This window comes from Camelus bactrianus, chromosome 19 (assembly GCF_048773025.1).
Source record: "Camelus bactrianus isolate YW-2024 breed Bactrian camel chromosome 19, ASM4877302v1, whole genome shotgun sequence".
NCBI lineage: Eukaryota > Metazoa > Chordata > Mammalia > Artiodactyla > Camelidae > Camelus > Camelus bactrianus.
In genome coordinates, this window is record NC_133557.1 from 21,170,823 (window position 1) to 21,410,720 (window position 239,898).

At 45.3% G+C, this 239,898-nt stretch overlaps 1 protein-coding gene, 1 long non-coding RNA gene and 1 other non-coding gene across 7 annotated transcripts; 1 reads left to right on the forward strand and 2 right to left on the reverse strand.

Annotated features, from left to right (window-relative positions):
• Nucleotides 1–9,921: 9,921 nt before the first annotated feature.
• EYA2 (EYA transcriptional coactivator and phosphatase 2) lies at nt 9,922–230,033 on the forward strand. Of its 5 annotated transcripts, XM_074347386.1 has the most exons (17): nt 14,955–15,278; nt 30,053–30,111; nt 84,805–84,923; nt 93,318–93,363; nt 96,750–96,892; nt 104,086–104,202; nt 140,542–140,609; nt 142,026–142,203; nt 152,565–152,707; nt 158,695–158,778; nt 190,672–190,761; nt 207,516–207,574; nt 210,549–210,709; nt 214,391–214,505; nt 215,421–215,542; nt 220,601–220,701; nt 229,259–230,033. In XM_074347386.1, exons 3-17 carry the CDS (start codon nt 84,815–84,817, stop codon nt 229,337–229,339), a joined length of 1,617 nt encoding a protein of 538 aa, XP_074203487.1. In that variant the 5' UTR covers nt 14,955–15,278; nt 30,053–30,111; nt 84,805–84,814; the 3' UTR covers nt 229,340–230,033. The 5 variants fall into 5 exon arrangements, with proteins under 5 accessions (XP_074203488.1, XP_010956940.1, XP_074203487.1 ...); XM_074347387.1 differs by lacking the exons at nt 14,955–15,278; nt 30,053–30,111 and adding an exon at nt 9,922–10,147; XM_074347385.1 differs by lacking the exon at nt 30,053–30,111 and having other exon boundaries at nt 14,956–15,278.
• On the reverse strand, nt 11,392–11,464 carry TRNAV-AAC (transfer RNA valine (anticodon AAC)). The gene has a single exon. It is a non-coding gene; the product is annotated as a tRNA-Val (tRNA).
• LOC123617934 (uncharacterized) lies at nt 207,936–227,018 on the reverse strand. The gene is made up of 3 exons (XR_006726239.2): nt 225,318–227,018; nt 210,556–210,689; nt 207,936–209,965 (listed from the first exon to the last, which is right to left on the reverse strand). It is a non-coding gene; the product is annotated as an uncharacterized LOC123617934 (long non-coding RNA).
• Nucleotides 230,034–239,898: the final 9,865 nt, after the last annotated feature.

A 239,898-nucleotide genomic window follows, 5' to 3' on the forward strand; every position in this document is an offset into this window, starting at 1 on the left:
ACAGAAGTTGAATTTCTGAGCTAAAAGGTATGCATACCTTAAATTTATATGAATATATTAAAATTTAAAACAAAAGAATATAAATATGTAAATTTTTAAAATACTTAAATATACGCATACATATATTATTATTGTTGAATTTTCCTCTAAAAAGGCTAAATAATTTATATATCTCCCAATACTTTATGAGCATGTCCATCTCCTTATAACTGCAGCCAAACTGGTTATTATTCATCTTTTTTTTTACCAACCTGCCAGTACAAAAGGGTATTTCAGTATGCTTTATTTGGGGGTATTCCTGACTTTTAATGAGGTTGTGCATCTTTTTAAATGTTAATTGGCCTCTTCTACTTTGTGGTTATTAATTGCGTATTCATGTTCTTTATTCACTGTTATACTGAGTTGTTTGTTTTTTTTCTTACAGATTTGTAGAAACTCTTGATAAATATATTCCAAACTGTTAACGGTTTAATTGTTTTACATTTAGCAAATATTTCTTCTAAACTGTCCTTTGCCTTTTAATTTGGTTTTGATCTCTTTTGCTAGACACGGTTTTAAGCTTTTTGTAGTCAAGTCCATCAATCTTCATTATCATTTTGTCCTTTAGTTTGCTTATTTTTTGTTTCGATTGTTGTTTGATTTTGCTCAAAAAGGCCTCCTTGCCCTAATGTTCTAGAAATAGTCTCATATTATTTTTCTAATATCTTTATGCTTTCTTATTCTTTAATGGTATTTTCTTTTATTGACATGGAATTTGTTATTATTAATGACTGAAGAGGTAAGAATGAACCTTGCCCAAAGAAGAGCCAGTTTGTTCTAACAGCATTGAGTTATCTGTGCTTTCCCCACTGAGCAAAACAAATTTGCATTAATACGTGCTTGTTCCTATACTCCGTCACATTGATCTGTTTGTCTCTTTATGCAAACACTCTTCAGTTTTAATCACTGTAACTCCTTTATCTGTTTTGATATCTGGTAAGGCAATTTGTTATTCATTTTCAAGATGTTCTTGTCTCACGTTTCCTCTTTCAGACAAATTACAGAATCAGCTCATCACACTCATAAATATTGACGTGTCTGTGTGTGTACACATGTCTGTATGTGTATACGAGTCTGTATGTGTATGTTTATCCAGGTCTGTCCACTGCAGGGGCCTGAAAGCAGAGACACAACAGTAGCAATGGACACACTTAACATCCAGATGTTGGTTTATTTGCCACTGAAAGGAACCAAAGATTTTTTGAGAAATAGCTAATTCCAAGACTGGATCATGACAAGTTGGAAATGAACCCAAGTATCTTGTGGTGCCAGAAGGGAAGGAAGTGCTCAAAGAATGATAGGGACATGTCAGATGGACACAGAAGCCGGCTCCCACTGGCCGTTTCTGGGACATTCTGGACATGAAGATCAATAAGATAATAACAGAGTATACCCATCAAATAAAAGAGTATGAATAAATAAGTTAATAAATTGAAAGTTTTTTAAAAAATAAAATAAAATAAAAATAAATTGAAAGTTTGATGAGGAACAGAATATGTACATAGTCTCAAAGTTTACCCCGACAAAATACTAATTACAAAGAAAAAAAGAAGTAACTTGATAGTGGAGAAGCCTGGCAGCTACCACCTTAATCAAGTATCAGAGTTAATGTCACCTTTAATGGGAAAAATTGAAAACATGTGCTATGAAGAACACATCATTGCTTCTGTGGTGTTCTTGCCAAAGATGCAGAGCCTGAATCTAATCATGAGAAAACATCAGTTTAAATGAGGGATATTCTGCAAACAACTGGTATTTTAATAGCATTTGATATAATATATAATACCATATGATAGAATATTATATGCCGTATTACAGAATATGGTATAATAAATTGTATATTTTACGTATATTATTGTATGTAGTATTATATACTACATATTGAAATACTATATTATTGTTTTCTTTTAAAATACATCTTACATTTAAAAATACATATATGTTTTCTTTTTTAAGATAAAAATTTTTCTGGATCTTTTAAACATAGAAATTCTCCCAGACAGTTCTCTGGATATTTATAAGTACATGTATATTCCCATATATTCTTTTTTTTTTTTTTTTCTTTTTTTGCATTGGTCTTCCTGGACTCTCATTTCTGCCTTTTCAACTCAAGGGGTCTGCCTAGGTTCTGCCTGTGTTTGTCCTCTCTGTACTGGGAAGTCTCTCAAGGTAGTGAGCTGGGACAGCGTAGTTCTCACCTTGTTTGTTTCCTATCTATTAGAGAACACAGCCCTTCATTGTCTGATCTCCAGTGTCTTTTAAACCCTGTCATTCTAGTCTAGATTTTTGACTGTTTAAGCGGGAGGGTAAATCTGGTTCCTGTTATCCATCTTAGTTAGAAAGGATGTCAATATTTTCATGTTGCAACTCTTGGTTACAGAGATGGGATAGAGTTAATAATTAGTCAGTTCCTTTGTCATTGCTTGTTAGATCTTTGGAATTTAACTGTTCTTCATGGTTTTTTTTCCCCCACAACCTCCACCCACCACTCCACCCCCATACATATCACTTGGTTGATATGCCATGATTTTTTAAATTTCAATTAAAAAACAAACAGTTCTTTCATTTCTCCCACCTACCTCCACTCTACACTTCCTTGCAACGACCAGTCTGTTCTTTGTTATCTATGAGCGTGGGTTTTCTTTGGGGTTTTTGTTTGTTTGTTTTGTTTCATTTGTAGATTCCACATGTAAGAGAGATGATACTGTATTTGTCTTTCTCTTTCTGGCATTTCACTTAGCAAAATGCCCTTGAGGTCCATCTGTGTTGTTACAAATGGCAGAATTTCCTTCTTTTTAGGGCTGAATAATATTCCATTGCATATATGTGCCAGAATTTCTTTATACATTCATCCATCAGTGAACACCCAGGTTGTTTCCCTATCTTGGCTATTGTAAATAGCCAAGCTATTTACAAGTAGCAATACTGCAGTGAACATGGGGGTACATATATCTTTTCAAATTAATGTTTTTGTTTCCTTCAGAAGAATACCCAGCAGTAGAATTAATGGATCATATGGTAGTTCTATTTTTAATTTTTGAGAAATCAACATACCGTTTTCCATAGCGCTTAAACCAATTTACATTCTCACCAGCAGTACACGACAGTTCCCTTTTCTCCACATCCTCACCGACACTTGTTATTTCTTGTCTTTTTGATAATAGCCATTCTAAGAGGTGTGAGGTAATATCTCATTTTGGTTTTGATTTGCATTTTCCTAGTGATTAGTGATGCTGAGCATCTTTTCATGTGCCTGTTGGCCATCTGTATGTCTTCTTTGGAAAAATGTCTATTCAGATCTTCTGCCCATTTTTTAAATCACATTGTTGGATGTTTTGCCGTTGTGTCATATGTGTTCTTTATATATCTTGCAGATATATGATTATCAGGTATATGATTTGCAATTATTTTCCCCCACTCAGTAGGCTGCCTTTTCATTTTGTTTTTAGTTTGATGTAGTCCCACTTGTTAATTTTTGCTCTTGTTGCTTTTGCTTTTGGTGTCAAATTCAAAAAATCATTGCCAAGACCTATGTCAAGGAGCTTACCGCATGTGTATTCTTCTAGGAGCTTTATGGTTTCAGGTCTTGCATTCAAGTCTTTAATCCATTTTGAGTTACTTGTCGTCTCTGGGGTAAGATAAGGGTCCAGTTTCATTCTTTTGCATGTGACTGTCCAATTTTCCGAACACCATTCATTGAAGAGACTATCCATTTCCCACTGTATATTCTTGGCGCCTTTGTCATAAATTAATTGATCATATTTGCATGGATTTCTTTCTGGGCTCTCTATTCTGTTCTATTTAATAGAACAGCCTAATTGCTCTGGCTAGGGCTTCCAATACTAAGTTGAATAAAAGTGGCAAGAGTGGGCATCTTTGTCTTGTTCTTGATTTTAGGGGGACAGCTTTCACCTTTTTACAGCTGCATATGATGATAGTTGTGGGCTTGTCATGTATGGCCTTTATTATGTTGAGTTACGTTTCCTCTATATCCACATTGTTGAGAGTGGTTTTTTTTTTTTAATCATAAATGGTTGTTGAATTTTGTCAAATGCTTTTTCTGCATCTACTGAAATGATCATATGATTTTTATCCTTCATTTTGTTCATGTAGTGTATCACATTGATTGATTTATGGATGTTAAACCATCCTTGCACCCCTGGGATAAATCCCAGTTCATCATGGTGTATGATCGTTTGAATGTATTGTTGAATTCAGTTTACTAATATTTTGCTGAAGATTCTTGCATCTATGTTCATCAGGAATATTGGCCTATAATTTGTTTTTTGAGGCATCCTCTTCTGGTTTTGGTATCAGAATAATGCTGGACTCTTAAAATGTGTTTGGAAGAGTTCTCTTCTATTTTTTTGGAAGAGTTTTGGAAGGATTGGTATTAATTCTTCTTTGAGTGTTTAATAGAATTCACCATCTGGTCCTGGACTTTTGTGTTTGTTCAGAGGTTTTTGATTACTGATTCAATCTCCTTGCTAGTAGTCAGTCTGTTCAGATTTTCTGTTTCATCATGATTCAGTCTTAGTAGGTTGTGTATTTCTAGAATTCACTCGTTTCTTTTAGGTTGTCCAATTTGTTGGCATGTAATTTTTAATAGTATTCTCCTATGATCTTTTCATTTTTTTTTTAATTGAAGCATAGTCAGTTTACAATGTGTCAATTTCTGGTGTACAGCATAATGTTTTAGTCATACTTATACATACAGGTATTTGTTTTCATATTCTTTTTCATTGTAGGTTACTACAAGATACTGAATATAGTTCCCTGTGCTATACAGAAGAAACTTGTTGTTTATCTATTTTATATTCTTGTGATCTTTTGTGTTTCTGTGGTATCAGTTGTAATATCTCCTTTTTCATCTGTGATTTTATATGAGCCCTCTCTCTATTTTCTTGGTGAGCCTACTTAAAGGCTTATCAGTTTTGTTTATCTTTTGTTTATTCTTTTTAAAATACACAAACACTGTCACTCATACTATTTATGACATCCTACAAATTATATTTCCCACACATACAGATTCACCTCCTTCTTAAGTACTCTCAAATATGGATACACCAGGGCATTTAGCCATGTTTCTTGGTTGCCTTTTAGTTTGTTTGCATCTGTTTACTCTTATAAATAATGACATCTTTTTGTACGTGCTCACTGAAGACTACATGTTTCTCTAGAGAGAAGATGGACCATAGATTTCCTGGGTTGCACTTTACATTTTAATAGATATTCCCAAATTTCCCTCTTAAGTGGTCACACCAATTTGAACTTACACGGAATATTTCACAACAGAAATCATTATGCATACAAAACGCAAGAACCTGTAGAGTTTAATGTTGAATGTGGCAGAGACTGATAACTGTCACTCAGTATCTGTTCTCCCTTCCTACCTTAGTAACAGAATACAATTGACCCTTGAGCAACATGCGTTTGAACTGCAATGGGTCCACTTAACACGGATTTTTTTCACTGAATACGTGCTTTAGTACCACCGAGCTGCAGTTGGTTGAATCTACAGGTGTGGAACCACAGAGACAGAGGACCCACTGTGAAATTATACTCAGATTTTCGACTGTGGGTGGGTCAGCATGTCTAATTCCTGCATTGTTCAAGGGTCAACTGTATTTAGCTTGGCACCATCTATCTGCTTAACTAAAAATAAAACCCATATTTCCCAAACTCCCAAGCAGCTAGACATAGTCATATCATTAAGTTCTGGTCAACAGAATGTGAATGAAGTGATACATTCAACTTCTGGGGTTCCATTAAGAGAAAAGAGAGGATTGTGGAACCACCAAATCAGCCATTAACTACCACCCAGACTTTTAAGAGAGAAAAAGAAAAGTGTATTAAATAAGAGCCACTTTGTGGGGAAATGTCTTTCTGTCACAGCAGCCACACTGATATCCTAAATAATTCAATCACTAAATGGCAAAAGAGAATTAATCTGAAGGTAGTCATCATTCAAACTGGGAGGATTATAAAAGGATTATTTTGTTTAATCATCTCAATAACTCTGTGAGGAGGAAAGTTGTACATAGGCACTTAACTGCCATTAATGTTGTAGATGGTTAAAAATGCTTGTAGGGCACAACTCTTTTCTTCCCCTTGGGATTTTTCTACACTGTTGGAGAAGAAAGTCCAAGGGATTCAGCTCTGCTAAAGGAACCAGGAAGAAATGCTGTCCAAACCAACTGGGGTTTTGGCAATGAATCCACATTTGTTCACCAGTGTAGCTTTTGTTTATATTCCACTGTTTTGAAAAATTAAGTGGTTCAGCATTTAAAATTTTTTCCTAATCCTAGTGTAACAAATGACCTTTCTTCTCCTTAGGTCACGAAAAAGAATTTTCTGGTGTTTGTGGCTAATTCCTTAATGGCAGAGGTCCAAATAAGGGGACAGGGGGATGCTTAGGTCAAAAGTAAACATGGGATGAGAGAAGGATCCTGGATTTCCTGTGACTCATTCCATTTTCAATCATCCATACTGTTGTACATGAGTCTGAGTGGGTTTTGTGTACAGAATAAACTACACAAATTCTAGGAAATAATTTTGAATTAGCAAAGTTACAATTTACCAAACCTAGCTTCTGCCCTTGGGTTTTTACATTTCCTTTTTCAAATGTATTGTTCGATTTCTAAGAATAGAATAACAAAATTCAGCCATTGTTTTTAAGGAAGTCACTGATTAATGTTTGGTCCCATTGATAAACCTAGCTAATTAAATGCCTTCAAACACTAGACACTGCATTTCTAAATTTGCTGTTCTGGATTTTCTTTGCAAGTACTTCAAGTGTTCAACATTTCTACTTACCCAGTCAATTCTTATAAACCTAATAAATCACACTTAAATAGTAAATCTTAAATTCTCTTAAGTGTTCTAAATGATTACACATCATCTAATACTTCAGTTTAAAAACTGCACACTTAAGCAATGATTCAATTACATTTAAAATTATAATCAACAAGTCTAGCCAGCATGTTCCTCTAATGGGCTGAAGTCTCTTAAAACAAGTCTTTTAAAGTATATAAATTACTAAATAGGAACAGATTCCTTCTTAACAAAAAAAAAATTATTAATATGATGATTCTGACCCTGTCGAGTATTTCCACATTTATTTCTGAATCTTATCTCAGTTGAAATATGCTCACTGATAGAACTGCTTTCCCATTTAGTATATTTATTTAATTAACTCTAAATATTCCTGGGGTTTAAAGATGCTTACCTTCTAGGGAGATTATTACCCTCAGGAGCTGAGGTTGTTTCCAACTGGCTTAGACTTCCATGGATAGAATTCAAGGGGTCTGTAAACTTGGATGGAAGAAGGGTATCCTCATTTTCACCATCGTCTGTCTGAAATGCAGTGTTCCCTGCACGTGTGAATGTGGCAGCAGACCATTGCAGTTGAGCAGGACCTGCCACTTTGTCACCAATAGAAATCACAGGTCTTTTCATATCACATTGTGGCTGTTGTAAATACCTTGAAATATCTTTTATATTCAGCACTGCTTCAAAATTATGAAAGTTACGGGCCTGCAGCTAGATCTTGTTATTTAATGTATTAATAAAGGAACTCATAGGACTCTGTCACAATATTTCAATACTTTTATTGAGGTATAGTGGAAGTATAATAAACTGGAAATATTTAAAGCATTGAAGGGTTAAATCATTTTTGACGTCCATATACCATGAAACCATCAACACAATCCACACACTGGACTTGTCCATCACACTCCTAAGAGTTTCTTTGAGTCCCTCTAATCCATCCTTCCCTCCACACCCATCCACGGGCAATCATGGCTTTGCTTTCTGTCACTATAAAGGAGTTTGCATTTTTGAGAACGTAATATAATTGGAATCGTGCATTATGAGTCTTTTATGGGGGAGTGAGGGTCTGGCATTTTCATTCAACATAATGATTTTTGACATTCATCCATCGTTGTGTGTGTATCATACTTTAATTGCTGAGCAGTAATCTATGGTTTGGATATACCACCATTTGTTTATTCATTTACCTACTGATGGATAGTTTCACTGTTTCCAGTTTTTAGCAGTGACAGATAAACTCACCAATAACACTCCTACACAAATCCTTGTGTGGATTTGTGTTTTCCTGTCTTTTAGGTGTCAGATGGCTGGATCATACAGTAGGGGGATGTTGAACTCCTGGAAAAACTGCCAAACTATTTTTCCAAAGTGGTGGTACCATTTTACATTCCCATCAGCAACGTATGAGAGAAACTACTCCATATCCTTGTCAGCATTTGGTACAGTCGGTTTATAATTTTATCCAATCTAATGGCTAGGCAGTGGTATTCCATTATAGTTTAATTTACATTTCCATGATGATTGATGATGTTGACTATCTATTTATGTGCCTATTGGCTATTCATATATCTTCTTCTAGGAAGTGTTGGTTTGAAAGTTTTACCCATTTTTAATTGAGTTATTTGCTCTGTTAAAGTTATTGAGTTGTTAACGTTCTTCATATATTTGTCATATAGCCCTTATGTTTTTTATACCTCTCTGTATTGCATTTCTTCCAGTCTGTGGCTTACCTTTTTATTTTCTTAGTTTTGTCTTTGGCAGAACAAAATACTTTATATTTTGATGAAGTTCAGTTTATCAATGTTTTCTTTCATGGTTTGTACTTTCTGTGTTCTAAGAAACCTTTGCCTACCCCAAAGTTGCAATGGTTTTCTCCTCTGTTGTCTTCTGAAAGCTTCATGGTTTTAGGCTTTACATTTAGGGATGTGATCTGTTCTGCTTAATTTTTGTGAATCATGTGAGATAAATTTTTTTCTTATCAATAAGAAGTTAAATTGTTTCTTGTTAATATTCAATTTTCCAGCACACTATATGTGCATTATATGCATTTTGGTGTATTCTGAAGCATTTTTCTGAGAAATGTCCTTAGACTTCACCAGACTGCCAAAGAGGTCACGGGCACATGTTCTAGAGGTTCCTGCAAAGTCAGAGATAAGGAACTGCAGACATCCAGGGAAAGTGTTCTTGGTGTGCATGTTGGAATCCATTATACCAGCCCACCTGGTTTGGGGAGACCCTTTCTCAGCACAGTGAAATTGCATAACAACCAGAGATTTGGGCCAGAGCACTGACTGGAGTCCTGACAGATATGTGGATGGGATACCCTGAACTATGCTGAGAATTGTCGTGTTGATGATTTTATAGTTTCAAGAAGGATCGCTCACAGCCCCTGGTCTACGCATGCAAGTTTGTCACTGCCTCCTGCATGCTTGCTTGAGTGAATTTCACACATCTTTGGTCCTCAGGACATATCTGAGTCATCCTATTTCGGCAGGGTGACCATCTGTCCCAGTATGCCTAGAACAGCCCTGGTTTATGCTTTATTATTAATAATGCCCATCTTACTCTCAAAAGATCTGAAGACCTTTGAACTTGAGGAACTCTTATAGTCTCCTCAGATGCTCTGTATGTCTCCAGGACCACAAATTCTTTTTTGATTTAGGCTGATATCTGGTTGGATTGTAGAGACCTCTGAAGTCTCTTTCACTCAGCGTTTCCAAGATCATTTCCCTAATACATCCCGAAGGCCAGTCGGCTCTGTTCACCATCAAAGATAAGCTATTCCACTAAAAGCAAGGAGAAAAAAGAGAAGCCCAATGAATTTTAAAGCTATAAATCTTGTCATCCTATTTGCTTTCTCTCTCTAGGGAAAAAAAGAAAGCAAAAAGTGGCAGGTCTCTAAGGGAAGGGCAAGCTGAAAAATAAATAGCACAAAAGAAAAAGAGAAGAAAACCTTGACCTTGTCCTGGGTTCTTTTCTGATTCCTAGGAGAATGAGCTTCTCAAACACCTTTATTCCTGCTTATTTGTTTCAGGGCGGTGGTAAAGGGAATGAGAAAAAGCAGCTTGACTGGTCCTTCTGTGTGTGCAGCATCAAAGCCCACACCATTTCATGTGGATTTGTCGTTCATTCATTCATCCACTACATATCGCGTGCTGCCCGTACACTAGGCATCGTTCTCGGCACTGGGGATACAGCCATGAACAAAAGAGCCCAGTCCATGCTCACACGGAGCTGATATTCTCATGGGAGAGACATACCATGAACAGATGAACAGGTAAATACATAATGTAGCATCGTGGAGTGATAAATGCTCTGGGTGAGAACAGTGGAGGACCAAGTGTGATGAGGATGTTGTTTTGGACTGGGTGGTCAAGGAGGACCTCTCTGGGGTGGAAAAATTTCAGTAGAAACCCGAACAATGGGAAGGGGAGAACCACAGGACTGTGTCGGGGAGGGGCGGTGGGGGCTGAGGGTGTGTGTGCATGGGTCTCTCGAAGGTCGCTCTCCACAGGGAAGTAAGCACCTCCCACTGAACATGAGTGATCCTGAAATTCTGATGCCCTGCCTGAAGACACACCCAAGATTTTATTTCCTGTTATTTTAAATGAGAAAAAGCCGAATGCATGACATGTCAACCCAAACCCCCAATGTCCTAAAACGGAACAAAATACTTAAAATGCGTACCAGATATCGAACTAGCTCATTAGGATGTAAAATGCTTAAAGCATGGCTTCCTGATGACCAAACAATCATTAGTTTTCAACCAATAGTTGATTTGTATCTGGTGACACAGTCACCTCCAATGGCATGTCCCCTTCTTAGCTTCTTGGTGGACTTCTCAAAACGTTAGCCTGATGTTCTCGCAACAGTAATTAAAATGTTACTTTCCCTCCTGTTATCTTGGAAGAAGTGCTACCTCGAGTTTTGGGGATATAAACAGTTTTTCTTCATCAACACTGATCTGATAATTGTGAGAAACATGTCTTCTATGAAGTTTGTGTATTAAAAACAAAGAGGCAGTCAACTGCGAAACGATTTACTATGGAGATGTGCAAAGTACGCCCCTGTATTTGTGTTCTTTGGCTAGGGAAAATGTGAGATTCTGTGTATGATGGGGTATTTTATATTTCATGTATTTGCAAAAAGCCCCCTGCCTCACCTCCACATGCACACTGTATCACATCTTGCCTCTTCTCTAAAGACCCATGGGAAAGCTTCTCTCCTGTACCATTATCAGAAAGAGTTCTAATTTGTTCACATAGTTCTGTTAGTTTCTATCTTATAGGCATTGAGAATCATGATCACAGAGAAGCACTTCGAAATCCATGGCTTTCAATCTTGACAATCTTGGGGTTCCTTCAAGACCCTTTACAAACACCCACAGGAGAAAGATATGAGGCTGGGATTTTTTACCTCCTTTTTCCATACCGAGATTCTATGCATGCTTGCTTTTCTTTTCCTTTTTTTTTTAAAAAAAATTTTTATGGGGAGGTAATTTAGGTTTTTATTTATTTTTAATGGAGGTACTGGAGATTGAACCCAGGACCTCATGCATGTTAAGCATGCACTCTACCGCTGAGCTATACCCTCCCCTCTGCTTTTCTTTTCTTTTTAACTCATTTGTGTAAGTCTGTGTGCTGCCAAAGCAAGCAACATATGCTTACTTCTGAATACAAGAAAGTTTGAAATCCACTGATGTGACTGATCAGATTTTTCCTCTTTGCACTGGCTGCCAGGAGGCTCAGCATCTAATTCCCAGTCCACCACTAACAAGTGCTGAGGACCTCCAAACCATATTTTGTATGCAAATCTCACCCTTGACTTTCTTTTCTTTCCCTCCCTGTGCTTCCCCTTCACCTGCTTTTTTTGTTTTCTTACTCTGCTGCAACCTCAAATCCCTTTTGGAAAGAGCCAAGGTTTAAGTGAATGCATTAAAACAAAAAAGGAGTACTTTTCTGTAGAGGAGATTTTTGCAGATGGGAAAGGAATGTGTATAGAAATTAGGCATGATTTGGCATGGAGAATACACGTGTGTTTGTAGGATATGTATATACATGTTGGAAACATTGTGAAGTTTGTAGTTTTCAAAGTTAAACTGGTCTTCTGGCTTCAAAGAACATTTATACTTGGAAGACTCTAGGGGGAAAAAAGTGTTTTACTCCAGGGTAGGCGTGCCTGTGGTCTACACTCTAAAGAATCTGCTTTATGGTTTAGTATTTTCAGATTTTGTCTGGGATTATTTTTCTGGTCATTATAAAATGAGGGCAAAGACTTATCAAGAAGAAATCAAGGGAAAGAAAGGGACAGGAAAGGGGGTTGCTCCTGCATAGGAAGGGGGCTGGATTTTAAGTGGTCTTGAGTTAAAAGTGGGAGCCATAAGTGTTCTCTTGAGTTTCTATCTCATCTGCTGTGAATCTGTGGTCAAATCCTTTTTCTCCTAAACGTGAGGACTCTCACCCTCGGCTGCACACTGAAATCACTGGGGAGGTTTCAAAGATACTGATGCCTCAGTCCCTCCACTAGGGTTTGGTTTAATTGGTCTGGGGTGGGGCCTCAGCCCAGGGATTTTTAAAAGCTCCCCTGGAGATTCTAATGTGTAAGCCAGGTTTCAGAACCACTACCCTAAGAGAAGGAAAAAATAAAATTAATAAGCACCTGCCTCCTGTTTATCTCCCAGAGGGTCGTGGGGTGTGGCTGCGATTTATGAGATAATGGGCCAGATTCTGGTAAAGGAGTGAAGTGGCTTGAAGGAAATAGATTAACCCTTTGTATTCCATAGAGTCCCCCTGAGTTAAAAAGTGTCCTTCAACATTTTCCCCACAATCTGTGAGAAGAAACCCATTTCACATCCTGACCCAGTACACACACACACACACACACACACACACACACACACACACTCACACTCTCACTCTCTTACTCTGATTGTATGCAATTCACTTGATATTTTCTCTTCCAGTCTATTCTATTCTTTTCCTTTAGGAAAAAAAAAAGTCTGCTTATTGCCACTGTTCGAGCGTTATATGAAGGCTCAAGGGCCAAGATAAATTAAACACCTCTGGAGAGCATTAAGATGCTCAATTTAAAATGACTTAGAGCTTTTTTGCAAAGATGCTATGGAAAGTGAAATTGTGTGCACAGTAATAATATTTGCTGAGCAATCTCTTGTGCCAGCTACAGTCACAGTAGAAAGTGTTTCAAGAGCACGATCTCAGCAGACTATCACGATAGGAATACAAGATGGGTACTGTTAGCTCTATTTTAGAGATGAGAAAGTCAAAGCCAAGTATGTACATACATTCTTCAGCTAGAAATTGGAAGAGTCATCTTCATCCAGGAGCAGCAGACCTAACCTCACCTGCCTCGTAGGAGGAGAATAACCGTGCTCACCAAATACGTGTGCTTGTCTGAAGTTTGGGGAGTAGGAAGAGGATGGAATAAACTGACCAGAGGTGGATCCTGGTAGAGTGGGGCTGCTGCATATTCAATTCAGGGGCCTTATTTAAGAAAAAGAATACAAAATTGTGAGTCTGAAATAAGGTACAAAAGTGAGTATTTCTTTGAATTAAGAAATTATAATAAATTCCTGTTTTGAGAAGCTGAAAAATACCAAAAACATCACAAATTCCCAACTCAGCTTCCCCTCAGATGGATCCCCAGAATGCCAGTGGCCACTCCCTACTCAAGGTCAAGTGGTCCAGCTGGGAAATAGAGTGGAAAGAGACAGTGGTCTCTGCTGGCTGCTGCTAACTGTCAAAAGCAAATGACTTTTATAAATTTCACATGACTAGGTGACCACATGGACTCATTTCTAGGTCCCTGTTGGGGCCTTGGAAAGAGGCACAGCAGTGAGGAGCCCAGAAACTAAACTTCACCGTTTTCCCAGTAACCCCACAACTGGAGTTGAAGGCTGTATATTATCTCTCAGGAGCAAGGGCTCTGGAGTCAGCTGGACCTGAACTTCAGCCCTGGCTCAGACACTTCCTGCCTTCTTTGGGCAAAGACTTGATCATTTGTAAAACCGGCATGCTAACAGCATCTACCTTTCAGTCTCTGGGAGATTACAGGAGATAAGAAAGGGTCCAGTAAACTGGATGGGCCTAAGGCGGCCAGGTTTAGCAAAGAAAATTATAGGACATCCAGTTACATTTAAATTTCAGAGAAAAGTGAATACTTTCTTAGTATACGTATGTACCACCTATTGCCTAGGACATACTTACACTAAAACTTGTTCCTTGTGTCTCTGAAATTCAAATTTATCTGGGCTACCCTGTATTTATGGAGCTTAGCAAATGGCAGTGGTTGACATTGTTTTGGACTGAGGCATCCTGGTGTTCCCTAGCCAGGCTTCATAAATGTTAGAAAGTGGGTGAGAGGGAAAAAAATGCTGCATAGACTCTGTTCAAGACAGTTTATTGCAGAGAAGACTGAAAGAAGTGACCAGGAGAGGAGGAGGTAAGTGGGATGCTTTCATCTGAGGGTATGTGTGGAGAGGATTATACCACTGACTTTGGGTAACACAGTTAAGTTCTTGGGACCTCAGTTTCCCCTACCTGTAAAATGGGTGAAAGGAGATTGCTGAACTCTCCTGCAGATAGTACCTGAAATGACACTTTCTCATAATCAGAGGTCACCTCCTCAGAGAAGTCTTCCCTAACTACTTCAGCCGAGATGACTGTTCCCTTTTCCCACTACATAGTTTTCCCCCTCCATAATAATTATAACTTTCTGAAATTGTCTTGATTCTTTACTTGATTGATTACGGCCTGTCTCCCCATGTAAGTTCCGGGAAGGCACAAAACTAGTCTGTCCTGTTTTAGCCGAATCTCTCAGGAGCTGTAGCTGGCACAGGAGATGTTCCACATATGTTGAATGAATGAATGAATAGGTGGCTGAATGAATGAATTCACTGTCACGGTGGAGGTTCCTTACAAGCAGTCTTTCTCTTCTCGGGGGCCATGCCTGTGTTGCGGAGGGAGGAGGTGTGGGTGTCGGTGGGTGGGGAGGAGGCTGGGCCCTCGCCTCCTCCAGGACCGGCTGGAGCGAGCGCGCTCGTCCCGGCTGCAGGCGCAGAGAGCGGCGCGGCGGCAGCTGCAGGGCCGAGCCCGGCGCCCCGCGTCCAGCCGCCGGGGGTGTGCGCCCGCGGAGCCCAGCGCTGCGCCTCGGCGCCCCCACGCGCCCACGCCGCGGCGCGGGGACCCGGGCGGGGGCAGAGGGAGGGCCCGGCTGAGGGAGGGGAAGGGGCCGGTCCTCCCCGCGCAGGCAACGGCCGCAGCAGCCCAGGAGGCGGAGGCAGCGGCGGCAGCAGAGGCGGCAACGTGCCCGCCGCAGTCAGCCCGGCTGCGTCCGACCCGCGCCCGCCCGGCCGCCCGCACCGCGCCGGGGCGCCCTCTCCACTGCGCGCGGTGAGTACTGCCGGCGGCGCCCAGTCCGGGCCGCCCGCCGGGATTCGTCGTGCCGGGGCTGACCCGGACCCCCTGGCCTGGAGCCTCTCTCCCGCACTCGGCCGGCCGGGGCCTCCGCAGCTGTCGGGGCTCCCGGGGTGCCTCAGGCGCCGGGGCAGCGGAGACAGCGCGCAGATTCTGTTTCGGGAAAGTCGGTCCCAGGCTCCGGGCCTCAGTTTCCCCGAGCGCCTGGGAGGCGACGACCCTGAAGTTCGCACTCCCGCGCGCGGGACAAGTGCATGGCGCGCAGGCTGTGTGGACTCGCCTGGGTCCTCCTTGTTTGGTTCGTTTTATGGCCCAGGTGGTTCGGGATGAGGGGCGCTCCTCTAATCTTACCAAGAGGCGCCGGGAGCCAAGAAGACAAACTCACGCCCTGGGACGCTGATTTTGTAGTAACCGTGGAACAAACCTCTGGAATTCCCGAGATGGGACTGGAACGGCCCACTGACCCTTTTTCTAGCTGTATTTCTTTTTGAAGTCCTTTTACGCCCGGCCTGCTCTGGTCCAGCTCTCCGGGCTTTGTACCGGAACCGGCGTCCTGGCGCTGGCTGAAGTTGGAGTTTAAACTTAGAAAACTTGACATCAAGAGGACGTTTAGGAAGGAAGCGAGGGGTTTGTTGTCATGCGAGAAAGCGGAGAATGGAATTGTTTTTTTAGCCGTGCCGACTGTAGGCTAAACGGTCGTGCTGGCCCGAGCTCCTTAAATATATTTACTGCCCCAAAGAAATAGGTTGTAAGCTCAAGGAATATTGGGAAAGCTTAACTGGGGAAAATACTCGCATCACAAAATCCTCAGTGCGCGTTTCTCAGCTGCTGAAAGCGAAGCGCTTTGACGGTGCGAGGTTCTTACTCCCCGTAAGCGAAGCCTCGCTTAGATTAAGAGTTGACAAGCATGTCCGCTGCTGTGTTCCGAATGCTCTTTAAAAAGCAAGACTGATGCTGCGTTTTTAGGATACCGTTTTATTTTCTTCCCTCTTTCCCCGAAATGCAACGTGATCTTTTTTTTTTTTTTTAATAACACTGAGGTATAAATCACCCCTGGTGCAGGTAACTTTTCATTACGAGGTGCAGTGAAAGGGGTGAACATCGGAGTTGGGTGTTGTGAGCAGGACAGAGGCGAGGTAGAGTGATTTACAAACATCAAGTAAGAATCTGAGTGCTGAATTAGGTTTGAGTTAGGGAGCTCCCTTCCAAAGGAAATTATAACCGGCGGACAATTGTATTTCAAGCCGAATCTATTAATTTCGCAAGCCTTTTCTCGCTTGAGTGAAATTTCTGCTCCCAGAGTGTGAGTACAGAGGTAGTAGCCGCTTTCCAGCTATGGCTCTTTTGGGTGGGGTGGGGGAGGGAGGGGCTGGAAGAGGGACCCCTTTTTAAAATAGTTTTTGTGAAAAAAATCTTCTAGGCAACTTTACCCAAGAAAGATTCACTTTTTTTTTTCCTGACTTTTCTCTTACTTTCACGTTGAACCCCTTCAACTTTGTAGTTTCTTGCATTTAGAAATCCTCAGACCAGGAAAACTTAATAAGTAATTTATATAACAAATGATGATGGTGGGAGGCTTGCTTTAGACTAAGCATAAAATCATATTTGTATTCTAAATCTCCTTGCCTCTTGAGGAAATTCTCAATTTTGCCATTTTAACCAATGTAGCTAGATCTGAAAAGACCTGCACTTTATATTAAAAAAAAAAGCAATTCATGTGTCCCAAACATAGTAGTCACTCCATTCTTCTCTTGCAACTAGCTTCACAATATTATGAACTATTTTATCTTAAAGGAATTGGCATTTTTTTTCCCTCGGTCTTGAAATAGTTCTCCTTGTGTTGTGGCTGTGTGTATGGGAATACTCTATAAACACATCAGTCTTTCCTCATAGGAAATAAAACAGAAAGTCGTTATCCCAATACTTTGAGATTTTGGAAAAAACAGATGTTTTAATCACTTAAGTTTTAGATTCTTCTTTTCATACCTTTTGTGTTGTATTAAACACATCATAAAGAGATATGATTTGTTGGCTTGTTATAGGATTACCATTTGGCAACAACACCCAAGACATGCTGTTTCAAATATGCGGTATTACTTCTGCTTTAAATTGCATGGACGAGATCGCAAGCCTTGTTCCAGACGGATAAATTGATAAAATGCTAGCTGCTGTTGGGAGAGCAGAAAAGTCCTCTGCACAGAGCGCTCTGCGGTGCGGCCGAGTACATTTTGAATTAGGTTGAGCCAGCTCCTGAAACCCCGGCAGTTTTGTGCAAGTCGCCGCAGTCCAGGCACGTCCACTTTAAGATGTTTTTTTTTTTTGATTCCCCCATGACAAGATGATTCCTTTCCCACAAAGAAGAAACCGTTTCCTTATTTTTTCAGTTACTTTTCCAAAGATAACTTGTGTCAGGCACAAGAGACCAGAGTTCTGCTGAAAGCCAACCGTAACTGGCTCCGAATGAGGACCCGTTCTTACTTCTTCCACCAGATGTTTTTGAGGTGTCTTCAGCTGGAATGCCCAGTTTGAAACTAATTAGGCCAGCAGTAAACTCCTTGTATAATAAAATCGCAGGCCGTTATGGTGCAGAAGTGGGGTCCCCAGCAGCTCGTGAAGCTCATGACAGATGCCTCTCGGCAGGGAGAGCCCATGGCCATCAGGAGGACATAAAAGTCGTGGAGATACCTCATGTAGATTTTTGCCTGTCCCTCAGTGTCCAAACACCCACACACAATAATCACATTCTCTTCAACAGGGAGATGGGTGGGAGTTGCAACAGGCATTGAGTTTTTTCTTTGCTGGAAGGGCCTCTTAGCATAAAAATGCTTGGGGAAGAAGCAAAACCATAAGTATTAGGCAGTGGCCACAGGTCTGAGGTGGAGTGTTGTGTGTTTTGTATGTTGGAGTGTGTGTGTGTGTGTGTGCGCGCGTGCACGCGCAGGGTGAGAAGGTCCCTCTCCCCCAGGCACAGATAAAACGCAAGGCGCTCTGGCCTGACATGAATTCCTTCCTGGAGAGGATAACCTTGCCCCCCCTCCCTCTAAGATTTTTTTACCTACTTCTCTTTATGTAATTATCCTTATCTGGGGAGGCAGGGGATAGTTGTGGAGATGAAGTGGCTGGTTATTCAGTTACCTCCAAAGGCAAACCTTCTGACACTTGCCAAGACTGGGTTTTGTTGGTGGAAGGAAACTTTTGTTTTCCCTAGCTCGCTGCTCTGAGAAAGGAGTTGGTGGATTCCGCTCAAAAGGAATCTCTTTACAGAGAATTAACCCCAGAGCTGAGAAAACACAGCCTGTTGACAGAAAACACACACACACACACTCACACCCCTACAATGCCTTGCTCTTCTCCCCGCCACCCTCCCTGATCCCTGTCCCCCAGTATCATTAACAGCCTCCCCAAGGGCCCACTTTCTGTCTGCCTATCGCTTGTGGCTCTTCAAAAAGTCCCAAACATACAAAACAAAAGGAAGACTCCGGGAGGGAAATAACCAGCAGTAGTTCTCTTGGAGACAATGCTTCATTTTCGTATTTGAAGATCTTAACTGACCTAATGGTGTTTAACTCACACCTCTTGTAATCTGAGGCTAGACCCCCTCAACCAGGTGGCAAATACTCGAAATGACTGTCTGGGACCCACTGTCTTGCTGTCAGTGAATCAGAGGGGCCGGGAGCTAGTTGTTGGTTGCGTGGGATTGAAAATCAGTTTCAAGCTAGGAGAGTACCTGCCAGGTGTAAGGGGGCCAAGAAAGCCACAGGCCTTAACATTTATTGTTGCTGCTTTTTTTCTTTCTTTTTGCTCACTTGCCTTGTATATGTTCCTTTGCCATTTCTCCTCGCTTAAATTATATCCTTGTATGTAATAATAATGATGAAAAGAGTTTGAGCATTAGTATGCCAGACTGGAAGTCTTTGCTTGACCTGTATTTTCAGGATGGGTCTCACAACAACATTTTGAGTTAGGCATTATTATTACTATTATTATTGTTATTGTTATCCCAACTTTGTTAACAAAGAAACTGAGTCACAAATCAGATGATTCACGAAGGACTGCAGGGTGAGTGAGTCTAGGCCTTCAGCCCTCTGCTGCCTGTGCTGTGAAAGGCTTGCCTCAGAGAAAATTCCTGCTTTCATTTCCCTCAGAGAGAGATGCTGAATTTCGATAATTTTAAATGCGCTGAACACAATTATTTTCTGATCTTTTGTTGTTGTTGTTTTGAACAGCAGAAAAATCATCTTAAATGTTTAGAAAACACAGATCTGGGCTTTGGTGAATCACAGTATTTAGCAGGTTGTATATGGTTCTGTAAAGGCGGAAAAAAAATGACTGTTTATTTACAAGGGCTAATTTGATTTGTTCCTTCGATACTTACAAGACTACGCATTTTCAGTTCCTAAAAAGAGTCAATAAATTTACCGGCAGTGCCCAGGCCCTAAAATGTTACGGGAGGCTGTCCCAACTCAAGTTTACAGGAAGGTGCTGGATCGCTATGGGTGGGTGGTTGTTTGGGGGTTAGATTATAAACATTTGGAGAGCGAAGAATAATTTGGAACAGGTGGTCCCAAGAGTCAGGTAACCGGAATGATTTATCTTTGCCACTTTGAAGGTTAAGGGAAGCCGTTGGTGGCCTGAATCTGGGATAGGCGGATGGAGGGACAGCGAGGGCTGCGAGGGCCCCCATTTTGGGACAAAGCCTGAAGGGGTGGATGAGGGGGTCTCTGCGCACAGACCCAGGTCTGTAGAAAGCAGGGCTTCGTCATCCCTGTCATCGCCCTTCTGATGATACTAGTTAGGGCACAGATGAGGCCGCTTGGACTTTTTTGAAAAGGCTGCCTCTGCCTTCAGATATACGCAGAAATTTAAAACGGGAACTCAGAACAGCCAGCCGAGGAGACAGGTTTACTTCTTACCAGTTTCGAGAATGTGCACATGGCCAACTGTCTTTGCTCCCAAATGCCCATTTAGACACGCTTAAAAATGAACCAAGTATGTAAGAGGTTCGAAATTATTTTGTCAGTTAGTATCTATAGTTTTGTGTCCATCACATGACAATTACATGTGATTTCAATGGCGTTGAATTTTTTCCCCCTCTAGTTTCCTTTTGGGGATCTAGTAAAGTTAGATTCTTAAAATCTGAGCATTCCCAGATTTAATATATCCATACATATCTGCGCAGTCATTCTGAGAGCTGTCATCTCTCTATAAATTTAACTAAAGGAAAAATGAAAAAAATCGACATTTTTTCCCCCAAAAGAGGAACTGGAGGGTTTGACTACCGTATGAATACAGCAACTTACTTTTGTCTCACATCAGTTGAATCTGTCAGCTCCCCAGTCTTCCATCTCCTAAGAATAGTCTTTCGTAACTGAAATGTACAGCGTATTAGCCAAAAGACGTTTTAATTTTGTAAAGAAAAATCATGCCAGAGACAGCCGTGTCTGTTTCAACCATTATTGTTTCTGTAGCATGCATACTTTGGGTTTCATGGTAAGATGTGGGTTTGCCAAGAAAGAAAATTACAGCAAGAAACTATGTTGAAAACATATACACTTCTGTTTGAGAAATGGGAAAAACACGGGAAAATTCCACGCGGTAATTGCTTTAACGTGAGTTTTAAATGTCATTGTTTGACTTATGTCAAAAAGTCCCTCTTAGCTAATTCTCACATGTGCTGTTACCAAATATCTCACCTTAAAAATGGCAAATGTTGGTCTTAACTTTGATGATCTCTGAGGCTTTAAGAGATATCCTTAGTCCTAGGGGAAACATTCCAGATTTTTAGATTGTGCAGGCTTTTTTTTTTTTTTAAGATTACTTAGATATCGATTTTATTTTCTTGACCCAAAATAAGAAAACACGGGGAATTCTCAAAAGCTTTTTACAGGCTGCTATTATGAGAAGAGAAGCCAAACCAACATGTATTAGGTCATGAGCTTGAAGTGCATAAATAAGCCCGTGAAGGTCACCAAAACAGGGCAAAAACCACCAGTTCTCCTTCCCTTGGCCAAGTCTAAATTCCTGCCTGTTTGATGTGTTTGGTTGAAGCTGACACAGAAAGGGGGTTTCTGAGCCCACGGTTAAAAGATCCCGATTTGATTTGAGTTCTCAGGATGACTAGAGACGACGTTCTTGGGGTAAAGTGAGATGGGAGGGCTGGAATTCCCATCTCCTTTGGATTATTCCCTCCCACTGCTCCACAGAAGAAGCAGGTTCCGGGGCCACCCCTCCCTCCAAAGCAGATGTTTCATTCCTGTTGTTTGGACACACGGAAGCCAGAGGTCGAAAATGGCTTGTGTTCCCTCTGGTCAATTTCTTCACCTCCCATCCCCTTCCTGTAGTAACTTTGTGGTTAAGGTATTAGCAGTTTCCCAAACAATTTTTTGTTCCTACGAACATGTATGTGTTTTGTTAGCAGGTGAGGTGCAATGTGTACGTACAAACCTTTAGGTCTTCATTGATGGGCATCTCCCTGAGATACAGAGAGACGGAGAGAATGTCCACAGCATCCCCGAGTTTGGTACCAGCCCCGGTGCCGATGGAAATTCTACGCAGGGAGAAACCCTGATCGGAGAAACAGAAAGGGTGTCGATACAAAAAAGGTTGTTTTCTTTTGTGGGTGTGTATTATTTGCACCTATGCGGACTTTTGTTTCAGAGTGTTCCAGAAACATTTGTCTCTCCAGCGAAGGTCTGAATGCCTTTCTTAGTTGGGAAGAGGGTGGAGGAGAAGGAGCACAGTGGGTAGATTCCTGCACCTCTGGCCTTCTGTGCAACTGGTACAGTAGAGGGAAGCGGTGACTCGCTGCTGGGATGGTGTCATGTGGCAAAACAAGTTGTGACTTGCCACTTGTGTTGTAAACAGAGTTTTGGCCCCATCCAGCCGTGAAAAAGAATGGAGCCGTGAAGATTACTCACCTCCGGGCTGAGATAGGCTTGGGCTGTCTGGTGTTCTCCTCTTGCTAAAGTGACCCGTACTCCCAGGAGACTTTAATATTGGAGTGTGGAGGGAAGGGGGGCTGGGGGGGAGAAAGAATGTCTTAAACTCAGCAAATGTCTGAAACGCTGAATGTCTTCAGCATTGCTCTGGCACCCATGAGAAAGATAAAGTGATAAAAGAACACAGAAGGAGACTTTTTGTGGGGGTAGGGAGTGAGCAGAGAGATTGGGGGGCTTGCTAGTGGTTTGACCTAGAGTGGAGAGTTTTCTGACACCAGGAGACCCCTGGAGTGCCTTGCTGGAGTGTCTTTAGGAAACTGATTTTGGAAATGTTGTCTTTGTCTGCAGCTTTGCTGTCATTTCTTTGTGCTTATTTTCAGTGAATTCATTTTTTTGTTTTGTTTTTAAACAAGACACAAGATTTGTTTGGGAATAACAAGTGGCCCATATTTATTGAACACTTACTATGTGCCAGGCACCGTCTTAAACAAACACTTATACTTCTGACTCCAAATAGCCTTTAGATGGAATGTGCTGTTATTATTATTATTATTATTATTATTATTATTATTATTATTATTATTATTATTATTATTATTATTATTTTACAGATACGAAAATTGAATCTCAGGGAGGTGAAGTAACTATCTAAGGTTACATGGCTTGTGTCAGAAACAGGACTGAACCCAGTTTTGATTCTTAACCACTAGGATATCCAGCCTCCCCTACTGTGTAATAAGAGTTATTTTTCCTCTACATGTCTGCCCTGGAGAGCTAGATTTTAAAGACCGTCTCCAGTTGTTTTGCCGGGGGATATTAACTGATGGTCAAGTACAAAAGTTAGGTTCAGAAATAAGAGACATCTCCTGATTCTCACAGAATCTTGATCCTGTCCTTGTAGAGTAATTAAAGTTTAGAGTTGGAATCTATTGAAATGGTGGGTGGATCATTGCAGTTAGCTGGTCTCAGCTATTGTCTATGGCCACTTCTGTGCTAGAAGAATTGAGTAGTTACTACAGAGACTGCATGGCCTTTCACAGATGTTTGCTGACCCCTGAGCTATTGCAATATGACAAGACAAATTCTGTTGACAAGGAAGAACATGCACTTGGGACATTACATATACCATTTCCTGGATTTATTACTTACTGAGTGCCTTCTGCATGCCTGATGGTGATGAGGAAAAGCTACATATGCATTCGTTCTTTCAGTCATTTATTCACCATTATTTGTTGAGCTGTGTTCTAGGCACTGAGCTAATTACTGGGGATCCAAAGGCAAGAAGGACCCAGTTGGGCACCTCTGATGGCAGGATCCCAGTGCATTTTCACCAATATCACACTGCCTCTTCTTTCCCCTTGATGCTCAGGGGGCAGTGATATGACTTCTTGAACTGTCCAATATTCAAGAAACAGGATGGAGACAACCAGTTTGCAGAGGGTGGTACACTGGCTTCTGTGCCTAGAACTGTGTCCAGCAACGCCCATGGCTTACTCTCTACCTTGGATAGACAACAACTTTCTGCTTCCCTTAAGAGGGAGTGGGGACACACTACTGTATATAAACTAGATAAACAACAAGGACCTACTGTACAGCACAAGAAACTATATTCAGTATCTTATAATAACCTATAATGGAAAAGAAACTGAAAAAGAACATATATATTATATGTTATATATATATGAGGCAGTGGGGAAAGCAGGTAGGAATGGGGAGAATCAGACTTTCCAAATTTAAGCCTTGCCTCTGACTTACAACCTAGAGATTAAGAGCCTGAATCTCTAGGATTCATACATAAGCCAGGAGCCAGGCTGCTTGGGATCAAATCCCTGCTCAGCATAAACCAACTATTTAATTTTGGGCAAATTACCTAACTTTTATGTGCCTCAGCTTCTTCACCTGTAATCCAGAGAGGTTATCTTGGAGATCAAGTTAATAAATATAGTATTTGCAGTAGCACAGGGCAAATAGTATGAACTATATCAGAGTCGGCTACTGTGTTATTATTTAAGCTTATGTGTATTACTTACAAGCTTACATGACCCTAGGCTCTCTGGGCCTCAGTTTCCCCTCTGGAAAATGGGAGTGATGATAATAATGACAGTAATAACTGCTTCAAAAGGTCACTGTGAGGATTTAATTGAGGCAGTACATGTAAAACACTTTGCTACAATGCCTGCCCGTGTTGAATGCTCAATAATCCAGTGATTATGCTCAAGCCAGCTGTCATTGTCCTTCAGGTTACAGGGGATTACATACTGGGCCAATGATGCACCTTTAAGCTATTGGTTAGTGGAGTCCTTTTTCAGTATTAAGAGAATGTAGGGCAGTGGTTAATATCACAGACCCTGAACTCAGACCGATCTGGTTTGAACCTGAAGTCCACACCAGTCCCTAACTGTGCCGTCTTGGGTTGGGGGCTGTCCCCCTCAACTTCCCAAACAGTGGTCGCTGTACATAGGGAGGCTGTGAGGGTTAAAAGAGGTAGCAGGGTGTTTGGCACATAGTAAGCACTCAATAAATGGTAGCTTGTATTATTATCACTCCTTGCTGCCCTCCCACCCCCAGGAAAGCACTGAACATTAGTAAATTTTAATTTGAAAATGAACACATTTTAAAACTGCCAAACAGATTTAAAATAATATTCATTAAACAAAATTAAAATATTCTATTAAAGCCAGACTTTGGGCTCAGACCAAATTTTTACAACCCAAGCTTAAAGGCCAAGGAGTCCCCCAGCTACAATGGGGACATTGTGATTGAACTTGAGCCTTCAACGCTGCTATTGAGCAGCCTTTGAAATGCACGTTTCCCTGTTAAAATGAAAGGGAAGTCTTGAGACGGGGGGAAAAAAAAACAAAGTTTTTGCTCACCCCAACAAACCTTAATGAATTGAAAAAGAAAAACGAAAGATTTCTCATTTTCCTCCTGCTACCTTATCCTGCCAAAGACGCATGGCCCCCTCCTAACCCCGGCTTTGAATGGTACCCACTCAGAATGTTCCAGACTGATATGCTTTACAAGCTAAGCTAGCCTAAATTCTGGTCTTCACCAGGTTTTATAGACGGTAGTGTATCATTGGTAGCTGGGACTTGGGAGCCCAACTGCTGGGGATCAAATCCTTACTGTCTCTCCTTGCTCTGCCTCGGTGTCCCTAGTCACAAAGCAGAGATGAAACACCCACTGCACAGAGCTATGGTGTGAGAGTGTAAGAGCAGCATCCCTGCTGATGGTTTAAATTTGTGCTGTTGTATAATGAATGAAGCTCCCCCGGACTTCTGGGACTCTGAAGAATTAAAGTACACAGGTATGCTTTTTCCTGAGAAATTTGAATCAAAATATCTCAATATTCAGGGAGGGGAATTGGAAAGGGCAGAGGTGGATTTAAAAATCTCTCCCAAGACTTTTGATGTGCGAGACACTTTCACAAAGCTCATTTAATTCTCTCAAAAGAAAAAAAAAATCCTATGACTCATGTGTGTCCAGTTAACAAGTGGGGAAACTAAGGCTTGGCCAGGTCAAGTGGCTGCCTGATGACATTCCGTTCCAGATCTCTCTGAGCTGAAGCACCAGCCCCGTTCTATCACGTGACCAGCAGTCCTCCTAGGACAAGCACACAGAGGATCACAGAGACTTCTCCTTGACCAGCTGGTTATTGATGATCTCTTCTTACATTTCAGTAGCATCTTTTATCCTTAGTGAGCCTGTCCTTATGGCCTTTCACCTGCCTTTCCTTTGAGAATGAGTGGACCTTTTCTCAAACAGCAAATGGAAAAAATAACAGCAATAGGTTGTAGCATCCTTAAGGTGACATTCCTTAAGAACCTCTAGGGTTTCTTGGCAACCAAGGGGGCGTGACCTCCTCCTCAAACCAGGCAGGGTCCTTGACTGTGATGTGGGGCCATGAGGCAGAGGTGAGGGAGGTTGGGCAGCTGTTGGGGAGGGCGGAGGAAGGAAACCCTGCTCCACCACCCACCACCAGCCCTGTGACATTGGGCAGAGGACCCGGACCCTCTGAGCCCCAGACCAGTTTTATGTGGTGGATGCTGTCCATATTGGGTTTGTTACACAGCTTCGATACAGTGATGGATGAGAACACGGCCTGCACATTTAGAGGTTCTTAGGGTATAACCAATTTGCACCCATTCCCAAAAGTATTCAAAGAAAAGGATGAAAGTGAAGGGTACTTTCCTGTTCTTCAGGTAGCTGCAGTCTTGGCATTTCACACATTCTGGAAGAATCTATTAGTCTCTGAAAGGCAATCTTCTTTTAATGGGATGTGTACTCTTTCCACATTAACTTAAAATACGCATGAATTTTTTTTCTTTAGAGTTCTGATTTAGTTTTATGATGCATTTTGAAAAGATAGAACAAGCATCGCAAACAAATGGTTTCACATTTTTGACTGTGTAAGACAGAACAGTTTAAAAATCAAGTTCACCAGGCAGTGAAGAGCAGAAGTGGGATCCAGGTATAGCAGGATTCACGAGTGAAGAAAGAGAAACATGAATCTGAACGTGACATTTTCCCCACAATCTCTTCATTTAAATGAAATTCTTTATTTCTAAAGCTTGTCCCAGCAAGCTGCTTACAGCAAATGCCCCAAATAACAGAAATTTCTACTAACCAGAATTGCAGTTCAAAACTATTTTCAAGGGAATAAAATGAAAATGAGTCTCTCAAGGATGTCAGTAAAGTCACCTCAGAGCGTGTTAGTGTCTGGACACATTCTATCTGTGTCTCTTATCTTGAAAGAAGAATGGCTTGATTTTGGTCGAATATGATATTAATTTAAATGACCTCTGAGTGCTTCCTCCACGCCAAGAGCTGTTCTGAGTGGGTATAGGGATCAACTCATTTACTCCTCACAAGAAGTCTATTACTATTCCCATTTTAGATGAAGAAAGTAAGGCACAGAGAGATTAAGTGATTTGTTCAAGGTCACACAGCAAGCCAAGGAGTAAAGCCAGGCTTTGTGTGCAGATGGCTCTAGATGTTGTCTGTAAAACCCCTGCACGCTCTGCCTTTTTAACCGCCATGGAAAGAATTAAATTTTCGTTCTATTTGACCTTCACTTAATTGGACAATTAATTAATTAGGGACAGGTATAAGAGGCAAACAAAAGGACCGCCAGTCTTAACTGTAATTTTTCAGTATTTTATAAGGATGTATTATTTTAGCCTCAGGGCTTAAGAGCCAGTCTGTCCAAGTGTCCTTGGGTTTGTCAGTTTCCCCATTTATGAAGTGAGGGTCTTGAATCTACGTCATCAGAGTTAACATCTATGACCTGCGTAGAAGAGCATCTGATACACAGTGATTGTCCAAGGCGGTTTATTGCCTGTTGAGGAAAAAGAAACTATGGAAATACTGTTTATCTCCCCATGGGGCACAACTGCAGCTGGGTACCGCTGAGAGTGAAAGAGAAGGGAAAAGTGCCTGGGATGCGGGGCTCAAGCTGGAAAACAGCTCAGGTTTTTCCAGATGACGTTAGAGACACTGGCTTTCCTCGTCCCCACATTGCCAGAAGTTGCCAGGAGGAGTCCTCAGCAGGCAGCCTGGAACTCTGAGCCCTCTGGGATTCTAATTCTAACATCATTCTAATTCTAATCTGCACCCAGGTGGACGTTGAGGCCCCAGGGAGTGGGACTTGCCTGTCACGTGGCCAGTCCCTGTCCCTGGCAGAGCCGAGACCCCCACCCTGTCCCGGGAAGGGCTGGACTTCAGACAGCGCGGGTCAGGGGTGGAGAAGAACGCTTACAAAAACCTTACCCGCGTGTCTGTGCAAATTCCAGCGCCGCCGTAGGCTCTAATTTCATTTTCCTTCTAGTTTCCTTTCTTTCATCGTGGAAAATGCCTTTTTCCAGAAGCCTCTGCTGGCTTCCCGGGGACTAGGGGTGCAGACTAAGTTTGCCTCCTTTCGCCGTCCTCCACCACCTCACCCCCTCTCCATTTCCTCTTGAATGTAGAAAACTGAACATTCATTCAAAAATATGTATTCAGCACCGGCTGGGCACCAGGCAGTCAGTACTTTGGATGTGAGGAATACAGAGTGAACAAGAGGAACCAAAATTTACTCCCTCATGGAGCTGCAATTAAGTGTGGAAAGACCAAAAATAAACACCTAAATATGTAAAGTACACAGAATGTCAGATGGTCATGAGTCTGTGTGGAAAAGTCAAGGGAAGGTGGATAGAAAGTGTTGAGGGGGGCGTTCTCTGAGCAGGCTGACTTTGAGCCCCACACTGGAGTGAGGGAGCCCAGCCGATATCCGGGGAAGAATATTCCAGAAAAGAAGAAACAGCAAGGGCAAAAGCCCTGAAATGGGAGTGGCCCCGGAGGCCGGTGTGGCTGGGGCCAGTGAGCAGGGGCCCGGAGGGGAGATGAAGTCCCTGTGGAGGGGACCCATGAGGCCCTCCATTCTGTGTCAGTCAGACAAATCTGAAGTCAATATTATTAGAATTTTAAAATGTACTTTTTAAAAGTACAACCGTACATAGGATCTGAAATCAATCATTGCAAATTCAGATAGCCAAAGCGGCCAGACAGGTAACAAGTTGATGAAGTGAGCAGGGTAATTAACCAGGCGGAATGGGGAGTCTGTATTGTCCTGTGTTCTGATTTTTCAAAAGACACTGAAATCTGTTTGTTTGGTTTTTTTTTTTTTAATGAGAAATGTCTCGATTTTAAAATCGCCACGAGGAACCACCACATGCAGGTGTGTGCTCAGTGTGAGCCCACTCTTCCAAACATCCCTGCAGGCCCTGGGTGTCTAATTTCAGTGAAAAGGCATTAAGCCTCTCTCACTCTCTCTTTTCTGCTCTTTTTACCAATTCCTGACCAGTAGGATGTGAAGAGATGCTAACAGTTGTTTCCAGGAAAAAGGACTTGAATCCCATGGGGATGGGGGCTGAGACGTCTTCCAAGGAGCAATCAGTTTGCTTCATTTTTATGTCTTTCTCAGGACTGTTTCCTGATCACCCCTCGTCATGGGTAATGCTAAATGTGGTCCAGATCTGTCCTCCTTTGGGTTTCCGTTAGTTTCATGATGATTATTATTTTGTCATCTGGGGTTGATTTAGGAGTGGTGAAATGTTTGCAGGTTTCGTAAATGGTTGTCAGCCACTGTTTAGAATGGCAAAGAACTTCTCGTGCTGTTCATATTGTAAGGGCTGGGGTGATAGTTTCCAGTGGCTACAGACATAAAAGGGGTAAATGGAGGGCCTTGAGGGGTTCCACACAAAGTGATTGGAAAATTGAGTAATTAGTCAGGGGCAGTGGGACTGTGAGGGTCAGGAGGTCGGGAGAGGGCTCAGAGCTCAAAAGACCTGAGATGCCCAGGCTGGGCTGACAATACTGAATTCACAGTCTGCTGTCTCACCCCCAAAGCTGGAGTTAAGCAAAAACCCAGCCAAGGGCCCACATAGATGTCGAGATTCTTGTGGATGTACGTAACAGAAAACTTATTTTTGAGTTGGTTGAAAGGAAATTTATTGACTCAGGGAAATGTAAAGTTCTGGGAGATCTGATTTCAGGTGTGGCTGGTTCAAGAGCTCAAATGTAGGTAATGCACCCATCTCTAAATCCCTGTTCAGGAGGAGTCTGTACTTTGCCATGTGCCACCTCTAGAACATGGGATGGAGTAGGAGAGAGGTAGATTCCCAAACTGAAGCCAGTGACATTTGCTGGAATTGGGGGGTGGACTGGTGTCCTGTGGACCCCAAAAACTGCATTATAAATGCACCTCTCGATATGCCTTGGCCACCCGTCTTCTATGGGCTACCATGCCATTTGTGAAATTTGTGGTTTTTCCAGGTGCAGTGCTGCACTCTGTGTGTGTGTCATCTCCTGTTCTCCTCAGACGCTCCTCTAAGGTTGGTACTTTTACCACGTGCTGCTCTTCTGCCTCCCACGTGCTCTTTCCAACAGGCTCAGAGGATGATCTTTTATTTCAAGTACAGGTATTGAGGAAGGGTCATCTCTTTCTGTGGTGTCTTGTACAAAATGAGTGTTCAGCCAAGCATGGGAGATGTACGGGACTTCCGAGGAAGAATGGAAATGCCTCAGCATCACTTGGGGTGGCCAGAGTGGCCCTGGCAAGGCTAGGCTCATGTTTCTGGGCCTCTGCTGACCAGTCTGTGTTCCTTTTCCTCCTCTGAGCTTTGCCCTTCATTATTGCCTCCCCTCCGTTACTGCGTTTTTCACGTTCCCTCCAGTGGCCCCGCAGTAACATGTGATGCAACACAGAGGTTGCAAGCCGGCAGCCAAAATGTGTTTTGTTTGGTCTGCAGAACATTTAAAATTGGAGATGGAGCCAACTTTTGAAAATCTGGGCATTTCACACAAAAATGCAGATTTCTGGCTTCCATTTAAAAAAATCCGACCTGTCAACACAGTGCCCACATTGCACCCTGACTTCAATTGACTGGAACTGGGAAATGATAGTCTTCTTTAGATGAAAGAGTTCTCAGTTTGCTGCAGTCCCCACCTTTCTCTATTACTTGCTGACACTGGGGCTCAAGGTTAGTTGTCATTGGCTACTGGAATGGGGCTGTTGGCTGTCCTACCGTAGATTTAAGAAGGGAGGGAAATTTTTCCTATATCCAGTTCTCCATCAAAAGTGTGAAAATGAAGTATAAACCAAATTGGCCATTAATATTAAGAAAAATGAGAAAAAGCACGTGTTTGGGGGTAAGTCAGGGTTTCTCAGCCTCAGCGCTATTAACATTTGGGTTGGGGAGGTCCTTCATTGCAATGCAGGATGGCATTTAACATGGCCACATATGGACCAGTAAACAGTTCCCTGGGATCCAGGCATCCACCACCAGTTTGGTAAGCAGAGTTACCATAAGTGAGAAAACCCGTATTTGCTCTAAAACGCGCCCTGGCGGGTCCAGCATTGGCAGCAGAGGTTCTGAGTTGGCTGGTTTTGGTTTAATCATAGGTGAACTTGCCAACCCTTTGAGGCCACTTCTGACAGCCTGTCTAAGATGTTGTAGAAGGAATTCAGCACTGGATGAGAGGCTGAACCATCTTAAAGAGTCTTTGGAGAATTTCTTAACTTGTAGCTGAGAGAGGCCATGGTGGCTGCTACTTTTGAAAGGTCTGCCAACAGTAGGCTCTGCCGTGGACAGGCATCAAGGCTTGTTGGAGAGTGGACGGAGGGACCAGGTGATCTCTGGGTGTCACTTCCGGCTCTGGTTCTGTGAACTGCACCTCAAAGAAGGAATTTCCCCAAAATCGGTTCAGTGCGTTGCCTGCTGCATCCCCGCAGCCCATAACGGTGGTCTTGGCTGGAAACCCAGGAGAGCGTGGATGTCCATGGAGGGAATTCAGCCTTCCATAGGCCAGTCCTGGGTACAATGTGGTGTTTTCTTTTTGGCCTTTCACCGTGCTCCAAATGCTGTCCAGTGTCTGAAATCGCATCCCTGCTTAGGTTTCCCATAATAATAGCAGGTGCCAATCATCCATTCAACACGTAGTTACTGAACACCTGCTTTGAGGCAGCCACTGTTCCAGGCATTTGGCAGGAAGCTGAAGACAAAACTGACCGAGTCCTTGCTCTCCTGGAGCTGTGTTTTTGGTGGAAGAGAGATGGACGACAACAAGAATACAAGCAAAAAATATATATAGTGTGACAAAGTGTTAAGTGCTATGAAGAAAAACAAAGTGGGGGTGGGGAGGGAGTGTTGGGGTGCAGCAGGGAAGGGTGGTATTTTTCATTTAATTTTAATTTAAAGAAAGTGCTCAGTGCAATGGTGAGCCAGTGAGTTGGCTCCCTGGAAGTCAAAGGTCCTGATTTGTAGCATTTGCCACTTTCCATGGTGTAAATATTCCCACTGCGGCTGATTGCAAGCTGCTGATGGTTTAACAATCATCTTACAGTATCATTGCTTGCAGGCTGGTGCTGGCGGGCTCCAGCACTCCAGGTTGGGGAGGACCTCACTGTAAACTGTCTGGCAGAAGAGCACACACAGAAGCCCTGAGTGGGATCGAACCTGGCCTGTTCAGGAACAGCCCTGAGTCCATGGCAGCTGGAACAGAGAGAGGAGAGGGGCAAGAGTTGTGGTCAGAGAGGTCGCCTGAGACAGTGATGTAGCCATTTTAAGCCATCGTTGGATTTTCAGCTTCTGCTTGGAGTGAGGTGGGAGCCGCTGGAGGGCTCCAAGCAGAAGAGAGGCAGGATCTGACTTAGATCCTTTTGCAGAATCCCTCTGGCTGCCGTGAGAACAGACCGCAAAGGCAGAGGCTGGGAAACCTGTCGGGAGACTGTTAAGGCGAGAGATGTTGCTGACTTGGACCGGGTGGGAAGCAGCAGGAGAGGTGAGAAGTATAGTTAGATTCTGGATGTATTTTGAAGGTGGAGCCAATGGGATTCGCTGATAGAATGGATCTGGGGAGTGATAATGGAGAGTCCAAGGTGACTCCAAGGTTTTTGGCCTGAGCATCTGGGGGGATGGAGCAGATGTTTCCCAAGATGAAGAGGCAAGGGGAGGAGCAGGTTGGGAGGAGGGTTAGGAGCATCTGCTATGAACCTGACCTTGAGCAAGTGTCTAAATGGACCACCTTCTCCTTCCGTGCTCACAGGTGGGTTCTTTCATTATCCTGTTTTAGAGAGGATGTGACAGCGACTCAAAGTGGTTAAACAGCATACTGCAAATGGCCCTGCTGGAACATGGCCAGGTCCGAACTCCCACCCCTCTGCCGCTCAGCTGTTCTGCCGTGTTTTCTTGGCTCTCCTGGCCCCATTCTTCCTCTGTTTTGAGGAAACAGAGGCAGAAAATTTCTGTGTTGGAACCAACCAAAGAACCAAAAGCTTCTCCCTTGTTCAGAAATAACTCTCCAAGTGTTAACTCCAGGCTCAGGTTGATTCTGCTCGGTGGATCCATTGCTGGCCTCTTTCCGTGACAAATTTGTTGGATTCGCCCCTGAGATAAATATTCCAGAGTAGAATTCATACTTTAAAAAACAAAAACAAGAACGATGAGTAGTCAATAGCTTAGAAGGCTTTGGTTTGGGGCAGACATAAGTTTAAATCCAGACTCCACCACTCAATAGCTTTACCTGCCTGAGCCTCAGTGTTTTCATCTGTGCAGTGGGCACACTAAGAGTTCCTCTTGGATTAAATGAGATAATGCATGTAAGGGGCTTGGCCCTGTGCCTGGCCCAGAGTCCACACTCTTGGGGCCACTATGGTTTGAGAGAGGGAATTTGCAAGTTGGGTTTAATATTAGACAAAGGCTGACTTACCTCTGAAGCTGGGATGGGGACAAGAAATTGTGAAGTACATCATGCCTGAGAGCTTTGTGATTTCATGTCCTGTCTTGTCTTGTCTTTTCTTTTTTCTTTCCTTTCCTTTCCTTTTCTGTTTTTTCTTTTTTCTTTTCTGGTACTGGAGATCGGAGGCCTCTCTCTGCGTTTCTTGCCCGGGGCCCAGACCTTGTCCATTTACTGTGCTCAGACCTCCCAGAGGAGCCGACCTCAGCCCCGCCGAGCCTGCTGCCTTGAGTTGTCATTTGTCGAAGGCAGAACAGCGTGTTCTCTCAACCAGCAAATCCCCAGATGGGAGCCCATTCAGGGCTGCCACGTTTTTCCTGATGAAATTCCTGACTTGGTGTGTTGTGTTTTTTTAAAAAACACGCCCACTGCCTCCAAAAACCTCAGCCGGGGAGAAACGTTTCTCGTTGAGTTACCGGTTTTTGAAATGGTGTCAGATTATGCCCCACTTCCATGGCCTGCGTACACCGCTCTTCCCATGCGCTGCTTTTGCGGAGAGCCCCCCGATGGCAGAGGGTGCCTGTTACCCTCCGGCACCACCGCCTTGCATTCTGCAAATGGTAAAACTGAGGCTCGGAGAAGCCAGGGTGGAGAGCCACACGCTAAGTTGGTCTCCGGGCCTCAGCCAGACCCGGATCTCTGGATTCCAGGCTCATTTTCTTCCTCCTTCATCAGAGGTCACAAGCGGGCAGCCTGTGGCCACCTCTACCCCACAGATGTGCTTTCTTTGGCCCGAGAGTGTTTTAATTTGAATGAGTTTGCCAGCATTTAAAAATCAGGAGATTCCATATAAAAGCCTAGATTTCTGGCTTCTCTTGGACCGTTGGGAGATCTGCCAAATGAGGTCTGCATTCCTGCAGGGTGACAACTGAGGATCTCAGTAAGGACCACTCCCTTTAGTGAGAGGATATCTTCATTTTGCCACAGTCCCCACCCCTCCCTCTAGTATGCCCGGACACTTGGGGCTGAATGTCAGATGTCATCATAGAGCTTCCCTTCCTGATCCTCTTACGGTGGAGTTAAGAGGAAAGTAAAATATTTCTCAAAGTTGCGTCTTTATCAAAAACAAAGAAACAAAAGATGAACTGAAATGGCTGCATATTTAAAAACAAATAATACAAAGCATTGTTTCTTTGTGACTGTCAGCTGTCAGGACTGTCAGCTCCATCTCACTACCCCTTCACTCACTCACTGATACTCCCTTCCCCTTTCCTGCCGGCATCACATTCATGGACCCCTCCGTGCCAGGGCATAGTTCCCACTTATTTTTTTAAGACAGGATTAAACTTCTTTGACCTAGACCTGCCCCACTTCTCTGAAACTTGAAATGCCATTAAACCAAATTAAGAAGCTTAAAAAAGTTTAAATACTCTTTAATTGTTCAGGAAAGACCACGTGTGTGAGTCTGAGTGAGTACGTGTGTGTGTGTGCGCGCGCGCGCGCCGTGTGCATGTGCGATGTGTTCTTGATTTATGGGATTTCCCCTGAATAGAATTGGATCAAAGTGCTTTTTCCCTGGCTCTGGGACTGGCACTTCTGGACTTTGCTGTAAATTTAAGCCAGGGTGCAAAGCCAAGTGGTTTTAACTCTCTTTTAATGGCATATCAGGGAGGTGGGTTAAAGTTGGATTAAGATCGACATTCCTTCTTTCTAGAGCACATTGAGGGGCTTGTGGAGAGAATTGGGGATACCAAGGTGTTTTTTTGGGGTGTTTTGTTTGTTTTTTTATAACTGTTTTTATTTCATTTAAAAAATTTTTTGGAGGGATGGAAACTAGGTTTATTATTTTTTTTGTGAAGGTACTGAGAGTTGAACCCAGGACCTTGTGCATGCTAAGCATGCACTCTGCCACTGAACTATACCCTCCCCTCAGGCATACCAAGTTTTTAAAACAATCATTACTCTCCCTCCAGGAGAGCTGACCAAGAGAAAAGAGACTAGCATTTTCAGAAATGCCTGCTGTGTGTCAGAACTTCGTGTGAAGATTCTCTCTCTGCAAAGTGAGCTGTGGAGCTTTCTCTGAATGCTGACCAGTTCCTTTTCACGTGTGTTAAGAAAAAATAGAGAAAGATAAACTCTAAAGCACACAATGAGCAGTATTTCTTGGAATTACACTCAATTTAAGGGGGAGAACGAGTCCATTTAGAGAAAAACATGTAAATAGTACAGGCGGTTTTGTGGATGTGACAAAATCATGAATGATGTATTTGATTTAGTCCTTACAATACTCGGGAGTGGTCAGGTGGTCAGCCCACCCCTAAGTTTGCAAACCCTTCTAACATCTTGTACTTCCTCAAAGCACTTAAACTTGTCACTAAATATGCCATTGTGTAATCTTATGCATAATCCCGTCTGACTCCTTTGAACGAGGGCTCTGCGGTCATTTCAGTGTCATTGTCTCCCCAGCAATCCAGGAGAGCCAGGCACATGATAGGTGCTCAGGAAATAAGAGCACATTGAATGCATGTGCCCATTTCATCGATGAGGAAATTGAGGTTCACAGGGGCTTCGTGACTTGCTTAGGGTATCACAGCTGGGATATGGCAGAGCTGTGGTTTGAACTCATGACTCTCAGGCTGTGAACTTTTTGGGAAATACCAGTACTGGGACTCAGATTGGACTATGACAGCTGGCCCATAGCAAAATGGGGGAAAGGAGGTGGATACCTAGAGTTTCAGAAAACTAGACTAGTTCCATGTAAAGCATGGTCTGTTCTTTTTATTCCCTTTCCATCTTAAGGGTAATGTGTTTTCTTTATAGGGCTATAACATTTCTCATTGTTTTGAAAACTCTTTACTTGACAGTCAAAACGGCAGCCCCCTTATGTTGGTTCTCCCAATGTTTTCTTGTCTTTGAGGTTTTCTGGTTGATGGCATCCTGGAGTCAGAGAAGCCTCAGAAAACTCCAGTTTCCTCTTGAGATGTTATCAGGCCAGTGGGTGAAATCCTGACCCCCTCACTCTGACTTCCCTCAGATCCGCTTCCCCATTTCCCCTTCTCCAGGGTGAGGGCAGGTGTGTTTTCCTCCCTCTGGGCACCAGTGACACAAAGGCAGAAACCAGAGCAGTGTCCCCAGATCTTGTCCTCAGGCCTCTCCAGACGGCCAGAGCCTGCCCTTAGAAGGCAGGACCTGTCCTCCCTCTCGGAGAAGCAGGAGCTGCCAGGATGCCTGTGGCTGACACAGCATCTCTTCAGGGGCTCCGCTCACCTGTTGTGGTTTCGGCATAATGCAGATTTTCTCTTCCAGTCCAGACCCATTTCATGAATGTTAATCGTCACTGCTTACGGATTTCACTCACTGGCCTGATAACATCTTAAGAGGAAACTTACTGAGCAAGGTTTCGCCTCTGAAAGTCTGTCCCCTGTTGATCCCCAGTCACTTCTTCCCCACTTAGAGGCTGGCCAGGAGCCCCCTCTCCACACCTGAGCTGTGGCCAGACCTTGGCCAGCTTGTTTTTCCTCCCAGTTTTATTGCGAAATAGTTGACATACATTACCGTATAAGTTTAAGGTGTACAACATGATGGCTTGATGCACATACATTGTGAAATGGTAACCCCAATAGGGTCAGGTGACATCTGCCTTCTCATATAGCTACAGTAGAAAGAAAAGAAATAACAAAACGAAAAAGGAAATAAAAACGCTCCCCTTGTGATGAGAACTCTTAGGATTTACTCTCTTTCAACAGCGTTCATATGTAATGTACAACACTGTTAATTGTATTTATTATCTTGTACATTACATCCCTAGTATTTATTTATCTTATAACTGGGAGTTTGTACCTTTGACCACATTCCTCCAGTTCCCCGCCCCCCACACTACCCATTCCTTCTAGTAACCACAAGTATAATCTTTTCTTCTGTGAGTTTGGTTTGGGTTTTTTTCCTTTCCTTTTCTTTTCTTAGATTCCATATATAAGTGAGATCATACAGTATTTCTCTGTCTGATTTATTTCACTTAACATAATGCCTTCAAAGTCTCTCCATGTTGTTGCAAATGGTAGGATTTCCTCGTTTTTCATGGCTGAATATTCATTGTGTATATATCACAACTTCCTGATCCACTCATCCATCGATAGACACAAGTTGTTTCCACGTCTTGGCTACTGTAAATAGTTTGGCTGGCTTTTAACTGGGGAGACTCCAGAGTCGGGGCGCTCTGATGGCAGCTGTGGAGACTTAGGGCCAGACATATCCTGGCCTTCCTCTCCAAGAGGTTAGAAACTAGTAGGTGAGACAAGACAAGCCCAGATGTTTACTCAGTACTGGGTCTAAGACCTGTGCTGAAGGCTGGAAGATAACCCCTTAGCCTGCATGGCACTTTACAGTTTATGAAGGACATCTGTAATTTATTTTCTGTCATTTCCATTTTTAGTCCTCTGTAGGGGATAATGCCTAGCAACCATTCCATCTTCTGGTTTTCCTTTCCTGGTTCCCACTGCACTCTCAGGCCATTCTCTTACTCCCCAGTTCCAGGTGTAGACCTGTGACCATGTGTAGACTTTCCAGTTCCAGACATAAACCTGGACAGTTACAGTGTTCCATCCCATGGCCCTCAGGACTGTTTCGGGAACAGGTATGTGACCCAAGTTGAGTGGGACCAGATCCTGGGAACTCTGCTGGAATTGTTAGAGAAAGGTGCCTTCTTTGCTGTGACTGGTTGACCTAGTTGAGTGTGGCCATCTTGCTTAGAGGAGGCCTACCTCTGACTCTTCTGAGGCTTCTCTGACTCCAGAATGCCATCAACTAGAGAATGAAGGCAACCCAGAGGAAAACAGAGGCAAGATATGGAGGCAAAAGACTCCTGATGACATCACTAGAGCACCTGGATCCAGCTGTTCCTGAAGCTAGGTATCATGGGTTATTGAATTATTTTTCACTTACTTTAAAAAGCTTGAATGGACTGTTCTCCCACTTACTACAGACTAGTTCTGTTGGCTCCATTTGCTGAGTTGCCCTGCTTCCCCTAATCATAATAACACTCCCTCTTAAAAGCCTTTTCATAGCAATTGGACTTTCTTCTACAAGACAACATTGGCCTAATACTGTTGATGGGAGATCTGAGGCACAGAAGGGGAGGGAAGCAAGTTGGCTTATTTTCCCTTGGATCCTCCTCACCAGCTTTCAGTTTGGGGAAAAAGAGCAGTTTTTAATTCCCAGGGCACCTCCACCTCAGGGGAGGGGCATGCAAAGTGATTTAATGGACAGCCCGAGCAAGGTCCGGGAAGACCCTGACTGCATCACAGAGTCATGGTAAGGGTAATACTAATAGTAATTTTATCTGCCTAGAAAACTTCTGGAAGATGGTAGAGGAAATAGTTAACTGCAGTTATACCTACGGGACATGGAATGGGAAGAGACGAGACTTTTGTTTTTCACTTTATATACTCTGTATACATGCTGAGAACTTTTACTAGGGGCACGGGTTGTTTTATATTCAAATAAACAGTGAATTTTGAAATGTCACAGTAACTGGCTTTCATCTGGGACAATTAGAGTATCAAATAGTGGATTACACACCATTGAAAAAAATATGAATCCATGAGACTTTGCCAGTAATAAATGTCATTTACAGTAGAATGACAAGAGCCAACTGGAAACGTGGAGGGAGGACTGGGTTAGAAACACATCCTGTTGGAACCGTCATGGTAAAGATTGGTTCAGTTAGGAATCCCATGCAGGCACTGACTCTAGGGTGGGAGGTGTTGATGAGGACTGGGCGGTTTGCATGTTCTCAAAGGGTCTCCCCACAGACAGCTTAGTAATTTCAAGGGGAAAAATAGTCACTGTGCAGTGGAGAAATCAGACATCTGAGTGGTCAGTATTAACATTATCAGTGAGGGGAGCATGAATATGTGAGAGCCTGAGAAGGACACACCATCACCCATGTAGTGATCTGGCTGAGAATGCAGAACCGGATTCTAATCATGAGAGGAAACAACAGAAGAACCCAGAATGTGGAACATTCTATTTCAAAAAAACCCACCTGATTTCTTCAAAAATACCAGCATTCATGCATAGCACAGGGAACTATATTCAATATCTTGTAATAGCCTTTAATGAAAAAGAATATGAAAATAAGTATATGTGTATATATATATATATATATACATATATATATATATACATGACTGAGACATTGTGCTGCATGCCAGAAATCGACACATTGTAACTGACTATACTTCAATTAAAAAAAAAAATACCAGTGTTGTAAAAGACAGAAAAAGGCCGGATTAAAGGAGCCTAAAGAGATATGACAACGAATTGCAGAGACTAATTCTAGACTGGATCCTGCATAGGAGGGAGAGTTGCTGTAAGGGACATTGTTAGTCAGCTGACAAACTGTAATACAGAGAGTGGATTAGGTAAAATACTACACTGGTGTTCAGTGTACTGGTGGTAATTGTCCTGTGATTATATAAGAAACTGTCCTTATTCTTAGAAAATACACACAGAATGAATGAAGTATTTAGGAGTAAAGAGCCATGTGTATGTAACAACTCTTTTTAAAGTTTATTAATTATTTTTTTAATGGAGGTTCTGGAGATTGAATCCAGGACCTCATGCATGCTAAGCATGTGCTGTAGCACTGAGCTATGCACACCCCCTCCGCATAACTTACTCTTAAATTGTTCAGAAAAAATTAGATGAGCATGTATGGGGATGTGCCTTCTGTGCATGCGTGTGCACACATGTGTGGAGAGAAAGAACAACTGATAAATCACAGGGGATGAGGTGCTTACAGCAGGTGCATCTGGAGAAAAGATACATGTGTATTCTTTGTATTAGTAAGTTTGAAATTATTTCCAAAGAAAAAATTTTTTTTAAATTACTACCAGCAAAAATATATTGTAATAATAATAGCGCCTGGCGTTTACTGAATAGCAAGATACAAGCGAATTATGTCATTTGCTCCTCAGAGACCCCTAATACCAGGCATAGGTAACATGCTTATTTTCACTGATGAAAAAAACAGAAGGTCAGGGAGGTGAAGTTGCCTCAAGACCCAGAGTGAGTCAGTGCCAAAGTGGTGTTCTCACATAAGTCAGTCTCTCCAGAACCTACACTCTTACCTGTTAAACCAGTACAGTCCTATAGCACGAGACATTTTCCAGTGATGGTTCAGTTGTGTCAACGGAGCACTGAATAACGTTAAGTCACTTAGTGACTTTTTCCCTCTTTTTTCCCCTCTTTTATTTTTCCCTTCTTTTTCCTTTTTTTCTTTGTTTCTTTTTTTCATTTTTAAAAAATTGAAGTATAGTTGATTTACAATGTTTCAGTTATACAGCAAAGTGATTCAGTTATACATATATATGTAAATCTGTTCTCTTTCAGATTCTTTTCTGTTACAGGTTATTGAAAGATACTTAATGCAGTTTCCTGTACTATACAGTAGGCCCTTGTTGGTTATTTATTTTATAGATGTTAACTTGGTGATTTTTTTAAAAATCTCATTTCCGTTCACTTTGAATTCTTTTACATTCAGAAGAAAGTCTCCAGTTGGTGCTAAATGGTTGTTAACGCCAAGCAACTGCTGATTCTCGCTGAATAAAAGAGAGTCACCAGGGAGGTGACTGTTCTGGGCCCTCCATATGTGTTTACTCTCCCCTGCAGCCCTGTGAAGTAGATAGTTTAATTATTCTCACTTTACAGAGGTTAAATATCTTGCCCGAGGTCACATAGTGGAGGTGGGATTTGAAGCCGGGCAGTCTAGCTCAGAGACTGCTTTGGCTTGGCCTCAGCGTTCTGTCAGTGAGTTCAGGAGTGTGAATCTGAGTGAATGGGAAATTGAAAACCCCAAAACCCTCAGCAAAAGTCTGTGCTGTGGCTGTGAGTCTGGTCTCTCAAGTGGTGCCTGGGCCACTCTTAGATTCATGAATTTCGTTTTTGTCATCTGTAAATGGCAATGGGAATGGGAATGACATCTACCAGGTATTGAGCACCTGCTAGGTGCCAGGTGCTGTGACAGGTGTTTTACACTGCTCACTTTAGTCTCACTTGAACCCTATGTGGTACATACTGTTGTTCCCATTTTATAGATGAGAAGACTGAGGTTCCAAGTAGTTCAGAATCTTAGGCAGTCTGTAAGTGGCAGAGATGGAATTGGAAGCCACGTTTCTCTGATTCTAGAGCCTGGACCCATCACCAGCCCCTGGCCTGTGCCCTTGGGGAGCTATCTTGAGGATGAGAGCAATTTTATGTGGTGCCTGGCACACGGCGCTGGGCATGTAAAATCACCAATGCTTGGGGTAATGATGTTATGTCTGCTCTTGGAAAACTGACCTCAGCAGTTGTTGGGGTCTCCCTTTCCCCCTCTGCTGGGTCAGGATGTGGATGGCGGTGCGGGGAGGGGCGGGGCACAGGAGTGGAGAGGCTTTCGGGGACTGCTTTATGGAACGGGTTCTAGAAGGTTGTGTGGCCCGGAAGCGGCACTGCGCTGCTGTTGGGGGCCTCTACCTCTGAACTACAAGCAAATTCTTCCCTCCAACAAGAGCACATTGTGTTCTGACCCTGCTCTCCCACCCAGGCTACTTTAAATGCAGATTCCGCTGCCAACAGCTACTTTTAGCAAGGGCAGACTATCATGAGGAGAGAAACTTGTGAGAAAACAGCAAAATGGAAGCATTGTTCCTGAGGGCTTGGAGCAGCTTCAGGGAACCCTGGGGTGGGAGAGGTCTGGAGACGTGCTTTGCCATCACAAATAAGTTGTACAATAATAATAATAATAATAAAGTCACAAAGCTTTTTCTTAAAACCGAAAGGAAGAGAAACCAGAGAAACTAACTCTCAAAGGGCCAGGATCCTGTAGTCCTATGGAACCTTCCCTGAAGGAGCTGGGAAATGTTTGGAGGACGAAAGTCCTCTTTGGAGGCTGGAAGGAACATGTGAAATTGATGGAGTGATCGTTAGTGAAGGATGTGGGGCAGGGGTGTAAGCTTGCGGCTTGAGAGGAGAATGGAGAAAAGACCCTTGTTTGAGGAAAAAGTGTTCCCAGAGACAAACTAGGATCCTAGCATGAAAGGATGTAAGGATAGTTCCAACTCCACACTAGTTAGACCTTCTAATGCTACAGGAAGGCTGCCTTGTGCAGTAGTGGGTGGACCGTCCCCAGAAGCATTTAAGCAGAGCCTGTGTGATGATACAGGGATTTCAGCTTTGACCTGGGATACAGGACCTGAGCAGAGGTTCACAAACACTGGTCCTTGTGCCAGGGCAAAGAGGATTGAGTAATGAGGTTTTAATCCAAAAAATGAAATTGGTGTCTATTTAAAAGACCTTTGAGACCATGCCCTTCCTATATTTGGGTGTTACTGTATCCTTTATAAAATTACCAGTTTTTGGAATGCAAGTCTGGAAATATCAAGAGTAGCTAATATCCCAGTCTTTTCCATTGCTGAGATTCTGTGATCCTAGGAAAATGTGCTTCTGATTTGGATGAAACAGGAGAGGGGGAACGCATGTAAAATCAAGCCTAAAACTGACACATCGAGAAATGGCCGTGTCAGCATATTATGTAGAGATGTGGAGTTAATTACCAGAAGGAACAGCTAAAAAGGTTGACAGTGGTCATTGCCCCTTGAGAACTGGGCTGGAGGTGAATTTTCTCGTAAGTATCAATTCTGTATTGTTATGTGAATTTTAAAATTACGTGTCATGTAATTACATGATCTTTGATAAAAGTTTTAAAACTTAAAAAAATAAAAGACATTAATAGCTGCCCTTTTTTTTTTTTTTTTGGATTCTGTGCTAAGAGCTTTTCATACCTTGCTGTATTTAATTAATCCCATCCTAGAGATGAGGAAACAGGCTCAGAGAAGTGAAGTGACTTGCTTTGCTCTACAGAGAGGGTGACTGCCAGATTTTTGTTTTGTTTTGTTTTGTTTTTTTTGACTTGAGAACCTAAGTCAGACTCACGTACACAATGCTCTGTTGTCCTCTGCCCAGGGTGAGACTTCTGTGAGGTCTGAGAAGTGGGAGAGGATGGGGAAGTGGGTGATGCGGCAGAAAGGACCAGAAGATAACTGGAAGAGAGATGATGACAAAAAAAGAGGTTGTGGTTTGGTCTCTAGAGTGTGCATTTTGAGAAATTTTGCAGAGAAGGCACAGATGCACATGAAAAGAGAAACCAGTAAACAGTTTCTCCTCTCATACTGGCCTTGATGGGAGGGAGGCAGAGAGGGAGAAAGGAAACTGAGTCTGCTCTGTACCAGGCACTGTGCTAGGAACCTTATGTAAACATCAACCCCTCTAGTCCTCACCATGACCCTGGGAAATAGTAATATTCGCTATGGAGGTCACTTTGCAGTGCCTACGGCAGGGTTTCTCAGCTTACAATTTGGGGCTGGATAATTCTGTCGTGGGGACGCTGAGCACTGTATAATGTCTAGAGACATCCCTGGCCTCTATCCACTAGATGCCAGTAGCATCCCCCACCTTCTCAAGTCGTGACAATCAAAAATGTTTCCAGACATTGCAAAATGCCTCCAGTGAGGCAAGACAGCCCCCCAAGTTGAGAACCACTGGCCTCCTGTGACTGGGCATGTCATGTGTATTGTCCTTAATCACCTCTCCAGCGAGCTGTCATGATGTCTACTTGATAGATTAGAAAACTGAGGCTGAGAGAAGTGGATGGATTCACCTGGGGTCATGGAGTTATTCGTAATATAGCTGAGAATCAAAGAAGGTATTTCAAAATGTTACTTAGAAGACCAGCTGATGAAGACCTGGGCCTGGACTTGACCCTGGTTTACCCCAGGCTTTTGCTAAAATGCACTTTGAATCTTTTCTCAATGGCAGTGGACATCTTAGAGGAGGTACTGGTTTTTCATTAACTTTTTTTTAAAGTAGGCTGGACAGCACCAAATGCTGGCAAGGATGTGGAACAACAGGAACTCTTGTTCATTGTTGGTGGGAATGCAAATCGGTACAGCCACTTGGAAGACAGTTTAGCGGTTTCTTACAAAACTACTCTTACCATACAGTCCACCAGTTGTGCTCCTTGGTGTTTACCCAAAGGAGTTGAAAACTTATGTCCACACAAAAACCTGCACATGGATGTTTATAGCAGCTTCATTCATAACAGCCAAAACTTGGAAGCAACCAAGATGTCCTTGAGTAAGTGAATGGATAAATAAGCTGTGAAAAATTATTTAGCACTGAAAAGAAATGAGCCATCAAGCCGTGAAAAGATATGGAGGAACCTTAAATGCATACGCCTGAGTGAAAGAAGCCAATTACATACTGTGAGATTCCAACGATATGACATTGTGTAAAAGGCAAAACTATAAGACAGTTAAAAGATCTGTGGTGCCAGGGGTTGGGAGGAAGGAGGGATGAATAGGTGGAGCACAGGGGATCTTTAGGGTAGGGAACTACGCCATGTGATACTCTAATGGTGGATACATGTCATTATACATTTGTCCAAACCCACAGAATTTACACCACCAAGAGTGAACGCTAATGTAAACTATGGACGTTAGGTGATAATGATGTGTCAGTGCAGGTTCTTCGATTATAAAAATGTACCACTCTGGTAGGGGATCTTGATGGTTGAAGTGGCTATGCATGTGTTGGGGCAGGGCACGTTTAGGAAATCCCTGTACCTTCCAATTTTGTTGTGAACCTAAAACTACCCCCCCCCCAATAGATAGGCTGGTAGCATGGCTGAGAGCATGGGCTCTGGAGCCCAATGCCTGTATTCAATCCACTTACCAGCTTGGAAACCCTGGAGTGTTACTTAACGTCTCTGGGCCTCAGTTTTCTTCTCTATAAAATGGGGGTACAACCTTTTCATAGGGTTGTTCTGAGGATTAAGTGATGCAATATGAGTAAAACAGTGCCTGGCAGATAGAATATTCAGCATTAATGAATATGAGATGTTACTCTTACTTGCAAGATTTTACATTCATTTCACATACTGAGACCTGGGACTCAGACCCCACTGACGTATTTCAGGGCAGATCGCTGAAGTGGCTGACTCTGCTTCTTTGCAGTCGAGCCCTGGGTTGCAATTTGGGTCGATTTTTCACTGACCACTGAGCAATCATCTCTGGGCTGTAGAAGTAGCCGAATTTGGCTTGAGTGTCCCAAGGAGAAGCCATCCAAGCTGATCAAGCATTCACTTTCCCCACCAATAGGAGTCTCAGGAGGATTATGGAAATATCTTTGCACATGGAAGAGATTAATTCATGCAGCCACAAATAGCTCGAACACTGTGTCCTCAGCGCCATGATCTCCTATCCGCTGAAATTTACTCAGGGTGCCAGCTCGGCAGCCAGAAAAGCCACAGGGCTGCCTTAGCTACCCAGCCTGTTTAGCTAGGGGACCTCTCAGGAATTTCAGGAGGCAGGATGAGATTAAGTAGTTTGTTTAATTTCACCCTACCACCACCACCTCCACCATAACCTACTGGCCTCCCACGCATCAGCCAAATGGGATTGTTGTATGGCCCCCTGACTTCCCACCTCCAGGACTTTGCCTAGTTCCCCCACCTGGTATACCCTCTTTTTATCCTCATGACCACCTTTCCAGTCTCCACATGGCTAAATACCAATATCCTTCAAGCCTGGTGCCACAATCTCCACCTCCCACTAACAGATCATAGATGGTTTTAGAGGGTGTGGGATCTGGAATGGGTTTTAAACCCCAGCTCTGCTAAGCATAGGCAAAGGGCTTACTCTCTGTGAACCTCAGTTTCTGCCCCCGAACAATGGGAAGGCTGGTTAGTACCTTCCTCATAGGATCATTTGAGATGTAAAGGAGAAGAGTGTGCCGGGTGCTTGGCACTGCTGAGCATGTGACAAGGATTCAATAAATATTAGCTTGGGGTGGGTGAGGCAGAAGGAGACCCCTACAGATAGCTGGGGGCGGCAGGAGAAGATCGGAAGATGTGAAAGGGAGTGTTGAGTGACTACAGTCCCTAAGCAGGATGCAGCGGCAGCAGTGGCTTGCCACACCTCCATGAATATGGCCGATAAGGAGACAATGCGCTCACTTGGATTTACGCAGCAAAATCGGTTAAGAAGTGCTTGGTATCAGCTGCCCCATCACCGTAGTCCTACAGAGCCCCTCTTTTGCCAGAAGCTCCTCCGAAGTCACAGAGTTGACTCTCACTGGTCCAAATTGGGTCATGTGCTCACCCGTGAACCAATCACATTGTCCAGGGGCAGCATAAGGCTCTGATTGGCTAGGCTCTTGGGACCTGTGCCCATCCCTTCATAAATGGCAGTGGGACAGTAAGCTCCATCCAAACTGTGTGGACGGAGAGTGAAGTAGGAGTGGTTCTCTGGAGGAAAGTCAGGATGCTGTTAGAGAAAACGAGGAGAATGCTGGGCAGGTACGGACAACAGGTGTCAGCCAGAGCCTCGAAGAAGAAAGTTTATTTATGCCTGATATGCATGGACTGAATGAGAATTCAGAAGGTAGGTTGGGGGATTGGAATGAGGGGAAGGGAATCTCAAGCAGAGGGAACAGCATGAGCAAAGGCCCAAAAGTGTAAAATGACATGTTTAGGAAACAGAAAGGAGCTCACATGAGTGCAGCACAGGAAGTTGGACTGGGAGATGGATAGGTGGCCAAGGTAGGAGAATGGAGCAGGGGCCAGGTGACCAGAGGTCTTGAATGTCAAGTGATTCAAAGAAGCAGCAGCTGTGGTCCAATTTGTGCTTTAGAATTTATTCATTCATCTAGCACAGATTTGCTGAGCACCTTCTATGTGAATAAGCAAACTCCTTGGTTATATTTTCAAGGACAGTGATAGGAAACCAGACTAAGGATGCTGAGTCTCAAGGCAGGGAGGCTGCGGGGAGGCTGGTGCACCGGTCCAGGCGGGAGAGGAGACAGCTTAACTGGGGTGTGGAGCACATTTTCCCTGAATTACAGCTCCACTCAAAGCCAAACCTGGACTATGTAGAGGGAGTGTTTGAGGCAGATTTTTCCAGGCTCTTGTTTGATGCCCTTTCAGGGCAGCCTGCTGGGAACAATTTTGTGGCATCTGCTTGAATAGGCTGCCTAACCAACTCAGCCTAGATCTGAGTCCTTGTTGCCGTATGCACTTCTGGCTGTGTGACCTGCTCACTTCTCTGGGCCTCTGTCTCCACTAAATGGCTTAGCAGTAGCACCTACTTCGTGAGTTTGTCATGAGGATTAAATGGGACCATGCTGGCCAAATGCTTGGCCACGAGAAGTGCTCAATAGATGGCAGTGTTATTAATTACTCTTGTACCATGGCTGCCTTCAAGGTACATCACCTCCCGATACTCATCTTACTCTCTTGGAAAATGGGGACCTTGATACCATGTTCCTTAGTGGAGAGGTAAACCACTTAGCAGCTCTGTGACCTTGGGCCAATGATGTCACCGCTCTGTGCCTCGGATTCCTCATCTGAAAAAAATAGGTCTAATATCAGTACCTGTTCATAGTGCTGCTCTATGAATTAAATAAATCTTGTTAAGTGCTTAGAAGAGTTCCTGGCACATAATATACTCTTGATATGCGTCAAATAAATAACTATCAGCAGTAGTAGTATGTTTTTAATGAGTGGGAGTGACGGTGATAATTAAGTGAGGTTACGGCATAATAAGGGCTTATTAAATAGTGGCTATTATCAGAATCATCATCTTCCCATCAAATACTTTGAGAGGAAATGACTGCATTTGGTTTTGCGGACAAAAGAGCCACCATTTCCTCCCACAAAGGCAGATGCCTTTCTCCCCAGATCACATGGATATTAAATATTGTTCTTTGGGTGGGGTGAAAAAACATCAATTGAGTAAAACTTGCCCCAAACACTCTTTAAGCAGGACAGGAAAATGAGGCCAGTTCCTCTCCCAGACTCACTTCTCCCAGGAAAACAAAGAGGGGTGTTCCCCACTCCCCCTGACAATCCTGTCCCTCCTAGGATTCAACTTCAGCTGGCGTTTTGCTGTTTTGACTTGGGGATTTTTTTCCTCCCTCATGCCTGGAATAATTTGTGGCTCCATTTACAAGAGTAAAGCTCTTATGATCAACCCCACTCAGGTCCCGGAAGGAGTAATGCCTGGAAAGCAGTTTGGAAAGGTCAGTTGAGGGTAAAGTCCAAAGCGATTTTAAGTGGCCCAGCTAAGTGCCAGGCGGCCGAATAGGGAGCCCTTTTAATTTATGACAGTCTTGCCCTGTGAAGAAAAAGACAACACAGCGCTGAAGCAGTTTGATTGCAAAGTAGTAAATCCCTTTGTGTATGTAAAAAGTACAGACAGATCTAGCTCACGTTTCAGAAGGAAAAAAAAAATCTCTGCTGGTTGAGGCATTGGGGTTGAACTTATGTACAGGAACCTGTAGGAGGAACTTCATGGGGAATAAGGCTTTTATAATTGTTGTACATTTTTAATTTATATGGATTTGATCTGAGATCACAACTTCCAAAGCTGTGTGACCTTAAGCAAGTTAGTTCACCTCTCTGTGCCTCATCTGTACATGGAAAGTATAATAGTACTAGTTTCCAACGTTGTTGTTAAGGATCAAATGAATTACTAGACATAGGGCAGAACAGGGCCTGGGACAGTGAACACACTTGGTAAGAGTTGGTTACTATGACCTTATCCAGACTTTTGTTTGGAGGTGGTGGCAGTTTTCTGCCTGGCACACAGGAGAGCCAGTCTAGAGAATGGCCTTGTTGTTTGCAAGAGAAACCTATAATTGTCTCTTTCTCCTTGGTTTTCTAGCTTGGGAATCCAACACACGCATTTCATCATGCCTTGATTTTTTTTTTTTAATTTTTTAATCCAACCTTTCAGGACATGCTTCCAGCAAAGCATTTTGGAACTTTTGAATTCCAGAGAAATTTTTCTGGCCACATCAGCTAACAGAGGAACTCTTCAAAACCAAGAGAAGACTGCAAACCACTGGTTAGAAAATTGACTCATTCATTCATTTTACAAATATTTCTTGCGGGCTTACTATTTGCCAGGTCTCTGTGCCGGGTTTAGGGTACAAAGCAAGCATGATGTAGTAAAACTGACTCTTTAGGGAACCAGACCATGACTTGAGAGCTGAACATACATCAATCCACTTGATTATCACCACAATCCTATGATAGAAGCTGCTTGCATTCCCATTATACAGATGAGGAAATTGAGGCACAGAGTTAAATAACCCAAAGGGCTACTTAAATAGAGTCCAGATTCAAACCCAAGCAGCCTGGCTCCAAAGTCTATACTCTTCTCTTTTTTCTCCCCAGTTTTTTAATTTGGAAAATATCAAACCTACAGAAAATTTACTGGTATGGTACTATGAACATCAGATACTGGTCCCAAGTCACCAATGGTTAAAAGTTTGCCACATTTGCCATATTGCTCTTTTTCTCTATAAATTTTTGCTAGGCCATTTGAGAGTTTCTTGCAGACATCCAAAATCTTCACCCTTCCATATTTCAGTGTGTAGTAGTAGTTATCTATTGCTGTGTAACCGATTACCCCCCAAATGTAATGGCTTGAAAAAAAACAAATACTTACTATAATATCACAGTGCTGTGGGGCAGGAATCTGGATACAGAATCTTTGCTGGGTCCTCTGCTGCTTCAGGGTCCGTCACTAGTCAAGTCAAGGCCTCACCTGGGGCTACATCCCTGGGAGGCGTCGTGGCATCGCTCGTGGCTGTTGGCTGGAGGCCTCAGCTCCTCTCCACGGGAGCCTCTTCATAGGGCTACTCATGACATGTCAGCTGGCTTCCCACAAAGTGAGCGAAGAGAGAGATGGGGAGAAACAAAAGGAGAGAAGGAAGAGAAGGGGGGGAGGGGTAAGCTGCCAAGAAGCCAAGATAGAGACCACAGTCTTTTATAACCTAACTCAGAAGTGGCATATCATCACCTCTGCCATATTCTGTTGGTCACACAGACCAGCCCGGGTACTGTGTGGGAGGAGACTTTACAGGAGTGTGAAGACCAGAGAGCTGAGATCACTGGGGCATCTTGCATGCTGGTGACCAGGAGACACTACACAACCCCAGTACTGTCATACTCAGGGTATTCATTACTAATACTATATTACCATCTAATATCCATTCCATATTCAAAGTTCTTCATTATGTCTTTTTGATCAGATTTTTAAAATTCAGTCTAGGGTTCAGTCTAGGATCCTGCATTATGTTTACTAGTTGCATTTCTTTGGTCTCTTTTAACCTGCGGAAATTCCTCAGTTATTTTTTTGTTTACGTTATGTGTTTTTGTTTTGTTGTTCAAAACATTGGCTTTTTTTTTTTAAGAATCCAGCCCAGTTATTTTGCAGAATGTTCTCAATTTGGATGTATATGATGTTTCCTCATGATGAGTCAGATTAAACATTTTTGTCAGGGATACTGCATAGGTGACATTGTAGAGTTTCCCCTTTTAATCACTGCCCTGTACCCCTATAGGGTCCTATCATGTAGACTCTGTAGATCAGAGGGCATCTAACAAAGTTTGGTTGGGGTCAGTGCTAAGGGAAGACTTCCAAGGGAAGGTAACAGCTGCAATGAGACTTGAGGGATGAGTGGGTGTGACTCAGCAGAAAACAGGAAAAAGTGTTCCAGGGAGCGGGAACAGCACGTTCGACAGCCCAGAGGTGAAGAAGCCCAGCCTTTGGCAGAACTGTAAGAGGTTCGGGGTAGCAAGGGGCAGAGAGGTGAGAGGTTTTATTGGGAGTCAGGAAGGGGCAGCAGCCAGTTCTGGGAGGGCCAGGTAAGTGGTGTGGATCAGTCATGATCTTAGTTGCAAATAACAGAATCCACTTCAGCCAGTTTAAGCAGAAGTGAGGGAAGGGCTGAGAAAAGGGCATGGTGGTCACAGAACGTCTGGACCTCACCTGGGGGCTGCTCCAGTGGATGATAGCCACCTCACCAGGTGTCAGACCCTGCAGATCCTTCCCATACCCTGGATGTGGCTGCTAGAACATGTGCTCTTCCTGCTTCTGGGCTGGATTCTGTATAGCACAGCTTCTCCTTTGAGCCATCAGCTCCTCATCTAAGATTCAGGAGGGTGAGTTTGATTGATGGGGCCCAAGTCCCACATCTGCATTCTAGTTGCAAGGGAGGCTGAGAAAGCAAATTTCTGGCATCTTCCATAGGGAACTGGAGCCCATAGTTTGGGGATTTCTCCAAAAAGGGAGGGGTGTCCAGGGGTGGTGCCAGCCAGCAAGAGAGAGAGCTGATCACTCTGCCTAGTGGAGAGTTTGAACATTGTCTGTGAGCCCCAGGGCACTTCTGAAGGATTCAGAGCAGAGTGCAGTGATCAGACTTTTAGGGGACAGAGGGGCAGTTGGAGGCTGTGGATCATCCCAGAAAGACATAGAGGTATATCCTGAACATATCGGTCTTGGGTTGGAGAGGAGGGAGGTGAACGGAAGAGAAATCTCCAAGGTGGAGTCTCCTTCTGATTGTAGAAGTGAGAGGGAATTAGGGAAAGGGAAATGGTTCGATTAAGGGGTGAACAAATGCTGGCAGGTCAGAATGTCTTTAAGAAGTGGGGGTTGTCTGGAGTTCTGTGCACCTGGTCCTTAAGGCAGCAGGAGGATGGGAACTGCTCCTTTGCAGACAAGTTAAATCACATGGTTCAGAGTCTGCCTCTCTTAGGAGGGACAGTCTGCATAGTGGTTAAGACTCAACCCATGCCTGGGTTTAAGCCCCAGGGCTACTCAGATGGGCAAGCTGTTTAAATGCTCTATTTCCCCATCTTTAAAATGGACATACTACCAACGCCCACCTCATAGGGTTGTTGTGAAGAGAAACCAGTTAAGTGGTCTCTTCCAGACCGGCTGTTCCAGGCCAGGCCTGGAGAGACCTCTGAAGTTTCGGTCTAGCTAACATTCCTTCCTCCTCTTTTGATAACTTGCCTTGAATTTCCCTTGAGTAGCCCCTCACCCACTCTCAGACTTCTGTCTCTGTTCCAGTTCTGTGTTGTGCTGTTTCATTATTTTATCTCACCCCAGAGTTCCGTGATGAGCTTACATGTCTCTGTCCTCTCTCTTGGCTACTGGACTGAGTTGCCAGTCCAGATCCATCCCACCTTCTTGACGTCAAATCACCTTGACTGTTTTTTTGGGAAACCCTCCTTCCCCACTCTCAGTTCAGGAGAGTCTGACTCCCCTCCCCACACCACGGGGTGAGCACAATACACAGATCTGACCAAGTGCATAGCGTCACCCTGGTGACTGTGATTAGTTCAGGAATGGGCACATGATCCAAGATTATCCAATCAGAATAGTTCGTGGATCTTAGTTGATATAATTAGGGGAAAAGTATGATTTTACTACTGGGGTTGAAGAGCTGGCAGGAGGTCAGGCTGGACAAGCCAAGGACTATCTTTGTCAACAACTTGGGGGAGAAAATGCCTGAGAATGAAGTCAACATGGAGGAATGCAAAACAGATACAGAGAGAAGTAATGACTTTCCTATTTTTTAAATCCCTTGATCAAGCTATATCTGAAGCTAGCTACTCCTCAGGTTTCTAGTTATTTGAGTCAAGATATTCCCTTTTTTACTTAAACAAATTAGAGGTAAATTTCTTGTTGTTTGCATCAGAAACTGTCCTGACTAATATACACATCTTCCAGGGAAAGGTAATGATGTACTGTGAAGACTTACCACAGAAGCTAATTTGTCCTCAGCAGAACTTTGCTGTATTCTTAGATATCAGAGTTCTTTGATCTCTGCCCTCTATTTGTAAGAGATGATACAGCCAAAAGTCTAGCCTTCGTGCCTTCCATAATGAGTTTGTCCATCCCCGGGAAGTTCATCAAAGCCCAGCTGTTCCCCTTATTACTGCTGGGATCTTGGGTAAGTCACTTAACCTTTCTAAGCCTCAGTTTCCTTATCTGTAAAATGGGTATATTAACAAGATGTAAAGTTTGAGGGGAGAGTAAAATAAGATAATATGTGTTAAGCATAGGGACAGTGCTGGTTGTACCTAGTCAGTGCCCAAGAAAACTTAGCCATTCATAGTTGCTATTAGATGAAAGATCTACTGTGTGCACAATATTGTTCAAAGATCTGTGAGAAGATACATAGAAAGTATGATATGCCTGCCCTGATGTCTCAGGAATCTTCGTGGAGATCAGGCTTGATCTGGCCTTTCAAGGATTCACCCAAATTTAAAAACATAAATAGATAGCTTCCTAGACAGAGTGGACAGAAACACAAAGCAATACGAGCAATAGCGAGCATTTTGAACACTTGCTGCGTACCAGGAGTGACTTTAAGTGCTTTCTACGTGTCAACTTGTGTGATACTCCTAACAGCCCTTAAGGTGAGTGTTGTGAAGGACCGTTTCACAGGTAAGGACACGGAAGTGCAGAGAGGTTAAGTCTTTTGCCCAAGGTCACTTTGGTCCTGAATGGGGACCCAGGATTGGATTCTGCCCCACTCCCACCCCAGGTGTCTGGATCCAAAGCCCACATTCTTAACCACTGCAGATCACTAATTTTAAAAATAAATGAAAATAATGAGGGCAGTTACTGAGCTCGCATAGCTCATAGGCACAGGTACAGAACTGTCATGGTGATAAGGATGGAAAAGAAGAGGCAAAAAATCACGCATCTAGCCAGGGCTTGAGCCCAGCTCTGGGGGCTGCTGGCCCTTGAGGGGTTAAATGCTTTGTCCTCGGATCGTGGCCAGGCCCACGCAAAGGGCTCTGGGAGGAGAAGGTGACAGCCCAGCTGAGGGAGGGGTGGACAGGTCCAGGCAGCTGGTGGCCTTGGGGGCTGTGGCCAGCTGTCTCCCACCAACCAGGCCGGGTGCCCCCAGGCCGCTCACGGTGAGGCCCCAACAGCTGTGGGAGGGGAAGGGTCCCTGCTGCCTCGGGCGTCCTGCAGAGCCAGCCAGTGACCCTGAGGTGAAAGATTTGCCTGCCGGCCCCTCAGCCCCCTGACTCGCCATCTGTGTCACCACCTGAGGCTCAGCCATTTCTGACTGTTCCCTTTCGTGTAAACGGGGAAACAACTACAAGATGACAGTGGGAGCTGTGGGATACATGCTGGCTTTCAAAAGCCCCGAGCCTGCTGGCTGCCAAAGTATGTTCAGTGGAGAAGGCTGGGGTCACCAGCAGGGAGGCCAGCGTGCTGGATGGTGCAGGGGGAAGGGCTTGGAACCCCACAGGCCCCAGTTCAAATCGTGCTCTGCCACTAAGAGCTACCTGGCTTTGGGCAAGACCCCCCACATATCACGTGTCTGTGTAACATGGCACTGGACTTCAGAGAGGAACTGGAGGAGTTTAGTGAGATGATCTAGATTATACACGATGTCTGGAAACAAATTTCCTAGGTCCACATCCTTAGCAATGGCCTCAGTAGACTTTAACCTTTCTGGGGCTTGGTTTCTAAAAATCCCTAAAATAGGGTGAGAGTATCTATCTGCCAGGGCTAAGGTGAGAATGCACTGTGCATAGAACTTTAGCAGCACTGTTGAGGGGCAGTTTATCCTGGTGGTTGAGGATACGGGCTCTTGGGATGGAGAGGGGGTGAGTACTAGCGCAGGGGTAGAGCACGTGCCTAGCCTGCACAAGGTCCTGAGTTCAATCCCCAGCCCCTCATTAACAATAAAAACAGAATATAGCTCTGCCTCCTACCAGCCCTGTGCCCTGGAGCAGACTGCTTCCTCTCTCTGCGCCTCGGCCTCCTTGTCTGTAACTGGAGATCCTCTTAGCCCCTCCCTGCCTCAAAGGCTTGTCATATGGGCTAGAGGAGATACTGTAAAAGCCCTTGGAGCTTAGTGGTGTGGCCACTACTCTAACAGTACAAGTTGGCTTTCAGTGTCAGGAAAGTGCTTGTTAAGTGTGAAGTGATTGTTACTAGAGTTCTTACTGTTGACATTCTTTCTAGAACATTCCTCACCAAGGAGGGCCCAGCGGACAAGCTGAGGAAAGGCGTCATTTTATAACAGACCCAAAGACCTTCTTAGAGAAAAGATGTGGAGTGGGGGCAAAGGGCCCACTGACATTTGGGAACATTTTTCGTGTAGTTGAGAGAGCCTCAGAGTTGAGTTCCTCCAGCTCCCAGATGGAGCTTCTGGATGGCTTCCAACAGCCAGCTGCGTAGCCTCGAAGATGGTCAGGCCTGAGAGGAATTACACACCTGGCCTCGAGTCCCCTCTCTGACACTAGCATGTGACTTTAGGCAAGAGACTTAACCTCCCCAAGCTGGGTTCTCATCTGTGAAGTGAGGACCCCACCAGACCTGCCTCACAGGGAGGGTTTTGTGAGTTAATCCTTGTAGGGCAGTGGTTCCCCACCAGGGGCGACTTTTGTCTCTCCAGGGACTTTTAACAGTGTCTGCAGATGTCTTTGTCACAGCTAGGGGGAGGATGCTCCAGGGATCTAGTGGATAAAGGCCAGGGGTCCTAGTAAACATCCTACAGTGCCCAGGACAGCCCCCCTCCCGACAGAGAATTATCCTGCCCCAAATGTCAGCAAGAGAAATCGAGTATGTGGGCCTTAATACAGTGCTGGTAGACACTGGCTCGTGTTTGTTGAATGACTAAAAGAACTTGCTTTCTCCAAGGCTCAGCTTTCTCCTAGCATGGAGAGGATATGAGATAGCTAGCTAGCTAACTAGCTACAGACATACAGACACACACACACACACACACACACACACACACACACACACACACACAAACACACACACACACACACACACACACACACTTCACAGATTTGTCATGAGATTCAAGGAGAAAGATCCACTGACGTGACATGCCCAGCCCAGGTAACCGTTATCAGCTGTTGAATGAATGTTTAACCAGAGGACACAGAGTCCCAGACCCAGGATTTTGACCAGGAGGCTGGCTTGCCTGTGGTCACTGTGAATTTCTTCCAGTTCAAAGTGTTTTCTCCCTGAAGGATTTCAAGGGTGACGAATACTCAAATGAAAAAGGATGGCAGAAGGATGGCACAGAAGGCTAGAATCGACTTGGCCCCCCAGTGTGCCCCCTCCTTGCTAATTCCAAAGCTGTGAGAATTTTGAATCCGTGTGTTGTCGCCTGGTTATAATTCCTCAAAACGCCTTTCTGTTAATAGAACCTCTCTGGCTTGACATCCTTCATTTATTTATTTTTTTAATCTTTTCCTTCTCTTTCTCCCACTCTCTCTTTTCTTTCTCTTTAAAAAGATGCCTTTTCTCTCAAGCACAGGAAGTTGGCTGGTGCCAAAAACAAACAGGGTAGATGCCAAGAGCTCCCGGGGTTCACTTAGAGCCTCCAAATGCTCCGTGAGCAGGTTTCTGACCAGGAGCCCCCCCAACCTTCCTAGTTCTGTCTCCACTGGCTGGTCCTGGGGAGCCTCAGAAGGAGCTGAGACAAGGAGGTGAGGGTGTGTGACAGGAGATGCTTACTCCAGCCCTGAGGACAGGGGTTGGGCGGGGGACCAGATGCCCAAAGGCCCTTTGCAGTGGTAGATGTCTCTCACTCCATGTGGAGTTGGTAAGGGCTGCATAGCTTCAGGCCATTTGCAGCCCCAATCTCCTCATCTGGGCCATGGGAGAGTGAAGGGCTGTTCAGGTCGCTGGGGGAGGGGCCTCTGAGGAGAGGGATACCGAGTGTGTGTCAGCACCTGGCATTGCACCGTGAGGGCTCAGGGCTCGCCAGCCCCTGGCGTCACTGCGTCTTGAGGGCATTTTCCAACTTTGCATCTTTGTCTCTGAGATGGGGGGAAAGTAGCATCTGCTCTGTGGTGTGTTGGGAAGTTGCTACAAAGCTATAAAGCTCCCAGTAGGACCTGTCACATAATTAGTGCTCAGAAGAGTTTAAGCCTGTGTCTTGGCTTAGTCCGTTTGGGCTGCTCTAACAAATTACTGTAGGCTGGGTGACTTAAACAACAAACATTCATTCCTCCCCGTTCTGGAGACTGGAAGTCCAACATCAAGGCAGATTTGGTGTCTCGTACGAGCTTGCTTCCTGTTCGTCCATGGCCATCTCGTTGCGTCCTCACCTGTCCGATGGGGTGAGGGAGCTCTCTGGGATTTCTTTTAAAGAGGCGCTAATCCCATTCATGGGGGCTCCACCCTCATGACCTAATCACCTCCCAAATACCACCATGTTAGGGGTTAGGTTTAAACATGCGGATTTGGGGGAGACATAAACATTCAGACCAGAGCATGTCTCAAATCTTACCTAATTGATGCCAACTGCGTGTTGAGAAGAGGTATCAGGTGGGAAAAGAGAGGAGCATAAAAGATGACTGCATTTACCATCTCCTGGCAATTCACTTGGTTCTTTGAAAAAAAAATGCGCCCCCTGCAGTTAGCAGTGGGAAAGTCCCTCCTTTGTCTGTAGCCTCTCTGGGCCTCAGTTTTCTCATCTGAAAAATGGGGGTAGTTATAGACTGCATTATAAGGATATTGTGGATTAAGTGAGATCTTCTATGTAAAGTGCCGACAACAGTGCCTGCCACTTTCTAAGTGCTGTGTAAGAACTGGCCAGAGTGAGCGAGGGCAGCTAGACTCTGAGTGACTACTCGCTGGATTTTTAGAAAGTTGTGAATCAACTCCAAGCCACCTCAGAAAGTTCAGCAACCTCTCTTACGCCTCAGCGTTTTTGTTCTGTAGAAGAAGAGTTATCCTGCCCACCATCCGCTGGGTTCCCACAGATGTGCCGTGTGCAGGCGGCCATGAGTGCTGTCACCATCCTCCAGGCTCTTCTCCCCGGGGACTGGAGAACTCAGGTCTGTGTAGGCTTGTCCGTGACTCGACTCCGGTCATCCTCAGGGCGTTTGATGATTTTGGATGAGATCTGCTGTTCACCTCTGCGGCCTCTGGGCCCTGCTGGGCGTGTTGCAGAAAGAGCTGCATCATTGCTCCTATCTGCCTAGTCAGCTCTTGTAGCAAGCTCTTGACGTGATGATGGTGTGTTTTGGTTTAGCTGTTCAGACCTTGTGCAAGGGTGGAGGTGCTGGGACAATCGGATCAAACCGTCAGCTGGCGAGTCTCACTGTGTGAAAGACACGGGGCTGCCCTTCTCTGGCTTACGGTTCAGCACTTGGGATCTTGTGTGCCTGGGATGAGAGCTGACTCAGAACCCAGGCGAGCCTGGCCCTGGGGACCTCAGGAATCAGGTTGACCTCAGGATCTGCATCCCATTTCCCAGTGGAAGTTAGGGTCATTATTCTCCAGTGCCGGTTTGTATTTGAACTTCTTCCTCCTCTGGGCCTCGCCCACTGAGTCCCTGTAGGACCGGCAGACCCTCTGCCAAGATGGACCATCGGTGGTGAGGGCTGCTGCCTCCTTACTTCTAAGCTCACAACCCTGGGAGGGCTTGCCCGTGGAGATGGGATGCGTGGCTTTGTGTTTTATTACTATTTATTGTTCTTGTTATTTTAACATTTATGGAGCACGTCTTAGCTGTGAACTCATTTCTTGAGCGTCACTGCGGTCAGAATCTCTCCAGGGTGCAGGGCCAGGGGTTACTTTGATTCGTTTTTGGCTTTTGCGCTATTTACTTTATTAAAAATATTGTTCTGCTTGGGGCTCCCTTTGTTCTAAGGATTTTTCTGGATACGGCCCTGGGTCCACCCTAAGGTTTGAACGTGAGCCTGCACATACGTGAGGCCGGTTAGGCCAGGAATCAGCAAACATTCTCTGTAAAGAGCCAAGTAGTAAATGTTTTAGGCTTTACGGTCCAGTGGTTTCTGTTGCAACTACTCAACTTCACTCCCGTTGCATGAAAACAACCACAGTCAACACCTAAACAAATAAAACTTTATTTACGTAACTATTATATGTAAAAAAGATAAACAGCAGGGCCATACTGTACAGCACAGGGAACTATATTCAATGTCTTGTAATAACCTGTAATGAAAAAGAATGTGAAAAGGAGATATATATATTTGTATAACTGAATCACTATGCTGCACACCAGAAACAACATTGTAAACTGACTATACTTCAATTAATAAAAATAAAAATAAATTTAAAAAAACTTTATGAAAACAAATGGCAGCTAGAATTTGGCCCATGAGCAGTAGTTTACTGATTCGTAATGTGGATGATGGGGCCTTCGTTCTTCTAATAGGAACTCAACTTTAGTTCTTCTGTGGATCTAAAATGCAGGTCCTTACATTTCAGCCTGTCTGTATCGCTTTGTTTGATCCCCTAGAGCAAGGGCCAGCAAACTGCAGCCCACAGGTCAAATCTGACCAGCTGCCTGTTTTGTCAATAAAGTTTTATTGGAACACAGCCACGCCCACTCACTTCTGTGTGGTCTATGGCTGCCTTCTACCTACACTGGCAGAATTGAGTCCATTGGTTTCTGTTGCAGAGACCTCTTGGCCTGCAAAGCCTAAAATACTTAATGTCTGGCCTTTCATAGAGAAATGTTTGCTGAGCTCTGCCCTTGAGAGTTCAAGAGGGGCTGGAAGATGCCCTTTCTTTTCATGTACATGAAGAGCATTCTCACCAACCCCTCCAAACTTAGCTTCTTAGAGCTTTTCTCCCAAGTTCTCTTGTCTCCAAATAGTTTCCCCGTTCTTTTCTGGACCCTCAGTTTTTCCCAAGATCCAGACTACCCCTTTTAAACACTTTTGACTATGATTCTCAATAAGAAACACATTTATTACAACCTTGCAATGACATAAAAAAGAAAAACCACACACGCACACAGAAAACATACCCCTCCACACCAGCACCATCACCACACAAAATATGTATATAAATAAGAGTCTCAGGAAACAGCACTGGCTCTTACTACATGCAGTATACTCTCATACTTTCTGTTGCCATCAGTCAGGATAGCTTTGACTCTGCTGCAGTAACAAATAGCCCCAAATCTGAGTGAACTTTACATCAATAGACATTTACTTACTACTCCTGCTCCATGTCCTTCCTGGGGCTTCTGGGGACTCTGAAGCTGCAGAACACCACACACTGGCTCTCCAAGTCTCTTCCCAGGAGGGTCACTTGTCATTCCCTTTAGCACCTCTTTGGCCAAAGCAACTCACGTGACTGTAACTTTAAATAGGATGGAGAAGTTTCAAAAGACAAACCTGAAATATTTGGTAAACAGCATTAATATCTACCATATTATTTATCTCAAAGACAAGATTTTAAATTGCAGTTGGCATTTGAGACCGTGTTTTTAAGGGGTTAAGGGTTTAACTTGGAAATGCACTATAATGTGCTCTGTAAGGTGATACCCCAAACATAGACGACCCAGTTTCTTTTATGGGAAACAATCTGAAACTAAGACTGAAATTGGGGAATAGAGAAGGTTTAACACTTTAGAAACTGTCCTGCTAAGTATGAGAATAAGTTGGGCCAAACCAACTCTCATAGTCAAGACTAACATAAAACCCCATTCAAACTGGCTTAGAGAGTAAAGGGAATTTATGGGCTCAAGGAACTGAGAGTCCAGGGTTAGATCTGTATTCAGGTATAGCTGGTTCAGGGCTCAGATGAGGCAGTCAGGTTTCCAGTTGCTTTCCGACTCTTGACTTGATTTTGTTCTCCTCCACTTTTGGGGCTTCATCTTCAGACTACACGCGGAGCTAGATGTTAGGGGTAGCTCCATCCCCAAATCCTCTCAGGTACACAGTAGATGCTCAGTAAATATTTATGGAATGAACGGACTGCTCAAGATTGGCTCAAACAGTTGATACTTTTAAGTGTAAGTTGATATCCATTTTAAGACTTGGGCGCATTTGTCTGTGTGTGGCACAGAGGCTAAGGGTGACGCAGATTGCTTTGATTGCAGCCTTGGCTGCACCACTTACTCACTGTGTGGCTTTGAGCAAAGGGTCTCAACCTCCGTTTCCCTCAGTTCTGCATCTGCACAATGGAAGCTAAGAATAGCTCCAGCCTCATAGAGTTGCCAGGAAGTTCAAACGAGGTCACTGTAATATTTATCCCTTACTGACAGCTCACCGAAAGTCAAGCCCTGTCCTCAGAGATTTACATGTATTAGTAAATCTTCACAACCTCTCTATGAAGTAGGTACTGTCGTAATGTGCATAGGACACATGAGGAAAGCGTGACACAGAGAGCCTCGTGGCTTGTGCACAGTGAGTACTGGATTGGGATGTGCACCAGACGTCTGGTCCCAGAGCCCATGTGAGTGCAAAGTGCTTAACACAGTGCATCGCACTGAAATAATCAAAATAACTATCAATGCATGCTTGTTTAGAGGTGATGGTGGGACCCAGGAAGGCTGTGCACAAAGAAAGAGAGAAGCCCAGTCTTCACCACAGGCTGGCCCCCAACCTGAGTCACCTCCTGGAGCTCTTCTTCCAGAGTGTGGGGCTGACTCCTGCCAGTCCAGCCCCGCTGATCGCCTGGAGCCGGCGGTGCCCACTCTCACTCTGCAAGAACCTCACTCCAGGTCAGCCTCGCTAGCATGGAAACAGGACATTGTAAGACTTTTATAGAAGAGCTCGCACCCCCAGCTACTTTAAGATGCAAAACACAAGGCATTTCCCCAGGGGAATAAGGGTAAAGGTGACACTCTGTGTCTAAGTGCACAGAAATTGAGACTTCATCAATATTTCCATTTCATTCTGTTTCAGCTTTGCACAACTCAAGTCATTCAATTTTCAAATATCATCCCACTCTAAGACAGTCCATGTTTGAAGTCCTGGAACTCTATTTTTTGAATTATCTTAACATTAAGTAAAGTTTTAACATTATTTCTAACATTAAAACTTGGAAGAAGAAAAAGGGAAACAGTTGAGTAATCACAATAGCTTAATGTTTCTTTGTTTCTTAGTAATGAACTACTTTTTGGTGTTACACTTATACTGATTCATTTAATCTTCACGTATACTGATTCTCTGGGGCAGATTTACTGTTAAGCCCATGTTACACGTGGGGAAACACAGGTCGTCGGGCTCAGTGACTGAGTTAACCTTGCTGGTAGGAGGGGCCTAGAAGCTGTGTCCATAACCACCACACTTCATTAACCCAGTTATGATACCCAATCCTAAGGAATATGGTACCGTCACAGTGTAGTCAAAGTTCAACAAATATTTGTGAAAGGACAGAAAGAGAGAGGGAGGGAGGAAGAGAGGAAGGAAAGAAGGAAGGAAGAAAGGGGGACAATTAAGAAAAATAAAATCAGTAAATGAAGGGGCTTATAGTAAAGGAGCAATCTCACAACACACACAGCTGTGTTTCTCTCTAAATTCCAACTCACTTTGACTTGTGGTTTATGGACAAAAGATTTATGTAGCAAACAGGCTCCAGGCAGCTAGCTCCCTTTGAGGAACATGTTAATATAATTTTTATGCTGCCTCTTTCCAGAAATACCATGCTGATGTGACCTATGTTAAAACAGCAATAACATACACATGAGGCTCCTTCCTCGAGCTGATGAGTAACTGAAGAACTCTTACGTGTTGTTCCTCAAGTACCAGGAAACACTAGGAGCTGCCTGATCCTCCTCAAGGTCTCCTTCTCAGCCTCGAGCAGGGCTGTGAGTCCAGGTCACCCTTGAACCGGACCCAGAGGGAAATGGGCACCAGTGATGCTCAGTTCTCACTACGAGGCGCACGTGATGGCAAGAGGAGGCTGGACTGGTGAGCTGCGGGCTGAACATTTTTGGCAGAGGACTTACTCTGGGGTTTTGTTTGTTTGTTTGGTGGTTTGCCTTGATTTGAGGGTGAAGAAGAAGCAGTCGCAGTACCTTTGGCTGCTCTAAAGGTCAGACCAAAATGTCAGCGCGTCCTCTGGGTATCTTCTCAACCTGGGTTGATTTCCAGGTGCTGCTGGGTGAGCAGAGGGAGGTAGCGTTTCCTTTTCTTTTTCTCTTCTTTTCATTCTTTTGCTGTGTTACTCATTTTCTTTGAAGCTTGCTCATGCAGTCAGCATAGGTTTAATGAGCACCTACTGTGTGTCACCCAGGCCCCAGCCTGGCATTTAGAGTCTGAAAAAGTATAAGCAATGCCCTCCACAAATTCTGCTTCACCAACTACCTTTATGCTCTTTGGGGTTCAGGTTTCTTGTGGCTTTTTTCTGTATTGGTCTTATTTTTAATTACAAAGGTAATTAACATGCTCATCATAAAACATAGAGATGAGGCTGGAATATATGAAGTAAAAGCTGGGCAGTCCCCAGATTTCCTGTTCAGTGAGACCATTGGTAATTGTTGGGACTGTCCTCTTGCAGATGTGTTTTAATATATACATAAACTGTCCTACAACGTCAGATTGTTCTCTTTTTACAAAAAGTCGAATCAGACTGCCCACCGTGACTTCCTACCTCCCACTTTTGTATGGTGGACATTCTTCCATATCAGCTAGAGCTCACCCACCTCATTACTGGTAGTGGTTCATCGGTGTTGGTAGCATGATCTTTGTCTTCCTATCTTGGTCATCTAGTGCAAGGATCTGCAAACTTTTTCTGTGAAGGGCCAGAGAGTAAATATTTGTGGCTTTGCAGGCCACACAGTCTCCATTACAACTACCCACCTCTGTCTTCACAGCAAGAAAGCAGCCATAGAAATATATAAACCAAGGGGCATGGCTGTGTTTCAATAAAACTTTATTTACACACCAGGTAGTGGACCAAATTTGGCCTTCAGATCGTAGTTCACCAGTCCCTGACTTTTCAGCCTTCCACATTTTTCTCCATACTCTTGGGTTTCTAAACATGTGGATTTTGGTTTGGTTTTAGTTGGGTTTTGATTTTTTATTTATTTATTTATTTTAAGTGTTGCAAAGAGGAAAGAGGAATCACTGATTGCTTTTTTCAAATAATATATGACGCATACTTAGCATCTTATTTTTTTGCTTAATAATATGCATGGAATTGCCTCCAAGACAACTGGTATCACTCTTGTTTAATGTTTTCAGTGGCTGCATAAAATTCCATTGTGTGGATAGACTGCCTGTATTGGTTAAGGTCATGCTAGCTGCTGTAACAAATAAATCCTCTAATCTGTGGGCTTACCACAATCACAACTGATTTCTTACTCTCTTAAAGACCAATAACATTGTTCCTGGTAGACTTGTGTCCTGGATGTGGTCCACCAGGGACCTGGGCTCCACCTCCTCTGGTTCCTCAGAGGCTAGTCCAATCAGCAAGTGGACAGGGAAAGAGAGGGAGCGATCAAGTGTTAAAGTCTTTACAGGCAAGGCCTATAAATTACACACAGCACTTCTGCTCATAGTCCATTATCCAGAACTCAGTCATTGACTTCATCTAACTGCGAGGAAGGCTGGGCAATAGCCCAGATCTCTGTTGAGAGGAAGAAAAGCTGGATTTTGGTGAGCACATAAGCATCTCTGTCTCAAGAATTAAATGACTTAAATTAAGATAAAGCAGTTACAATCTGGCCTGGTATGGAGGAAGCAACAAATGCTACCTTGGTTATTGTAAGCATGTGTTTTTATACTGTTCTGATACTGTAATGCTCTTAAGACCTAATACAAGAAACTAATGCACCGAGAAGTTTCCTGAGCATCTCTTAAGAATAAAATACATAAGCATCTTGCAACATGTTCCAAACCAAACTCCCTGCTCTGTCCTCCCAGATGTTCTACCAGATTTCCTCCCGTTGGCTGTGAACTCACCATCCACTCATGGCTCATGCTAGAAACCCTGAGGTCTCACTGCCTCCTCCTGGCCCCTCCCCTCTTGCATCCAGTTGCATCCATCACTAAGGTTTGTCCAAATGGCTCAGAAATAGCTCTGGATCCACCCAACACTGTTCTGGGCGTCACACCCTTAGTTGTAGCGCTGGCATTTTTTGCCTAAACTGGGACTTTAGTCTATAAAACGAGTCCTCCTGTCTGTACCTGCACCTCCCTCCGTGCCACCTGCCATGCTGCTGCCTGCTAGGCTCTTCCCAAGTTGTTCCTCTGCCTAACATTCTCCATGGATTCTCCTGTTCCCAGAAGGGAAAAAATCCAAGTTCCTAGCCAAGCCAACTTCGTTTCTAGCCAACTTCCAATCGTGAGTTAGGAAATGAGAAGCAGGGAGACAAAACATGCCTGGTTGCAATAAAACTTAATGATGTTTGATGAATCTGAGCCCATGTTTTCTATAATTATGCAAAAAACCATGAACATACACAATATACAGTTTTCCACTGATGGTTGACATGAAGGTAGTAGCAATATAGAAATAAAAGATAACATTCCCACGAGGGACCCCAGTTATTCCTTGACACCGAACACATAGGAGATGCTCAGGAAGTAAGTGTTGAGTGGATAAATTAATATGTGAAAATAAATATGACAGGGTCACAAAGCTAATTGCACTTGCATCCGTCACTGTATACAGTAAAACCCCTTCCCTTAGCTCAGAGTTTCTAGACGTTGGCATTACCGAGATTTTGAGCTGGATAATTCTTTGTTGAGGGGAACTGTCCCGTAGACTGTAGAATGTTTAGCAGCATCCCTGGCCCCTGGCCACTACCCACTAAATGCCAGTAGCACTCCTTCCCCAGTTCTGATGACCAAAAACGTCCAGCCGTTGCCCGGGGTCCCCTTGGGGCAAAATTACCCCCAGTGGCTGCTTTAGCTGATCATAGGAAGATGCTGTCCCCCTGCAGAATTACACTGCATTCCTCCCCACCTGCCACGGCCAGCAGTGTCCTCTCCCTCCTCCTACGTCACTCTGCTACTTGCACCCCCAACACACACACTCTCTCACACGTACACGCACACACACACACACACACACACACTCATGCACATCTCGCTTCAACTGCCCCCACTTTGGCATATGAAAGTGTCAGAGAATGAAGGTTCTCTCTTACCCTCTCCCCCACCACTGTCCACTTGTTGAACCCAGAACTCAGCCGCTAGTGAGGGTGTCTCCTCTCTGAAGTCTCCAAGCATCCCATCTCGTTGAAGTCAGGAGGCATTCTGGATGCAGAGGAATGGCACGGAGGCACGTGGAAACTGCCTGCCCTGTGTTATTCCGTGCCTTTGAAATCCCAGGTAGGGATGGTGTGGAAAGGCTTGCAAGAAAACAACTTTAAAAAGGGCCCCTTTGGCCACACCTACAAGATTCAGGCTAGGTCCGCTGCCTGAGCTCAAGGCTGGGGCTGCAACGCACCCAAGTTTTGCTCTGGTTTGTTTAATGTTCCTGTTGGTATCATTCTGGAAAGTAATGCTATTGACTTTGGCTGTTGAGCACTTACTAGGCACTTGGCAAAGTATTTGGTGTCTGTACGCTCATTTCATCCACAACCCTGGAGGTGGGCACCATTATTATCCCACTTTATAACTGAGGAGATGGAGGCTGAGAGAGACCCCTTTGCTGAAGGGACACAACTAGTAAGAGGAGTAGCTGGAATTTGATGTCAGGCGGTCTGCTTCTGGGTAGTAATAATCAGAGTAGTTAAGATTTCCTGATGTTTTTACTGGGTGCCAGGTACCGTCTGGAGCACTTTATGTGCATTGACTTATTTAATCCTCCCAGCCACCCTATGAACCAGTTCCCTTTATGGTTCCCATTGACAGGTGAGGGAACTGAGGCACAAAGAATTTAAGTGACTTGCCCAAGGTCCCATGACTGGACTTCAGTGGTCCAGCTCTTAAGCCCTGTGCTCTAGTGCAGGGATGGGCAAACTATGTCTCCAGGACCAAATCCAGCCCCACTGCCTGTTTTTGTAAATAAAGTTTTACTGAGTTGTGATCATGCACATTCATTGACATGGAGCTGCTTTCGCACTGCAGTGGCAGGGTTGACCAGTTGTAGCAGAGATGGTGTGACCCCCTGCCGCCTTAAATATTTACTCCCTGGCTCTTTATAGAAAACATTTGCCAACTTCTGCTCTAGGGCTTTCTCCAGTCACCATCCTACCACCCAAGCTGTGGGACCCCCTCAGCCTGCTGGATTTGGGGTGTATTTTGTGAGTTTAAACAAGTGAGCATTTTGGCAGCTACGGGAAAGAAAGCCAGCATCCTAGGAAGTGCTGGAGAGGTGCCCTCAGAAAGCTGGCCGCTCATCTCCATCGCGCTCCTTGGAGGTTTGGTTTAAGATTGGGCCGGCAGCATGTGGGAGGGAACCTTCCTCAGCCCCTGGGGAAGAGAGAGGAATGGAAAGAAACCTAAGACTCTTTCCCCTCCGTTTATGTTATCCCAGACAAGCAAACACATAAGCTACTACTTTAGATCGTCTTCCGTGCTCTGGAGGAAATGAAACCGGGTGATTTGCTAGACCTAGCAAATCTCCATACTCACTGGGGAATTTTTTTAAAATGCTGATGTTCAGGCTTCACCCCTAATTCAGTTGTTTCGAAGTTGGGACTAGGCATTGGTTTAAAAAAAAAAAAACCACCCAAGGTGGTTCTAAGATTCATGAAGTTCTAAAGGTAGGTCATAGGTGATGGTGAGACAACGTTCAGTGGACGGGCAGGGAGTTTCCCTAAAGAGGTGGCCTTTGGCTAAGCCAGATGAATAATCAGAAAGAGTGCTTCAGGCAGAGGGAACGGCATGTGCAAAGGCCCAGTGGTAAGAGGGAAGAAGATGCAGGGGGTTCAGCAGGACCAGAATCTGTGCTGCCAGAAGTGGGTAGGGAGAGATGAGTCTGAAGGGCTGTCAGGGCCTGGGTCTGAGAGTTCGTAAACCAGTGTTGTTCAGACTGCAGGTCTGAATGCCTCAGTGAGTCATGAAATCAGTTTAGTGGGCCACAGCCAGCACTGGGGGCGGGAAAAAATGGAATAGCATAGAAAATACTCGTGTTGCACATGAGGTCAATGTGGTTTCTTGAAACTTTTATTTCAAGTTTTATAAAGGTGTACACTGCACAGCATTGTAAAATGTGTTTCTTAGTGTGCGTCTCAAAGATTTTGAAAGCCACTGTTTTGAGCCCCTGTGAAAGTTTGGAATTTAACCTGAGGGCAATGGGGAGCCATTAAAGAAGTTTTAATGGGGGCATGACAAGGTCAGACTTATGTTTAAAAATCTCACTCCAGGAGCTTAGAGAACGGACTCAGGGGAGGGGGGCCATGGAGGCTGGAAGGCACCCTCAGGGGGCTGCTGGACTGGGTCATAGGATACAAGGATGAGACCCAAGTGGTGTCCAGTGCACGTAGGGCCCACAGGGAGCTGCTTCATGTACACATAAGAAGTTCCAGGGCAGAAGAGGGGCTGGAGGGTTGCAAGGTTGCATTTCAGGTCCTGCCTCCCACCACTCCCTGGGGAGCCCTGACCCCAACTGGTCACCTTTTCTGTGGCCCAGGTACTGCCTGCATGGCGGACATTGGGCTTTTCTCGGAACACTTCCTCTTTGCCAGACACTCTGCTAAATGCTTTCAAGTATTAGCTCATTTAGTACCCTCACAACAACCCCATTGGTGGGTACTATTATTCCCATTTTACAGATGAAGAAACTGAGGCCCAGAGAGGCTAAGTTCACAGCTATCATCAAGTTGCATAGCTGGGACACCAGCCAGACAGTGCAGCTCCAGAGTCTGCATTCTTCAGCTTCAGTAAAGGTTCCAGGGGAGCCAAAGTGCCTGAGTTTGAAATAGCTGAAGGTTGTCATGAGGACTCAGTGAGCAATACATGCTTTGTACGGTGACCGGCTGGAGCTTGGTGAATGCTCGCTAAATGAGAGTTATTGGTACTATCGCAGCCTCCCAGACTCAGACAGCAGGTAAGTAGGAGAGCTGGGGTCCAAACCCACATAACTGGTGAACAGAATGGCAGCTCCACCTGCCAGGGTTCGGATTCCACCTCTGCTGCATGCCCTCTGAGTTCCTGACACGTGGGACCCGTGTTAGCTCTTGTTCACAGGCATTAACAAGTCAAGGACTTATAAACGAGCCTGGCATGCACTGGAGACCTCTTTCTGAGCACGAGCTGTCAGTCTTACTATTCAAGGTCAAACAGAAATACAAGAGCCAGGGCCGAGCTTGGGGTCCAAGCTCACAGCCAGTTCACTCCTGAGCACCTGGAACCAGTTTCAAAGGGGCTGAGACACAGAGGTTGGTTTCTCTCGTGGGCCCTCACATCCCTTCTCCCCACCCAACAGTGGACCCAAGTTAGAGCTTCAGGCCCAGGGGGCCCAGAGCCCAGGCCCATCAAGGCCTCAGGAGAGGGGCAGCCTCCGAGAGTGCCCCAGACAGTCCCCAGGGGCCCTGGGCCTGGGCCTGGGCCGGAGTCTGACCTGCTTTACCCTCTTCTCCCTGTCTCGTCTCAGAGAACTGTTTTCCTTGGCATAGGACGGAGGCAGGTGACCCCACCTGGTTGGTTCAGGCCCAGGCTCGTTCAGCCTTCCAGTCACTTGGTCGTGGCCTCTTGACTTCCCTGGGTTGGCACAGCCTTGCCCGCCTTGGCTCCTGTCCACCCTGCCGTCCCCTTCAAGTACAAGTGGCCCTTTCTAGAACGTGTTTGTCCCGTCAAGGTTGACAGACTTCCCAAGCCACTGTCTGCTGGCGTTTGTGGGATACTCTGGCTGCCTGGCGGCTGCCAACGTCTGTCACAAACCTCACCTTTTCTCAGGGCGTGGACTCGGCTCAGGAAGCTGGGCACCAGCCGTGGTCACCTGGGATCGGGCCTGAAGAGAGAGCCGGTGCCCATGTCGGCCAGGACTAGGCAAGAGGAGGAGGTTTAAAATGCAGTGTCCGAACAAACTGCTCTTGACAACCAGCATGTGAACAAGGCAACCTCTTACCATCTCTTAAATTTTGTTCATTCTTTCTTTCATTCATTCAACAGATGTTTACTCAGCACATATTCTGGGCTCTTCTAAGCACTCGGGATAGATCAGGAACAATCAAGTTATGGTTTCTATTTTCATGGAAAATATTAGGTCTCAAGCAGCACCGTCCATGCTAGCTGCATGTGTGATGTGAAATTGCCTAGCAGCCACGTTAGAAAACAAGAAACAAGTGAAATTCATATTCAGAATATATCTAATATTCTTATGAATACTAGTGTGAAAACTGGTATCATTTCAATATGTAATCAATATTTTTATGATGACTAATGCATTAGTTTACATTTTTTGGTACTCAGTCATTGAGATCCAGGGTGTGTTTGGACACATCAGTTTAGACTAGCCACATTTTAAGTGCTCAGGAGCCACACATGGCTGATGACTGATACACAGAATCCAATGGGAAGGGTGAACATCATACAACTAAATATCCAGCTAATTATTAATTGGAGTGGTAATAAATGCCATGATTAAAAACTTCAGGGTGCAGTGAAAACTAATCCAATAAGAGTGGGTGGCAGTGGTCAGGGAAGGCTTCCTGGTGGCAGTGACATTGTCACATTTATGCAGAAACCTAAGGAGGGTGGAGGTGAGAATCCAGGGCAGAGGGAGCAGCTGTGTATCGACCCCAAGGTGGCAAGGATCTTGCTGCTTTTGAGGGACAACTGGTGGAATGCAGGTGTTGCTGGAGGGATGTGAAGGGAGAGTGGCAGGGCCACCTGGAGCAGCCAGCACGTGTCTGGTGCAGGATGAGGCTGAGGCTGCACTAATAATGACAGCTGGCACTTGGAGGGGCAGCTACAGCTTTTAGTTACTTCACACATTGAGAAGATCAGCTTGACCAATGTATTGGATTCCTCCAGGACAGCCTGTGCCGGGAGCGCCTCTTCTGGGCCAACAGACCCCTGATCTTGTTTGGTTGGCCATGTGCTCAGGCCAGAGGGAAGAAGAATGATTAGACCAAGCCTCTTTACCATGATCCAGTTCTCTTTTTTTTTTTCCAATTGTAGTTTAGTCAGTTACAACGTGTCAGTTTCTGGTGTACAGCATAAGTTTTCAGCATGATCCAGTTCTGACGGTTCTGACATCACAGGGGATGTCTGCTGGGGGATGCTGTTAGAGATGTTCCTCTGAGATAAAATGAAAAGGGCATGTGAAGGGAGTCCCCGTTTCCACTTCCTTCCTTCCTTCTTCCTTCCTGCTCTGGATAGGGTCATCTCAAGTTGTGTTGCTTGGACCTGTGGTTTGTGACATCTCCTGCCCATAGGAGAGGCCAGGAGATGTGCAGAGAGGTCCTAGGCTTGACATTCTTGACCCTCCTGGGTCACGATTGCCAGACACCTTGTGAATTGCAGCAATGCATGTCTGTACGGTTTACTGTGATGTGCGTTGTGTGGAATGAGCAAACATTTGCCTAGCACTTACTAGGTGCCAGGTGTTCTTCAAAGCACTTTATCTCACATCATCCTCCCAGCGTCTCTCTTATCCTGCTGTCCAGGTAAGCCAGAATTCATACTCAGGTTTTTTGGCTGTTTTTAACCACCATTCTAAACTGCCTCTCTGTTTCTTAATGTGTTCATTTGGAAAGTTCTCTTTCCCCCTAGAACAGCATTTTTCTAAAACAGGGTTTCTCAGCTTTGGCACTTTGAACATTTGGACATTTGGATCCTTTGTTGTGGGGAATGTCGTGTGTGTTGTAGGATGTTAAACAGCATCGCTGACATCTACCCACTAGATCCCAGTAGTACCCTCCCAACTGTGACAACCAAAAATGTCTCCAGACATTTCCAAGTGACCCCTGGGGGATAAAATCACCCCCTACTAAGAATCTCTGCTCCGAATGATGTTTTACTGCCCACCACCTGGGAAGCTCTGTATCTTTGTGCAGGCTGTTTAATCTTTTCTGGTCCTTAGTTTCCTCTTCTGTAAAAGGGGCAGGGGACAATAGTGTTGACCTGACAGGTTATTTTGAAGATTAAATGAGCCATTATATATAAAGCACCTAACATAGTGCATGGTGCACAGTAAGCTCTTCCTCAGTGTGAAGATTTGGCTGGGATGTCCCTCTGTCCTGTCTGTCTTCGGCTAACGGGATCTGCTACCTGAATTCTACCAGCAAGAGTGAATTCCGTGACCCACAGTGAAATCTACCAGGATGTTGACTGTGGGAGTCGGGGTGCCATCTGTCTTGCCTCCGCCCCAGTATGTTCCCAGGAATTACATCAGAGCCTGGCACATAATAGGTACCCTGTATCGCTTATTGGATGAATAAGTGACTTAAACCTTTGTGTATATCTGTGGAACTGTTGGTGGGTTGTTGTTGTTTTTTTTTTTTTCAGTATCTCCCTTAAGGTTTCTTCCATTCTTCCTGTCTTCCTTTGAATTTGTTTTCACTTTTTTTCATGGTGACCCAAGATGACTCTATCACATCAAATTCTAGCAAGTAAGGGTGGGGAAAGGGGGAAGTTTGCCTCACTCTTTTAAGGACATGACCTGCATGTTGAATGCATGGCTCATGATTCCATCCTGACCATAATTTAGCCCCCTGAGCACAACCTGACTTCAGGGAAAGCTGGGGTGTTCATTCTAGGTGGCTGCATGCTGTGCTAAAAATCACAAATTCCTTGATTGTAAAAGCAGGGGAGAAGAGAAAGAATAGTGGGGATCACCTACCAAACTCTACCATGGTATCCCTCAAACTGTGACGGATGGTTAGGACAGAACAGTGGAACGATGGGGGGATTTCTCTTTTTCCATGATATGCTGCTCTATTCAACTCTTTTATCATGAGCAATTTTTTTCTTCTGTTAAAAAAAGAATTAAATATAAAAGAGCTATTGATAAGTGGTTCCATGCATGATTCCCGGGACTTTATTCAATATTCACTACTTATCAGCTGACTGTTAGTGCCAATTACAGTAACCCTACTAGATGCTAAGGATTCAGCAGTGAGCAAGACAAAGTCCCTCAGAAAGTGAACCAATAAGTAAATACACAGCATGTATTAAGATCTTGGCCAGATTTGTAAAGACAAACACAGCAGGGTTGGGATAGAAGGTGGGGCGTGTTTGGAGAGATGGGGAAATAAGTTTGATAATGTAATCAGGGAAGGCATCTCTGAGGAGGTGACATTTGAGAAAACAGCTAAGTCAGGGAAAGCCCTAGGGAAGAGGATGTGTGGTGGAAAGAACACGTGCAAGGCCATGGGGTGGTTTGAGTAAAGCAAAACGAGCCGTGTCCCTGCGGGAGATGGGGGCAGGGCCAAGCTTCCAGGAGATGAGACTGGAGGGGTGCTCAGGGCCCATGTCAAGGAGGGCCTTGGATCTGGTGTTGTATTAAGCCATTTAGGTACGACTTTAAGTCATTATGGCCCAGAGGTGTTTTTCCTAATTATTTGCAATTATTTTCAAAATGTGGGAAAACATTCCATTGACACAACGTAATGCAGGGGAGTGAAATTTGTTCCCTGTTCAGCTCTGCCTGTCCTTAGCTCTAACCTCAGGACATTTATGGAGCTTGTCAGCCTCTCAGTTTCTTTCCTTTGAAGGGTGGAGACAAGAGTGGATTTTGTGTCCTATTCTGTTCTAAGAACTGTACAAGCCTTAAGTCATCCTCACAATGGCCCCAGGTCGTGGTGGTACCATTTCTCCCATTTGACAGATGAGAAAATTGAGGCAGAGAAATCAAGCAAGATCCCATACTATTGGTTAAGTGGCAGAGCTGGGCTCTGAACCCAAGCACCCAATGGGGTCTGCTTAGTTCACCCAGCTGTTCCCGGTTCCTGCTGGCACCGCCCACTCACTCACGGGCTGATTGGGAAGGTCCAGGAAGAAAGATTTGTGGCAGCAATTTGCAAGAGTTTAGATGCTACACAAGCACGTTCATATGATTATAATACTCTTGGATCACTTTTTTCATTCAAAATATGTTTTTAAAAAATTTCCAAACCCCTAAGGAAATCATTGATTCGGGCCACGAGCATCAGTGGAGGGAAACATTAGATGAAGGGGGACTTCATCATGGAGGAAGCAGGGTGTTGCTGCCTGGACCTGCTGACTCCTATCATGTCACTAGGAGGGGGACACCTAGATATCGTGTCCCTCCTGATGAAATACAAGAGGAAGGACTCAGCACCACAAGGAAGTATTGCCTCCCCCACCCAGTTAATTCAAACCTAATCTCATTTTCAAGCAAGATCATGGGTAACATGGTAGAAAGAGAAATGAGTTAACAACACCTTGAGGAAGGAAATGGAAAAATCTGGACCATGAGATACTGTAAAAGAAAATACTTTCTTCAGCATGTCAATAGTCTACGAAAAAAGGGAGAGGCTATTCCAGATGAAAGAAATGGAAGAGACACAATCAGCAAGTGTGATGTGTAGCCTTTGTTTAGATCCCGAGTCTTACAAACCAACTAAGAGCCTGTGGAGAAAATGGGAAGACTGAAGATGAACTGTGTTTAAGATGGTGCAAGGAAGGATTGTGACTTTCACGATAATAGAGAGTGTCCAGATTTTCAAATGAAGCATGGTGGAGAAAGAAGACATCAAGAATTTGTTTTAAAACTTTGTCAGAGAGAGAGAGAGAGAGAGAGAAAACCAACGCAGAAAGCTTAGAAGAGACACATGTGGCCAAATCTCAAAAACTGTTGAATCTGAAGTGATAGGTGCTCAGTGATTCGTTTTACCATCCTGTTTGCTTTTGTGTATCATTGAGGTTTTTCAGTAAAAAAAAGAAAAACTTCTAGCCCTCACCATGAAACCATCTTACAAAAAAAGGGAGAGGAACAAAAAACTTTCACTGCATAAAATTGATCTAACCTCAAAACAAGAAGAAAAACCTTTAAATAATCTCATGAATGAATGACTGCCTGGCCCCTTCCATTTCAGGGTAATGATGTAATTAGAGGAGGTCCGTCATTAGGGAAGATGAATTTTAAGACATCTGCTGCTGTCAGTGGCAGATGGAGGAGGAGTAGAACCTTCAGGATCAGACATCTTGGCTTTAAATCCATCTCAGCTGCTTATCGCTGATTCTAGATGAATGACTTAAACTTCTTATTCTTCCTTCCCGTGTCTATAAAATGGCATCTAAACTCTGCCAGTCTCAGGGGGGTTCTTGGGAAGATTACATGAGCTCAAACCTGAAGAAGCACTTAAAACACAGTGCCTAGTTCCTTGACAGTATTTGTGGCAGGAGACTATTATTATTATTTTTCAGTTTCGTGATGGTCAGTGCTTCATGGGGGCAGAAATAAGGATTGGGGGAGAGTGAAGATGTTCTAATACTGAGTTTTTTAGTTTTGTTTCTTATCCTGTTTCTCCAATATCTTCCTCCCACACCCATCCCCTTTCACTCACATTAAAATGCCCTTGCTCTGTAGCTTCAGAGCAAGTTGCTCCCTGGTTTAAAATGGATCCGGGAGAAGCTTGTTGTTTATCTGTTTTATACATAGGAGTTAATATTTGCAAATCTCAAACTCCCAATTTCAGTTTCTTCTGTATAACCCATGGAACTGTATTGAATATCTTGTTATAATCTATAATGAAAAAGAATATGAAAAGGAATATACGTATGTATATGCATGACTGAAACATGACGCTGTACACCAGAAATTGACACAGCATTGTAGACTGACTACACTTCAATTTAAAAATTGAAAAAAACAAACCTAAGTAAATAAATAAAATAAAATGGGTCCAGGACACTGCCATGGGCTGGGGGAGTGAGTAAGAGGGAGAGGAACAGTGACAGGCAGCCGTGCTGGTGTGGTATCTGCTGAAGTCAGGGACCAGATCAAAGCCAAATACCTGTGCGGTGCGAGGAACGCTGCCTCCCATCTGCTGCCGCCTGCCTGCCTGGTGGGGGAGGTCCTGGGGCTCCCCATGGCCCCGAGCACTTGACCTTCTCCATCCCTGGCAAAGGCAGACCTTCCCTTACAGTAAGACTGTGTCGTTTTGCTTTGTACCTTGTTTTGTTGGTTGTGGGTTGGGGTTTTTTGTTTCATGGCTCTGCATGAGAAATAGTCTATAAAGTTCAGCGTTTTGCTCCAGGGCCCTGCTGAACCCAACCTGAAATCAGCAGAATGTGTGTGGTCCCATCTTGGTTGTCACCGCACATTGGGTGCTTTTTTTTTGAAGGTTGCCTCTTGTGGTTCTAGTGAATATCGGAAAACGCATTATAAAATGCCGGCATCTGAACTTGAGTCATGTTTTAAAAAAAAACCCATCTCAAGCGGCTATATACTGTATGATTCCATTTATATAATAGTCTTAGAGTGACATTTTAGAGATGGAGGAAGGATTAGTGATTGCCAGGGGTGAGGGGTATTGGGGGAATGAGGGTGGGTGTGCCTCTGAAGGGGTAACACAAGGGAGAGCTCTGTGGTGATGGAATAGTTCTCTCTCTTGATTGCAACAGTGGTTACATGAATCTGCAGATAAGATGCCGCAGAGATACAAACACACTGCACCAACATCAGTATCCTGGTTTTGATATTGTACTACAGTTACGTAAGATACAATCTCCCCGGGGGAATTTGAGTGAAAGGGACCCAGGACCTCCCTGTACTATTTTTTTGTTTTTACAACTTCTTGTGAATCTACAATGATCTCAGAATAAAAAGCAAAACTGGATTCTCCAAAACAATAGGCCTTTGTTTTACCCTCAGGGCTGAGGGATGTGTAGTAAAATTCTCCGATCGGCTGTTTTTATTCTGCACCAGGTTCACGTGGAAGAGAATTTATCAGACCTGAGTGAGAGGGCTTAGTCTGGGGTTTGGATTCAAGACCCAGGCTGGTTTTCCTTTCTGGTAAAAGTCTCCCTCGCACTTAATCCGCTCGGCTAGAAGATGACGCTGTGGGGGCCTATCCAAATAACTGCTGTGTCTTCCTAAGAGAGTTTTGGATAAAAGCTTTCATTCCGATCAGGGCGTGGAAAGAGTGCAAGGTGTGAGGACAGGACACGGCCATGGGGAATATAAACTGGATCAGCCACTCCAAGGGCAGTTTGCCGATGTCCCTTACAATTTTAAAGGTAGACGCAGCAGTTTCGCTTTGGGGTGTCACCCCTGGGTGACTGCCTGCATATGCACCTGAGAAGACCCATCCCAGGCAGTAAGACATTAGTTATAATAACCGAACCTGAGGGACCTGGGGGCTGGCCGAGAGCCCTGGGAATCCTGTCCAATGTGGCAGTTAAATGAATATGGTAGATCTCTATGTCATGACATGGAATGAACATCAAGATATTTTATTATTAGAGTGAAAAACATCCTAGAACAGAATGTACAGATCAATGACTGACAAAAACACCTTCATAAAACACATATATAAAATAATACTGTGTATTTTTAAGGATATATGTTAGTGTTTTTGTGTGTTTATGGCTAGAAAAAGGCCTGCAAAGCTATTCATTGTATTAGTAATTGTGGATACAGCTGGTAGAAGATAGTGACCAAATGCGACTTTGATTTTATTTAAAATTTTAAAATGTATTTAAACATTTTGAGGTGTTACCCAGGTAGTTAAAATTGTGTCATAAGAGAGAAGGAGGAACACAGTTATTTTCTCAGCAGGAGGAGACATGTCTGTGCGACTGGGAGATAGATCCCAGCCATCTGGGGTCCCCCATTGATGAATGCCACCTACGACTGGATAGCAAATTTAGAATGTCCACTGCAGGAGAGCAGGGAACTTGTCTGGCTGATTCGACACGGTATCCCCAGTGCCTGGAAAAGTCCCTGGCCTTCAAAAGAAAAAAGTGAAATAATTATGTGAATGAGTAGCAGCTTTGCTTTTGGTACGTGATGTAAATAGAGTCAGTGATTCTAAATGATTGACAGCCTAACTCAATGAATCAGTGAATGAATTTAGCATCACCTGTGTCCCTACCTCTTATTTGTCTGCGTCCTTCACAGCCTTTGGAGAGGACTGAAAGTACCTTGTTCATCTGGGGAGATTGTTCCCTATGTATCTCAGCCTTGCCTCACTTCTGTTAAGTGACGCCTTCCCCATGGTAAGGGAAAGGGATGGGGGATGGAGATGTGGACAAAAGGAGGGGCTTGTGATTGTGCCGGTCAGCACGTGGCATCCTTCTCCCTGGATGTTGAAGTCATCCACGGTGACAGCAGCCCCTGAATTTCACTGAACCCCGTTTTTTCCTACTCTGACTTTCACACTGAACACCAAGGATGTGCTGTGCATGTATCAAAATGGGGGTCACAGTCTTCTAAGACCGTGCTGCTCAAAGAGAGTCTGTGGACTTGCACTGCCAGCAGTGAGACAGACACTTTCTTATGTCCAGCGGGAGAGAGCATCTCTCCTCCAGCAGTTAATCCTGGGCTTCTGCCCCGCATTGACTCACGTGACCACCACACGTGAGTCAGTCACTGTAGACTGAGGGATGGGAGATGCTAATTGCCAGGCTCAGGGCCTGTTAGTCAGCCAGCCCCACGCAAGCCACATGGACAGAGGGAGGGTCGGGGAGGGCAGTTCCCCCAAAGAAGGAAAAGATACTATTGCTACAAGACCCCCCAGGCCAAAATGCCAGGAACCAGCTGCTCCTTCCAGGCTCTTTCTTAAGTGATGACTTTCTCCTCCATCCAGTGACCCTGGACATGTTTGCTTTCCCTTCTTGCTTTCTTAGCTCAAAGCAGGACCACCAAAGTCATTTTGCAAAATACCCATGAATCAAATCATCTCATTGTATGTCTTAAACATACATAGTATGTCAATTATATCTCAGTAAAGCTGGAAAAAAAAAATAAACCTGAGGAGGATGGGGAGCAGGAACACCAAGGGCATGATAGCCAGGCAGGACGTAATAGCGTAATAAGCGTAACTAACATGAGCATCTGTGTCATTTGGACAGGAGCTTTTGGACCACTTCTCCCGTCTGGGATGGCCTGGGGGATGGCAGCGTCCAACACCCATGTCCTTATCTAATTGTGTCCTACACACAGTGCTAATGCTGGGAGGAAGAGTAAATTAGTGGTCTCAAACTCCTTTCCTGGAGGGGCCAGGCAGGAAATGTGAATGAATGCTCAACCCGGGGTGGGGGTGGGGGGACAATGGCAGGGACAGAGTGTTTGGAATGTATGACAGGCACTCAGTAAGTACCAGTGGAGTAAGGACATTTATTCACGGAGCACATTCAGTCATCATACAACACACATTTATTAAACAGCTGTCAAGAGCCAGGCCCTGCAGGAGATTTTGGGAAGGTAATGATGGACAAAATAAAACCCCTGCCATCAGAGAGCTTATAGTCTGGCTGGGAAGACAGATGTAAGTTAAATAACGTACAAACACCCCTTAAAAATTGTTGTAGTGACCGGTGTGTGCCAGAGTGGGCACGGGCCTGGGAATGAGCCCCACTCAGGGAGGCCTGGGAAACTCATGCTAGAGCTGAGACCTCTGACGGGCGAGCAGGAGGAATGGTGTTCCAAACAGAGGGAACAGTAGGTGCAAAGGCCTCGTGACACGGAGCATGGAGTGAGAGGAAGGCCAGTGGGCTGGAATGAGACAGCAAGTGAAGGGCAGCCGGGTCAAGGTGTGCTGTTCAGAGTCTTTTCGTTCTGAGAACAGTCGGAGGTTATAAGTAAGGAGGAGGTGAAGGGGGCAGGTTCAGATTTACGTGGTCCGAAGTCCCTCAGGCTGGCACACAGAAACAAACTGGAGGGAGGCCAGAGTGGCCCCAGGGAGACAGGCCGTGGTAGTTGTCCAGGGCAGGGAGGGTGGTGGCTTGGCCCTGGGTGATGGCCTTGGAGGTGAAGAGCAGTTAGTGGGTTCCAAGGATGTTCAGGAGGTGAACTTGACCACACCTAGTGATGGATTGGATGTGAGAGTTGAAAGGGAGGGAGGAGGATCCTGGGCTTTTGGTGGGAGCAGCTGCCCCCCCCACCCACCCACTCCGCCATGATGGGGGAGACTGGGGCAGAGCCAGTTCGAGATTAACAGATGTATTTTGAAAAATCAAATGGGGGTGATGGAGGCGGCCAGAAACATCCAGGTTTGGGCCCCAGCTGTTGTCTATCCAGAAGCTGGTGATTGCTGTCTGCAGGTTTGGATTTCTAAGCCCTTGAAAGATACTGGGAGTTGGCCCTCTCTAAAGTCCCCTTTGGCCGACTGGCCATCTGTCCTCTCCATCCAGCAGGCAGGGCAACTATTCTCAGCCAAGGTAGCAGTGTGCTCGGGGCGGGGGGTGGGTGGGGTGTGGAAAGGTGAGCCGCCCACCCTCCTGGGACCCTCCATCTGCTTTGGATGGTTTCCAGCCTTTGAAGTCGCCCCCAACCCCCACCCTCCAGCTGTCATCTCTTGGGCTCCTCCAGCAGCCCCATGCCTCCCCAGCGCATCTCAGTCCCTGGGGACAGGGGTGGTGACAAGGGTAACAAATGGTGTAAGCCGCTGGCAGCAGCAGGCCTAGGAGAAGGCTGAGGGTGGGGCTTTCGGTGCCTCTTTCTTCCCACTCCTCCTGGCCCGGTTCTGAAGCAGCAGGGTTATTGGGGTTTTGTAAGAATTCAACACAGCAAAGAGAATTTTTTTTGTAAATGAATCCCACGCCTTTGCTTCCTTTCCTTACCTTCATGGAAAAGAAGCTGAGTCTTTCTCCTCCCCTCAGACTCTGTTAAGACTGTCTGATTTCTCTCTTCCCTCCCCTGCAAAGAGAATAAGCCAGTCTCCTATTTCAGGTAATTATAAGGAGGGGAGGAGGGGGAGAAGGCAAAGGAAGTCTCCCCTCAAATTGCAAGAGAACAGAACTCTGCCCATCAGGCCACAGTAGGAACTGGTGGTTTCCGGACGATGCTCCTGGCAGGACCCAGTGTCAACCTGGAGTAAAACTGTGTGCTTTAAGCTTTTGTCTGTGTGAATGCAAACAGTGTCGATAATTACCCTTTACTGAACACACGCTCACTCATATTGTCTCTGCCTTGATCTGCAGGATAACCTCAGGGAAGGTACTATTATTTTCTCCATCCTTTTGGATGTGGCTCAGATAAGTTGAATAATTTGCCCAAGGTCACAAAGCTCATAAGACACATCGTAAGATTTGGACCCATGGAGCAGATGACCGAGCTGGTGGTGCTCTGACTAGGTGGCTGTGGGTACTGGGGCCAGGTGGACCCTGGATTCAAATTCTGACCTAGTTTTGCTTACAAACTATGGTTAAGAGCGCCGACCCTGGAGCCAGACCACCTGGTTGTGAATCCTGGCTCCATCACTATCAGGTCACTCTCTGAACCTCAGTCTCCTTATCGCTACCCACTTCTAGGATTAGATGAGCCAATATATACAGAGCTCTTCGCCCCACAGTAAATGCTTTTTAAGCATTGCCTATTTTTATTTCTATTATCTGTAAAAAGGAGCACTATCATCGGGGCCAGGTTAAGACCTTCAGAGCCCTCCAAACACCAAAGAGGTGAGCCTCCCTCCTCTGCTGCCCCAGGTAATTCAGTAATAAAACAACATGACCCCATAAAACACAAAACACGAAATTCACCCTGTGCTAAAATTTAAAAAGCTTTTTTTTTTTTTTAAGCTCCTCATTGCAGAACAGGAAAAGCTCACCAAACAGGAATGATTCGCATTTTCCTGGGTGCCTATGCTTTGCTCAAACCTAAATCTGTGTTTAGTCAGCCTGTTGGGAAAGAGAAGCAGACAATTATACCTCCCTCGGTGGTTGAGAGAATTAAAGGAGATAAAGTAAAAGAAATCAAGAAATTGCCCAGCATGTAATAGGGGAGTGGGAGCTATGGTTAGCATGTTTGGAAGGATTTTTTGCACTCTCAGTTGCCTTGAACTATTCATACTGCTCTACTTTGTGGTTAACAGTTTGCTTCTGCAAGAAAGCAGGGCTCTTAAGCTGTAGCTGGCCACGACAGGAGACAACAACGATCACGTTCTTAAGTCAAGGGTGCTGTTTACTGTGTGAGGACAAACAGTTCCATTGCTTTGTCTTTGTTAGTGGTATTTCTTTATTTGTCTCTAAAGGATGGAGTTTTTGAATTGCTCTAGGTGTGTTTGAATTTTAGATCTTGCATTGCCTGACAAAGACCTAGACCCAGCCCACTGCCTTTATTCCTTTTTAGAGTCAATACCATGTAAATTAATTTTGGGAAGAACAAACTTTTTAATTTGTCCTATCTCGGATTGGTCCTTTGGTCTTTATCCTATGTTCATCTCAGTCTCTAGCGATGATTCTTATTCTCAAGCCTATTTGAAATTATGTCAGCTTTCTTTTTATTTGGTGTTTGCATCCTACAGATAGATAGTTTCAGTATTTTGCTTTGAATCTTTATGTGTCTTTATATTTTAAAGGAGTCTCTTGTCATAAACATGTAGTTAGTTTTTAAGTCCAGCCTTGTAATCTTTGTCTTTTAATGGGAGTATTTGGTCCATTTACATTTGATGTGCTTACTATAAAATAGTATAAGTGTACACTAAATGTCTATATTTAATGTAATTACTGTTAAATTTACATCTGTCATTTTTTTCTATTTGTTCCATCTCTTTGTTTCTTTCTCTCTATTTTCTTGCCTTCTTTAGATTAATCAAGTATTTTTATTATTCCATTTTCTCCTCTGTTTGCTTGTTGTCATACATTTATTATTATTATTCTCTAAGCAGTTACCCTAAAGATTATAGAATGCATCCTTGGTGGGACTCTAGGTTAGCACAGGAACTTGGTCAAGTTCAGTTCACCTATACCAGATGACACAGAAATCCTCCTCAGAAAGGGTATATTTAAAGGACTTCCTATGTGCAAGTCCTGAGACATGTGATTTCTTTCTTTGTTAAAAATTATAAAGTATTTCAGGCATGCAGAGATGTAGGGTGACCCTGTGACAGTGGCATACCCACCACCCTGCTTCCAGACTGAAACAGGGCAGCAAACTTTTTCTGCCAGATATGAGATGTTTTCAGCTTTGCAGGTCTCTGTGGCAACTACTCTACTCAGAAGTTGCAGCATGAAAGTAGCCATGGATGATACAGTCAACCAACGAGCAGGGCTGATTTCCAAGAAAACTTTACTTATGGACATTGAAATTTGAATTTCACATAGTTTCCACAGGTTGTTAAATGTTATTCTTCCTAGGATTTTTTTCAACCGTCTAAAAATGTGAAAACCATTCTTAGTTCATGGGTTACACAAAAACAGATGATAGGCTGGATTTGGATGGACCAGTTTATGTCCACCCCGAACTACAATGTTGCAAACACAGTTGAAGCCCCCTGGGTACCTCATCCCAAATCACGTCCCCCAAGACCCTCAGTTAACCATTCTTCTTGCATGGGTGTTTATCATTCCTATACATACTGTTATCTTCTTCTTGCTTATGTCTTTATCCCTCAACAGTTTATAATACTGACTTAAGTATTTTGAACTTCATAGAAATGGTATCATACCTTGGGTACCCTTCTGCTCATTGCTCAGTACTTTGTTTGACAATCCGTTCTTGATGCTAAGTGGAGTTCCAGTGCAACCTTTTCCACTGCTGTACTGTATTCCATTGTGTGGCTGTTCTGCCTGTATCATTCATTCCAATGGTAGTGAACGGGCTTTTAGGTTGCTGCCTGCCAAGTCCTTTCTTTCTATGTGTCATCTCTTTTCATCTTTGCCATGACCTTGTGAGGGAGATGGTTTGGTGATCCCCATTGTCCAGATGAGAAAACTTTTGCCTTAGAACAGTTAAACAACTTGCTCAATGTGGTGAGTAGTGAAACTGGAATTTGAATCCACAACCTTTTCACAATGGAAACTGAGTTTATAACCATGTCACCAACAATCGGTACGCTGGTTTTATTAACCCAATGATAACGGATCCTCCAAGGGTGACCTTGGATACTGACGTGCAGTAGCCTTTCTCTGAGGACAACTTGAATCCATGTCACACGTTATTGGTTGTCGTTTAGTCCTTTGAAAACTGCCGTATTGCTGTTGTGCGCATTAACCAGAAACCTCACCCCCTGGCTACAGTGGATAGGAATTTAGGAGGAATAAGTACTGACGTAGAGCTGGAAGAGTTTTCAGTAAAAAATGAGAATGACCCAGGAGACTTGTCCTTATTCTTTCCTGCTCTCCCTCCCACCCACCATAGCATTTATCAAAATCATGAGTAATTCAGGAGCTAGTGTGTTCTTTCTCAGTAGGGACCACAGTGCTGGGCTGTGGAGTTCTGCTGCTAAGGGGCTTGTTAAATACTAATGACACCGTTTGAGCCCTTCTCCGTCTACATGAGTAACGCCGCTTAACGCCATGTCCATTCTTCTGTCTTCACTGCGGTCAGCTCCACCTTTTCTCCATGCCTCTGGCGTCTAGGAACCCAAATCCAAACACTCCCTCTCTACCTATTTCTCCCTTTCTCTCCTGGGATGTCTCCCTGGCGCGCTCCAGCTCATTCAGATGACATTTTGAGACCCAAATAGAATTTTTCTAATGGCAGGATACAGTGGGAAGGAAGGGAAAGTTTTAATCAAGTGGGCGTATTCTCCGGAGGAGAGCAAGTACTTCATTTCAATTCCTCATTTCTCTCTGATGGAAAGTTCAGTGAATTTTTATGATGTAGAATTTATAAGATGGCTGGGTTTAGGTAATCGGCTTTAATATTTATACTCTTAGGGAAAGAAATAGGAATCATTAGTAAGCATGCATAATTAATGAATAAATTATATTTCCCTTTGTTTTCTTTCAGGTACAAGGAAATGCTAGAACTAGTGATCTCACCCAGCCTTACTGTAAACAGCGATCGTCCGGGTAAACTGAAGCTTAACTGTGCTGAAGCCGATGTCTGGACTCTGAGTGACATAGAAGGTAGGCCTCCTGGTGTGAGTTTCGGTGGGTCCGGTGGTGGTCCCCGCTCACCCTGTGGAATATGGTCAGGGATTGACAGCCGTAGATGTGCATCCTCTCGAAAGTACCGTCATTATGACAATTTCTCCTCCCGCTGATTAGCTTGTTGCCTGTGGACCAAAACTTTGGCATACATTGCCAGCAGTTTGTCTAGTCATTAGAGGTAAAAGTGTGCTAGCTGGTGTTCTGAACTTCCTGTCTTGGTCTCCAGTTCCAAGAAAGGCTGACCCCTCCACGGGCGCTAGTCAGTTTTGGGTGTATTCCAGGCCCAGCCCTGGGTGTGTTCTGCAGGCTCTTGGGATGAAGCCCTGAGTTCTCTCCTGCCATCGCCACATCCAAGCAGGCGTCTTATTTATGGGGGGTTGATGTTGGGGCAAGAACTCGTCTGCCTTCTGCTTTCAGGTCAGGTTGGAGTCAAGGAAGCAGTAGAGTTGAGCTGCTTAAAAAATTATTGGCAAATGATGCAGTCGGACTAGTTTTCACTAGAACAATTCCAGCTATTGTTTGCACTGTTTGGGATCTGTCAGCCTTCCTGGTAGAGGTTGGAGTTACTTAGCAAAAGGCATTAAGCTATTATGTTTAACCATTGGGCTTAACCCTTTGTTTGAGCAGCTTTGGGATTTGCTGCTGGTGTTCTGAGACCCCTGGCTGTCTCTCCTTTACTGTCTGTGTTTGTTGCCAGCTCATGGGGCACAATGTGATGTAATTGTCCTAGAAAACCAAAGAGACGTGTGTCTAGTTGACTATAACATCAGAAGGAATTTGCTTTTAAGCAACTCCAGGCATCTGGAAGTAATTATTGCTGTCACCAAGACCATGACATTTCCCTTGCATGCTTGTCATGAAGGTGGAACAGCCCTGCTAAAAGTACCACCAAGAGGGTGTGGGCTCCCGTGCCAAAGCTACATGGGAGGCAACACACCCTCATTCCTCTGGCTCTTTGGAGCATCCATCTAAGTCACCCTGGACTCTTTGAGAGTTTGAGATAACTTACTGAGCCCCATTCAGAGAGAGTCATCCTTTTCCTTCAGAGTAAAGGCACCAGTCAACTTAGGACTCTTCATTTCAGAGCCAGTAGAGACAGGAAAAGGCGTAGACTTCCAAGGGAATAAGATCCCAGTCTGACTCCCAGCCCCACTGGTTCCCAGCCAAATGATCTTGGGCAAATTGTTTAACCTTCCCAAGCCTCAACTTTCTCACCTGTCAAATGGGGGCAGATTCACGACCACCTCATAGGGTGCTTCAGGCAAGGATTAAATGAAGTGATGTTATGTAAAAGGCCTGGCACACCTTGAGGGCACGGTCAATAAACTTATCATTCCATTGACTCAAATAACCACAGTGGATTCAAAACCACGCTTGCAGACTGGCAGCTCACAGCCAAGTCTGGCCCTCAGAGATGTCTTTGCTTTACACTATGTTTTAAATAAAAGCGTACTGGGAACAATTGAGAGCGTTCACATAAAAATCTAGATTTCTAGTGGAAATGCTGAATGCTTTAGAAATGTTGGGCCCACATTCCCCTGGCTGCTGCTAGTGGAAAAGGAGGAGCTGCTGCCATGAAGATGACCCTCCCTTTGATCCTTCATTTTTTGTGAGTACCTACTTTGTCCCAGGCACTGGTTAGAGCAGTAGAAATCTATATTAATTCTCTTCCTCCTCCTCCTCCATCACTATCAAAGCAGGCTGCTGAAGCCTGGCCTCGGGTGCTGGCAGGGCTAGAGTCTGATGATGGCAATAGATCAGCAAATTACATAGCATGTTGGATGGTGATGTATACTCTGGGAGGAAAAAGCAGGGTAGGGTAAGAAATGTAGGGATGTGGGACTGCAGTTTTTGTTACGGTGCTAGAAAGATGTCGCTGGGAAGGTAACAATTGAATAAAGACCTGAAGGAGGTGTGGAAGGGCACGTCATGGTGACAGGGGAGAAGAGCCTTCAGAGCAGAGGAAATAGCAAATGCAAAGGTCCTGAGGCAGCAGTGGTTCCAGAGCAAGTGAGGAACAATAAGGAGGCTGGTGTGGCTGGAACCCAGTAAATGAGGGGCCAGTGGCAGGGAGATGAAATCAGAGAAGTAAGCAGGATCAGACCATGCCGGACTTTGTGAGCCATTTGAAGGACTTGGCTTCTACCCTGAGCGAGATGGGAGCCGTTGGAGGGTTTGAAGCTCATGAGGGACGAGCTGATCTGCAAGCCTCAGCCTCTTTGTCTAGATAATGAAAGATTTAAGTTTGCTGTGAGTGTTTGTTCAGTAAATAGTTCCTGAATACTTGTCAGGACCCAGGCCCTGGTGTAGGTGCTGGAAATATAATGATGAGCAAGGCAGACACGTCCCCACTCCCAGAGCTTCTGTTCTAGTGGAAGAGGCAGGTACTGAATTTTTAATCAAATAAAGGATTTCAGATAGTGGTCATTCCTGTGAAGAAATAAAGCAGGAATGTGACAGAGATTGGCCCGCAAAGAAAGGCTTGGGTGCGATTTTGTTAAAGGCTTGAGTGCTTGAGGCTTACAAAACCCTCTGTAGAAGTTAACTGTGTGTCTCTCCCTCTTTAACGTGCAGAGAATTCCTTGGGGATCTTATTAATGTGCAGATTCTGATCCAACCTAAGAGTCTGCATCCCTAACAAATGCTAGTGATGCTCATACTTCTGGTCTACCAGCCACTCTAGTAGCACGCTACTAGCTCCATGGTTCTCACATTCTCTTGTGCATCAAAGCCACCGTGGAAGTTTTGTTGGCTGATTGTAGGGCCTCACCACCCCCACCTCTGCATTTCTAATTCTGTAATTGTTTGTGCTGGGGCCCGGGAATTTGCATTTCTAACAAGTCCCAGGAGATGCTGCTACTGCTGATCCAGGGACCACACTTTGAGAACCAGGCTCCATCACTGGTTTTAAACCTGGCTGCACATTGGAATCTCCCGGGAAGTTTCTTTAAAAATGTTTAATGCTTATGTCCAGATCTTACTCCCAAAGAGTCTGATTTAATTAGTCAGAAGTGTGACCCAGGCAATAGGATTTTTTTTAAAGCTATCCAAATGCATCCAATATTGTGCACCCAAGGTTGAGAACCATTGCTCTAGATGGCGAATTCCTCCAGGACAAAGACAATTTTTTTATTCCTATATATGTATTTAAATTTCTGTTGCTAATTAGCACACAGCTCAGTGCCTTGCTCATGGTAGATCCTTAAAAATTATTTATGGGTGGTTGGGTGGGTGGGCGGGCGGTGGTCTTGAGGAACCACAGGTAACTTCAGATAGATGTTGGCTTTGAATCCTTAGTAAAGTTTCTTCAGCTTCCCTTTGCCTCATTTTCCATATCTATAAAGTTCAGATAATAACTTCCTCATTGAGTTGTTGTGGCGAATAAAAGAGATAAGGCTCGTGTGGTCCTCAGCGCAGGGCCTTGCTCAGAGGAACCACTTGAGAACTATTAGCTGTCCTTCGTTACTATTTAAGAGAAAATTGGGAATTTTGTCCCATCTTCTGGAAGGAGTGTGGGAAAGTTATAGAACTGAAAAAGCAAAGCTGAACAGGGAAAATTTTTTTCTTTGAAAATGCAGACACATTTTGCAAAAGCTGAGGCTATAATCTCATTAAGTGTTTCCTGGAAGAGGTAAAATCACCGCCCCGGGGCAAAAGCTGGCCTGTCATCTTCACTCAGAATTCCTGCACCTCCTCCTCCCTGGGCATGAGCCGGTCTCACTTCCAGTTTCAGTCTCACCGGTTCCAGCCAGGGGCTGACAGATTTTCATTCATTTTGTCCAAGCCAGGTTGAGCTGCCCAGAGCTTTGCTCGGGTATGGCCCAGGGAGCCACAGACTGGCTTCACCTTTCCCACCTTTCAGCCTTCCTCTGCCAGCTTCCTGGGGGCCTCTGCACCCAGGACGGCCTCTTCCTGTACGGTGCACACACTGGACTCCTAATATAGTGCTCTCTCCTGCTGTCACAGACCCTGGTCCAGGGCAGTTTAAAGCACCCACACAAGGAAGATGAGCTGATTCCGTTTATAGACCCTGTACCTTTCGTAGCAAAGACTTGTCTCAAGACATCTCACATTAGAAATTGTCTCATCTTATGGGGGATCGGTTAGAAGTGGCCCCTGGGGTCCAATTAAGCAACATAATAGTGGTGGCTGCTTTCATAATCATTAGCTTCTTAATCCTTCCAGTGAAAGGTGGCAAAAAAAAGTGTGAACATTCAAATAGGGCTCATGATTTAAGTGGCTTAAGCAAGGGCCCCAGGAGAACAGAAAGCTAATAATAGCTTCTGTGGGTTGAGCCGTTCGTTTGGCAGATACCTGTCTTGTGTAATCCTTGCGGGAGCCCTGCAGGTATGAGATTGTGCCCCATTTTATAGATGTGGAAACTGAGGTTTAGTAAGAGGAGGTGACCGGCTCAAGACCATACAGTTATACAGCAGAGTTAGGGTATGAATTTGCATCTGATCCTTTCAGCCCACATCTTTCTTTGGAAGAGACATTAAGATGACAAATTAAGAGATTTGTGTTGTAGATCTGGCCCACAGCCGGTGCAGGGTAAGCATTTGTTGAATGTGTGAATAAATGAACCAATTCTGTGTCCTCGGTTAAGTTACTTCACACAATTGCACACACACACAATCACACATAAGTGTGCACTCACACACACAGACCCCAGCTTCAGTTTCCTCATATTGCATTTGGCCCCAATATGCATTTGAGTTTCTGACTTCTGGAATGGAGATTTATTTTTATGAACCCAGAATTGTGACTTTTTTTTTCTTTTTAGTAATTTGCAGTTCTTTACTAAATCCTTGCTACTCGGAAGTATGGTTTCCGGGTCTGCCATGTCAGCATCACCTGGGAGCTTCCTTGACCTGCAGACGTAGAGTCTGCATTTTAACAAGATCCCCAGACGAGTCTTGTGCACATTAATGTTCCAGTGGCACTGCTCTACATCATCCACTGCCTTCCTTTGTACCTTGTTATCATTGTAATTAAGTACTTCATTTATCAGTGGAAGTATCTATCTCCCCCACTAAACTAGAGGGACCATGAGGACAGGGACCCTGACTGCTTTTGCTGGCTATTGTAACCCATTTCCTAGCACATGCGTGGCACATGGTAGGCAGTGAATGAATGAATGAATGAATGAACAAATGAATGAGCTCATCCGGAGGCTCTGGCCATCTGTTTAGCTAATCCTTCTCCTTTCACCCATAGGAAGCTGGGGAGGAAGAGGGGGCTTAGAGTTTTAAATTCAGAAGTAAATGGAGAGGGGAGGGTATAACTCAGTGGTAGAGCATGTGCTTAGCATGCATGAGGTCCTGGGTTCAAACCCCGGTTACCTCCATTAAAATAAATGAACCTAATTACCTCCTCCCCCAAAATAAAAAAAAAAAATTTAAACATTAAAAAATAAGTTAAAAAAAAAAGAAGTAAATGGAGGAGGCTCTCTGCTCCTCCCTTGAGAGCCAGCTGCCCCAGTTTATGTGCTGACCACATCCCTCAGAGACACATGGTGAAGCTTGGAGCAAATAGATTTGGCTACATCGAGTCAGGTCCCCAGGCTGACTTCACCAGTGGCAGCGTGGGTATCAGTCACCATCAGTGATTCCGCCGTTGACCCCACCCTTGTCTGTCATGGCAAGTTCAATGGCACTGCCTTGTCTTATACCTTCAGGATTCTCAATGAGGTCTATGCAGTCCCACCAGGGAAAAAAGGAAGAAGAAAGGGAAGGAGGGAAAGAAAGGGAAGGCAATAACTCTCTATATAATACATTCATTTTCCAGCTTCTCAATTCCCCCAAGTGTCCTGGGAGGAAAAAGTTAAATGTAATCCCAGTTTTGTTTTGTTTTTTTTAAAGATGAAGCTGATGCTTTTCAAAACTCACATGATCTGCAGAAGGCGCATCTCTTTGCAATGACTGAAGGCCTGTTTCTCGCTTGCGCAGTCTTCCTGGGGGTTGCTGGGGTGGAAAAGGGAAAGGATTATTGGTTTGCACAGCAGGAGAGGGAGACCTGCCCGCATAGGGAAGGCAGATTGCTCAACAGTTCAGAGGAGGAGGAAGCTTGAGGGAGGTGAACATGCAAATCATGGCACAGAGGTTGGGGCGGGGTAGGGGAGATGCTTGCTTCAAGTTTATAGGATGCCGAGTTCGTCTGAACCCATAGGACTGTTTCCATAGATGTAGATTTTTATGAATATCTATTAAAGAAAACATATTCCAAATGTTTAATTCAGTAACTTACGTATCACTAAACATAACTCAAATCATGGGCTTTTACCAATAATGAGACTGGCTATATCAGAATGAGACAGTGAATTTCTCTAGTCCAGGGAGAGGATGAAGAAGGGATGGATGTAGGAGGCTGAGCCTGGGGCAGAAAACCTGAAGCAGGGAAATCTGCACTGAGTAAGCACCTACTATGTGCTGGTGCATTTCCTGGGCATTAGACCCCTGCTGTCCCAACTTTTTTAAAAATATGACACTTTGAAATATATCTTTACACAGGCATTCAGCGCACACATACGCACACACACAACGCATTCTCATGTCTATAATAGGAGCAAGTTGCCCACAATTCCTTCTTACTGTGAGCAATATGTTGCTGATAGTGTCTATTCTATTTTATTTTCCAGTTCTAGCTGTAGCTCTCTAAATGGACTTCGGGACTCGCACCCTCACCCCCGTGGTTTGGGACTCGAGCCAGGGAGGTGACTAAGTGAATGGACTTGGGACTCAAACAGCCCTTGGGTTCGAGTCTCAGGTTCTGTGCCCACAGGCTGTGTGGCTTGAGCAAGGCACCTAGCCTTTGGAGCCTCAGTTTGCTCATCAGTATGATGGGGATAATGATGTTGCCGGCCTCATAGCGTTGCCGTGAGGATCACACGTATAAGCCATTAACACAGGGCCTGGCGTATAGTGAACTTCCAGGCAGGTGCTGGTTGCTATTACTACCACGACTGCCATCGTGGGCTGCTGTGTCCTGGTTAGGAAACCAGATCATCTGAGTTAAGATCACAGATCCACCCCGATGACCCATGTGCCTTGAGTGAGTTATGTAAACTCTCTGTGTCTCCAGCTGTTCACCTGTAACATGGGGACATGAAGAAAACCCTCTTCATGGGGTGATTATGAGGATTAAAATAATTAATCCAGGTCACATGTTTAGAAGAGAGCTTGGCACGTAAATGATGGATAGAATCATCATCATCATAGTCATCATCATCATCTCATTTAATCCTCATGCATCCTTGCAAGATAAATATTTTTCCCCATTTCACAGGAGGGTGCCCTGAGGCCCAGAGACAATCACCCCAGAGTCTCACTGCTTACTAAGAGGTAGAATTGGACTTGCAGGTTAGTTTACAGAGAGGCTCAGAGCTCCAGAGGGCTTGGGGCATTTCTTAGGAGGCACAGGGGCATCCCAGCCACTGCCCTACCTCCCAGGGAGGGTGAATTGGCAGGTCGGTATGATCAGTAGACACATTGTCATCTAGTACTTGCCAGGGCTCTACAGTGAGGACATGGCGTCATGTTGTTTAAAATGACATAGCACAAAACGCTCCCCAGTGAACTGTCCATTTGTAAAATTATCCCCTTGTAAATGTCTTTCCCAGTGAAATCCTGTCACCTTTTCGTCACCTCCCGGTTATTGCCTCCCAACCACGGTTGGAGGCTGAGTACCCAGGGATACAGCTAGAACAGTTGCTTCAGGACTTCAAGCCTCTCCCATCTCCCTGCCCCCACACTCTAGCAGGAGCCTAGGAGATAATCCAAGATGTGCCTCCCGCTTAATGCTGGAGCCAGCCCCACCTGAACTCCGTGGACTAAAACTGGGGTGGGAAGGGAGGACTATCAAGGTGAAATGAGTATTGGATAATCAAAGCCAACCAGTGTCTGTCATTCTGGGGTTCCTGGGGTTGCCTTTGAGGCAGGGGAGGGAGTGGTTCTCCATCCAGGAGTAGAAATGGCACAAGCTTAGGAGTCAGGAAACCTGGTTTGGGTCCCAGTAGTGCTGCTGTCTAGTCATGTGACCTGATTCAAGACCATTCTTTCTGTCTCTTTGGCCTCAGTTTCTCCATCTCTACAATGGGTGGGGAGATGGATTCCAGTCTGAGGTTTCCAGATGCTAAAGATTCTTTATACGTAGTCATTCAGTTAATATCTGGAGGCAGAGCACACCCAAAAAAAGGTTTTCAGGAAGGAGAGTGCTACAATGGTGTGCCTCCAATAAGCTTTTGTAGTTGAGAAAGTCCCTGGCAGCAACTCTCTAAGTTTCTTCCTGCTCAACCCAGCATCTTAAGTCACAGCTTCTGTAGATCCTCACTGTGACAGCTCAAGCCCTCAAATGTTTTTTTTTCCCCTCTAGGCATCACCGCATCAGCCCCTCCAAGTGCGTCCCAGCTTTTTGCAAGGTGAGTATCCTTGCCTTGTCTCCTCCTCATGCTTTTCCTTTCTCTTTCATGGAGGGCACAGGTGCTGCAGCCAGACTCACTGGAGAGGAATCCCAGCATCGCTCTTACTGGTTGAGCAACCTTGAGCCAACCAGCCACCCCTCCCCGGGCCTCAGTCTCCCCATCTGGAAAAGGGGGACAATTATGATGCCTTAAAAGGCGCTTAGAATGGGGTCTGGAACAGACTGTCCTGAGAGTGTGGGCTGTTGTTTTATTCTTTCTTCCTTTTTTTAGTCTTTTCCCCCTTTTCTTCCTCTGCTTTCCTATGCATAATCTTTCTCCACCCCTCTCTCCTTCCTGCTTCCCTTTTTCTCCCTCTTTTCCCCTCTTCCTTTCCTCTCTCTCTTCCTTCCTCCCTCCTCTTCCTTCTTCCCACTCTATCTTTCTCTCTCTACCTCCCTCTATCCACTTTCCTCCTTCCTCCCTTCTTCCTGCTTCAACTTTCTCCCAGCTCCTCCTTCCTCCCTTCTTCCTGCTTCAACTTTCTCCCAGCTCCTCCTTCCTCCCTTCTTCCTGCTTCAACTTTCTCCCAGCTGTCCTCGGTACCAAATCCCTTACGAGCACTTGAGACTTGTGAGATGGGCTCTCGCGGTGAATGAGACACAGTCCCTGCCCTGGGAGAGCTTCCATTCTGGTTGGGGTGACAGACCAGCAGATCAGAGATCTCAACACGGTGGGTGTGCACAGGGGTTAGTGGGAGCTCGCTTATGACAGGGCTTACCTGGGGTCCTCCGGGCGCCCAGCCTCAGGAGCTGCCCATCTGCCCCCCGCAGCCTGAGAAGCCCGGGGTTTAACCTGGCGGGACTTCAGCATGGCCATCAGTCTATGCTCAGCTCCTCCATATCTGGACATGCTCCTCCCTGGATGACACTAGAAAAGCTGCTTATAAGGAACACACTTACTCAGCCTTTCTTTCCCCCCAGAAGATGTTTTTGGGGGTTGTTAGTAGCAACTGAGGTCTATTAAATCTGCCTAACTTGTTTTATGGCCTCAGGGTTAAAGAACTCCACTATCCTCTCTCCTTTCTCTGGCTTTCCATTTAATCTGAGTAGTTCATATCAGTGTTGATGGGAAGCCAGGGTTGATCATCTTGAATTTCCGCTTTCTACTTCCAAAGACAGATGTAAATTGGGAATGTTTTCAAATAAGGTTCTCTGCTCAATTCTAAGTCCAGATGCAGCAGATGCGTTTCCAGGCATCTCACAGGATGGGAATCTTGACAGATGAAATGCCTTCCAGCATTGGTTCTGGTGTCTCCAGCTCACAGAGTTTCTGGTGCATCCTAGAACAAGTTCCCTGACTCTTCCTCTCAGTAGTAGTCAAAAAGAAACCAGGCCTGAGAGCATTTTCTTATAATTCCATGCACGTTTGTGTCTGTCTCACACCTTCCATCAGGCTTCCTGTGTAGGAGGAACTCTGGAAACGAACAGGTTTTGACTGAAGTGATGGGATCAAAATGGAATCAGATTATTTGGATTGGGAATCTCGTTACCATTTACTGATCAACATGTGGTTAGAGTACAGTTTGTCAAGTTGTGCAAACCTTGAGTGTCCAGATACGTGACTTAAAGGGCCAGGGCAGCATAGTGGAGTGGTTCAGGGCGTGGCCTCTGGAGCCAAGGCTCACACTGTATGTCAGCTGTGTGCTCTCGATGTGTTTGTCGCTCTCTGCCTCAGTTTTCTTATCTGTAAAATGGGGATGGGAGTAGTAACTGCCTCCAAGGGTTGTCACGGTTGTTATGAGGTTTAAATGAGCCAGTCCCCATCCCACATGGTAACTGGGACAGTGCCTGGCACATAGTAGGCCCAAGACTTGTTGGTTGTTTTCATCACGCAGTGAAGTGAGCCCTGTAAGGACTGTTGAGGACACAGTGTGAGAGTCTTAAGAAGTGGCTGCACAGAGGCGTGCAGACCCAGGCTTTCCTAAGCATCTGCTTTGCAAGAGGAAGAAATAAGGGGTGTGTGTGTGTATGTGTGTGTGTGTGTGTGTGTGTGTGTATCTCAGTTTTAAAATATTGATGACTTCAAATTAAGAAAGAAACTGCCCTGGCCACAGACATTACATCTGTAGAGTCACAATCCTGTCCCCTTCCTGTTAGAACAACCCTCTGTGACTTTACTGCTGCCTGCGGGGCTGAGGCAATCCCAGGGCTATTCAGTGAGAAGAAGGAAAGCTTCATGGTTACAAGTGTGGGCTCTGCAGTCAGACTTCTGAGCTTGAGATCCAGGTTTCCCACCTTCCTGCTGCGACTTCTGGTCTCTGAGCTTCAGTTTTCTCCTCTGTAAGGTGGGAATGATAAGAGCCTCTTCCCCAGAGAGTTGATTGGAGTATCTGATGGAATTTAGCGCATGTATCAGGCCAGGGCGACACAGTTTCTAGCCTGTGGTCAGAACGCAGTGATCAGGAGCAGTTATTATATTGCAGCTGTCTTAGGTAAGTGGTCCTTTAAATCCTAGCCCTTCATGGAACCTGTTATTTATCATGGAATAAGGAATCCATTTGTGTTCTTTGGTTGCAAGTAACAGAAATAGACCTTAGCTGATGTTAAGCCCGAAAGGACTTTGGGGAGGATCTGGAGTAGCTCGCAGTGTAAGCAAAAATCGAATAATCAGGCCTTGAGAAAGACCAAGAATAGGACAGCTTAGGAAGAAAGGAACTGAAAAACAGTCTTTTTAAAATGTGGCTGTTGGAGTGAATTATTCAGCCTAAGATTTAAATTCCCAAGACAGAGTCTGATTGGATGATCTTGCTCATGTGCCCTCCCCTTGGCCCAGAGCCAGACATCTTGACTGACAGCCCTGTCAAAGCTGCAATCACTTGGGAAGGTGTCTAAATTGGGCTAAAGAGTCAGGGTGGGATAGTCTGTGTTGTAATCATCAATAAACCCTGTTCTCAGTGGCTTAAGAAAACAAAGGTTTGTTTCTTATATAAAGTCCAATGTTGATCGCATTGTCCAACTCTCCAGGGCACCTCTGCTCCACAGGCTGACTCAGGAATCCAGGATGTAACCACATTGGCTCTGCCATCTCAACTTGTCCCCTGCACAGTGGCTGCCAAAAGAGCAGGAGGGACTCAAGGGATGGTTTTATTGGCCAAATCTTCCAGTGACTTATGCATTCTCTTGGGCAGAACCTAGTCATGGGGTTGAATCTGACTGCAAGGGAGACAGAAACTGTAATCCTCCTGGTGCCCAGGAAGGGAAAGTGAAATGGGATTTGGTGAACATGTAATTTGTCTCTACCCTGGAAAGAATAAATACCCAAAGGGTAATAGTGGTGATACCAAGATAAGAGGGAAGGGATGCTGGGCTGTGCTTAGAGATTTCATCTTGTCTCCTTCCATGCAGACCTTGCCCACGTGTCCTGTCCAGCCAGCCTCCCACAGCCATGGCAGCCTACGGCCAGACCCAGTACAGTGCAGGAATCCAGCAGGCCACCGCCTACACAGCTTACCCACCTTCAGCACAAGCCTATGGAATCCCTTCTTACAGTGAGTACCTGACCAAGCCCTCGATTTCCCCTGGGATCCCCAATGTCATGGTCTTTTTTCTGCCCTATTGCTTCAGTTAATTGCAGAGTGAGAGATGCAGCTAGCCTAATTTTGGTTGGAGATAGAGGAGGACAGACACTTTAAATACAGTTCATGTTCTAGAGACTATAGCAAGGCCATAAGAGGAAGAAACTTAACCCAAGCTGGCTTAGGGGAAATGGAAATTTAATGAGTCGGATACTGGTAAATTTGGGGATACAACTGATATCCGGTATGGCTGGATCTAGGTGTTCAAATGCTGTCAGGAGGAAGATGTCTCAGCATCCTTGGATGTTTTCCTCTGAGCTGTCTTTACTTTCATATGGATTCTTCCCATGTGGCAGCAGAGATGGTACCTGTCAATTCTGGGTTTGCATCCTTGGAGTGCAGCACTCGTTGTGGAAAGCGAGTTCATCTTTCCCAGCAGTCCCACCAGAATCCAGTATTGACCCTCACGGCTCACGTCAGGTCATGTGACAGTGCTTAGGGCAAGCACGGAGGTGGGGGTGAGGGAGATTGGAGGCTGCAGCATATGGGATGTCTCTGAGGGAGGGATGGTTCTCCTCAAGAAAAGCACAGTGGTGGTATCAGAAGAGAGAGAAATGGATGCTGGGAAGGCAAAAACAAGAGACCTGCAGACCTCAACTGTCAGAACCCTCCTGCTTAGAACTGGAGACTCAGTGAACCAGGCTCACCATCCACTGCTTGCCTGTCCCTGTCGGCATTCATCAGGGTTCTCCAGAGAAACAGAACCAATGGGATGGAGCTGAGATAGACAGACAGACACACAGAGAGAGATTTCTCATAGGAGTTGGCTTACCTGATTATGGAGGCTGAGAAGCCCCAAGATCTGTCATCAGTGAGCCAAAGGCCCAGGGAAGCCAATGGTGTCATTCCAGTCTGAGTCTGCAGTCCTGAGAACCAGGAGGGCTGGTAGTGTAAGTTCTAGTCCAAAGGCCGGCAGGCCTAAGACCCAAGAAGAGCTGATTTTTCAGTTCGAATCTGAAGACAGGACAAGGCCAGTGTCTCAGCTCTGCACTCAGACAGAAGGAGTGCCCTCTTACTCAGCCTGTTGTTCTATTCAGGTTTTCAGTTGGTTGGAAGAGGCCCACCCGCATGAGAGAGGGCAGTCAGTTTTCCTCAGTCCACTGATTCAAATTAGTCTCTTTCAGAAACACCCCCATAGACACACCCAGAATAATATATGACTGAATGTCTGGGGACTCCATGGCCCAAGTAGACACGTAAAATTAACCATCACACTATCTGTGGCTTTATTCATGCTGTTACTTCCCATCTTAACTGGTGTGTCAACCAAAGCCCTTTTGGTAGCACACGACAAAAATCCAATACTAATTAGCTTAAGGAAATAAGGGTGTTTATTGCAAACATACCTGAAAAATCTTAGGGCACTAGCTTCAGGTAGGGTTGGATCCAGGTACATAAGCAATAATATGAGGAATTAGTCTCTCTGCTTCCCTTTGTCTGGGCTTCTGTCTCAGGCAGGCTCTCCACTGTGGGACCAAAGGCATCCTTGGCAGTCCCAGGCTATAACTCCCCAAAAAGAGAGCCTCCCCACATAGTCCCAGAGATCCCTCTAACTGGACTCCCATGGCCATCTCTGACCCAAATACGGGGGCAGAGAGATGGAATGCTGTGGATGGCCACATTTCACCATGTGTACACCCATGGAACCCGGGTCATGTTGGGCTCACCCAAGACAACTGATCTGAATGTGAGGAGAAGAGGTCCCCAGAGGAGGAGGGGGCAGGCAGAACCACATACATCCATGCAGATGGCTGTCCAGTCCACCCAAATCCACGGTATCCAGTGGAAAGAACAGGACTGGCCAGCAGGAGACTGACCTCCTAACCCCAGCTGCCCCTGGCTCCTCCATGCCTCCGTGTCTTCAACTGTTACATTAATATGATCATCTTCTCTTCCCGACTAGATGGTGTGGCTAGAGTGCAGAGACTTGAATTTTTTTCCTCCCTCTTTTCCCTCCCTCCCTCTGTCTTGTCCTTTTGTTCATTCATTCATTCATTCATTCAGCATTGGGTTATGTGCTGGGCATACACAGTGGTCAACAAGTAGAATGTTTGTGGAGCTTACAGTCTACAACAAAGGCTGAAAAGTGAAGGCCAGCAGATAATGTGGTCCATGGATATTTTTTTAATCTGTAAAATGTGCTTGACATTTTAAAAATTAATTGCCAGTTTTTACATGGGAAATGTTTACATTGAAATTCCTATTTCTAATGTCAAAAAAAATGACAACAGATGATCGGGCAGCACTGGGCCTACATTTTTGTGTCAGGAGTGGGTGGGTCTGAATAGGGTGGACCCTGTTAGCTCATGTTCACCACAGTCCTCCCCCAGTTTTCAGTACTGACTTGAACTATCTGCCTGTCCTCTGAAGACCTTTGAGTCTGCCACCCCTAGCCTAGAGGGAGAAAAATATTAAATGAACTTGTAAAAATTGTAGGTGTTATTTCAAATTAAGATGGCTGGTACAAAGGAAGAGAAGAAAGTTGTGAGAGGGAACAGAAAAGCAAGATTTAATTTGGGTTCCAGTGCCAGGGGAGACCTTTTAGATGAGGAGTTGATTCAGCTGAGAACTGACAGATGACTGTGTGTTAGCGCAGGAGGGAGGGTGTCCAGGCAGAGGGGACCACCCATGGGAAGGCCTGGGGATGGGAGATTTGGAAAGGCCAGGAAGCCCAGTGGCTGGAACATAGTACAGATGAGGTAGGCAAGGTGGGCAGAGCCTTTGAACCTGGGAAAGATTTTATTCCAAGTGAAGCAAGAACTCATTGGCAGGTTTATAAACAGAGGGCTATCTGATACAGTCCGGTTTTTTTAATGATCATTTGGGCTGTTGTTGGGAGGTTGGATTGGGAGGAAGCAAGAGGAGAAACAGGAAGGCAGGTTGGGAGACAGAGAGCCTGGAGTGGAGCAATGGTGGAGGTCTGACAGGCAGTGGACAGACAGAAGTAGACACATTCTAGGGCAGTTGTGGAGTTAGGAGTGACGGGTCCTGGGGCACCGGCTCAGGCATGGATATAGTCTCCACCACTGAGTTGTTGCCGCCCACAGTTCTCAGTGCGCTGTCTCCACTAGTTCTTTTAATCCCCCACTCAATCCTAAGGAGGAAGGGTTCCATCATTGTCCTCTTTCAAGGGATAAATAAATGGAAGCTCAGAGAGGATAAATAACTTGCCCAGGGCCCCCAGCTGGTCGGCGGCAGAGGTGGAGTTAACACCCGGGCAGCCTAGGTCTGGAGTCCAGGCCCCTAACCGCCGAGCTCTGCCTGAGCGCACATTTCATCAGTCCTGGGGGATTACCTATGACAGACCTTCGCCAACTGGTGTGGGCATCTCTTCTAACCCCTATGCCTCCTGTGATCGATTTGTGATAAAATCACATGTAAGTTACCCCGCTTGGCTGACAGCCAAGAAAAATGAAGCTGGATTATTTTTCAGCATAAAAGAGCAAACCAGCCCTGTTTCCAGACAAAACATGGCATCAGGTGGAAATGAATTTGGTTCAAAGTCAGTTTATAGCCTCGCTTACTTTCAGAGGATCCATTTCCTGAGAATACAGCGTAAGTGGTAGGATCACATGTCCTGGGTTCACACCCCACCTCTGCCCCTTGCTGGTCCTAAGACCCTGGGCAAGTTTCCCCCTTTATACAGTGGGAGTGACACCAAGTCTGGCTTCCTCATGGTTGTTGTGAAGATGAAATGAGATCATGTGCATCGAGAGTCAGCTCCCTTTTTCTGTAAAGGGTCAGATCGTAAATATTTTCAGCTTTCTGGGCCATACCATCTCTGTCACAGCCACTCAACACTGCCGTCAGAGCATGAAAGCAGCCAGACAGTGTGTAAACTTATGGGTGTGTCTTGTGTTCCAATAAAACTTTATTTACACAAACAGGCAATGGGCCAGACTTGGCCCCCAACCATAATGTGTCAACCCCTGATCTATATAAAAGGCTTACCTCACAGGGCCCGCCCCAAGGGAAATGCTCAATCAGTACAGGAGAAGCCCGGCTGCCACACATCCCCGGGATGTCCACGTCACTGAGTAATGACAGGCGAGATGAAGAGCCGTTTCCCTGCAAACATGCCTGTGCCCCAGCAAGCCGTGTTTGCTCACCGTCTGGACGAACCTTGTTGAATCTTGTTAGGAAACTTCTCTCCTTGCTCCCTGACAAGTAGCATGATTACCTTTGTTTAAATAGCTGCAGGGAAATAATAACACAATTGAGCAAACTAGAGGCAAGGTCAGAGTATGGAGGGTTTTTTTTCCTCTATTTATTATGCAACATTTAAGACACATGTGAAAGCATAAAGACTAGCAGTACAAATGCCCATGAACTGACCATCCAACATTAAAAAAAAAGGGAGATGTCCTCCCTTTATTCTCAAATACACACCTCCCTGGATTTGCTGTTTCTCATTTGCTCTTTCTGCATTTCCTTACATAGAATAGAGGTCGACCAACTTTTTCCGTAAACAGCCTGATAAGAAATCTCTTGGGCTTTGCAGGCCATATGATGTCGATTGCAACTACTCAACTCTACCCTTGTATCTCAGAAGCAGCCACAGATAATACAGAAACCAATGGGTGTACAGACAGACCCTGTTCTATTGCACTTTGCTTTGCTGCATTTTTTACAAATCGACGGTTTGTGGCAACCCTGCATCGAGCAAGTCTGTCAGCATCATTTTTCCAACTGCATTTGCTCACTTCATGTCTCTCTGTCACACTTTGGTAGTAATTCTCACAACATTTCAGACCTTTTGATTTTGTTCTGTTATGGTGATTTATGATCAATGATCTTTGATGTTACTATTGTGATTGTTTTAGGATGCCACAAACTGCGCCCAGGTAAGAAAGACAGCAAACTTAATCAATAAATGTTGTGTGTGTCCCACTGACCATCTGTTCCCCTGTCTTTCTCTCTCTCCTTGGGCCTCCATCTTCCCTGAGACACAGCAGTATTGAAATTAGGCCAATTAATAGCCCTACAATGGCCTCAAAGTGTTAAGTGAAAGGAAGGGTCACACATCTCTCATTTGAAATCAAAAGCTACAAATAATGAAGCTTAGTGAGGAAGCCATGTAGAAAGTTGAGGGAGGCTGAAACTGGACCTCTTTCACCACCGAGCCAGCCCTCATGGGTGACTTGGAGGAGTTCAAGATTTCAGTGGAGGAAGCAGCTGCAGGTGTGATGGAACTAGCACGAGACCTAGAATTGGAACATTGGAAGACGTGACCGAGTTGCTGCAATCTCATGGTTAAACTTTCACGAAGAGGAGTTGCTTCTTACGGGTGAGCAAAGAAAGCGGTTACTTGAGATGAAATCTACTCCCAGCAAAGATAACGTGAAGGTTCTTGAAATGACAGAAAAGCATTTAGAATGTTACATTAACCTAGTTGATAAAGCAGTGACAGAATTTGTGACAACTGACTCCAGTTTTGAAAGAAGTTCTACTGTGGGTAAAATGCTGTCAAACTGCATTACACACTACAGAGAAATCGTTCATGAAAGGAAGAGTCAACCAATGCAGCGTATTTCATTTTGTCTTTAAGAAATTGCCACAGCCACCCCAGCCTTCAGCAGTCACCACCCTGATCAGTCAGCAACCATCGACATTGAGGCAAGACCCTCCACCAGCAAAAAATTGCAGTTCTTTTTGTAACCATCATCTGAAGGCTCAGGTGACGGTTAGCATTTTTTAGCAATAAAGTAGTTTTAAATGAAGATATGTAGATTGTTTTTTAAGACATAATGCTATTGCACACTTAATAAGACTACAGTATAGTGTAAACCCAACTTTTATGTGTACTAGGAAACCAGAAAAGCCATGTGACTTGCTTTATTTCGATATTCGCTTTATTGTGTGCAAGAGATGCGTGTTTCTAAATACCTCATTCAGAGCCTCGTATGTTCATTTTTTCCTCTTCTTTTCATCTCCCGATAATCCTGCCAGCAGGAATCAGCATTTTATTTTGTAAGGGAGGAGACTTTCAGGCTGGGGTTGGAGGAGACACTGACCAGGCCACCCAGTAATGAAGCAAACCATTTGGGACTCCAGCCCAAAATCCATCGTTTTTACCTTACTAAGCATTCTCTTTATTTATGGGGCTGAGTGGGAGAGAAGGAGGGAAACCACAATTACAGAACTATCCCCAGAACTAGAAGTGTTCTTTGAAAAAAAAAACGCAGATTTAAATAGTATCGAAATACTATTTTACCCCTATAAGATTAGCAAAGATAAGCAAAGTTTATTACATTTTAAATAAAAATATAATGTATGGGCTACTGATGTTGGATCAGCCCCCTCCCTTAATACAATCCCTTCTCCAGCCCCTCACTCATGGAATTGATGTCTCTGCTTTGGGGAAGCATGAAGAGTTTGGCTGAAGCGGAAGGCAGATTTGTAACTGTGGCCTTTGGATAAGCAGGTCCCCCCACAAGAAGAGTGGCGAGCATGTCTTAGGGGTCAGTGGCATTATCTCTACAAAGAACAAATGGCTCATTCAACACCTTCGCCCCCAAATCCTGATAGACGTTTAAGCCATATATGGAGCCAGTCCTTGGAATAGGGGGGTGGTAAACTGACTACCATCAGAGCCTGGCAGGAAGCATGAAGCTTGACGGCATGTGCAAAATATGAGACCTTCTTAGCCTGCCTTTCTCTCTCTCATTTTTGAATGTGTCCTAGGATGCAAAAACAACAAACAACACTAAAAAACACTGCAATGGAAAAACAGCATCTTAAAACCAGCCACAGTGTCTCAGAGACAGTATGGGATCCGTGGTGACCTGGGAAGCACACAGATTGGGGATCCTGCGGGTGAAGCCTGTCATCACGTGGGAACTCAGGCATGCGGTTTCTAGATCATCCTGTTGATAGAGAGAAGCCATAAGCCTAGGGTTTTTTTTTGGGGGGGGGATCTCCTGTTGTTTAAACAAAAGCAACCGATTTCAGATTTTTCTTTAAAATACGCAGACCAGGCAAGATTCATATGTAGGCTAACTTCAGCTCATAAAACTGCATGCTGTCTTGACTTACTGGCTCTCCTGGGGGTGACGAGGAAGCATCCTAATTATGTGTGCCTGGTGCTTCTTTTTCCTCCTTCCAAGGCATCAAGACAGAAGATAGCTTGAACCATTCCCCTGGCCAGAGCGGATTCCTCAGCTACGGCTCCAGCTTCAGCACCCCACCCACTGGACAGAGCCCATACACCTACCAGATGCACGGTGAGTGTGGCGCTGCGGCCCCTCCCAGCCGTCTCTAATTCACTGCTTGAGTTGAGTGTCCAGTCGTTCATTCGTTTATTCAGCAATTTTTTTTGGAGTACCTACTATGTGCCAGGATCTATCTCAAGAGTTGCAGTGGTGGGCAGAGGAGATATGACTCATGGCAATTCCAGAGCAGGAGGGAGAGACTGACAATAAACCAGGCAGCAAGTAGACGGTGAATTTTGGAAGGGGTTGAATGCAATGAAGCAAATAAACACACTCTTTGGATAGACAGTGATGGGTAGTTGTGGAGTCAGGAGAGGTGGGACATGTAACTTTAGACAGTCATAGAGAAGGCTCTTTGAAGACATGACATTGGACAGAGACCTAAAGTGTGATGCAGAAGCAGCTACGCGCAGACCTGGGGGAAGAGCATTCAGGCAGAGGGAGCAGCTCATACGAAAGCTGTGTGGAGAGAAGTGTCTTAATGTGTTTGAGGCAGAGAATAGAGGCCAGTGAGGCAGGAGCAGGCTTAAGGGGATGTGGAAGGAGAGAGTCTTGGGGGAGGGCAGGGCCGAATCATGTAGAGCCTTGAGGGCTGTGGGAAGGTGCTGACTTTGATTTTAAGTGTGATAGGACAGGCAGGTCCACTGTAGACTCAGAAAAATGCCAGCTGTGGGGAATACTGGATAGGAAGGAGGAAAGGAGCAGGCAGGAGGTTCTGGGCGCTGCATCCCCACTGGGTAGCCTCAGGGAAGAAACACCAGTGTGTACCTCCCACCCTGCGCACCCTAAAAAAAACTGGCTTGCTGGATTCTCCTGTACCCACCTCCACTCTTTCACCATCCAAGTAAAAGGAGGAGAAGAGACTGAGGCATAGAGGAAATGCCTGATCTGCCCGGCATCAGGGCAAGGAGTTTAGATTTTACTGCAGGTGCAATGAGAAACGGGCTGTGTCTGGTCTCTTGGGGGTCTGGTGGATCCCCAACTCCCAGCCTCACTCAAAGTCTGCTCTTGTCCTTGGTACTCTCCTGCCTCCTCTGTTTCTGCTGTCACCTCTGTCTCCCACAGTGGCCTTTCTGGGTCCCACAGAAGGGTATAAACTTCTGGGACCCATCCTCAGGTGGCACCAATCCTAATGATAAAGGCTTGTGAAGACACTGAATTGGGACTTGCATTTGGGTCAGTCTCAACCAGTTTGTTTCAGCTCTTACAACAGAAACAGAACTGACTGCCTTGGGGCTTCTAAGGCTACAGAGGTTGAAGACAAACACGGTCCACCCTCCTTTAGTCTGAGACGCCCACCCCCAACCCTGCTCCAGTGTAATAAGTGAGTTTAGTTATGTAGGAGTGGGTCCCCATCCATTCATTCATTCCTTGTGTATTACTGAGGCACTTGTAGGCACTGGAAACACAGCAGTCAATAAAGACAATTCCCTCATGGAGAGAGACAGACAGTGATCAAGTAAATAAATTGATCCTTACAGATTGTGATAAATCATGTGAAGGACAAAGACAAGGTGGTGTGTGATGGGCAGTGATGAAGGGAGTGGTGATGGACATTACCCAGGAGGTTAGGGAGACCTGAGTGATGGAAAGGAGCCAGGCACATGAGTAGCTGGAGACGGGACAGCCCAGGCAGAGGGACCAGCAAGAGCAAAGGCCCAGAGGCAGGAAAAGGCTTGTAGTGTTAGAAGACGCCAAAGGAGAGCCAAGAATCTGGGTGTAGTGAGTAGCGGAGATGAGACTAGGAAGTGAAGCCAGAAGCCCCCCGACCCTGGATGGAGACATATGTTATTAGAATATGTTATTTCTTCTCTGGTCCTTATAGCAGCCACGTGAGGTGGACCCCACCAGCTCCACTTTACACAGGATGAAAGTGAGGCTCAGAGCGGAGAAATGACTCGCCTGAGATCCCAGAGCCACTAAGTGTGCTGAGCTGGAATTCAGGGTAGAATTCCGGAGCCTATGCCGTTTCCTCCAACAGCTATTTCCTTGTACCCTTCAGGAATCCAGATTCCATCCTAGCTCTGCATACACACCATTCCTCTTCATCTTGCCAATAGCCCTAAGACGTAGGTTCTATCATTGTCCCCATCTTACAGGTGGAAAAACTAAGGCACAGCGTGGTAAAGTAGCCAAGGTCACATGGTTGTGGCCATGGGATTTGAAACTAGGCAGTTACACTCCAGAGCCCAGGCACGTAACCCCAACACCAGCCTGCCCTCCACACTCTCCCAGATCCATCTAGAAGACGATCCTGCATGGACGAGCCCTGGCAGAGCCTTGCCCCCCACCTTCATCCCCATCAGCCTCTCACAAATGGAAAAACATCTCCTGCTTTGTTCCCACCCGACCATGGGAATAATCCAGGTTATTTTCTTATCGCCCTCGTGGCCCAGATGCCAGCTGGACTTTGTCCCAATTAACTGCCTTCGGTCTGATGCTAATGGCCATAAACTGCTCTTGAGACAGCCCAGGCATTTTGCAAGCCTGACATAGTCCTCCTTAAGTATTTTTTTTTCAAACGCAAACACACAGAAGGCTCACACACCATGCCCATGTGCTTCCTATTAACTTTTTTTTTTCAAGTTGTTCCAGAGGAGAAATAAACTCTCGAACTACTCTGTGCACATTTCAGAGCAGAAGACGTTGGTGGAGCTTAGTTTTGGGGTGGGGGGGCAACAAAGAAGGGAATAAAGAGGGAGATGGAGACTGAGTTGTAGGCCTGAAAGCACCGACTTGGAGTAAAACTGGTCCGTGTTTAGAAGCTGGGCTGAGTCCTTTTCCTTCCTAAGAATGAAAATCATAACTATGTAGCAGCAAGAAGAACCTCGGTCAGGAGCACCCCATCGTTTACAGTGAGGCACCACAGCTGCCTGGCTTGCGTAGGGTCACAGAGCCAGCACTAGGTAAGCCCGGGGGCCTCCCCCTGGGTCTTCTACCTGATTTCATCAACTTCCAGAAACCTCAGCAGAGCCCCAAGGCCCTGGTTGGAGATGTGTATCTGCATGGATAACACTGCCTCCCCACCAAATGTACAGTGAACGTTAAAGAGAAAAGTTCACAGCCGTTCTTCAGCCATTTCATGGTTGTTTGTTTTCTTTTTTTAAGTTCACCCAGGGGTTTTTATAGCTGAAATACATTTCTTAGGGGGTTGATTTTTTTGTTGTTGTTCCATTTTGGCTTCTCCTGCTAAAACACCGCTGTTCACAGAAATGACCAGAAAGATTAAAAAGAAAAGAAAAAACATCTTGCGGTATGTCGTAAGACCTTGCTGGTGCCACGGAGAGGTTGGATGCCCCCCCCGGGGGGGGCTGTTGGGGGACTAGGTGGAATGGTCATGGGCACATAGATGAGGTCCGTAACGGCAGAGTGGACTTTTGTTTCTCTCATTGATTTTGTAACATGATCGCTGAAAGCCATAATTGAAGTCAGGCCACTTAACTTCCCAGTTGTGCACTCAGTGTACCAGCACGTGACCTTGAGCCACGTTTCTTCTTAGTACCTCAGTTTCTTCCCCTGTAAAATGGGAATACAAATAGGATCTGCGCATGGGGCGCTGCAGTAATTAAATGAGTTAATGTACGTACAGTGTTTAGAATAGCACCTGGCAAAACTAAGTGCTCTACAAATGTAAAATATTATTGTTATCCTAAATTCAGATTTGATGGTCTTATATTTTTCCCCAATTCACTTCTCTTTCCTGAACTCTGTGTTTTAGGAAGTTGTTGTGGTAAGAGAAAGACCAGTTTGAGACTTTTGAGCCATCGACATCAGCATAAACGCCCCTTTTGGTGAAATCTGCATTATAAGGCTGGGGCCGGGGGCACGGGGCTTAAAAACCATGGGGGTGCCCTCTTCTATGGGAGTTCCTCTTATATTATACCAAAGGCAGGGAAAACCCCTACTTTCCCCCATCAATCCCATTATTTTATTGCAGGATTTTGCGCAACGCATGGCCTCTCAGAATTTAGCAGAAATACTTGTACGTATTCTTGTGTTCATAGGTAACATGCTGTACACACTCTCTGCACTTTGCTTTCTTCATTTAGGTGTGGACCTTGGAGAACTTCGTAAGTCAATATATAGAAAGAGCTTCCTCATTCTTTCCGCAGATGCCTATTATTCCTTTGAATGATATGCTGTAAATGATTTAACCAGTTCCTTATTGGGTGTTTCCAGTCTTTTGCAATTACCATCAATATGGCTTTGAATATCCCTATATGTCCATCGTTTTGTTTTTCTGAAAGTGTATCTGATGGGCAAGTTTCCAGCAGTGGAATTCAGGGTCAAGGGGAAAGTACATACTTAAATTTGGTAGATATCTTCAAGTTACCCTCTGTAAGGATCCTATCCATTTAAACTTCTACCAGCAGTGTCTGAGAGTGCCTGTTTTGCCAACCCAGTGTCATCTGATTATTGGAGTTTTTGTCAGTCTGATGCATGAGAAAATGGTATCTCAGTGTGGTAGCAGTTTCTAAGTGTGTCTTACAAGTTTGAGCATCTTTTCAGATCTTTGACCAATTTGTGTTTCCTTTTCTGTGAAGTAGGGGATTAGACTTGAAAAACTACCAAAAAGATTGGTGTGGTACCAGCCATACCAATATTGAAATATATTATAAAACTTCTGGTTCTGATATTTAACTAGACTAACTGGCTAATAGAGAAGGCTGAACAGACCAGAAAGAGACAAAACATAGGACAGATGACATCCAGGTCAGTGGGGGAAGATGGAATATTCAGTGAGTGGTGTTGGAACAACAGGTTAGCCATCTGGGAAAGAAAAAAAAAAGATCCATTCCTATTACTGTATACCAGAAGAAAATCCAAATGGATAGACAGTTTAAATGTCAAAAGTAAAACTATAAAAGTACTAGAACAAGAATGAACAAACTTTTTATAACCTTGGAGTGGAAAAGGCTTTCCTAACCATGATTCAGAAGTCCAGATGCCATCGATGAAAAGATTGACAAGTTTGAGTCTGGGTGTTTTTTTGGTTTTGGTTTTGGTGCCGCAGAGAACACCAAAGTAAAAGTCAGAACGACAAAAACAAACAAAGAAAACAAAAAACAAACTGGCATCAGATCTAATCAGGAACAATTGTCATTCTCTTTCAAATGATCCTACAGTTCTATGAATTAAACTCCTCTGGGATGTGATTCTTCTAAGTGAAAGAAGTGGTTCTGTTCCCGGGAGTGGTGGGATCTGTGGCAAATTGGAGAGTACACGCCCATCGAATTTGGTGGGTGGGGTGGTTATTTAGCTTTAGCTCATTGCTGCCACACTGGAAAGGGACCCCAGAGAGGTCAGATCTTTCCATTTTTCAAGGTAATCCTCAAAAGTATATTAATATAATATCTCATTCTTCCCAACATTGACAATGGGTGTAAGTAATCTTTAAAACACCTTGTGAAGCAGACAGACATGTATATGGCTGGTCTTTGTGCTCTGTGTTGCAATCTGGTTCCGTATTTTAACTGAACCATAGATAATGAGACCAGAAATGGAAGGAGAAAATTACAAGCCAAGTGGTGACTTGGGGAGCCAGAAAGATCACCCCTTTTGGTTTCCACCTCTGGCTTATTTTAATCAGTGAGGCAAGTCCCAGACGACTTGGGTGATGGGTGTGGTTATAGCCAAATTGGAACCCAGTGGCCTCCTGGTAGGCTAGAGTATTTCCCTATTTCTTCTTGGCAGCAGTGACTTTGAGGCTGTCCTATCCCAGCCAGTTTTGAGCAGGCTAAGTCTGCCCGGTCTCCCTGTGTCGGTCAAGACAGGAGCCAGGCTTGGCATCCCACGGGTTCCTGGACTGAGGTCAAGTTTCCTGGTGTGAATCAGCAACTCTTTTGCTCACGAAGACTTGGCTGAGGTTTTCTGGTACCTGTCGGCACTCTTGTGCATGCAGCTCCTCCACCTCGGCGGTTACCTTCTTGTCACCTTCACGCGTGTTGGCAGGCCTGCTGCCTCCTGCTTGCGCTGAAGTCTTCTGGATTTAGGACATATCGCAGTTAAATGGATGGTCTTTTCCTCCAGTTTGGTAACGAGGTTGATTTGGTCACCCCTGTCTCCCAGTGATGGCTGGAGGTGACAGGTGAAAACAGCTGGAGAGACTGAGAGTTAGTTGGGGGATTTGGAGGGAGTTTGATAAACAACAATTCAGTAAGGCAGCACCGGCCCGTGTGTGATGATGGAAACGTTCTTTATCTGCATTGTCCAACGTAGTAGCTGCCAGCCACAGATGGCTATTGAGCATGGGAGCATGGCTAGTGCAACTGAGGAACTGAAGTTCTAATTTTGTTTGATTTTAGTTCATTATAATGTGAATGTAAATGGCTAGTGGCTGCCGTATTGGGCAACGCAACTCCAAGGGATGAATGAAGCCAACTCTTAACCTGATTACTGCTGGAGTTGGGTGAGTGCGATTAGCAGGCTCTATGGACTGGATGCTTAGTCCCCCCAAAATACGTAGTTGAAGTCCTAACCCACAAGGTGATGGCAGTTGGAGACGGGGCCTTTGGGAGGTGAATTGGGGTTAGATTAGGTCATGAGGGTGGGGCCATCTTGATGGGACTGGCATCCTTACAAGAAGAGGAAGAGAGAGAGACCTCTTTCTCTTTCCTCTTGCACACACTGAGGAAAGGCCACGTAAGGACACAGCGAGAGAAGGTAGCCGTCTGAAGCCAGGAAGAGAGCTCTCATCAAGAACCAGATCAGCCAGCACCCTGATCTCAGACCTCCAGCTTCCAGAACTGTGAGAAATGAATTTCTGCTGTTTAAACCACCCATTCCATGGTATTTTGTTATAACAGCCCCTCAGTTTCCCTCAGAAGGCAGTTGAGGCCTGTGAGTGGTGAGCAGCCTGGACAGCAGAGCTGTTTACACCCAGGCTCTCAACCCCATCAGACCCAATGGCCCCCATCCCCACTTTTTATGTCCTAGAAAGCCGTTTCACTATCTTGAAATTTAATTCATACATAATTGAACCTACTTATGTGTATCTTTTTAAGTCAAGCAGAATGCCCTTACTGTAACATAATTTATAAACTGTGTAGTTGAACATGTAACTGCACAGGCATGACCCAGACAACACAAATGAAATACTCAGACACAACCACATGAAGACTCACGAGATAGTGGCTGATGAGCTGAGTTCTACGGCCAGGCAGATACCTTCAGGGTGTGGCCATCGGCAACTTGAACTTCCATTATGGTAGACAGGTCTTGGTGAAATCCGAAGGAAACAAAAGATGGCTGTCCTTCTACTGACAGTAGTAGCATCACTGTGAAATTACCCTGAAGGAGTGACAGCCTCTAGGGACATGTTATCCCAGAGGTCACGGGGATAAGGCTCCCAGAACAAATGAAGATGCTCAGATAACATGGTTTATTAAATCGACTTCAAACAAGTTGACACATGTAGGACAGCGTCCAAGGAGGTGGAAGGGCCGCACAGCCTGGACCCCGGCTTCTAGATGTGTCCTGTCTCTCTCGTTCTCTCAGCCCCATCAGCCTTCCTGGTGATGGTGTGTGTGGTCAGTAGGACCGGAGCTGAAGCTGAGCAGGGGCTCAGCAGCTGAAAGGTGCTCGGAGCCAGCCCACCACTGCGCTCAGGGAGACGCACAGGAGCAACTCTGCCTGGTCGCACTGTGGCTCCCTCGTTACCCAGCTGGGCAGTCCTGACTTTCAGCCATATTTCTAGGGTTGAGGACACTTGGGGCCAGACGGGTTGTCACCAGTGGGGGTTTGACGTAACTGTCGGCTTGGAGGTAATTTACCTCTTCCTTTCGCTCGTTTCTGTCCATAAGTGACACTTGTCTTTCTTCCATCCTTTTTATCACATATTCCGTTTAGTACATCATACAACTTTCTTATTCTCTGTTCTTCGCACATCTTTAGAATTTTGCCCGTATCTCACAAGCTACTTGCTTACTAAGTTTATATAATACTTCTTATGAGTTTAATGCATCCCATCTCTTTCTCTCGTTTTCTCCATAGCATAATTGAATATTGTCAAATAGTGGATTAGGAGGAACTGACAATTGCAGTGTGGTACAGCTGCAGGTGAGCCCATAACAGTAGCATTACTGCAAAGTCTCATGTATGCACAAAAAATCCTTTATATTTACGAGTAAAATGGACTGAAACGCTAGGACAGGGGTTAACAAACTTTTTCTGTAAAAGGGCCAGATAGTACCTATTTCAGACTTTTCAGGCCTTGGGGTTTTGTGCCAGTTCTCATAACTCTGCCCTTGTAGCTTGAAAGCAACCATAGATGACCTGTGGATGAATGTGCAAGGCAGTTTTCCAATACAGTGTCATTTTCAAAAACAGGTGGTGGGCTGGATTTGGCCCTTGGACTGAAGTTTGCTGACCCCTGTGTCATATGATCAGATCATTAAAACCAAGTCTTTACCTGCATCAATGTCTGATGAGTTATTCAAAAGCCAGGTAGGACCCAGAAAAGTCTTCATTTTGCTGGACTATTCCATGAATTGCAGAATGTCTAGCACTCCTGTCACCTGCCCACTAAATGCTACTAGGGTCCCCAATAAAAGTGTCCCCATAAAATTCCAGGTGCCCCAAGTGGTACCACAATCCTCTTGAGAACCACTGGTTTACTTGGCAGCAGGTATAGGCAATGGGGAGAGATGGCTGTGTGTGCAGGAAAAGACTCTGTCATTCACTTAACAAGCATTCCTGAGCACCGGCTGTGTTCTAGGCAGCGTGCTGGGTACTGGCCACACAGCCCTGAACTGACAGTCAAATCCTGCCTTTGTGGAATTTATATCCCAATGAGAGGATACACTGTATTAGCCTGGTCTAGTTGCCATAACAAAAAACGATAGACTGGTTGGCTTAAATGACAGAAATATATTTGCTCACAGTGGAATGAGGCACCAGCAGATTCGGTTTCTGGTGAGAACTCTCTCTTCTCGGCTTGGATTAGAGCCCCACCCTTATGTCCTCATTTAACCCCATTACCTCCCTAAGGCCCCAACTCCAAATACAGTCGCATTGGGGGTTGGGACTTCAGTGTATGAACTGGGGGGGGGGGATGTCACAATTCAGTCTATGACAGACAGAGGACAAAGTAACAGCAAATGACAGGATGATGTCAGCAGTGATGACTGCTCTGGGGGAAATAAACAGGGAGATGTATCAGAGAGAAATGGGGGAAGAAGGGTCTAATTTGGGGGCCGGGCAGGCAGGGTCTCAGAGGAGGCGACAGTAGAGCTGGTACATGCCAATTAAGAAAAGCGGCCATGGGTGCCGAGTGTTCCAGCCAGAGGAGGGTAGTAGGGGGAGGATGAGGTCGGAAGGTGGGGGAGGCCAGACCTTGCAGAGCCTTGTGGCCACGTGGAGGTGCTTGGACTTCATCTTGGAAGGACCAGGCAGCCATCAGGGGGTTTAAAAGAGGGAGGGTGATCTGGTTTCTATCTTAGAAAGACTAGTCAGTTGCTGTGGTGTGAGCGGATTATCCGGAGCCGGGGTTGGGAAGTGGGCACAGAAGAGACCAGGAGGAATGTCTGCGACCACCCCATCCCTGGTCCTCCCTTCCCTCCAGGCCTTTAGGGCAGGCAAGATGGAACCCATATTCACAGACGTTGCCTATAACAACACCTACCAGGTCCCGGAGGCTGTTCAGAACATTCTAAAATCATCCCAACTTATCTTTTCACTCCTGAAAGAACAGCGACCTAGAGAAGGACTTTGACACTGTCCCTCTGGTGTCATTTGTTTTCATTTTCTAAGGTGTTAAGGAAATAGGAACTGAGCGCACTCAAAGGTCTGTGTCCACAAAACCTTGAAATGTGGCAGAATAAATCTGATAGTTGTGGTCAGAGGGTGAAGGGTAATGAGGAGTGAGAAAAGGAAAACAGACACAAAAAAAAAAACCAAAAAACCAAAAAACTACAGACACACAAAAATGGGGAGTCTTATTGAAGGTACATGTCCCCGCCATGGCAACCCCTTAGAGATAAAAGGAGCGAGCAGTCTGCTCTCAGCCCCGGGGCACTTGGCCTTCTGCTGGGGATTGAAATGGGTAATTAAGGGAGGGAGGAAACAGCCTCAGGCAGGGAGCCATTGATTAGGGGAGGGACACTGATAGACAGAGGGACACTGCAAATCCATCTGCACTCAGAGAAGCTGCGGGTCAGGATGGAAGCCAGGCTAAAAATACATAATTTGTACCTTTATAGCAAATCAAATCTTTTCTGCTCCTAAAAATTCAGCTGGTAAAGTGGGGACCAGATCCTAGATCCCACCCTGGAGACCTGTACCTCTTGCCCTGATCCCAGGGAACTTGCAGAGAATTTCTCTGATTCTCTCAGCATGATTTTCTCTTTCAGCATTATTTCACATTCAGTTGTTTCTTCATGCCCCAGGCAGGCAGCAGAATCCTCCAGTCCCCAATCCTACCTGCCTTTACATACTGCTTCTTAATTTTTCATATATTTATTTTAAATCATAAATAATAATAAATAATATTAGTGTTGTATCTTCCTGGAATTTCTCTGTGCGTGGGTGTTATTTCTCCTCTCACTGGAAAATTCCTTTTTTAAAAAACAGATATCTTGCTGTTCATCTTATTTTATAAACTGCCTTTTATATATTTTCCCTGAATAACATGCTTTGAAGCTCTTTGAAAGTCAGTTCAGATGCACCCAGATTATTCTATTGTCTGAACTCCTACTGCTTCGTGGAGAAAACCAAGCACCTGGGTTAGAATTTCAGCATCACTACTTACTGGCTGCGTGACTTTAGGCAGAAAATGCCTCTGAGGCTTGATTTTCTCATCTGTGAAAAGGAACCTACAGGAGTAGCTGACCTCACAGGCTGCTGTCGAGCTGGAGGCCAGGTGGTACGTGCAGTGGACTTAGGACAGTGCCTGGAACCGGCAGGGCACTCGGTTAGGGTTGGCTGTTGCTGTTGTTCTGAATAAAGCGTGGTGTTTAGCCATTCCTCTTTGGACGGGCAGTCAGATTGTTCCCAGCATCTCACTGTTCCTGCCTCCTCGGACGGCTGTAGTCTCCATACCCTTCCTGCCCCAGAGTGCGGGTTGCTGCCCTGGAGTATTGGTTGCTGCGCTGATCCTTCAGTTACGGGGCCACTTGCTGCCCCTGCGACCTTGTCCCCAGATCCCTATCTCTGTGTGTGGGTTTGTCTCACTTTGTGGCAACCAGGGCCCTCTTCCGGCCTCTTTGGCAAACCTCTCCAGGTCTCACCAGAGCTTGCATTTCTGCCACTCCAACCCTAAACCGTGGTCTCCAAGAACTGGCTACTTGAAAGACTGCATGAGCCCCAAGCCGTGGCCCGGGGCCATCCCAGCTGCTGCTGCATTGGGGCCGCCATCCGCTGCCTGATCTTTACATTCTCCAGACTTCTCTGAACAGTCTCATTTTAGACCCCAGGGACCAAAATGGGGATGTGGCTAAAAGGATGCCCAGGAGGGCGGGAGTGGGGCTCCTGACCGCGGAGGCCCAGATTCTGCGGATTTGCTGTTGATGCGGCTTTAACGTGTCTCGTGCCGTGTGAGCTGCCACGGGGCTGCTCATCTTGTGGACATCTGATACTGCACACTGGAACCGCTGGCCGATTGCCCTGGCCTAGAAGGTTGGGGCAGGTTATTAAAACGGACAGGTGGCCTCATCTTCTGGGGTTTGCCCAGCATGGGATGATGTCAGGGATAACATACGCTTCTCTCTGGGACTCTCCCTTCCTGTCTATAAATTGAGAGAGTTAGACTGAAAGTCGGTGGATTTCAGCCTTCTGTGATCACCGTCCACACTAAGAAAGCTGTTCTGCATCACAGCCCAGTTCACACTCACGGTACAGATACTCACATGCGTGACAAAGGTTCTGCAAAACAGAAGACAAAAACACTCACTCTCACTATGTGTTTCGCCCCCTGGTATTTTCTCTTCTAATTCACTGAAGAAAAATGAGCAGAAACAAAATACAATCCTCTTCTATTTTATTTAAAATGTTACTGGTCAGGACACTTCGATTGATTTTGCCTCCCACTAATGGGTCATTGTCTACAGTTTGGGATTCTGGACAAATTGATCACCAAGTCCTTTCTGGTGATGAGATGGCTGAATTCTTTTTTTTAATAATGATTTCTTTTTGCTTGAATTTAAACTTAGTATGTGTTCATTGTGGAATCATGGCAAAATACCATAAAAGCACAATGAGGAAAATTTTATTATTTATCTATATTCCCACTATCTGATCAAGCTCTTTTGTTTTATCTTTGGTTCTACCAGTTCCTTCTAAGTCTTTAACTTAGCATATGTAGAGTCTTGAACAAATTAAGATTATGTTGAATTCATAGATTTGGATGTTGTGGGTTTTTTAATATGGAGTGCAGTTTTCATCTCATTGAACTTCCTTTGCCAGCCTGCTTTTGGACTTTCTGGTACTCCATTGAATTGGTGTGCCATCATTTAATTAATGAGCCACATAGTGATGAGTGTGTAAGGAGTTTCCAGCTTTTTCCATCTCATACAGCGAGCAGCAAACTACAGTGGACCAGCGGGAAGCTGTATTTATAAATAAAGTTTTATTGGAACATTCGCCACACCCATTCACTTTTGCATTGTCTAACAGCTGCTTTCTCACTAATTTGGCAGAGTTGAGTAGTTAATGGCGACCTTGTGGCCTGAAAACACTAAAATAGTTACCATCTGGCCCTTCACAGAAGACAGTTGCTGCCCCTGGTCTCATTGATGATGCCACAAAGAATATATATTTGTAGCCACATCATTGTGCCATGTTTGGCTGTTTCCCACCTCCTGAGGATATATATTAAGTGTATTAAAATGTAATTTGGTAAAACTCTGACGTGGTTTGGTTCCCAGAATGAAATATAAATGACTAGATTGAAATGAAGGCAAAAAAAGAAGAAAAAGACACTTCATTTTATTTAATATTGCTCTACAGACTGACCATATAATTTATTGCCTGAACCTGGACATTTTTTCAGTGTGAAAAAGAACAGCATTAATAATTATGCCAGGACAATTGCATGATCCAGGGTGGCTGTGGGTCCACAGGACACACTTAATCATGGAGGATGCATGGAAAATTGTAGAAATTGTGTCTAAATTATGATTCTGGAAAGGGTGTGAGTTCTGGTCTTTCACTATCTGCTGTGTGACTCTGGACAGATCAGTGTGCCTATCTGGTCCTTCGTGTTCTCCACAGTCATGCCAGCCACCTCAAGGCCCTTCTACAAGTTTCCAAAATCTGACTCAGGGTTGTTTAGGATTTTAAAAGGCATGTGTTGGTTCACAGAAGCAAACTGCCTGCAGGACCCGGAACCAGCGATGCAAACCTCATCTCTGATTCTCTCTCTCCATCTTGTCCTCCTATCAAATGACTGCACAAGGCTGGAACCATTGCGTCCTGTACTTTGGGGCTTAAAGCTTCTCAATTTCTTAACAAGAGAGGAAAAGAGGCTTCTGCCTCCCAGCTCCAGTTTCAAAAATCGCAGGGAAGATCTCTGATTGGTTCTCAAACCAGTCCCTGTGGTCAGAGATTGTGATTGGCCCAGCCTAAGTCACATGCCTATCCTGTGGCAAGATGGGGGGAGGGGTGAGATGGCAGGTGACCAAAGCTGTCGATGGCCAATATTTAGTCCCTTCTGTCTGCGAGTGAGCTCATGAATGGAGATGGCTTTTCAAGAGAAGAAGAGCCATTCACTTTTAAGTCTTGTTCATTGAACCTCTATAGAACTTTCTCAGTATGTAGAGTTGCTGTGGAGAAATTGAACAGAGGCAGGGAATTCATACCCAAACTTCCTTTGGGGAAAATTTCTCATCATTTATATGGGTTCCAAGAGTTTAATAGACATAGGAGGTATTTTATTCACTTTTAACTGGGGGTCCTACTAACTTTCGTCTCAGTAAACATAGCCAAGCAGTGGTCAAGTGACTGTGTGGCCTCTGGTGCCCAACTGCCAAGGTCTAGATTCAAGCTTTGCCCCTGAGAAGCTGTGTGACCTTAGACGACTTGCTTAACCTTTCTGTGCCTCAGCTTCTTCAGCAGGAAGGACAACAGTAGTCTCTATTCATAGGATCATAAAGATGAAAGGAGTTAGTATTTATGAGCTACACAGAATAGTGCCTGGCACATAGTATGAGCTTGGTAGACATAAATTATTGTGTTTGACGGATTCTGTGATTTTTTTTTTTTTTGAGGAGTTATCTGTAATGTTAATTGAGGACTCAAGTCCAGAGTAATTTTGGTCACTCAAGGACACAGGAATAGAGGCAAATCCAGGTTTCAGGCCTTTGGCAGGCAACAGTATTTAGCTAGAACCAAAACCATTTGTTTTCTATTTTCTATTTTTACATTTTCATTACTGATGGCAAGTGGTATTGATTTTCTCTTTACAGTAGTGATATAAAGTCCTTTTCTCAGACAAATTTATTTAAGTTGAAAACAGTGAGTGATTTTATAGATATTGTGACTTAGGACAAAGCTAAGTTTTATAAACATGTGATTCAATCTAAAGTCGATTTGAGGGAAGTGTTAAGTAAAATAAGTACAGGTGCTTTGGAGACGTGGCAAAAGGATGAAGGGGTAGGGAGATAGAGTCTGGATTCACAGATCTAGTTTGATATCTTCGTTGCACAGATGTGGAAATGGAGGCTCAGAGTGGGGACCCGCTCTGCCTGGGGTGACCCACCTTCCCAGTGACAGAGCCAGGAGGCATCCCTGAATTTGCAGCACAGAGGCTAGGCCATCCTTGTCCCCTCTGACCTTGTCCAAGCCAAAGTTGGAAAGGACAGTGATGAATGCCAGCACTTTGATGAGATCACCTGGATTCATTTCCTAAGGCTGCCAATTCAATCCCTGTTACCTCCGTTAAAAAATAATAATAATTGAGTAAATAAAAGTAAATAAACCTAAGTACCTCCTCTCCAAAAAAGGAATAAACATTTATTGTCTCCCAGTTCTGGAGGCTAGAAGTTTGAAATGAAGGCGCTGGCAAGGTCGATGCCTTCTGGAATCTCCGAGGGAGCATCTGTTCCATGCCTCTCTCCTTGCTTCTGGTGCCTGCTGGCAACCCCTGACATCCACTCTCCGCCTTACTCTCCCTTGATGTTCTCCCTGGTGTCTGTGCCCAGACTCCCCTCCTTTTATAAGGGCACCAGTCTTTGGATATAGTGCCACCCTAATCCAGGAGGACCCCATCTCACCTCAATTACATGTGCGGAGACCCCATCTCTAAATAAGATCCCATTCACAGGGACCAGGGGTTAGGAGTTCAACCGATCTTTTCAGGGGACACAATTTAATCCACAACATCCCCTACTTGGGGTCCCTGCCTGAGTCGCAAGAGGCCGGAGGCAGAGAGTTGTGTGCTGTCCCTGAGATGTCTGGGCTTTGGAAAAAAATTAAAACCACCCAAGCGAGAGAGGTCGGTCAAGGCCGCTGCCGCTCAGCTGGGTCGCATTAGTCTCAGTCTAAGACCGTGGCGGCAGAGCTCTCCAGACCCCGGCAGGTTCGCCGAGGAGCGGCCGCCGCCAGCAAAGGTCAGGGCTCACTCTTTACAGTATAAATATAACCCCCTTCCCAGCCACCCCCTCCCGTAGCCACACAATATCTCTTTCAAAGATCTCAAAACACCAAAGCAGACCGTACCAAATTGACTTTATTATTTTAAAACTGGCCCCTTCTGTCCACCACCACCCGCCACCACCTCCTCCAGGGAAAAAAAATTCATAAGAGATGACTCTCCAGCGGGTGCCTCTGTTTTCTCTCTAATGGCCCCAGGAGCCCCGGGCGGCGACTCGCAGAGTGTGTCCTGATATCCAGCATTTGTTTGACAGATATTTGGTGACCACCAATCTTATCATGGCCGCCAGGACTCAAGGGTCCATTTAGTGACAGGTGCTGAATAATCATGGAAATAGCTAACATGGGGGGCGGGGGTAGTCCCAGGGGCAGGCGCCAGACTGAGCCCTCTGCCTGCATTCACTCCCTTGGTCCTCACGTCAGCGCTTGTGGCAAGTTCGTTGCCATTTGACAGATGAGAAAACTGAGGCTCCAAGGAAGGAAGTCACAGAGCTGGGGAAGTGTCATAACCGGGACTAGGGCTGGGACGTCCACTAAAGCAAGCAAGGCCTTCTCCCAGGTGCCGAATTTAAGAGGGCACCCAAAACTCAGTAATCAATGATAAATATTTTAATACTATATTTTAAAAAGTCAGTCAAGGCAAAAAAACCCCACGAAACTCTGATGAAGAAAGTATCAAGTTTTTAAATGAAGACAGACTGTTGACGCTTGTTAGTTTTACAGCCTTGCGTTATTATGCAAGTTGTTTCCAATCATCCCCTGGTGGTTCTGGTGTGCATAGCCATGCGGTCCTGCCAGGTGGGTCTGGGAGGGCGTGCAAACAGATTTGGCAACTTTATATACCTGGGACTTCAGATATAGTCATGCTTTTTGCATTTACAGGGTTTAATAATTTTTTCCACTTGGTTCAAAATATGGAACGATATTTTGGTAAAGGCACATAGGAGCGTGCGTTTTTCCCTTGGCCCCAGGCTCGGCACTGACCAGGACGCTCCTCCAGGCAGCCTGGATCAGAAGTCCTTGTCTTTGATTATTCCCTTCTGGTAGGTTCTACAACGGTGCACACATGACCTCATGTAATCCTCATAACTAAGTGTTGGGGCGCAGAACGTGGCCTCTGAACAGCCTGAGTTCCTCCTCCGGCTCTACCCTCTGATAGCCCCGTGACAGGCAAGCAGCTTTTCTGGGCCTGACTTTCCACATTTGTAAGATTAAGATCACAGGAGTCTCTATTCATCAGTTGCTTTGCTGTAGGATTGTTTTAAGAATTAAATGAATCAGTATGTGTAAAACCCTGACAAAAGAGCATGGCACAAAAGAAGCACCACACGTTCATGAGTTTATTATTATTGTTATTATTATTATTATTATTATTATTATTATTATTATTATTATTATTATTATTATTATTATTATTATTGTATTTGTCTCCTATGGCTGCAATAACAAATTACCATAAAATTGGTGGCTTAAAACAGCACAAATCTAAAATAGACTTACCCTATGATCTAGCAGTCCCACTCCTGGGCATATATCCAGAGGAAACTAATTCAAAAAGATACATGCACCCCAGTGTTCATAGCAGCACTGTTTACAATGGCCAAGACATGGAAACATCCTAAATGTCCATCAACAGATGACTGGATAAAGAAGATGTGAGATATATATATGAATGATGGAATACTACTCAGCCATTAAAAAGAATGAAATAATGTTATTTGCAGCAACATGGATGGACCTAGAGATAGGCATTCTAAGTGAAGTAAGCCAGAAGGAGAAAGAAAAATACCATATGTTATCACTTATATGTGGAATCTTAAAAAAAAAAAAAAAGACACAAATGAACTTACTTACAAAACAGAAACAGACTCACAGACGTAGAAAGCAAACTTATGGTTACCGGGGTAGAAAGGGTGTAACTGGGGATAAGTGGGCATTTGAGATTTGCAGATACTAACTACTATATATAAAATAGACAAACAACAATTTCTTCAGTAGAGCACAGGAAACTATATTCAATATCTTATAGTAACCTATAATGAAAAAGAATATGAAAACAAATACATGTATGTATATGTATGACTGAAACATTATGCTGCACACCAGAAATTGACACACTGTAAACTGACTATACTTCAATTTTTTAAAAAAAATACTTTAAAAAAAAACAAAAACAAAAAACAGCACAAATCTGTTATCTTACAGTTCTGGAGTTCAGAAGGTCTCACTGAGCTAAAATCAAGGTGTCAGCCAGATTGGACTGCATTCTTTCTGTAGTCTCCAAGGGAGAATCTGTTTCTCTGCCTTTTCCACCTTCCAGAGGTGCCCGCATTCCTTGGCTCGTGGCCCCTTCCTCCATCTGCAGAGCCAGCAGCAGTGGGTCAAGTCCTGCACACATAGCATCTCTCTGATCTTCTGTGGTTACATCTCTCTCGTGCCTCCCTCTTCCACTTTTAAGGACCCTGTGATAACACTGCACCCACCTGGATCATCCAGGGTCCTCTCCCCATTTTAAGGTCAGCTGATTAGTAACCTTAATTCCATCTGCCACCCACTTTGGCCACATAACCTAATATATTCACAGATTCCAGGGATCAGGATGGATATCTCTGGGGAGAAGGGAGGCGTTATTCTGCTCACCTCACTCGCTCACTCATTCACTTGTCAGTGACAATTATGTATGCGTAGTATACACTAGGTACCAGGTTTGGGGTCACAGCAGTGACAAAACAGATAGAAATTCTGCCCTTACAGCCCTACCCGCCCTCACTGTGAAGCCCAGCAGCCTCATCTCCTTCGTGGAGCTGCTTGCCTTCGGAGTCCTGACATCCTGGGCTGTGGAAGGTGCCAGCAAAGAAAAAGCTAAACAAGGAAGCTGCCCCTCAGACCCCCTGTGATGTGCCTCACTTAGGAACCCACTTCCGTGCCAGAGTGGCTGGCAGTGTCTGAAGAGGCAGAAATGCTCTCCTGGCTGTTGTGACATCAAATGCTTGGATCCTGTAGACTCGTCAAAGCCAATTAAGGCCAATCCTGAGAAGTGGCCCGTGGTCACTGGCCAGGGTAAGAGGCCCAACCCTACAGACAGCCACTGGCACAAGAGCCACGGCCTGAGCGTCTCAAGTGCTGCGCGGGCTGCGTGGGAATCCGTGTGTCGAGCTGGCAAAAGGATTATTCTTGCCAGTTCGGTGAGATTCGGACGTCCTGGTCTGTGTGGTCTGGGGATTCCTTTTTCCCCCCAAGCCTGGAAAAAATGAAGGTGCCTTGATGAAGATGTGGCTGAGGGCGGTTTGGCCTGTCAGATCTCTGTATCCCCAGCATCCAGTGTGAGGCTCGGCACGCAACAGGACATGTCTGTTGATTGGTGAATAAATGCACGTACGATGTTCAAAAATAAAACAAAACAAAATCCCCACTGCCCTTGCAGAGCTTACATTCTAACAGGGAAGATATCAAAAGAATATTTCATGAGACATAAAAATAATAATGAAAGTCAATTTCAGTGTCCACAAAGTTTTATCGGCACACAGCCACTTTATTCATTCACTTGTTGCTTTCGCTCTACAGGGGCAGAGCTGAGTGGCTAAAGCAGAGACCATGTGGCCAATGCAGAAGACATTTACTCCCTTGCCCTTTATAGGAGTGGTTTGCCTGTCCCCTGATCTAGACCCACAGAAGGAAAGATAAGTTGTATTTTAACACCATACAGGCAGTCACCTTCCTGCACAGTAACAGGGATATACACACAACTGAAAGAAAGTATTAACAAAATAACACTCCCCCAGCCACCACCACCACCACACACCCCTGAGATCCAGGGTTTCTGGTTCTCTTCTCTTCTACTGAGGCAAGGTGTCCTGCAGTGATAAAGCACACAGATTGTGGAGCCCGCCTGCTGGGGTTCAAATCCTGGTTTTGCTGTTAGCTGTGTGACCATAGAAAATTGCTTAACCTCTCTGTGCTTCAGCTTCTTCATCACTGAAATGGGGATAATATTTTCTGGGATGGTTGCAACATTTAGCCGTGCTTGGCATGGACTGTACACTAGACAGATGTTGGTCATTTTAAGCAGCAAAGTTCATCTTTGTTTTCAGTGGTGGTTACATCCCTAGATTGACTTCATGGCCCACCAGTGGGTCGGCCCAGTTTGTAAATGGTGTTCCATAGAGTAGCGGAAACAGTGCGGTCTTTGAAGAATGATGTGATGTGCAGGGGTTAGAACCCAGCTCCGTGTCTTCCTGAATGAGGGACTTCGTGCAACTTCCTTCTACAGTCTGAGCCTCTGTTTTCTTTCTGTTCCGTAGAGTGGAGAGAGCAGTATCTACCCTGTAGAGCTGACCTGACGTCTAGTGGGAAAATGCAGAGTCAGGGGCTCAGCACCAGGCCTGGCCCTCGGAGACACTCAGTTCCTGTAGGCACCACTGTTTTTGTAATTCCTCTTTCTGTTGCAAACACTATCCTCACGCAATAAAAAATCACCCCCATATAGCAGTAGCTGTTCTCTGCACTACATGGTTAACAGCACCAGTCCAACAGACAGGTAGTGAAACTAGCCTTGTAGGACACAGACGGCAGCTAAGGCACAGAGATGGTAAGCAACTTGCTTGAAGTGACACAGCGAGGAAATAGTGGGGCTTGGGTTTGAGCTCAGCCTTTCTGGTCAAGATTCCACTGTTACCACTGTGTTGAACTGTTGCAAAAATGGGAGTTGGGGGTAGGGGGGATACAGAAGGAGGGGAGGGAGATCTTGAGGCTTACCACTAAACAGCTCATGTTCAGTTAACCCTTAGTATGCCTGAACTGTGTGTTCAGAGCCACAAGGGGGCCAGAAGCACCCCTGGGGCTCCCGCGAGTAAGCAGCTTCGGCCTGGCTGGAGGCATAAACCACCCCTTGCAGGGAAGTTAGATAACCAGCAGGTGGGCACCACACCCCCTGGCCTGCTGGATCCAGACCAGGAGCTCAGCTGTCACCCCTACCCCTGGGAGTTAAACTCTGTAGACAAACCTGCTTTTGCTTCTCCAGTATTTAAAGGACACTTTAATCCTCAAGACATCCAGAAACTTTGGTAACTCCCACCCACCACAACTACCCTCCCATGCCCTTTCCTTTTAATGACATACTAATTACGTTTTTTGAATAGTTAATACCTGCACATAGTACAGAAGTAGCAATTAAATCTTCCCCCCGTCCCTGTCCCACAGCCACCCACGACTCTTCTCCAGAAGCAGCCCCTGTCCCCAGTTCTTGGCTGTCCCTTTGGAGGTAGTCTGTGCATGTCACATTCGACACTTTTTATACAAATGGTAAAAACCCAACCCTAGACCTCCCAGGACGCATAGCTTTTCAGCTGCTGCCTGTGGCTCACGCTGGTGTGTTCTTCCCATCACCAGCTTACATTGTCAGGTTCTAGATTCTGTCATAGAGAACTGGCCAGATCAAAGAAGCCATTGGTGACTTTCATTGGATAAACGTCTGAGGCCTTGTTGGCCTCAGTGGGAAAGCATGTGGGGATCAATTAGTGATGTCTGCCATGATCGTGGGAGGAGGAGTTACGGGGGATGCTGCAGATTTTTCTCCCTTGGTCCAGAAAGTGTTTCTCAGACTTCAGGGACTCGGTATCTTATTCACAATTTTGTCACATCTAAGTACTACCTGTATTTGTTTTGTTTTTTTTTAATTTATAGACTTCTTTTGGCTTAAAATAAATTCATTTTAAAAGGCAATTTTTAGCATTACCTTAAGTGAAAAGCCAGTATTGTTTGCCATAAATGGAAAGAACTGGTAAAAATAAATTCACTGAAAATAAGACAGTGTTATTAAATTCTAGTCAAAGCTCTGAACCTCTGTAGCTAAGAAGAGAGATTGCTGAGTATTAGAGATTTTCTCCTTGACCTAGTGATAATTAATATTTATTTAATACTTACTGTGTTCCTGGTGCTACCTCATTAACCACTCCCAAGTACTGTGTAATATAGGAATTATCATGTCCATTTTATAGAAGAGGTAACTAAGGCAGAGAGAGGGACAATAACATGGTCAAGGTCACTTACTTAATGAGTCATGAAGCCAGGATTTGGACCCAAGCAGTCTAATTCCAGAGTCCAAGCTCTTAACCTCTGAGCTAGGCTGCCTATGAGATAGATTGAAAGAGAATTAAAAAGGGAGTCATCTAAAATTATCTTTTGTACACCCACTAGGGATTTCTGCCACACTGTGGGACCTCTGGACTAGTAGAAGAAGCAAAACTAGACTTAGGACATAAATCCAGATTCTAATCCTATTTCTGCTGCTAGTTCATATATGACCCTGATGTTCTATTTCCACATCTGTGAAGTACAGGAGTTGGGCTATATTTGAGTTTCTAGATGGCAGGAACCATTCCTTAATCTCACCGGGACTGTGGCATCTGGCATACATTTCCAGTTAGAGTTCATTCAGCCAGAAGCAACCAAAAACCCAGTGTCCCAGCTTCCCTAGATTTACCTGCTCTATTGTCCTTAGCCTCTAGCTTCCATCCATTCTTGTCACCTAATAGTCACCAAATGGCTGATTCACCTCCAGCCCTCTCCTCCACATTCCAAGTGGGCAGACATGGAAGAATCAAGAAGGATCAAAGCCATGATCAGGAAAGCTAAAGTTTTCAGGTGTTGTTGTATTGGCTGGATTTGTGTCATATGGCTGCTCTTGGCTGCAGGGGAAGCTAGTGAAGTGATTATTTTTACCTGGGTGCGTTGCTACTCCAGGTGGCTTCTCTTAACAAGAATGGGGAAGAAATGGATATAGAGGAGGCAATCAGTAGGTGACTATGAATGCTCAAAGAAGGAAAGGAAGGTGGGGAGGGTTAATCTCTGACCCCTTCCAGTTCTATCAAGCTGTGATACAAGAATGTTCATCCTTCTCTCACTTACGGATCTCAGTGCCCAACAGCATGCATGCTCTATTTTTCCATAAAAGGGCTTCTCTGTGAACTTCTACATGTTGAGGCCACTTTTGTTTTTCCTGGCAAACTTATTCCAGGGGAATGAAAGTTCACCACGGTGCAGATGTATATTTAAGTACGACAGGAGGCATAGTGGGGAACCCATGGAAAGGGAATGTTTTAAAAGGGGGAGGCAAACATTCAGCCTGGGGAGGTCACCTAGAAGTCTCAGGAAGAATGTATCAGGTGTCTTCCAGCTACAGCCAAGGACAGGAAGTACCCTTGGAGCCAGCCTTACTTCTTCCCAGGTGCCCATGGCCATGAGCGTGGACAGCGTTTTACCTGTGGCCTGCCAGCACCCTTCCTCCAACGCAGCACCCATAAGGCAGTTTTTCCACTCGTTTCTGACCTGGCCTGACTTAGCATTTTTCCCATCACTTTCTAGCTGGGTGGCCTTGCACAAGTTTCTTAACATCTCTGTTCCATAGTATTCTCTTCTATAATGGTCTGATGATGATACCTACTTCATAGAATGTTTATGAGGGTTAAACGGGTTAATACATTTAAAGCTCATAGAGATTTTCCTGGCTCATGATAAGCTCTGAACTAAGGTGATTTGTATCATCACCATCATTGTCCAGGAGGGGGTCAACGGAAGTTGGCACCTTCCCAAACAACATTGGGCAGCTTTTGAGTAATTACCTCATTTTTGCAGTGGTTACGGGGAATGGTTCAACTTTATGAGACTTTGAATAGCAATGAAGTTGTCCAGAGACTGAAAATCCTTTTAAACACAAACTTAAACCTGTGCTTTTGGAGAGAAGGCTTTGGGAAGGTATTCATGGGTTTGGTTGATGTCAAACGGAGCTGGGCACTGTTTATCAGCATACCCCTTCCCATCAGGGCTCTGCTCTTGGTTTTACCCAAACCCAGGTGATACCCTTCACCCCCAAGTCTTCCCAGACTTAGAAGTTTATCAGGACCATTTTCAACATGCAATGCTAACGTGCTAACATGTCTTGAGAAAGTAAAGGGCCTTCTAATGGGGCTGCTTCCCAGATGCTTGTGTCCACACTTCCTAAAAGCCCCGGGCCCCCATGAACACTTCTTATGTTCATTCATTTATTCAACAAATGTTTGTTGACACATACTGTGTGCTGGCCATGGTTCCAGGCACTTGAGATGCTTCAGGGAACAAAATAGACAAAAATCTATTTCTGTGGTGGGAAAGACAGACAAAAATGAACATAGGAAATAGAATAATGAGTACATTTTACTGTCAGCTAATAAAAACTATGGATGAAGAACAGAGTCGGGTCAGCAGAGAATCAGGGGTGTGGCTGTGGGGACAAGTTGCACCTTTCTATCGGTCTAGGTCTTGCCAGTAAGGTGACATTGAGTTGTTGGTTCACTCAACCATCGGGTATTTATAGAACTGCTGTTGTCAACCCTTTCACACCTTCACTGGATAATTATTAATTGAGAGTAGTCACAGACACCATGCTGTGAGCTTAACTAACATTCAGTCTCATTTCATCTCACAAAAATCCTGTGAGGTGAGTACTGATACTTCTCGCATTTTGTAAATTGGTAAATTGAGTCCCAGAGAGGTGAAGTGAGGTCCCAGAATCACATAGCCAGGGAGTGGCCAAATGTGGTTCTGAATCCAGGTCTGAGAACCTCCCAAATGCACACCTCCTACCACTTAAATATTCTAAACAGATAGTCACACTAATGGAATGATTGTGATGTGACTATTGCTACGAAAGAAGGGTAAGTGGGGCTGTGAGGAGCTGTAACTGGGCATGGGGAACTAGAAAGAGAAATAGAACAGTTCCTGTGTGTGGGCTGGCTACAGCTGTGTAACAAACCACCCCCAAAATTTAGTGGCTTAAAACAGCAACAGTGTGTTACTTCTCATAATTTCTTGGGTGGATTAGACTCGGCTGAGTGGTGTTTCTGCTCTTCCTGGTGACATCTGGGGCCATCATGCAGTCACTTTCAGCACAGATGTCCGAGAGAAGTGTACTCACTCATCTGGTAGCTGGGGACCCTAATCCTCCTCCGCACGGCCTCTCTTTCTCCAGGTGTCTAGTCAGCTTCCTTCCAGCGTGGTGTGGCTGGGTTCCCTGAAAATGAAGGCAGAAACCCTCCAGCTCTCCTAAGGCCTGAGCTTGGGAGTTCCAGAACATCACTCTTCCCCAGGTTATTATTGGCCAAAGCAAGTCACAAGGGCAGCCCTTCCATCTCCTTTGTCATGCAGACCTTCCTGCCTCTCTCTTACTAAGACCCTTGTGATTACGTTGGGCTCCCTTGGATAATCCAGGATAATCTCTCCATCTCAAGATCCTTTATCACATTAGAAAAGTCCTTTTTGCCACATAAACTAGCATATTCATGGGATCTGAGGGTTAGGACATCGACGTCATTATTCCGCCAACCACAGATACACAGTAACTTTTTTTTTCACTGTAGGAAAGATACCAAGCCAAGGATGATAGGATTTATCTTTAGTGTTGGGAAGGCAATAAGGAGGAGAGGGGAGTGTGCTCACATGTAGGGCACATGCTCCATGTAAAAGGGGCAGACACCTCTCATTTGTAGGATATGATTGCATGCGAGAAAGTAGGCTCACTTTTCCAGAGCTTCCCTCACTTTTTCGTTCAAATAACAGTGGATGACATTTGTTCCAGTGTTTTTGTACCAGATCCAGTTCTCAACACATTACATGTATTAATTCATTTGATTCTCACAATGACCCTGCAAGGTGGGTACTGTCTTTAATACCCATTTTACAGATGGAAAGATTGAGGCACAGGGGGATTACTTAATTTGCACAGGGTCACATAGCCAGTAAGGAACAGATTCAAACTCTGTCAAAATCTGTTCTTTTTCTATTTTTAACCGTTTATTTTAAAGTAAGTTTAGACTTACAGAAAAGTTATGAAAATTGGATAGAGAGTCCCCATGTACCCTACACCCAGTTGCCACTAATGTGAATCTTACAGAGCCACAGTGCAGTGATCAAAACTAGGAAATTAGCAGGCACACGGTGCTTTTAACTGCACTACAGATCTTATTTAAAATTCACCAATCTTTCCACAAACTTCATTTTCTATTCCAGGACCCCACATCACGTTTAGTGATTTTGCCTCTCCTGATCTCCGATCTGTGACACACCTTCAGTCTTTCATGGCCTTGACACTTTGATGAATACCCAGCATGCATTTTGTCAAATGTCCCTCAATTGGGTTTGTCTAATGTTTTTTCAAGATTAGGTTGAAGTTGTGCATTTGGGACAAGGGGACCACACAAGCGATGTTGTACCCTCAGTGCATCTTATCAGGGCTACATGATATCAGTCTTTCTTATTACCGGTGATGTTAACCTTGATCAGCAGAGTCCATGCCCTATAACCCCTTGGCTTAAATGATATCCTTGTGTAGAGAGAAGGGAAAATACAAAATAGACACAAGCTATAGAGCAGGACTCATCGGCAGGGCTCCTCTCTCCCTAACACGTAGAATGAGCCTGGTGCATGTGAACGCCCCTCTGAGTTTTAAGACAGATTTAAAAGCACCACCAGTGATGGCAGGAGAGGAAGAGTGACACCCCAGTTCTGGGACTTTGGAAATAATTGAAGCTACAGAGTTTGGAAGAGCTGACCACAGAAGGGGAAATAAATCCAGCAGAGATGAAAGCCGGAGTCTGCAGCTGCTTGGACCATCAGATCTTTAAAAGCCACGTGGGGTTTTAGGGCAAGGAGTGAATTATGGCTCTGAGGACCCAGGACAAGTCGGCTTTGATCTAAAAGTGGGAGACATCTTAAGGGAAGCTGTGGCCTTTGCGTAAGTTATTCCCACATCCTCCTGGGGTACATTAGATGGACCCACTTGGAATTTACAGGTCTGCGGAAGGAACCTTATTCCTGATGGTAAACACTTGATAGAGGCAGCTTTGTAAGCAGAGGAGCGGAGCTGACATTGCGGGAGAGCGAGCCGGGTACTCCTGCAAAGGGTACCTGAGAAGGATGCGCTGTTTTACGAGGCTATTTGCCCTGTCAAATCGGACAGAAGTAGGATTTGTGAGCTTATGAGGCATTCGAGGATGGCCGTGGGAGGTCATTTTGGTGAGCACTTGACCTCTCTATTTAAAAAAGTATCAGTTTGGAGAAGGTTGTCTTTACTGCCAGGAAACTCTAGACCAGAGGCCATAGCGTGGCTTTTTGGACGGCCATCCTGTCACAAACCAGATGTTGGCTTCTCTTTGCCCCGGGGCGATCCTCTGGCCTCTAGCAGACTTTCCAGGTTGCAGAGCGCTGGCCGCCAGGGAGTTACAAAGAGGCATTCTGCAGGACTTTCAGCGTCACAGCCTGGCCACGGTGCCTGTGGCCGGCATCGCAAAACATACTCAAAACAGCCCAGCAGGCAGCCATCGGATGTCAGGGAACAGAACCCTGCAATAGGAACAACAGCTCAGGGTGCATGGGAAGAAAGTAGGGGAGAGGAATTTTTAGCTAGGTTAAACCAATCACCCACTGAAACTGTCAATGGACCTTCTAGGGAGATGGAAATTCCAGCAGGTTGGAGGTGGGAGAACGTGGAGATGGAGAACAGGCCCCAGTGTCAGACAGTCCTAGGTTTGAATCCCAGCTCTGCCGCTTATGATCTCTACATTATAAATTGCAAGGGGCAATGGCCTTGGCTCTGGCACCTCCTGCAAGTCTTTACTGAAATGTGGCGCCTTCCCTGACCAGCCGCCCCATACCCCAGCGTCCCCTAGCTTCCATCCCTGCTCTGGCTGCCTCCCCCGGCAACACCATCTAACACGTGATCTGACATATTTCTTCACTTTCAGTGACCCCCTCACTAGGATGTCAGCTCCGTGGAGCAATGGTTTCCATTGTCTTATCCATTGCTGTGTCCTTAGCGCTTAGGACAGACTGGCACATCGTAGATGCCCGGTAAACATGAACGAAATGATTGAAAAGAGATCACACAAAGCCCACTTTGTCTGTTCTTCTTGTTGGGGGAGGATAAACTAAGATAATTAAGGTAAGGGACTCAGCATAGTTCCTGGCACATGGTCCGTGCTCAATAATCAGAGACAGCTTCACAGTCAATTCATTCACTTGTTTTATTCATTCAGTAAATAGCTATTGAATGTTTCTAATATGCCAGATAGGGTGCAAGGAGCTGAAAATAGTGCCCAAAACCAGACAGACCTTCTTTTTTTTTCCAAAAATTATTTCCAGAGAGCCTGTCACATGCTGTCTACACTTCTAGAAACCGAGCATGAAACAGTGAATAGAAGACAAAGTCCCTGTTTTGTAAAAAACAGTTCACTTGTGTCAGTTTTTTAGATTCCACATATAAGTGATATCATACAGTGTACTTCTCTGTCTGACTTATTTCACTTAGTATGATCATCTCTAGGTCCATCCATGTTGCTGCAAATGGCACAAACTTACGGGTACCAAAGGGGAATGGGTAGGGGGAGGGAGAAATTAGGAGTTTGGGAAGGAGCTTACAACCAAGTGAGAATGAGATAAATGATAAATGTGTATCTAAAGATGTAAGATGACTTCAGAAGCTGTATATGCTACCGGAAAAAAAAAAGATACAAAACCAGGATAATGTGTAGGTTGTGGCTGGAGTGGTGGGGACCGTGGGGACTGCTTTAGCTGGTGTGGCCAGGGAATGTTGCAGCAGAGCTGAGACCTGACAGAGAAGGCAGCCAGCCCTGGGAGGGCTCAGGGCCCCCAGCTGTGGTCCTCGGTCTGGCAGCATCGGCATCACGGGTTAGAAACCTCAGATCTCACCCAGAACCTGCAGAATCTACTTTTTAAAAGGATCTTCAGATGACCCCTGTGAACACTAAGGTTTAAGAAACTCTGGACTACGAGAAGTATTCCAGGCAGAGAGAGGAGCAAACGCAGACAACCTAAAATGATGTTCTGGACAGCCAGGTGGCTGGAGCTAGGCAGAGCAGGGGTGTATTGGTTCACTAGGGCTGCAGTGACTAAGGACCACAAACTGGGTGGTTTAAAACAACAGAAATGTATTCCCTCACAATCCTGGAGGCCAGAAGTCTAACATCAAGGTGTTTGCAGGGTCAGTTCCTCTTGGAGGCTCCGAGGGAGAACCTGTTCCTTACCTCTCTCCTAGCTTCTGGTGCTTGCCAGCAGTCCTTGGCGTTCCTTGGCTTGGAGACTCATCACTCCAGTTTCTGCCTCTGTCCTCATGTGGCCTTCTTCCCTCTGCGTGTTTGTGTCCCAGTTTCTCTTTTCTTATGAGGACTCCAGTCATTGGATCAGGGCCCACACTAGTCCAGTATTACCTCATTTTAGCTTATTACCTCTGCAAAGACCCTCTTTCCAAATAAGGACATATTCATAGGTCCTGGGGCTAGGACTTGAATAGATCTTTTCAGGGGACACAGTTCAACCCACAATAGGGCAGAAAGGTGGGGCTGAGTGAGTTCAGGGAAGAGACAGGTCACAGCAGGCCCGTGGACATGGTGAAGGGTTATAAATGAAAGGGGAAGCCAGAGAGGCTATACTGATCTGGAAAAGAGCAGCTCTGAGAATAATGGGTTGAACTAGGGTCAGGATGGATGGAGGAAAATGAGGGAGGAAACTACATAGCCCTTGGGCAAAGAGATGATAGAGGTATGGAGGTGGTGGTGGTGGTGAAGATGGAGAAAAGTGGATAAATTGGCAGGGTCTTTATGAGACGCTATTCACAGAAATTGGTGATGGTATGTAGACCAATAAGAGAGGGAGGACTATCAAGGGTGATGATTCAGTCATCCATCTCTTCTTTCAACATTTTTTGCATATCTGGTCAGTGAAAATTGGGTACATTACCTCTTTTGGGAGGAGAACAGTCATGTTGATGCCAACTACCCTCATGGTGCTCAAGTGGCTGCAACAGCTCCAGCCTCTTTTTACCCTACAACATCTTGAGATTTCCTCTTATGTGGACCTACTTACTTCAGATGCACACCCCTAAAACACTCATTGTGGGCAGGGGAATGTGATGCACTGATTGGTCCAAGGTGGGTCTTGTCCTGCCAAATTTCCTCCAGGGCTGTGTAAGGCCTGTGTATCCTCAGTGCCTTCCCTGGGCACTATATCAATGAAAATTTTTCTGTAACATGTATAACTTGTTTCAGGAACTCTGATCTTTTGGGTATACTATTCCCAAGAATCCCTCCAGAGGAGATTCTTGGCAGTAAGAATAGTTAGCGCATTTGGTCTTGGGATCCACTGTGACCCCCTGATCTGTTTTCACCACACAGGGTGAAATCCTTTCCCGTGTTGTATCAGATCATGCCACTCCCCTGCTTGAAAGCCTCCATCTGGGGCTTCCCATTGCAATCAGAAATGAATGCTACTGCCTTTCTGTGACTCCCCGTGCTAAGCCTGGCATGATTTAGCCCCTGAAGACCTCTCTGACCTCATCAGGCACACTGCCCCCCCAGTCCTCTCTATTTCACTTACACTGGCTTTCTTTCTGCTCCTCCCACCTCAAACCTTTGTGTTTTGCTGTTGCCCTCAACCTGGAATGCTCTTTCCCCAGACCTTCACATGGCTGGCTCCTTCCCATCCATTTAGCTTCTGCTCAGCTGCCACCTCCTTTAAGAGGCCCTCCAACTTAACCAATCTTCTACATAACTGAAATTAACGAATATCAACGTTTAGTCTAGCGCGAGCTCAGAGTAGCCTTGTCACCCAGCACTGCCTGTTGGACATCTTCCCACACCAGCACATGTGGATCGGCATGTGATCGCTTTCTCCTCTGCAGCATCGCTGCCCTTCTCGGCCCCCTCCTCCCCCATCTCGGCCCCGGCATTATTCCAACTCGTGTGGCAGAGACGCAGTGACAGGGCAGCCTATCTGAAATGGCATTCTCAGGAATGCAGATTGTTTTATTACCAGTTAAATATGCTTTATGCTACCTGTGAATGAGGCCATTGTGACATTTAGCAACTGATTTGATTAAACACAGATGTGGGCTGGACGCCACGTGGAGCAAAGATGCAGGAAGACAGGCTCTGGGTACGTGTTTGGATTTTTTAAGATAGCAAAATGGGCTAGACGACTCAGTGTCAGCAAGATGGACGTGAACACCTCCCTTCCTGGCACGTGGACCACATGTTCCTGTTGGTCTCATTGCTGAGAGCTCAGTCTGGGTCCGGCCACCACCCCGTCACCAAAAGCCTTTGTTTTCATTTAGGATTTGCTGTTTGGACCTATCCAAACTGTTTTGTTTTGTTTAACCTTCCCAAGATGTTTTTATTCCCATGAATTAAAAAAAAAAAAGTGGTGGGCGAATGAAATGCTCGCATCGTTGACACCTCCAGTGGTGATTATTAACCTGCAGAGAATAATAATCCCAGCCGCCTTTACTGAACACTTACTCTGTGCTGAGCTCTATCTTTCACCAGCCTTATTTCACAGAATCCTTACCGTAAACCAAACAGATAAAACTATGCTTAGTTCCATTTTACAGATTGGGAAACTGAGGTGTAGGAACTTCAACCACTTGTCCATAGTCAGCAGGGCAAATAATCAATTATATGTGGATTCTCTGTTGTCTTCCACCCCTTCCAGGCACTTAGATCCAAGAAGGCAGGACCCAGCTCTTTCTCAAGATAAAAAGGCACCCAGCAAATATTTATTGAATAAATTAATGAATGCCAAATGAAAGAACACAGTAGCCAAAAGGCGGAGCCAGGGCTTTGCCTTCACCACTTTGGATTCTGGGTAATGAAAAGAAACAGAAAAATCGACCTAGGAAGTGCTGTGATTTGTCCCTTTCTGGAGCCTGGGCCGTGGCTGGGGAACTTGAGAGGCTGGGGTTTTGTAACTGGGTCACCCCTCTCTACTTGTGGTTTTTTTGTGTTCCATGTTATCTGCTGACGACTTTTTATATCACTCTTTTATTGCATATCCAAACCTTTTTCGCTTGCAGCCCTGGTATGTTTTCAGCAGTTTTATTTTAATACTGGCAGCAGTTAAGACTTAATAGATAAATGAGTCCCTGTTTGTGAGTGTCACTGTGGACCCAGGAGTGTAGGTCCCTTTGCTGTGGGGAAAGAAGTTGTAAGACGGTTTCCAAAGCAAGTAGCATTGATGGGAGGATGCTTGTTCACTGGGCTTATCCGTGAGGTTTTCTTTGCTTGGGATGGCATGTCAGACCTGTGGCTGACAGCGTAACCAGGTCGGCCTAAAGGATTCGAGGCCAGCAGTGACCTGTGCTGTTTCCCACAGTGGCTTGGAAGGCAGGGCTGCCGGCAGGCAGGGAGCCTGGGCTTCAGAGTCAGACTGACCTGGGCTTGAACTCTGCTCTCTCACTTCCTAATAGGACCTCCTTCCTCGGGTTGTGGTGGAGATTAAACAAGATAATGCGTGTAAAATGATCAGCCCTGGGGAAGGTAATAAGTGCTCAATAAATGGGGGCTATTATTGTTATTTGTCCAACTGCTAAAGCCAGTAACTGAGAAGCTTCTAAGGGCCTCGATTAAATTAAAGCTGAGCGTGGCCCAGGAGAAGGAAGTGAAGTTTTCACTGGTGACTGTCACCATCTCCTTAAAAAGAGGAGGAAGTCCAGGAGGCAAAAAGCCCAAGAAGGGATGTGCAGAGTTACCGGTAGCCAGAGAAATGTGAATTAAAGACCACAACTGAGATCTCATTTCGGTCCTATTAGGACAACAAAGACTAGCGAGCGGGATCATGCCAGCTTCTGGTGTGAATGCAGCGATAGGGGACCCGACGGCACTGGCAGTGGGAGCCTGCACCTGGCAGCCGTGCTGAGAGCACTCACCCAGCCCATGGGGAAGCTAGGTCTCTTGGACCTCGGCACCCACAGTCCCACCCCTGGGAATGCAAGCCGAGGAAACACACAGGCCAGAAGAGCCAAAGATGTTCATGGTAGCCTTGTTTGTGGTGGGCGGAGATGGAGGTCTTCTCCCGGAGGAGGGTGCAGGGGAGATACAGAGAAAGCATACGAGGTGACAGGGCGACAGGCGACAGGTAACCACCAAGATAGGTGGCTCTTAAGATGCTGGGTGAAAAAACTGAGAAGCCATAAGAAATACAAACAAAAGGAATTTACAGAAATTATATACTTGCCCAGAGAACACTAGTGTGCTTTTTGCAAGAACACAGAAGTGAAAGGATTTGCACAGACACTAGCATTATTGCCTATGGAGTGACAGAGAATGACAGGAAACAAAATTTTTAGAAGAGAGGTCTTGGGTGCATTAATAGGCGAACGTGCGGTGAACTTGAATTAACTCATCAGCACCTAACATTTTGCTGGATGACAACAGGGGACGCTCTCCTCACAGTTTCCCTGACAGTGCTAGAGGCGTGGTTCCAGGGCCGTGAAGAATTCCTCTGTCCCTTGTATAGTCAGTATAAATCTCAGCCTGCAAGCTCAAGGGGGTAAAAAATAGAACTGATTTTATTTTCAGTGTTTCAACATGATTTCTTCTCTGAGCTACCATTCCCTCGGGCTGGTGGGAAACTTTCATTTTAGTGTTCCAGGGCTTTCACCAAACTCTCCAGAATTTTGGCCATGGTTCTGGCATCTTACCCAGTGCCACTGTGTCGTGGTGTCAGGGACCCATCCCACCTTCCATCACTGGGACCAGGCCTCTGCCGAGTTGTCCATTCTCTCGGTCCATGCAGCCCTTTTGGGTCTGGGGTTCTTCATTGGTGTGTGGAGAAGCACTAGCCCGCACCTCAAGTCCTCCCAGACTCTGGAACCGATCCTTTGGATCACAAGAGCTGAGATGATTCATTTCTGTGAGTTCTTCTGTCCACGCTGTGCATCCCAGCTCAGGGTCCACAACTCTGATGTGACTGTCGAGAAGTCCTGATATATATCCAAACGTGGCCCTGACATGCTTGCCTTCTTCCCCTAATACCTGTGACTACGTGGTGGGGGGTACCCAGTGGAGGAAGGAAGAGTGGAATTGAAGCACCCACCTAGACCACGGTGGCAGAGCTTTCTCAGTGGGGAACTTGAGGAGAAATACCCAGAAAGTGCCCGCCTGCATGAATGTTCTTTAGTATCTCTCCATCAATCTCTCTTATAGATAGGATTTCTAATTGTCTAATCCACCATGTAAAATCTGCTCTGGAATTTTACAGGCCACTCCGAAGTGCCCTCTTGATTGTACATCTGGCTCCGGGTTTGCAGAGAGTTCTCCCGCATCACAGCCGGGCGCTGACTCTTTTTAAGCAATTCATTTTGGCAAACGGAAAGGCTCAGTATCATCGGCAAGAGTCAGTGGGTGAACACGTTCCCCTCCCAGTGGACACAGAGTGTGTCCCCCCGGGACCCCTGTTCTCCTCCTGGCAGCAGTAATAGAGGAGGATGGACCTCTTTCAATTGACAGCATTTGCAAGATCCCACATCTCACCTGTATCGTAAGCAGCGCCTGCGTGCAAGAGCTGTTTTATGATCTCAGAAAGCGGCGCGTGTTGCCAGAGGCGGCGAGGAGGGGTGGGGTCAGCTTGTCTTACCTGCTGCGTTCAGAAGAGCCCTCTGCGGGAAATCTCGGCAGCCTGGTTATGAGGAGCCGTCATACTGCCAACTAAGGGAAAGGAAAAAATGGAAAGGGAACATGAGCTTAGTCCCAAAGGGGTCAGGACAAGAAATGCTCCCTGAACTCTAGGTGGGTGGAAGGAATCCTAGAGACTCAGATGTCCCCCCGTTTCTCGGGGCTTGCGGGGCGGAGTGTCCTGGGTGTGGCAGGGAGAGGTAGCCGCATCCGTCTGGGCCCCTATGCAGCCTTCCTTTGCTGCTCTCTGGGAGATGGGCTCTGGCCACCGTACTGGGAGGAGTAGCAGTTTTGTTTTGTTTTTAATTGAGATCAAATTCACATAACTTAGAATTCAACCATTAATCACTTTAAAGTGTACAGTTCAGTGGTTTTTAATTCCAAGACATTTTCCTCGCTCCATAAGTAAACCCCATACCTGTTAAGCTGTCAGTCGATCCCAAGTCCCCCTTCCCCCACAGCCACTGCCAACCACTAATCTACTTTCTGTCTCAATGGACTTGCCTCTTCTGGACATTTCTCATAAATGAGACCATAGAATGTGTGGCCTGTGATGTCTGGCTTCTCCTACTCAGCATAACGTTTTTGAGATTCATCCATGTGGTAGCATGGACTCCCTGTCTTTTTATAGCTGAGTAATATTCCATCGAATGGATATGCCACATTTTGTTTATTCTTTCATCAGTTGATGGACATTCGGGTTGTTTCCACCTTTTGGCAACTGTGAATAGAGCTGCTGTGAACATTTGAGTACAAGTTTTTGTTTGAACACCTATTATCAGTTCTTTTGGCCACACACCCAGGAGGGGAATTGCTGGGTCATGTAGTAATTCTGTGTTTAGCTGTGTGAGGCAGCATCAAGCTGTTTTCCACAGTGGCTGCACCACTTTACAGCCCCACCAACAACGTAAACATACGAGGCTTCCAGTTTCTTTGCGTCCTCGCCAACTCTTTTTTCCACTTTTGTGTGTGTGTGTGTGGGGGTGGGTGTTTTTATGTTCAATCTAGTAGATGTGAAGGAGCAGCAGTTTTCAGCTCAGACATGGTTGGGCAAGCCACAGAGCTCTTCCAGCACTGAGTTTCAACCATGGAAGGGGGACAGCAGCATTAAACAAGTCACTCTACGTCACAGCATTCAGTGCTGGGGATGTCTTTCCTTGGTGCGAGGGGCCACCTCCAGGTGCTACAGCACCTAGTGTTTCACATACTCACTGGGGTGAGAGACCAGGATCTTTTTCCTTAATTTAGTGCAAAATACAATAAGAATGGATCACTAGAACGTGCATTCTCGATGGGGGAGGTATCACTCAAAGAGGGCAAAAAGTGGTTTTCAGGGAGGCAGAAACATCATGCTCTTTTCGTGTTAGTACAAATATATATAAGTACCTAAATATAAGTATGTATTAAATATATTTAAAATGAATATATATTAAGTATATAAGTATTTAAACAGATATGCAGTGTATCTATAATATTAAAATTCCACAGGGGGAGGGGAGATTGGGGGAGAAATGTTTAAAAAGTATCTGGGGGAGAGGAGTGGCAAAAATGAAAAGAAGATTGAGAAACAATGAATTTGTTTTAAAAGATGCATATTACAAGCCCTGACTTTAATTATCAGATTCAGCAGACAATAGGTGTTCTACTCACTGTCCGTCAATTTCTGTATTTGTCTCATCACAGACTGGTAATAAACAGTTTTTGGGGCGGGGTAGTAGCTCAGTGGTGGAGTGCATGCTTAGCATGCACAAGGTCCTGGGGTCAATCCCCAGTAACTCCATTAAAGAAAAAAGATAAAAAATGGTTGAAATGGTAAATTTTATGCTATGTACATTTACCACAAATTTTTTAAAAAAATAAATAATTTCTAAGACATAATTATCACGAGGGAAGATAAAGCTCAGTAGTAGAGGGCATGCTTAGCATGCGTGAGGTCCTAGGTTCAATCCCCAGCACCTCCATTAAAATAAACCTCATTACCTCCCCCCAAAGCTAAAAAATAAATAAAATATTTTTTAAAATTATTGAGTACCAGAAACTGTGTTGTGTGCACTTTCTTGTTTTTTCCTCACTGCAGTCCTTTGAAGAAGGTGTTATTTATATTTCATTCATTCATTGAGAGAACTGAGGTTCAGAGAGATGGCCAGGGTTACAGGTTCCATCCCAGCCTGTCACACCTCAGAGGCTCGACCTCTCTGCGGCACCTTTCTCCTCCGCGTCCCGCTCTGACTGTAAGAAACCTCATTGGTACCCCTGTTCCTCCTTCCCGCAGGCACAGCAGGGATCTATCAAGGAGCAAACGGACTGACCAACGCAGCTGGATTCGGAAGTGTGCACCAGGTAGACGTTGTCTTCTGGGCTCTTTCCTTAATTAGTTCCCTTAAATCGGGGCACCCGGAGAGCCCACTTGTACCTATGAGCCCCACCAGAAAAGACAGCCTCTGATTCCCTGGGTTTGGAGACCACTGGCCAGACTGTACAAACAGCCATTGGAAAGATTTAGTGTAGAGGCAGAGAAATTGGAGTTACTGGATTTCCAAGATGACATGGGCTATGTTACATGTTCCATCTTGACCTGAGTCTGTGAATCTGGGATGTATGAATGCAAATACGTATGGTCTTTCACCAGAACCCTGAGCTTCTCGAGGGTGAAAGTCCATCTCCTTCACCTCTGCATCCCAGTGTCGAGTACCCAGCCCACAGTGCGGCCTTATGAATGCTTTCTAAATTGAACTAAGTCAATGCTGTAAAGATGAGTGAATGCTGGGTAATAGTTTGAGTCTCTTGGTTTCACTTAGAGAGTGAATTAAGAATTAACCAGCCAAAGGTGGACGGGAACTCTGTGCACTGTGCACTGTGCACTTCTCCTGTGAGAACCTTCCATGAGCTCCCCGCAGGGCTGAGAAGCACTGCTTCATGGTGGGGCAGAATATTTGAAACAGTGACTATTGTGGGTTGGACTATCTGGTTGACTTAAGCAGAGCTTGATAAAGAGGATTGGTATTCTTTGATTTCATCGCCAAGACTCCCTCCTGGAAGATTCTGGATCCCTAAGGCTATAAAGGTGCTGCAGTGTGTGCGCCCTGCCCCGCCATGAATCTAAAATGCCACCTAGTCTCCGGGGCAAGTGCATGTGGTCTTTATTACTCAGTCATCTGTTCATTAATTTTTCCAGGATTTGTTGAGTGCCCATATGTGCCCAGCACTCTTCCAAGATGGGCGCTGTCAGGGCCACACCCATGTCCCTTAGGGTGCACCTGCTAATCTCCAGCTGCCAGTCTCTGCATCCCTGGGCCCATGTACAGGGCAGGCAGGAAGTGCCAGGGAATGAAAACCCTCTGGGAGCAGCTCTCAAGCAAAGACTGGCTGGAATTCATATATAAATATCCCAGCTCCCTTGCCCCTTGGGAGAGAGCTTTCTGAGTTGTGTTTTATGTCAATCCAGCATCTCACTGGTGGAATTCAGCTCCAGCCCCAACTGGAGAAGCCCCCTTGCTGGCTGCTTTCCCTTATTCCCTTTGCTGTCTCACTTCCCTACTCCCCAGCTTGTCTCCCTGTTGCCCCCCAAATCCACTACTTGCACTTGAACACCTGTCTTGGGGGTCTGCTTCTAGGGAAACCCCTGGCACCCATAGAGCTTTCATTCTAATGGTGGGGGGACAAGGACAGACAGAGTAGACCCAGCCCGGAGGCCCCTCGCCCACGTCAGCCTGAGACGGCCTTCGTCACTCACAGCCTTGTGCGTTTCCTTTCCAGGACTATTCCTCCTACCCTGGCTTCCCTCAGAGCCAGTACTCCCAGTATTACAGCTCGTCCTACAACCCCCCTTACGTCCCGGCCAGCAGCATCTGCTCTTCTCCCCTCTCCACGTCCACCTACGTCCTCCAGGAGGCATCTCACAATGTCCCCAGCCAGAGTTCTGAGTCGCTTGGCGGTAAGTGCTGTCACTCTCATGTGGTCATTTGTGGCTGTGGTCTGAGCTCTTATATGAAAGATGGACGAGGCATAGGTCCCAATGGTAATGAACTGGTCACACAAGGACTAACTTCAGCGCTCAGATATGTTTTGTTGGCTTTTCTTTGTGTATGTGTATGTGTGTGTATTTAATGGCACCTATGTTTCAAAGTCATAAATTTTTACCTAAAAATTCTAATTTCTGCCTTCTCTTGAAAGAAGATCTGGTCACCGTAGGTCCACATTATTAAATGACAGTGCTTGGCTGGAGCTGAGTAGTGTCTGCCCCCTTTAGACAGTCCACACATGAGTCCCTGTCTAGCCAGCCCACCAAGTTCATTACCTGTCTGGCCCATGTAGGTGTTAGAGTTTGTGTGCTCTGGTCCTCTAGGAAGGAAAACTAGTATTGATTGCCTATTCACTATGCTCCAAGCACACACCTGTGTGGTTTTCCCTAGTCATTTATTTATGTACTGATTCAATCAGTATTTATTAAGCACCTGCTGTTTTCCAGGTCCCCCTTAGTTTGGGAAAATAAAATGAAGTGCAGTGTAGGCTTGGTCTTTGCAGACAGGGATCAAATAATCACACAAATACATAATTATGAGCTATGATAAGAAAAGCTGTAATCCTCACAGGTTTTCAGTTACCCCTCTTTTCCAGATAAGAGCAATAAAGTTCAGATGCTAAGTAACTTGCGAGTAACTGGTACAGCTGGTGTTTGGAGCCAGGCCCGCTGGACTCCATAATCAGTGCTCCTGCCACTCACTGGCTGCACACAGCTGAGACTATGTTATCTAAAACCCATTTGAGATCAGAAGGGCAGAGGCCTTCAAACCTTGGTTCTCCCTCTAATCGCGGTCATCAAGAATTCTAGAATCCTTCAAAAAACAATCCTTACACGTGTGCCTTTTCAATGGCCCGACGGCTTTTGGAAGCCCTTTTATTAGTCAGGGCTTCAAAAGATAGAGAATCCAATTCAAACTGGTTTAAGCCAAAAAAAAAAAGGATGTTGTAGACATATGTAACCAAGATGCACAGGGGTTCTGGGCTGGGTCCAGGGGTGTGGATGGTAATGATGGAACTCAGTTTCTCTCTTCCTTCTGGCTCTGCATTTTCCTGGGTTCATTTCACACTCATGGACTCTCCCCCTCTGGTGGCAAAGGTGGGCACCATTTGCTCCAAAATTCAATCCTGCCTGCTGTCCACCCCTGCAGAGAAAGAGGTCCTCCTTCCTAACAGTTCCTGCAGAGGCCCCAGTCATGCTCCCATTGGCTCAGGTTGGGCACATGCCCATCCTCAAACCAATCTCTGTGGCCAGTGGGATGGGTGGCTGGGATGGGTCTCAGGCCCAACAGCTGGAACTGGAATTGGGGTCAGCCCCACCCAGGACCACATGGACTAAGAGTGAGGGAGAGGTGGTTTCCCAGTGAAACCCAGAGGACTATACCCAGAAGAAGACAAAAGAGGCATAAATGGGCAAAAATACCCTGTGGAACCCACACAGATTATAAACAACGTATGGGAGAGTCCACATCCTGACCCCTTGGTGATGTATGTCCCTGTGCACTTGACTCACCAGCCTATGGCTTCATTCATTTCATTCCATAAATTTGCTTTACATATGTTTTCTCTTTTATGAGATGGTTTGGGCTTACCACCATTAAATAACATGACAGCAATAAATCAGTGTGTCCAGTGGTAGTAGATATCACTGCATTTTGTTCTTCTTTTCTGAAACCTACTGATGTTCTGGGGCTTTGTAGAAGCTAAGCTAGCATGATGGCGTGAGGACAGTCATTCAGTAAATATTCACTGGTTGATGGCTAAACAACAGTAGTGAAGACTCATCTCTTTTGTTCCTAAAGTTCTTGGTGCAGCTGTTGCTTTTAGTCCTTGTATTTTGCATCAGTTGGGGTGAGTTAGATAGCCTTGGTCTGGTGACAAATGAAGAAAGTATGGCCAAGCATTTCCAAGTCAACTTTGAAGGAAGTTTAGGGCTTGAGCATTGATTTTGGTCACTGGGACCTGATCACAGAGTATAGAATAAATGCATGATATCCAGGTACCAATTTCCAAATTGCTTCCTTTGAAAGGTATGAAATTTAACAAAGCTTTTCCTTATAATCCTCAATTATCTTTGAGCATCCTGCCTCTCTAACCTGGCTTCAGAAAGGAAACATAAGTAGGAAATCTTCAAGTAGACGCTACTATCTATGTACAAGTTGATGGTGAACTGGATTCCACAGACCTAACTTCCCCAAGAATTTGGGTTATGTGGGAAGGTCATTTTCGTTCCCCATCAGGAGCAAACACAAAGGCTTGCTGTGTCTCTTTGAAATTTTTCTTTATTGTTTCCCCCTGTTCTTCATCTTATCCCCCGGTCTAAGGTTCAACAATAAGTGGCTGAGATGGTTTTTACTGTGTGTCTAACAAGCTCACATAAAATCTAATGACATAAATAATTGTCAGCTGTAACCGAGGTCTCTTGCCTCTTCTCCCCAGTGTCTGTTATAAAGGGAACGGCATGTAAGCACACTTGTGTGCACACGCGTATACGCACACGCTCCTGCACTCTCTTCAAATTTCCCATAAAAACTCCACTTTTGAAATTATCCAGGATCTCCTTGAGTGGTTGGTTCCAAATTCCAGAGGCTCATGAGGTTTATATATTACCTACAGATCATGCTCACTCTTTGCATTGCCCGGATATGGTACCCTAATGCTCTTCTCCCCAGCCCCAAGCCCTGCCACAGCGCAGTCTGCGTTGACATGCATTAACAGTTATATGAAGCCCCAGCAATTTGCAGATGATTGCAGGGCAGTTTGCTGATGGAGAGGGCAAAATCTGAACATCGGAGGGTACTCGAGAGAAAAGACAGATCGGTAGTGGTTGCTTAAGGACTTTCTCTTTTAAAGCTTTTAAGGATGTTACAAATTATCTAAAAAGAAGTTGTGGGATTTTTAAAATTCCTTAGATCATCTCCCTCGGTCAATAGAAGGAGAAATCTTTTTTAATCTCTCAAGGAGAAATATGCAAGACTCTCTCATGCAATTTGGCAACAGCTGACAAAATTGAAAACGTGTGTACTCTTTAACCCAATTATTCCAGCTTCTAGAAATTTATCCTAACGATAAACTCCCACATAGGTACAAAGACTTAAATAAAAAGAGTATTTCTTGCAGCATCACCGTAGCAAAAGGCTGGAAACAACCTAAATATCCATAAACAAGAGTTAGGTTAAATCAATGATGGTGCATCCATCACTGGCACAGTATACATCTGTTAAAAAGAGTAAGCTAGCTATTTCTTTGCTAATATGGATCTCTCTTTGAGCTTTTGTGATAGGTGAAAAAAAAGCAAGGGGCAGAACTATGTATGTAATATGATCCTGGGGTGTTTTTAAATATAAGTATAGTTTAATACCCATATTTGCATTGGAAATTTCTGGAAGGGTGCAGAAACAACTGTTAACAGTCATTTTCTCTGGGGAGGGAACTAAAGGGAAAAGATTAGATGTAACAGACAATCTATAGGCCACTCCACTTAAAAACAGCAAAATACACATTTTTTTCAAGTGCATGTGAAACATTTACCAACATAGACATATTCTAGGCCATAAATCATCATCTCATTACATTTAAAAGCATTCAAAGCATACAAAGTATGTGCTCTGAAAACAGTGGAATTAAATTAGAAATAAATAACAAGAAGAGTTCTGATAAAATTCTCTAACATTCAGAAGCTACATAACACACTTCTAAATAACCCATGTGTGACGGTTCCTTTTTTGTGTCAGCTGTCCAGGCTAAGGGATGCCCAGACAGCTGGTTGAACACTATTTCTGGGTGTGTCTATGAGAGTCTCCAGAAGAGAGGAGCATTTGAATCAGGAGACTGGGTGAAGAAGATCTGCCCTCACCAGTGCGGGCAGGCATCATCAAATCCATTGAGGGCTCATCTGAGAGAACAAAAGGCAGAGGACAAGTGGTCTCTCTGTCTTCTTGAGCTGAGACATTCATCTTTTCCTGACCTCAGACATTGGCACTCCTGGGTCTCAGGCCTTTCAACTCCAGGGCTTACACCAGTGGGGGTCCCCTTCTCAGCCCCCCATACCCTCAGATCTCCAGCCTTCAACCCCAGACTGGGAGTTAAACCATTGGCTCCCCTGGTTCTCAGGTCTTCATACTCAGACCGAATTGTACCACCAGCTTCCCTGGTTCTCCAGTTTGCAAGATTGTGGCAGATTGTGGGACTTTTTGGCCTCTGTAACATGAGCTGATTCCTATAATAAATCTTGTCTTTTATATTTTTATATATCCTGTTGCTTCTGTTTCTCTGGAGAACCCTGACAAATATGCCATGGGTCAAAGAAGAAATCAAAGGTAAATTAAAGAGTGTTTTGAACTCAATGAAAATGAAAATACAGCATATCAAAATGTATGGACTGTCACTAAAGCAGTACTTTAAAGGAAATGTATAGCACTAAATCCCTATATTAGGAAAGAAGAAAAGTTTCAAACTAAATACCTCATCCTCCACCTTAAGAAACTAGAAAAAGAAAGGCAAATTACACTCAAAGTAAGCAGAGGATGGGAAATAACATAGATCAGAGTGGAATTCAAAGAAATTTGAAAACAGAAAAACGATAGAGAGAATCAGTGAAGCTAAAACCTGGTTCTTTGAGAAGACCAGTAAAGTTGATAGCACTCTAGACATGCTGATATTGGGGGAAAAAAGAGAGAAGACATAAATTACCAATAAAATGAGAGAAGTGACATCACTATAGGCCCTACAAATATAAACAGGCTAGTAATGCAATTTTATAAACAACATTATGACAATAAATTCAACAACTTAGAGGAAATGCACAATTTCTTGTAGGAAAAAAATTCCAAAGCTCACTCAAAAAGAAATAGATAACCCAAACAGGCCTATGTCTATTACATAAACTGATTTTTTGTTAAAAATCTTCCCACAAAGAAACTCCTAGGCCTTAATGTCTTCACTGATTAATTTGACCAAATGTTTAAGTAAGAAATATCAGTTCTACATGAATTCTTCAAGAAAATTGAAGAGGAAGGAATACTTCCCAACTCATTCTGTGAGGCCAGCATTACCCTAATGGCAAAATCAGATGAAGACATTAAGAGAAAATTACAGACCAATGTTTCTCATAAACATAGATACAGAATTTCTAAATACAATGTTAGCAAACTGGTCCAACAATATATTAGAGAAGGGTAATACATTATGATGAAGTTGAGTTTTTACCTTAAGGATGCAAAGTTGGTTTAAAATTTGAAAAAAATAATTTGCCATATTAATTAACTGGGGAAAAAAAAGATTATCGCAACAGATGCAGAAGAAAACATTTGACAAAATCTGTCATTTGTTCTTGATAAAAATTCCAAGTTAGGGGTAGAAGGGAACTTCCTTTATCAGAAAAATGCATATGATGGGCTGAATGCTTGTATCCTGCCCCCCACAATTCAAATGTTGAAGCCCTAATCCCCAGTGTAATGATATTTGGAGTTGGGGATCTTTAGGAGGTAATTAGGTCATGAGGATGGAGCCCTCCTGAATGAGATTAGTGCCCTTATGAGAAGAGACACAGGAGAGATGATACCATGTGTGGATACAGGAAGAAGGCATCCATCTGCAAACAAGAAGACTCTCACCAGGAACTAAATTGGCCAGTGCCTTGATCTTGGACTTCCCAGCCTCCAGAACTGTGAGAAATGAATTTCTATTGTTTAAGCCACCCAGTCTATGGTATTTTTTATAGCAGCCCAAACTTACTAAAATAGGGCAGCTACAAAAAACCTACAGCTACCCCCTAGGACCAGAAACAAGACAAGGATGTCCACTCTTACCAATTCTACCCAACATTGTACTAGAGTTTTTAGCCAGTGCAATAAGGTGATAAGGCAAGAAAAATAAATGAAAGATATTTATATTAGAGAAGAAAAAATCAAAACTTCATAAATTTAAAAAAAGGTAAAATGACATGATCACCTATGTAGAAAATCATATGTATCTACAAAAAAGCTACTAGAATTAAAAAATGAGCTTAGCATATATATTAATATATGAAAAACAAATGTATTTCTGTATACTAACAACAAACAATAGGAAATAGAATATTTTTAAATGTTATTACAGTAACATCAAAAAATATGAAATATTTGGGGATAAATCTGACAAAAGATGTTGAATACTTATACCCTTAAAACTGCAAAACACTAATGAGAGAAGTTAAAAAGGCTTTAATAAATGGAGCAGTAGACCCCATTTACAGGTCAGAAGGATTACTGCTGTTATGATATCAGTTCCACAAATTGATCTAATGCAATCTTTGTCAACATTCCAGGCCTTTTTTGGTGGAAATTAGCAAGCTGATTCTGAACTTCGTATGGAAATACAAAGGACCTAGAATAGCCTCAGACACTCTGATATAGAAGAATAAAATTGGAAGGCTAACACTACCTGATTTTAAGATTTGTTACAAAGCCACAGTAATCAAGACAGTATGGTATTGGCATAAAGATAGACCAGTAGATCAATGGACCAGCATAGAGAGTTCAGAACATATGCATGTGGACAACTGATTTTTGACAGTTTCAAAAGCAATAAAGAATAATCTTCTCAACAGAAGATACTGAAATAATTGGATATCTCTATTCAGAAGAAAATAGTGCTTCAATACATACCTCATATGACACAAAATTAACACAAAATAGATCACAGACCAAATGTAAAACTGTAAATTTTATATAAGAGAACAGGAGAAAATCTTTGCGACTTCGGGGTAGGCAAAGAATTCTCATATATAACACTAAAAGCATGATCCAAAAAGAAAAAAATTTTGATATAAATTGGACTTCATAAAAATTTAAAACTTTTGCTCTTCAAAGGACACTGTTAGGAAAATGAAAAGCCACACTCTGGGAGAAAATAATTACAAAGCATATACATGGTAAAGTAAGTTGTATTCGAGTTCTCCAGAGAAACAGAACCAGTAGGATGTATAGAAATAGACAGATAGATATAGATGACATAGACATGAGATATTTACTATAAGAATTGGCTCATGTGATTATGGAAGCCAGAACGTCCCACGATCTGCCTTCTGCAAGTTGGAGAACCAGAAAAGCCAGTGTTGTAATTCAATCTCAGTAAAGAGATCTAAGACCCAGGAGTTCTAATGTCTGAGGGCAGGAAAGATGGGTGTCCCAGCTCGAAAAGAGAGAGAATTCGCCTCTCCTCTGCCTTCTTGTTCTACTTGGGCCCTCAAAGGACTGGATGGTGCCCACCCACATTGGTTAGGGCAAGTCTTCTCTGCTCAGTCTGCTGAGTCAAATGCTAATCTCTTTTGGAGATACCTTTACAAACACACCCAGAAGTAATGTTTTACTGGCTATCTGGGCATCCCTTAGCCCAGTCAAGTTGACACACAAAATTAACCATCCAGAATATATTTTTTAAAACTCTAAAAACCCAATAATAAAACAAGTAGCCTATTAAGAAATGGGCAAAATAATTGAACAGACACTTCACCAAAGAAGATATAGGGATGGCAAAAAAAAAAAAAAAAAGCACATGAATAAGATGCTGATTGTTAGTCACTAGAGAAATGTAAGTTAAATCCTCAATGAGATACCATTACATACCCCCTAGAATGCTTGTAACTACAAAGACTGACCGTACCAAAGGATGGCAAGGATGCAGAGCAGCTAGGACTCTCTTCCCCTGCTGGTGGGATAATGCGAAATGGTACAACCACTTTGGAAAACAGTTTAGCAGTTTCTTAAAAAGTCAAACATAGGCTTCCCACATGACCTAGTACTTATGTTCCCTCGTAAACTGAAAGCTTATGTCAATGCAAAGACTGATGAGTGAATGTTCATAAAAGCTTTAGCCTAACCAAAAACTAGAATCAACCCAAATGTCCATTCCCAGGGGAACAGGTGAACAAGTCGTGGTATACCCACACGATAGAACAGTACTCAGCATCTCAAAGGAATGAACTACCAGTATACGGAACGACATGGATTGAATCTCAAAACAGTGATGCTGGCTGAAAGAAGCCAGACATGCGTGTGTGTGCATATGTGTGTGTGTGTGTACACATACTGAGTGATGCCATTGTTTAAAATTCTACAAAACACAAACTGATTTATAGAAAAGGAAAGGCAATTTGTGGTGGCCTGGGGAGGTGGCAGGAGGAAGAGACTACAAAGGAATTATAGGGAAACTGTTGGGTGCTGGATTCGTTCATTATCTTGATTATGGTGATGGTTTCATAGATGTGTATAGATGTCAAAACTAATCAAATTGTGTGCTCTAAGTATGTATGGTTTATTGTACGTCAATTATACCTCAATACGGTTGTTAAAATAAATAAGTAAAAATATTAAAAAGGGAGAAAGTAAAAGAGTGAAATGACTCCAAGAAAGATTTATGTAAGTTTCCTTAGCATGTGTACCTCTGACTTTGACCTTGAACTTTGACCCTTCAGTCTCAAGAATGTATAAGGTTGGAAAAAGGACTGCTTTTTTTGGCACCCCTAATAAATTGGCTTCATATAACACCTTATTGGGACATGTCTCAGGTAACTGGCGTTTCCTCCTCTTTTCAATAATATTTGCTGGATTTTAACGAGGCCAACAAATGTTTTCAAAACCTACATAGCCTTAGAACTACCAAGTGACTCGGATACACTTTATTTATGACTCTTAAGCATCTGTGAATTTATTTACTGCCTGTTCCTCGTCCTCCAGAAGAAAGTCTTGGCTAGTTTGATGTTTGGGAATCTCTAATGCTACATCCTAAAAATGTTGGGGAGTTGGAGACGGCCCAGCAGTCCTGACAACTCAAAAATCACATCTTCTCTTATTATGTCCTTAGTCTGCTAAGAAGTTTTATAAATATTAAATCAACAAAATTCAGTCCCTTGGGTTTTGGAGGGAAATAGTCCTTCCAGGGTAGGAAAAAAATTAGTCCATTGCCAAGTATTTTCAGACAAAAGCATTTTCCTCCTGATGATCCAAGAACTGGCAATTATGGAAGGAGAGATGGAGTCCACAGGGTACATTTGGGAGCTAAAACAAGCAACTGTAAGATGAGAAAGTGGGATGGGATGTCCTCTAAGGTTCCACACTGGTTTACAGTTCTGTCACTCTAGTGACAAGGGCAGGCCCAAGTTTGAGTTCTGGCTCTACCACTAATTTGCAGGGTAACGACAGGCTTACCTCATCTTGCTAAGCCTTAGTTCTCCCCTTAGTTAAGTAAAGATAACAAACTCTAATAAAATGTATTTAAAACATCTGTGCTTAAAAAAACAAGATAACTTTGATGCTGGCTTTGGGACCTGAGTCCTGTGATGGTGCCACTCACTTGTTCATTCAAGGTCGTTAGACAAACGCCTGAGGGCAGGAGCCTGGCAGCCTCTCAGTGCACCATGTCTGGAGACACCCCCTTGATGAGAAGCAGCAGGTGCCCACCCTCGGCCCTGCACCTTCTCCCTGATCCTCATGTGTATGTAGGGCTAGTCAAGCCAGAACTCAATTTAAAGCATTTATTGACACCTCCTAATTGCCAGCCCTGCGCTGGATGCCTTTGCAATATATATCCTCAAATTGACAGATTTCTTAACAAGTAGAGCTTAAAGGACTTGCTTTTAACAGAGAAAAAGGAGCAAGCCACCCAGGGACAGGAATCTAGAGAATTCTCCCCACACACAGCCCCGTTCACCCCAAGAGAGGTAGAAGAGTTCGATGCCCAGCTGCAAATATTATGTTATTTCCTTCCTTCTGTTAGTCCAGGGACTCTCAGGCTTTAGAATATGTGGACAGTTGTAAACACAAAACTCTGTTCACTGTCATTGGAGCTCCCCAGCTGCCCCGCCCTCACTTCTCTCAGATCCCCGCCCAGCTGTCCCCGCATCCGCATCCGTGAGGCCTCCCCAACCAGCCCTGTGTACCTTAGTCACCTCCCAGCACTCGCCTGCTCTTACCCGATTTAGTCATCCTCTGTCACACGTGTCCCCACCTGGCATATTATATAATTCACTCGTTTGTCTAATGTCTCCTCTCTCTAGAACCAGTGCCTGGAACTATACCTACTCAGTAGATCTTTGGTGGATGAATGAACGATTATGAATGGGCAATTTCAGGAACTTTCAAGAGTAATTTTGATTCTACATGATCTTTGCCTTCAGTGCTGCCTTTGGGCCCCCCCACCCACACTTTGTAGTGAGATGGTTGCGGTGTAATCGTTCGGGGAAGGAGACACTCAGCCAGGCCTCTGATAGGTCCGCCCTTCTCTTTCCAACACCAGGTGAATACAGCACACACAATGGACCTTCTACACCGGCAAAAGAGGGGGACACAGACAGGCCACACCGGGCCTCTGACGGGAAGCTCCGAGGCCGGTCTAAGCGGAGCAGTGACCCCTCCCCAGCAGGGGACAATGAGATTGAGGTAACTCCAGGCGGCTTCTCTCTGACTTGGGGCGTGTAATCTCCATGTGTGGCCGGAATAGGAGGTGCAGGACAGAGGTCTCTCCAAGTGCCCGAGGGAGAATGGCCGTTGGTGTTCACAAAGTGCGGTCACAGAGAAAACGGTACTTGAGAGAAAAGAGGGAAGAATTTGGTCGGCCGCACAGAAGCACTGTTGACTGACCAGGCTAGGAAAAGTGACCCTAGAGATGGTAAAGGTCTGTGACCCTCAAACGTCAGCAGCAACAGCATCGCCTGGGGGCTTGTGAAAACCCAGGCTGCTGGGCCCACCCCCAGAGTTCCCAGTTCAGCAGATCACCTGGGATGCTTTTACAATTCAGATGCCCAGGCCCCGTCCCAGACTAATTAGCCCTGCATTGCAGGGTGTTCTAAACGTTCCCCTAGTGATTCTAATATGGCTTAGATATTATCTACCTGGAGACAGAAGGCTGGCTCAGATGAGTTTGCATCATTTCTCTGATTCTGAGTTTCTCAGTCTGGGCTGCACATAAGAGGCTCCTGGGGAGCTTGGAGAAACCTTCATTCTCAAGCTGCAGCCCAGATCCATTAAATCAGTCCCTGGGGGTGGGACCCAGCTGTCAGTATTTTTAAACCTACCAGGTGATGATTCCAGTGCAGCCCAGGCTGAGACCCAGGTCTAAGGAATGTGCCCCAGTCTTTATTATAATAAAGGAAGTGTGAGGTTATTGTTCAGGTATTGATATTTTCCCAAACAAACAAGAAAAAAAGAACAGCATGCATGAGAGATGAGGGAGACAACTAGAGGGGACAGAGGCAAGATCGATGCCCCCGAAACAGACGAAAGCAACCGTTATCTATCAAGGAAGAAAAATGGGCACGTGCACAAAAGGCAGTCAACTGTTGGCTTGAGTGTGCCATAGGTAAATATGGGTAGTATTGGCAACGCCTGGCTCGCTGTGAAAATACCTAAATACACCATCATCATATCCCTGTTCATAATCCTGTACTAACTGTTTAGCAGCTACAGAGCTCAGCCGGCAAACACAGATATGCCAAGAAATACCATTTTCATCATTTCCTTAAATCAATGTCATTTTGGCTCTGAGTCCTCATCCACCAGGGTAGTTGGAAATTCCATTTCATTACTGAGGCCCTTCCTTTCCCAGAATTGTATGAGAAGCTCAGGGTTCGAGTAGTCTCAGAAAACAGAATAAGAGCCTCTGCGGTCCAGTGTGGCTTGGTGCCTTCCTCACTGTCGGCACCCACAGTGGGCACTGAAAGTCCAGCCATCCTCTGGGGTCTCCATGCTGTATGTTGGGCATGGAGAGCCCTGTTGAGGATAAGAACCTTGGAGTATTTGCTAAAATCCTTTGGTTGCAAGCAACAGAAACCCATTCTGGTTACTGAAGCAGAAAGGAATTTACTGGGAGGCAAGAGCATGGAGAAGAAGGGATACAACCAAGATTAGGAAGAAGAGGAACAGAGGCCATGCTGAGGAATCCGGGGAACCTCCAGGGTGCCAGCCCCAGCCGGAGAGTGAACCATTTGGGATTCTGGCACCACTTCACTCGATGTCCAGTTCCAAGGAGACTGCATCCCATTGACCTGGCTTAGATCCTCACGCTTGCCCCTGATGGACAGCCCCACCAAGACAGCACACAATGGGAAAAGAAAACTGAGATGCTCTTCTCAGAAGCAGGTGGATGTTGGGGGCCCAAACAACACATGGCAAATACCAGGACATTCACTATTTAGCCAGTGTTTGCTGGTAGGGCTGTGCTAGTTAACCAGTGTTCTCTAGTAGGGCTGTGCTAGTTAGCCCAGCATTCACTAATAGAGCAGTAGCAGTTTTTATGGCTGCTGTCTGTTCCCATCGTCCCAGAAGATGTTAAAATATTTTGAACTTCACGCTTGTGCCCGGGGCTTGGTCAGCCTCCTGAAGTACACAGGAGAGCCACCTCCTCTGAGGGCTGGGCCGCCCTGAGGACCTGCCACAGAGCGAGTGTTCCCATGGCTCACGGGACTGTTCTCGGTCCAAGGGACTCTGAGCTTGCTTTTCCTCTAATTCTTAAAACCACCACCTTCCAAAACCAAGGAGACTTGCACAATCCCTTCTAGCTTTCTGCAAAGGCCTAATCCTTTGCAGAAGGCTAGAAGAGAATTTACTGACTCCGGGTCGTCCTTGCTCTCTGCCCTGCCAGATTCCTGAGGGTTTCCCACCAACTTGAAGCTGCAGAGCTTTAGAAATCACAGAGAGCAGCACATACTTTAATATTGTTTTAAAAAATGTATTCGGTCACCTAATATGGTTTCTGCTCTTGGTACGGGACTGTGGGGACAGAGAGATATGTTTCCATTAAACTTAGAAGGAGGTGGCATTGAAGTCGGGGATTATGGGGTGATATTATTCCAGAAACATCTGCTTCTTGATTCCAGAGTGAGTACCACTGGGCAAGAACAGTAGAAAAGGTGTGAGCTGTGTTTCACCTCCGTGCTCCATGTCAGCGTGAAGGGTTTGCATGGGTCACACCTCTTAAGTCTTTGGCACTGTTGCTAATGACTGGAGCCCACGAGAGAGAAATTACGCAGAGAAGTGGAAAGGAAGAGAATTCTGAGTGTGTATTGGTTAAAATCCGTCAATTGCAGGTGCCAGAAACCAACTTGAGCTAGCTTAAGTGAAAAAGCAGAATTTATTTTAAGGATACATGGATTCTCTTAGAACCCAAGAGCAGAGCCACAGCAAGTGAAGGCAAGATGCTGGAACCAGGAGGTAGGAGGGGCGAGGAAATGCACGTATGCCTTCTCTCCCCAAGTTCCACAGTGTAGATGCCAGAACCCCCAAGCAGTAGTGACTTCGGTCCCTAACGCACAGGTTACAGGTCGCGGCTCTCCCCCAGGCCCCTCACTCTGCTTCTAACTAAAACCAAGTCCTGCAGAAGTGTTGGGTCGTGTTTCCATCTTTCCCCCGTCTGCTCCTGTCTCTCTGCAGACTGATCTTCCCTGTTTTTCAGATCGCATTGCCACTAACGGGCACCCAAAGATGATGAATTTCTTTCCAGGCCCCAATTTTGAGTTCCCAAGTAAAGGCCTCTGACCCAGCTGGGGTTAGGGGCCCGCCCTGGCCCAAACCCTGGTGGGCTAAAGAGTTAGAGTCACCTACAGAATGGCCACCAGCAACATAGCCATTAAGAATCTTGGGTAGGGACAGGGGAGGGTGTAGCTCAGTGGTAGAGCACATGCTTAGCATGCATGACATCCTGGGTTCAATCCCTAGTACCTCCATTTAAAAATGGATATATAAATAAACCTAATTATCTCCCCCAATAAATACATAAATAAAAGGGGGGAAAAAGCCATAGAACAGGGCAAGAGAGGGATGGGTTCGTGGAGAAGAGGGACCCAACCCTCTTCAGAGAGGATATAGTCAATAAATTAATGGAGTCGGCATTAAACTTGAGAATATTTGTTGGTTTTTTAAAAATTCTTTTACCAAAATTTCCAAGTTTAACTGATCCAACCCAGTTAATTCAGATAAATAAGGACTTAGCCTGTTTAAACTCCATAAGCCAGCCCTCTTAAGAAAACAGTTGTTTTCAAAACTTTTTTTTACCATGACCCCTACTATGAATGATACTTAGTATCTTGACCCAGCACATAAATCACACATAAATGTAACTAAACCAAAAGATTCACAAAGTAATATTCAAGTCTACTGACTGTTTTGAAAACCTCTGTACTAATTGACCTTTTCCCTTCTAGATACCACCTTTCTCTTTACTTTTAAAGGCATGGCAAATGCCAATATGTACATAAAGCCACTGACCTCCAGGGAGTTTTCCAAGGTGGCCCATTCAAGATGGTACATTGAGTGGGTACGTTTGTCCCCCACGCCCCCCTCCCAACACCAGCTCCGTAAATGATCAGGCCTTTTTTTCTTAAAAATAATGATCATCAGAAAAATTAGGAAAACCAACAGCATGAAAAATTAAAGCCAAGATAAATTAATAGGATAAATGACAAGAGAGGTAATTTAAGAAACAGAAAAGATCTTTTAAAAATTCTGATCTTTTCTTATAAAGACTCAAAGAGATCTTGTTATCCAGAAAATAAAGTGTAGGCTATTGGGAGAGGAACACTCAGAGACAAAGAAAGAGTTACTCTAAATTTTTAAGTGATAGTGAGAACGAGAAGTTTCATAGAAGGGTTGGAAGAGAAAGTTAAAGAAATGTCTGAGAACGTAGATCAAAAAGATAAGATTATAGAAAAATGTTTTTAAAGGATAAGCAATATCAATCCAAAAGGTCTAATTTGACAATTGGGAATTCCAAAAAGAGCAAACAGTGGGAAAGCTGGGAGGACTTCGTTTAAAGAAATAGGATTGAAAATGGTTGAGTGCTGGACAGTATGAATGAAAAAGACTACACCTAGATACATACATCCTCATGGGATTTGAGGATGCCTGATATAAAGAAAAAATCCTAAAAAACCCAAAGAGGAACAGAGTCAGACCTACAGAGGACTGAGGATCAGTGGAACATCAGACTTCTCACTAATCATGCTGGATACTACAAGATAAGACGGATTCTTTCAAAGGTCTAGAGAGCATTATTTTCCAATTGGCACTCTGCACCCAGAAGAACCTTAGAGCAAAATTAAGATATTATCAGATTTGCAAAAATGCAAGAAGATTACTTTCCATGCACCCTTTCAGAAGAAGCAACTTAAGGATGTACTCAAGCAAAACAAGGAAGAAAACCAAGAAAGAGACTTGGGAACCAGAAAACAGTGGATCTGACCCAGAAGTGCAATAAAGGGAAGTCAGGATGATAGCTTTGTAGCAGGCTTAAAGATGTCCACATTGGAACACTGTGTTACAGAAGATGAACATCTTTGGTAGAGGGTGTGGCTGAATTTGAGATTCTAATGAAAGCACGTTATTGGAAACAAGAAAAGAATTAGAGCAATTCTAGTAAAAATTCAAAAGTTATTCCAGACAAGCGTGATTCCTGTGTGAACAGACTGAAATATGGCATGATTTTAATTGGGATGGAGTGCAGGAAAAGAGAAGACACGTGACCTTGACGGTAGGAACATTCTTCTTAAAGTGGCTCTGGTGGACACATAGAGAAGGAAGTGAAAACCCAGTAAATTACTTAGCTCTTCAGTGAAGAGTAGAGACAAGATGTCAATGCTTTTTACTGGTTACCAACTTTTAAAATCAACATGTAGATGGAGTGCAGAAGAGTTAAGTACAGCTGTAAAACCCAGTGCACAGAGCAGTTTGTCCACATCAACAGTGCAAAAGGCTAAAGCTGAGACATGGCAGAGGGTAAGAGCTGGTGGAAAGGCTAGGGACACCAATATCCATATCTTCCATGTTGGGTTTACTGTTTAAGCCAAGAGAAAATGTCCAGAAGCTGATGGGAGTTGGAAATAGAGGGGTTCACATACGTGAAAAATATAAAATTCTGAAAACATGAGGGAGATTACCATGAACTAAACGCTCATCTTTCACATGGCCCAGTCAAAAGAAGTTGTCTAAAACTGGCACATTGATAAGTAAAAGTGTGTTATTTAGAGTTAAGGAGGTAATCACCAGAATTGCTAAAAATAGAAATGTTTAGACATAGCTGGACTTAACGGTGAGTGGTGAACGTAAAATGGTAGTATTTCATTTTGTCTAATGAGTTAAATGATTTTTATTGTTATTTTTGGACTGAACTCCCCCTTTCCTGAGCTTTTATGTGAAAGGCAAGAACAGGCTTCTTGGTTCTGGCATCTGTGGGTTGATAAGAATCCCAAAATTGGCCATCAGAACACACTTTAGACAGCTGAGGTTGGCTGGGGACTCAAGTCACATGTTTTATAACTTTAAAGATAATGTTTTTCAAGACGTCTTTTCTCTCCCAGGGAACTGATTTCTGCAGACATTAAGTCAGATGCAAGCAAGTACATTTGTCTCCATTCTCTTCCTCTCTTTCTTCACAGCGTGTGTTCGTGTGGGACTTGGATGAGACAATAATTATTTTTCACTCCTTACTCACGGGGACTTTTGCCTCCAGATACGGAAAGGTAAGAATCCATTTAGTCTCTTTTTATTTTTTTTTTTTTCAGCATGACAGTTTGTTCTGCTGGTTTGTCCTGGGGATTGTGGGGGCAGCTTCTCCATCAAAAGCTGCCTCTTCGGGTCAACCCAGGTTTGAGAAGTCCTATGGAATTTTCCCTTGACATGTGAAAATTTAATTAGCTTCCCCCTATTGTCTCCCATGCCTTTTCTTCCAACACACGAAGCGTTCAGCATCCACTTGGTAGGATAGAAGCATGTAGTCTTCAGCTGTCTCCCTCCTAAGAGGGCTGGGAAGCGCTGCAGCCGAAAGCAGTAATCCTAGCTGAAAAGCGAGGTAAAGTACTTTTCTTCTTCCCTGTTGTTTATCTTAGTGTCTCCGGCAGATGAATTTAATTTTCCTTCCGATTTTTGAGACGAGGGGGAGGCATTTTGTCAGCTCCAGCATGGGTCTTAGCAACAGCTTTGCAAATGTATCATCAACAAATTATGTCGGGGAACCATCCTGTTAGAATTCTGGGCAAATGCTGTCGGTTGACCAGTACGTGGAAGAAATGTTGAAATCTCCTTAATGATGCAAAAATGAACCCAACTGCTAAAGCCCAAACCCTGCCGATCTGTGCGTTCATCTGCTGGGCTTCTTATCAAACCACATGTGTCTGCCATCTCTTCAGGGAGACGGGCTGAGGTGGTGGGGTGGGACTTTGAGGGACAGAGGCATTATCAGCTCATCCGAGGTAAGCGACCTGTTGGCAGCTGCTTCCACGCTTGAGTGGGAACCATGAGACTCACCAGCGCCTGGAAAATATTTCTGTTTCTGTTTAGAGACCAGGAATATGATTTGACATCACCTCATGGCTTTTCCAGCTGCTCGTGTTTTTTATGAGGGTTATAACAAGCTGGATGTGTAATTAGCAAGATAGATTTATCGTCTGCCGTTATGTTGTAAAGAGTATAAAAATGGTGTTGGTGGTGCAGAAATCTCTTGCCAAGGAGGAATGCTGTTAATATGTCTAGCAGTGCCTGCGGGAAATCCGGCATGCGTTTTTGGAGTGTGCACAGCTTAGGTAAAGGATGGCAGAGTCGAGAGCTGCCGAAAGGACCAGAGTGCACTTGGTAGCCGTTGCAAAAAGTCGGGCTTTCCCAAAAGCGCTGCAGTCATGAGTTGCCCACTCGGTCTGGGTGTTCTATGGTTTCTAATCACCCTCAGTAATGTCACCTCCCCTAAGAACTGTTCCTTCACTCTTCTTGCCCTTAGAGAAGTTCCACAGCTTCATGGAGCAACTCGGTTCCCAAGGATTGTGTAGGGCTTTGTAATCCTGGGTATGATTTTTGTGTCTGTGTCTTGCCACCACTCTTTAAACCCAGTTGTAGACTCCCTCAAGACAGAGACAAAGCCCAGAGCTCTTTCCTGGGCCCCATGCCATCTGATCCATGTCTTTTGTCATTGCCAGCCACCTCTCTCCAACCCCACCCCCTGGTCCCAGCCCACCTGCCCCTCCAGCTGTCTGCTCCCAGCTTCTACACTTGCCCTTCCCAACCCCCTACAGAAGAATCATCCTAAAATACAAGCCTGATCACTCCTCTACTGAAAAATCATCAGCTGCTTCCCCACTGACAAACCCTAACCCCAGCCTCCAAGGAGCTTCATGAGCTGACTTCTGCCCTACTCTCCAGCCCCGTTTCCTGCTGCTGGTCCTGAGTTGCTTTCTATCCTCAGAACCTGCCATGTTCTCTCCCATCTCTGCTGGGTATCTCCCAGAAGCAGAGCCTGAGACAAGGAGTGAGTGCTGGGAGTTTAGCTATGGGGAGATCTCCGGGGGCACCAGCTGCAGAGCGGGGAAGTGAGACAGGGAAGGGAGGGCAGCCAGTGGAAGGTACGTAGATAGTTATGACTGCAGGTAACTGGGGCTCAGAACAACCAGGGACCTCTGGGAGACTCTGAAACACACCTCAGCGTTGACCCCTCCCAAGGAGCAAGGGTGCTGGGATGTTTATCTACAAATTCCCTCCCATTGTGTGTTGAGGGCTTCTAGGGCTGTTATCCCCCTGTCCTGGCCCGGCCCCCGAAAGCCCTGGGACAGGGAATCACAGATCATAACAGGAGAAAGCTCCTGCCTGCTCACAGGACATGGAGGAGGGACACCCTGAAAGCCTCTGCTATAATCTAGAATGTTCTAGAACATTCTTGTACTAGATTCAATCACACTTCCCTTTCAGTTCCCAATTTAAATGTAGCTTCCTCCAAGAAGGCTTTCCTAACTACTCCCCTCCATCTACATTGCATCTCTCCCCATAACTGTATTTTTCATTTGTATTATAATTATGCACCTATCCCCTGTCTCCCTTCTAAGCTGTGTGTGCCACGAGGGCAGAGACCATGACCATTTTTTATCAGCACAACTGAGCACAGTGCATGGCCCAGACGGCTCAATAAATATTTGTTGCGTGAATGAACCAGGACAATCCTCTAGAACGAAAGTTGTGCGACAACAGGCACTTTTTTTTCTGTTTGTTCATTGCTTTGTCCCCAGAGCATAGAATAGTGCCCCCCACTTAGTAGGCATCAAACAAATATCTGTGGAAGGAAGAAAGGAAAACAGTATCAAAACTAAAATTTCCTAACTAGGGGCCACCAGCCAAATTCCGCCTGCAGACATTTTTGTTTGGCCCCTAGAGCGTTTGAAAAAATGTGAATTTGCCGCCAACATTTTAAAAATCAGGAGATTGCACAGACCAAAACAATCAAGATTTCCAACTTTTCTTGAAAAATTAGAAAATCTGGCAATCCTGCATTCCCATGTGGCAGCAGTTAGCAGGAGCTGAGCAGCAACTGCCCAGTTAGCGGGGGCGTATGCTCGCCAGCCCAGCCACAGCCCCTCCTGGCCTGTTCAGCCCATTGAGGGGACCCTCCTGGCCCCATTGGCATCTGAGTTTCAACATCCATCGTAGAATTACAGAACCATGGAAGGTCAGAGCTGGCAGGACTTAGGAGAGCATCAAGTCCAGTTAGTCTCCATATACGATAAGGGTGGGGAGAGTGAGGTTATCCAGGAGGTGTTGGGAGGCAGACCTCAGGCTCACTTGCCTCCCTGGGTGCTCCCAGGACATCCAGGGACAACTAAGGTGAGACACTCTTGCAACCTTCAAGTCTCCTGTGCCATCATCATTCCTCGTCTAGAATTTTCCACTCATTCTTCCAGCTGTCTCTTAGGTGAGGAATGAGGTTTGTTTGTTTTGCTAAATCCAGCCACCCTAAGAGAGACCCCAAATAACCACGGCTTAAACAAGACAGAACTTTATTGCCCTCACCCTTCAGTCCAGGCATAAGCAGTGCAACCTGGTAAGGCTGCCAGCCAGCGCCAGGGGCGGAGGCCCCTTCCATCTTGTTCCTGACCATCCCTGGAGCATTTGCCCTCACCCGCCCATGTCTGCATTCCAGCCAGTCAGAAAGGGAAGCCAGAAAAGGGGAGTTCACCCCTCTCTTTTTCATTCTTATTTTTTCCCTCTCTTTTAAGCGCCAGACCCAGAATTTGCATGAATCGTTTCTACTCACATCCTAGTGGCTGGAACTTGATCACATGGCCACCTCTAGCTGCAAGGGAGTCTGAGAAATGTAATCTAGTCACATGCCCCATTAAAATTCACGGATTCTATTATTCTGAGAGGGAGAAAGGAAGAATGGATATTAGAGGACAGCGAGCATTTTCTAGCACAAAGTACCATTTAATAAGAGGAAGAACAATGAAAGAGAAAATTGTTGAGGAAAAATAAAATTACTTCTGTTCAAGAGACCTGGAGGGCGACTGTATTAGTGGGTCTGAAGTTTCAAAGAGAGGTCTGGGCTGTAGCTATAAACTTGGAAGTTGGAGAAGCAGAGAGGATCTAAAGAAGCAGGAGGAGTGCAAGCCCCATTCTTTGTAACTAAGAGTAACTAAGACAAAGGGAGGTCATTAGTCAGGGTATTCATAATAGAACTAAATATACGCCCTTGACTTTTGCTTCACAGCTCTTTCTCTGCGTGCTTTTCCAAAAGCTGCAGCCCTGTAGAGTTCATTATTAATAGCTTGTATCAGGCAGGACTCTCAGTCTGAAGTATGGAGTGTTTAAGCTACAAAGGGAATTTATTAGATCATAATCATTGAAAATACCCAGGGATATTGGAATTCAGGTTGAGCTGGATCCAGCTCATGCAGTCTTCTCAGGGCTTGGTGTGTCTGCATCCCTCAGCTGACTTTTTCCATGTGGCAACTCACTGTCAGCAATCCCAAATAAAAAAGACCTACTTCCCAAATTTCAGCACAACTCCCAGGCTTGAATCTCATTGGCCCAAACGGGGTCAGATATCCATCCACGCATCAACCTTTGTGGCTTTGAGTAGCCAGCCTATATCAAGAGCCCACTCCTCGAATGGAGAGAGTAGAGGAGTAGGGCAACCATTCCGACCGCATGGCTGGAGCTGGAGAAGGATGGTCCCTCAGAGGAAACTGAAGTACTCTTTCTAGAGGAAGGTGAGGATTGTGGAGTGAGGGGCATGTCCAGAATCGGCTCTGAAGTCCATGACCTTCTGTCCATCTACACCAAGGACCAGCAGCTCTTTGCTTATTGCCATGGTGTTGAGCACTGTACAGGAAGCAGAAATCATATTAGTTGTGGTCCCAGCTGAAGGGGCAACTCACTGTTTACTTAGGGAAACAAGACCAACAGAGCTAAAATGATTAAGGAATGATTCAAAACAGAGTGTTTGAATTTTAAAACAGAAACTGGGCTCTCTTCCTGTTCCCAATCAGGCCATGTGCTACTCGAGGCTGTCATTTCTCCACTTCCTTTCCCTCTCTTCCTACCCAGTCCTCAACGCCAGAGCATCCCTTTGGTAGCTGTACTTCCCCGCATCTTGTGGATCCATTAGAGATTCTCTGGAGAGCCAGAGCTGCCAGTGATTGCCGCCTCTTTCCTAACCTCTCCTCCCCTCCTGCAGTCCCTGAACTCTGTTTTTTCCAGCTGGGATTAGACAAATGCAAAGGTAGTAAGAAGCCTTTGCCTGTGGCCAGGAAGGGTCCCTAAGGGGGACTGATCGGCGGTCTTCCTGGGTCACAGTGGATCGTTTCTGACTCCTCCTTTTGTACCTTGCCTTCCAGGCTGCTCAGTACCAATGGGAAGTTCAACTCTAGGCTCTGTTGTGTGTGTGTGGATGTTTTTTAATAACAGCTTTATGGAGATATAATCCACAGACCATAAATCTTTCACTGTGTACAATTCATTGGTTTTTTAGTATATTCACAGAGTTGTGCAACCATCCCCAGCATCTAATTTTAGAACATTTTCATCACCCCAAAAAGAAACCCTATAAGTAATCATTTCCCATGTCCTCCTCCCCCCAGCCCCTGGCAACCACTAGCCTACTTTCTGTCTCTATAGATTTGCCTCTTCTGGACGTTTCTTATAAATGGAATCACACAATATGTGCTTTTTTGTGACTGGCTTCTTTCACTTAGCATAATGTTTCAGAGACTCATCCACATTGTAGCATGTACCAACACTTTATTCATTTTTATTGTTGCATCATTTTCCAACATACAGGTGCACTACATTTTGTGTACCCATTCATCAGTTGATGGACAGTTGGGTTTTTGACTATTACGAATAATGCTGTGAACATTTGTGTCTTAAGTTTTTGCTTGGACTTGTTTTCAGTTTTCTTGGGTATGTACCTATGAGTGGAATTGTTGAGTCCTATGGCAACTCTTATGTTTAACCTTTTGAGAAATTGCCAGACTCTCTTCCCAAGTAGTTGCACCATTTTCCATTCCCATGAGCAGTGTGTGAGGGTTCCAGTTTCTCCACATCCTCACCAACACTTGTCATCATCTGTCCTTTTGGCTATCGTCCTCTTAGTGGATGTGAAGTGGGATCTCGTGGTTTTGGTTTGCATTCCCCTAATGACTAATTATGTTGGCTAATGACTAATGATGTTTTCATGTGCTTATTGGCCATTTGTAATACCTTCTTTGGAGAAATATCTATTCAAATCCTTTGCCCATTTTAAAATTTTTTTGTCTTTTTATTGTAGAGTTGTAAGATCTCTCTTTTTCTTTCAGTTCATTGTCTGCTTAGTTTTTTTTATTCTTATTTTTTATCGAAGCATAGTTGATTTACAGAGTTAGTTTCAGGAGTACAGCAAAGCAATTCAGTTATACATATACATACATACTTTTTTTCAAGTTTTTTCCATTATGTCTCATTACAAGAAATTGAATATAGTTCCCTGTGCTATACAGTAGGTCCTTGTTGTTAATCTATTTCATATATAGTAATGTGTAGTAATATCTCTTTATATGGTCTGGAGAACAGTCTGTCATCAGATACACGATTTGCAAGTATTTTCTCCCATTTTGTGGGTTGTCTTTTCACCTTATTGATGATGTTCTTTGAAGTATGTGAAGTATTGCAGGAGGAGGGAGTTGAAATTAAATTTAAGAAAAGATGGCCAGAGAAGGGGCCCTCATGAGGAAGCTGAATTTTGAATAAAGACTTAAAAGGAAGTGGAGGAACAGGTATCTGGTGGAAGAGCAAGTGGAAACAGCAGGTGCAAAGGCCCTGAGGCAGAAGTTTGCCTGGTGGATTGAGAGACAACCAAGATCTAGCATGGTTGGAGCACAGCTGTTGAGGGGGAAAGCAGTAACTCAACTAGCTTTTGCTCTAAAGTGGGAACCATGAGGTTTGAAGTAGAGGAAGGACAGGATCTGATATTTCTAAAGAATCTCTCTGGCCACTCCCCAGGGAAGTAAATATAGCAGGGCAGGGTGGGAAGCAGGGAGGCCAGTGAGGAGGCTGCTGCAACAGTCCAGCTGAAACATGGTGGTTGCATGGCCCACGGTGGCTGGGACAAGGAAGATGAGAAGTGTAGCAGCCTGGATATATTTTGAAGGCAGAACCAACCGCAGAGGAAGAATGCAAAATGATTCCTTATTCTCACCCCCTGGGCTAGAGAGATGTCTTATTTTCTGTTCATGATCTCCTTCTGAAGGGACTTGATCTCTTTTCTATTGCCAACAAGCAAATTCCTCTTGCACAAATTGTCCCATTTTTTGCACATTCACTGCTATGCCAAGTACTCCGCTATGAACATGATTTTGTTTGAGTTGGACATCAAATGCCAAGTTATTCACACTCTGTCCACACAGGCCTCTTTTTTGTCTCACGTGGGTACAAATGTATGTTTCCGTGTAGACTCGTTTGCACTCTTTCTCCCCTCACTCTCCGTAGTTTATTGTGCAGCTTTTTGTTTATTTTCCTGTAAAATATGTATTGTATTTTTGTGTGCACTTATTTCTTCTGTCTGTAAATGGCATTGTTTAAATAGCCTTTGTTTCTCATTCCTCTCCCTTCTCACTGTGGTCCTGGGTCCTTCCACAATGCCGTGTGTCCAGTTCCATTGCTCTAAATCATTGGTTCTCAACTGGAGGTGATTTTGCCCCCAGGTGGCATTTGTCATAAACATTTTTCATTGTCATGACTTGGGGTTTGCTACTAGCATCTTGTGGGTAGAGGCCAGGGAGGCTGCTAAACATCCCTTGATGCAGAGGATAGCCCCCCTCAGCAGAGAATTATCTGGCCCCAAATGTCCATGGTGCTGCAGTTGAGAAACCTGACATCCATCTGTTGCTCTGAATCCCAGGGTCTCACTTCTTTATCCCCTGCCCCTGTGAGGAGGACACCCAGGCTCCCCTACAGCTCCCCACCAGCACAGACAGTGCGTGACGCGCATCCTTTATGAAGCTGCTCTGAGCTTTGCACCGCAAACCTGTAATGCATGGCTGTTCCTATCATACTCGTTCCTGGAAAAACCAAGTCTCAGAGAGGTGGCATGATTCAGCCGAGGTCACCCAACTGGAAAGAGACGAAAGCCAGGAGGTGGCCCACTGCTCTTAACCGCGTATCTAAACTGCATCCCCAGTGATCCACGTGTATGTCCTCGGGGTAAGAATTAAAATCCACTGGCATGAACTCTCTTCGCCTTGACTGAATTCCAGGGGCACACAGCTTGGATCTCATGTCTTCATAGCTTCACCCCTGGCACCAGCAGTGCCTGGCACACCCACTTGATAAATATTTGTTGAATAAACAAATAAACAGCTCGTGGGTAGGGACTTTTCAGCGTGTGTGGTTGCAAGCACTGCAGAAATGAGATTTCAGGGTGCCTGCCCTGCAGGGAACAAATAGCCACACACATGACAGGAGAGGGGCCTGTCAGCATCTCTCCAGGGCCCAGACGCTAGGTGCCAGCCTGGCCTGACCTCACCCAGAGCTGGGCCCACAGCAGGGGCTCGGCCGCCACTGTGGAATGTTGAGCAAATGGCCCCTCCAGGCAGGCTGGGGGCCAGGGACACTTTAGTCAGTGGGGGACCTGAGCTGGAGCCAGGTGGCCCTTGATGCCTCCCTGTGCAGAATCCTGTCCAGGATTTCCCTCCACGTCGCCCCTTTTAAAGGGACAGGCCCTACGCAGTCTGAAGTGATTAGAGGTTTCCAGCTGGCCATGCAGGGGGCCAAGTCTGGCCTGAAGACAGTTTGGCCCCTGGCATTTCCTTAAGTTCTAAATGCACTGCCAACATTTTTTAATCTGGATATTTTACATAAAAATCTGGCTGCCTCACTGCTGTTGGAAAATAGGAAGATCTGGCAACCTCAGGCCCGAGTCTTCAAAGAGTGGGAGCCCTTTGACAAGACATGAGCCGAGGTTCACGTCAGCCGCCTTCACTCCCTGGAGTTATGCATCCTACCTGGGCTGTAGGCTGTGGATCTGTGGTACCTCCTTCACCCCAGAAGCATTTATGTTTGTGACCTGCCAGTGCCAGGCTGTGCCCAGAGTACATGGGATGTGTGGGGCGGAGGCTACTGGTCCCTGTGCCCTCTGGGTCTTCCACGTGGACTCTGGGACATTAGGGTCCCTGGTTCCCTTTAGCCAGATTACAAGCTCTGTCAGGTGGTTCCTAAACCATGCCTTTAAGCTCCTCTCTAAAATGCAGGTTATTTACTTCCTAAGGATCATCTGTCTTGGGAATCCATTATCATGGCTGGGAATTCTGTTCACTGAGTGTGGTTTAAATCCTGCCACCTCCCCTCCTCCAACAAACAGAAGAGACGCCATGCTGCTTATCCAGTGTCCCTTTCTTAGGAAAGTCTCTCCAGCCTTCCTGACTAGATCAGAATGCCCTGTGGAGACAACTCGCAGCACCGTGGGGCTCACTGTAACAGAGTTGCAATTATCCATTTCCTGGTGTGATTCTTTGATTATAGAATAACATCATCATTGTCATTAAATGACTAGGATTGAATTTTCATTGGAGCCGATGCTGTTCACGTCCCACCTTTATCCCGGCAGCCCTCCCCATTCCCACAGGCCTGATGGCTTCTTTGTGCAACTATCTGTAACACTCTGGGGTGCAGTCTCCCAGGTGTCCCCAGAGGGACAGGGCCCACCACAGCATCTTGCTCATTCATTTCCCTTGTGGACTTCCCTCCACCCTCCTCGCTTCTGTACTTTGTCACCAGTGCTTCCTGGGGTCACCTCCCCTATCAGCTGCTTGCACCTGAATCTTAGGCTCGGGGTCTGCTTCAGGGGAGACCCAGACTAAGACACTGAGGAGGACTGAAGGTTCAGACATCTTCACGACGGGTTCTTATAGGAACTGAAACTCCTCACTGCCAGACATAACCCTCCTGGCCGCTCAAAATGTGGTCCAGGGACCTATATTATCAGGGAGCTATTAGAAATGCAGAGTCTTGGGTCCTAGCCCAGACATCCTGAACCAGAGTGGACATTTAAACTTGACCGACAGGTGATTCCTTCATGCGTTAGTCTGTGAAGCGAATTCACACTGGTGAGTTCACCTGGTGATGACCTTTCTCATGGATCCTGCCAGCCTGCCAGCCTCTTTGTGTACCGAGGAGAGGCTGGTTAGAGAGTGCCTGGCCAGACCCTGGCTCTAAGCATCTCTGCCCGTGGCGCCCCTGCCCTCTCCGACCAGGCCTCCCCCGTTCTTTGGCGGGTGTAATTACGTGATTCCGGCTCGGATTCCGGAATCCAATACCCAGCACAGTGCCATCAGGATTCAATCAGATCCAGTTGGCGATACATAGCTTGGCCTGTCCGTTAGTGCTTTACAAACTGAGAAGAAATAAAAAACCCTGGTTTTATGACCCAGCAGTTAAAAACTATTTGTCGAAGTTGCTAAGGTTCAAATCAAAAGTGCCCTCCCTGGAGGACGATTAGTTAATTCGGAGGACCACAGATCTTTTCTTTTCTTTCTCTTTCCCCCTTCTACCCTGAGATGTGGCTCTAATTCACTTCTGCCTCTCAGACATCTAGAGTTCTCCATCCTTTGACAAACACAAGCCAAAGTGCTTAAGGACATCTGTTTATTTTATTTCTTTAATGAGAAAACCTTCCAATTTCTCCAGGCTCAGCTGTGTTTATTTACATTGTGTTAGCCATGTGAGGCTAGCACCTTGGAAGTTTAAAGGACTGGCCGGGGCCCTTGCAGCGGCCTCCAGCCCTGAAATGGAGTCCGCTCTGCCCAAGGAAAACAGTCCTTGGAACTCTATAAAATAGATTTTCAAAATAAATACTGCCTAATTCACTCGGTAGATGTGGATTAAGTCAAGATGAATACAATTTGGAGAGGATTTTCTGAGGAAGTCGAAGATTTCTTTCCCCCACTGGGGGTTAAACCTTGTACTTAAATCTCCATGCCCACCCCTCACCCCCCAGCCCAGCTCTCTTCTCAGTGAAGTAAAAGGAATTTAGTCTTCGTGGCTAATAAAGAAGTGATGACTTTGATTGGCCTCCTCAAGCAGTGATTATTTTCTTTGTAGGACCAGGGATGGTGACTTAACTAGTCGCTTTATTCCATCCCGTAAGGGCAAGACACGAACATCTGCCATCGTCACTGTGGCGGAGGGTGGGTGAGGAAGAGGTTGGAAATGCCTTCAGAGACGTCCTGGAGGTGAATGACAGTTGGAGGGGCCGTGGACAGGGGCGGTACCCTTTGTAGATTTAATCCCCTGTAATAGCGCTTCCCTGAGCCACTGGGTCTCTGTGCCAAGTGCCTCTGCTTATGTATTTTAGAGCATTAAAGGATTATTTTCAACATAAAGTATATTTCAGAGATGGCTTGAGGGTTGTCAGAAAAGTGCTCATTAGCAGAGACTCTCTCTGAAGCCTTGTGTTCTCTGCTGCTTAAAGAGAGACCATTTCTACTTAGGTTGAGGGGTTTTGAGCTAGTTAAGACTCCTGAGTACTCCTAATTTTCCGCCCCCAAATTTAACAAATGCGACTGCTTGCCCAGACTACTTTGGCCGATTTCTTTTTCTCTAGCCCCACCTTTCAAAATAATAATAATAATAAGAGGGATTTAAATCTCCTATGCAAAACCTCCAACAAATTGTAGTTCGGGTTAGAATGAGAAGCTCTTTTGTCTGCTGTAAATATAGGGGTTGCTGCTCACAATGATAAGTGGTGGGGAAAAAAATCCCAGGCACCCTGCAAACCTAAAGAATGGGAACAATTTTCCTTTACACTTAACTAGCAGCTTGAGAAGCCGTCTCCCCCAGCACCCCACCTGCACTTTTTTACGGTACTTATTCCCCGACAATAGGGCCCTTGAGCTGCCCAAAGAGCACTGGAATTCCCGAGACCCTTGGGTGATGAGGGTGTCACTCAGTGAGTGGCAGGAAGGCGTCGACGCGGTTGTCGGGGGGGTTGACTTTGATGGGGAAATAGGAGGCTCCCCCCCAACACCTGCTTCCCACACTTCCCCAGTGAATGAGTGAACTTGTGGGCCCTTCTGATGACAGAGCCAGGAAAGCTCTGATGCAAGTTCCCCAATGGGGCCTAATTCAAAGGAGAAATATGCAGTTTTAAGAATCTCTTTGGAAATGTCCATCAGCAGATGAATGGAGAAACACATCACAGGATATTCACACACATCATAGAATACTGACACACTTCGTAGGATACTCACACAGAAAAAATGGAATATTTTCAGCCATAAAAAGGAATGAAGTACTTAAATACATGCTGCAACGTGGACAAACCCCCCAACATAATGCTAAGGGGAAGAAGCCAGACGCACACACTGTATGATGCCATTTATATGAAATGCCCAGTGTAGGTAAATCCACGGCGGCAAAATACAGACTGGTGGGTACCAGGGACTGGGGGTGGGGGGAGGATGGGGAGCAACTGCTTCTGGGTGTGGGGTTTCCTTTGGGGGTGATGAAAATATGTGGGGACTCAGTAGATGTTTGCTCATCTGTAAAATTGGAATAACAGTTCCTGCCCCATTGGCCTCAAAACACCAGCCTGGGAACCATATGATATTTCCCTAAGGAAACTGTAGGTGCTTTTGAAGGAATACAAACTGCACGGAGCTGATAAAAGATGAACATTTTTTTACTTGAAAAATTAGGTTTTTTTTTTTTTTTTAATTCTCTATCTGGTTTTGGTGTTCAGGTGATAACAGCCTCATAAAATGAGTTGGGAAACGGCCTCCTCTTCTATTTTTTGGAAGAGATTGTGGAGAATCGGTGCTAATTCTTGATATTGTTGGTTGAATTCTCCAGGGAAAGCCTCTGGACCTGAAGATTTCCTTTTTCAGGAGGTTTTTAACTATGAATTAATTTCTTCCCTAGTCGTGGCTGTTTCATTCTGGGTGAGTTTTAGTAGTTTGTGGTTTTTGAGGAATTTGTCCGTTTTATTCATTGTCAAATTTGGGTGTCTAGAGTAAAAAAAAAAAGTACTTTTACTTGAAGGTGACTTTCAGTTTCTAGCACACAGCCCCTACCCAGAAGCCTTCAGTCATAGGGAGGGATACAAAGTGTAATCTCGCCCTGCGAGGGCATGGCACTGGGTTGTAAGTCATCTCCTTGGTCCTCAAGACAAACCTCCGAGGTAGATGTAGTGATCTCTGTTCTACCCAGGACTCTGAGGCCCGCCCAAGACCACCAGCCTAGTAAGTGGCAGAGAAGGGATCAGACCCAAAACTCCAAAGGCCATTGTAAACCCTTTGGCCACCCAAGCAGACCACAGCCTATCACAGGGCCCCCAGGTTCCATGACCAGCTTTCAAACCTTCAGTCCAACCCCAGTTCTTCCCTATGCCGGATTTCACACTGTGGGGAGGAGAGGTCTGCAGGACCTGACTCTCAAGCATGTTTTTTGGTTACATGTTTTTAATTAATATTGCCAGCATTTCAAATGGGGAGATTTTGGATAAGCAACAAGGATATATTGTACAGCACAGGGAATTAGAACCATTATCATGTAATAACCTTTAATGGTGTATAAGCTGTAAAAATACGGAATCACTGTGCTGTACCCCTGAAATGAATATAATAGTATTCAATTGTCCTTTAAATAAATAAAATAAATCTTTTAAACTGGGAGATTTTTACCTAGAAATTCAGGCTTCTGAGTTCTCTGGAAAACTCAGACAATGTGGTCATGCTGCACTCACAGTCCCCCATGTGATCACTTGGCCAGAGCTGCATGGCAGCTGCTTCCTTTCTATGGGGTAGATAGACGGCCTCCAGTTTGCCACAGTCCTCACCACTCCCTATTGCCTCCCTAATACTGAGGCCAAATATCAGCTTACTATCTCATTTGCACTGTCATCTTTCTCCAAGAAGAGTTAAAGGGAAAGTTAAATATTTCTCCTACCAGGAGTTGGAAGAGGAAAGCTCAGCGAGGCATCTGTTTCACCTGCACCGTTTCACTCATTTCAAGTGACCTGCTTGGTTTCTTAAGTCTTGTTGTCTTTTGTGCCTAAGCCACAGAATAAAGTCCAGACTCTCTGGGCCAGCCTCCAGACCCTTCATGACCTAGTTCCTCACATCCTCTCCCGCCTCACCTCTCAGACTCTCCAAGTTTCCATTTGAGGCTCCAGCTCTGCAGTTGCACCAGCAGACTCCCCCACCCCCAGGCCTTTATCCATGCTGTTCCCTCTGCCAGGAATGCTTTTCTTCCTCACCAGCCATTTGCCCAACTAATGCTTACTCAGCATTCAGGTCTTACCATAGTCATCACCACCTCCAGGAAGCTCTCCTTGACTATACTGGTTTAGGTGTCCCTCCTGTGTGCTCCCTTAGCACTCTCTCCTGTTTGTCACTATTTTATTCCTGGCTCACCTGCGTCTCTCCCCAGCCAGCCCAGCACCTCACCTGCAAGGATCATGACAGTGTCTTAGTTCTCCCTATGTCCCTACATTCTAGGTGCCCCATGATTCACTGGCAAATTAATTTTCTTTCAATCATAACCCAGCTCACACTGACTCAAGCAGAAAAGTGAATGTACTGGCATTTGTAACAAAAAAGGTCAGAGGCAGGGCTACATCCAGAGGCTCACACAGTGTCAACAGAACTCCATCTCTCTTCATCTCTTTGCTCTGTTTTCTTCGGGCTGGTTTCATTCTTTTCCTGTGTGATGGCAGAAATGTCCCCAAGCCGCTCAAGACCAACATCCTGCCAGCTCGATCACCCCGGCGAAAAGAGAGTAACTCTCTCCCGAAAGTTCCAACCAAACATCAGACGAAGCTCCCCTTGGCCTGTCTAGCACTCATTCAAGGTGGGCGGGGGGAGCGGGCAGTATTCAGCCCCCTTGGAACAACACAGATAAGGCCTGATAAAATTCTGGCTCCCCAAAGAACACTCAGGAGGGAGGGAGGATATAGCTCAATGTTAGTTCTGCTTAGCTTGCACGGCATCCTGGGTTCAATCCCCAGAACCTCCATTAAAATAAATAAATAAAACCTAATTTTCACCCCCCCCAAAAAAAAAAACACTCAAGGTGCTGTTATCAGAAGGTGGATAGATGCTGGACAGACAAGAACAGACACTCCCTTCCACGTGTCTGTTGTGAGCCACATGAGGGCCAGGAGCCTGCATGGTCTTCCCCAGCACGTGGTAGGTACTCAGAAAAGACTTGAAGTGAAATCTGGCCCCGTTACAGGGTCCACGCCCTTCTACGTGGCTCTAGACCTCTATGCCTTCATCTCCTCGGACTCTCCCCTCCCTCTCTTGGCCCCGGCCTGGCCTCCTCAGTGGTACTCACACCTGCCAGGCTCACTCCCACCTCAGGCCTTTGAACACTTGGTTCCCTCTGCCTGGTGTGTTCCTCCCCTTACATGGCTTCCTCCCTCTCCTCCTAAAGACCTGAGTCAGACAAATCTGTAAAATGGATATTGTAACAATTACCTACCTCACTGGGGTTTTGGTTGGACATGATGACACACTGCCATGAAGGCCACCCGAGTGACCTATTTTGGATGTAAGTCAGATCTCTTCATGGTCCTTGCTTGAACCTTTTCTCTCATTTAAACTGGTTCAAACTCCTCTTTATGGCCTAGAATTCCCCAGATTATCTGCCGGGCAGATTCTCCTGCCTGGCTGTCTCTCCCCCCTCTCCCACTTACTTTTTATACCCACTCCACACTGGCCTTCTTTCTGCTTCTCAAATACATGCAACTTGTTCCTGCCTCAGGGCCTTTGCACTGGCTGTTCTTCTACTGAATCACCCCATGACTGGCTTCTTTGTTTCATTTGGGTCTTTGCTCAGATGTCACCTCCTCAGAGAGAACTTCCCTGAACACCCCCGTTCTCGCAGCCCTCCCTATACATATATACAGACACACTCCATGTCTCTCTCCCTCTCCAGCGCATCTTCAATTTTCATTTTCTTGAAACCTTTTCACTATTTGAAATGAAATGTCTGTTTTTCATGGCCCTCCCCCTCCACTAGAATGTAAGCTCCACATAGCAAGAGACTTTCAGTGTCTGAGACATAGACTAGCAGGAGACAATAAGCATAATGGTCTAGAGCAGGAGTCAGCAGACCACATCCTAACCATGTGCCAAGTCTGGCCCACCACCTTTTTTTTTTCAATAAAGTTTTATTGGCACACGGCCAGGCGCATTTATTTACATAATGTGTATAGCTGCTTCCACGCTACAGCAGCAGAGCGAAGTAGTTGTGACAGAGACCATATGGGGCCACAGAGCATAACATACATCTGGCCGTTTGGAGAAAAGTTCCCCTACCTTCTGGTCTAGAGCATGGGCCCTGGAGCCAGACAGCTCAAATTCAAAGGCTGCACCACTCCCGAGCCGTGGGATCTCAAGCAAGTCACTTTGCCTCCCCGTGCCTCAGTATCCACCTCTGCAGCATGGGTGTAACAGCAACACTGCTTACCGCAGAGGGTCACTGGGGGAGGATGAAAAGCGTTAACGCATGTGAAGTGCTGAGAACTGTGCCTGCTATGCAGTAAACAGTTTTTATAGAATAAATGAATCATAAATATAATCATAAATAATAAGGAGTAAATAAATAAATGTGTTTTAAAGAACTGCATCTTTAGAGGCACGTTGCTGGTTGTATACGACGTCCTCTCTGTGGAAGGTACGATGAAATATTCCTCCTCCTCCTCCAGTAAGCAGAATAAGCAGAAGACTCGCATGAGGACATGTTAGTTGCTGGACAGATGCAAGAGGCATCTGCTGGGGATCAGGCCATGTTCTAAGCATTGATACGAACTTCCAGAAATGCACTGGTCTCCCATGCCGTCAAAGGCCCCTCGGTCCTGGACAGCGACTCACCCCATCACGTTAGGGTGATCGTCTCATCCGGGTCTGTCTGGAACTGTCCCAGTTTTCACACTCAAGGTCCCAAGTCCCAGGAACCGCCTCAGTTTAGGCACAGTCAGGACGGTTGGTCCCCCTACTCCACGTTCACAGCTCTGATTATCTATTTAGTCACTTATTTATTTTGCCTTTAGTTTTCCACCCTAGGAAAATGCTTTTAAAGCTGCCAGACACCTCCAGCTGAAAGAACATTTTTCAAAGGATGGAAAAAAAAAAATCTTAAGTGGTCTTGTAGTTGCGTAAAACTCCAAAAGGGGAACCGGTTTAGACATCTTTGTTCTCTTAAATTTGACCATGATTTTATCGTTTGTAGTCAGCTTGACTCTTTTGTGATTCAGTGATGACAGGTTTTCTTCGGTAAAGTTGTTAGTACAAATAGACCCATTTGCTGAGCTAAGAAGATCTTTTCTATTTTCTCTGTTCTCTTATGAAACTGCCAGAGAAGCCAAGTTTTCTTTTTTTTCAACCTTACTGTTTAAACGTGAATCAACCAATTTCTTTCTTCACAACCATCATTTTCTTGTCTTCCTCTTTCAAACAAGCTGATCTGTTTTCCAGGAGTTTCCAAGTAATTAAACCCAATTAAAACCATTAAATTCTTTCTTTTAATGACAACTTTATTATCAAAAGCTAACCACAAGGAGGAGATTTAACTGGCAAAGCCTTCCACTGTGTGTTAATCCGTCCCTAACCTCTGGCTGACACTTCCAAGAGATAAACCCCATAGAATAGTGAGACTGGTTTAATGAATAGCTTTAATTAATACTTTTCTTCCTTGTGGCAGAGTAATTATTTGTTCAGCTTGTAAACAGCTACTTGGCAGTGATTTTTAAAGGCCCAGTTGGCTTGTAGGGTATGATGGCTCTGACTGGTTTTGTGTGTTTCTGTGGTTTTTCTTTCAGAGAAGGGGAGAGGTCTCTGTTTTAGAATAAATGCAGGATCGCGCTGTCCTGAAGTTGGGGGCGTCAGGGAGATCTCCCCAGAGGAAAAGCCAGGCAAGCCCAGGTGGCAAGCTGCCCAGATTTGTGAACCATTTCCAAAAAGGGCAAGTCTGCCCTTTGCAACAAAAGTCTGCACGCCCAGACAGGGTCCCCGCCGAGACCCAAGCCTGGCTTGTGGCAGTCTAGGTGCTGAGATGACGAGAAAAATGCCAAACTCTGCTTCTTCCCCACATCTCCCCTGACCCCCAGCCCCATTCCCGTGGCACCTGAGAAAGGGACAGCCCAGTGCAAGTCCTGGATGTGGCCAGTGTGGCCCCAGAGAAGTGGTACTGTGAATAAGGATGATACATCCACCAGGTGTGCTTGCTTCCTGCCCGGCATCCATCTAAAGTGCTTTCCATACATCAGCTCACTTACTCTCCCCATCACTTTAGGAGGTAGGTGCCGTGGTTACCCACATGTACAGATGAGGAAATGGGCACAGTAGTCATGCACTTTCTAGTAAGAAGTACAGAGCCCAAGTTTGCAGACAGATGTCTGGCTGCAGTTGTGGTTCTGAGCTACAGGGTCGCACTGCCCTGTGAGGCAGGAGAATAATACTATCTACCCATTTGGTTGGGAGATTTTGATTTTTTTTTTTCAATTTAGCTCATCCCTTATTTAGAAAGCTAGTTTCATTAATAAGCTTGCCCACTCTAGAATTACAAAGTTGATTGACTAACACTAAGAACCAAGCCCTTCGTTATCTTTAAAGGATTTAGAGCAGTGGTTCTGTACTGGGAGGCACATGTCTGGGGCCTTCTGCAGTTGTCACAACTGGGAGAGGGGTGCTAATGGCATCTGATGGGTAGAGGCCAGGGATGTTGCTGAACACCTTACAATGGACAGTGCAGCCCCAGCAAAGAACGATCTGGCTCAAAATGTCAACGGTACCACGGGTGACCAATCCTGATTTATGGAAAGCTCCAGTTTTCCATTCTAAAAGACATCTGTAACAAAAGCAATGTTCATGCACCCGCCTTTCAGTCTCCTAAAGAACTAGGCCAAACTGCTTCTTTTAAAATAATTAAGTAATTCTCTTGGTGAATTTGACTATTAACCATGTCACTAGTGTTTCAGAAACCCATCCAAGGAGCTGGGTTCTCACCCAGATATTAGCTATTGATGAACTTGCTAGTGCATGAATATTTGAAGACCATGTCCCACATCTTCCTCTATCCATTAGGGACATTTCCTTAAGAAAATGCCCTATGAAGAGCATGAAGTAGGGTTAATGCATTTCATCATCCAAGAAGTTTCATGCTGAGAAAAGCATTTGACATCTCCGGATGCCTCTTTGGAGGCACCAAGACTTGCCTTCCCCTGGGAGCACTCAGAGATGTGTTTGGAGCACAAAAGAGAAGCAAAGAATCCGAGAAGACTTCCACCTGGGGCTGGGTCTGCTTAGAGACTGGAACTGGGTTTAACGGGCAGGATGTCAGAACAGAAGCATCCTGGAGGAAAGACTGTGGGCTGCCCCCTCCTCATCTCGAAGGACCAACCGTGGCATGCCACCTGAGATACTTCGGATGAGGCTGAAAGAGATGGGAAGCAGCTGACCTTTGACCTCCATGAGAACAAGACAGTATTCAGATACAGTCATGTTTGGGGTTGGTTCGTTAGGTTTTCTCTGAAAAATTACTTTTGGAAATGTTGCCTTTGATAACATTAATGGATCCAGAGAAGCCCTAAAGTTGATTACCAGGATGGGTCTGGTAACCTCACACCATACACCTCTTCTTGACATGCATGATGACATCCTAAAAAGTTACGGGTTACTCATAAGTCGGGGCGGGGAAGGCTGGGGAGCCGAGGAGGGAGTCAGTCCTTCAGGGCTGGCTCAAGTGATCTGATTTCCAATCTTGGCCAAAGTGTCTGGTTCCCACGGAGCCATTCCTGGTTTGTGGGGGGCAGGGAAGGGGGCAGCTGAGAAGTAGGGAATTTACTAGTGTAACTTCACTTCTCCGTATCAAGTCCAGGAAATGAGAGGCACAGATGCTCAGAGGCAAGAAGGGGAGATCCCTCCCCACCCCGTGGGCTCTCCTTTGATCCACTCTGAAGCCCAGCGATTATTAGAAAGGAAAGCCAGCCTGAGACCAGAGAAAAGAATCAGGGCTGGTTTTTGCACGGCACTGCCTCTCTTTTTTCTCGATTTTGGAATTGCCATTTAATTAAATGGATCCTTTATTTCATTCAAAGTAGACATCAGCAGTTTTAAATCAGGCATTTACCAAAAAAAAAAATTCCGATAGTAATCTGCCTAAAGCTTCTTTCCCTTTATGAAGTGTTTTATGTTATTCGTTCCTGCAAAGACGTATTTTGTGAGTAAAATGGATGATGTTGGTTTCTTACGTAGTCTTGGGTTTGAATCCCAGTTCTGTCACCTATTAGCAGTGTGACCCTAGACAGGTCACTTCGTTGCTTTGAATCTTGATTTATCTGTAAAATAGGGAAGAGGTATTTGGAGAAGGAAATATGGTAATGTACATAAAGCTTATTATACACACTCATATTTTTATTTTTTAAGAATACTCGACTGAGCATCTGTTGTGTGCTGGGCTGTGTTCCAGGTCCAAGGGACATAGCAGTAACTCTCATAGAGCTTCCCTTCTGGTTGAGAGAGAAGCACCAAAAATCATAAGGAAGATCATTCCAGATAATGATAAATGCTATTAAAAGCTGTAACAGTGTAATGAGATGTGAGTGGAGGGTCAGCATCTGAGTTACTTTGGGTGGAATGGTCAGAGAAGGTCTTTCTGATATTGAAAATGGGAACTGAAGGTTACAAAGGAGCCAGCCATGAAAGCATAGAGGAGAGGGAATTCCAGGCAGAGAGAACAGCAAGTGCAAAGGCCCTGAGGCAGTAGCAAGTTTGGCAAGCTCAAGGAGCAGAGAGGTGGGTTGGAGTGGAGAAGTGAAGGATGTTGGCTTTATTCAGAGGGCCAAGGGACACTAGTGGCTTTTAAATGAGGAAGGACAGCTCTGATTTTTGCTTTACAAAGAGCAGTCTGGCTGCTGGATGGACAATAGTTTTAGAGGGGAATCTAGCTGTCTTTATACACAGCCCAGTACACAGATATGCTTGTTTCCGTCTTCCCTCCCCATCCCCCTCCTCAATGATGATCTAAAGGCTCCTTGGGAATAAGGTAAAGACATGAGTTACAGTCTAGGCTCAGATAATTAGAAAAAGGTTTTTATATGGGACAATTTTTCATTATATATGATCGTCCTACATCCCTGGCACCCTCTACTGTGTGTTTTCCAATACCTCGAAGCCATGAACTCAAGTTCTGATTCTGACTTCCTGAAGATGGCAGCCCAGGTGAATCCCACTAGTTAAAGCTTAGTCCCACAAGACTGTTCTTCACTTCAGATGTCAGCTGCAAGCCAAGATTGTCACCTGTGCTTCTGACCAACTGGATATAAATTAGAGGTTCCCACGACTCCCTCCCTGGGTTCAATTAATTTGCTAGAGCTCAAAGAACTCAGAGAAACGTGCTTACAGGGACTAGTTTAGTCCAAAGGACATGATGAAGGATACAGATGAACAGCCAGATGAAGATGTACTTAAGAAAGGGTCGAAAAGTGTCCTGAACACAGGAGCACCCACATGAAACTGGGGTGCACCACCTTCCCAGCCTGTGGATACATTCACCACCCCAGAAGGTCCCAGAACCTATCCTTTGGGGTTTTTTGGAGGCTTCATTACATAAGCATGATTGATTAAGTCATTGGCCATTGGTGCTTGAACTTGATCTCCAGGCTCCTCCACCTCCCTGGAGGGAGGTCAGGGGGTGGGGCTGAAAGTCCCAACCATCTAATCACAGGGTTAGTTTCCGTGGCAACCAGTCCCCATCCTTAGTGCCTTTCAAAACCTTATTAATATAAACTCTGATGTAGTTGAAAGGGGCTTATTATGAACAAAAGACACTCCTTTTACTTTTTTATCACTCTTTTTCTTAAAATGAAGTATAGTTGACACAATATTATATTAGTTTCAGGTGTACAGCATAGTGCAATATTTTTATAGATTACACACCACATTTTTTATAACATTATTGACTGTATTGCCTGTGCTGTCCATTACATCCTTGTGACTCATTTATGACTGGCAGTTTGTACCTCTTAATTGTTTCATCTATTTCACCCATGCCTCCACCCTCCTCCCCTCTGGCAACCACTAGTTTGTTCTCTGTATCTGTGGATGTGTTTCTGTTTTGTTACGTTTGTTCGTTTGCTTTGTTGGGTTGGTTTTTTTTTTTTGGTATCACATACAAGTGAAAACATACAGTATTTGTCATTCTCTGTCTAGCTTATTTCATTAAGCATAATATCCTCCAGGTCCATCCATGTTGTCGAAAATGGCAAGATTTCATTCTTTTTTATGGCTGAGTGGTACTCCATTGTATGCACACGCCACATCTTTACTCATTCAACTGCTGATGGGCACTTAGGTTGCTTCCATACCTTGGCTATTAGAAATCCCAAGGACTTTAGGAGCTCTGTGCCAGAACTGGGGACAAAGACCAAATACAGAATTCTTACTATAAATCACAATATCACACACTCCCAAATACCATTCCCCCCAATTACTACAACCAAAAATGTCCCCTGAACTTCCAAACTACTGTCTAGGAAGAGGTGCTACCTTTGCTGAGAACCACTGCCTTAAAACGTAGCGTATGAGATCATGTACCCAAAAGCAGCGTTTTGTAGTGTATTCATTGCATGTCATGGTAGGCAGACAAATGGCCCCCAAAAGATGCCCAGGCCTACTCCCCAGAACCTATGAATGTCACCTTATATGGCCAAAGAGACTTGGCAGGTGTGACTAAGTCATCCTGGTGTAATCACAAGGGTCCTCGTAAAAGCAGGGCAAGAGATGAGAGTGGATAGTAGGAGACATGGGGACAGAAGGAAGGGGCCGTAGTCGAGGGGCCACACCAAGGAATGCAGGTGGCCTCCAGAAGCTGGAAAAGGCAAGGAAATGAATTCTTTGAAAATTCCAGAAGGAACACCTTGATTTTAGACTTCTGATCCAGAACTGTAAGAGAATAAATGTGTGTTCTTTCAAGCCACTAGGTTTGTGGAAATTTGTTACAATAGTCATAAGAAACTAATATGCATGCTTGTCTTAATGGTTAACTTCCAGTTATGGTGAGTGGAACAGGTTTGCCAGCTACAGTCATAACAAGTTTCTTTCTAAACTAAATGCATTTAAGTTTTTTTTTTAAGTGGGGGCAGGGGTAGGAACCCTCCCACACTGTTGGTGGGAATGTAAATTGGTGCAGCCAGTATGGGGGACAGTATGGAGATTCCTTTAAAAAACTAAAAATAGAGTTACCACATGATCCAGCAATCCCACTCCTGGGCATATATCTGGAGAAAACTAGTGCAAAAAGACACATGCACCCCAATGTTCACAGAAGCACTGTTTGCAATAGCCAAGACATGGAAACAACCCAAATGTCCATCAAAAGATGAATGGATAAAGAAGATGTGGTATATATATACAATGGAATACTATTCAGCCATAAAAAAGAATAAATAATGTCATTTGCAGCAACGTGGATGGACCTAGAGATCATCATATTAAGTGAAGTAAGTCAAAGATAAATATATGATGTCACTTATATGTGGAATCTAAAAAGAAAAAAATTTTATTTGCAAACCAGAAATAGACTCATAGACATAGAAAACAAACTGTGGTTACCAGTGAGGAAAGGGGAGGTGAGGGATAGATTAGGAATTTGGGATTAACAGATACACATTACTGTATATAAAACAGATAAACAACAAGGACCTACATTATAGCACAGGGAACTACATTCAGTTTCTTGTAATGAGCCATAATGGAAAACAAACTGAAAATATATATGTATGTGTGTATATGTATAACTGAATTGCTTTGCTGTACACCTGAAACTAACATTATAAATCAACTACAGGTCAATAAAAAATAATAATTAAAAAAGAGATAGCAAGAAAAAGTGGGGGGAGGGTAGCTGAATTAAAAGAAAGTACTAAGTTAACATAATACAGCTGCTCTTGGGCATGTGAAACTTGCAAAGGTGTTCCAAGAATGACCTTGGTTTAGAAAATACCAGGTTAAACTATTGCACAGGCATTTCTAAGTGGAGGAAAGTTTTCTGATGGAAGATTCTGGACATTGCTGCTTTTTGCTAATAATACCAAAATACCAGGAGCAAACCATATCCCATGCAGGAATCCTAGAAAGGACTCACTGCTTGTATTCAGGAGGAAACTGAGGCCCGGGGAGGGTGAACATCTCATCCAAGGTCACATCCCTAGGGAATACGGTCCTTGGATTTGACCCTGGGTCCTGCTGACTTGTTGATGGCTCTCAACCACTTCGCTTCATGGAGCTTCTTGGCCTGTGGCCACTTTCAAGAACACCTGGTGAATGGTGCAGCCAGTTTGTGGTGATCACTGGGTGGGGAGAAGCTCCATTAGGACAATGCTTGTGTGAAGGAGAGATTTCAGATTCTGGCTCTGGGATCAGATAATAACTTGGGCCCTTCTGTGCACTTGGCTTACATCACCTGGGGATGGGCGGAGGAAGAGGTGCCATCAAAGGAGAAGACATTCAGTCTTCTGAGGTGCTGCCTGGCAAAGCTCAGTCATTGCAAGGATGTGTAGAAGAACTTCACCTTGCCCCTGGCCATGGCTGGTTGGAAGTACTAGTTTTTGTACAGACATGGGACGGTTGTCAGCAGAATTATTTTTCATTATAAGCAATAGAAACTCAACACTCATTAAGCTAAAAAAGAAAATGTATTTGCTCATGTAACCAAAATGTCCAGAAGTAGACTGTGGGGACACTGCAATCTGATCATTTCATATGAATCCGTGTGCGTGTGCATGTGCTCTGCCTGTTTGGTGACAGAGGTGGCTGCCGGCATCCTCAAGCTTAGGTTCTACCAGCTCAGCCACCCCAGGGGTAAGAAGGTGCCTCTTTCCCAACAGTCAGAGCCGACATCCCAGGGCCAACTCTCACTGGGTCCCATTGGCCACATGACCATCCCTGCACCAGTCACTATGACTCTGACCAGGTCTAGGTTATGAGATCATCCCGGGCCATAATGGATATTAATTTTACTAAAATTTATTAACCGCTAATTTACAGATATGAAAGTTCATTCCCAGAGAGATTAGGTGTCGCCACAATGTCATGCTGCCTCTTTTGTTAACCAGCTGGTGTTTTTTCAAAGCGTCTAACAAAGACACTGTCTTGGGGGCTCCCAAGGCCACAGCAAAATGATGTAGATGAAAATTAGCAAAGGGAAAAGTCACATGGAATAAAGTCCAGGAACAACCTGGTACACCCTTCCCAGTGCCCCCTCCCAGTAAAGCACAGACAGTCCAGTTAATTCTCCCAGCACTGATGTGCCAGCCAGGGAAGCCTACCTGAGCCTTGTTGTCCAGGGTCTTACTGGGGTCCCTGATACAGGCACGCAGCACCTGCATGGCTGACTCGAGCTCTTCAGAACAAAACCAGGCATTTACCATAAATCACAGTTAACATAAACAATCTGGTCAACTGGTCTTGCGTGACCCAAAGGCTCAGACCTCGTCTACCAGGAGCCAGCCAAGGACCAGTCCTGAAGACAGACCTTTCTTAGGAATGTGGAGGGTTTAAGCAACCCAGGCCTGCTGAGTTAACCTTTTCCTGCACAGACAGCCCCCAAATCTTCACAGCAGAGACTCCAAAGGAAACCAGCTAAACAACTCAGCTCAAGTGGAGACCACCAGACACCATAGAGACATGGTACATCTGGATATTCCGGGGCAGAGGGTGGGGGCGCCCCACACACCTCTTACCAGTCATGCAACTGAGCCGTGGAAGTCAGGCACTTTCTCAGAGCAAAGAAGCATCATGGCATGACCAGAGGATTATGCAATCTGAGTCAGATCAGACCTGAATTCCAGGATCCCTCCCCACTCTCTTACACGCACACACACATACACACACCGCTCCAACTAAAACAGAAGTTCATCATTGCTACATATGATGTGCCCTGATATTTTGTCATCTGTCCTAGAAATTGGCAAACTTTTTCTATGAAGGGATAATAAATACTTTAGGCTTCAGGCTAGGCTCTGTCGCAACTGTCAGCTCTGCCACTGTAGCACAGAAGCAGCCATAAACATGAAGTGAACAAATGGACATGGCTGTGTTCCAAGAAAACTTTATTTACAAAAACCAGCAGTGGGCCACAGTTTACTGACCCCTGGATTCTCTCATATTTCTTCTGTCCTTTTTTTCTCTTTTAGCTGTGATCATTTAAAGTAAACTTTCACTAAAAGGAGTATAACCTAACCTTTGAAAAACTCATTTAACCTTTGTAACAACCCTATGAATTACATAACCCCGTTTTACAGATAAGAAACTGAGGGACACGAAGGTTAAGTAACTTGTACACCGTCATCTAGCTGGTAAGAGGTGGAACTGCCTTGATCACAAGCAGTCTGGCTCAGAGCCCACACTCTTACTCCGAAGCACTCAATAAAGATTGGCTATTATTATTATCCAGCCAGCTGTGAAAAAAGAAACAAAAACAAAAACCGGAAGACCACAGTCTTCAAGACGAATTTGGGGTGTGCCTTTCTTTTGTTCAGAGGGTTGTGATGCTGAGTATATAATGGGTGGATCTCATTTCGTTGAATTAAACATGCTTGAGAACCATTACATGCTTAAAATAGAAAACTTGGACAATTCAGATGAGGAATTTCTTTAATGGACAAATAGAGTTGTGATTCATGAAAACAACTTTTTGGTAAAAGCCTAGACTCCTTTTGAAATGAAAACGGTTGCCTCCTAATTCATTGGGATTCATCATTCAGACGTCTAAGAATACAGCTTAAATTGGAGCGCTTGTAAATTTGGGGTGTGGAGGCACTGGACCGAAAACAGTTGCCATCGTCTAAATTAACCCTGAGTAACTTTTGCATTCGGATTTTGAAAGCTCCAGGAATCCACGTGCCATTTTCTTCAAGTTTGTTTGACATCAGATTAATTTCATTTTAGGAAAGACTTTTTTAGGCTCTTACCCTTTCCCCTCCGTCAGGGAAATACGTCACAAGATAACTTACTGATCTGCAAGACAGATCTTAGAGCAGCCCATATGGTGAACGTCCCCACCATTCTCCTCTAATTAAGACAACTTCACCAAGAATGCGTAATAATTAAGTTACAGAGCTGCGTCTAGGTCCACAGCATCTGCCTCGGGGCGGGTGGGGGTGGGGGTCCAATTCTCAAGCGTCCTCATCAGCCTCCTAAATGAATGCGTGTATAGCCCACTTCACCATCATCTAAACAGAACCTCACAAATCTGTAGAACATTAGGGTGCTTTGAAAAAAAACCTGCAGTGCCTTAGTCTGATTTGTACCTTCACTGGGAGAGACCCACCCACAGATTTTGAGTCAAAGATGACATTCCATCCACCCCGACCCCACCAGCCCCCAGCACAGTTGTCTCGACAGACGAGTTACCAATTGAAGACTGTTTTGGAAAAACTCCCTTTTCTCAGTTCTCCATTCTGGTTTAAATTGATCGTTTTTGAAGCTCAATCTGTTTCTACTGTGGCTTGTTTAGGAAATTAACCAGTGATTTTTTTTTTAATCCATAGAGTATGTAATGATTAAGAAAATGGTTTTCATGTGAGATGGTACTTTCATAAAGTACCATCTGATTTGGGGTGTTCCTACTGGGTTTACAGAAACAAGTTCTTTGCTTAAGGGTATGAGGAAGTGGACTGGGAGATTCTGACAATAACCAGTGCTTGTGTACTACCTGCTACACACCCAGCTCTGGGCTAGGTGTTTACACGTGTGCTATCTAATTCAGTCCTCACTGCAACTTTGGCCTGTAGCTTTTTATGAGCTGAAGAACATGGAGTGAAGGCTCCTGCCTTTTAGACTTTATTTGACTGGGAGATGTGCTGGAGCAGACATAAGGTCCTTCCCTTCTAGCTGCACAGGGTGACTTAAGCCAGCAGACCAAGGTGGTTTGTTTAGAGAGCATATTAGGGGCACATTCAGCAGGCAGCGGGAGATGAAACCCACGGCTGTCATCCTGCCCTGGCTCCAGATGTCTTTCACATTAATTAACGCTGAGTCTCCACCAATTGTTTTTTTTTTTTTTCTTCCTTTCTCAGTCTTTGCAACCCTGAAAAAACATTTTCTACTTGGATAGAGTGCTCCGGCCCAGAGTAACACTTCGTGTTACTTAACTCCTGGGACACTTGTGCTTTTCTTGGGCTATTCCAGATTTTTCCACCCCAGCACAACGAGTTTTTTTATCAAGTTCCTTGAAAAGAGGTCCTACCTACAGTTTAAAACATTCCTTTTCTTTTTTTTAATTGAAGTACAGTCAGTTACAGTGTGTCAATTTCTGGTGCACAGCACAATGACCCAGTCATGCATATACACACACATATTCATTTTCATATTCTTTTTCATTAAAGGTTACTACAAGATATCAAATATAGTGCCCTGTGCTATACAGAAGAATTTTTAAAATCTATTTTTATATATAGTGGCTAACATTGGCAAATCTCAAACTCCCACATTTATCCCTTCCCACCCCCTTTCCCCTGGTAACCATAGATTGTTTACTATGTCTGCGAGTCTGTTTCTGTTTTGTAGATGAGTTCATTAGTGTCCTCTTTTTTCTTTTTCTTTTTTTTTTTAGATTTCACATAGGCAACTCGCAAGTGATTTTAGGAAAACCTAAAGTAAGAGAATGCTCAGGCAGTAGATGGGGATTATAAAGTTCTCAGAAACTTTTGGGTGTCTGTAAATTTTTGTTTCAGTTTATAACTATATAATAAATGTCTGCACCCCTTCTTTTTGAAAAAATTAGAATATTCTAGATAATGTGAAATTCACTTTGATCATCACCTCTAATTCCTTTGTCCCCTCTTCTCTCCTTCCAGAAGTCATTACTGTTCTGACTCTGGGTGTCTACTTACAGAGATTTATAAATATATAAGTACCCATGGAAAATACATAGTAACATTTATGTGTTTCTAGTAAATGGTAATAACATGCAATATATAACTTTCAGAAAACTGTTGCTTTCACTCAAGTTTTTTTTGATGTGTTCCTGTTAATACATGGAGATCTGGTTTATTTCTTTCCATTAAACTCAGTTTTCTGTTGTATGAATATTCTACATTTTATTTCTCTAATCTCTGGCTGGAAAGCTAAATTGTTACCAATCTTTTGCTATTTACAAACAATTCTGTCATGAACATCTTTTTACGGGTGCCTTGCTCACATGTATGGGTTTTTCTCTAGGGTCATATTTACTCCAGGGTCATAATACTGAGTATATTTCCTTTTATTTTTTTTCTTCTTCCCTCCCCATTACCATTTATTTTTAATTTAGTTTTTTTAATCCAGGAAATATCTGCATATAGTTTAAAACTCATAAAGTTCTCCAAAACAAAGTATTATGAAAAAAGCAGTCCCCAAAGATTTGCCCCCACCCTCACCCTCTCTTTCTGCCCAGAGGCAACAACTTTCAACTCTTGCTGATTCTTTGGGTATTTACCTCCAGAATTCTAAGTAACCTGCTTCTGTGACCACTCATTGATTTTTTTCCCTTTTAGGCATGATCCCTAGCTTCCCAAACTAGAAGACATTAGCTCTCTTTTGTAACTCTTGTCTCCACCACACACAGGCTGACTTTCTCTTCCAATCTTCCCAAAAGTCATAATTTTAGCTTTATCAATATCTTTATCAATATATCAGCTTTATCAGTTTGCCTTCTTACAGCCACACAGACGCTTTTCACGGACAAGCCATTCCATCTGCTGTAATCACTTTTCCTGCTTTGTATGCCGGCCAGGGAGCTGACATTTTTCTGGTTAAATCCTTTCAGTGGCTGAGTCTGGATGTGTGTCATCTTCTTGCTTCTCTAGCACCTGCAGGACTTGGTCATAGGTGGTTAGGTGTACAAACAGCCTGGCCAAGAAAGAATGTGTGATTATGCAGATGTGAAATGGTTTGGGTTTGAGTTATGTGTGGAAACACTCCCAAAACCTTTTCCCAGGTCACATGACGATTCCCTGCTTAGCCCTGAAAAGTTTGTGTTCCCCGTTTTCTCTTCGTTTTTCATGGAGTGCTCTACCCTGTGACTTCCAGCCAGGACCCAGAGTGCTAAGCTTGGCCCCCTGGGGCCCTAATGAGGTGTTTCGCTTAATGGCTGCGTTCCTGGGCTTGGTTCTTCACAGTTGTGTGTGTGTATGAAGCTGAGGTCACCAGCTCCTTTTTTTTTTCCTTCCTTTTTTTTAAGGGTCAAGAAGGGTTTATATCATTAATTATTTATTTCTATAATAGAAGTAATACCGCCTCCCGGTGAAAAATTTCCGCGGGGAAAGAAGTGTAGGGAGTGACAGCGCAAGGCCCCTCCGAGGCCTCCTCTGAAGCTGGGCTGCTCTGGGACAAGACAACCTGGCTTCAAATCCCAGTACTCCCTAGCTGCATGGTCTGGAGCAAGCTACTTTGTGAGCCTCAGTGTTCTCATCTGTGAAATGGGAAAATAACAGTGGTCACCTCAAAGGGTGTTGTGGGAATTAGATGAGTTAATACTTATATAGAGTGGCACAGAGAATGCACTTAGTAGATATTAAGCAGGAATATTACTAAGTGTCGTCTCTCCTTTTAGACTGGTGCTTCTTAACCTTGACTGCATACTGAAATCAGGTGGCGAGCTTTAAATTTTTCTGATGCCTGGATCCCACCCTCAGCCATTCTGATTTTATTGATCTGGGATACAGCCTGAGCATCAGAGTTTTCAAACGCCCTCAGATCCTCACAGTGGGCAGCCACAGTTGAGAACTGTTATGCTCCATAGTTTCCATGTGTATCACTGGGATAGATGAGGTTATGCTGCCATAACAAACATCTCCCAAATCTCATCTATTTCTTATTTATGGTACATGTCCATTGTGATCTGTTGCAGCTCTGACCCTCATCATCTTTACTCTGGAAGCCAAGCTGACCAAGTAGCTTTTATCTGAAACATTTAGTCCTGTGAAGTGGGAAGAGAGAGCACGGTGAACCACGCACTAGCTCTTAAAGCTTCCAGCCAGAAGTGAAACTTAACTTCTGCTCACATTTCATTGGCCAAAGCAAGTCACATGGTCACACCTGAGTTCAACAGGGAGCATCTGTATCAGGGGCCAGGAGACTTTTTCTGCAGAGGGCCAGGTAGTAAGTATTTTAGGATCTGCAAGAATCTGTCACAACTACTCACCTCTGCCTTCAAAGCACAAAAGCAACCATAGACAATACACTGTCCAAAAATGTGAAAATCACTCTTAGCTCATGAGCCATTTGAAAACAGGCAGCCGGCCAGATCTGGCCCATGGGCCGTAGTTTGCCATTCCCTGGTGTGTATCATTCTCTTACAGGGAGAAGCTCTTCATGAACGGACCCTAAATATGGGTGAAAAGTAGTGCAGTCTACACACTGTGTGTATAGAGAAGAGAGCGAGAAATAGACAGAGACAGAGCGGAGGCAGAGGACATTGTATTTTACACACTAGACTGGGGTACAACTTGCTTTTGTCCCTCAGTAGTGTGTTTCTGGATGATCCTTTCGTGTCAGCAGTTCTGGCATGACTCCCATTTTTTCAGTGGCTGCCTAGTTTGCCCTGCTAGGGATGTACTAAAGTGGGTTTTGTTTGTGTGTCTGGTTTTATAACTAATCCTCTCTTGCTAGATAACAGTGGTTTTTTTTTTAAATATCCGAAGGAGTAAGGTGGTACTGTAGAGCGATCATGGCACAGCGAGAGCCAGCATCCCAGCTCTCTCAGTAGTCTGTACATAGTTTATGCTGCTTTCTGTGAACTCTCTCAGGCCTCCCTGGAAACACACATTTTCCAGGAGTTTCTCCTTTATTACCTCCATTTCTGGTTCTTGCCACACTGAACACGGTTGCCATTCCAGGGGCGTATTTGCTGGGGGAGATTTAAACACTAAAGAGGATAAATAGAAATGATGAAAAAGTAGAAATGAAATCTCAGAAGCTGTACAACGTTACCACCCTGACTCCACCCAGAGACTCATTTGGAGCCACACGGGTGAGGGACAACTAAAACTGCAGTTCAGAGGTGGCATGAGGTGGAGGGGAGAAAGGAGGCTAAGATGACAGTGGTGCCACTTGTACGTGCTTTTCTCCTTGTGTCTCCAACAGGACACCACGACATCCGTGCGCATCGGCCTCATGATGGAAGAAATGATCTTCAACCTCGCAGACACACATCTGTTCTTCAATGACCTGGAGGTTTGGAATTGCTTGATTGCTTATTTCATTCCATAGTCACTGTATTTAATCACCTGCTTCTGGTTTGGGAGCAGAGACACGGCCTTTTCTTTGTCCTTGTTTTCTTTGTCGAGTGAAGGCTAAAAACTTTTGCTCACAACCCCAAAGAAGGCACAAAACTGTGGTCAGCCACGGCTTATTAGAAACACACTTGACCGGACTCGCTCCTGAGCTTCCCTGTGCGATTAATGGGCTTTTCTCTCTGCTCTAGTGGTGATGTCCACTGGCAGTTATACTAATCCAATAAAGGCTGTGTAGTTTCTTCCTCCTGAAATTTGCTATTTAATAAGTTTATTAAGGCAAATTAGTACCGATCCTCCTGGGTCAGTAATAATTAGCAGTGGGCCAGGATGGAAGCTTTTAAAAACAATTTACATTGCCCTGAAAACATGTTTTACAAAGAGAGAGAGAGCGTGAGCAATGGGATCATGCTGATTTAAAGTATCTGCTCTTGTGCCCGTAAGCAAGCAGCAAGGGAGATAGGAAAAAGAGAGCAGCTTCAGAAATAAATTTAATTCATTTGTTTATACCCAGCCCCCGTCAGAAAGATTTGGGAAGGATTTCAAATGAGAAACATATTTAAAATAGAGCTACTAAAACAAAGGCAAAGAATAGAAAGTCATGTAATGAATAAGGGTAAGGCATTGTACCAAAAAAATCTGGCTCATGCTAACTACATAAGTTAAGTTCAGTCTGTCTCTGAGCTTCCTGGTAGCCAAGGCAAGGAGGAAAATACAATGCACTACTTACCCTTAATGAAAGAGCAAGCAGCTTTCTGCAACATGAGGAAGGCTTTTTTGTTTTATAAGTAGATTAACATGAGACTCTTCTGGCTTTTATATTCTCATCATTGGTTTAACAGATTGAAAAATAAAAGCAACCTAAAATAATACTATATTTGAAAGAACAATTCTGTTTACCCTATTTGGAATATTTTCCCTAGAATCTGGAAAATTCCAGGGACTAAACTGTGAAGTAGAAATAAGAAGGCTATAAATTCCAAATCTGTCCTAACCAGCCCAGAGCATGACTAATATTTATCATCAGGAAAGGATAGAGGTTTTCCTTTCTGGTCTGCAGTCCTAGAGTTCCAGAGTGGGGAATTCCTTGCTGAAATGCTCGATCTCGTGTTCTATCCAGTCTAGGCCAGCCATTAGGGCCTTAGTCCTCCTATCTATGAAATGGAACTGATGCTCTCTGCCCAACATCTTTTTCAAATAAAGGATCAAGGTAAAGGCTTGATGAGGAAGAATTACTTTGGAGTAATAGAAAATGCCACTAGCATCAAGGCCCGGAACTATCTTTTTAGCCAAAAGCAATGTGCAAGTTCCCTTTACAAAGACTCCTCGTGTCTTGGGGGGAAAAAAGAGAGAGAACTGAAGGTTAAATTTTTTAATTGAAAAAAAAAATGGCAATTGAATCCAGCAAGTATTTATGGAACCTAATGTTGTTAAGACTCAGCTGATTGCAAATAGCAAACCCCAACTCCCTTCAGCCAGAAAAAAAAAAGGAAATAACTGGTCCTTGTAGTTGAAAGCTCAAGGTAGATTTAGTTTTTTCCTGTCTCCTCCTTAGAATGTCAGTTTTCTGAGAGCATGTCTATCTGATTCACCCTAAATGCCCAGGGCTTAGGCAGTAAACAACCAAACAAATCTATAAACAAGAAAGTTCATGACAGTGAAAAGGATGTGCAGACAATAAAGCAATCAGATGTGATAGTGAGTGGTGGGGGAGGGGGATAGGATGGGGGAGCAGCATCCTCCAGGGGGTCAGAAAAGGCATCTTGATGAGGTGGCACTTGAGCCAAGGCCTGAATGATGATAGGAGCCGGCCAGGTGGAGATCAGGGAAGGTGGGAATAGCAAGTGTGAAGGCCCTGAGGTGAGAACTAGTGTGACGTAATCTAGGATCTGCGAGAAGCCACGAGACTGTAGTGAATGCGTGAAAGCAAGGGGGCAGCTGGGACAGATGAGTCTGGAGAGGGAGGCATGGGCCAGACACAAGCCAGAGACATCAGGGTTTATTCTGAGTGCCGTGGACAATCATGGGGCCAGAGCATGGTAAACAGGAAGAGCCCCATGACCTGGTTTATGTTTTAAAACGACTACTCTGGCTGCTGCGTGGAGAATGGGCAGTAGGAGGGGAACTGCAGGGACCAGGAAGGAGATCATTGCAGTCGTGCAAGCAAAAGAAGAAAACTGGGTTGGATCGAGATGGTAAGAAGATGGGGGCTTCGGGATGGCGCCAAAGCTGAGAGCACTTGCTGACAGGTTAGACGTGGGGGGTGAGGCAGAGAGGGGGTCGAGGGGGACTCCTAGGCTGGGCCTGACCCAGGCGACAGTGCCATTCTCTGTGATGAGCAACCCAGGGAAGATGGGAGAATCCATCCTTTTGTCATGAGCACCTGGGACACACCAGCAAAGATACCAAACCACAGGCAGATAACACAAGTTTGAAGCTCTTATGCAGGAAAACCGGCAGACCTGTAGTAGGAGCTTTGTCCATCTTAGTTGAACCTCAGGCTCAGAGCCAGGTAATTTTGGGGGACCAGTGTTTGTTCAAGCACATGTCTTCAGAATCTCACCCCCTCTGCTGTTCCTCGCTGGCCCCAAAGTCGAAGTCGCACCTCTTGGAAAAGGATCTTAATTACCAGCTGGAGCTACTCAGGGAAGCCAGTTTGTTTTTATTCTCTACATTTTTTTCCAAAATGTCCCCAATGCCAGAAGCCCCGAGGGCACCTCAGCAGAATTGAAACCATGTTACATGATGGAGAAGTTAAGAACACAAGTGAAAACATATTGCTTGCTGGTGCGGGGAGCCTCTGTCAGAATCTGAAGGGCAGCCTCGTGCAGCTCCCCAGGGAGGCTGTCCAGGGCTGGGGAGAGGCACAGGATGCAGGAGTCCAGTGCAAGGCCCAGCGCCTGCACGGGTGGTCAGATAATGGGGTTTAGGGAACAAAGTCAGATCCCTTTCTGCTCCAAGACTGCAGTGGCATCTGTAAATAAGGGGTCAGTTCCCACAAGCAATGGAGATTTATAGAGAATTTAGCTTTTGCCAGACCTTACTCTAAATGCTGCGGATTCAGTGGCAAACAAAACACAGCAAGCTCCCCACCCTGGAGGCATTGGCCTGCCAGCTGGGGAAGCAGACCATAAACAACTAAATATAAAATGTCAGATAAAGTGCTCCATAGAGAGACCAGCAGAGTCGGAGGAAACAGTCCCAAGGGCTCTTTTACTTGGTACAATCAGGTAAAGCTTCTCTGACATTTGAGCAGAGACCTAAAGGAAGTGAAGGAGAGGAACATGTGGGTATCTGGGCAGAGTGTGCCAGATGGAGAAAACAGCAGTGCAAAGGCTCTGGGGCACGGTCAAAGTTGGTACATTCCAGAAACAGGGAGGAGGCCAGTGTGGCTGGAGCGGAAGAAGCAAAAAGGGTTGTGGAGGGCAGTGTTGGGGAAGGGGAGACAGACACCATGTGGGGCCTTTGGGCCATCTTAAGGCTTCAGATGATAATCCAGGGTGACAAGAAGCCATGGAGGGTTTTGAGTAGGGGAGCAGAGCGACCTGACTTACGATTCAAAGACTCCCTTTGGCTGCCGGGTGGAAAACAGACCAAAGAGGGCAATGGAAGTAATTATTTGCGTTAGATCAATGGTTCCCAGACTAAAGGTGAAAGCACTGACGGAGAAGATTCCATGAGGTGGAAGGACTGGTCAGAGAAAAGGAGGTGCCAAGTTAAGCTGTATCTCAGGACATTTGGGATGTGTGTCCTGAGTATAGGGCAAGCATGTGCTTATCAGTTCAATCTGCCTTTGACTCCTGGCTCCACCATCTCCTGGCTGTGTGACCTGGAAAAGTCACTCCATCTCCTTGAACCTCAGTTTTCTCATCTGTTAGATGGGTAGAAGAAAAGTCCCCAAGTTCTAAGGTTGTAATGATGATGGGAGATACAAGGAAGCAATCAGCACAGAGCCGAGCACACTGCACATGCCCCAGAAATGGGCTTCCCACCAGAGGGCTATCTGTGCCACTGGGGCCATGCAAGAGGGGTTATATGGTACAGGGGCAAATTGTTTCATTTAAATTGTTAGATGTTTATTGTACTATGAGCTAGAAAATATTAACTAGCTTGCCCACTCACTGATTTGACCATAATTCAATAACAATACATGTAATACAGAGAGATGTCAAAGATTTAAGACGGTGGCCAACAACCCAGACCTAAATCACAGCCGGCTACTGGAGTTTGGGCCTAAATATCGACAATTACCCGGCCAACTTGCCTTTGTGCGAGAGCTGCCTCTTTTGCAGTAAAATCCAGGGCAGAAGACCTTAAACTGAAATGTCAGCTGGGTTGTGGGGTGAGCGTGGAGGTTTGATTGAAACTCACTCACCTGCCGCTCGGGAGCTGTCGAAAGCAGCCTCGGGCTCTGTGAACTGCGCATGCGCTGGGAGCCATTTTTTGCGGGACGCCTTCCCAGCAGCCGCTTACTAGAGGCGTGGATGTGCCACGGCCAGAGCTGGTGTGGGACCTGGCCCTCCGTGCCAGCTGAGCAGAGGTGCCCGGGGGCACAGACCTCTTGGGTTTGATTTCCAGGCTCAGTGTGCAGCCCGGGAGGCGATGCCTTTCATCCTCTCTGCTCCTGTGGGAAGAGGTGAGTGGGGAAAGCAGGGCCGATTCAGGTGAGAGACAGCACAGTCCTGGCTTTCCCGTCTTCCCTATCTCTCAGAGAGCAGGCGCTCTCAGTGTCTGCAACCTCACAATGCCCAAGTGGGGAAGGGCAAGTTTGGAAATGGAAGGGAGGTGGTGGCTGTCACATGAAGGGGAAGAACTGTTGGCTTTTGGCAGGTGGGGCCGGGGATGCCACATAACCCGCTACTTTGGACAGCCTTGTACTCAAAATGCCTGGGGCACCCCATTGAGAACCAAACACTGCGCCAAGGCCTTGAGAACGATCAATCAGCTGCACAGTATTTAGGGATCACCTGGTGTCCAGCACAACCAGGACTTTGATGTAGCTTGCTTCCACTTGAAAAAAAAATTTTTTGTCATTAAACTTACAGGTTTTTTTGTTTGTCTGTTTGTTTTTTACTAGTGTTTTGGGGAAAAAGTGATTTCATAGGTGATAACTGCTTGGGATGAAGCTAAGGTTTTAAACGTTTGAAAAGGAGAGCTGATTGAAAGGGGTATGATAAGGGTGCGTCACAAATAGGAAGGCTCTTGCTGGAGGGACCCAGAAGTGGCTGGAATCTGGGCAGATCGTGGCTGCTTGCCTGACATGCAGGCCTGGTTGCTAAACGTCTGATTTACGGTGCTGCAGGTGAATATCGTTTGGGAAATTGTTTCAGTGATGTCAACTATGTTTCAGTAATTTAAATCTCCATGATAGAAAATGTATCTTATGGAAGGTCACAGTCAAACCCACGTGAAAGCCAATACTCTAGAGCAATGCTGTCCTATAGAATTTTCTACAGCGATGTGAATGTTCAACTCCTCACTGTCCAGTACAGTAGCCACTGGCCACAAGTGATAGGTGTGCACTTGAAATACGGCCAGTGCAACTGAGGCACTGAGTTTTTAATTGAATTTAATTTTAAATAATTTTAAAGTAAATAGCCACATGTGGGTGGTGACTACTGTATTAGACTGAACAGAATATTTATTAGCTCATTGTGGAAAGTTCTGTGAGACAGGGCAGCGCTAGAACCCTAAATTTGTAAGACATGACCTACATTTTCAGTTACGATGGTGATGATAATAATTAGAGAAATTATAGCTGGTGTTTACTGAGTGCTTACTAGGTACCAGGCACTGCTCTGAGCAGTTTACATGTGTTAAGTTGTTTAATCCTCCCCATTTTGCCCCATTGTCTCAGTCTGCTCAGGCTTCCATCACAAAACACCACAGACTGGACAGCTTACACAATAGAAATTAGTTTTCTTACTGTTTTGGAGGTGAGGAGTCCCAGATTAAGGTGCTGGCAAATGTGGTTCCTGGTGAGAGCTCTCTTCCTGGCTCATTATGTTTCCATAGGCCCTTTCCCCAGTGTGGGTACTAGGAGGAGGGGAGAGAGAGAGAGAAAGGGAGAGAAAGCATGTGTGCTAGCTAGATCTGCTGTCTCTTCTTCTAAGGATGCTAAGCTGTCAGATCAGGGCCTCACCCTTATGACCTCACTTACCCTCAGTTCCTTCCTTAGAGGCCCCCTCTCCAAACACAGCCACACTGAGGGTTAGAGCTTCAGCATATGGACTTGGGGAAGACACAAACACTCAGTCCATAACACGCATTTTACCAGTGAAGGAGCTGAGGCAGAGAAGTTAGGCAAACAGCCCGAAGTCACACCATCAGCAGCGACAGTCTGCAGACCCAGGTGGCCTGTCTCCAGAGCCTTCGTGCTCATCCGCCGTGCGGGGCTGCCTCACCCAGGAGAACGACTGCCATCCGGCTGAGAAGGAAGATCCCAGCAGCAAATGTAGACGGTGCTGCAGGCGGTGGGTTCAAAGGGAAAAGGAGAGCAGGGAGGGTTGGAGTAGCCAGGAAGCCTGGGGGAGAACGAGCAAGTTCTGACAGCAAGAGGAGGAGGAATTCCCTGCCTAACGAAGAAGACAGAGGTGAAAGAGACTTAGTGTAGCATCTTCACGCTGTATATGCAAAACAAAAGTCACACACAAGTAACAGCAACGAACCACACTGAACCACTGCAGCCCCCTCCCTCCGCACCCTGGAGGGGAGCAAAGCAATAGACAAAGGATCTGAGTGCATTTCTAGAAAGAAGGACAGGGACCGCAGTTGGAGCTGGGGGGAGCGGGGGTTGGGGGGGACAGATGGGAATAATAAACTCAATCGCAGTGACAGCTGACATGTCCTGAATGCTCACTGTGTGCCCAGGCAGTGCCTGAGGGCTCGTTTAACCTTTACAGCAGCCACAGAAGGCAAATACTGCTTCGTATACCCATTTTAGAGATGGGGAAACTGAGGCACCAAGAGGTTAACTTGCCCAACACTGACACATACTGAGTTCTTACCCTGTGCCAGGCATCATACATGCATTTTCTCCCTGAAATCTCACAACTACCCTGCAAGGGAGTTTGTTTTGTTTTGTTTCAAGTCTCTGGTTTACCAGTGAAGAGACTGAGGCCCAGGGAGGTCATTTTCTGAAGGTCACAGAGCTATTAAGACTAGTGTAGAGATCTGATCCCAGGATAAGCAGACTTCTAGGCTGGGACATTCCTCTTTCACAGAAGATCCAGTTTGGAGATGAACGGTGAATCAGAGAAGGAATACAGATCTGCAGAGGGCGTGGAAGAAGAGACTCCTTCGTAAGAAACCAGATCAACGTAAAGGTTTTGGCAGAAGATACCCCTGGCCTGATTCAGGCATGGCCAGGCAGGCGGGCGGGCTGAAGTGGGAGTGTTCCAAGATGCTGCCAGAGCTTTGGGAGGGCTCTTGCTGGAGGGACTCAGAAGTGGCTGGAATCTGGGCAGGTCGTGGCTGCTTGCCTGACATGTGGGCCTGATTGCGAAACGTCTGATTTACGGTGCTGCAGGAGCTATCAGGGAGAATAATATTTCACCATGTCAGCACTGAGCTGCTCTCCAAGACGTCCTGCCCAACTGGCCATTAATGCAGTACGGGCCACAGCTTCTTTAGCGCTCTTCAGATAAGTTAAACATTTAGACAATGCGAGAAAGATGGCCCAGGTTCCCTTCCCAGGGAGCAGGCCCCTCTCTGGCTAGGCTAGAGGCAGCATTAAGCAATCTCACTTTTAAAATATACTGGCCTCGAAGGAAAAGGAGTGGGCAGGGAGTCCATCTGGGCTCTGGAGAGAGTCATTTTTCTAAAGCAAATTTGTCAACAATTTTCTTCTCTGCATTCGTGTCTCCAGTCAGCCAAGGACAAAAAGTAATGGGATCAGACCACTGTAGGGCAGATTGGGAAAACCCCAGCTGTCACCAGCTTAATCAGAATGGATTCTGATAGGTATTTGTCACCAGGCTTACTGTTCAGAAATGAGCAAGGATGAGAATACTAAGTATCAAAACCTGCGGGATGCAGGCAAAGGCTGATCCAGACAGACAGGCAGGCATAGCCTTAAATTACATTTTTAGAAAGACAGGAAAATTATTAAGAACTGGTAATTGAAAAAACCAGTACATAAGCCCTTGGCAAGCATGAACAGGAGAAAAAGAGATCAGTAAACAGCATCCAGAATGAAAGGGTGGACATGACTGGAGATTCAGAGGAGATTCTTTTTTAGTTATGAGAATAACGTGTGCACTACTATACCAACAAACTTGAAAACCTAGAAGAAATTGATACACTTCAGGAAGATACAAATTACCAGAATTAACCCAAGGGGAAATATAAAATTAAATAGCCAATGACCATGAGGAACTGAAATGGTAGTTAAAGATGTACTCCCTTCAAAAAGGCACCAGGTCCAGCTAGTCTTAAACAAGAGTTTCACAAAACATCCAAGGAGAGGATAAATCCCATCCTGCACAAACTGCAGAGCAAAGAAAAAGGGGGGATGTTCTCCCTTGGTGTTTTAGGAGACTGACATCACCCTGAAACTAAATCTGACTTGGAGCCTGTGACAAAAGGATAAATTGCTGTCATCACTGATTAAAAGGTGGGACACTCCCGCCAGAGGCCCTGTGACTGTGGAAGTTCCACTTGGCCCTGTCTGAGCTTCGTTTTCCACACTGGTGAAAGGAAGCATCGGGACTGCCGTTGGTATCATTTATTAGGCCAGCCACATGCCTCATAACACACCTGCAAGTGGATGCATTCACCATATTTCACAGTTTTTTAAAAATCCTGGAGACCTTGGTCTGTTGCTTAAGAAGCCCCAGAAGCTCTGAGACTCCTGTAGCAAGTAGCACACCCAGCACCCCGATTTTGGTTTCTAAACACCATTTTCCAGTAAAATGAACCAGGGCTCCTTGGAGAAGTAACTGATTCGAGGGCTGGGACTGGAAAGACACATGATAAACATCAGGGTACCAAAAAGTAAAGAAGTGCTTAAAAAACCTCATGAGGATGGGCTATGTCAAAGGGACACAGGAAATTATTAGAAGAGTTCCCAATGGCCAGAACTGGAATAGTTTGAGTATTAAAACAAATAACATCGCATCTAACCCAAAGTATAAAATAAGTACTCATGAGTCCCTACTGACACAGATAAATGACTGAATAAATAAGGAAGTGGGGGAGAAAAGACAAGTCTACCGCACAGAGAAATTCCAAATAATTTATGTAGATTCTAGACCCTGAACTGTGAGCTTTGCGGAGTGACTTCCTTCCAAAAAGTATAACATGGAAAGGTTGGGGGGAGTGTAAATTTACAGTGGAGAAACCTAGGAACACCACCTGAGCCAGGTGCTCAAGGTCAACATCAACAGTAGTTAAGTCATGTTGATAGTGTGCACCCTTGATGTGATGTGGTGAGGATGGTACTTGGACTTCTGTGATCTTCCTCACCAGAACCCATAACTCCAGTCTAACCACGAGAAAAACATCAGACAAATTCCAGTTGAGAGACACTCTGCAGTATACCTGACCAGTACTCTTTTAAACTGTCACCAAAACGAAGACACATCTGAGAAACTAATCACAACCCAGAGGAACCTGTCCCTTTAAGACAAGACAACGAAATGTAATGTGGTACCTCAGATGGGATCCTGGAACAGAAGAAGGACAGTAGAGGGAAAACTAAGGAAATCAGAATAAAAAATTGATATTAGTTAATAATATAGTGATATTTGTTTATTGGTTGTGACAAATATATCATATGAATATATTAACGAGGGAAACTGTGGGGTATATGAGAACACTCTGTACTATATTCACAGTTTTCCTGTAGATCTAAAACTACTCTAAAAGTTTATTTAAAAAAAAAAAAAAACTAAAGACTCACAGGTGTCTAGGAACTTGCCCAAGGTCACACACCTAGAAAACATCAGGGCTGACACTGGAGCCCAGGAATGGTCCTTTGAAGGCCACCTACAATGTCTAGGATGGGTGAAACGGAATGTCTCTACCCCAGTTGTCTTCTGCCCCCCGTTCCTGAGATGCATTACTGCGTAGCATCCTGACATGTCCCTGGAGTCTGGACTGAGAAATGCAATGTTCTGCTTTGCCTCTAAATTGCTTCATCAGCAGAGCTGACCATCCATGAGCCTCTTTTGATGGTGAACTCAATTCACCTTAACCATTAGTATACCAAGCACAGAGTCTGGGCCTATAGAATTCAAAATAGTAATACAATAATCAAGGCAAACGTATACATGGCATTTTCTCTGGCCAAGTGACTGTTTAAAGTGCTTCACCTGTATTGATTTATTCAGTCCTTATAAAACCTTATGTGGTTAAGTACCATTCTGTAGCTCAGTGACAGACAAGGAAGTTGAGAGTCAGACTGAAAGCCTTGTCCAAGTTCATTCAGTTAGTAAGTAGCAGAGTCAGAGACTGACCCAGATCCCAGAGTCTGTGCTCTTAACTGCTATATTCTCTGACCTTGCAATAACGAGTAAAAATAAAAAAGGAGGGGGCACTACCTTTAGGGTTTCCCAATTTAGTGGCTGAAAGAAGAAATTAGGCATTTTATATCAGGCCCAGGTTAATCCTAGAGGCCCCACAAAGTGGGGAGACAGACAGAAGTCATTTGTCCTGACGTGGGGTGGAATTGGGGCAGTTTTTACAAAGGCAGTGACATCAACGAACCTTTGGAGGTTTTTGACAGATGGAAAGAGAAGGGAAAAGCATTCAAGGCAGAAGGAACAGTAAATGCAAAAGCCCTGGGGCAAGAGTGTGAGGGTTGTTAAAGGAACAGCAGAGGCTGCTGTGTCTGCAGTGCAGTGGGACAGGGGTGGGAGGTGGGGGGACAGGGGGTTATGAGTGAGTGGGTATGCAGACAAGCAGGGCCCAAGTCACAGTGAGGACTTGCTTTTACTAGGAGGGAGGTGGGAGCCATCGTGGGTTCTGAGCAGGGGAGGGACCAGGTCTGACTTCGGGTTTGCTAGGATCCCTCTGGCTGCTGGATAGAGACTGGGATGAGAGGACGGGTGCAGACTAAGGTTCAAGCAGGCAGAGTGAGGAGGTGACTGTAATAGTCTGAGTTGGGGGTCAGCAAACTTCTGCAAAGAGCCAGAGAATATTTGAAGCTCTGCAAGTCATACTGTCTCAGTCACAACTATCCAGTTCTCCTGATGTAGGACAAAAGCAGCCATAGAGAGTGTATAAATAAATGAACACGGCTGTCTTCCAATAAAGCTTTATTGACACAGGCAGGCCAGATTTGGCCCTCGGGTCTTAGTTTGGCGCCCCCTGGTGTAGGTGGGTGGTAGTGATGGCTTGGACCACAGTGGAGGATGCAGAAGAGCCTCTTTTTTTCCAGTGATGTGATAAGTACCTTGAGGACTAGAGCCAGTTTTCGTCTTGAAACCTCCCCTCTTGACCTGCGCATCGTGTGCTGTGGTTCTGGGACCGTTGGAGGTGTTTTCATAGTCTTGAGATGGATGGATCTTTGAGAGGCAGATGGCCTGCTGGGCTCCTGCTCGCCCTCATTGTGCAGTCCTCGGCATGGTTTAAGTTTCCTGGGCCAGGTGGCTTCAACAATGGAAACTTATGTCCTGTAGTTCTTGAGACCAGAAGTTCAAGATCAAGGTGTCAGCAGGATTGGTTCCTTCTGAGGGCTGTGAGGGAGAATCTGGTCCTCGCCTCTCTCTCCGAGCTTCTGGGGACCTCAGATGTTCCCTGGCTTACAGATGCATTGCCCCACCGCTGTCCTCATGGTCACATGACGTTCTCCCTGTGTGCGTTTCGGTCTCTGTGTCCCAATTTCCCCTTTTTATAAAAAAGGACACCAGTCACATTGGATGAAGGCCCACCCTCATGAGCTCATCTTAACTTGATCATCTGTAAAGATCCAATTTTCCAAATACAGTCACATTCACAGGTACTGGGTTTAGGACCACAGCATCTTCTGAGGAGACACAATTCAACCCCTAACAGACCCGTTCCCGCATTTCTCCCACCTCATTTCCTCCTCCATAAGGTGGACGATGATAGGCATCATCCCCATTATTGTATGTGAAGTGCAGGGCAGCCCCCAGCAGCCAGGAGCGCGTGAGTGCTGGCTTCCGTCCTCCAGCGTTAGATCCTGTCTCTGGCTCTCCTCCCCAGTGAGATATTTGCTTTTTCAAAAGCAGTATATGTTCGTATTATCCTTGTTTTTAAAAAAGAAAGAAAGCACTTCAGTACATTTGAAGTCTCCACTGTCCACTAACCCAACGCTAGTGCCTTCCCAGATGGAACTGCTGTTTCCAGTCTGATGTGTGAGCTTTCAGATCTATTTCCATTTTTGTACACGGATATGTGTATATATAATACCTTGTTTTGTTTTAATTGGTTTTTATAAGTATATACATCGTGTGATACTGGATGTATCATTCTTCAGTGGTCTGCTTTTCTTCCCCTCCCCTGCACTGCAGGATGTCTTGGAAACAGTTCCGTGTGTAACAGTCCACCTCATTCTGAGTTGCTGGGTGGGAGTCCCCTGAATGGATGTACCACAGTTCACTCCACCACAGTCCAACCGGGGGAACTTCAAGTGTCTTCCAGTTTCTCACTGGGATGATGGACATCCCTGCAGACTATTTGTGGGTGTTTCTCTGGGTCAGAAAGTCAGTTCCTCAGCCCCCCTGCACTTCACCGGAACAACTCCTCTGTCTTTGCCAGGTGGTCCCACTCAGACCCCCCAGCCCCACCCCGCCACCAGCCCCAATAGTCATACTTTGACTCCAGAGAGGGCAGAAGCACCTGGGCTGTGGAAAGCTGGCATCCTTTGTCTGAGAGGCCTGCCCTCCAGGCAGCAGAGTGAGGGGCAGAGGATCCCCGTCCTCCTGTCCTCTGCGTTGTCCCACTCCCCTCAGTTGCTGGCTCAGGGGTAACCTGATCCAGGTCAGCTGGTGGAGTATGAGGTAGCGTCTAGCTGAGCGTCATGGTATTTTATTAAGTCCGAAATGTGATCGCTACTGTTGTCACACTTTAGCGCCCCCAACAATCCCCTTGCAAATGAGGAAACCAGAGCCTCCCCACATACCTTTCCCCTGACATCAGGGAAAGCACGGGGAACCCTGTCCAGGGGCCTGAGCCCGGGTGACCCCCCAAGCAGCTTTCAAGCTTGAGGGAAGGACTAGGGGCCACTGGGAGGTGTTTTTCCAATTTCAGGCAAAGCAATGGACTTGGGGGAAATCTGCTATTAATTTTTTTCTCAATGCCTGGGTCTCTGAAGTCAGCTTTGGCTTTTAAATACAGTTTTCATTAATGTATTAGGATGGCTGGTCCTAGCATCCTTCCATCTGTATAAGATTGCTCTGGATCAGAGGTCTCAAACTAGGATGCCCACAGGGGCCAAGTAACCAGATAAGGGAAAGTGAAGAAAACCCAGTAGGGACTGTGGAGGAGTGGAGATGGATGTTGAGACTAAGGACTGTAGGAATAGAAGAACACAAGCCCTACCTTGCCAGAGCATGGAAATTCCCAAGTAGCTGAAAATCTGGAGAGACAAAGGGAGGGAGGGAAGGAGGGAGGGGAGGAGGTGGGGGGTAGAGAGAGAGATGACTATCGTTCTAAAAATTGTTTTCAGCCCAGTGTGAGCTAAATAAGCTGTGTCTCCAGGCCAGCTTGCAAACTCTTCCCTAATTGAACCTTTCAACGTAGAGGAGAAATTGTCAGTCACGTTTTTTTATCCCTCCAGAGCAGTGCTGTCCAACAGAATTTTCTACGTTGATGGAAACATACCATGCAATATGGTAGCCATTGGCTACATTTGACTATTGAGCACTTGAAATAGGCCTAAGGAACTGAATTTTTTATTCTACTTCATTTTAATTGAATATAACTCTAAATAACCACATGTGGCTAATCGCTACTGTATTAGCATGACTATAGAGTCTTTAATTGGGGGTGTACCATCATGCTCAAGTCTTTAGGAAAGGACACCCGCTCTGGGGGAGGGGGATAACTTATACCCCAAGAGATTAGAGTCCTGGATATACAGAAAGAAAGGCAACACAGAATAATGAACAGAAAAGGTTTAGATAGAAGCCAGATGTCTGCTGGCTCAACAGTGATCACTCAGTGCCCCCGGCCCCCTGCCCCATCCGAAGAGTTTCTCAGTTGGGGTTAACCATGGAGCATCCGCCATGTTCTTTGCTGTCTGCTCCGACTCCATTTGCCCGTGGCTGACCACTAGGAAGCCGCTTGGTGGACCTCCCTGCTGTCACTGCCACCCAGGCCTCTCCAAGCATACCGCTGCCCAGGCCCTGGCCCACAGACATGCAGGGTCCCATCCTGCTTTGTCCCCGTCACAGAGCTGTGGGCAAAGTGTGCCAGGGACTCTGGAAACAAACCTCTTTCCAGTCCAAAGGGTTCAGCAAACCCCTTTCCAATCCACAGCCCATTCAAGGGGCCTGAGAGGGATCAGCAGCCACACTACCCCTTCTTCCAGGTTCCGACCTCGGGCTCCACAAAGCAGCCCTGGCCGCCCCCCACTTCCAGTGCCACTGTCCCCACCCCCACCCCACATCTCCATAACAATTATGTTACTTCTCTATATCCTTAAATAGTTAACAAGGGAAAGTGTCCCATTATCCCCTCAGCAAAGCTCCTGTTCTCGAAGATAAATTCAAGCCTCCTCCTTGTGTACAAAAGAGATCTGCTCAAAATGTTGCCAGCACCATTTCTTCCCCCAGCTTCTATCCTACCATCAAGGGAGATGTGACAACCAGCTTTTTCTCAGAAGGCAAGCTCAGAGTTCCAAGTGCACCTCCTCTCCCAGCAGTCTTTGCAAGGTGGTATCTGCTTCCTAAATCTGTCTTGCAACCAAAATGTGGACGTTTACAAATCTTAACACAATAGTGAAAACTCTCATTTCTGTAGCCCCTGCTGTATTCCAGGCACTTCTCCTCACATGAACCTTGTAAACTAGGTTTCATTATTACCTCCATTGGCCAATCCGACCTCTGAGGTTCAGGGTGGTCATGTCACTTGCCCAAGGTCACACAGCTGGGAAGTGGCTGGATCTAGGATCCGAAACCAGGCGACCAGTCACCCATACCACGGGGGCAGGCCCGGCACGCTCACAGCTTTGCCTTATGGAGCAATCATCCGAGCGAATGGACTTCACGGTGGAGGCGGAGTTCAGAGGACTGGTGTGAATTGCGTGTAGCTTCCGTGGGGGCCGTTGCATCCCTCTGGACCCCTGGTTGCTCAGTGACACAGACCCACCCCTGCTAGCTTGAACTGAAAAGTCAGTGTGCTCATTTCCCACAGCTGCTGTCACAAATTACCACACACTTGGTGGCTTCAAACAACACAGTTCTGGAGGTCAGAAGTCCAAATTCAGTTTCACTGGGCTGAAGAAGTCAGCAGAGCTGGTTTCTTCTGGAGGCCTTGAGGGGAGACACTGGTGGTGTCCTTGCCTTTTTCGGCTTCAAGCGGCCATCTGTATTTCTTGGCTTGTGGCCTCTTCCAAGCACATCACTCCAGTTCCCTTCTCTCTGGTCACATACCCCTCTGCTGCTTACTTACCAGGACCCTTGTAATTGCATTTAGGCCCCATCTCAGGATCTTTAACTTAATCACATTTGCAGAGTCCCTTTTGCCAGACAGGGTTCCTGGGATTAGGACGTGGACATCTTGGAGGGGCCATCAGTCAGCCTACCACACTCAGGGTGGCCCTATCCCAGTTGTGGCTGGAGCCAGAGGACCAAGTAATGTGATCCGGGTCCCATCCCTCTCTCCAGCTCTCAAACTGTTTTCCTCTCACAGCTCCAGGCTTAATCCGACCGTCCAGCCGCCGTGGTGAAAGGAGAGCTCCTCTTTCCCGCAAGGCCCACAGCTGGTCCTCGTTGGTCCAGCTGAGACCACACACTCATCTCTGAAGTGATCACTGTGGCCAGAGGGACTCTGGGTTTCTCTGATTGGTTGAACCTGGGTCATGTGCCCACCTGTGTCATCCACTCCCCTCCCCTCAGTCTTAACTCCCCTGTGTTAAGGTATTTCCCCAAAGAGAACTGAGGTGTATGGGTGGCATAAAGCAGCATGTTATTGGAGTCCACTGAATGGCAACCCCTTGGAATGGTGCCTGGCACGTTATAGGAAGTGTTTGATAAATGATGGTCACAGATCATGGGACACAGAGTGGGACTTGGGCAGGGGGCACCTCCAGAAGCTAATGCTTGAAGATTACAAGGTTCACTAAGCAGATGAAGGCGGGAGAGCTTTCCAGGCAGAGGAAACACCTTGAACAAGGCAAAGGCTTCTACCGTATGGCCATGGCGACCACATGCCCTAGTGCACCTGGGGAAGGAGGAAGCCTGGTCCTGTCCTGTGCGTGCCCTCCCACTGTAACATGGACAGCAGCCCCCTTCGCACGGCAAAACTAGCTTGGTTTGTGTGATAAATTATAGAGTCACCACCATCCCTTCTAGGCAACCTGCTCATTTACGTGGAAACCGAAGGCAAAAGGGGGTGAGACTTAGCCCAAGGTCACCTAACCTTTAGTGGCAAAGTTCAGACCAGAATTCAGGGCTCCTGACTCAGTCCAGTGCTCTTTCCACCCCTCAGCTTATGAAACCAACTCTTAAAGGCTGCATCATCTTAGCCGGTTACGTTTCTCCCTTTTCCTCTTGCCAAATTTTGTAGGACTGTGACCAGATCCACGTGGACGATGTCTCATCCGATGACAATGGGCAAGATTTAAGGTAGGAATCTGGGGAGTCAAAAATGCCCCCCCCCTTTGGATTGGTTATCAAGCCAACCTTTCACGAGGAAGCAGAGAGGAGGGGCGGGCTGGCTATGGGGGAAGATGTGTTTGCCTCCAGCCAGAACTGGGACGTGTGTTTCTCTGAGCTGAAAAATCACAACCCCGCCCCCGCCCCCACCGCCTCCTCTGCATCACCTCAAATCACTGAGGCTGAACTGCCCACAAACTCTGGAACCCTGCTGTTTCTCTCTGTGGTTTTTCGTTTCCTGCTTACTAAACTCCTGCATGCGTATTGTAAAACTTGTCGTACACCTCTTCTGATTTTGCCTCCCAGAATCACCACCACCGAGAGTCTGATAGACCTTCCTCCAAGGTTTGACTGCATTTATTAACATACATATATTATTTAATATAAAAGTTGATACAGTCGATATTCAAAAAATTATCTTTTTGGAATGAGTAAGTGCTCTGTCTGGTTTCTAGGAGAAAACAATACTACAATATGAATTCCGGAAATAAGGTGCCCAATTGCTCAAAATGAGACATCTCTCACAAGAATGTGGCTGGAATGTTCCAAGCCTGCCCTTAGGGAGACTTTATAAAAATGGGACCCTAGTTAATCTGTGCTTATCCAAAATTATCACAATTCAACGCCTCTAAGCCCATCAAAAATATTATGAGACCAAGTAAGTTTTGCTTGTGGGCCAGTCATGGTAACTTCACTTAGTGTTTGCTTCCTGGGTGTATCTTCCAACTTTCTCCAAAAAAAAGAAATCAGAGTTTATGTTACTGAGCCCTGCAAGCCTTTTCAAAGCCCAGCACGATTAGAAGTGATAGGTGGGCATCGATCGCCTGCTAAGTTTTAATTAGCCATTGAGAAAATCCCTTCTGCAGTCAGGTCTGGCAAGGTGCACGGCTCCAGTGCTAGCCAGGACTTCTCAATTTATGGAGTAAATAAAGCCCAGATCAGGGTTAATTGTGTCCTTTCCATGAAGTCATCCCTGGAAACCACTCTCCCTTTCAAGGCAATGAGCAACCGGGGCTCCGTTTTTATAGTTTCCCCTGTAGCTGGCTGGCTCGGAATTTAGAGCAATGTTCCCTGAACCCTGACTCGTACTGAGCTGGTTTGGTACCTCACTTCAAGAATCTGCAATCCAGGGGTGTTTTTCCTCCCCTAGAAGCCAAATTCCCTGTTTTTTCATTCAAGAAATATGTATCATGGCAGATACTAACTACTATACATAAAATAGATAAACAACAAGGTCCTGCTGTAGAGCACAGAGAACTAGATTCAATACCTTGTATAACCTCTAATGAAAAAGAATATAAAAAGGAATATGTATGTATCACTGTGCTGAATCACTATGCTCTACACCAGAAATTAACACATTATAGATCGACTATACCTCAATTAAAAAAAGAACTGTCTATTGAGGACCTACTGTGTGTGAGGCACCAAGTATCAAATGCCCCCCCCCTTTTTTTTTCAGTTAACACTAAAAAACCAACCCTGGCAATGCCCTTATTTTGCACCATGCCCTGTTGCAAATGCTTTACTTGAATTAACTCATTGCATCTTCACAGTAACCCTAGGAAATAGTTGCTCTTATAATCATCCTCATTTTACACTTGGGGAATGAGGCACAGAGAGGTTAAGTAACCTGCCCAACCTCACACAGCTGGTAAGTGGGGGAGGCAGGATTCACGGACACCCTTCCCTGGCCTCCGTCTCTTGGCAGAACATCCAGGCATCTCCCCAGGGGATCCTCTGAGTTTGTAGTCAGTGTTCTTTTGTAAGAAGAAATTATCTAACCTTTCTGCACTGCCCAGGGAGTGGTCCATAAGGTGTTGTTCTACATTCCCATCATTACTTAAAGGGAAACTTCCGCAATGTCCAGAGTCTCTGATGTCCTGTGAATGAAGGAGGAAGGTGTGCTCAAATTCCTAGCAGCAGGAACCTGATGAGGAGGCACCAACCTTGACTTCCAAATGGATCAGTCAAACCCATCCCCTGAGAGGCCATGGGACCACACTGACCTGCTTCCCCCATCTTTTTCTCTCTGAAGAGACTGTGATTTTTAAAGTTTTTGGTACACACATCCCTTGTCAGGCTCTGGTTTTGCCTGGTGACACTGTAGCATAAGCTTTACTCCTGTGGTTTTGCAAGCCTGTACCAAGCTTCTGGTGGAGGGGAAGAGGGGTCTGTGGAGAGCTGGGGTTTTCCTTCTCACAGTCGAGCCGCTGTAGGTGGTGAATCGCCCACGCATTTTCCCCTTCTGGTTCCCAGCTGTCGCTTCTGCTGTTAACTCCATGTGGCGCTCTGACTCATCCCCCATCCACATGTCCAACTTGTTAGTCCAGCAGCTGTATTCAGGGTGGGGAGTTGTATCTGCAAAGTACCAGCAATTGACTCTGCCGAATTTAACCAAAAAATTAACGTAGGGAATTTCTATAAAAAGATACGGATATGCTCACAGAATAGGAAGAAAGGGTCAGCAGCCCAGCCTTACAGGGGAGGTGAAGCAGGGCAGATTTGGAAATCAAAGGAGTGGGAATTAACTGGCATTTCCTCCTGGAACCTTCCATCAGGATGAACCAACGCCGGTCATTTTTTGGAGTTGGCTTCCAGCTTCAAATGCCAAAGGGGGAGAGAGGGAGGCTTTCCCTAGCTTGCCCGCTGCCTGCAGGGAACAGAATGGCTCCCCACCCCCAAAAAACAGAGATGCTTTTTGATACCAAAAGAAAGGAGAGTGAATGCTAACTCAGCAAGAGCAAAGGATGCCCCTGCTGTTTTGGGAAGCTAATAAAAGTATGGCTCTGCTTTTCCCAGAGCACACAAACACACAGCACCTCCACCTGTTCAGGGACACAGGGGCACCCTAAGCTCCAACCATGGGTCCCATGGGGTCTGCGGTCTGCTGGCAAAGAGCCCCCACCTCCCCACATTAACACTGTCTCCTCCCTCTCCCCAGCACATACAATTTCTCCGCTGATGGCTTCCACAGTTCGGCCCCGGGAGCCAACCTGTGCCTGGGCTCCGGCGTCCATGGTGGCGTGGACTGGATGAGGAAGCTGGCCTTCCGCTACCGGCGGGTGAAGGAGATGTACAACACCTACAAGAACAACGTTGGCGGTGAGTGGGCCAGGAAAAGGGCCGTCCACGGTGGTCAGAGGGTCTGCCTGTGCTCGGCCACACCTCCAAGCCAAGGGAAATTCAAGGTCGGATGCTGTCACTCCCATCTCACCTACTCTGTGCCAGGCACTGTTCTGGGAGGCTTATAAATCCTAGCTCGCTCAGTGTAATCCTCATGATGCTCCGAGAAGAGGGCACTAGTGTTTCATCATCCTCACGTTGGTGGGCAGAAGCGGAGGAATGAATGAAGTATCTTGCCATGATTATATCTCCCCCCAGTTGCTGTATCTTAGTCACAACCAGTGGTTCTCCATGTGCGGTCCTCAGACCAGCAGCATCCACATCATCTGAAGACTTGGAAATGCAGATTCTCTGGCCCCACCTTAGGCCTGTTGGATTTGAAGCTGGGGCAGGCCGGCCCTCTGTGTCTTAACCTGCCCTCCAGGTGATGCTCACGCTCACTGGAGTTTGAGGACCACTGGCTTCAGCCCTCACTACTCAGACTGTGATCCATGGACTAGCCACATGAGCATCACCTGGCAGCTTGTTAGAAATGAAGGATCTCAGGCCCTGCCCCCCAGCGACTGAGTCAGATCTGCATTTTTAACAAGATTCCCAGGTGACTTGTGGAAACACTCAAGTTGCAGGTGCACTGGGAGTCACTGATTCTCACTCATAGTGGAACCCCCAAGGAACGTCCAGTTTTGATTTCCTTGGCCTGGCTGCTACCCAGGCATCAGGACTCAGAGTTCCCTGGAGGACTCTACTGTGCAGCCAAGGTGAAAGCCACTGACTTCAGCAGCAGGAGAGCGTTGGTTATCACACTGAACAAAAAAATGTGGAAGAGGCTGGAGGCAGGATTGGCTCGGCAGTGACCAGGCCCTCCATCACTGTTCCTGGAATTCTCTAGTTGAGTGGTTCTTGACCAGAAATGCTGCTGCTTCTCCCCCAGGAGGCATTTGAGGATGTTTTTGATGATCACAATGTCTCTAACCAGCTACTGGCCTATAAAGGGAAGAGGTTTGAGTGGGCAGCTAAGAGTATCTTCCAAATACACCTTGGCCCCATCCCCAGAAAGAGTAGAGTCCCAGGAAGAATTCAGGGTCTCCACCTGGACAGAACCCACTTCTGGTCCCAGCGCTGCCCCTTTCTATCTCCCTGAGCCTGTTTCTAAGTTTGTGAAGTGGGGGTAAAAGTAATTCCACTTCCCTGGGTTATGGAGCGGTCTGTTGTTAATGCACACAAAAGGCAGGACCCTGTGCCTGGTGTGCAGCAGGCACCTAGTAAACAGCATTTATCACTAGTTCCTCGCAGTTTTGCTTGGGAGTCTTTTAGGTTCTCCTGTATCTTCCCCGGACAGACCATCAGTTCTTTGGGAAGGATTTTCTGTCTTGTCCATGGCTGCAGGCTTGGCAACAGCTAATGTTTTCTGACTGTTTTCCATGCCAGGCTCTGTTATGAAGACTTTTTATCTAATAGTTTTTTTGCTCTTCACAACATCCCTATAAGGTAACTGCTTTTCTCGTCCATGTTGTATGAAGGTGGAAACCGAGACCAGAGAGGTTAAGTAACCTACCCAGCATCACACAGCCCAGGCTGGCTACTCCCGCACCTCTGCCCACATTTTGTGGCCTCTCATATCCAAGTCTGTCAACTGCAGGAGTGAAGCAGAGAGCTTCTGGGTCGCCCTGCCTGCTCACCCACCCCTGCACACAGAGAGGAGGGGATCAGCTGTGCTTGGGGTAGGGGAGACAGGGATGGGCCATCTGCTCCCCATCCAGGTTAAGCCCCAGGAAATGCCCAGGGCTTCTGTCAGGCTGTGTGGCTTTTCCATAAGCTGAGGGGAAATTACCTGATGTGTCAGCAGGCGAGGGGCTTGTGGTTGGCAGGACGCCGGTGGGCAGCCCCCCTTCCTCTACCCCTCCCCTGGCTGTTTCTGCATTGCAGAACTAGGCTGGTAAGGGCTGCGGCCACCAGCCTGGGGGGCTCACCACAGCCAATAGGATTCCAGGTGTTTCAGTGTACTCAGAAAAGAGATGTCTGTGAGATACAGAATGAAAAAAGAAAACTGCTTCTTAAGTCAACATCTGGGAGGCAGTGGTTTGGTTCAGAGAACTTTGCCTGATTTCACACCCCCCTCCTCTGCCACGTCCTGTGTAGCCCTGAGCAGGTTACTTGACCTCTCTGTGCCTGTTTCTTCGTGTGTAGAATTAGCAATGGAAGGTGCTGAGAACAGTGTCGCCACACCGTCGGCGCTTCTTAAATGCTGCTCTTGTTATCCGAGGAGGGAGACCAAGTCTGGAGGGAAAAGCCATGGGTCAGGAGCAAACAAACTATAACTTGATGCAAACTTCAAGTTTGTAACAGATACAAAGTCAGAGTGGTTGACCAGCTAGATACTCATGGCAGCAGGCATAGGAAGGTCTATTGTAAACTGTAAAGTGCAATGCCCCTGAGGTTTTGTATTGTTAAGGGCCCTAGCTCAGGAGCTGGGAGAAGGTGCAGAGAGAAAGGAAAACCAGAGGCCGCCTTCAGCATTTTGTCCCAATGAATGTGTTCTCCCTTGAACAAATACTCCATGTGTTTGTTGAAGAGACACCTGCTATAGGGGCTGGTACTGTGGTGGTAAACAAGGCCAACTTGGTCCCTGCCTCACAGAGCAAACATCAAACACAGAATCTCGCAGGTGTGTCTTAAATTATAGTTGTGACAAGTGCTATGAAGAAGAGGTACAGTATGTTGAGAGAATAAAGTAGACTTGACGAGGACAGGCCTTCCAGAATAAATGACATTTGAGTTTGAAGGAGTTAGCCAGGCAAGAAGGGAAGGTAAGATAAGAAGAGGGGTGCGGGTTCTGAAATGAGGTGTGCAAAGGTCCTGAGGCAGAAGTACACTTGCTGTTTCAAGGAACAGAGAGGAGGGATGGAATGGAAGGGCATCAAGGCCATAGCAAGAGATGAGATTGGCAACTAAGTAGGGGCAGAGTCCAGGGCTGTGGAGTCTGAACTTTCTCTTAAGGACCCTGATAACTGAGAGAATGACAGATTCTGAAAGACCAAGGAGTGGGCTCTGGAGGTCAGCAGCCTGGGTGCCAAACCTGTCACCCTTATTTCCTCCCTATGATGAACAAGTCAGTCCACCTCACAAAGCCCCAGTTTCTTCACCTGAATTACACAATGTTACAGGTCAATTATATCTCAATATTTTAAAAAGAAGAAATAAAAAGAGTGGTCACCTTTAGGGCTGCTGTGAGAATGAATGAAATAAGTCATGTTAAAAGCACAGGGCCCTGCACATAAGCACTCAGTAAATGTTAGTCATTATTTTTTGTCTCCACTGTAACAGTATAAGCTCTGTAATCTGCATGTTTTATTCATCTGTGTATGTTCTGTGCCTATTACAATACTGAACACATAGAAGACACTCCCAAATTCTTTGTTGGATGGATGGATGGATAGGTGGGTGGATGGGCAGATGAGTGAGTGGGTGATCGCATGGGTCAGTCAATGGATGGATTGATCTGTCAGTCCCAAAATAAGATTAAGGTCACTGGATTAAGTTGACCTTGGGTGTCATCTGATTTGAAACCTCAAGTTACAGCAGCTAGACTCCCCTTCTACTCCTACTCCCCCCAGACCTCTAAAATGATAACGGCCACACCTTTATTTCCTTTGTCCACAGGCTTGATAGGAGCTCCCAAAAGAGAGACCTGGCTGCAGCTCAGAGCCGAGCTGGAAGCTCTGACTGACCTCTGGCTGACCCATTCCCTGAAGGCACTAAACCTCATCAATTCCCGGTAGGTGGGAGCCCGCATTTCCCTTTGTGCCACTGTACCTGCTCCCGCTCAAAGGTGGCAGCCCCTCCATTCTCACACTTGGAGAACCGGACTCTCCAGATTCTCACTCGTGCATTTTCCAGATTTGATAAAGCAGAGGTGTACAAGGCACCACGGCCCATAGCAGAGCAGATGCTGCAGAGACTTACCAGGGTCCAGCCAAGTTAAAGACCTTTGTACAAGGTCCATCTTGTCCCATCTGCTCTTGCCCACATCACCCTCTGAAAACCATTTTATGGGATGTCACAGATCATCCGAGGGCTCTTAGTGAAGTCAGGAGGGTCCAGTTTCTTCCTAGGCCTCCCAGTAAATTGCCTCTTGCTCTTAAATAGGATCCCTGGGGCCAGAGAACAAATTACCCTCTGCACCAGCATCAGAATTCTTGTGACCCAATCTATGAATAGCTATAAAATGGCAGCCCATGAGCTGAATCCATGTGCTGATGTGTTTTGTTTCATACACACTTTGTCCTAAACCTGGGAAAGTAAATCCATAGCTGCAGTTTCTAGGATCTCTGAAAATGTCAGAACTGCTGTGTGCTGTCCAGTTTACCCCAGTCCTCACTGCTCCCTGTTGTCCTACACTTGCTCTTTATCACTCATGTACATTTCCAATAGGTCCCTGTAGCTGTTTAAGTCTGTGGCCCTTGCAATAAGCATTTTCTTTTGAAACAGAAAAAGTATTATACTTGTGTTCCATTTCAATGTGTCAGGAAGCTAAGAGGAATAGCTGAAGAGTCCTTGGGCCCTCACCTGAAGATGACTTAGCCATAGGCTCCAAACCCCCCAGAATTCCCACCAACTCCAGGCTCAGGCTGCAGGGGGAGGAGGCCTGTGGGACATTGGGATTCTGACCCACAGTCTCCTTTGTCCTTAGGCCCAATTGTGTCAACGTGCTGGTCACCACCACTCAACTGATTCCTGCCCTGGCCAAAGTCCTGCTGTATGGTCTGGGCTCTGTGTTTCCTATTGAGAACATCTACAGTGCAACCAAGACAGGTAGGGGGACCGGGCCTCAGGGTGGTGCAGGGAGGGAGGGTGAGGTCAGCTTTGCATGCTGGGTATGGGAAGTTTAAGGAAAATGGCACTAGGGAGGTTAAAGAACTTGTCCACAGGCATGACTCAGATCTCCAAAATAACTCCTATAATCCACTTGCTTTAAGCCTCTGCTTCTAGAGAATCAGTGAGGACCACAGTTTTCCAAAGTGTTTATTAGTTAGGCTACCGGTAAAGCTGTATCACGAACACGTCCCAAATACAAGGGCTTAATCACTATACCAGGGTCAGAGCTTATTTCTTCCTCAGATGGCCACAGACCAGAGTGAGTGATCCAGGCTGACTGGGTGACTCTGTCCTCATACTCACCCAGGAACCTGGGTCCTTCCCATTTTATTTTTCCACCATCCCCTATAATTTTATTCTCATGTAACATGGTCAGATCAGAGTCCACCATATCATCATTCCAGCTTATGGGAAGGAGGAAGAGTAAGGAGCAATGCACATCCAATATTTTAAAACCAAGACTCAGAATGGGGTGCATGTTACTTCTGCTCACCTATTGGTCCAGCTTAGTCACATGACTACAACTAGTTGCAAAGGAAGCTGGGAAAGGTAGCCCATAGCTGCTACTAAGGAAGAGGAGGAAGACAGTTCCCACCCCAGCATGGTACATGAGGTGGTGTTAATTTAGGTGGTACAAGTCATTAAATGATCCTGACTCTATCCTTGAACCACACAGAGAAAAAACTATTGTTTCTTTTCACTACTCTTTCAAGGAGAGTCTCAATTTAGTGTCATCCTGCTTTGACGCCTCTAATACTTGCTAATCTCCCTTATTAACAAAGAAAACAAGGCTTAGGCTCAGAGCTTCAGAGCTTTCATCAGATAAGAGAACTCAATAACTAGAAATTAACAGCATCATTTCTCATCAGGTAAGTAATAGTGGTTTTAAGTGGGGGTGAGGCTGATTTTTTATTCTTGTATCACCTAAAAATGTATAAAAATACAAAATAAATCTAGCCAGTTAACAGAGTTTTAATTAGAAATTTTTACCCTTTGTTTTTTTCTGGAGCAAAAAAAAAAAAAAACAATTTATAGTATGTGCTTTGGAAGCATTTTCTTAGAGCAGTTTTGCCTTTACTAAAGGTCTGGGTCTGAACATGACATAAAAGTGCCTTTAGATTTTAAAATCACAGATGTTCAGGCCATAAATGGCCGTTAGATTCTGAAGCAGTACCTTGTGTGTACCTTTGTTTTCTTCCTGCACACCTCTAGTTGTGTACTTTTAGGCTCATTTAGAACCTCTTTTTTTAAATAATGTATTTTTAATTGTGATAAAATATGCATAACATAAAATTTACTATCTTAACCATTTTTAAGTGTAGCATTCAGGAGCATTAAGTACATTCACATTGTTGTGCAACCATCACCACCATCCATCTCCAGAACTCTTTTCATCTTATAAAACTGAAATTCAGTATCTATTAAACAACAACTCCCCATTCCCCCTCCCCCCGGCAACCACCCTTCTACTTTCTATGAATTTAACTGCTCTAGCTACCTCATATAAGCAGAGGCATACAGTATTTTTCTGTGACTGGCTTACTTTACTTAGCATAAGATCCTCAAGGTCCACCCATGTTGTAACATGTGCCAGAATTCCCTTCCTTTTTAAGGCTGAATAATATTTAATTGTATGTCTAGACCACATTTTGCTTATCCACGCATACATCGATGGACATTTGGGTTGCTTCCACCTTTTGGCTATTGTGAATAATGCTGCTGTGGATACATGTGTATAAATATCTCTTGAAGACTCTGCTTTCAGTTCTTTAGGGAGTATACCCAGAAGTGGAATTTCTGCATTATATGGTAGTTCTGTTTTTAACTTTTTAAGGAACTGCCATCCACAGCAGCCGCTGCACCGTTTTACATTCCCACCAACAGTACCCACGGATTCCAGTTACTCCACATCCTCACCAACACTTGATCTTTTCTTTCTTTTGATAATAGCCATCCTAATGGGTGTGAGGTGATTGGTTTTCCTTTTACTTTAGTGATTCTACTCTGTATTTTTTTTTCTACTCTGCATTTAAATGAGCTTAAGTAAAAATAGAAGTGTGAGTTGATTTTAAGAGAAAAAATGGTTCTTGTATTTGGTCACAACTGAGGATGTAGTTCTGGAATGTTTGAGAAACACTGGTCTGGGACAGCATTTCTCAAGAGATGACTCATGAACAAAGGATTCAGCCAGTGGTCAGATAAGCTTGGAAAACTCACAATGAACATGAACAAATCAAAGACTCCATTAAGTCCTGTAATAAAACTTTTTAAAGCAAAGTTTCATTTGACAACAGAATCTTTTTTCTGTTGATCCTCAAGAAAGGAACCTCTAACTCAGTCATATCCAACATCTTCGTTTAACCCAGGGATTCTGCGTCCACATCAGAGGAATCAGATGCTCTCAGGGAAGTGGTAGAGTGGTTCTTGTTTCCCACTTGGGGTGCCTGAAGATCAAAGAACTAGGAGTAGTCAAAGTTGAGATAAGACAGAAATTTAGCTTCTAGTTCCTTGTTTTAACATAAAAATCATTTTTTCAATACTCAGGTTTCTGCTATTAATAATGCTGTATTAATAAATATTCCCCAACATTTGGTGGCTTGCAGCAACCAGTTTTTATTTCTTGCTCATGAGCTGGTGAGCCAGCATTGGCTCTGCTGGACTTGATTCCAGGTTCTGGATGTGCTCCACATATCTCCTCATTATGGGACCAGCAGCCATCCAGCAGCACAGTCTTCTGACAGATGGCAGATGTGGACCACCCATACAAATTTCTCGTGGCAGGTCCCTAACAAACATTCCATTGGTCCAGTCAAGTCACATGGCCATTACAGTATCAGTGGGGTTGGGGAACAGGCTCCACCTACCCTAGTGGGAGGCACAGCAAGGAAGTGTACTTCCATTAACGCAGAAGACAGTGGTGACCTACTGCTTTGGCCCAGCCTGTGCTCTTAAGGGGAGAAAGCAGACTGCAGACAAATGGATTCCTGCTTAGCACAGTGTAACAGAGTAGTTCAGAGACCAGGCTGTGAGGCAGGCGGCCTGGGTTTGAATCCTGACTCTCCCCTTGCTGGCTGGGTACCCTGCACAAGTGATTCCACCTCTCTTTGCCTCAGCTTTCCAGTCCACGAAGTGAAAGACCACAGTACTTCTAAGCATATGATAAAAGCGAAACAGTGCATGCGAAACAGCAGTTTAGAAGTTCCCAGCAGAACACAGTGCTCAAAAATAAGAGCTGTGTGTTTTTTTAAATTGGGGGGGGGGGGTAATTAGGTTTTTATATATTTATTTTTAGAGGAGGTACTGGGGATTGAACCCAGGACTTTGTGCATGCTAAGCATGCACTCTACCACTTGAACTGTACCCCTTCTAGAGCTGTGTTATTATTATAACTACCACTATGCTCATCTTCAAGGCATTTTAACAACCCTGAGCCTCAGTCTTTTAATCTCTAAAATAGGAATTATATATAACATCTTCTTTATCCATTCATCTGTTGATGGACACTTAGGTTGTTTCCATGGTACATATAGACAGTGGAATACCACTCAGCCATAAAAAAGAACAAAATTTTGCCATTTGCAGCAACATGGATGGACTTGGAGGGCATTATGCTAAGTGAAATAAATCAAACAGAAAGACAAATATTGTATGATATCACTTATGTGGAATCTAAAAAATAAAATTAGTGGCTATAACAAAAAAGAAACTTGACTCACAGATACAGAGAACAAACTACTGGTTACCAGTGGAAAGAGGGAATCGGGGTGGGGGGGCAACAGGGGTAGGGGATTAAGAGGTACAAACTATTAGGTATAAAAGAAGCTACAAGGATATACTGTACAACATGGGGAGTACAGCCAATATTTTATAGTAACTATAAATACAGCATAATCTCTAAAAATTGTGAAGCACTATATTATGCACGCATAACTTATATTGTACAGTGACTACAATAAAATAAAATGCAAGGAGGGTGGGTTTGGCTCAGTGGTAGAGCGCATGCTTAGCATGCGCAAGGTCCTGGGTTCAATCCCCAGTATCTCCATTTAAAAAAATAACGTATTTAATTCCAATTTCTTGAGGATTTCTGTGATAGTTAAATGAATTACCGTAAATCAGTGGCTCCCAATGGACTGAGGGGTCCTTTTGCCTCCCAGGGAACACTTGGCAACATCTGTAGACATTTTTCGTTCTTAAACTGGAAGGTTTGCTACTAGCAGGTAGAGACAGAGATGATGCTGCTAAACATCCTTCAATGCTCAGGGCAGCCCCCACAGCAAAGAATTAGCCAGCGGAAAATACAAGTAACACAGAGGCCAAGAAATCCTGATGTAGGTGAAGCACTCGGCAGAGTACAGGGTATATTGAGTGAGCGAGTGACACCTGCTGTTACTACAGCTGTTCTCATTATGATTATGGTTACTCAATTTGCCGACAGGCAGGATGAGCTAAAATCTGAATTCAGTGTGCCAGGATTTATGCTGCTGTCCGGGCACCTGAGAAGAAGGAAAACACGAAAAAGTGATCATTTACAGGAAACAAGAAAAAAATGTCCAAGAGAGTCACATGAGGGCCACTCTCGCCAGGCTTCCCACCTGCGGACGTGTGAATCCTGGCACCTCTGCGTCCTAATTCTGGGATCCTGGGCAGCTCACTTCACCTCTCAGAGCCTTCTGTCCTGATCTGGAAAATGGGTCCATCACAACTACCCCGGACAGCCACGTAGACACCAGAGCCTGCTTACCCCACTGCACTGCCTCTTCTGCTGTGTCACCGTGGGCAAGCCACTTAACCTATCTGTGCCTCTGCCTTGTCCTCTGTCACCTGAGGATGGTGACAGTGACACCTCAAAGTCTGTTTGAGGATGCAGTGATAATCCCTGGCCTTTAGGAAGATGACTACACACAACAAGTTCTTAATTAGCAGTTATTATTCACCACCAGCCTGGGTCCTCACCAAGCGGCCTTTCTCTCTTTCCTTCTTCTGTGCTTGCAGGGAAGGAGAGCTGCTTCGAGAGGATAATGCAGAGATTCGGCAGGAAAGCTGTCTACATTGTGATTGGCGATGGCGTGGAAGAAGAGCAGGGAGCGAAAAAGGTACTTCCTCCTGTCCATCTCCCAGACTGCTTCTTCCTTCTCTCGAGCCTGTCTGCTTCCCAGGCTCTGTGCTTGCCGCTCTGCTCCCATTTAGAAATCGCAGAAGCATCCTGAGTAATTTCCTTCTGCAAATCCCCCTCCAGGCCTTTGGCTGCCGCCTCTGGTAGCCCTGCATTGTTTCTGGGACAACTGCTGGGGAGCCCAGAGCCTGTGTGTCAGGGCAGGCTGGTGGGGGGCTGGTGCACGTGTGTGTGTTTTATTTAATACTTACTGATCATATGTTCCAGGAACCCTTCCCAGTTAATAAAGACAGCATTAAGCTAATGAAAAAGAAAATCCTGCATTTGTGATCTCAGGCCCATGAGGAGAGGGGCAAGGGGCTCTGGTGGCCGTGGCTCTGTTCTTGGAAAAGAAACAGCTGCCAAAGTCCTGGGTCTGGACCTGTCAACAGCATCCCAGAGAGCCTGCCACCCCCAAACCCAGAGGCCTGGGAAGTGGATTGTTAATGTCACAGAGCTTAATTTGGGGGGCCTGGTTTCCCCCTTCCCTCCCCAGAAACAAATTCCAAGGAAATACAAAAATGTTTAGGGTCTCAGCAGATGAAACCCACAAGAAGAGGGAGGGCCCCGAGGATCCTAAGAGACCAGCACTTAGAAGCCTTTGCATATACTGTTCCATCCACCTGGAAGGCTCCTCCTCTTCCCCAGCTCTCCCAGACTCATCCTTAAGCCTCAGCTTCAGCAACACTTCCAGAGGGAAGAATCCCCTACCCCGCAGTCAGCTCCCACTCTGATCTTCCAGCTAAATCAGGCCTGCCTGCAACTCCCTCCCCAAGCTGTTCACACTCCTCCTCCTCCATCCTATGCATGATGAAAGGATTACCTGTGTAACTGGTAGCTTAGTCACAGATCCTTCAGCTAGGGTGTAAGCTCCATTAGGTGAGCACCTACTGTGTGCCAACCAGCATTGCAGACACCCGGCGTTCTGCAGTAAGCAGAACAGACAGGGCTCTTACACCTCACTCAGCTCACAGGCTGGGGACAAGCAGGCAACACATAAGTGTAACCTGCATGTCAGATGATGTCCAGAGCTTTGCAGAAAAATAAAGCAGAGAAGAGGAACACTTGGGGTGGGGCAGGCTGTAAGTGTAGATAATAGTCAAGACAGGTCTGCTAAGTGACATCTGAGCAAAAACGGAGGAGGAGAGGGAGGGAGCCAAGTGAGTATCAGAGGCAGGGAGTTCCCAGAGGAACCAAGAAGTTCAAAGGTCAGAAAGCTGGAGCTTGGGCAGGGAGCTATCATGGCCACAGCAATGCCCCAGGCAAGTGGGGGGGGGTGGCAGGAGGTGAGGTCAGGGAGGTCCCCAGAGGCCTTTGGAAGGCCTTCAGCTTTTACTCTGAGCACTTCTTTTTAAAGCGTATTTCCATAACTTTAAAAATGAACTGGGGTTGGAGGGGAGGGTATAAATCATAATAGAGCATGTGCTTAGCATGCTTGAGGTCCTGGGTTCAATCCCCCTTACCTCCATTAAAATAAACAAATCTAATTACCCCCCGAAAACAAAACAAAAACAAAATAAATTTTTTTAAAACTTTTAATAAAATAAAAATGGGGGAGAGGGGATAGCTCAGTGGTAGAGTTTGTGCTTAGCATGCACAAGGCCCTGGGTTCAAGCCCCAGTACCGCTGTTAAAAAATAAATAAATAAACCTAATTACCTACCCTCCTCCAAAAAAAATAAGACCAAAAACAAACAAAAAACAAATAAAATAAAAATGAACTGACAGAGAAAAAAAAATGTTAAGTAAATAACCCTTCTCAAGGTAATACACCAGGATATGGCATGAACCACATGAATTAGTGCGTGAATCCAGGAATAACATGCCAGTCAAGAGCATGGTCTCTGTGGTGAGACTGTGTGAAGCCCACTGCCAGGGTCGGAGGGGGTTTCAAGAGCCCCCCCCCTTCCAAGTTCAGATCTAATTGAAAACTCTGCGTGGAACATGTGACAGTGATCATAGTAAAACTTTGCTTCTATCAAAGTTGGAATGAGAGCCAGCTTAGGCCTGTGGCCGTGGACACCCCTGTACCTGCCTTCCAGTTCTCACCTGGAGGATGACAGGACATCCATGGGGCAGTGGCTGCTGTCCTCCCACCATCTCACCAGTCAGAGCGGGTTGTTAGGGCGGCAGAGCAGACATTTTGAAATGACCATTTACTATTACTAATGGATAATAAAACCTTCTTATAACCATAATGTCCAGGAGATCAACATCTGATGACATCAGAGAGAAAAAAAGGGGAAAGTCATGTATACTCAAAATAATGTGAGCTTCAGTATGTAAACATTTGGGCACAAAATCCCAATGCTCCCACCAAAATGCACCATCACTGAGGATGCGACCCAGCAAATGCAGAGGGACCCAGGTGAGCGGTCTGGGCCTCACACGAAGCTGGTGAGGTGCTGTGGCCACAATGTGATTGCTCCAAAGTGCGAAGCAACTGGAAAGGTTCTCAATAAAACAAAATATAGACTTCCCCTGATTTACACAGTAATTGCAGCCCTCGAAAATTTGGGGTTTATTAAGCATGCAAAAGATTCTTTATATTTATAGTTTATGTATATACATAAATAGATACTCTATATGCCACACTTAAGATGGAGTTAAGGTGTATGCTCAGGTTATTATGAATGGGTTTGTACTTCTTTATCTGGCAGGATGTTTGAAAATCATTCAGGTCGAAGGTGTTTGGGATGAGGCAGAATGCCTGCCTCCACTTGCCATGCCCCCAAATCATGATGACAGTCAAAAATAACACACCTAGACAAAACATTCTCTGACATCAGTTGTAGCAAGGTCTTCTTAAGTCAGTCTCCCAACACTAGAAATAGGGGGGCGGAGCCAAGATGGCAGAGTAGAGAGACTCATAGCTCACCCTCTTCCACAAATACACCAAGGCAATAGAAATAAAAGCAAAAATATTAACGAATGGGATCTAATCAAACTTATCAGCTTCTGTACAGCAAATGAAACTGTCAACAAAACAAAAAGACAGCCTATGGACTGGGAGAAAATATTTGCAAACAATGTGGCCAACCAAGGCTTAATTTCCAAAATAAACAGCTCATACAACTCAATAACAAAAAGGCAGACAACCCAATCTAAAAAGTGGGCAGAAGACCTACATAAACATCTCTCCAAAGAAGACATACAGATGGCCAATAGGCACATGAAAAGATGCTCAACATTGCTAATTACTAGAGAAATGCAAATCAAAACTACAATGAAGCAGCACCTCACACCAGTCAGAATGGCCATCGTTTAAAAGTCCACAAATGATACATGCTGAAGAGGGTGTGGAGAAAAGGGAACCTTTCTACACTGTTGGTGGGAATGTAATTTGGTGCAGCCATTATGGAAAACAGCGGGAGATTCCTTAAAAAACTAAAAATAGAGCTGTCATGTTATCCAGTAATCCCCCTCCTGGGCGTATTTCCAGAGAAAACTTAATTCGAAAAGATACACGCACCCCAGTGTTCACAGCACTATTTACAATAACCAAGACAGAGAAACAACCTAAATGTCCACTGACAGATGACTGGATAAGGAAGATGTGGTGTTATACATATATACATACACACACACATATATATAATATAACACAATATATATACACACAATGGAATACTACTCAGCCATAACAAAGAATTAATGCCATTTTCAGCAACACCGATGGACCTAGAGATTATCGTACTAAGTGAAGTAAACTCAAAGACAAATATCATATCACTTATATGTGGACTTTAAAAATAAATGACACAAATGAACTTATTTACAAAACAGAAACAGACTCACAGACATAGAAAATAAATTTACAATTACCAGAGGGGAAAGGGGTGGGGAGGGATAAATTAGGAGTTTGGGATTAGCAGAAACAAACTACTATATATAAAATAAGTAAACAACAAGGTCCTATGATATAGCACAGGGAACTATAGTCAGTATCTTGCAATAACCTATAAAGCAAAAGAATATATATGTATATGTATGACAATCATTTTGCTGGACGCCAGAAACTAACACAACATTGTTAATCAACTATACTTCAATTTAAAAAAAAAATTTTTTTTAATAAAACCCACACCATTAGAAGTGTCCACAGTCACCCCTAGAGGGCAGGCTTCTCCTGTGAGAACTGCTGGTCCAGGGTCGCCCTTATGTAAGGGGCCAGGAGGAGGGTGAGCTAAGGGAGGTGATGCCTTAAATTATGGATCGCGGGCACCCCCTCACCTCCACCTACAGCTGCCCTGCTCTCACAGAAATATGTGCCCCAAATCCCAGCCCTGCCGTTGTTGGCTGTGTGGCCTTCAGCCCATGATGCCCCCTCTCTGAGCTGATCGTTTCCTTATCTGTCACAGCTGCACATAGGGCCCAGCAGAGGACCTGTTAGCCCCTCAGCAGCCCTAAGCTGTGTGCTTACTATTCCGCAGGGCTAGGGGAGGGAGAGAACGCGAACTCCGCCTTCAGAAACTCAGAGCAGCTTCTCCCACCTGGGGAGCCAGCAGAGCAGGAACACATGAACCCCAATTTTCACACAACAGGAACACTCACCCACCTCTCTTGTTTGCTCAAAGCGCACGGGAGAAGCACGCTGCCGACACGCAGCTGAAGGGCCCGGTGGGGTGGTCTCCAGCCGGACTCAGGGTCTGCGGAGTAGAGTCTGGTTTGCCAAAGGGGCCAGACTGCGGCTTCGACAGTACAGAGCTTTCTTCGTCTCTCGTCAGCCGCCCGGACAGCTGGGCCAGCATCAGGAACCCGTCCTCCTATCCTGCTGCCCTGCCAGCCCCAGAACTGCTCTTTCCACCAAGCGCAGCACGGCACCTCGCCAGCCCACGTTCACACTCCAGCCACCCGGAAGCAGGAGGGGAAGGGCTCTGCCTCCTTTTAAGAGCACAGCTGAGAGAGATGGACGGCTCTGCTGCTCACATCCCATTGGCCAGATTTGAATCACATGACCCTGCCCTGCCGCGAAGATAGCTGGGAAGTGTAGCCGTTGGATGTCACGGCTGCTCACATCCCATTGGCCAGATTTGAATCACATGATCCTGCCCTGCCGCAAAGGTAGCTGGGAAGTGTAGCCTTTCTTCTCAGCCACTGGGTACTTAGCTTAAAGAATAGGAGCGTTTTCTGAGAGTGAAGGGGAGAACGGGTGTTGGGAGGCAGCTGGCAATCTCCGTCACAGCTGGCGCGTGGCAGGGCTGCGACTGGCACCCTACCTAACCCCAGGCCTTAACCACGGCTTTATAACTGACGTCATCGCTTTAATCCTCAGAAAAACCCTGCAAAGCAGGAACCATTCCGTTCCATTGTATAGAGGACACGTTTGAGGGTCCGCGAAGTTAATTTACCTAAAACTACACAGCTGGTACGTGCAAACTGATGGGTGTTTTGCTCCAAATGTCTGGCGGGAAGGAGGTGGATTTAGGAGTTTCAAACACTGTCAGGCCGCACCCCTAAGCTGGTCAGAAGAGAGTGGAGTCCAACAAAGAAGATTCAGGCACACACCCCCAACATACACCAAGCTCCCCTAATAGGCCCTGCCAGTGTCTGAAGCGGCCCATTAGTGACAGGCTCTGTGAGCCAGCAGCTCTGCCAGCCTGACGGATGCGACTCATTAGCCCAGGCCGCCGGACACCTGAGCTGCGTGAAATACGGCGACAGAACCCAGGCCTTCAACTGTTTTCAGCTGACAGTGTTAATATCTCCGTCTTAGTGGGTCATCTGTCTCTGTCTCTCCGCAAGTGATAAATCCACTCTGGAGCCACCAGGCCTGGGAGGGAGGCAGCTGAGATGGTCTTTTCCCCTTCACTCATTTCCTCCCAGAAAAATGAAATACACTCTTTAAGGAGGGACTGGATTGGCCAGGCGGCAACCAGAATCCATCTTTGCAGAGAATGAGAGGCTTGGTCAGGGTGAGGAGAGGGCGAGGGAGCTGAACAGCATTAAAGAGTTGGCATATGTTGCCCATGAGATAGTTTTCTGCTTCCTTTGAGCAAAAGAAAAAAAGACGTGTTCACTGAGGACTTTGCTGGAGAAACTCACCTTCCCTCTTTTTCTCCCTCCCGTCCTCTTTTCATTCCTTTCATGAATATTTCTTGAGCACCCACTGTGCACCAGGAGCCACAAAAGGCAGCAATGAACGTGACATTCCAAGCTCAAACCTCCCTCAGGGCCTTTGCACTTGCTGTGTCTTCGGCCTCGACTACCTTGCCCCACATTGGCACAGCCCCCTCCTTCTTATTCTCTGGGGCCTGCTTAAATGTCACCCCCTAGAGAGACCTGCCCTGACCCAGCTATCAAAAGTAGACACCCTCCCCCTAATTGCTGTCTACCCTACTGTCCTGTTCTGTTTCATCAAAGCACTTACCAAGAGATGAAATTATTACTTCTTACCTACAAATTTATTATTTGTGACTCTGGTAAGAGCCCCGTGCATACGTGCCACCTGTGCAGAAGGCCCTGTTGGGGACACTGCAGTGGACAATCGGACAAAGTCCCTGCCCTCTGAGTAATCTCCCTGTCTCAAGATCCTTTATTTAATTAAACCTGCAAAACCCCTTTAGCTGTGTAAACTCACATCGTCATAGGTTCTAGGAACTAGGATGTAGATGCCTTTGGGGGACTTGTTACCATTTGCCTACCTCAGACCAGAAAGATAGAGATGAACAATGACACAAAGAGTTGCCAGAGTAATAGGTGTGGAGCCCCCAGAGGCAGGAAAGGGTTTTTTGTGCTCCTGGGACCAGAAAGACGCCTATACAGTTTCTACTCTGTGGGCACAGAACCTCATGGGGCAGCAGAACCACCATAAGAACTCTGGGCATCTGTATGTTCATGAAGCACCCTCTGTTCACTCAGTAAATAATTGAAGGCCAATGACTGTCTTAAGGAGGTTCAGTGTCTTTTAACTGCGGGAAGCAGAAAACCTATGTAATGGTGACTTAAATACTTGCTCACCTGACAAGATTAGAAGTAGGTGTATCCTAGGTTGTTTTGGTAAGTCAAAAATTCACCAAGCATCTCTTGACATCATTTTGCTCTACCTTTCTAACCATCTTTGGCCTTTTATTTTCTGATTTGTGGTCTCATGATCTCCAAACAGCTGCCACAGCTCCAGGCATCACATACTAACATGTCAGCATGCAAATAAAAAGGGAAAGTAAGAAGGAAGGAGTTCCCAGGTGTCTCTTTAATCATAGAGAAAAATCTTCCCCAGAGGTCCCCAGTCAACTTCCTCATTGGCTTCAACAGGTCACAAGTCAGGAGGGATACAGGACAGATTCCTGGCAAACAGTGTTGGGGTTGTCGTAGCTCACTTAGACAATCATAACTTATCCCCTACCTCCATGGCGCAGCGCTGCCAAATTCAGCGTTCTGGTAGTACGAAGAAAGGAGGATGGATGTTGGACAGGCAACAACTTTAGCCAATGATTAAATTTTCCAGTGATAAACATGGAGTCAAGTTTTTTCTCTGGAGCCAGACAGGACCTCTCTGTGCCTCACTCTCCTCATCTGCAAAATAAAATAGACAAAGGATACAACAAATTTTATTCCCATTTTAACAGACAAGCTGCAAAGTCTTCTAAGGTCACCTAGCTAGTGATGGTAGAACAGAGCTTTGCAAAGGGCACTCAAACATTTAACCCTCACACTATCGATTATTTCACAGATTTCTCCCCCACCTGAGCGATTTCTTTCCATGATCAGCATAGCCTTCTTTTACACCAGTCACAGCGTTTGCCGTATCTGCCTGCTGCCTGTACTGCCGTCTACCTGAGGTGTCCCTTTCAGTCAACTTACTTCTATTTAAGATTGAAAACTTGATAGCATGACAGTAAAACAGAGCAAGCATCACCTGCCGTAAAGAAAAGGGAAAGGTAAAAAGACTTTCTGGCTGGGGCCAGTCCTGTCTGCTCAAATGGAGATTAGGGAGTTGTGGGGTGAGGACACAGTCACGCCTAGCCAGCCGAGACTTTCTTCCTGAAGTAGCAGGATTGAGAACACAGTTTAAGAAGGAATAGCTTTGAGGGGAGGGTACACCTTAGTGGTGGAGCACATACTTAGCATGCACAAGGTCCCGGGTTCAATCCCCAGTACCTCATTCAAATAAATAAGTAAATAAACCTAATTACACTGCCGCCCCCTCAAAGAAGATACAGCTTTCTCACTGCGTGGTTTAATTCCCTGTCAACGCACCGCCTAAGACCACACTGGTCCCAACAGAGGGGAGAGGATCCAACAGTCCACGTGTCCAACAGGGCAGGATAAGCTGATCAGAACAGGCTCAAAGGAATAGAAATGATGGCCAGACCAGTGGGTACTGACCACATAGGGTTCTACCAACCGTGTTCTGTGCCTTCCAGTGTGGGAAATACCCGCGTGCTATACTGACTCAGGGTGATGTCTCCTAAAGCTTTAACCATGAGCCTGGGATCCAGGGGCTGTGGGAGGCGCGGGGCAGGGTTGTAACCACGCGGCTGCTGTTCTGTGTTTCAGCACAACATGCCTTTCTGGCGGATATCCTGCCACGCAGACCTGGAGGCGCTGAGGCACGCCCTGGAGCTGGAGTATTTATAGCAGAACCGGCTGCATCGCCACCTGCCATCACAGATGCATCCCACCCACCCAGACCCCTCATTTCCTCCGCCTCCCTGCCAGATGCTGGACACCAGGCTGGGCCCCTCCAGCCAAGAGGACGTGTCTGGTGACCATGTCAGAAGCTGTCCTTTCAGTCCTGAGAAACAGAGTACCCAGTAATGGCTTTGGAATATTTAACTTTGGGGAAAAGGGCTGGCTTGGAGACCAGACCTTTCTACAAGACTCACAGAACAAAAGCAAGGAACTGCTGACTCGGGGGAGGGCTGGCGGTGAGGAGGGGACAAGCTCTTTTCTTTTTTTTCCTTTTTAATTTATGGACTAATTGCATTACTCTGGTATTATGCTCTTGTACCTGTGTTGTTGGTTTTCTTAGTCGTTGGTTTTTGTTTTCTAAGCTGGCATGTGGGGCAGTGCGCAGTTCTAATTTAAGCCTCTCTGCCCCAAGTTGTGCTTTGTGGGGGGACAATCATTCTTTCAACACAGTGAGGGAGGCGATTCGGGGCCGTGGGGAGGGCCATTGCTCATTTTCGTTTTTAATGACTTAACCTGATGTCATGTGGACAGTGCACGTGCCTTATGCTGCCATCTTGTTTTCTAGGAAGAGGGGACCCTGGGAGGAGGCAGTACTTTGTGACGGAAAAAGGCATTAATAAAACCACGTTTACATTTTGAAGTAGGATCGAGTGTCACTACATAATTACCGCTCTTGAGGCTTCCAAATGTGTTGGTCTTTTCCAGAAATTTTTCAGTTGCAGGAGTGTAAAACCCAACTCAAATTGGCTTAAGCCAAAGAAAAAAAAGTCTCCAGGAACTTTAGGTGATATCTGTCTTTAGGCATGGCTGGATCCAGAGGATCAAATTACTTTTTCCGGTGTGGCTTTACTTCTCAGGCAGGCTCTTCCCTGCATGGCAAATACGACTCTTAAGAATCTTTCAGCAAGACCATACTGTCAGAGAGAGACACAGCAGTTCTAGCAAAAGCCCCAGGATTGTGTATCATTGACCAAACTGAGTCATGAGCTACCCATAGAACTGGATTTAGGGTGAGCAGAAAATTGAGGAGGAGTCCCCCAAAGGAAGAATCAGTGAGCTACTACTAAAAGAATTGGAGATCGGGGTTGAGATGAAAAATGACTTTCATGCCAATTTTCCAGTGGATGAACCATCCAGTGTAGGGGACTGCGAGGAACATCTGGAGAAGTTCTAAGGACATCTTGAGCTCTGTTGCTGCCCACTTACAGCAGAGCATGGATCCATTTGATTGGATGCTAAGCATAAGTATAGGCTCCTCCCTCTGTTCATGTTGGTGAAATCCAGGGTCACCAATTGGCTGGCATCCATGTCAGTGGAGATGACAGATGACTTGATGATTGGAGTCTCAGAGCTAGAATCTGATAGATAGAAAACCATCACCAAGGGTGAGATAGACCCACCCACCCACACACCCACACACCCACACACACGACTCTGAGCTCCCTGGGGGCAGGTACTGTTGGTTTCATCTCTGTTTCCTCAGAATCAAGCACGGAGTACTGTTCTTGGAATCAGTCCACAGAGTAGATGCTGACATAAATTGGAATCCCATTATAGATGAGGTAGAAGGAAAGATGAAAGTATAATTAGAATCATAGTTAGATGGGTAATTGGCTGGGTGAATGGACATTTGGACAAATGGATGAATGCATGGTTAAATGGGTGGGTGGATGGATGGATGATTGGTTAGGTGATTGGATGCTTGAGTGAGTTGAAGGTAGATGACTAGCTAGGTGATTGGACAATGGATGAATAAATGGATGGATAACTGTTGGGATGACTGGATGGATGGCTATATAGATTATGAGTGATGGATGATTGGATGGATGACTGAATTGATGACTGAATGGTTTTATGGTGAAATAAATGGATGGATTGTTGTTTGGATGAATGAATAATTGCATGGTTTTATGGAAAGATGGATAAATAGTTAAGTGGGTGAGTGAGTGGGTAAATGAATGGGTGGAGGTTTGAATGGGTAGATGGATGGAATGATTGATGGGTGATGGGTGATGAATAGTAATACTGTGATGGTTGGATACGTGGATGCGAGAAAGATGTAATGGTTAGATGGATGGATGCTTAAATGGAGATAAAGAATCCCTAGAGTTGCCTAAAATATCTGGGTCAGCCTTACTATTATCTGCCAACATAGATTTCTTCCAGAATGAGTGGAGGAGTTTAACTGGATGAATTGGCTTCTGGCTGGAGTGGAGAAAGAGACTGGAGCAGAGCCATTTGAGGAGTCAGTGATTTGAACACTACTGGATCCTGTCTCCCCATTGTTTGGTACCCCTGCCTCTCAGGCACCTACCTGTAATCACACTCTATCCAGCCCTCCCTTCCTGTCACCATCAAAACCTGCTGTCAGGAAGAATTCTGTTTAGAGTTTGACAAAGAGTAAATTACTCATAAAAAAGAAATTTTACATCAATGGGCTTCCATTAGAGGCACTAATAGTGCACTGTCAGCTGTTCACGCAGGAAGAGGTTTGGGGTGGGGTGAAATAGACCTGCCCCTTAATCCTGAAATTAACTGTCTAGGTGGCCAACTACTTTTCTGTTGTGTTGACTAAATGTCGAAGGCTGGTTCTGCCAGTACACAGTCTGTAAGGTAAGTGTTTTATTCTCAATTCTAGATCAATCACGGCTGCCAGTGGGCAAGGACAGTCTTTCTCATTCTGTAACAGAGACTGCAATTAATGAACGTCAGATGATGGATGGATGGATGGATAAATAGATGGGTAGATGGGTGGCTAAGATTTAGTGGCCCCAGGATGCTTGCCTTCACCATTTGCCCAGCAGTATCTTGCAGTCTCTAGAACACTCTTAGAAGTAGAGTAACTGAACTATGCAGGACTTGGAAACAAAATCCCTTGGCCTCCCAGAAGTCTAAGCATGATTCCAGATTTCCTGGCCAGCTCAGCAGAAGGATAGAGAACCAGAGACGTCTTCAGGTCAGTCTCTGGGGCTAAAGGTATTCGCCTGTCAAGGGCTATAGAAGTCAGAGAGCTACCATTCGGATTTCTTCCATTGCAAATGACATAAACACAATCAATGCAACTTAAAAAACAGAAGTTTGGCTTACTTGACTGAAAGGTTCAGGAAATGTGTGATCTCAGACCTTCCCCTCATCACCACCACCCCAAATGCAGAATTCAAGTGTCTTTAAATTTTTTTCAATTCAATCTCTTTCTCTCTACCCCTGGACTCTGTTTCCTATAATTTGGCTTTTCTCGCAGGCAATAATCCATATGCTTGGAGTAGAAGCTGTGAAGGGAGTAATTCAACAAAGATTTCCATTGATAAGGCATTGCTTAATTCTTAAAAGGATAATTGCTTAGGAAAGATAGGTTAAATTTATTATGCGAGTTAACAAATGTCCTTATGGTTTAAATATTTTGAATTGGTTCTTCCTTAGTTATTTGCAGCCAAAAATATCTCAACTTATATAGCACATAATAAATAGTATTAGTAGTAGTATTATGTCACATGGGCTCAGATTTCTACTCAGGAAATCCATCACTCATGTTACCAACTACTGAAGTGGGCATTGTTCATCAGATACTAATCGAGCATCTACAATGCACTGGCAGTGTCCCAGGCACAACAGACACAAATTTGAATAAGACATTGTCCTTACAAAAAAAAATTGATAAATTTGACCACCTTAAAAAAACTTATAGAAACATAGGTAAAGACAAAAGTCAAATTGAAATTCAAATCACAGACAAGAGCAAAAGTTAATCCTCCTAATATATAAAGAGCTATTAGAAATAAACAATATGCCAACAACCAGATAGAAAGTGGATGAAGGCCGTGAACAGACATTTTATATTTTTTAAACATACAACTGGTTCTTAAACTCATAAAAAGATGCATAATCTCACTCATATTAAGAGAAATGCAAATACACTGAAATACAGTTTTTCACATTAGGTTGACCAAATCTGAAAGCTTCATGACTCAGTACTGGTGGAGCTGTGGGCCCTTCCTGCATTGCTAATGGCAGCTGCAATTGGCATAACTTCTAAGAAGGTAAAGTTGGCAATATTTATCCAATTTGTAAGTTTGACCCAGCAATTCTGAGAAGTTATCAACCCATACATTTACGTAGGTAAGAAATTTCTGTACAGAGCTACTTTCTACAACACTATTTGTAATCAAAAAAATGAAAACAACCCAAATACCCATCAGTAGTGGACTATTTAAATGATAATATGCCCACAGAGTGAAATATTACACAGCCACAAAAAGGAACAAGGCCAGTCCCTGTGGATGAATTTGGAAAGATCTAAACATAACACTAAGTGAAAAAGAACAGTTGTAGAAGAACATGTGGCACAGGCCAACTTTTGTGTAAAAATGGAGGAAAAAATGAGAAGTATTTGCAAAAGGAAATATGGGAAGGATATATGGGACAGTAAAAGCAGTGGCCCGCCGAGGACTATCAGACACATGGATGACAAGTGGGAGAAGGCCTTACTCATATATTGAACTTTGCAAATGGTTTACGGTAAAAACATCTTAAAGGTCAGATGTCAGTTCTGGAAACTTCTCAGTCAATAGTCCATTGCCCTTGGAGACTTGTTTCTAGCTAGTTTCCCCCAAATGGCAACACTCACCCTTTGCCCCCAGGCCTCATGGTGTCTGTGCAAAGGCTGAGGAAGATTCGTCTGGAAATCACAGGACTTGTTCTTGCTTCATCCCAGGAAGCCTCACCCCCACTGAGTCACCACTGCCAGCAGTGGGGTCTTGGTGGTTCTCATCGGGGGACCCTATCAAGTTTCAGGGCAGCTGTGCTACATCAATTCCTCCGCTCCAGTAAAGCAAAGTTCTCCCACCCACCAGGGCTCTTGTTGACTTCGGGAAGCAGAGGTGAAAACGGATGAGGCTGCCCAAGCCTGGGAACCAAGCAGGCAAAGGACCCATGAGACGCAGACTCTGCCACTCCCGTCCTCGTCTTTCGGAAGATGGGCAGGAGGTGCGCAGGCGGGAGCACTTCCTTTCCACACCCCAGTCCCAGGATTGCTTTCCCGCCTGAGCCACAACCCAAGTCCCCTCCCGAGAGCCACTCTGGGGTCAGGAGAAGAGAGGGGGCCATGGGACCATCAGCGGGATGGGGAAGGTGGACATCCTTGGAGGCCTAAGTCAGCCAGCTTCAAAGGGGGTCCTGAGAACATCCTTCACACAAGACCACAGCATCTGTCCAGTGAAACATTCAGGGTCCAAAACGGGCCCCTGGGCTTGTCCAGGGGTGAATGCTGTGGGGTTTTGGGTTGGGTGAGATTTTGACTCTCAGAATACACCACATGGCCTTTCTCTGTCACCAACAGAGACTGCCTCCTCCCCAGACACTGGCTGGAATCCAGAGGAGACACTGAGGTGATGCAGTATCATCAGAACAGCGGCAGGGCGCTATGGGCGGGCTGGTCACCTCCAAGGAGGGGACATCTGAGCTCAGACCCAGATGATGAGAAAGATCTGTATGGAGGTTACCCAAGTGTAATCATGTGTGAAAATACACCACAATACACACTAGAGCTTTGTGCAGTGAACTGTGTGTAGATTGTAAAACAGAACTAGAAAATATCTTCGAGTTCATGAGAAATCCCATGACCCATTGCTTTGGGATCCTCCAGGCCCCCAGAAGGGGTGGAGGGCAGATAGTGTCTCAGCCTTTACCCACACTGCGCCACTGTCCTGATTTCTGTTGCCCAGATAGTTTGGCCTGATCTACAGGCTCCTATAAAGTGTCCCATACGGGGCCTGGCTTCTTCCACTCACAATGATTTTGAGATGCTTCAAGGATGTTGCCTGGATTTGTAGTTCATTCTGGGTAAAGGAGAATCTGAGTTGAGAGCCCTCGACCAACCGTTCTCCCCAGAGCACTGTCAGCCGTGGTGACAACACCAGCCCAGCGCCGGTGAGGCTATGCTTGCTGGTGGCCACAAGAGGGCAGTGCGACCCCGCCGCTGGCCCCAGCTGCCCACAGGTGCCACCTGAAGTCAGGCCAGGAAACAACACTGCAAGGATTCCGGAAGCATCTCCATCAGGCCGTGGCCTCACTTTGGGGACTGCTTCCCTGAAATGGCAGCGCCATCGAGGGTGTATTCAGGCCTGGGAATTAAGGATTAATTGCCCCGCTGTGGCCACGAGGGGGATCCCAGCAGAAAACAGCATGATGGCCTTGAGAGTAACCAGCAAGCTCAGGGGTGGGGAAACACTTCTTCCTGCCCTCAGCCCAACGTTAAAAGGTAGCTGCTCGAATGTTGAACAACACCGTTGTAAAGACAGTTTAAACTGCCTGAAAAAATGTTGAGATTTATTTTTATATCCAGACAAAAATGAGTGTTCGGTGAGCTCTGGCTGTAGGGGCGGGGGTGTCTCTTGGCCTGTGCGGCCCCCACCCCAGTCCACGGGTATCAGGACCACAGAGGCCCAGCCCTTCTCGCTCTCTCGGCCCTTGCATCCTACTGGCCACCAGTGTGGTTGAATGAGGCGCAGCAAACACAAGCCCAGTTTCTAACACTTACTAACCGCCTACTGCGTCCCAGGCGCTGGGCTAAGCCCTTGACCTGCCCTCACTTGTTCCGTCCTCACGACCACGCACGGCGCTGTCTGGAGAGGAGGGAGAGCATGATGGTTGAGACGTGGGCCTTGGGGTCAGGAGAAGAGAGGGGGCCGTGGGACCATCAGCGGGAAGGGGAAGGTGGACATCCTTGGAGGCCTAAGTCAGCCAGCTTCAAAGGGGGTCCTGAGAACATCCTTCACACAAGACCACAGCATCTGTCCAGTGAAACATTCAGGGTCCAAAATGGGCCCAGCTCTTTCTTTTACTGCGTGTTCAGGGAACTTCCCCTTCCCGAACCTCAGCTCTCTCAGCTGCAAAATGGGGGTGACAAGAGAGCCCACCTCGCAGATCCTTTGCCAGCACTGAACGCATTCAGACATGAGCAATACTTTTTGTTTGTAAGCCCCCTTTTTGGTCACTCTACAAAACGAAATGCAGATCACATCGAGACCCAGTATAACATAGACATACGTGTGTGCAGATAAATACAGGTGTGTATATTGTATGAGTGTGAATAAAACATGTTTCACAAAGCGATGCCGACCCAGAAGACTGTGACACATCATAGTTATTTTCCATCCTATTCTATTTTCTTTTTACAAGACGCAATCCACTAAACCCATGCCATGACCCATTGTTTGGAAAATACCGGTTTAGAATTCCGCGGCAACAGTGGCTCCCCAGGTGCCCAGTCCTGCTGTGTGGCTTCCTCAGTGCTCCTTGTGATTCTGTAAATACTCATAATACGTCAGTCACACCCAATCAGGGAAGCAGCTAGATCTGACCCATGTGTTTGGCGTAAGTAATTTATGATGAGAATTAGACCTTATACAATAGATGTGGGAGGAGGTAGGGAAGTGAGGTCTGAGAGTGGACTTTTGGAGCCACCAACCAGGCAATCTGAGAGGCCGTGAGGTGCTTCGAGCCGCCAAAGTGAGGCTGCCGAGGGGCACCAATAGAGAAACGGAAGGGGAACCATTACCTCTGCAGCCGAGCATCCGGTGACAGGCCAGAGGCTAATGCCCCCGAGTCAGGAGAAAGACCTGGATGCAGCCCCGAGGACAGCAAGGGCACGCTGGTGCCTGCTGGCACGCCTGCAGCTGTCTGACACATCAGACCGCAGCGACCCTGCAAGAGTAGAGGCTGCCGCCTCCCTTTTGCCTTCAGAATCCCACCAGAGTTGCTCTCTTGGTCAGTTCTAACTGGGAACCATTTGGAAACGGATTCTGGGAAATGTAGTCCCAGCCTAGCCCAGTTGCCACAGTACAGAGTACAGACCAGTTGGCTTACTAAGCCCTCCTGTTTTAACTAGCTGGGAGAAGCCTGCTCTGGAAAACTCACCTGACTGGCAGAGACTTTGGACAATTCTGCGGTGGGTGCCTGTCAACGTTTTTGTCAACGCAAGGCCTTTTGTTTGGACAGTTTCCCACCAGTCTGCACCAGAAGCAGCCTGAATCTCACTTTCCCAGCCTCCCTTGCAGTTAGACTGTAAGCATGTGACCTTGGCTCAACCAATCAGATATACCCAGATGACCTAGGCTCAGCCAATCAAATACATCCAAATGATACGTGGATTTAGTCTATCAGATACACATGTGGAACCGAGGCTTAGCCCATCCCGATACACCCACAGGTGAAAGCAATAGAGATGGATTCTGATGTGTGAAATTCAACCTAGCAAGAAGGCGGTTGAACTCCAAGCATCCCTAGTGAGAGCTGCAGTGTCTGGGCCCAGGGGTAACAGAAGGTGACAGAAGTTCTTGCAATGTAATTTGGATACTGCTTCATGGCCGTCTTCCAGCCCTCCCTCCCAGAGATCGGGGAGTCACTTCATATCCTTTAATAAATTCCTTTCCTGCTCAGACTACCGAGAGTGGATTCTGTTGTTTGCCACTAAAAACCTGATCCCGCTCTAAATACATTTAAACATCAAGTTTCAGTTTCCCAACCTGTACAAAGAGTGGATTAATATCCACCCCCATGGGCAGTTGAGAGGAGTCAGGAAGAAGGTACCCAGGAAGGCATTTTGTAAACTTACCACATTGCCACACTCTGGGGCAGTGTCAGGCAGACTGGTCTGCATCCTGCCCCTGGCATGGACCTATTGTGTGGCCTTCAGCAAGTCACTTTCCTCCTCTGAAGAGTGGGACTCTGATTAGGGCCTGCTTCGTGGAGTTATCATGAAGACCAGAAGATTCCAGCATAGAAATCCCTCAGCAAAGCTCAGCATGCAGGACAACGTACCTACACCGGTGACGCTAGAAGGAATATGAGTGACTTTTGTTTCACTGGATTAAAGAAAGTAAGTAATAATATAGGTGGTGTCCTGATGTACCCTCATATGAAGGTGGTCTGTGAATGCTGAAGTAAAGAAACACGTGTTCAAAACACAACTCTGACTAATGCCTCTGAATTGTACACTTAAAAATGATTGAAAGGGCAAATTTTGTCGCATACATTTTACCATTTTTAAAAATTAATAATGTAATATACCAAAAATCATTGGATTATACACTTTAAATGGATAGATTTATAGTATATGAGTTCTATCTCAGTAAAGCTGTTAAAAACAAAAATACCACCCTGGCTTCCAGTATCCTGTGGGAGCATAGCTGGACCCCTGACTTGTCTCCCTCTCTGATCTCATCAGCCCCAACCCCACCCCGAATCCCTCCATTCTGGCCTCACTGGCCTTCCTTCTCTTCCTGGAAGATGCCAGGCCCCCCCACTTCAGGCCTTTTATATTCGCTCTTCCTTCTACCTGAGCTGTTCTTCCAACCAGGTTAGTGGCTCTGAGCTCTGGCAGCCCATCAGGACCATCTGAGGAGCTTTGTGAAGTACAGAAGCCCAAGCCCCATCCCAGAGAGTCAGATGTCATTATCTGGGGGAGGGTGACGTCTGAACATTTATTGGTCTTTTGTTTTAAATCTTCCTAGGTGCTCCTAACAGTCAGCCAGCATTAAGAACCACTGCCCTGAGGGGGACGGTAGAGCTCAGTGGTAGAGTGTGTGCTTAGCATGCACGAGGTCCTGGGTTCAATCCCCGGTACCTCCATTAAAAAAAATAATAAACCAAATTTCCTACCCCTACCCACCACCTTCAGGTTTCAAAAGCCAGCTCCTCCAATAGGCCATCCCCAATTCCACCATCTACCTCCCCTACGCACTCTGCTTATTTATCTTCACCAGTCTGTTCCACTTAGGATTCTATCATATGCACGTGACTGCTTTCCAGTGAGAATGTCTGATGGATGAGGACAGAGGCTGTGTCCCCAGGGCCTGGTTCACACAGATGTTTAGTAAGCAGCTGGTTGCCAGAATAAACCTCCACCAGTTCCCCTTGGTCCAGCTCCGTCCCTGGGGGCTGCAGTTCTAAACACGGGCCACCAGGTGGCGATAGTGTCTGATTATATTAAAGGCTACCCCTTTGTATTAAAGGACCCACCCCCCTGGCTGTGCCAGCCCCGCCCTGCCCTGGGCCCGCCCATCGCTAAGAGAAGGGAACAAGGACCTGGGCAGACTGCATGGTGTCCTCCCTCTCCTCCTCATTCATAGATCCAGAGTCACTGGGCATCTGAGAATACTTGACCCAGACTAAACTCAGGGGTAAGGCTGCTCTGTCTGGAACCTCCAAGTCCTTCCCTTCTTACCTGGCCGCTCACTGAGCCCCAGGTGCAGTCACTTGGGATGACACTCACGGGTCCCTCATATAGCCCACGACTCGCACACGAGGGTCCTACAGGTCTGTTCGCCGTGGCTGGTGTCTGCAGGCCACCTGAATGTCTGTCAACGGGGGGCTGTGACCTGCACTGCCACCTTCCACATGACAGGATGCCCCCTCCCCCTGCAAAGAGGAACAAAGGAGCTCTTGTAAGATCCCCATTTTGTTCCTTTCCCAGCTCTGCTCAGCAATGGCCTACAGGCCAAACCCAG

What these genes read in the sequence shown, in the direction of transcription:
- EYA2 (XM_010958637.3), top strand. Translation starts at nt 62,947, where the DNA reads ATGGGCACCAGTGATGCTCAGTTCTCACTACGAGGCGCACGTGATGGC. An exon ending in GAGTTCTGAGTCGCTTGGCG is followed by an intron (nt 142,204 to 152,564) that starts GTAAGTGCTGTC and finishes TTCCAACACCAG; the next exon opens with GTGAATACAGCACACACAAT. An exon ending in TGTTCTTCAATGACCTGGAG is followed by an intron (nt 190,762 to 207,515) that starts GTTTGGAATTGC and finishes CAAATTTTGTAG; the next exon opens with GACTGTGACCAGATCCACGT.